This window comes from Mauremys mutica, chromosome 2, assembly GCF_020497125.1.
Source record: "Mauremys mutica isolate MM-2020 ecotype Southern chromosome 2, ASM2049712v1, whole genome shotgun sequence".
Taxonomy (NCBI): Eukaryota; Metazoa; Chordata; order Testudines; family Geoemydidae; genus Mauremys; species Mauremys mutica.
This window is the reverse complement of record NC_059073.1, coordinates 271,062,530-271,350,887: the sequence shown is the minus strand read 5'-3', so window position 1 is coordinate 271,350,887 and position 288,358 is coordinate 271,062,530. Positions and strand designations below refer to the sequence as shown.

Sequence of the window (288,358 nt, the reverse complement as noted above, 5' to 3'; positions counted from 1 at the left end):
CCCATTCTGGACAATGATCCCACACTTTCACAGGCCTTGGGTGGCAGGCCAGTCCTCGCCCACAGACACCCTGCCAATCTGAAGCATATTCTCACCAGTAACTGCACACCGCACCATAGTAACTCTAGCTCAGGAACAAATCCATGCAACAAACCTCGATGCCAACTCTGCCCACATATCTACACCAGCGACACCATCACAGGACCTAACCAGATCAACCACGCCATCACCGGTCCGTTCACCTGTACATCCACCAATGTAATATACGCCATCATATGCCAGCAATGCCCCTCTGCTATGTACATCGGCCAAACTGGACAGTCTCTAAGGAAAAGGATAAATGGACACAAATCAGATATCAGGAATGGCAATATACAAAAACCTGTAGGAGAACACTTCAACCTCCCTGGCCACACAATAGCAGATCTTAAGGTGGCCATTCTGCAGCAAAAAAACTTCAGGACCAGACTTCAAAGAGAAACTGCTGAGCTTCAGTTCATCTGCAAATTTGACACCATCAGCTCAGGATTAAACAAAGACTGTGAATGGCTTGCCAATTACAGAACCAGTTTCTCCTCCCTTGGTTTTCACACCTCAATTGCTAGAACAGGGCCTCATCCTCCCTCATTGAACTAACCTCGTTATCTCTAGCTTGCTTCTTGCTTGCATATATATACCTGCCCCTGGAAATTTCCACTACTATTCACCCACGAAAGCTCATGCTGCTAAATGTCTGTTAGTCTATAAAGTGCCACAGGATTCTTTGCTGCATTTGTAATATTGAATTTGAAAGATGCTCCCATACTATAGTGTGAAGCATGGTACAAATACCTTGATAGATCATATAAATTCAGGGGGATAGGATCACAGGAATGGGTAAGCTACTTTGTGAGTGGCAAGGAAAGGCACAAGTGCACTCGTATTTCCAGTTTTATTTCAAGTTTTGCCCATCCCTAGCTCACATGCATCTGATAGTTTTAATAGAAACTTTCCTTCTACAACACCACCAAAAGTAACTAGTTAATGCTAGCAGCCAACACAAAGTAAAATTTGCCTTTAAAAAAAAACAACTAACCCCAGCTTGGAGTGACTCAAAAAAATGGGAAATTTGAAATTTCTACATTGTCAGTAGTGTTCAAGTTAAGGGCCCATTTTTACCTCCCTTACTCATATGCACTGTCCCACTGATTTCAACAGGATCACTTGTGTAGTAAGATACTATTCAACATGAACATAAGTGGAACAACTGGGCCCTGGGCCCTGAGGCATCTGCAGAGCGGGAGACTGTGACAACTGTAGATGAAGCGGCTGCGGACATCCTTCATCACAAAAGTGTTTTGAAAACACCTGCTACCTGGTGCGATCTGGTTCATACCAAAGAAAAAAAGACATATTATTCTTCAGAATTTTTTTAGGAGGTAGGAATAAAAGCCATTGCCAGGGGTAGTTTTGCAGCATCCAGAGAGGGAAATGAACTGGTCTATGATGTCACCCAATCGCCCCCATCACTTTGAACTCTGAGTTTTGAGGAGACGAGACCTCCTTAAAAAAAGACAGCAGAACTGAATAGACTGAAAATGATGTAAAAATAAAGAAGTGAATGTGCTGCCAGGCTTGTATACCAAGCCTCATCTCAGAGTGATTATGAAGCCCCTGACAATAGGGTTTAATAATGAAAATGCATGCACAACCCTACCCATGGCAGTTTGAATGGCATCTCTGTAATACGGTATCTAACTGAGAGCATTCCAATCAGCCAGAACAGTGTGATCCACTGAGGAATCATGATCAAGTAGCTATTAGGCCAAACTGTATTGTCAGAATTCCTCAATTTATGCAGCTTCTTTCAGAGAACCAAGTCATGAAGCTTCCAAATATCAAAACGGTTCAATATCTAACGGAACATGTATTTAAGGAAAATTGGCCCCCAAATTACTGCTCTATAGTCATTTGTTCTTTTCCAGTTCATAGAAAGGCTAAAGTGGAAGTTATTTTTTAAAATTCAATATTGCGGGGGAGGGGGAGAGAGTCTGAAGTTTCCTTAGAAAAAAGTTCAAGTTTAACCAGCTGTACTGCTTTTTGTATACAGCTTGAATGTTAACTTGGATTATAAATTCTATGTTTTTTGTCTTCTTTTGTAGTTTTTTTCATTTGCATTTTGGACAATTTAGCAGCTGGCACAAGTTTAGGTATGAATTGTTCTTTCTTCCTTTGTGCCTAACTTTAAGCACGTGAGTAGTCCCATAAAGTTAGGGTCATGCATAAGTACCACACTGTGTCAGGCCTTAAATGAGAAGAGGGGAATGAGGAATGCCTGGGTGAACTAGAATAAGGAGAGCATTCAACATATTGGTCATGGTTTAAAAAGAAATGTGAAGGGCAGCTTCTCAGCTGGTGTACATTCTCATAACTCCATTGACCTCAATGGAACTCTGATAGTTACACCAGCTGAGGAGCTGCCCAGAGAGAATCTGTGCTCTCTCTGACTTCATCTATGCAGTGTTTCTTCACTTCTCCTTTCAGGCTGGAATAACCTCTGCAAAAATGGCACTAATAATGTTAGATAGAAGTTAATACAAGGCATAAACAATGGGTGGAAAACCACTGTAACTACATAGTCATTGTGAAGTGCCATGTGTCGCCCATTTGTTTCTGCCAACTACTAAATAGGCCCAATTTTCCTATCCTTATTCATGTAACTAGCCATACTGATTTCAGTGAAGGTATGCATGAAGTATGTATAACAATGGTAAAATATGGCTCATAGGCCCAGATCCTCAAATGTGCCATTTAGGTGCCTAACTTTCTTTGAGGATCTTGATCTTAGTGATCTGAACCAAATTTTTCTCAATCTCCAATTAGCCGGATCCAGTATTTTAGCATATTCTGAATCTGAATTAGATTGTATTTGGCAATGTATTCCTCTAACAGAGATTCTTGAAATGACACTCAAGGAGTTCCTGGAACAGAGCCAGAGAGAGATGATAAAAATCTTCCACAAAATTATTTATCTATACTGCACAGATTGAAGAAAGCTTTGTCCTTTTTTTTTTTTTAATGGGACAGTTTAATCAGACATCTTTGAATATTCTGGCTAGAATAAAGTAAGCTTAATAAACATTCACTGGCTGAAAACTTCTTTGTAATAGCTCAATATTTGTTTCCTTTTCTCTTCTTAATGCCTTTGAAAGAAACCATTTGAAGCTCTGTGGTGTCTGAACTTCTCCTGCATTGAAGTGCATATAGAGATGAGAAGAAAAGCCAAGCTGACTATTGTGATCGTGCTTTTCTTTTTGGTCCTAGAGATAAGACTCTGCAGAAATCTGCTATGTGGTACTGAATTTAAGGAGATGAGTGAGGCAATGGCAGCAGGCTCCAGGCTTTCAGTAATACTGCTATATTTGTGTGGAGACACAATAATGGGGTGGATAAAAAAACCTGCCTCAGTAGAAAATAAAGGGGCTAATCCTGCACCACTGAGCTCAATGGGAGTTTTGCCATTTACTTCAGTGGGAGCAGGATCTGTTCCAGAGAGATTTTGTACCATCACATAGTACACAATAGTATGAAAGTTAATAGATACTAAGGGCCTGAGCCGCTCCTGCCTGCACCATGTGAGTTAGTAGTATTTTACACACACTTTGTACAGGTATAAATGGAAACCCAAGGGACAATACAATGGAGACTCAGGCCTTAGATTCTGTTCTTGGTATAAAGGAGTAAATCAACACCACTGAAGTCAATGAAATCCTGCCACCCTGTAAGAAGTGTAACAGATATCAGAGCCAAGCCCACTGTCTCCTCTCTTTTATATTTTGCAGCTCAAAATATAGTCAAATATTTTATTTTTTAAGGAAAACAAAACCCCTTTAATAGACATGTTTGCATCGAAATCTTCATCGATATTTTAAGATTAACACTCGGGTCATTCATGAAATAAGTACACAGCCTATGAGTCAGCAGCATTTTCTTTCCGGTGCCATATACATGGTCTTTTGCAAGTTCACACAGGACAAACAGACACAAAAGGGGCTAAATTCATCAGATAATTTATTCACAGCCAGTAAATTGACCTCTGCCACAAGCAATTTTCAATCCGAATATCATATGTCTCCTGAACTAGGAAAAAGGAATATAAGACTATTAAACCACACAAGGGAAGCTTAACCTGCACACTGAAAAGTGCTGCACCAGCTTTCAGCGATCACTTCAGGACCAACTGGAGTTTTCAGGTTTCCTTACAAACATGAAATTCAGCCCAGCTTTGATGAACTGTTCAACAAGGTTTGCAAACTGGATTCTGTTTCAAAGTGATTCTGGGATAGTTCAGAGTTTTGAAAGACACCAAGCAGTTCTACATGTTTTGACTGGAAACCAAGTGACACCCAAAGTTTTTTAAAGAGTTTTGCTTTGAAATTGAAGGACTGTTCAAGCCTCAAACTCAAAGCAAAACTCAGAAGGTGTGAACCAATGTGAATTGAACCCAAAAGAAACAGTTGAATTCTACCCAGTTCTAAAATAATATAAGCAAATATAAAAATGGGTCAGAAAAAAAGAAACTTTTCATTTTGAATCAGACCCATGATCTTGACAATTATAGCAGAAACATAATTTCACTGCTTTTGTAAAATGCATTTATACATTAGTCTACTTTCTAACTCAAGCTGACCACACTGTTTGCCGTGAATACATTACCTAAGAAATGTATTTTTGTTTGTTTGTGAATTATTTACTAACCGACTTTCTATGGGCCAGATTCTGAGATGCTTACACTGAACAGCACCTTGTTCCATAACCAGTCCCATGTATTTCACTGGGACCATCTGTGGAGTACAGTGCTATTCAGTGTGATTACGTTGATCAGAGTCTAGCCCTATGAATGTATTTGATGTGTAATTGTTGGACAAAGGGCAGACACAAACACATTTTTGCCTATGAGCGTTCATGAATTGCTCATTTCTACTATGTCTTGTTGGCTACTTGTGACCACCTAAATCACATGATAGCATTTCTCCTCCATGACTGGATGACTAAAATTTATAAAACCAGAATAAGCCTTACTGGGTCAGATCAATGATCCATGTAGCCCAGTATGCTGCCTTCTGACAGTGGCCAGTGCCAGATGCTTCAGAGGGAATGAACAGAATGTGGCAATTATTGAGTGATCCAACCCCTTTTGTCCTGTCCCAGCATCTGGCAGTCAGAGGTTTAGAGACACCCAGAGCATGGGGTTGCATCCCTGGCCATGCTGGCTAATAGCCATTGATAGACCTATCTTCCATGAACTTATCTAATTCCCTTTTGAACCCAGTTATACTTTTGGCCATCACAACATCCCCTGGAACCAAGTTTCACAGGTTGACTGGATACTGTATGAAGACGTACTTCCTTTTGTTTGTTTTAAACCTGCTGCCTGTTAATATCATCAGGTGATCCCTGGCTTTTGTGTTATGTGAAGGGTAAATAACACTTCCTTATTCACTTTTTCCATGTCATTCATGATTTTATAGACCTCTATCATATCCACCCCTTAGTCATCTCTTTTCTAAGTGGAACGGGCCCATAATCTCTCCTCATATGGAAGTTGTTCCATATCTCTAATCATTTTCATTGTCCTTCTCTGTCCCTTTTCCAATTCTAATGTATCTTTTTTGAGATGGGGCAACCAGAATTGCATGCAGTATTCAAGATGTGGGGATATGATAGATTTTATAGTAACATTATATTTTCTGTTTATTATCTATCCCTTTTCCAATGGGTTCCAACACTGTTTGCTTTTTTTGACTGCCGCTGCACATTGAGCAGATGTTTTCAGAGAACTAGCCACAATGATGCCAACATCTATATCTTGAGTGGTAACAGCTAATTTAGACACCCATCATTTTGTATGTATGGTTCGGACTATATTTTCCAGTGTGCATTACTTTGCACTTATCGATGTTGATTTTCATCTGCCATTTTGTTGCCCAGTCACACAGTTTCGTGAGGTCCCTGTGTAACTCTTTACAGTCGGCTTTGGCCTTGAGTAATTTTGTATCATCTGCAAACTTGCCACTTCACTGTTCACTTTGCTTTCCAGATTATTTAAGAATATGTTGAACAGCACTGGTCCCAGTACAGATCCTAGGGAACCTTTCTATTTGCCTCTCTCCTTTGTGAAAACTGACCATTTATTCCTACCTGTTGTGTTCCATTTTTAATCAGTTACTGATCTATGGAAGCACTTTCCCTCTTAACCTATGACTGCTTTGTTTACTTAAGAGCTTTTGGTGAGGGACCTTGTCAAAGGCTTTTGGAAAGTCCACTACATCCAGTGTATCACCTTTGTCCACATGCTTATTTACACCATCAAAGAATTCTAAAAGACTGACAAGGCATGATTTCCTTTTGCAAAAGACTCTCTCAACATATGTGTTCATCTATGGGTCTGTCATTCTGTTCTTTACTGTAGTTTCAACCAGTTTGCCTGGTACTGAAATTAGGCTTCCTGGCAATTACAGGCCAGTATCGCCCCTGGAGCATCTTTTAAATGGTGTTTCATTCACTATCCTCCAGTCATCTGATCCAGAGGCTGATTTAAGTAACAGATTACATACCTTAGTTAGTAGTTCTGCAATTTTATTATCTGTGCTTCTTCAGAACTCTTGGGTGAATATCATCTGGTTCTAGTGACTTATTTAACAATTTGTTTCAAAACCACCTCTACTGATACCTTGGTCTGAGACAGTTCTGTAGATTTGTCACCTAAAACAAATCTTCCCCACATCTTCTGCAACTTCTCTTAAATGGCCTTTACTTCCTTGAATACTTCTTTAGTGCTTTGATCATCCAATGGCCCACTAATCATTTGGCAGGTTTCCTGTTTCTGATATACATAAAAAAATTGTTAAATTTTGTGTCTTTTTATTTGTTGTTCTTCAAATTATTTTTTGGCCTAATTATACTTTTACACATGCCAGAGTTTACAATCTTTTCTATTTTCCTTGGTAGTATTTGACTCCCAATTTTTAAAAGATGTCTTTTTTACTCTAATCGCCTCTTTTACTCTGTTTAGCCATGGTGGCTTTTTATATATATTTGGTGGTCCTTTTACTTTTCTGTTTTGGTTTTTTAATTGAGGTATACATCTATTTTGAGCCTCTATTGTGGTGTTTTAAAAAAGTTTCTTTGCGGCTTGCAGGCATTTCACTCTTGTGACTGTTCCTTTTAATTTCCATTTACCTAATCACCTCATTTTTGTGTAGTCCCCTCCCCTTTGAAGTTAAATGGCACTGTGGTGGGTTTCTTTGGTATTTTCCCCCCTACAAGGATGTTAGATTTTATTACTGTCACTATTACCAAGCAATTCAGCAATATTCACCTCTTGGACAAGATTTTGTGCTAACTGTGCAAGAGGATTAAGTCATGAACTGCCTCTCCCCATGTGCCTTTCTGGACTTGCTGCTCCAAGAAGCAGTCTTTAATGGTATCTAGAAATTTTATCTCTCCATGCTGTCCTGAGGTGATATGTATCCAGTCAATGTGGGGATAGTTGAAATCCCCATTATTATTGGCTTTTCTGTTTTTGTGACCTCTCTATTCTCCCTGAGTATTTCACAATCACTGTCATAGTCCTGGTCAGCTGATTAGTAGCATATTCCTACTGTTACACTCTTATTATTCAAGATTGGGAATTCTATCCACAGAGATTCTATGGCAAAGTTTGGTTCATAAGATTTTTACTATATTTGACTCTAGGCTTTCTTTCACATATAGTGCCACTCCCCAATTAGCATGACCTACTCTGTCATTCCTATATATTTTGTTCCCTGTAGTACTGTATCCCATGGATTATCATCATTCCACCAAGTTTCTGTGATGCCTATTAAATCAATATCCTTATCTAGTACCATGCACTCAAGTTCACCCATCTTAGTATTTAGACTTCTTGAATTTGTATATAAGCACTTATAAAATTTGTCAATATTTAGTTGTCTGCCTTCATGGGATGCAATTGAATGGGACTTTTTTTGTTTTACTGTTTCTCTTCAGTTCCTACCTGTATTTTACCAATTTCTATCCTCTCATCCTTACTAGACTATAGAGTATCCCCATTAATAAATCCTCCTCTAAGGGAAGTCTCTGTTGGAATCATGTGTTTCACTGCACCTGTCTGCTTTGCCACAGCTCTTAATTTAAAAACTCCTTTACAACCTTTTTAATTTTACATACCAGCAACCTGGTTCTGTTTTGGTTTAGGTGAAACCCATTCTTATGGTATAGGCTCCTCTTTTCTCAAGATTCCTTAGCTCCTAATAAATCTAAATCCCTCCTCTGAACACCATAGTTTCATCCATGAGTTGAGATCCTGCAGTCCTGCCTGACTCACTGGCCTTGCGCGGGAAACTGGAAGCATTTCAAAGAATGCTACTATTGAGTTTCTGGACTTTAATCTCTTACCCAGTAGTCTAAATTTGGCCTCCAGGACTTCCTCCTATCTTTCCATATGTCATGGTATCTATGTGTACCACAACTACTGGCTCCTGCCGAGCACTCAACATAAGTTTATCTAGATGTCTGCAAACTTCACACCTGCCAGGCAATTCACCATGAGGTTCTCCCAGTCATCACAAATCCAACCATATATATTTTCAATAATCAAATCCTCCATTACTATTTCCTGTCTCTTCCTAATAACTGGGGTCCCCTCCTCCAGAGAAGTATCCTCAGTGTGAGAGGATACCATCATCTGGAAAGAGGATCCCAGCTATGGGATTGTTTCCCACTGGTCCAGCTTGATGTTCTTCCCCAAGACTTTCATCCTCCTCAACAGCACAGAGGCTGTCAGACTGGGGGTGGAACTGTTCTGCTGTGTCCCTGAAAGTTTAGTCTATGTACCTCTCTGTCTCCCTTAGCTCCTGCAGTTCAGCCACTCTGATCTCAAGAGCCCGTACTCAGTATGAGGGCCATGAGTTGCTTGTACTGAATGCACACATATGTCACCTACTGACGAGTAGGTAATTGTACATGCTGCATTCAGTGCAATAAACTGGGCAGTCCCCACTCTGCTGCTAGGCTTCTGCCTGTTCTTTTCTTTGGGGGAGAGCGGTGGTTATTGGCCTACGTTTAGAGTATGTTTGTTAGGTGCATCTGGCTCTCACGTTCCCTTTCTAAACTCCCTTGCAAAACTCCCCTGTGTTCCGCTTCTGTTTGCTAGCTCCTCCGGTTGCTTAGGAACTTGCTTTTTAAAACCCTGTTCTTCCTGTTTAACCCCACCCCCTTCTCAAGGAATCCTACAGTGATTAGGGATCAAAGGATAGCAGGCTAGAGCCTCCTTAGCCTTGCCTAGTACAGTGGCTCGCAACCTTTCCAGACTACATAGGCGGCAGGTTATATACATTTGCGGTGCTCGAGCACCAGGAATATTCAGGGCCGGGTGCCCTGCTCCAGCAATATTTGGAGCTGGGTCTCTCCCCCGGCCCTGCCTGGATTGGGCCCCAGCCCCCGCGGGTCTCCCCCACACCGCCCGCCCCGCCGCGTCCCTGCCTGACAGAAAGCAGCACGGCGCCTCTCCCCTGCCTGCTTCTGCTGCCGGAGTAGAGCGGCTCCCGGCAGAACTGCTGTCTGCTGCCCAAGGGTCCTAGTGCCCACCATTCACTGATGGCAAGGCAGGCTGCCCTTACCCTGCCCTTCCGCCCTAGCCCTGAGCCTCTCCAACGCCCCAAGCCCCTCAGCCCCAGCCAGAGCCCTCATCCCCCCGCACGCTAATCCTCAGCCCCAACCCTCATCCCCCCGTACCCTGATCCTCTGCCCCAGCTCTGAGCACCCCCCGCAGCATGAATCCCTCATCCTCAGCCCCACAGCCCTCACCCCACACCCCAACCCTCTGCCCTAGCCTTGAGCCCCGTCCTGCATCATGAATCCCTCATCCTCAGCCCCACAGCCCTCACCCCTGCACTCCCTCCTATCCCCAAACTCCCTTCCAGATCGTGCACCCCCGCCCCCTTCCCACACACCCCTTCCCACCCCCAAACTCCATCCCAGAGCCTGCATCCCCAACCCCTTCCTACACCCCCATCCCCAGCCCAGAGCCTGCACCCAAACTCCGTCCCAAAGCCTGCACCCCTCACCCCGTCCTGCACACCCACCCCCTGCTCCAACCCAGAGCCTGTACCCAGCACCCAAACTCCATCCCAAAGCCTGCACCCTGCACCCCTCCTGCACCCTAATCCCCAGCCCAGGACCTGCACCCCAGACCTCCCCCCCCCAACCCCCTCCCAGAGCCTTAGGCAGGTGGGGGCGGAGTTTGGGGGGGCGGAGTTGGGGGGGGGTTCTGGGCACCACCAAAATTTCTACAAACTTGCCACCCATGTCAGGAGTCTGATTTGTCTTGTGTACCCCCAAGTTACACCTCACTTTAAAACTACTTGCTTAAAAAATCAGACCTAAAAATACAAAGTGTCACAGCACACCATTACTGAAAAATTGCTTAGTTTCTCATTTTTACCCTATAATTATAAAATAAACCAATTGGAATATAAATATTGTACTTACATTTCAGGGTCTAGTGTATATAGAGCAGTAAAGACAGGTCATTGTCTGTATGACATTTCAGTTAGTGCTGACTTCGCTAGTGCTTTTTATGGAGCCTGTTGTAAAACTAGGCAAATATCTAGATGAGTTGATGTACCCGCTGGAAGACCTTGGCATACCTCCAGGGGTACGCGTACCCCTGGTTGAGAGCCACTGGCCTAGCAGACTGCTAGACTCAGCACACAGCCCCAAGACAGACCACACTATGAACGTTAGGAGGCACACGGCAAGCAAGAAAGCATGCATACAACAAACAGACAATAAATAAATATCAAAAATCAAAACTAGTAATAGATACTCTTGTTAGCACATGAATAATAATATTGGCCTGCAAATACGGTTATGTGCATGAAGAATTGCCTGACCCCAAGCACTCATGAATAACAAAAATCTGTGAAAATGTCTGTGAATAGTAAAAAAAAGGCAATGCATGTGGTTGAATTCTAAATGACTGTTCAGTTCAAAACACTATTTATGAAACCTGTTCTTGCATTCTTCAACCGGGTCAACTTGTCATGCATTTTGCTAAAATACGCTGTACTAGCAAAGTGGCTGGAGTTTAAATGGCTTGCTAATATTACAGCACTTATCCCAAGACAAAACTGTTGCTAGCAGGTTATACTGGTATTCTTGAGGTAGACAGGTTGTATAAAAGACTTCCGTTCACCACTTCAGTATTTGCAGTTTTTCTTACGCCACTAACGATATCTAAAAGGAAGAAATTTTTAATTTTACTGACAATATCTTTAAGATGCACAATAGATAAGTACATTTTTTTAGCTCCAAATGTATTGCCATTTTGCACAAAGAAGTTTCTAAGCATGTGAGCTCTTCACTATGGAAAACCCAGTGGGAAATACCAAAAAAAGGAATAATTTGCTAAGGATGTTTTCAAATGTTGAAATGCAGCCACATAATATAGTGATGTTTTCAGCAAGATAGTTATCCCTGATTAGTATACAAAATTTACTATAATAGGAAATAACCAAGAAATTTCAAAGTGAAATTAGCATCTATTTCTTTGCTGCTAGCCTCACATAGTAGTTTTAAGCTTGTTGTGAGCACACTCTCGTGGAAATAGGAAGTATTACAGCTACAGTACTTTTAATATTTTAAAACCAGAAAGTCCTAGTCAAAATATCCTAGTGAAACACTATCAGTTCATGCAACCCTATCCACAGTTGAGATAAATGCTAGATTAGAATAGCAGAGAAGTTTTGTCTAACAGAAATAGTTCAACAGCATAGTATGGTGTTTCAGTAACATTCTGTTTTATTGTATACTCAGGACAAAGGGGTCCATGACTTGGACTCCTGGCACTATGGTAACACAAATAATAAATAACTGAGAAAATAAGCAAATAAAATATGATTTTATTTACTTACATGGAAGCCAGTGAGAGACTTTTCAGAAGATTTAAATTATTTTTCTTTTTGTATTATAACACACCTATTGATTTTATTCAAATGGGAAGAACAGTATTTTCAACATCCTTATAATATTATTTATCAGTATGTATCCCACTTGTTTATTCAGAGAGAAAGTATGAATCATTAATACCCATCAGCAGTACAGATCAAAATTACAGAATGTCAAGAGGTTTTATGAATATGAAATTTAGTCAGATGATTAGATTTAATGATCACTGCTCTTAGGATTTAAAGATATAAGAGCATATTGGCCTTCACTGCTTTTTTTCTTTTTCCTGACTTATATAGCACTTTGGAATTAACTTTCATTGCTAATTGGTAGATCATTTTGAAAGTATTTTACATACTGAGAATTAGCAGGGTGAGAACTCCGATTAAAACACAGACATTTTTGATACTTAGCAAGGTTTCCCTTTAAAGAAATTGGCAATACAGGTATTTTTATTTAACAGTTCACAAACCCTGATTCAATGAAGTATTTAAGCAAGTGCATAAATCCATCCCTATTCAGCAAAACTCTTAAATAAGCACTTAAGTGTCACTGAAACCAGTGGGATTTACACATGATCTTAAAGTTCAGCACATACTTAAATGCTTTGCTGAATCAGGGACACAGAACACAATTCTGTATTCATGTCAGAGCTACAAAATGCTTAGAAATACATCCTGAATTCTTAAAATGTAGCCTAAGACAGGTAGGAATAAAATAACTTTTTGCATCTTAAATGGACATTTGGGGTATGACCATGACCTGATTGCAGTATGTGTTGGCATACCCAAGCTAGCTGTGATTGTGCTAGCTCAGTAAAAATAGCAGTGGAGCCGTTGCCTCATGGGCAGTAGCCCATAGTAGCTACCTGAGTATGTGTCCATTGTCCCAGGCTGGCTTGTACTTGGGCAGTTAACCCAGGCCACCACCCATGTTATCAGAGCTTCACTCCAAAGCAAGGTTGAATATGTCTACATGTGGTGTTGTCACACCTGCTGATTGCAATGTAGACATACTTATCCTTAGTACTTGTGAAAGGTGCTACATTGACTGCATTGGAAAGTGAAATCTATTCACCCATGGGACAGGTTAAAACAAAAGCAGCAGTAATACAGTAATAAACGTTTACCTACAATATCTTGTCAATGTACTTCAGCCTCATGATGGGCCTCTTGAGGTGAAAGTGTAACTCTTATTCCATTAGCTGTGAGCCCTGAGGGTGATGCTTCAAATAAAGCATGAATATGAGTGACACTGATGATTTTGGTGCTGCAGATGCACCTATCTACTGTGGGCCAGGTCATCTCTTGCCCTCTACCTGAAAAAGTTTGAGATGTGATTTTCTTCCATGGAACACTCAGCCAGGATTCTCTCAGGGAGATTACCCCATCACATGCCAACAAGGGTTTGCTCCCATGTGGTAAAGGCAGTAAGGCCTGACAGAATCCTTGAGATTTGTGAGAGACAGTGAATCCGTGTGTAGGCCGTACACCCCCATTCTCCCCCGAAGACATGTGGAAATGTTTAATTATACTAAGGGGTATATTTTGAGTTATTATCATTCATTTGTATCACAGCAATATCTAGATGCTCCAATCAGGACGACAGCCTCATTGTGTTAGGCAGTGTACCAACATATAAGACAGGTCATCCCCTGAAGAGCTTACAGTCCAAAGAGACAAGACAGACAAAAGGTGGGAGAATGGAAATATTATTTTCTCCATTTTACAGATGTGGAACTAAGCACAGAGAGATTGAATGATTTGCCCAATGATTTGTCAACTTTCCAACTCTTCCGCAGACTATCATAAAACTTTCATTGGAATCTTTCAAATGAATTTTGTTTAAAACTTTATTTCAAGCATATAATACTGGTACAGTAAATTCCATTTATGACCCAATTCTCCTGTCATTAAAATCAATGGAAAAGCTCCTATTGACTTCAAGAGGATTTGGATAAGACCCTTAAATAGTACCCTGGTTAAAAAAAAATCCCTTCTTAATAACACTGATCGCCAGGGAACAGTTTTGTTGCCATGTATTTAAATTACTATCTACATAACAGATTAATGGCACACATAGTTCTAACATGGCTTTTTAAAAGAATGCTATTTATAGACATTTGCAGCTATGAATTGGGGTTTGCTAGAATCAGTTTCCTGCTTGATACTCAATAAGTGAAACTTACTTTAATGGTTTAATGTTTTAATGGCATGTACATTGCATGAAACAAAAACTAATCTATCCACACATAATATATTCCAATGGATCTCTGAACTGGTATGTTCTCTTAATAGGCATATTTCAGTTTCCACCATTGGTGCCAATTAAGAATATCCTACTGTATTAGGTTTCCCATAACATTTCAACTTTTACAACTCAAATGTCAGGAGCCAGTTACTTATTTTATTTATTTACAGAGCTTGTTAGTTGCTCAGAGGAATATTTTATCACCTGAGATTCCCGCTGGAAGAAAAGTCTTTTTTCAAGAAACTAGGAGGATGACCAAGTATCAACAGGAAGATTGACCTCCAGAAAGAATTCAGTGTAGAGATTTATTTCAGCAATGACACAAGCGAAAAAATAATTGGCATGTATGCACATACAATTCTTTAGAAAGCCCAAAATTTTTAAACTTGGCTGTGTCAAGTTAGGGATACAGGTGCTTAAACCAATGCTTATATGCGTAAAACAAGTATTGAGATGCCAGATACAAATATAGGTGCCAAAACTTGTTATCCAAGTCTGAAAATTGTGTCCAAAACGTGGGTTCAGATTGCTATGTCAGTAAACCAAAAGAAGACATGTAGTCAAACGCTGGAATATTATGATCCAATGAAACTGGCAAGGAAGAAGAGAAAGTAATTATTTTGAGTTAATAGAACGATACATGTATGAGTGTAGAAGAGTTGACTCACTGCGAGGATGCCTCTTCATAGCTGGGAGTGGCATAGCAGCTCTGTCTCTGTCTAGCATTCCCTCCCAGTCGTCACTCTAGTCCCATAGTGATCCACCACTTTTTGTGACTCAGCCCTCCAGCCAAGTTATGCTTTAATCCTACCCCTTCTGGAGGGAACAGGAAGCCCAACTAATAACAGTCCAATGTCCTCACAAAAGGGTTTTTTGACCCAGTTCTGGTCCCTGTGGTCCTCCAACCTTCTCTTGAGGTTTGGTCATCCTTATCCCCTTCTCTGTATTCAGACCCACCCCCTGCTACATCCATGGGCCTCTTCCTACCTGAGTCTGTCACAAGGCCTTTTCCCCACAACCTCTCTAGGTTCACCTTTCCCTCAGTTAGGACTGACAGTGCTGTCCCCAGGAATCCCCCATAGGTGTTGGAACAAGGGGTGCTGGGAGTGCTGCTACTCCCCATTATATACAGAGTTTACAGTTTAGTTCAATGGCTCTCAGCACCCACACTATACAAATTATTCCAGCACCCCTGGAATCCCCAAATAAATCTCAAACCAGAAATACAACTTAACCCAACTTCTACTCTCCTCAGTATTGACCTGTCATCCCTCTTAAGTTTTTCTTAAACAATTCCTCAGTTAAATGTCTCTGGGCCACGCCGCTCACCGGGCCCTGCCTGCTCCGCGCTGCCCCTGGACCCACCATGCTGCCCCGTGGACTGCAGGGCTGGAGCAGCCTCCGCGCTGCACTGCAGCGCTCCCGGCCCCAGCCAGCCATGGCCCGTGTGCCCAGGCTGCTGCACAGGGGCGTCTCCTCCCCAGGTTCGGCTTGGGATCCAATGGGGCAGTGAGGGGGCGGGGCTGGGGGCAGGGATTTGGTGAGGGATCCAATGGGGGAAGGAAGGGGCGGAGTCGGGCCGGGGGGCAAGAGCCCCTCCGGGCTCCGCCTGTGCACGGGAGCGGAGGGCAAAATTGTTTGTTTGTCCAGTGTCCCGACCGAACATTGGTCGGGACGCGGGACAAACAAGCAAATATCGGGACAGTCCCGATAAAATCGGGACGTCTGGTCACCCTAAATGTCTCTCAGGGCTCTCTCCCTGGAGATAAAGTTCCTGCCCTTTTGTCAGGGCTTCTCAGCAGAGCCTGCTCCACCCTAGTGGCTGCTCTGTGTCTCCACTGTCCTCCTGCCAGATGTCTCTATTCAGGACAGGATCCCAGGGCCAACTCTCCTCCTTGAACTTCCTCTTTGATCTTCCTGGTCTCTCCTCTCTATAGTCCCAAGGAGTAATAGCAGAGTTCCTCACACCAGTCCTCTTCTATTCTGGGCTTCCTCACTTTATAGCCACTACCCAACTCCTCCCCCTAAGATTCATCTTCAATTAAATCTGGGTCACCCTCCAGGTGAAGCCACATAGCACAACTAAACAGTCAGGCCCACATTAAGCCAGTGCTTGCCTGTGTGGGGTACACACCCCATCACAAGGAGTGACATGGCCATAACTGGATCATGGAAAGTTCTAGGCCTAATTTTCACTTACCTTAAGTGAAAGCAAGGGTTGTACGGGGGAGTTGAGAATCAGGGCCTTCATGTTTTACAATTCACTGCTAGATAAGATAGTATACTGAGGATAGGAACCAAAGAAACTCTAGAATAGGGGGAGAGAGAGAGTGTGTTCCCATAGTAAAAATAGGCTATCAAGCAAATAAAAATACTGAATGGGCACTGATTTAAAATTAGAATGATTGTATTCCCTTGTTTTACACCCTAAATGTGATGTATCTGAAAAACTGAGTGGGCACATAACTTATTAACACAATAGCTGGGACACAGCGAGGAAAGGATTGGAAAAATAAAAAATAAAGGGGGAAATGCATTCTGTCAAGCATGAAGAAAGGTATGGGAATTTAAACAGAGGAAATCATTCTAACACTCTAGTCTACATGTAAAATGTGGTGCAAATTTCTGGTTACCTTATTGTATAAAATGGTATTACAGAAATAAAGAAAATAAAATCTGGGTGATACAAGCACATGAGGAACTTCTGTTATTTAAAATAGTTAAGAACATAAGAATGGCCATACTGGGTCAGACCAATGGTCCATCTAGCCCTGTATTCTCTTTTCTGACAATGATCAGTGCAGGCTGCTTCAGCGAGAATGAACAGAACAGGGCAATTTTCAGTGATCCATCCTCTTTGGGCCAGTCCTAGATGTAGTAGGAAGAGAGCCTAAGACATAAGCCCTTGTATCAGAGGCCTGGTATGAGGCCTGAGGCCTGAGCTAAAGTAGTCAAAACTTTGCTGATATAAAGCAAAATTAAGTTGTGAGCAAGAGGCAGGCCCTACTCACAGAATTTGAAACAAAAACATATATTCCTAAGAGTTGCTAGGCACAAAGCACTCACTCAAGCACATTCCAGAAGGGTGGTACCAGAACATCCCAATACCAAATACATTCCCCAAAGATAACAGGAACATGCTGACCCATCTTAAGAATAAGGTCAGGATGACAGCATAATGAATAGAGATGTTTTGATCTAACCTACAGGTACAAGGCAATGGGTGGCACCCTAATACGTCAGAGGGTGGCACCCTGATACATCAAGGGTGATATGTAACTTGTTTGTATTATGTATAAAGGTGTATCTCAGAGGGGGTGTCTTTGTCCAGCCAAGGGGTCAGTGGAAAGTCCCGCCACTAACTGAGCTGCGTCCATTGTCATGGGCATACATGTGCTAGTGTAACTGTAGACATTGATCCGGGGAGCTAGGACCGTGCTTTCCTGAAAATAAAACTGACCAAGCGCCTTCGCATCTTAACGGATTTTCTGGTCATTGGGTGGTTCACTCGAGATCTGCTATGCCAGCTATCTGTGCAGAGCTGGACAACACACAGGGAGAACACACACACACATGCAGCCGAACATCTGACGACATCAGCTTCTAGCAGTTGGAGGTTTAGGGCTGCGAGGAGCAGGAGTTGTGTTCCTGACCATCTAGGCTAACAGTCACTGATGGACCTATCCTCTGAGAACTTAGAATCATAGGACTGGAAGGGACCTTGAGAGGTCATCTAGTCCAGTCCCCTCATAGCAGGACTAAGTATTATCTAGACCATCCATGACAGGTGTTTGTTTAACCTGCTCTTCCATATCTCCAATGATGGAGATTCCACATCCTCCCTAGGCAATTTATTCCAGTTGTTAACCACCTTGACAGTTAGGAAATTTTTCCTAATGTCCAACCTAAACCTCCTTGCTGCCCATTGCTTCTTGTCCTATCCTCAGAAGTTAAGAACAATTTTTCTGCCTCTTCCTTGTAACAACCTTTTATGTACTTGAAAACTGTTATCATATCCCCTCAGTCTTCTCTTTTCCAGACTAAACAAACACAATTTTTTCAATCTTCCCTCATATGTCATGTTTTCTTGACCTTTAATAATTTTTGGTGCTCATCTCTGGACTTTTTCCAATTTGTCCACATCTTTCCTGAACTGTGGCACCCAGAACTGGACATAATACTCCAGTTGAGGCCTAATCAGCACGGAGTAGAGAGGAAGAATTACTTCTCATCTCCTATTTACAACACTCCTGCTAATATATCCCAGACTGATGTTTACTTTTTTTGCAATAGCATTACACTATTGACTCATATTTAGCTTATGGTCCACTATGACCCCCAGATCCCTTTTTAAACTACTCCTTCCTAGGCAGTCATTTCCCATTTTGTATGTCTGCAACTGATTGTCCGTTCCTAAGTGGAGTACTTTGCATTTGACCTTATTGAATTTCATCCTATTTACTTCAGACCATTTCTTCAGTTTGTCTAGATCATTTTGAATTATAATCCTATCCTCCAAAGTACTTGCAATCCCTCCCAGATTCGTAGCATCCGCAAACTTTATAAGTGTACTCTCTATGCCATTATTTAAATCATTGATGAAGATATTGAACAGAACCAGCTCCAGAACTGGTTCCTGCAGAACCCCACTCGTTATGCCCTTCCAGCATGACTGTGAATCACTTATAACTACTCTCTGGGAATGGTTTTCCAACCAGTTCTGCACCCATCTTATAGCAGCTCCATCTAGGTTGTATTTCCCTAGTTTGTTTATGAGAATGTCATGTGAGACAGTATCAAAATCCTTACTAAACTCAAGATATATAACATCTACCACTTCCCCCCATCCACAAGGCTTTTTATCCTATCAAAGGTTGGTTTGACACAATTTGTTCTTGACAAATCCATGCTGACTGTTACTTATCATGTTATTATCTTCTAGATGTTTGCAAAGTTATTGCTTAATTATTTGCTCCATTATCCTTCTGGGTACAGAAGTTAAGCTGACTGGTCTGTAATTCCCCGGGTTGTACTTATTTCCTTTTGTATAGATAGGTACTATATTTGCCCTTTTCCAGTCCTCTGGAATCACTCCCATCTTCCGTGACTTTTCAAAGATAATCACTAATGGCTCAGATATCTCCTCAGGCAGCTCCTTGACTATTCTAGAATGCATTTAATCAGGCCTTGGTTATTTGAAGACATCTAACTTGTCTAAGTACTTCTTAACTTGTTCTTTCCCTATTTTAGCCTCTGATCCTACCTCATTTTCACTGGCATTCACTATGTTTGATGTCCAATCACCACCAACCTTCTTGGTGAAAACTGAAACAAAGAAGTCATTAAGCACTTCTACCATTTCCACTTCTGTGTTATTTTCCCAACAGATGTCTGAGTAGTTGAAGTCTTACTGAATTCTTTTTTGAACCCAGTTATATTTTTGGTGTTCACAGCATATCATGGAAATGAATTCCACAGATTGATTTAGCATTGTGAGAAAAAGTACTTCCTTTTGTGTGTTTTAAATAAACCTGATGCTTGTTAATTTGGTTGTGTGACCTCTGGTTCTTGTGTTATGTGAAGGGGTAAATAACACTTCCCTATTCACTTTCTCCATATCATTCATGATTTTATAAATCTCTGTCATATCCCCCCCTTAGTCATCGCTTTTCTAAGATGAGCAGTCTCAATCTTTTCAATCTCTCTTCATATGGAAGCTATTCCATACCCCTAATCATTTTTGTTGCCTTTCTCTGCACCTTTTCCAATTCCAATATAACTTTTTTTAAGATGAGGCAACAAGAACTGAATACAATAGTCAAGGTGTGGGCATACCATCCGTTTATATAGTGACATTATGATATGTCCTGTTTTATTATTTATCTCTTCCCTAATGGTTCCTACCACTTTTTTTAACTGCTATTGCACATTGAGTGTTTTCAGGGAAATGCCCATGATGATCCCAAGATCTTTATCTTGAGTGGTAACTGCTAAATAAGATCCCATCATTTTGTATGTTGTGCTGGGATTATTTTTTTCCAGTGTGCATTACTTTGCATTTATCAATGTTGAATTTCATCTGCCCTTTTTTTGCCCAGTCACCAGTTTTGTGAGATCCCTTTGTAACTCTTCACTGTCCGCTTTGGACTTAATTATCTTGAGTCATTTTGTATTGTCTGAAATTTTTTCCACCGCACTGTTCACCGCTTTTTCCAGATTATTTATAAATATGTTGAATAGGACTAGTCCCAGTACAGACCCCTGGCCACCCCCACCATTTACCACTCTCCATTGTGAATTCTGACCATTTATTCCTACCCTATGTTTCATATCTTTTAACTAGTTATTGATCCATGAGATGACCTTCCCTCTTATCCCATGATGCTTAGTTTCCTTAACAGCCTTGGTGTGGGACCTTGTTGTAGGCTTTCTGAAGGCCCAGGTACACTATATTGACTGGATCATCCTTATCCACATGCTGGTTGATTCCCTCAAAGTTAAACAAACTATGTGCTATACTGCCAGACTAAAGAAACTCAATCCATTTACTTTATCCAAGAGAAAGTTAAGAAGCGACTTGATCACAGCCAACATATACCTACATTGGGAAGAGTTTTCACATAGCAAGGCATAATGGGATTCAGTGGTTGGAAGCTGAAGCTAGACACATTTGGACTAGAAATAAGGCACAATTTTTTAAAGTGAGAGTAATTAACCATTGGAAAAATGTATCTAGGTGTAATGGGAGCAGGAGAGGGAATGCTCGGGCAATATTCTTTATAACTATACACTTCCCTTTTCTTGCACCTCAGCTTAACGTTATCCTGAAACCCAGGCCAAAGTTCTGTCTTTTCAGAACTTTTTAAAAAACATGACACAGAGTTAAACCTCAGCCTAATCTATGTAAAACCCTGATAAATGGATGTTAATAATTCCCAATCAATTTTGAAAGAGAGAACACCATTAACTTCAAATAGTAAATAGAATTTGGAATGCTCTGCGTAACTTTTAAACAAAGCCATTAGATAGTAAATCTATGGGTATTCCTTATTCAGACCTTCCCCCTTTTGTCTCTTTTTCAAACATTCAAATATACAGTTTCAGTGTAATATTTTATATACTCTATTTTATATACTCTATTACACACTTGAAAACACATTCCCCTCTGATCGTCTCCAGAGACAATTTCTCAATCTTTATATTATGACTGTAGTAAGTTGTGTGGACTCTTCAGAACTTCAGAAATGGCAGCATCTCACTTTTGAACACTTTACAACCTTGTCAGCAAACAGTCAAGGGATCTCCATAGCTAGCCATAGTCCAGCCCCTTGGGTTAATAACTGACTGCTCCTTTCTGTTCCTATGGCCCTGTATCCAAAGAGGCAAAGGGATTGGGATCACCAGTATCCATTTCTTGGATCTCAATAGAGCTCTCACTCTATAGGACATCATCTTCTGTCTATAAGCCCGGCTGCATCAGGCAAGAGCTCACAATCCCTCATCTCACCAACTGCTGTCCAATTCTCTCTCCATAACTGAGACAGAATCCCAGTTTAGAGGAGTTTGCTGATAGTTCCATAGGCTCTGTCACCTATAGGGGTAACAAATACTCCCCCAGCTCTCCCTCTAGGTCCATAACACACCACAGCAAACCACAAATTATTCTAATGGAGGGCTTCCCTAGTAAATACAAAGTAGTACAGAGAGTGGGACCCAGCCCTTCCAGCAGAGGCCTGCATTACTCAGATGCTGAGTCCACAGGACTGTCTTTCATTCCTGTATTTATAACTTTCCCCCCCTTGCACTCTGATTGGCTCAGCTCTCAGAGGGAGACTCTGGCATGTCCTGCCAGTTGGGTTGCCAACAATGAAGACTTCCTACACAGCCTCAGAACTGCTATAGAGCACGTCAAGTAACTGCCACACCCTGTTCTAGAAGTTTCTACTCTTTCTAACTGAGTTGCCCTGCTCTGATCTCTACAAAGACACAGCATATCCAACTAAGATCCATGTCCACTCCACACTGCTTCTCTCTCCCTCCCCAGGAGAAACAAAGTCAAACGCTGAACTATAAAGCATATGGATGACATATGGGGATGTGGTTGATTCTTCATCACTTTAAATCTTTAAATCAAGACAAGATTTTTTCCTACAAGACATGCTGTAGCTCAAACAGAAGTTAAGGGCTTGATGAAAAAAATATTAGATTAGATTCTTTGGCCTGCGTTATGTGTGCGGTCAGATGAGATGACCTCTTCTGGCCTTAAAATCTATGAATCATATGAATCTAAAACTAGCTCAGTGGTCTTTAAAATAAAGAGGAGATTGAAGTAATATTGCAAACGGAGATAGTAAGGTTTGGAGGAACAGATGCACTAGGGTATGAAAGGGAACCAAAGGAATTTAGGTAAGATTTCTATAGTAGGACTGCGTTTAATCAACAGAACACATCTTGAAGGAAAATAATAGGAGTGACTACTTCGAGCAGGACTTTTTCTTTTTCTAATGAATTCAGCAATTATTTAGGAAGAAAAAGGTATGGATTGGGAAGCACTATAGTTCTAATTACTTAGTTAATTAATTAGTTAGTTAGTATTAATTAATTCAGGATACTGAATTAGATGGACCTTTGGTTTGGTCCAGTATGACAATTACTCTCTCTCTCTCTCTCTCTCTCTCTCTCGCTCTGGGCTCTGGATATATGGCACCAAACTCCTTGGGACTGGAGTGCCCCCAAATAAAGATATGTTTCCTTGTCTAGTAATGATAGTGTAGAAGTTACAGTCAAATATCCCAGTTCAGTAAGGTACTTAATCATGTGCCCAACTGAAAGCACACGAGTAGCCCCTTTTTGTAGACTTCAGTGGGACTATTCAGATATCAAGTTAGGCACATTCCTAAGTATCTTGCTGAATCAGGGATGAGGATCCTGCAAACACTGGCTTCAATGGGGCTAAGCACAGGACTAAGTAGAGGCTTGCGGAGGGGAGTGTCATGACTTGATGAAAGAGATAAACACTAGGGTTAAGAGGAGAGGACAAGACTCACAATAATAAGGACACGTTATGGTTAGCAATGTACACATCATGAAGCTTCTTCAAGATTTTATATATATTGGCATTTCTTAACACTATCTAATCCCCCAAAGCAGGTATTTTTTGTGCATGTGTTTATTAAAGGGAAAGGGTACACAGCCAGGGCAAACAGTGCCAGCAGCTGCTTAAAGCCCTCTGCTTCCAGGATTACACAATGTATGAGGCTGTTCTTTGAAACGCTTGTATTAACCTAACCCACACTCCAGCAGCAGGCACAGAGGCAGAGGTAACTCACATCTGGATTTTGCCACCCCAGCAGCACCACAGACTGAAAGGTTCAGCTCACTGGTAGCTTCTGGTTTATTCCAGGAAGATCCTGTTGTTTCTCCTTTCTCTTGCCAATCTCACTCCCATTAAATTGAAAGCAGGATCAAGTGTTGCTTATAATCAGTTTTCTGTAATTACTGTTCATGAAATTTATATCCATCCACCTGGCTTCCTGGTATATGACACTGTTAGGTAAAAAGCAAGTCCTACTCACCTCTCCAGCACCCGAGTTTGTGCGGAGTTGGTATAGGGCTCAGAAATCTGTCAGAGACCAGACAACAATTCGTTGATCAACGGGCTCACACCATCCTTAGCTTAAAAGCAGAGCTTCGGAGTAAGTGTGGCAAGTTTATTAGGGGTGAGCATCAATGTTTATACACAGAAGTAAACAAAGTGATTAACAGATCATAATGGTCATGCATAATCAATCAAGATTCTACGGGATAAAACAGGTTAAAATGCAAATTGGAGAAGACAAAGGAGGAGGTGGCTACTTATGGCTACCTATTGGGAGGGGAAGGGTCATGAGTAGTTCGCAGGTCAAAACTTTTGATTAAAAGTTTCAGACAGAGACATGTAGTCTGAGTTAAGTTTCAGTGCATAAAGAGTTCAGACTCAACATTCCCCCATTTGTAGCTTTGGGATAACTATTTACCAAAGCTACACCCTATTTTAAGGAGCCAAAGGTTGCTTGGCAATTTCAGCCTGGGCCAACTTGAAGAGAGTAAGGCCTTTGGCTGAAGTAGAAAAAGAATAAACTGACCCACATGAGTTTATGAGGGAGGGGACACATTGAATACAGCAACACAGTATTATAAGGATTACTATGGCCGCAACAACACCCACCAAGAGTTTTTAAATAAGCAGAAAATAAAATAAAAAGGCATAATAAAAAACATACAGTTGTCAGAATAAAAGGTCCTTTTATTTTTTTGAGTCAATTTAAGTCTGATGTTTGAAAGAGGTAAGCTGGTCCACTGGTTAGAGGCAGTATTCTCAGTGGTGGCAAGAGCTGCTGGTTTGTTACTGTGGTTCACTACGGCTGGCTTGACGTGGGAGTGGTGGATCCAGGATTTGCGTCCTTTCAGGAACACTGCAGTCTGGGTTGTTAAAAGAACCTGGTGGGGTCCAGTAAACCTCGGCTGGAGGGCGTTTCCACGAACGAACTTTTTGGCCCAGACGAAGTCCCCTGGTTGGAACGGGTGGATCTGTTCTTCTAGTGGCACGGTCTGGGAAAACTGCGAGGCTTTTCAAAGGGTACGGAGGCGAGCCTGTAGGGAGAGAAACTGGCACACGGTTATATGATTCCCTCCCAATAGTGAAACATCAGCACGTGGTAGCGCCCCGCCTTTGAAAGGGGGGTGTCCATAGAGCAGTTCAAAGGGGGATAATCCCAATACACGGGTTGGGCGAGTACGAAGGTGAAACAGGACCAAGGGAAGTACCTGAGGCCAGTTTAACCCTGTTTCCTGACAGTATTTAGCCAATGTAAGCTTAAGCTCCCTATTGTCAGAGGGCAAACCAAAACAAGAAGGTGCTTTTTCCCAAAAGCCTTTGGCATATGTGCAAAGTCAATTTGAAGATGTTGAAATGGAGCAGCAGGCGGAGGTTTTTTACCCTTAATTTTGTTAAGAGGCGGAGCAGGTTCATTACGCTGACATGTGCTGCATGCTTTCACTATTGACAGGCAGTAGGGTTGAATGCCTGGAGCATACCAAAAGCGAGCGATGGTGTCCACAAGGGCGTGCGTGCCGTAGTGACCCCCCTTATCATGGTGCCAGCGAACTGCCACGGGGTATGTGGAGCGAGGGAGGCAGGCTCGGCCATCCGGCATAAGCCAGGTCCCTTTGACCAGAGTGGCTCCGAGGCTTTCCCACGACTGTAGTTCAGCAGCGGGTACCAGTACAGGGTAAAAGCATACTTGCTATCAGTAAAAATGGTAACGGTCTTACCAGCGGCCAACTGGCAAGCTCGGGCCAGGGCATAGAGTTCGGCGGCTTGGGCTCCCCAGTTGCCTGGCAGTGAGGCGGCCTCTTGAATGTCCCATTCAGAGGTGACTGCATAACCGGTGAAACGCTTGTCATCAACATAGAAGGAGCTTCCGTCCGAGAAGAGGATGCAATCAGGGTTGTCCAGTGGCACGTCAAACAGGTTTTTTATTTGTAAGATGCTATGAACTACTTTCACACAGTTGTGCTGATTCTGGAGGACTGGCAGGTCAGGAAGCAAGGTAGCTGGATTAAGGGGCCCACACCTTTTAAAAATTAGGTTAGTGTCTTCTAGGAGTTTGGCCTCTAGCTGCTGCTGACGATGGGCCGAAAAGACTTGGGTCGTGCCCCTACGCAGAAGGGCTGACAAGGCATGAGAGGTCCAGACCGTGGTAAAATGACCCAGGGTCAGGCTCTTTGCCTTTGTGATCAGCAGGGCAGCTGCTGTCAGAGTCCGGGTGCAGGATGGGGTTCCCTGAGCGACAGGGTCGATCTGCTGGGAGTAAAAAGCAAGCGGGAAATGGTGGGGCCCGCTCAGCTGGGTAAGGACGCCACTAGCAATTCCGCCCCTCTCGTGGACAAAAAGGTGAAAGGGTTTGCTGTAATTGGGGGGGCGGAGAGACATGGAGGAGGCCACACTGTCCTTGAGTAACTGAAAGGCTTGGATCGTGTCTGGGGACCACTGCAAAGGGTCAGGAGCAAGGTTAGCAGTGAGTCGGTGGAGCGGTTTGCTCAACTCCCCGCAGGACGGCAACCAAGGGCGACAGAAGCCAATTAATCCTAAGAAACCTCGAAGTTGTTTCTTGGTGTTTGGCAGAGGGCAGTTTTGGATAGTCTTTATGCGGGCTGGGTCCATTTGTCTCCCCTCTGGGGTTAACAGGAAACCCAGATATCGAACCTTTTGTGAGACCCACTGAATCTTGTTAGGGTCTACCTTGTGGCCTCTGGTGTGTAGGTATAATAAAAGTGCCTTACCATTGATGCGGAGGGCGGCTTCTTCACGGTTACCTAGTAGGATGTCATCTACGTATAGGACTAACGTGGATCCCTGCGGACTGATGAAGCCTTCCAAGTCGTGGCGTAGGCATTGGCTGAAAATCGTGGGGCTGTCTCTGTAGCCTTGAGGAAGTCGTTGCCAGACATAACTTTGTCCCTCCCAGGTGAAACCAAAGAGATATTGAGAGTCTGGGTGCACAGGAATGCTGAAAAAGGCTGATTTTAAGTCAACAACAGTGAACCACTCAGCATCCCAGGGGATTTGGCTGATGATAGTAGCTGGATCAGGAACTACTGCATGAAGAGGGACCACATAGTTATTAATAACCCGTAGATCCTGTACAAAGTGCCAACGAATAGGGTCTCCGTCCTTTTTAGGAGGCTTTTTGACATATAGGGGTATTACAGGGTGTGCGCTGAGGGCGGACTAGCTTTTGTGCAATGAATCCCTCGACAATGGGGCGGATGCCTTTCCGGGCTTCCAGCGACAGGGGGTATTGGGGGACTGACGGGGGGGCTAAGGAGGGCTTCACTTGAATCCTTACTGGCTCTGCCGAAAGGAGCAGGCCAACATCAGTGTCAGAAATTCCCCAGAGGGTTAAAGGCAAGTCAGTGAGGTCAGGGGAGAGAGGGGGGGGGTTTCCCAATTACCCTGAGTTGGGGCTGAATCTCCTAACACTGTCATCAATAATCCTACCCCTTCAGGAGTACAGGTTAAAGTAGCCTCAAGCTTACAGAGTAAATCCCGGCCCATCAAAGGGATCGGACAAGCTGGGGAAAAAAGAAAACGGTGAGAAAAAACATTTATCAGCATAAATAACATTTAGAGGCAAAGTGAGTCCCAGAGACTGTGGGTTGCCTTCCACCCCAGTTGCAGTTTTAACCTCAGAGGATAGCCAGGGAGAGGGGGCATGATTTAAAAGAGAGAAAGTAGCTCCAGTATCAATGAGGAAACAGACAGGCAGTCCCTGGACTGAAAGGGTTAGACGAGGCTCTTTGCTGGGAGGGGAGAAAGTGAGGAAAGATCCGGCTAAAGACATTAAGGAAATAAGACCATCACATTGTTTGCCTTCGCCCCCGGGGTACCGTCATTGAGAAGGCTGAGTTTGCTGCTGCTGCTGCTGTTGCCCGTAGTTGATCCAGGCCTGAGGAACGGGCTGGGCTGGTGGTGCAGCGGTGTATTCGTCCCTGGTGTAAGTATCTGCGGATGCGACCGGACCCTCTGGGCGTCCCCAGGGGCATTCACGTTTAAAGTGACCGGGCTGTCCGCACTGAAAACAATTTCCTGATGGCTGGGGTTGCCAGGACCCTCTTCCCCGAGCACCCTGAAATTCCCTGCCACGGCCACGGCTTCTGCCTCGAATACCACCGCGAAAAGCTAAAGCCATCAACTTATATTCTTCCTTTTTCTCTTTCTTTTTACTACTTTCCCTTTCTTTCTTCCATGCAAAACTCCTTCCGAGGTGTGCCCCTCCAATTCCTCCTTATCCCTCTGCAGAGATTCCAATCTGGAGTCCTGCAGATTCCCCTCTGCGCTCTGGAGAGAGTCCCCTTGCGGAGGAATAGGGGCAGGTGCAGTGGGGACCAACTGACGAGTTAAAACACGCCGTGGTTTACACCCTTCATCGAAATAACATGGAGGGGGTTCACTCCCGGAAGAATACCTGACTGCTGTGTCCCAACAAAACCAGTAACATAACTGTCCCGGATGGTCTTTTTCGATCTGGCTCCTTACTCCTCTTAAGGCAGCCTGTTCGAAAGAGCCATACGAAGGCCACCTCATCTCCGGGTCGGCCAATACCGCGGTATACCCAGTCCAATTCCTTACACACAGTGTGTACAACTTCCTCCTAGACATTCCTGTCTGTACTGGGAGTTTCCCTTCAATCCATAACTTATTTACAATCCCCAGCGGACTCTCAAGAGGCACGCTAGTCCCTTGACCCATGGTGTCTGACAGGAGCCCTCCAACTGGCGTTTATCCTGCTGTCCAGTACACGACCCCTCAATATTGAATTGGCTGGGAGAAATCTCCCGTGGCGCCTGCCAATTCGTATATGAGTGGTCTGACCACTGGACAGAGGCACCGCACCAGAAGGAATCCCGGACGAGCCCCCAAATTGTTAGGTAAAAAGCAAGTCCTACTCACCTCTCCAGCACCCGAGTTTGTGCGGAGTTGGTATAGGGCTCAGAAATCTGTCAGAGACCAGACAACAATTCGTTGATCAACGGGCTCACACCATCCTTAGCTTAAAAGCAGAGCTTCGGAGTAAGTGTGGCAAGTTTATTAGGGGTGAGCATCAATGTTTATACACAGAAGTAAACAAAGTGATTAACAGATCATAATGGTCATGCATAATCAATCAAGATTCTACGGGATAAAACAGGTTAAAATGCAAATTGGAGAAGACAAAGGAGGAGGTGGCTACTTATGGCTACCTATTGGGAGGGGAAGGGTCATGAGTAGTTCGCAGGTCAAAACTTTTGATTAAAAGTTTCAGACAGAGACATGTAGTCTGAGTTAAGTTTCAGTGCATAAAGAGTTCAGACTCAACAACACTCAGATGGCATGTTTCTAGGGAGCAGGCAGGGGATTAGGTTCAAGCTCTCAGATACCGTAGTGATGTGCATGATACCAGAACCTATGGTAAATAGGGCAGAACAGAGATCCATAAAGGGAGCTCCTAATGAGAATCAACAGGTGATCCCAGCACAAATCAGCTAAGAAATACTTTTTGTTTCACACATTTAGCACCTCTGATGTTCTGTAAAAAGTTGGGTCTGCATGTTAGATTAGCCCCTGGGGTAGGTCTGCCTTGTGTGACTGACACAAAAGAGACAGCTAATCCAAGTCAAATTGTTTTTCCCCCTCTAAAGAATGCTGATAACTCGCCATTAGAACTGCAAACCCCTCTGGGCTCTGTCAATCTCCCTGCTATTTAATCCTAAATGAGGTATACCTTATCAATTCATTCCATGCCATGACCCTGCTCAAGGTCAGACTAGGGTCTCCTTACAAAGCAGGGGGCCATTATTGACTATGACACACTGAGGAAGCAACAGCAGGTATTGTGAGCAGTACACCCATAGACTGGTAGCAGTTTTTCGTGGCAATACATACCCTTCAAAGAGGTTAATTTACTCAGTAAGAGGATATTCTCATTCTTAAATAATATTTTAAAAGCTGGGACTTCATAGTGAGCGTTTTCTTTTTTGTTATTTTTTTTTAAATGAGATTAAATCAAGGTGGGTTTTTTTTTCATTAAATCCTGTTTATAGGAAATCTTATTTAAATTAATGCCACTCTTTTTGCACATCTTTCAGAGTCAAAGAAGAAAGCAAATCACATGGTAAAGTTATTCTGTATGTTATCATCAGTGGAGATGAGCCAGCCCTCCTACTGTTTGTTGTTGCATCTGTCTACTGAACAGAAGAAAAAGAGAGAGGGGGGAAAAAAATGTCCCACTCTGGGGAGCTGTTCAGATCATGACAGTTTGCAAAAGTAATTTTCATACAACAGTTGCTGCTTGAGAGATGGCACAGCAGTGATTCAACCCTCTGTAGCCTTTCACCTCTGGCAACCCAAGTCAACGCAGGGCTTTCCTAGTGCTCTATGATGTGTTGGCTATATGGGACCAAAACCATCCAGTGTACTCGGGGTAACTGGTAGATCACCTGTGAAGCATTACAGTTCCGGTAGAATGGCAGCATCTCTGGAATGTTGGAACTTCAAAGAACAATGCAGCTTGTAGCAACAAGCCACAACCAAGCTTGCATTAGCAGACTGCTGCGGGGAATTCCTGGCCCCACTGAAGTCAGTGGAGTTTGGTCCTAGACTTCAATAGAGCCAGGATTAAAAATTCCTCCCTCGGTGTTCACCAGCATATCTCACCAGGGCCCAGAAACTGCAAGGGGAGCCAGCAGTGGGGCAGCTAAGTCACATACCAATTCTTTGGGTCCCCTGTTGGCTAAAGTTGTGTAACACAAATGGGCAGCTCCAGAGAGGCCCAAAGGTTGGACGAGCAGTGGGTGTTTGCAGGGCCAGGAAGGAGCTGCATCAGCAGAGCTGAGTGGTGAAGCTTGGCCTCATTGTGCCTGACTAGCATTACCAGTCCCCTACTTTCATGAGCATGAAAAAAAAAATCATTCAAATAAAGGCAGAAAATGTAAAAGAGCTCATGAAAAGCCACTATTCAATCAAAAAGTGGTTTTGATGTTGCACTGTGTCATATCATGATGAACATATCAAAGCTGGGGGGGGGGTTAAAACGAAAAATGTAAATTGTCCTATCTAAACTCGTCAAACAGACTAAAGCAATGAGAAACAAGTATAGCAGCTGTCCGCCCAGTGCATAAGATAGCAGTCATAGCAAATCTGCCACCATCAACATTGTTTTAATCATTTCATACATTTCTTATTAAAATGGGAAATCAAGACAAGGTAGGTGGGTTTTTTTTGGCCAGGGTTGGGGTGTATTGGCAGAGCAGGGAAGTGCAGTGGAGTTGGGAGGCACTAGCAGAACTGGGGGGTCCAGGGAGATTAGGGTCAAATTGGCAGAGCAGAAGGTGCAGAGGGTTGCAGTGCACTGGCAGAGCTTGGTGGGGCCATGCCTCTGTAGACCCCACCCTGAACTAGGGCAAGAAATAGAGCAACACTAGGCTAGGGAGGCCCCACCATGCAACACTGGTAGCCCAGAAAAGGTGGGGAAGGTGCTGCAGGCTGCACCAGGGAGCAAGGCTGATGCTGGGAGCGGTGATGGGAGTTAAAGCTGCTCTAGCAGCCAGGATCTGTATACCCACTCCTCCCTTTGGGAGCTGAAAGCCCAAAAGAGACTGCTATGAACAGGACATTAGCAAATCAAGTGTAGCTGTCTAAGCCAGCAGCCAAGCCCCAAGCAGAAGAGTTCCAGTCTGGCAGGAAGTGACCCAGGGGAAAGTGTAACTTGGGGGAGATCAACAACTGTGCTGGATACTTTGACAAACCACTAAGGCTCTGAGTCAGGATCCAGTGGGGTGCGTGGACCCAGGTCTCCCTACCTGGCCCCGCCTACTCCTTTGTATCAGCAGAACCCCAAAGGGACTGATGGGAGTGCTCAGGAGGGATTGATGATAGAACTTCTCCAGGACCCTCCAGAATGACTAAGCTGGCAGAAACTGTAAGGCCAGGCCCTGATCACTAGGCCAGCGGATCATTGGACTGTCCTGCTATAAAACTGGTGGAGAATGTGGGCACTTAGGCGCTTGAGCCTAAAAGATACTTGAGACAGAGGAAAAAAGCGGGGGGGTGAGGTTGTAGAGATGGATCTAGGTAAGTTGTTAAAATGGGTTGCACAGAATCAACAGCAGCAACAACAGACCCAGTTGTTGTAGCAGCTGGCAATGGGACAACAACGACAAGATCCGCAACAACAACAGCAGGCTCAGAGGTCCGGTCCCAGGAGGCAGTGGGACCAAAGGGCCTAACCCCAGAGAGTGAGTGCAACTCTCAGTGAGGGCTGTCACACCGAAGGGGGTTACTCCCACGGACCGCACAGAGTTGAGAGTGCACGGGTTTCCTTACACACAATCCCCCCTCCCTTCAATGCAGTCCCGAGCTCCACCCCTCCCCTACTACGCCGCTGCTACCAGCCCTCCCCTACCCTCCCTTCACATGTCTTAGTCTCCCCCAGAATTAAATTGCCACCCATGACTCACAAATTTTAGAAACCTCCAGTCATTCAGTCCAAGACACCTTTTGTCTTAGGTGGGGTCTTCTAATTAACTTATTCTTCGTTATTTTATTTGAAGGCTGAGTTTACAGCCATTAATCTCAGAGAGGTATGTGAGTCATCCAGGCATCAGTACCTCTCTTCTTAACAGTACAAGGCAGCAGAAGGCTACTTTCTTTTGGGGGATCTGTAACTCAGGAACTAATATGTCAAATGACCCCAAATTTGGATCACTAATGCTAACCCACACTCCATTGAGACACACCAAATTTCAAAGCTGCCCAGGTAACTGTAGCAATGAATGAAGCCAAGTCCGTCAGTCTGTTCCCGTGGAGCCGCCCCAACGGGGCTGTCCACGTCTATTTATTATAGTTGGTTACATAAATTATTTTATTATACGCATGTACAAACTCAAGCCAACGTCTCGCCCCCTCTCCTGATTGGTGCTTTATGCACTGCGTACTTCAGAGATATACTTCTAATCGGCACTTAATTTGTGTGTCTCCTGACCGGAAGTGTGGGGGAGTGGGAACCACTTCAGCCGCTCTAAATCCGGGGGCGGCTTTCCTACCCCCTTAGTGTTTAAGAAGTGTAACGTTCCTACAGGTAACCATTCAGATTTTACAGTATTTACAGGAGTCAAGCATTAAAGGATAGAAAATGGTGGGAATGAAAACCCTCTAGCCATTTTTCTGTATTTGTGTACGTGCACAGTAAAAAAAAATTACATTTTCTTAAATGTTATTCTCAATTTGGGTGTCTCAAAGATTTAGTCAGTGTCATGCACGATCTTGAGAAAAACAGACTGAAACAATTTTGACCTGCATCACATCAATAGTTTGATCCCTAGTTCTTGTGCAAAAAACCCCCAAAGAGCACCTAGAAACCTTTTGGAAAATGGTTATTTGCGGGAAGGGGGTTTATAACTCTACAACCTGTAGCTCAAATTACCTCAAATTTGAGTCACTAACTCTACCCTGCATCCTCCTGAGGCAAACCAAGTTTCAAAGGAATCCAACTAAGCAACCAGTTTTAAAGGACTTCGAGTGATCAACCTTTAAACTGAAGTCATGATGCAACAGTAACTATGGTGGTGCTGCCATGCCACTATAACCAATGCAGAGAGATATTTCTTGACATGTATGTAACTACAAATCACTATAGCAGGAAATATTATGCAAATATAAATAATGAAGAGTTGTTCACTAAATATATATATATATATATATATAGTGAACAACTCTTCATTACCCATATATGACCCCATATTTTTAACCTGGATTTCTAATTTATGCACAAATTTTGTGTATGCATGTGTATGCAACTGTCATATAAACAAAAGAGCCATTTGCACACTGAAATGGGCATCTACGTGTGTAAAATGGGAAAGTATGACCATAAACAGCTTTCTATACCAATGAAATACCCAGGATAAAAGATAAAGAAATGCCTTTCTGCACATGCAACTACTTGTTTTGCACATGCAGATGTATCTCTGAGCACTGACATGTAGGTTTAATGCAAGCAGCAAGTGCACGCTCATATTCTGTGTCCTTTTATATTTGTAAAAGGACAAATGCATATTTGATATTAAATTTACTCCTCAGTTAAGTGTTAAATCATGTCCCTAGTTTACACATTAACTTTTAATACACAAATTATACTGAGAATAGCACTGTTAGATAAAGAGCATCTATAGCTGTCTCTCAGGATTTGACCCAGAGTATTTATCTGAAGAATAAGATGTGTGACACCATTATTTCCAGCATCCAAAGGATCAAATGCATAAATCCCTCATGAAAGAGATGGTACATACCATCAAACAAAGGCTCGTATAGCAACCTCCAGAGGAATTTAGGTGGATCTTCTTTGCAAATTGAGACAAGGAAAAACAAAACATATCAGATTCAAAAGTAGAGCAAATGTAAATGAGATCTAGCTGGACAGGCAGAATTCTATTGTAACTGCCTTTTCTGTTTTGCACAGTTACCACGAATTTGAACAAGCGCTCTTCAGGAGCATTATTAGCTTCACATGCTAGAATGGCTGAGCTCTCATAATTCTGGAAGAAGATAGAGAAAAAAACATGCAAACACCACCAAATGCAAGGTTGTTTAGGTGCATAGAAGAACAAGGCCCTGATTTCGATGTTGGTGTGCACTAATGTGGAATACGGTGATATTCGTATCCTAGAAGCATGTTCATGTTAAAGAAAGGGAATGACTACACTGAAGCTGGGAGCTTGTTTCCCAATGTGGGTAGACAGATATGCTAGCTCTGCTTGAGCTAGTGTGCTAAAAATAGCAGTGTAGCTGGGGGTCGCATAGGCAGCAGCTCGGGATAGTTGCCTGAGTACAAACCCACCTGGACCCTCTGGGTATGTACTTGGGCTGCTAGCCCGAGCTGCCACCCATGCTACCCCCAGCTACACTGCTATGTGCAGCACTAGCTTGAGCAGAACTAGCATGAGTCTGGCTACCTGCGCTGGGAAGCACGCTTCCAGCCGCACTGTAGACATAGCCTAAGTGTTATGTTAAAACAGAGCTGGTTGGGAATCAATTTTCCACGATGGTTAAGAATGCCTCAGGGCAAGTTATGATAAGTGGCTGTTTCAGTCTCATTGCAATAAATTTCTGTTCATCCAGTGTTTCTGGGACTGTATATTCCGCCCAACCCACCGCTCCATTCAGGGAGCAACACTTACTCTGCTGCTGCCCAGGTTGCACTTGTTCAATGGACAGAAAAAGAGCCTCCGTCATAGTTTCACACCTTCCACCAGTGCTAAGTTCAAGAAAATACATATATTGTTAAGTACAGAAAGTGGTATTTACATTGTCATCAGCCAAAATGTATTGAACTCCCGCGGTGTTATTTGCAGGCAAATGCTGGTGACTCCCTTGGGGGAGGGAGAGGGCCGGGAGCGTTGCAGTCTAAGATGATGCTCTGTGAGGTATTGTCAAGTGGAGTAGAAAACAAAATGGGCAAACCCTTCCCCTTATGAAATAATCCTTTAAAGATACAGGCAGAGTCTGGAGAAAATATCTCATCAGCTATTGGCAGAATAGCCAAGAGTTTTCTTTTGCTCCTGATCCTTCAATGATGTAAAATATTGTCCTCTGAAGTTCTAAGTCCTTCTTGAAGTGCTCTGACTGCACCCAAAATGCTTATTTGCTGGCAATGAAATATATCCAGAGGTATCTCATTGCAGAAAAAGGACTGCTAAAATGATGGCACAACAGTGTGGTGTCAATAGAGCCATAGGAGAAGGGGCATGCCCATGGGTGGGTACAGATGGGTAAGTAATAATTAACAATATCCCTGCACACCTGAAACACACGTGTCTAATTTCATTTTCTACTGGTAGATTTGTTTTGATTAAGGAATAAATTGCAAGTGCATAAAAAGCCTGGTCAGTGTTAGGTATAATTGGATATATCTATTGCTGGGCGAGTAGAAGAGCAAACTCAACATCTGCACTCCTAGCTGGAAACAGCATGGGCATAGTCAGGGTACCAGTGTTCAGTGCTTAACAACACAGGAGCTTTGGCATGTGGCCTTCTGTGCTGTGACCACCAACATATGTTTCTACCCTAATGAATGTCAAGCTCATTTAGAAAAAAAAATTACATCTATCAAAGTCGAACAGCCAGCCTTGTAACCAGCCTTTGGGATATAGTTCAGCCGTGTAACCAGACAATGGAATAGCTCCATGTAGTTAAAAGATGCAAGGGTGTCTGTTAAAGTCAGTATAGGTCAGCAGTTATCACAGTTCCTCCCTGTACTTTGAATAATAGACTGCAGTATCTCAGATACTACTAAGGGCAAATGCTGATTCTGAATGGTGACTACTCTAGATATTCAGCTTCCACTCTTTGGAATTTTCTCTTTTTTAGTTGAATATTCTGACCAACCTTTGCAAACACTTCTTTGGGGCCCTGATCCAGGAAAACAAACGTCAGTGCTTGCTTAAATGTAAGCACATGAATCATCCCATAGACTTCAATGGCACTACTCAAGTGCTTTAAGTAAGCATGTGTTTAAATGCTGCACTGGATCAGGACCTAAGACGCTCCACATTGCAGCACATTGGGTGCATTCAGCCACCTTACAAACCCAGATCCTGCTGCCATTAATAGAACTCCCCATAAAATCAGTGAGTTCAGGATCAGGCCCAAAGTCTGTATTAATAGATCACCAGAATATGTACTTTTAAAATAGCTTCTGAGTGCTACATCTGATTTTTGTTTCAAGGATACAAAGGAAAATATTGATCATATTGTGTGAAATAGAGTTAATAGTGGAAAAAATAGGGCCTATTATACGATTTATAATAGCAATTTTGGTGCATTTGTTTGGGTTTTTAAAAATTCTTTCCTTTAGCTTTCTTACTTCTAAACTGCCCCTCCCCAGGCCTTGGGGACAATGTGGGTCTGGAATGCCCCAGGAAGCGTACTTTACATGCTATTCTTCAAGCTAATGCAGAGGGGAACCAGCACTAGGATCCCATCTCCTCTCCCAGCCTCCTTGGGGTGATCTTTGACCCTTTCACCCCTCAGGGTTTTAGACGGAAGCAGTTCCCACCAGCAGGATTATAATTGGGGCTGGGCAGGTAGCAAGTCTTCTTGCATTCTTCTGAACCCTCCCATGTCCCAGTACAAAAGTAAGACACATTCTGGCCATTTTTTGAGTAAGCGTCTCTCTCTCTCTCTCTCTCTCTCTCTCTCTTTTCTATCTAGGGTGACCAGACAACCTGATAAAATCGGGACCGTCCCGATATTTGGGTGGTTGTCCCACGTCCCGACCAATCTTTGGTCGGGACGCAATTTGTCCCGATATTTTGTTCCGCTGGCAGCACTGGTTTGGGGGTTTTTTTTGTATTTTTTGCTCCGCTGGTAGATCACCTCCTCCCCCCTTCATGTGTCCCAATATTTTCTTCATCTCATCTGGTCACCCTATTTCTGTCAGAAAAGTTTTGAGTTTGAGCCTCGTATGACAGAGGGACAGAAGGAATCGGAAGATGCAATTTGGCATTTAATGTTGAAGAACTCAGTTATTAGTCATTTATCAACAGTGTTTCAGAGATTTCTAAACGCCTTGTGGCTTTTTGCTTTCTGTGTTAACAAAAATCAAACCGTGGGTGAAAAGCATTATCCAATTAAACAGTTTTTCAGAGACCTGAACAAACTAAAATTCCATTTTTGGAGAGGCTAACATCTTGAAAACAATAGAACAAATAAATAAACTGTAGAAATGAGCTATTTATACAAAGCTGAAGTGAGTCGTTTATATACTGGCTCAGATCCTTAGCCGGTGTAAATCAGCATAGCTCTATTGAAGTCAGCGGCGCTACACCATTCACCATTTGTCATTTTTAGCAGAGATTTGTAGCTGGGGTGTTGTGATTTGTAGATGTTACTCATAAAAGCTTTATTGTCTTTCTCGGACTGGCTTTTCAACATCTGACAAAGACGATTAATTGTAGGAAACTTTATAGAAACCTACTCTGAGACTTTATATAAGTGCCCACACTTATTGTTTAGGTTTACCGCTCCAATTTTCAGTCTTGTTGAAAGTTTGCTTTGGTATTGCTCATTTTTTTAAGACTAAAGGAACTGTGCCCAAATTTACTGTATTGGAGATAAAGACTCTTACCACTGGAAGCCACTACAAGGTCTTGAAAAAAATCATGGGCCCTTGTAGCAAATATTCCCACATGTGATTAGTGACTGACCCTTATCACGCCTTTCCATCCTAGCCAATATTAGTTGAGATATTTCCTGTTTTCTGTGAATAGTAGGAAAGATATGGGTCTTTTTATAGAAAACACCAGTGGGTTTTCAATCCTTCTGGTAAAGAGGCTAAAGTTTGAAAGAATAAAATCACCGGGTAAATATTTCAGAATTTCAAGAAGGACAGTTTTTCAGGAAAAGTGATTGACTAGGGACTCAGAACACCTAGACCTCTTGCAAAGTTTCAGGCAAGTCACTTGATCTGTTTCTGATAATTAAAATGTGATAATACTACCACCCTATATCATAGGGATGCTGTGAGATAGGTCCATAAATACTCAAGAGGGATTCAACTATTGCAAAGATTGGTGCCTTGTAAGTACCTAGACAGATTCATCAACATGGGACTTCCTCCTACCAATGACAAGAACTATGGGACAAAATGTGAAAAAAGAGGGGACACATGTTAAAGGTAAAGGTCATGATTCAACAGATTTTTTTTCTTACCTTGGGTTGGGTGATTTGGCCCTGCCAATCACTCTTGTCAACTCCTGGTACATGAACTGACTTTCATGGATGTAGCATCTCTGGTTATGACATCAACAGAAGATGCCAAAGTGCATGGGAAGAGCTGTGACATGATTTACCAGTGCTACACAGATTGAAAATGAATCAAGAGGACATGAAATAGGTTGAATTCTACAGCAAGTGTGAGTCTTCGTCTGGAACAACATATCTAATCCATACTGATAAACCAGTGGCAGGAGAATTTTTTATCAAGATGTATCTAGCTATCATAGCTTTACACTGCTGCCCATCACTCTAGTATTATTTTGAGCAACTTTCATGTGCAACCAATAGCCATAATGAAGTCCTTAGTGGACTTCATGGAGTCTCTGGCACGTCTCCCTTTGTGGGGTCAGAACTGTGCTTGGGATAGGTGGGTTTTGTAGATGGATAAGAGGTACAGGATATGTATAGAACACAGAAAATCAGAGCTATGTGTCAATGTGAACTACAAACTGGCATCTTGAGATTTCTGGGCCTGAGCCAAAGCAGTCCATGGACTTCAGTGGATTTTTGCTCCAGGACCTCCTCTATACCAGAAATAATTACCTAAACTGAAAGATCTCAGAGCTCAAAGAGGTCCAGAGTATTCCTAGAAGAAGAAGACAGTGTGAGGCTCTTCCTTAATCATCTGCATTTCCTGCTCATGAGATAGAATTCAGGCTGTATCCCAAGAAAGCTAAAGACTAATTTATTTCAGCACTTGAGATGGCTGCTTTCAATTACTGACCAAAGATGTCATGATTTACATACCTCTGATTTTTATGTTGGCATCCATGTCTCAGAGGATTGTTTGATGTGGAGTAAGTTATTCACAGATGTGAAATGAATGAATCTCAATGCACCATTTTCACGTTTTTGAATCAGTTTAGTTTTACACATCTATATATTCCTTGTCATGTACAAGCATTAAAGACAAGCTGAGTTTAAGACTTCGTACTAGAATTCTTTGAATCTGTCCCTTTTTATAGTGAGCTACAACAGCCTCCTGGTTGCTGCACACTACTCCAGATACCACCACTCAGACTCACACACTTCCCCCACCCCCAGCTCCTCAGACACACACATAGCTCACCAGACAGGAAAATAGAGTGGGACTGGGAGGAGCGGGCCACCTAAAGAGTATTGTTTTTCTTGTTTCCAGACCAGGGTAAGGGATCACTGCCAGAATAGTGAGCAGTGGGAGATTCTTCTCTTCTAAGCCTCCAGCCCAGGAGAGGGATCTCAAATGTGGGGCTAGGAAATTCTGCTTTGGCTGCCAAAAGACTCTTCCCTCCCTTCCACAGAAGACCCTTCTTCCCTCCAGATTCCTAATGGTGAGTGACAAAGTCTGAGGATCTCTGTGAGCCAAGAGGAATCTGATCCAATCTGTGTCACCGCCGTCGTGTCCAAGCACAGGGGAAGGCAGGTGCTGGGGCTGGAGTCAGAACCATTATCAGGATTTGGAAAGAGATCTACACTCTGAATGTTAATTTTGGTAAGATACAAACATCACAACCTCCATCCATTTCTACCTGGAAGGTCACATGCATACAGAACACTGACCGTGCAATCAGGACACCGAGTTATTTACAGAGCCCAGCAAAAAAAAAAAAAAAGCTGCATTGTTAGACAGCATGTAATGACATCATGGAAAGGCATCAGCCTAAGAATGATTACAACTGAGCTTTGCTGAACCCCTGTAGGAACGGGATTCAGCACGCATGGAGATTAAAGCCTTGTGCAATCACTGCCTCGCGATCACATGAAATTTCACATCAGTTGGGGTGATGAATCGTTTACATAATGTGAATCACAGTCTAATTGTGAGTTTGATTGCATCTACTGTTGTTCTGATCACACCACCACCGCCCCCGGAGTGGAGCCTCGCACTAAGCCATTCGACAGTGGTAAAAGGAGAAGGGAAAGTTGTGCAGCATAAAAGGAAAGTGACATTTCGCAGGCTGTATGTTGCCGAGCAATTAAACTGCTACAGGTAGTGTATGTGTTGACATCATCAAGGAGGGCAATTAGAGCAACATCTCATCCATCACTGGAAATACATTATTTCTGAAATCGGCAGCCTGCCAGGAGACCCAGATGAGAGGCCTTGTTGCTCATAAAGAAGCAGCGATCCAGACAGCAGGAAGAAGCTATCCCACAATTCCAGAATGAATTGGCAGAAAGGCCCAATACTCTGAGTCCCCAAAACATCTAAGAGTAGGGCTCAGTCATGGCTTTGCCATAAGCCCTGTGCATAGAGTAACGTATTGTTGCATTGCCCCAGGAGTAAACTATGTGCTGCTCCATGCACAAGCTCCTTCTGCCAACACTTGTTGGTGTAACTCCATTGTCTTCAATGGAGCTACTCCTGATTTGCACCTATGTAACTGTGGAAAATCAGTCCCCTGGAATTTAAAAGTAAGTGCCTATGATGTTCTGGACACGCTTACTTGTGGATGCTGTACAATACATGGCAGGTGCAGCAATGCCTGCTTTGTGTGCTAACTGTACCGCTACTTTTAGTAATAGTGACCAATTTCAGAGGTTCTAGACACCAAGGAATAGAGTGAGGTGAAGAAAGTTCTGTTAAGGGAAAAGTCTGTCTAGTTGCAAACAAATTGTTGCCAATAAAAAAGCAAATGGTGCTCTATGCAAGATAGCTTGCACTGCTATCTTCTAGGGTTAGGGGGGCAGAGTGTTGAGCAGCTCCACTTCTGTTAGGCAGCTGAAACCTGTAGACTGTAATAGTCATGGTGTGGCCATTCCCTGCTCTACTACACCCCCAAACCAACCTCCGTGCTGCTGTCCTTCCTCTCAGGCTGCGGGGTGGGAAGCATTCTAGTTTTAAATCTATGCAGAACTTCTGTGGTTTCACATGAGTTTGTCCCTCTTTCCCCCACCTCTCCCTGCCTCACATATTTAAGAGTGAGTATGAGGTGAGGATGAACCCTGAAATTCAGTCTGGTTTTCACCTAGTTTTGTATCTGAAACGTAAGGCAGGCCAGGGTTCTTTTGAAAGGTTTATAAACCTTAGCAAATACTCTGACAAACCCAGCCTGAGGTTCAAGTTTACAACAAAACTAGGTTTAATGCAGTGGTCCCCAAACTTTTCAGGGTCACACCCCTCCTTACCCCTGTCCTCCTCCTTCCTCTCCCCCTCCCCCCCGATCTGGGAGTGGGATCACAGCTCCTGGGGTGGGGAACATGGATGGGGTAAGGAGGCCCAGGCTGGGGCTGCAGCTGGGGGCGGGTCTGAGGCCAGGAGCAGGGCCGGGAACAGAGCTGCGGCCAGGGGCCAAGGCTGGGGGCGGGGCTGGGACAGGGGCCGGGAGCCAGGGCTGTCATTGGGGGCGGGGCCGGAGCAGAGCTGGGAGTGGAGCGAGGCTAGGTGCCACTCCCTCCTCTCCCCATAGGGGCTGGCCCAGGCCCCATTGCACCCCCCCCCGAATGTTTCACTGCATCCCTGGGGGGCACGCCCTACAGTTTGGGGACCTCTGGTTTAATGTGACTCTATTGGTTTTTGCCAACATTTTGCACAGCTCTTAACCATGCCCCCCAAGTGAGTGAATCTCAGCTCCTTTGTTTGGAAAGACAATCTCTCATGAATCTTCTTGCAAACATGTAAGTGTTCAGCTGGATTTCTTTTGTTTTATTTTTTAAGTGACAAACTTCAGAAATCAGTTGGCAGGAACATTTACCTGGAGAATGCTTTAAGTTCTGTTAACCTGGAAAGAACATATGACTGCCTTCTTGCTCAGTTAAAATCTCTCCTCTGGAGAGTCTTGAGTTAGGAGTCAGCCTTCGTGATGTGGCCAGTGCTCCACTATAACAACGAAGATTGTTTTCTGTTTTTCTGGAGAGCTAGAAGGAAAGATAATAAGCCCAAACAGTCCAAAACAAATGCCCCATCCCGTAAATGCACATAAAACTATGCACATTTGACAAAACATGACAAAATTCAAGTCCTCTCTATGGCAATTATCTGGCTCCACTACTACAGTATCACAATCTTGAAAGCCTGTATCCTCCCATCACACATATGAGGTAGAGGCATACTGTTGTCCCCACATCATAGATAAAAACTGAAGCACAGAGAGATGAAGGACTTCCCCACGGTCACACAGGAAGTCTGTGGTAGAGCACAGAATTGAAACCAGATCTCTGGAGTCCCAGGCTAGAACCTGAATTACTGGACTCCAGCCCTTCACTTGCACAGCTGGCCAGGTATAAAGGGTGGAGGGAAAAATAGGTCACATTATTTCAAGAACAGCAGTAACTTATTTCCCCATCCTGGAACAAAAGAGGGACTATGTCTTGGTGGGAAGGGTGACTCTCAGTGATAATACCCTCCAGGACCAGGGGCGGCTCTAGCCATTCCGCCGCCCCAAGCACGGCGGCATGCCGCAGGGGGCGCTCTGCCGGTCGCCGGTCCCACGGCTCCGGTGGACCTCCCGCAGACGTGCCTGTGGAGGGTCAGCTGGTCCCGCGGTTCCGGTGGACCTCCCGCAGGCGTGCCGCCCCAAGCACGCACTTGGCGTGCTGGTGCCTGGAGCCGCCCCTGTCCAGGACTACTCCTGGGGCAGCTGAGTTTAGTGTGCCTAGCAACACAATCTATCCCTTTGTTAGCCATGAAAAATCAATCTGATCATAACCAAAGCAGCACCACTCATTCTCAGAGTACAGTGTTAGGGTCACTCTGGCTGATATCATGAGTAAAGGTGGCAGAATCTGACCCTTTATTTTGTAGACAGTTACAAGCAAATCTGTTCAGTAGTTTAGGAGTGCCAAGGGGTAGGGTTAAAATTACTTTTACAAGTGTTAGGGCTTGTGTCTAACCTTTCCAATTTACAAAGGCCTTTATTTTAGCACCTGAGATTTTAGGCAGACACAGTATAGTAAGCTCCATTGGTGTTATGATACTTAATTGGTTAGTGTTTGAGAAGTGCTTTGTGATCCTTGCATGAAAGGATGTACATAGTAGATGCAAAGTATCAGTAATTATGAATGTTATTAATGAGCTCTCATCTGCAGCCTTACACAAGTAAAACTCCCACAGAAGTCACTGAGAGTTTTACCCAGGAAAGGACTGTATGATCTGGTCCATTATTATTATTCCTTAAGGCCCATATCCTGTGCCTCAATATCAATGGATACATAGAGCCCAAAAAGCTGTGGAAGCCAGATTTGGAGAGCTTGCAAAGAAGACCTGCACTAGCTCATGGTGGACAAGGGATTTCTGTGTGTAAGATGAGCCAGGAAAATTGAAGGGTCATGGTACATGGATCCCTGACTACACAACCCTACTATTTATCACAGCACCCAGTGGAGAAGGAAGGACTGCATCTATAAAAGAACAGCTCCGCTTACACTGCATGAGAGATATTTGTTCCTCCCAAACCACACTGACTGCACAAGACCTGAGTTTCGCACAAGGAGAGAGAACTTGGCCTTAAGTAACAGAGGACTTTTTTGCTAAAGCTTTGCTCAGTAACTGATCATTACCTGCTCTAAACTTGCCTTACCTCCAGGGGCGTCTTCCATTTCTTGTAAGACATGGTTCAGCAGGACGGCAACAAATTCAACTGCTATAGAAAAGTTTTCCTGATTTTTTTTCTATTGTCGCTGGTGTCAAAAGAAGAATCCTAAGCCCCACAACTGCCTTCCTAGCACAGACAGATCTATTATAAACTTTCCATTTCTCTAACACCAATCTGGCTGGTGCTATGAAGAACTTTAACCACTTTAAACATTTAAGACAAGAGGATTTTTTTTCTCTATAGTGCAATTCATTTTTTCCCCTTCAAATTCATCAGGTGGAGATGCCACTTAGTACTCCAGACGATGTACAGGCAATTGGTTATGATAGGCAGGGCCGCCCAGAGGGGGGGGGCAAGAGGGGCAATTTGCCCCAGGCCCCGAGCCCCACAGGGGCCCCCATGAGAGTTTTTCGGGGCCCCTGGAGCAGGGTCCCTCACTCTGTCCGGGGGGCCCGGAAAACTCTTGCGGGGCCGGGCGCAGGAGCTTCTTCGCTCCCGGTCTTCGCCGGCGGGGGGGGGGTCCTTCCACTCCGGGGCGGAAGGACCCCCCGCTGGCAAATTACCGCCGAAGACGGAGCGGGACCCGCCGCTGAAGTTCAGCTCGGTCTTCGGCGGTAATTCGGCGGTGGGGGGCCCTTCCGTTCCGGGACCCGCCGCCGAAGTGCCCCGAAGACCGGGCTCCACTTCGGCGGCGGGTCCCGCTTCGGCGGTAATTCGGCGGCGGGGGGGCCCCGCCGTGGGTCTTCGGGGCACTTCGGCGGCGGGTCCCGGAACAGAAGGGCCCCCCGCCGCCGAAGACCCCGGGCCCCCGGAATCCTCTGGGCGGCCCTGATGATAGGCTTACTTTAGTTCAGTCTAGTTTCTAGTGAGACGTGCAAGCGCCTACATTTAGCGTGGTATTAAGTGGCAGCAAATACATGCCATGGGTCAGATGCTCAGCAGGTGTAAATTGCCATAGCTTCATTGATGGACCAATGACAATTTATGCCAGCTGAGAATCTGGTTCTAAGGAGCCTGAAAATAAGTCAGCAGATACTGTTTAAGAGGATTGTGTATGCTAGAGTGTCTTAGGCTACGTTTACACTAGAGAGATTACAGTGGCACAGCTATACTGACACAGCTGCACTGCTGTAAGATCCCTCGTGTAGCCGCTCTATACTGATGGGAGAGAACTCTCCCTTCAACATAATTATCCACCCCCAACAAGCGGCAGTAGCTATGTCAGTGGGAAAAGTTCTCCTGCCAACATAGTACTGTTTATATTAGCACTTATGTTGGTGTCACTTGAGGGGTGGACTATTCACACCCCTGAGTGACATAAATTTTGCTGACATGAGTGGTACTACAGACATAGCCTCACTCAACACTTTGCAAGCGTATAATGCTTATTAGGTATAAAAAGCCAATAAAAAAGTGTGTGCAGACTTAATTTTACAAAAATAAACACTTAAAGACTGGTTTACTGGTTTAATAAAGAACTGTGAGCTTAAGTGTCTAGGTCAGGGGTTCTCAAACTGGGGGTCATGAGATTATTAAATGTGGGGTCGCGAGCTGTCAACCTCCACCCCAAACCCCACTTGCCTCCAGCATTGATAATGGTGTTTATATATATAAACAAGTGTGTTTAATTTATTCAGGGGGTCGCACTCAGAGGCTTGCTGTGTGAAAGGGGTTGCCAGTAAAAAAGGTAGTGACCCATTGGTCTAGGTCCCTTTTTCTAGATGCTTTTCCTGCCTGGATCTGAATATGTGCTTTTGATGTGCTGGCAGTCAACCAGAATGCTTTGCACTCAGCATTTTCAGATCCACTACAGGGTATAATTTAGTACAAGTTGTATAAATCTGAGTGTGGAATTAGCTTTGCTCTTTTGGGACATGGGGTTTATTTGTTAACAGGAAATTAAAACCAGCAGATCCCTAGTAGCCACTGAAATATGCATTGATGCAACTGCTTTGAAGGAAAAAATGGTGCTGAACTATTTTTCACTGTTGAGAATCTAATTATTCAACAGATGAAACATACTAAATGTAGCAGATTTGCAACTTTCTGAACTCATCTTTCAGAGGTAGCTTAACAGAAGAAGTTAGAAATAGATATTGAACACACTGAGGTCTGCTTTCTTGACTGTGATTATTATTCTAGCAAGAAGTCTAGTGAGAATTTTTTTCTTTGTGCCTCGTATACACAATGGGTAATGACACTTCTCATGTGAGTAAGGAGAGCAGGGTTTGGCTTGATGAGCAGAGTGGATCTGGATGGTAAGAATGCCACATCAATCACCCTTCTGAGGCAGATACCCCACTTTGGGTGTTCTGTGGGTATTGTAGCCTATAGGGAAGGAGTCATCCTGGATATGGCCAGGATGACTCCCACTCTTCGCAGCATTGACCCCCAACAACCCAACCAGTTTTTTCCTAAGTAAGGTAATTCTGACTCAATCAGTGCTGCCAAGGATTCCTCTTCTTGATGCAACCTAGAAGAACACCCCCTAGATCAGGAATAGGAGGGAGCTGGTGCAAGTTGGGACAAAGCATGAGGGTATGGGATGTCTGAAGGGATTGGCCTGACTTTTAGTGGACTTCAGGCGATCCACAGGCTCCTGGAGCCCTCCCACATTCTGCAGGCGCAGAAGTGATTAGATAACTCCTCAAATGCAAACTCATGGAGTTCCTGCCTCCTTACATGGCCATAAACTTCATAGGGACTGTTTTGAACAACGATGTTTAATACTCACTCGCAGATGTTGTTTGATTTCTCATAAGACATTGGTACACAACTCATACCCCGAGCCATAAACAAAGCACAATTCACTTGCTTAGTATCCTGATGGAAAAAATCTAGTGAGATGCAAACTCAACTCGACACCTCATGCCAGTTGTGCTCATGACATAAATCACAGAGCCCTCATCCTAGACCATCTTGAGTTCATGAAAACCAAAGAGCTTCTGAGAGGTAGCCAGTCAACCCAGACTGACTCATTAGTGAAAGCTGCATTAAATTAAACAGCAATATAAAAAGTTACATGATATCTGAAACTCTAACACACGGTTACCAAAGTAACTGTCCATCATACAGGTGTGTGTGTGTGTGTGTGTGTGTGCGTGTGTGTGTGTGTGAAAAACCACAAACATGTCATTCTGATACTGCATTATAGTCAATCAGTTAAACATGAATCGTTGACCATGTTAAATGAATTGCAAATCATAATCATCTAACTAGCAACAAGGCATTCATTTCAGATGACCTAGATGGATTGCATAAAGAGTTATTAAATAAAACAAGGATACAAATTACAAGTTAAAATCACTGGAACTCTTTTCTGGTTGAGGGCATTCTTCATAGATATCATAAGAAGTCAGCAGCTGAAATCATGAAGAGTTCTACCAGGTGTGGGAGCCTCCCTCTCAGAAATTGGATAAACAGAGGATATTCCATGTGCAGACAATCCGTAACACATTATAGATATTGCAACATTCTGGCAACTGGCTGTGAAAATCCTAGTGATGGCCTTGGATTGATGGTGGAGCATGAGGAGTAATAGGATAAATTAAGTCTCATTGGAAGGACTAATTTTAAATATTGACACAGATTGTTTTTTGTAAATTAATGGAAACTACCCAGGAAATCATCAGTGTTTCACTGCAGAGAGCTCAGTGAAGATCTCTGTTCAACATGCATTCAAGAAGGTAAACAAAGTGTTAGGATGTAAAAGCATGGGATACAAAATATTATATCATCATTCTGTGAATAGGTGGCCCACCTTCACCTGGAATACGGAGTGAAATCCTGGCCCTATTGAAGTCAATGGGAGTTTTGCCATTAACTTAATAGGGCCAGGACTTCACCCATTGTGTTCATTCTGTGTCCCTGGTGTCAATGCCAATGTAATTGATGCTCTTTGAGCCAGCCACCTCCAGAGTCTGAAATCTCAGGAATAATCTGTGAGAGATGGCCATGGCTGTGTAAATATAAACTGTTTTGCACTGTTAGGGCCCAATCCAAATCTCATCTAAATCAATGGTAAAACTCATTGACTTCAGCATCTTTTGAAGGCATAATGTACAATCATCTGACCTCGAAAGTCAAGAAAGGCCTGAATTTGGCTCCATATGTTTAAGAAATCCAAATACTTTTGAGATAAAATCTCCCTACATGGTATTCCTTCATGGTTCCAGCTCCTCGGGGAATTACTCTTTTCACATCACTAAGAAAAAAAGTTGAATTGGCAATTTACATTTGGCATTTGATAAAGTAAATTACTACAGTAAACAGTCTGAAATTGATTAATTTAGGCAGAGAACAAAGAATGGTTAAGGTTGAAAATCAAATTCAATTTAAAAATAGAGTAATTGACTTAGAAGTTGATTATGTTAAATTTCATCCAAACCTAATCAAAGATTTAAATGTGACTTTATATTACTTTGAATTTAGATATGCTGCTTTTCTGCTAAGCAGATAAAAGACATTTGAAGACAGGGATCCACGTTCAAATTCTGGACTACAGGATCAGAGGTCACATAGTCATTGGTCCATGGGCTAAGAGAGGGATGTTTGTTGTGGTTTAACTCTATCCTGAGTTGAAATTTTCAATTATACAAAGTAGCAGAAACTTAGTTTTAACCTACATATGTTCAATTGTTCTTAAAGACAGCACGGAAGGGAGGAATGGTGTGAACTGAGTCTGGCCTAAAATAACTGATTATTGGAGGTTCTCAAGGGTCCTGGTGAGTTTACAGTATTGTTACAGTAACAAACCAAAACATTCTTAACACAAGAGGTAGTTTGTACATATGGGACACTTGATGTTTCTTTTGAGTAGTCGATTTTGGTGAGTCAAAGTTGACGCCTTTCTGGACCTGGATTTTCTAGGATAATATACTAGCACATGGCAGGGTGCCTTAGACAGCATCATGGCCATCACTGCCACCGGCACATGCTGAGATGCAGAGATTTATTGACACTCCATCTTTTTTCTGACCGTGCATGATGTTCTGACCACACCAGACAAAGAAAAGGGAGCTAGATGATGTCATCATCTCCTTGGCTGCACCTTGACCAAAACCTGAGACGTGGATTTAACTTTCCTACTATATTTCCTTCATTAGTGGGTTGGTTTCCAGTTTCCAGGCCCACCTTATTATCTCTCTTTTTCCCTTTTGACTAATAAGAATCCTGTTTAGCCAGCTAAGACAGATATAACCTTGCAATCCTTTGCTGTGACCAGTTTAAAAGCTATTCCAAAGCAGCCCAATCTGTGATGAAAGAGAGTCTATGGTAGCCTCAGAAAATAAGAATCTCTTATATTAGTTCTAAGAATCTTATAACTTTTCCTACTTGAAAAATGATGTCCTTTCATTTGTCAATGTACTAACACATGTATTGCCTAGCACTGTAAATTCCTCAAGACTAGATCTGTAGTAGCAGTTTTAGTACAGCATAAAGGGTTAATTAGTATACATACATTTATGCATATTCCAGACATACAAAGAAGTTGCTTAACATATTAACTACTTCTATTACGTTGATTATCCATAGTAGACAAACCATAATGTAACTGTAAATCACTGGATCTCGTATTTTTAATAATGGAACATGTCAGGTAAAACTTCTATTGAAAAACCAGTGGCATAGAACTGAACAGGAGCTGATCAGCAGATTCTACTCTCATTTATACCAATATAGGTCAGAAGTAACTCCTTTGATATCAGTGGCATTACACCACTATGAAAGCAGGACCAAAGAGAACATACACAAGCCCTGAGTAAGGACTTCAGGATCTGGCCCAATAATAAAATAGTTATTGTACAATAACATATAACTACAAGTAATATCCAAAGAGCATTTTATGTAACTGCAATTCCAGTACTCAGATTACATTGTCTGTTTAAAGGAAGCAGCTTTCTTTTAACAGGAGACCACATACCACTTACCATATACATGGAGGTCACCTCCTAGCAAGATAAAGAACCAAACTAACTATGTAAAGATATAGGGACACTGGAAATCAAGCGCCCAATTGACAAAAGACTTTCCCAAATGCAGACTGAAGGTCACATCATCAACTCTTAGCTTCAATCATAAAATTGAAATGCAAAAAGATAAGACATTTGGCAGGTCCACTGTGTCTGGATTTGTCCTGAATCATCAAAAACAACATGACTTCTGTCCAGAATGGGTCTGAGGCATTGTCACAGGTGAAAAAGAAGCACAACTCAACCAGTTTTGGAATAAAATGAAAACTATCATGCTTGAAGCTACTAAAGTACACAATCTGAAAAGTCAGCATTGACCCACACCATGGTTAATGGAGAAGGTGTATGAGCTGGCAAAAAAACTATGCAGAGTGAAAGAGAGTGACTCGGAGATTGACAAATGTAGCAGAGAATACGAGGAACTGAGCAGACAGATTTAAAGACAGACTAGATGAAAGAAGAGTGAGGAAATGTGCAAAATGTGAGGAATTTGAGAATAGTAATAATACAAAGGGAATGTTTCAAAGTGGTCAGGCTTCTTACTAAAAACTTTTCCTTTGTGATCAAGCATAATAAGAGATCATAATGGCAGAGTTCTTCCTGAAGGTGATGATGTTAAATGCAGATGGAGAGATTACTGTGCCAATCTGTATGCCTCATCAGAGCCATTTACAATACAGGACAACAGAAAAGAGTACAGAGCCGGAGCCATCAATCCTGCAAGAAGAAGTGGCACATGCTATTATGAAAATGAAGCCTCAGAAAGTACCAGCACTTGATAACTTACCAGCAGAACTGCTAAAAGCAATTGGTGACTGGGATATTGATCTAATGTGGAAAATTTGCAATGGAGTCTGGATGACTAAACCTTGGTTGGATGATCTGATGAAGGGAATCTTTCTGCCCTTACCAAAGAAAGTGGATATAACAGAGTGCAGTAACTATAGTACCATCTCCCTGATACCGTATGTGAGCAAAGTGGCGCTGTACATAATTCAGGATTGCATGAAGTGAATTATAGAAGCAGTACCACGTCAACAAGCTGGTTTTAGAGACAGTCAAAGCACACATGATCAAATCATGAATATCTCTCATATTATTGAAAAATGCACGCAGTATAATCACCCCTGAATTATGTGTTTTAGTGAGTACTCCAAAGCACTTGATGCCGTCTGAAGTGACCGTCTCTGGAGGATACTGGCAGACATGGGGATTCCAAAGCATCTCATTGAACTCATTGCAAGTCTCTACTGTCAACAACAGACCACAGTGTAAAGAGCAGCATTGATAGTGAGTGGTTTTCCAGTGAGACAAGGATGCATTCTGTCCCCAAGTATTTTCAACATGTACACAGAATTAATTATGAGACAATTCCTGGAAAGTTTGATAACATGGAAGGAGCTGGGATTTCCATTGGTGGACACCACTTAATCGACCTCAGATATGTTGATGATACAATGCTCTTTGCCGCAACGATCAATACAATGCAATGAATGTTGGAGTCTGTAAAAAGAGTTAGTAAGGAATATGGACTATCCTGGCATGCAGTTAAAAAGAAATTTACGTACACTGACACAGTCAATAATAGGATGGAAGCAGGCATCACAATTAACAGTTAAGCTATAAAGTCAGTAGATGAATTTAATTATCTGAGGTCATATATATCAAACTGAGGAGGCTGCTCCAAAGAACTCAGAAGAAGACTGGAGATGGCTCACTCAGCCAGGAGCCTCCCTTAAAAAGTGTGGAAAAACTGTGGAATATCAAAATATACGAAGGTTTGACTGGTGAAAAGCTTAATTATTTTCCATAGTGACTTATGGCTGGGATTCCTGGGAAACTAATTCTGCTGACAAGAGGAAAATTGAAGCCTTTGAGATGTGGTACTGGTGAAGACTGTTGCGTATCCCCTGCATGGAAAAGATGACAAATGCTTATTAGGTATAGAACTGGAGAGAAGTGGACTCTGCCCTCAGAAATCAACAGGTGCAAATTTATGTACTTTGGTCACATCAGCCATAGAGATAGAAATAACCTTGAGAAGGTTATCATGGAAGCAATGGTGGCAGATTGTCGCACTAGGGGTTGACCAGCACGGAGATGGATAGATGGTGTGTGCCAGATCACTGGGAAATCAGCTGCTGAATGTGTGATGTTAGTGGTGGATTGAGAAGGCTTCTGAAAATTCTGCTATGATGTCACTAATATTCAGACATGAGTAAATGGACTTTACTTACTTATTTACATACAGCTTATTTACACAGAGAGAGAAGAAAATGTTTTACCAGCTTATCTCTTAAATCAATAACAGCTATATGTATTTATTTCCAGTAAAAAAATGCCCAGATTTCCAAAGAGATGGATCTCACATAAGTAACAGTGAGACATCTGGGCTATAAATATGACCGTGTGTCTTTAATCAGAGCACCCATCAGATGATGACACGAACTACACACTTAACAGGAAAAGGGTGAAATCTTGCACATAGAATTCAGCACTCTCTCTCTCTTTGATTTACTGATGATTCGCATTACAGCTGCAATTTCCAAAAGGGAAGGAGCCTGGTTTTCTTGTCACATTTCTGTAAAGAAAAATTGTCCAGGGTATCCAATCCGTATGAACTCTGAATTGGAAGGTATGTCTTAGGTCCATTTAATAGGACACTTGTAGCATAACCATGGTGATAGTTTAGTGCTTGGTCCTCCTTACTGTGAAGCTAATGGCTCTGGGCTGCTATCATCTTCAAAGAGAGGCTTTTAGGGTCTGAGCCCATGCCCATTGAAGCCAATGGAAAGATTTCTGTTGACTTCATTGGACACTGGACCAGGTCCTTGGCTTGCTTGAATTTCTTTCCACATATGAATTGGAAGATAACTAAAGAAATGGCAACTTTTCTGGCAATTGCAAAATCAGAGCAGCTTGTCCACTTTTTCTCTGAGCCAGCTGGGTCACTTTTCTTCTGCCTTATCTGAAGCAATACATTCTGTGTATGATTGTTTTGCCAGTGATTTCAGTAGGAGCAGGATTAAGCCCTAAGTTTTCATAGGGTTGCAATGATCTCATGCAATAATTCACCCATGTGCCTCAGCAAAGCATTCACTAGAAACAGATCTCCCAGTAACAAGAGGAGATTATTTATCCAGCTATTTACAAAGCATTTGCACCATTTCTGAAGCCATGGATAGATAGCTATCCCTACTTCATTTCCAGTTTGCTCCTTGCTAGCCATCACTGCAGCATTTTAGCTCTATCAGGGAGAGCAGGTGAGCAGCTTGAGCCATGCTAGGCACCTGCATTAATGCTAAATCAGCCCTCATAAATTGTACATGAAGTCCAGTAGGTTACAGTCATTAATTCCGGCCTTAAGTAAAAAAGCTTCTTCAGACAAGACTTTTCTTTTACCATATAATACCCAGAAATAACATCTACAGCAGGTGGTGAATCAGAGCCTTAAGATTTTTTTCTTTACTTGTACTAAAGGAAGAAAAGGTTTAAATTAGGAAACATCAATTGCAGGGGAAGAAGAAGAAAAGGCAAAACCGTGACATATAAGCATTACCTGCGATTAGTTGAATATATAATTTGCTTGGCTGTCCGTGATCCATAACAGTAACCGAAGTTTTAGAGTACATTTATATCCATTACAGCAAGAACAAGCCTCATAACCTGCATTCATTTCCTTAGTCCACTAATTGTGTTTTCCCTCTGAAAAATTTTAATGTTGCCATTAAAGGCAAAGGAGTCCATCACTAGAGCTGCTCTAGCTTTCTCTTAAGCTCTGCAAGCAGCTGTAATTCAGTGAGGTGCTGCCCTCTAGTGTCTAAAGACAAAACTCCAATAGATCTCTGCATTTGGAAAATACTTGCTTCTGTAAGTACAATTATTCGTTATCATTAATGGAAGTCAGGGTCGTAGCTTGGGGCCCAATTCTATAAGCTTTACTTTCCTCGAGTAGCTCCTATTCATATGTGTAGTCCCATTGATGGGACAATGCACTTGAGTATATTCAATGTAAGAGTTGCAAAATCTGGCTCTTGGTGTAAACATTAGCAAATTTGTGTGCTTTTGCATTTTGTTTAGTGTGTTTCTGAACTGTCCATCTTCTTTAAGCCTTCACTTAAGTGAATCACTTAAGTATGTTTTTCTTTGTTAATTTATCGGCCAGCTATATTCTCCACTTTTCAACCATTTCTCCTGTCTTTTCTTTGCTCCATGTTCTGTGATGGCTACCAGTTCTGGAACTACTTCTCCCATTGCTCTCCTATATGGACTATAGTTCAACCATGGAGGGGAGGGATAGCTCAGTGATTTGAGCATTGGCCTGCTAAACCCAGCGTTGTGAGTTCAATCCTTGAGGAGGCCACTTAGGGATCTGGGGCAAAAATTGGTCCTGCTAGTGAAGGCAGGGGGCTGGACTCAATGACCTTTCAAGGTTCCTTCCAGTTCTAGGAGATTGGTATATCTCCAATTACTAAAAAAAATTAAAAAGATTGGTATGGATCTTTCCCTGGAAGATGGTACAACCTATCTTCTCATCAGAGATTGCTTTTAGTACCTCACTGATGCAGCCAGGTTGTCAAACAGTCACATCTACTATAGCTGTGGAGGTTTTCATCCATATTTGTTTCTAGGATGTCCCAGTGCAATCCACTCCGATAATGGTCATTCATCCTCAGTAAAGACATTTTTCAGCTCCAGCCTTCTTTTCCCAAAATAATGGCAGACCTTCTCAAAAAATCCAGATTTAGCAGGTATTCTTACTAACCACACTTGCAAATGGATTCACTCATTGATTGGAAGAAAGGTATGATCCACCATCTTGTGCTACTCCACTAAAAAGCAGAAATGACCTACCTTCTCCAGAAATGACCTTAATCTTCTCCCGTTGGTCACTCAGAGCATTCCATGTCAGTATAGCTTTATCTCTCCATTGATAGCACCATTTGCATGAGACAGCTTGTTCTCTTTTGTGTTCTGTACAAAGACACACTTTTGGTGCTTAACAAGTAATCATATTCCCAAACATTAAATCACAACTGGCCTGACCCATTTATTTTCCGCAAGAAGAAACATCAATACAAAAATCGACATAAGAGACTACGCTGGGAAAACAAGACTCAAGCCCTCTGAGCAAGTACCTTTCCCTGCCTTCCCTCTAGTGCCTAAAGACAAAACTCCAATTAGATCTCTGCATTTGGTAAATATTTGCTTCTGTAAGTACAATTATATGTTATCATTAATGGAAGTCAGGGTCGTTTGGCTTGAATTTGACACTAACAAAATTCAGCACTACCATTCTGCCTCGGGCTTTGCTTCTCTGAGGGTTCCCACCTCAGGGCTATTCAGCACACCCTCTGGATTTTCTCCCTGTAAAGAACCATTCCCACCATCCTTATATCTGAGCTAGGTAACAACACACCCGACTCAGTACAGCTCATGTCACCATTCCCCTGCATGATTAACACATGCTAAAAGGGTTAAAATCCCTTAGAAGGGTTACATCTGGAAAATAATATGAGTGAAAATCATTGAAGAGAGAGACACTACAGGCCTATATAGCATCTTGTCTTCTCAAGTCAATCAGGTGACTCACCAGGGCTATTTAGATTCGATCTGCAGACAGATGCTACAGAGAATACACTACTTGCAAACCTAGATCGACCAAGTTAATTCTTCTAATGTTTTTTCATATCTTCCTTTCTATTGTTCTCTTCCATTCTCTTGCCATGTTAAAACACCATAATAGTATATAACACAATAAATGCAAATAACTATCAAATATTAGGCATAATGTAGGTTCATACTTTATATTGCTGTCATATATACAAGAAATTAATCTAATTTTTTATTTGTCATTTGTATCGAGGGTGTGAATTCTTATATGAATTTAGTTCCAATGTTCTTTTCTTTGTGCCTGTTTAAGGAGGGATGGGGGAAGGAGAAATCTCTGGAGATCAGATCCTCAACTGGGGTAAGTTAGCGTAGTTCCAGTAGAGTCCATTTACACAAAATGAGGATCCGGTATGGAAAAGATTGTGGTAAGGTGCCTTACAGAGTTATTTATAACTAAATGGTGGGTGTTCCAAAGGGCTCTATCCTTAGTTCCCTTCTCTCCTCTCTCTACACCTTGTTTCTGGGTCACCTTGTCTGCAAACACAAATTCAGTTACCACCTCTATGCTGATAACTCACAGATCTACTTCTCTACTCCAGATTTGTCTCCTTCTGTATCACTTAAAATTTTGGTGTATCTCTCTGACATCCTCATGGATGTCTACCCATCAGCTCAAACTCAACAGGGCTAAAGCAGAACTCTTAATCTCTCTCCAAGCCCCAACCCTTCCCCTCACCTCCTTTCTCCATCACTGTGGACAACACCTTCATCCTGCCTGCTGCTCAGGTCCATAACCTGAGCGTCATCTTCAACTTAGACCTCTGCTGGGTCCTCACCTCTAGGCTATGTCCAAATCTTGTAGTTTCTTTCTGCATAACATCTGAAACATGGCCTTTCTTCTCTATCCAAACAGCTAAAACTCTCATCCAAGCACCGCTCATCTTTCATCTTCATTACTGCAACATCTTTCTTTCTGGCCTTGACAAATGAAATCTTGCCCCACATATACCCATTCAGAATGCTGTTGCAAAGATCATTCTCCTTGCCTGCTGTTATGACCACATCGCCCCTCTCTTTACATCCCTCCAGTGGCTTCCCCTTCTCTTTTGTATCAAACATAAGCTGCTTTTCTTTACGCTGAAGGCCCTTTATGGCCTATCCCCATTCTATCTACCACTTCTCATTCACTATCAAGATGTTGACTCTTGCCTCTAATCGTCTCATGATGCCAGCCTCCATTGCCTAATTGTTACATTTTCAAACAAGCAGAGTCGTGCTTTCTCCCATGCTGTTCTTCATGCTTGGCAGGAGCTCCTCATTACAACTTACAAGGCTCCTTACTGTGATGCATACAAAAAGCTTAACAATGACAGGGCACCGTGCCCTAAGACCACTGCCTAACTTACTAACCAATATTATCTTATTGTTTTCTAACTGTCTGTATCCATCTGTTGTCTCTTGTCTTATACTTTGAATGGAAACTCTTTGGGGCAGGGACCATCTTTTTGCCTATGTTTGTACAGCACCTAGCACGATGGGATCCTGTAATACAAACAATAAGCCCATTTATCTATTATGTATTTTAAGCTGAACAATGCTAATAAAAGATGCTGGATTGAAACTCTGTTGATTTATTTCTTGCTGTGGGGCATAATAGGGTGCTATGGGCTGATAGCTGCTGTGGATTTATGAATCAGTCCTTCAAGGTGCTGAATTTCTCCCCCTTGTGTTGCTGAGCACCCTTAACTCCCAAGTCAATGGGAAAAGACAACAGGAAAACTCAAGCTAGCTCAGTAAACATAAAAATAAAACGCATGTCAAAGGAATGAATTAGAAACACGTGACTGCAGAGGAAGACTCAAGAGACCTTTCCTCTTTAGATAAGATAAGGATGTAATGAGTCAGATTCCTAGAAAGTTTCTTATTACTCTGACTAGCCCTTGGGGCTTTCCATTAAAAAGTTAGCATTTGTGAACAATCTGATATACCACAGTATGCAGAATATTCTATATGCAGAATAGATTAATACAGTGTTTATTTCCTGTTGCAAGCCCAGAGAATACTGTGGCATTTGAGATGCTACTGTGTGGCAATTGTGAGTAAATACCAGCTTTTTAGTAGCAACTACAGCAAGTTCTGGTCAAAAAAGCAAGAAAACTCCCTACCAGACTAACTCATTGTATCTTTCTTCTCCCTGTTGACCAAAGAGCCATTGAAACATTCTGGTCAGTTATGTGTTTCACCTGGACTGCTCTGAGTATCATTTTCACCTAAGTGTGATAAAATTGTGTGGTAGTTGTTGGCCAATGCTGACTTTTTAAAATGGGATTTTAAATAGCATTTCACGTGAAAGAACATATACCCTTCCCCTTGTCAAGTGTATTTAGCCTTTTCATGTATTATTTCACGCCACCACTAGTTCCCACCTTCTGTAATTGAGATCTATAACATGAATTGGGAATACAGAAGAGAGGTTGCACCATAGGGTCTTCTTCCGACAGTGCTCAAAGGAGTGGGTCACTTTGTAATTTATTTGCCAGTGTGTTTTGGAGCAACATGAATCGGTGAAGACTTGTTTTCTTTTCTAGTCACTGTGTAGTTCTAACCTTGTGTGTAAACCACATACGGTGTTTTTTGCTTTGGGGATTCTGTGCAGAAGGAAGAGAACTATCTTATCCCACCCTATGCTCATGTGTCACTCATTCTTGAATAAACCCTCCAGACTAATCAGAAGGCTGCAGATTTTCAGAACAGACATAATAAAGGAAGGCTGTGGATGATGTTTTATCTTTTTCTAGTATCAGAGGGGTAGCCATGTTAGTCTGGATCTGTAAAAGCAGCAAAGAGTCCTGTGGCACCTTATAGACAAACAGACGTATTGGAGCATGAGCTTTCATGGGTGAATACCCACTTCGTCAGATGCATGTCATTTTCTAGTCACTGTTCACACCCAAAGAAAAAAATGGTAACAGTGAGAACCAATGCCCTATGCATTACAATATCTTAATCTCGGTGCAGTCGCTGCGGCCAACATTTACAGGAGTGGACAAATGAATTGGGTGTCTAAGGTGTCAAGTTGGGCTCCCAATGAAACCACTGATCACTTTTGAAAATCTTGATCTACCTGCCTTCACTGCATCTTGGCCAAGATTTTTAAAAGAGACACTTTCTGGACACTTTCAACTTTAAGATGTGTCAAGTTGAATACCAAAAGAGTGAGGCATGGTCACTTTTGAAAACCTTGACCCTCATTCCTGGCCTGTAACAATCTTGCTATTATTCCATCTTTGCTACTTTGAGCTGATCTGTCCAGAGATGCAAATCAAACAAATGAGGTGCTTGTGTGATGTACACAAAAGGGGCTTAGGATGAGGGCAGTAATTTTTTTTCAATCAAAACTTACATTAGGATTTTAACCACCCTGACAGTTCTGTTCATCTGGGACATTGCAAATCACAAAACCCAGGACAAAGCATGTGAGAGCTGAGGACAAAGCATTCTTGATTGATTGGATCCAGCCAGGGAACAATCTTCTGGAGGAGATCAGTCACAGTCTGACCTTTTTTTAGGAAATATTCCAAAATCTTCCTCTCTGAGAAAGCATTTTCACTGTCTGAGACTATTGGTTTATTCTGTGGCGTGGGATTCAAGAGAACATTCTTATCCACAAAGTTTCAACAATCCTGAAATAGAAATGTTTATTTTGGTTCATTGAACTGACCCCAAATGCTTTGTTTTGACTCAGTTCAATATTAATTAGCATTTTTCCCACAGTGGTGCATTTGCTAATGGGAATTGTAGTCCATTCTCCCATATGGGTCAGGCTCCCTGGCAGGACTACAGCTACCATGTAAAACACAGACTGAAACTTTAAAAAAAAAATAAGGTTAAATATAGGAGTGCTGATGTTAGAGAACCAGTTCAAGTACCTAGGATTTAGCTGCTCAGGGACATGATGCCTTCAAAAGGAGTGTGTGTGTGCATGCGGGCACATGTGTGTGTGTGTGAGAGAGAGAGAGAGAGAGAGAGAGAGAGAGCGCGTTTACATGCTCAGGAAAGAAGACAAAAAAGTCCCAGTTGCCATTTCTGTTCACAGCACGGGCGAAGGGAGATAAAAAAGGGCACTATATAAGAATAGCTGCTGCTTTTAAAACATTCGTTGTTGGGTGCTCTTTTGGTTGGCTATTTTGTCTTCTGGATCTGTCCTTAATTTTTCCTTTGTGCACTTAACCAATTCTCTAGCAGGGTCCGCTTTGGATGACGTATGGATTATAGTTCCTGTATGATATATATGGGTAGCCACATTGCTAGTGAAGTGAGGCTCTCATGCCCCCAAACTCCAAGGGACCCTCATCTCACAAGAAGTGGGGCTCAGCTCTCTCTGTGGCACACCTCCATCCCAGACCCTGTGAAGATTGCTATCCATGTTCTGACATTCCTCCTAGGGAAAGGATGAGGAAGGCACATCACCCCACCCCTCTCCAAGCAGAAATTAGACAAAAATTGATCGAACGGCCTTGGCAATATAATCTTTTGCACACCCTGGGCAGAAGCCCTTCTCCAAGAGTCTAGGAGCAGTCATGAGCAAGTGGAAGCCCCTCCGGTTGTACCGCTCCAGCTGGGGGCAAGGAAATCAGAGACAGGGAAGAGAAAGGCCAGAGTCTTTGGGTGGGGAGATGTTGAACAGTCCGGTGGTTAGGGTGCTACCTTGAGAGTCAGGTTCAATTCCTTGCTTCATTATAGACTTCCTGTGTGCCGCTGGGCCAGTCATTTAGCCTCTTTGTTCCTCACTTCCCCATCTGTAAAATGGGTCTAACAGCACTTCCCTACCTCACAGGTGTGTTGTGAGGATAAATACATTAGAGACTGTGAGGTGCTCAAATGCTACAGGAGTGGGGGCCCTATAAGTACCATAAACAGATTTGGGATGGGCCATGCAGCCTTTCTATGGAAGGTAAATCACAGTGGGATGATGTAAGGGGAGCCTTATGGTGGTTTCCCCCCTCAAAGCCCCTGATGGATTTTGTGAGGAGGGTGATGGTCTGAGCCATGGTTTCGCTGAATACCTGAAGTGTTCAGAGCTGTGTAGCTGCTGTATGTGAATTTGTGCCTTCACACATCTTCTATAGGGTATAGGTGTAACTGTATGCTATACTTCTTCTCTTCAATGCAATGCTCATGCTTGAAGAATAATTAGAGAGCCATCTGCATCAGCTGTGTTGGGAGAGTCAATTCTCTCCCATCTTGTGTTTTGCTCCTGACACCGGTCCCCCCTGCACCCCTGAAAATATGTTAGAAGAGCTTCCCCTCACCACATTTGTTAATATTGGCATTCTTCCACTAATAATCCATATGGCTGAGCTCTCTCCCAACACTCACACAATATCACAGAGTGGAACAGGTTATTGTTTCACATATACTACATATACTACATTAACACTTCCTGGCTACTTCTCTTGCCATTCCAGGCTTTGCCTTTGTCATTGCATTGCACAGTGGGCACACTGGCTGAGAGAATCGGTTTATTTATTTCGAGGCATGGGATGCAAGAGAGCATTCACAACCACAGCAGCAGACATGGAAGCTATCTTGCTGAGCAAAGAACGGCAACTATCCCATGCTGTGAGTGGCTAAATCAAACAACTGATCCCTGATGCATAATTTCTCCATTTCATTTAGAAGGACTCGATGGAGTGTGGCCTTCTTATGATTTCCTAGAGACTCAGAACATCCCCTGTCTGCACTGATGACAAAGAAAAGGATGAATTTGGTATGCTGCTGTTGCACTGCATTGCTTTCCTTACTGAAATGTGCTGTTTGCCATAGAAAGGGAAGGGTTCTCCCCTTAAACACTCCAAAGATGACTACATCCTTTCCTCTTGCTGCACATTCCCTTCCTGTCCTCAGAGCTGAGGAGGGGGTGGAAAGTTGACCTTTGTGCTCCCTCAATACTGGGGGCTGCCCCCCCTGTGGAGGTTGCAACAATCTGATGACTACCCTAAAATGTTCCAGCCGCCAACAGTCCAAAAGGGCGGTTAAAGCTGTTGGGGATTGTAAGAGGGAGGGGAGACCTGGCCACGTCACCTTTCCTCCAGCAAAGTAGCCAGGAGGTACTGTGGGAACTCTGCGACACACTAGGGTATAAATAAGCTCCACCAGGGGCTGGTTTAGGGCTGTTTTGCATTGGTGAAATAGCAGAACATAGTTGCAGTGCAGCCCAGCATCTCCACATCTGCATCCACCTGCCATAAGGTATGCTGAGATTTGCACTGTGAACAAAGACAACTTTGTGTGCATTTTACACAAAGGACTCTGCAGAGAGGCACCACAGGTTTAAAAAAAACACCCCACAAATCAATGGAAGGACTTTATATGCGACAGGTTGATGAGGGCAATATTGTCACGACCACAGTGGAATCTGGTGCAATCTAGTTAATAAGGAACTGAAACCACACAAAAATGAGATCAGAAATCCATTCAGCGAAGCTATGGACACTTTCCATTATTTAGCTAACATGACAGATTTCCAGGAAGAAGAGACACAAATGGGACTGATATAACTTAATCTTCAGTTCTTCCTTCCTTAGTGTTTAACATTTAGGTTCCTGGTTTCTACCCCAAAAATATGCTTCTGTAAGAGGTTGGGCACAGTTTGTTACTTCAAAGTGATGTGAAATTGTAGAAGACAGGAGAGTCAAATTCAGAAATACATAATTTAGGAGACGTGAACCCTTATTCAAACATTTCAGCACCAATGGAGCATGCTTTTAGCATGTGAAGTTTTGATCAAACCAATCCAGACAACAGGCTGGGTGCTGAACAAGCAAATCCACTGGTAAAAGGTGTCTAACAGCACATACAAAACAGTGGTAGGCCTAACTAGATAGCACAGAGGTGGGAAAATTACAGCCCATGGGCCATATCCGGCCCATGGGACCCTGCTGCCTGACCCCTGAGCTCCTGGCCCGGGAGGTTAGCCCCCGGCCCCTCCCCTGCTGTTACCCCTCCCTCGCAGTCTCAGCTCACTCCGCTGCCAGCACAATGCTCTGGGCGGCGGGGCTGCATGATCCTGAGGCAGCGCAGCTGCAGAGCCCGGCCTGACCCAGTGCTCTGTGCTGCATGGTGGCGACAGCGTGGCTGGCTCCAGCCAGGTGGCACGGCTGTAGTGCCGCCAGCCACCAGTGCTTCAGGCAGCGTGGTAAGGGGGCAGGGAGAAGTGGGGGTTGGATAGAGGGCAGGGGAGTTTGGGGTTGTGGTCGGGGATGGGTGTGTGTGAATAGGGGTCAGGGTGGTCAGAGTGCGGCAAACAGGGGGGTTGAATGGGGCAGAGGTCCCCAGGGGGCAGTCAGGAATGAGAGGAGGGGTTGGATGGAGCAGTGGCAGGCAGTCAGGGGCAGGGGTGCTGGGGGCAGTCAGGGACAGGGAGCGGGATGGGGGAATGGGGCAGGAGTCACGGGGAGGCCGTCAGGGAACGGGGAGGGGAGGGGGTTGGATTCAGCAGGAGTCCTGGGGGGGAGGTGGATAGAGGGTGGGGGCCAGGCCATGACCCCCTCCCCTAACCGACCCTCCATACAATTTCTGAAACCAGATGTGGCCCTCAGGCCAAAAAGTTTCCTCGCCCCTGAGATAGCAGGTATGAACTTGATTGTTGTGTTTTTGTGTTATACTTACAGAATCACGAGCTTTTTTATTTAGGGAAAATAACCCAAACCTGTTAATCACCTTTCATCAGTACAAACACAACAACATTTGTATTCCTGTATTTTCCATTTGTCGCAAGACAAACAATAAACCCCAGAATTTTAGCATCTCTTTCGCAAGCCATTCAGAGTGCTAACTCTCAGCATTTCACACTGTACACAGATTGAGAAGCAAGAGGTTTAAATGAGAACAAACTACTCTACTAAGGACAACTGGGACTAATACATTCAAGCACAGATGGTGCACAGTAAGGTATTATGACTCCCTCTGCTGGTGTTTTCATTTTATGCAAAGCTGTCTGAAATGAGGCATGAAATATTAAGACACAATTAAATATAATATTTAGCCCATGCTATTTATGAAATTCCCTACAAGAAAAAAATCATTAATTAGAGTCAAAGAAATCTGTTAGTTTGGTTATTATCCCCCAGGGATTGTTTAGAGATGCACTGATCTAGCAGGACCAAAATACACGCTATCACTTTTTATAGTTAGTCAAGTATATGGGTTCAGGTTCACTTGCATTCAAAATATAGGTCCCAGCAAGTGTACATTAGCTCCAATAAAAATGTACTAGTTATAGTACATTATGGACTATTTCAATGCGACCATTATTGTGCAGGAATGAAATTACTGGAGTTGAAGTAACCAGAAAAAAAAATCCTATGCACAAATTAGGCTCAGTTGCTAGGATATCTTTCAAAGGATTCTGGGATTTGCAATTCCCAGTGGCACTTGACCATGATGCTCTCAGCTGTGTTACAAGTGGGATGGGCTAGGCTACCTATCACCCCTCCAAAGACTAGAGAGGGGCAGCAGCCATTCCTGGTAGACTCAAAAAATACAGTGGGGAGGTTAGTGGCCAGCTGATGCCCCTATGAAGGAAGGCCATCTATTGTTTTCCCTCTTCGAAGCCAGTAATTAGCCATATGGGAACTAGGGGGGCTGGGAAACAAGGAACAGAGGGTATTTCTATGGAAGTGGAAATCTTATGAGTACTACTGTTAACATGATATTTCCACCATTTTGGTTTGGTCACAGGATCTGAATTTAGATCTGGATAAATATGCCAAATTCTAACTATGGTGACATCTGAAGCCACATGCTATGTCAACCAATCTCTGCTTTAAACCTGTTGTAAAAGAAGCCAAATCAATGATACTTCTTCATTTTCTGTGGCAATGACTTTCATAGATGTCATGGAGTCCCTGGGGGATGCTCTGGAACTGTTCCCCACAAAGCCAGTCAGTACTTTGGGGAGCCTCCTCTCCCTTGGAGCAGACTATCTTCAGGGCAAGAAGCTCACACGTCTTCACCTCCTGGGTCTCTCCTTGGAGCATTCAGCATCTTCTGCCCCTCCGTGCACTTCCCACAGCGAGTCTGCCCCAGTGGGGTCCTGGGGAAACCAGAGGGTCCTGCACCCTCCTTTGCAGTCAGACGTGACTCTTAGCAAGCCAGTAAAACAGAGGTTTATTCGATGACAGGAACATGGAGCTTGTAGGTACAGCAAATGGAACCCCCTCTGCCGGGTCCATTCTGGGGCCCAGCAAGGCAGACCCCCATGTCTGCTCTTCACTCCTCGTCCCCAGCCAGCCCCAAACTCAAAACCCCCTCCAGCCCCTCCTTCTCTGCTCAGTTCCTTTCCCAGGCCAGGAGGTCACCTGACCTCTTTGTTCTCCCACACCTTTAGCTTCCCCTTGCAGGGGGGAAGGGCCTGGCCATTAGTTGCTAGGCAACAGAGGGTCGGCCAGGAACTGAGGCACCCCCCACAGTATTCAGAGGAAACATTAAGAACATTCCCAGTTCGTCACAATAGATTTTACTGTTTGCCCATGAAAAATTATTTTCTTTGATCCAGTTTAATCAAATGCCACTGGCCGCGGATTGCTGCTCTGGGCCAATGGGAGCTGCTGGAAGTGGCATGGGCTCAGGGATGTGCTGGTCGCTGCTTCCAGGAGCTCCGGCCAGTGGGAGCTGCGATCAGCTGTACCTGTGGACAGGGCAGGTAAACAAACTGGCCCGGCCCACCGGGGGCTTTCCGTACACAAGCAGTGACCCCTGTTTGAGAAACCCTGCTTTTATCTGTCTTATAATATTTGCAGTTTGTCTTCCTGTTACTGGAGGGTCACTGGAGGCATGAGCCTGAAGATTAGAAAACAATGAGCCAGATCTCCAGCTGGTGAACATTGGTTTAGTTACATTGGAGTCCATGAAGCTACGTAGATTTACACCAGCAGACTATCTTTTTAGTGATATTCACTACATACTAGTGAATATCACTGGAACTACTGGAAAATACTGGAACTATTTTTGCCCTGCATCTGTCGGGACAAAGGGAGGGGGCTCAGATACGCTCAATGAAGCCACACAAGGTGTATAAGTATAAGCGGTTTTATTGCCAAAGTATAATAAGCTTCCCAGCCTTCACGCGTTACTAAATACGTGCTTTCCAGCAACCAAGCAAGAATCAATGCTTATGCCACTTCTGCTATGGACAGTCCCAGACCCTCCATCCTTGTCCCTGAGGGCCCGTAGCAGGCGCTGCTCCAGCGTGGGAAGTTCCTCGGTACCCACAAGGCCACGGTCTGCAGGTGAGACTGTTCAGCTAAAGCAATTCTCATAGCCGTTTTTATCATCATCATCATCATCTCTTTCTAAGGGGGGCATATTCATCCACAAGCAGGCTCTGGCAGGAAACATTATCGCTTTCTATTCCCACACTTAACACTCTGAGGCCATCTTTATGTCTTTACTTGTTTATCCAGTCAGAGTGGCTGAAAGTCAACCCGGCCAGTCAAAGCCAGTTCACCACTAGCTCCACCCTGACCATTCTGTAACAACAGGCCAAGGTAACTTGCGGTCAGCCCCAACAGTACTCCACAATTAGATCTGTATGGATTCAAGAGTCTACCTCCATAGACAATTGCAGGACCAAGGCCTATGTTTTTAAGGCTAGACTGTTTAGCTTTTTTAGTAGCTCATCTTCTCCCATGTTTTTTCTTTGCATAAATATCCTGATGACTTACTGCAGCTGACCCTCTCTTTATCTATCAGCTCTTCCATTCTCTCTCTGTATCACACATGCATTACCTATGAAGAGGTAACCTTTAGATATGGATAGGAATTCTACCATCATCCTGAGCTGCTAAGACTCAGGCAAAATAACTGGCTAATAGCTTCTTTGCAGCCTCTTCACCCTCTTTAACTGCCCCTTCACTCTTTGGTTCTAGACCAATATGCATTTTTTAAACCCACAATTTCAAACAGTCCATTAGTGCTGAGGAAGGTCACATTTTGCCCAGGTGGCACAGTTTCATTAAGCTCTGCCTTGCATATTGTTTTACACTAGTTTACACATTTTCATACAAGTTGGCACAAATTCCAGGGTGGGATGAATATACTGTAATAAAGACCAAACTGGCTCATTACTAGGCTCTGCGTTAAACCCCGGTACAGTATCCACCCAGCAGAGGCTCCATAATCCCTCCAGCACGGGAAAGGGAAGATGGGCCACAGGGGAACCAGGGCTCAGGAGTGAGCCAGAAGCTGCATGGGAGCAGCCTTGGAGTTGGCTGTGGAGAGCCAGCAGGGAAGGGCTGAGAGCCATTCTCGAAGGTGCTTGTTGCTAGGAGAGTGGTAACGACAGCTGGTGAAGGGGATTGTGTGGACAGAGCTGATTGAGACCACAGTTGCAGACAAAAGCATTGGACTCTGGCTAGTACATCTGCAGGCAATTGACTCCTGGAGGGACTAGCCTAAACAGAGTCTCCCTGGGAGTCAGGCCTGAGAACCCCCAACTTTATATCCCTGGACTGCCCCTAGTAGCTGGACTGGGACCTGTTCTGTTTGTGCTCATCATCCTTATAATCTAGCCGGCTGAGTTATTATAGAAACCTACCGAAGGGTGGAGTCTGAAGGGTGAAGACTTGGAGCATCTACAGCACTTGCCTCCAATGGTGGGGTACATCAAGCACACAACTAACCCTCTTGGGGACAGGTGCACCACAGAACATGCAGTGACTCCTTACAGAGGGTTTGGTTATAATACTATATGTGTTAGCTGCCTCCAAGACTCACAGAAGCTAGGCACAGTTTATCTGAGACTGCTGCCCACCCCAGGAATCAACATCGTTTTGACACTGGTTTGAGAGTACTGATCATGCACAGGATATTGTTGGGGGGGATTGTAATGCATAAACAACATTTATACATCTGCCTAGGAAAATTATCATGTACTAGCCCAGGCAGAAAATCTACATGGCCTCTTGGCATGCTGACAGATATTAGTTCATGGGCGGGTGGGGGGGTGGGGGAGGAAGGAAGGAAGGAATGAGTGGAATTCTGCCAGTTTTTTATACTTGTCTGTGAGTTTTTCCTTTAAGTGTCACTCAGCCAACACCATAAATTAACATAGGCCATTCATTCTTTGCTATTTGTCATCATAACGGGAATGCCAGGCTTCTGCATGTTGCAACCTGCAACGCTGCAATTTTCCCTTTGACTCAATATTTCAGCTCCATGCACACACTGGTTGAGTTTCCTTTTCCTGACTTTATTCTCTCATTTCTGGTATGATCTGGATTCCTTCAATTGCAATTAGTGATTTTCCTACAGTTGTAGCATGCACGGTGCAACGGCTTTCCCGTCTTTGTCTCTCTTCTGGCCAAAGGACATTTCACACCCACTTATTTACACATAGTCATTCCAAAAAAGGACAAAATCTTCCACTCTCCTCAGCACTTAGGCTTCAAATGGTGTACTGTGTCCAGTTCTAGGCACCACACTTTGGGAAAGATGTAGACAAACTGGAGAAAGTCCAGAAGAGAGCAACAAAAATGATTAAAGGGTCTAGAAAACATGACTTACAAGGAAAGATTGAAAAATATGTGTTCATTTAGTCTGGAAAAGACTAAGTGGGAACATGATAACTGTCTTCAAATACTTAAAAGATTGTTATAAAAGAGGAGGGTGTTAAATTGTTCTCATCCACTGAGAACGGGACAAGAAGCAATGTACTTAAATTACAGCCAGGGTGTTTTAGGTTAGACTATCTTCATAACTGTAAGGTCAGTTAAGCATTGGAACAAATTACCTAGGGAGGTTGTGGAATCTCCATCATTGGAGGTTTTTAAGAACAGATTAGACAAGCATCTGTCAGGGATGGTATAGATCAGGGTTCTCAACCTTTTTCTTTCCAAGGCCCCCCACAACATGCTATGAAAATGCCATGGCCCAGCGGGGGAGGGGCTCCGGGCTTCAGCCACAGGGGAGGGGGGCTTCTGACCTGGAGGCCTGGAGTGGGGGCAGGAGCCCTGCAAGATAGGGGGGTTGGGGCTTCTGTCCCATGGTGTAGCTTCTGTGAGGGCTCAGGGCTTCAGCCCCACAGGGCGCCTTCTGTTGGGTCTTGGAGCACCAGGGCTCTGGGCTTCAGGCCTGCAGAGCTGGGGGGCTCCGGGTTTCAGCCCCATGGGGTTCCTGGGCTCTGGGCTTCTGTCCCAGGGGTGTCGGGGCTTGGGACTCTGAGCTTCAGCTGCCTGGTGCCAGGACTTGAGGCGCTGAGCAGTGCTGCTTGTTGGATCCCCTGAAATGGTTCATGGGCCCCCAATTGAGAACTGCTGGTGTAGATAACACTTGATCCTGCCTCTTTAGAGGGGACTGGACTAGATGGCCTAACACGTTCCCTACCAGTCCTACTTTTCCATTGCTAGGATTCTATGACGGCAAAAGACAGCAAGCTTGAGGATAGGCTTGGGGTCTGTGTTTGTTAAGGCCACATCCCACCGGTGGCAAAGCATATTAGCAGGACACACCTTCTAGAGCAGTCTGGTGTATCAAGTAGGTGTTCTGCCTGGCTCCTTGTCTGAGAGGAGAGGCTCTGCACAACTTCTCTCCCTTCCTCCTTCTCAACCCAGTGCAGCAAATGGCAGGATTAAGCCCTAAATCCTTTATCTAAATACAAATTCTCACTGGCAAGATGGCTCTTAGAAGTCATCTGAACACCATAATACTGTACTCACAATCTATACTGCAGGCTCTACTTTAGACAACAAGTAAGCTGGGGAAATAATCTACCTTGAAAAATTCTACAAACCCAGTGGGCTTCCCACCAGGATTCTCTGCTGCACATTTGCAGCTGTTTTCCAGCCTTTTTACACGAGCCAAATGGTGAAAGGCGCCATGACGCAGTTACAAAAACTGTTCTATTATCTCTAAAACCACCCTTCAAGCGCCAACACTGGGCCTCTCCCGTATGTCAGCGTTCATCTGAGACCTGCTCGTTCCTTTGTTTAGTGGTCATTTCTCCAGCCAGACTTTCACAATGCCCTTAAGTACTCCCAGCATAATAACCAGCCATTGTTAGGCAAACTCTATAAAAGCTATTCAGCAACAGTAACCAATTTATTACAACCCAGTGTTAAAGCCTTGCGACAAACAAGAACAAGAATGAACTAGAAGAACTAGAGCTGGTTGGAACATGGAATTGCCATTCTATGGAAAATTCCAAATTTTCAACATTTGTTTTCATTACGAATCTAATCTGGAAACATCAGACCATTTCACTAAGGTAATGCTGAAATGTAAATTCTAAAGACACATGCAATACAGTACTATAAAATAAATTATTTTTATATGTCTAAACAAAATGAATCAAGATGATAAAATTGAAACTACATATTTTACCCTACCAAAATGTTTTGACATTATCAAAATGAAACATTGTCTTTCTCCTGTTGAACATTTAATAAAAACTGACACATTCCTACAAAACATTTTGATCTCAGTGAAACTGCATTTTCTCACAGAAAACTATTCTATCAAAAATATTTCAACTAGTTCTAATGAGGACTATAATAGACAATACCACAGCCTACACCTCATTGCTAATGCATTATTCACTTGGAGAACTGTGTTCCCATACTCTGTCCAGATACTAATACTGATCTTAAACAGCAACTACTATTATAGATGGGTGAAATATTTGTAACAGAAATGTTGTTGAGAATGACATATAGTCAAACCCATAAAATGTTCACAAAATGGAAATAATTTTAATACAATGTCTAGATTTTTCTGAAAAATTTACCCTTGCTGATGCTGGGACAACTTGAGAATAGGGCACTGTAATTAGCTTTCTGAGAACACTTGCTTTATTCCATATAGAGAGTATTTTGATACGGAAGAGAATATGGCGCTCAGAGGTCTGATGATGAACCGCAAGCAATAAAATATACAAGAGAAAAACTAATATTACTGAGAGTCACAAGAAGCAACCATTATAAACAATGTTACAAGTTTTGTTTAACTTTACATATAGGTAGGGCCACAGCAAATTCACAGTCCATTTTGGTCAATTTCATGGTCATAGGATTTTTTAAATCATGAATTTCATTATTTTAGCTATTTAAATCTGAAATTTCATGGTTTTGTAATTGTAGGGGTCCAAACCCAAAAAGGAGTTGTGGGGGTTGCAAGGTTATTGTAGGGGTGGTTGTGGTACTGCTACTCTTGCTTATGCACTGCTGCTGCTGCTCAGGTACACATTCTGCCAATCCAAATTCCTCCTATGCGTGCAACTGATTACAGTTTCCTCTCAATACAATATTAAATAATTGCACATTCTACCCATGCGGCTGAAGCACTTAATTGGCTAGACAGACTAAGATTCACAGTCTTAATATTTTGTAGCTAGGAAATAGCCTTTTGATTCTGGATACCCTGTTGATTAGTTAATTAATGGCCCAGATCAATTTGTGAACCAAGTAATTTAAAAATATTCTGGAAAGGAAAGCATTTAGACCATCTAAATCCAGCCACAGACCCAGCTGATTAAGGAAGTGTAGTAGTGACAACTTCATCAGTCTGCAGATTTGTTATAAACTAACCCCTGGATTTAATGTAGAAATCAGAGACTACATCTCACAGGCTGTGGGTCAGCCTCTGAGTACTGTCGCTTTCTTTGGAAAATTCAGCCTTTGTGAGTAGGTTCAAGGGAGACAGACTTGCCTGAACAGTGTCATGCCCTTGTCAGCCTGCACTGATCAAACAGGATGGTGTGTTGACCAAAACAATCCATACCATCAGCCTCAAGACCAGAGCTGAAGAGGCTTCATTTCACAGCAGGCTAAGAATGGACGGCATGCTATGCTCTTGCGTTTATCTAGTCTCCCCCTTGCCACAAAGACGCACAACCAATCCTATCATCTCCCTGATCTCCTCCTGACTGAGGAAAGTGGGCCTTTTTATATCCAACATGTTTTTGTTAGTAACCTATCGTTCCTATGGTTGCTGTACTACACGTCCCAGAATCCCTCTGTTTTGGCAGAAACTCCTTCACAGGAGCAAGCTAACCTGGACTCTCTTAAAGGTCCTAACCTACTCTGTGTCATGCACATTTACTGGATGCACAATGAAGCATTTTCAGCACCGAGGGATTTCCAAGTGTTGTGGTAACATCCTCTTGTTGTGTCTATGAAATGAAAATCATTTGTTGTAACAATACTTTGCTCTTCGACAGCGCCTAACATCTATTTGGGGATCTCAAAGAGATTTCCAAACATTAATCCTTGTGTGTCAGGTAAGTATAACTATCCTCATTTCAAAGACCGGGAACGGGACAGAACATAATACTGAAAATATTATAAGGCTATTATACAAACCTGTGGAACATGCTGGCTTGGAACATTGTGTTCGAATCTGATCACCTTATCTCAAACAAATAAAATAACAGTAATAGAATGTGCTCCAGAGACAGGCCACAAAAAATGATGATAGGGATAAAGAGATTGAAATTATTGGGATTGTTTAGTTTAGAAAGGAGATAACAAAAAGAGGGGAACATGAACAGGGTTACGCAATATAATGAACAGTATACAGAAGGTTTACTCCTCATATAATAGAAGAGCAAGGGGACATTCAATTAAACTGAAAAAAATTAACTTTAAAACTGATAAAAGGATTTTGAAGATATCCAGCACATAATTAATATGTAAAATGGTTTGCCATAAGATAGCATTGAGGTCAAAAGCTTAGTTGGATTCAAACAATATTAGACATTTCTATGGATAATGAGAACTTTCACAGTTACATTGGTTGGGATTTTTAAAAGTTGTAAGGAACACAAATCTGCATACTTTGGGGAACAAGCCAACCACTGATTGGGAAAGAGGTGTGACTTTGTGGCAAAGATCTTGTTTTCAAGCAGCCAGCACTCTGCTCAAAATGGCTTCCCTCCTGTGAGGAATCTCTGTAAGAAACAATGCAGAGTGAAGATTTTGCTGTGCAAGCAGGTACAGAGGGTTCTGCAGTGAGAAACAATACAGATGACAGCAGCAGAGCTGCAGGTCCTGCCTACCCAGCACCTTAATAAAGCTGAACTGCTACACTGGGCTAGGTGGTGGTGCCTTCAGGTGGGACCAACAAGCAGCTCCCTGGCCACTGGAGATAGCCCTGCAAAGAGACACTTGGACTACTGCTACTCACTGATCCAAACAATAAGTGGAATTTGATGGATGGGTGAGATGGTGCAGTCAAGGCACTATTACCTGTCGGACAGTCTCACCAGCAAGTGGAAAGGGAGTGAGACAGATGACTGTCAAAGTAACAGGAGGCAAAGGGTGACGGTTATTTTACCCTTTATTTGTGTATTATTCTGTTGCTGTGTTCCCCTTTTCCTAATAAAGACTTACCTGTTTGTACATCGTCTCGAAGTGCCTGCAAGTGGGGAAGTTCTGCTTGTTAAGGGAGTTTTCCCAGGTTCTGGATTGGGGCTCGAGCCATTTTAGTTATTTGTCAAGAGGGACTCCAGATATATTGAACCCAATCCTTATTGTTGCCATTAATCACCTGGCAGAAGGCTTACCTGGGATTCTTACATCTGATATTCACCGTGGTTAAAGACAGGATACCAAATTAGATGGACCAGGCGTAAAATTCTATGCTCCAATGAAAAACTGAAGCAAATTGAGGTTAAATGATTTGCCCAAAGTCACATGGGAAGTCTATTGCGGAGACAGCAATAGAACCCAGATTTCTGTTTCATGAAGCAATGGCTTGACAATGCTCTTGAAAGGGTGTGTATACTTGGGTATGAGGAGGAGATGATTGACATGGCATCACTGACAGTCAGACATTTGCGTCCATACACTTGACCCCACAGAATGGAGAGGTGAGAACTTAAAGGAAAACTATCCTTTTTCACATTTTTCTTAGATAACAGGAAAAAATTATGCAATAACAAATTATTATTATTTATTATTCGTATTGTGGTAGCACATATGAGCCCTCGTCATGGACTCACTGTGCTAGGCACTGTACAAAGACAGAACAAAAAGACCAGCCCTGCCCCCAAAAAGCTTGCAATCTGTGTAAATGATTGTAAATGTCCAAATGATGTCCGTTAATTTCATAGACACACGTGGGTGAGGTAATATCTTTTATTTTAATAATTTTAATGAAAGATATTACCTCACCCACCGTGTCTCTCTAATATCCTGGGATCAGCATGGCTACGAAATGGTTAATTTCATGACTGTTTTGCAAAATACAATAAAATTTGCTCCAACTAGAATACATGTCAATGCCCTTCAATGTATACAGTAGAAATCTGTAAAATGTTTTGATTGTGGCACCTGCTTTTGAGATGGTTATATCCAAATGGTCATCATATGCATGACCATGAAATAGTGAACTTTCCAAGACACGGGCATGGAATCCAAATGTCCACCTTGTAAGGAAAGAATGAGTTTTAGTAGGCACTGCAGCATCACATATGACATTCTCTACCTTTAACCAAGGCATGAAATGATTGCTTGCCATTGAAAGCAATACAGAATTTTGTTGTGCCTTGGGTTAAACCTTGCTGTCACGCATTGGGTATAATCGCTATACATTCGGGATGAATGTAAAGAAATGATTGAAGTAATAGCAATCTCCAAATCCAAAACACAGGCACATGTCTCTGCCCAAAACCAAAGCAAATGAAAGGTTGTACGGAAATTTTAACTACCTGGGTGGACGGTTTTGCTGGTGTGTGTGTGTGTGTGTGTGTGTGTGTGTGTTTAGGTCAAAAGGGGGTAACAATATCAAAGAAGTTGCCACCACTTTGATCCTTTCAACTGATACCCCTCAAAATCAGTTTAAACAAGTGGCAAACATATCAGCACACCTGGGAAATGGGTTTTGGAATATAAACTTTGATCCATAGAACTGAGTTATCATTACAAGCAGTAATCAGCAAAATCAAGTTCTTCTTACAATACTACAACTTGCCACTGCACCCAAATTTTTACAGAAGCTCCATTTCCTGTTGGTAAATCTAGCAGAATTTACAGGAATACATACAGATCTGGAATTGCTAGTGTACATACCCACTGACTGTATCACGGAGTGAAACCACAAAATATAAAAAAAAATGGCTGAGAATCATAAAAGCATTTGATAGTTATTGGAAAATGAGTTGGGTAATCTGTAGGAGTAACTTCCACCCACTTTCTAGTAAAAGTGGACTCTCCAGCCAGAGGGGGAAATCATTTTGTGCTACCCTAGCCAGGAAAACGAAAGTGAAGGAAATAAACATCACTGCACACGTTCCCAAGCCATGCAATGAGGCAAACTGTCCAAGTGCTGTTTTAACAACTTAAAGTAGTAAGAAGTTAACACATTCCAGTTACGTAACAGAACATAATTTAGCTGTATGTAAATTAGGAGATATTTATGTATAATTTATAGCAGACGGTGGCCAAAATTAACAACTCAACTTTAGAGTAGGTTGATCATTTTTGAAATTGTCAACATTTTTCACCAACATTTTTATTTTTTATTTTTAAAAGAGTCACAATTAATATGATTTTTAACTGTTTTTGGCCAGCTCTAGGCAACATTTCCCATCAAGTGACCACATAGCAGTATCTGAGACACAAGTTGTCCCCCGTGCTTAGAAAAAGATGTGTATGTGATGGTGCCTAGGGGCAAATGTTGATTTTTAAAGTGGTGGTTGCTGTAAATGTCATACTTAGTCTTCTCATGAAAAAACATTATTGTATGATACATCAATAATGCAACTGTAACCCACACACTTCCTGGGTGTGATGTTCTGTCCCCTCCAGTTGCACTGAGTCCACTTAGAGATTAATGAGTCTGCTACAGCTTTAGCTAACAGCTAAATGGCTTTTAGTTTATGCAGTAGAGGCTCATGAATTTAGCTCCTGAAGTTCCCAGGTTAAATCTCACCCACCGCCGATTGGGATTTGTCAGTATTACACAAGTACTGTGTGGTAAAAGTATAAGGTAATATTTATTTGCATAACTCCTATTAATATTAGCATCTATAAATATAAAGTGCCATGTACTATGAGCAATAGTTATTTCAGGCTTCAGAAGTATTACGGATTCCAGCATTGTTTCCTATACTTAAACTGGGGAATTCCACTAGAACTGCTAATATCTCTAGACCTGGAATAAATGCCTGCGTTGAGATGACAGTATAGATATCGAAGTATATATTTTAATTTATACTTTTGGAGAGTGTTTTATCAAAGACTGTTGATTGCATCTCATGTTTTGGAGTGACGATATCTAGTCAGAGTGAAAACAATCCAATGCACAGATACCAAATTCATCATCCTGGTGCACAGCCCAGATAAATGGAATATGTGCTGGAAAGAGAATCTTCTACTCCTACCGCCTCTTCAGATGACTGTCACCAGTGGCTCAGCATGGATCTTCTTTTCTTGCCCCTAGTTCCTGAAATCTATCTGCATGCTGCACCATACGTGTGCTGCTTGGAGTCCACAGCTCCCCGCCTGCTGCTGGCCACACAGCACTCTGTTCAGCGCTTTCTGAAGCCATGGAGAATGGGGAGAAGTATTTGCAAAGTATTTACCTTTAAGTGAGACATTGTGATTAGTATCTTCTAAAACGGTGCAGAGAAAGGTGTCATTTTGATTAGAAACAAAAAATTCAACATTCTCCACAAAAAAAGGAATGGAGTGCTGGCTCCAAGCCATTGCCCTGGTGGACTGCACTGGAAACCTTGCGGTCATTGGTCCCAGGGCAATCTGTGTAGCTGGCTTTTCTAGAGCCACAGATCATGTGGTTGCCGAGGAGCCAGGTGGACAAGGTGTCAGGAAACTGGGCAACCAAAGGAACCCTGCCTGACAGACAAGATTCTGTCAGAACTTTGGTGAAATCTGTCCATTGGCCCCAAAAAATGTTCCAATTTTGATGAATCTGCAAATTCAAATGAAAATGTTTTTGACCAGTTTTGTAATTTTCCCCCATTTTATCGCCATCAGTTTAGGTCATGCTGAACTTGCTCATAATCAAAACAGTGTACTACAGGGTAGCAGAGATCTCACCACCACTGTCTGCTTCTTGTACTTTTGCCAGTAAACAATATGTAATATTTTCTTTTCCCTGTGTGCTTTTTCAGTAGGGTTATTACATAATGGGGTTGTATGAAACAATTTAAATACTAGTAAGAATGAAACTATATTTTCATCCCAAACTCAAAATTAACTCAAAAATCAGGAATTACTGCATATATTGTGAGATTCACAAATTTTCTGGTCATCCAATATTTTAGTACATTCAGGAATTTCAAATAACAGTTAAAGAAACATTTTGGTTGATTATTGAACCTGAACAGAACCTCCAAACTTTTTCAGACTTTCTCATAACAAATGCAAGAGAAAGATTATTTGTGGCCTTACTCATTTAAGAGACAAGGACAGAGTTAGTAGCTTTAGCTATACATCCAGGAACAAAGAATGCAAGGCCATATTTACAAAATGGGGGACTCTAGCCTGGAAACCAGTGACTCTGGGGAGGGTCATGGTGGATAATCAGCTATAATCATGTGATCCTTGGACGTATCAAAGGGAATATTGAGTAGGAGTAGGGAAGTTATATACTACCTCTGTGTCTGGCACTGGTCAAACTGCCCCTGGAATAGGGTATCCAGTTCTAGTGTCCACAGTTCAAGAAGGATGTTGATAAATTGGAGGCTGGTCACAGAAGAACCACAAGAATGATTAAAGGATTGGAAAATGCACTTCATGGTGTAACAATAAAGAGCTTAATCTATTTATCTTAACAAGGAGAAAGTTAAGGGGTGACTTGATCGCAGTCTATAAATACCTACCTGGGGAACAAAAATTTAATAATGGGCTCTTCAACCTAGCAGACAAAGGTATAACAAGAGTCAATAGCTGGAAGCTGAAGCTAGACAAATTCAGACAGGAAATAAGGTGCATTTTTTAACTAATGGGAGTAGTTAACCCTTGGAACAATTTACCGAGGGTCATGGTGGATTCTCCATCAATGGCAATTTTCAGATCAACACTGGATGTTTTTCTAAAAGATCTGCTCTAGTTCTAATAGGAACTAAAAGAAGTTTATGGTCTCTGTAATACAAGGTGTCAGATTAGATTATCACATTTTAGCCTTGTAATCTGTGAATACCTTGTAATGAGTTCATTGATTTTATTTTAAAAAGTATTGAACTCTGAAAACAGAGTAGAAATAAAAAATGAATTAAGTCTTCCTTGAGGTAATGTTACATGTATGTTAATCTATTTTGTTTTATGACTTTTTCTGGAATGTTTTGAAGTTTATTTGAGAAAAAAAATTGTATTTTTAATAAAATATCAGAAAAACATCAAAGTATTATAATAATTATATTAGCAATTAGAGATGTTTCAGATCTTTTGCTTTCAACGTTCTTTATAAAAAAGTTATGAATTACCACCTACTTCAATTAGTGTTGCATTATTATTTTCTCATGCTATTCAGAATTTTAAGTTTCTAATTCTAAAGTTTCGTGTTCATGTAAATGTTTGGCATAGGTTTTCGAAATCAGCTTTTGCAAAATCCCTTTGTAACTCTGGAATATTGATTAGGTTTCATTTTAACTATGATTAGGTTTCATTTTAACTTAAATTAAAAAAAATCAACCTGCTGATTGCTATTGCATGTCTAGACAGATCTCATTAGCCCAGGGATTTTTCTGCAAGATTGGGTAAAGAATGTGTCTTTCATAAACAGCTATCAGGTTCTAGGAATCCAGAAATATGCTTGTCCTTTTCCCTCACATCTGCCATCCCCTGCTTTCCATTTCTTTTGGATCTAACAGCAATGCCTAAGATAAACCTCACTATGCAATACCAAATGCAAGAGTGTACCATGTATAAAAACTGGACAGTGTTGTTCAAATCAGTGGTCCAAACTGAATATAATCTTCTACAACTTCCAGGGTCTAGGGACCAAATTCTGCACTCAACGTACATTATTATTCACTCAACTTTCATTGAAATTAACCAGAGTTTTATTAAGTAATCAATAGCTGAATTTAGCCCTAAACCTTAATGTATATCTTCAATCTTCCTATTCTGTTGAAATGCTACACTATCCATCTTTGGGGTTTGTTCTTTTATTTTTCATAATTCCATGGAGCATTTGATCTTATGGCTGTATACAGAACCTAGCTTTAATGTCAAAATCTTGAGATATGACCCTTTCCAAGTTCTTATAGAGTGACCCTTTCCAGTTCTTGAAAACTGTCCAACCTCTGGTTAAAATTTTACTAATTATTTGTGTGTCCTAAAGTAAAGGGGGAACCTATCCAAAGCTGTCAGCGTCCCTGCCACTATGCACATAAGTAAATAAAATTTAAAAGACAGCAGAACAGAAAACTCCCCCACCCCACAGATCTGACTGCCATCAAAACCCATCCTCTGCAGCAGCCCATGCAAATAGATGCTCCTTTCAGAGTGTCCTGACAATCAAAAGACTATGGAGAGGGAAGCTTGCTCCAAAGCTGAGGCCCACTCACAGAGAATGTGGGACTATCAATCCCTTCCCTTTTAAATCAAGAAAGATATGTTGGTTACGCTGAATAATAAGACCATACCTTTTCTTACCACTTTCATCCAGTCGAGACCCAGAGGGCGGATTCTGTGTAGTGGTTATGACTGATGTCTTAAGGCTAGATTCACAAAAGAATTTAGGCACTTAAAGTGTCAGTTAGGCAACTAAAATCCAACATCAGGCCACAATGGGATCCATAAAACCCCTACTCAGCTGCTACCAAAACTGTAGGCACCTACATTTGCTCGGCACTTAATTTTTTGCAGTAAAATTTCCCTGTGCACCTATGGTTTTGCCTGTGCAACACATGTATTGCAGCCCTACTCCAAATGTCCTGATGCCTAAGCCCCAGAGCAGGGCACGAACCAGGATGATAGCTGTACCTCTGCCTAATTCACTTATGAGGTCCATCCCTAAGCATTCTCAGACCATCACCATACCTAAATTTCTTTGGGAATCCGGCTTTGGTGCTTAGAAACCAAATGTTGCATTTATAGGGATATTATTATGTCAGAAGCCAACAGTGTATCACGTATTTTCACCACATACAAAATGATGACTCTCCTAAGGCACAAAAGAGAGCTGGAACCAAAATATACTGTCCTTGAAACAGAACATTCACCAGATGCATCTGCTTTGCTAACCCTCCCAGTGAAGTATATTTTTTATAGAATCTGAAGACCTAGTTCTGTAGTATGGACTCCAGGATTTGGAGCATTAAATTTTAATATGGAAAAGACTTATTTTATGTTATCTTGTCTACCACCTGCCAACACAGGATTTTTCCTGAAAGTAGTTAATAGCTACTCATATAGAGTGACCAGACAGCAAATGTGAAAAATCGGGACAGTGGGTGCAGGATAATAGGAGTCTATATAAGAAAAAGACCCCAAAATCGGGACTGTCCCTATAAAAACAGGATAGCTGGTCACCCTACACTCATATGCTAAATTGTATTAGTCATTTGCCTTGAACTTGTATGTTACCAATCCATGTATAAACATATTACTAGTATAATGCATAGAGTGAGCCAAACTCTCCTCTTGGCTGCACTAGTGTAACTGAGATCAGAATTAGACTCAGTTTTGTTTTGGACTTGATATTTGCTAAGATCGTTGTATCAGGATAATGGCTAAGACTATTATCTCATGCTGAGATGCTGTGTGGTTAGAACATTTATAGACAGATACATGTTTGTTTCAAGTAAGGATAACCCAGCTAATTGCCAATTTCTGGTGTGACACCATGCTGAATTTTCTACATAAAGGAACAGAATGGATTAACTAAACTGAGATAATGACTCAGGCCCAGATCAAGGCCAAATTTTCTGCAGTAGCATATGGGGAGTAAGGCTGTCACCCCAACTCTTGCATGGACTCTCCAGAAAGCTGCTCTGGGTACTGGGGACATAGCAGGCTCCATGGTCCATTTCTTGGGGATGGATCAAGATTCTGCCCTGTGACCGCATGAGCAAGTTGACAAGGATGGGCAGAATCTTGACCACACGCGCACAGACCAAATGCACTGCACAGTGAAGCCGAGCCAGTGTGGAAGATGTAATCTAAAACTGATAAGGGGCAACGGGATATTTATTTCCTTCTGGAGAAAGTGGGGAACAGGAAGGATTTAGAACTACACCAGGCTTTGCCTAAACACACAATCTGATTCTCAGTGACCATAACAAGACACCACAGCAGGGAAAGAGTACCACAACCGGGTACACATCTGGCTCTGTTGATTTGTTTCCTTACTTCCTTGGGAGGGTATTGTAGTTTTGAGAATGCTTGGGAATGCTTGAGAATCTTCACCAAGCATTCTCAAAACTATGATACCCACACGAGGAAATAAGAAAACAAATCAACACCTACAGTCCTCAGCTAAAACCTCTCCAACGCATCATCAGTGATCTACAACCCACCCTGGACAACAATCCCTCATTTTCACAGGCCTTGGGAGGCAGGCCAGTGTTTGCCCACAGACAACCCAGCAACCGTAAGCATGTTCTCGCCAGCACCCACAAACTGCACCATAGTAATTCTAACTCAGGAACCAACCCATGCAACAAACCTCGATGCCAACTCTGCCCACATATTTACACCAGAGACACCATCACAGGACCTAACCAGATCAGCCACAACATCACGGGTTCATTCGCCTGCACATCCACCAATGTAATATAAGCCATCATGTGCCAGCAATGCCCCTCTGCTATGTACATCGGCCAAACCGGACAGTCCCTACGTAAAAGGATAAATGGACAAAAGTCAGATATCAGGAATGGCAATAAACAAAAACCTGTAGGAGAACACTTCAGTCTCCCTGGACACACAATAGCAGATTTAAAGTTAGCCATCCTGCAGCAAAAAAAACTTCAGGACCAGACTTCAAAGAGAAACTGCTGAGCTTCAGTTCGTTTGCAAATTTGACACCATCAGCTCAGGATTAAACAAAGACTGTGGATGGCTAGCCAACTACAAAAGCAGTTTCTCCTCCCTTGGTGTCCACACCTTAACTGCTAGAAGAGAGCCTCATCCTCCCTGATTGAACTAACCTCATCATCTCTAAACTGATTCTTGCCTGCATAGTTATACCCGCCTCTGGAAATTTCCACTACATGCGTCTGATGAAGTAGGTATTCACCCACGAAAGCTTATGCTCCAATACGTCTGTTAGTCTATAAGGTGCCACAGGATTCTTTGTTGCTTTTTACAGATCCAGACTAACATGGCTACCCCTCTGATACTTGAAAACAAGTGAATGCTAATAGGGTTTACATTCATAAGTGTTGAAGATAAGTGTTAAGAAAAATTGTGAATAAATTTAATATAGTGGCCAAAACATTCAAAAGTAACTAGTAAGTTTGGATGTCTCAATCTTTTGGTTGTATAAATTGAAACACTTCAAAAGGGCCTAATTTTTGGAGGCTGGATGCTCAGCATTTTCAAAAAATGTGTCTCTGCTTGGGCACCTAAAATCACTAGTCACTTTTGAAACTTTAGGCCAACGTAAATAATTTGGTTTATATTTTCTGAACAGAGTGTGAAATTTCCACTTGAATCTGTAGGTGAAAATGTATTGCACAGGCTTCTGCTCTTGGCCAATTTCAGGTGTCCTTTTTGAGATTTCATTATCATTAAATTTACACATCAAGATCCCTTTGCTGCAAAGATTTCTGCTTATCTTTAAGCAAGTGAGTAGTCTGAATGTCCTCGGTAGGACTGCTCCTGTTTCTAAAGTTAAGTCTGTGCATAGTCTTTGCAAGATTGAGGTCTAAACAAGAATATGACAATTCTTATAACCTGACACATTTTTGAATGTTTTTAGGTTTGTAGTTTATGAATTCTTTCACAGTTGTTTTTGTAAGTAGAAAAATTAGCAGCTTTAAAGATTTATGTGTGGGACTATTAAAATAATTAAAATAATTTAAAAATACCCTTAGAGCACTAGATTGTTAAAAAGGTGATGTAATCTAGAAAGTTTTTAAAACTAAATATGTGAAGTTGGATGTTTGCCTTACTGAGAGAGGTGTGCAGCTATGTAGGTGGGTAGAGGTATCCTGGGAAAGAGGCTCCAGTTTCAAGAACAGAAAGTAGTGAGTACAGAAAGACAATTTAAGGAAATGATACCAAAAGAAATAAGGGTTAAACATCTTCATACCTGCTTCAAATCCAGATTCAGGCATCTAGAGGCCCTGATTTTCAGAAGAATTGAGCACTCACAAATCTTATTTCAGTCAATGGGAGCTACATGTGCTCAACACCTTTGAAAAACAGACAACTTTTATTCAAGTGCCTACATGAGCACTTTATTCAAGTGTATTTATGAGCCTAACTTTAGGTTACCAGGTTTAAATATTTTGGCCTGGCCCAGTCTCATTTTCACTTAAGTCAAGAGAGAGATTTCCATTGATTTCACCAAGAGTTGGTGAAAATTTATGCTGTAGGAATTATTTTGGGGAAGTTCTGTCTGTGTTGTACAGAAGGTCAGACTAGATCAGGGGTCTCAAACTCAAATGACCCCGAGGGCCGCATGAGGACTAGTGCATTGGCCCGAGGGCCGCATCATTGACACACCCCCTTGCTGCCCCTGGCCCCGCCCCTGCCCTGTCTCTTCTCCACCTCCTCCCCTAAGCGCGCGCAGTTTTAATAAATATATACACTCAGTAATGCACCTCACTCAAAGGACAACACGCACTTAGATTTACTGCCTAAGGCTCTGGGAGGGAGTTTGGGTGGGGGAGGGGGTCTGGAGTGCAGGCTCTGTGCTCGGTGCAGGCTCCAGGCTGCGGCAGGGGGTGGGGGTGCAGGCTTTGGGACGGAGTTTGGGAATAGGAGGGGGTGCAGGGGTGAGGGCTGTGGGGCTGAGGGTGAGGGGTTTGAGGCATTGGAGAGGCTCGGGGCATTGGAGAGTCTCAGGACTAGGGCAGGGGAAGGGCAGCGTGCCCTGGCCCTAGTGCAGGGGGGCGCTAGGACCCTGCGGCAGCAGGTGATGCCGGAAGCCGGCATAGCGGAGGAGTGGAGTCAGCCTGAGCTCCCGGGCAGGCTCCCCGGCGGTGAGGGGGCAGCAAGTGGGGGCCGGGAGACACTGGGGGGAGGCGCGTGGGGGCAGCAGGTGGGGCCAGGGGAGAGACCCGGCCCCAACATTGGGGAGCAGCGCGCGGGGAGCTTAGGCACAGAAAATAACTCGGGGAGGGGGACGGGGGTGAGGGGAGTTTGGCGGCGACAGGAAGTAACTGGGGGAGCTCCGCGGGCCGCAGGGAAGAGCTCCGAGGGCCGCATGCGGCCCGCGGGCCGCATGTTTGAGACCCCTGGACTAGATGATTCCCTTTAGGCCTTGGAATCTGAGTGGATTAGACCCTAAAATGGAATTTTAGGCCTAATTTTCAAATTAGTTGTGCCCACAACAGCTTAAATTTGTGCATGCAAATGGAATTATGACAAGGCTCCTGTTGAAATCAATGGCAAAACTCTCACTGACCCCTGGTGGACTAGGAATAGGCCCTTTGTACTTAAATGCCCATTTCCATGTACAAATGCTCGATTGCACATGCAAATGTGGATTTTGTAGATGACTGGTTACAACCTCTTCTGAAAATGCCAGACAGCCCTTTGAGCATTTTAATCAACTTCTAGTCTGTTTTTTTTTTAAACGATTACTCACAAATATTATTAATCAAATATTTAATGCAAAGAAAAGCACCTACACTTTATACAGTGAATGGTCACATGAAATCTGATCTTGGTCTATGTAAAAATACACAGTGCTATTTTCTGCCAATTCATGTAATTTGGTATCCTATCTATTCCTTAAAAATTAAAAATCTGTTCACTATACATAAGACTGAATCTTCTACTAACTTTCTACCTATCTCCAGTGTTCCTGAAGGAAGATAGGAGAACTAAAGCCCAGTTGTATGCAATGGGAAATCATTTGCAACAGTAATAGCTACAGTATAACACTTGTAAATATCAGCCCTATTTTTTATTCACTCAAATTGTGATGAACTACTAACGACATTCTCCTAATGAATCACCAGTATCACTTCCTGGATCATCTAAATGGTCCTTGAAAATCTTCCATCCAAGTATTCGACCATCCTGCCATGACCCTGAATACCTTATGAGTAAGCCTATGAGTTGGTCACAGAGGTCACGGATTCTGTGATTTTACATGACCCCCGTGACTTCAGCTCCAGAAGGCAGGCCTCAAGCTGTCAGCCAGGTTCGGACTGTCGGCTCCAGCCCCACACTGCAGGGTTTGGGCTTCCCTGATTTATTGTTTATTGCCACAACCTGTCTGTGACTTTTATTAAAAATGGCCGTGACAAAATCTTAGCCTTAGCGATGAGATCTGATGAGGTAAGGCTGCAGACTATATTACCACTGCATGAGTCATTGGCAAGGAACTAGTTATGCTGATGCTGCCAATTGATGAGGCACCATATTCAAGACTTTGATGCATTCCCTAATGCTCTCTCTATTCCTTGAAACACAACCCAAAATTAATTGAGTCTGCTTGTTCATCTACAGTGAAATGTACCATATTTGATCAAGATAACCTCACTTACAACTGTGTCTGCAGGCAAAATAAGACATATGGAGCTAAAAATTCATCTTAATGACAGATCATTATTCATCATTAGCATCTTTTCCATTCACCTACTGTCTCCTTATATGCTTAACTTCCTGACTGAAGTAAAAATGTTAAACGAAGGATTATAACACAGTTTTGAATCAAATTTTGCCAATTTAATAGATATGTCTAAACAAACTATCTGAATTTCTCTCCCTAGCAGCATCAGTTGCTTACAGCTGTTCCAGACTAAAACAGAAATATTCTTCTCATTCCCTAATAAATGTCACCAGGAGCTATGACTTATTGACAGGCCAAGCTAACCAGTGGAGACAGCAGGTATCAAGACAGCAATTTTTTTTATCATGCTGAGACTGTCTCTCTAGGGATGATTCAATTGGCCCAGCTAGGATAGGAATTGCTCCATTCTGAACCATCTCCAAGCTCTTGACTCAAACTATCTTGGAGTTTCTAAATCATTTGGTGAAGAAACCACTTGCCATACATGAGGGATGTTACAACAAGCTGCCTGTGATTTCCCACCATTTCCCTTGCCACCTTTCTTTGTGGCAGGTTTTATTGCAGGACAAGCGGGGGAAGCAGTCGTCAGAAGATTACAGAAGAAGAATACCCCTCTGCTGTAGCCCTTTATGCCTGGTATTCGTATTGGCTGCACTATTCACACATTCAGCAGCTCTGTCATGCATTTCACAGCCCTGAAGGAATGGAGCCAGGGAAACTGTCTTTTTCCCCCAGGTCTCATGCCCCCTGCTGGTTCGGAGTCAGGTGGCGCTGTTGGCAGTAAGGAGGAGAAAGCAGCAGCAGTAAGTCACTGGTGGGAGATCTCAGGGACTCGGACTCTAAGGGAGAGAGAGGGATGGGGCAGATAAGTGCAGGCCACCCCATGTTCCCTCACTCCATAGTTATACCTCAATAACTTTCCAAGTCTTTAGGCCCCCAGTAACCTCTCAGAGTGCCCAAAGATCTTCCCCCAGGTTCTCCTGCCTCTCTCTATAACATACCCTTAGGCCTCACACTCCTTCTTTCCATAAAAAAAACCTCTGTCAAGCTCCTTCAGGCTGCCCCAACTCTTTCCAATGCTCTGGATCCCACTGGCTTCCCCTTCAGTCACCACTGGCTCACCCAGCCCACAGCCCTATTATAGCTTTTCTTGACTCCCCCTTGTTCTGAGGGGCAGAAGAAGGGTAGAAACCTTCCCCACACACATTGCAAAGGGGCAGCTTGTTTCACATGAAGAAATATCACACATACTGCTGCACAAAATTTGGCAGCGGCGGGTAATTCTTTCTTAAAGTGTCATTGGGTACACTGCTGCTCTGAGGACTTTAAATGGGTGTACAGTTATGGGAAACACACACTCTCCAGTCCAGCCCTGAAGTTTTACTGCTGAGCCTCATGGGAGAATACTACTAATATAAACCCAACCAGTCCCAGGACATCTCTAATATTATTATTCTTTATTTGCAATATTGTAGTGCCTAGAGGCCCAAAAGGAGATCAGAACCCCACTGTGTTAAGCACTGTACAGACACACAGAATAGATAGTCCTTTCCCCCAAAGATATTTAGATATTCCTATCTAAACAGACAAGTCAGACAAAGAGAGGAGAAAGGAAACATTATTAATTCCCCTTTTACAGATGGGGAACTGAGGCACAGAGATATTAAGTGATCTATCCAAGACCACACAAAAAGATTTGTGTTTGTTGATACTATTTTTTCCAAGATTCCCTTAAATATTTCTAGGACCTAATATATGATCTTGTGAGAATCCTTGGTACATCTAAAGTAGGAGTATCACATAAATATTTAGGATTTATAGCAATAGGGGCAGGTAATAGTTTTGTGACAATAAATCTTTTTTGGAGAAGTGAAAGTACTTTTTGGCAGCTGCAATGGCTAAGTCATTTACGTGAACAGGACTCCACCCATCACCCATGAGCTGTTCTCAGCAGTGGGGTTTACACCTATGAATTCCAAAATCACCTGTATGATGCTATATATTGGGTAGCAAGGAGATTAGTTTCAGGTGTGGTTTGGGTTGGGTGAGTCAAGTACTACTGCCACCTTTTGGAAATGCTCCTGGTAATAATATAATGCTTAGTATTTTGGGGAGGTATATTACAAAAAGAGAAAGGGAAACATTCTAGAATGAGAATAAAAATGACTTGAAGAAGTATGAAGTAATAAGCAAGAGAAACATAGCTACCTTGTGGGGTTGTTTTGAGGCATAAGTCATTAATATTCACATAGAATTTGAAAGCCTCAGTGTTACATAAGAACATAAGAACAGCCGTACCGGGTCAGACCAAAGGTCCATCTAGCCCAGTATCTGTCTACCGACAGTGGCCAATGCCAGGTGCCCCAGAGGGAGTGAACCTAACAGGCAATGATCAAGTGATCTCTCTCCTGCCATCCATCTCCACCCTCTGACGAACAGAGGCTAGGGACACCATTCTTACCCATCCTGGCTACAGGGCCGGCTCTAGACCCCAGCATGCCAAGCGTGCGCGTGGGGCGGCATTTTGCCGGAAGGGCGGCAGGCAGCTCTGGCGGACCCTCCGCAGTCATGCCTGCGGATGCTCCACTGGAGCCGCGGGACAGCGGACCTCCCGCAGGCATGACTGCGGAGGGTCTGGTGGTCCCGCAGCTCCGGTGGACCTCCCGCAGGCATGACTGCGGGGTGTCCGTTGGTCCCACGGCTCCGGTGGACCTCCCACAGGCATGCCTGCGGATGCTCCACTGGAGCCGCGGGACTAGCGGTTCCTCCGCAGGCACGTCTGCAAGAGAACACCAGGAGCCGTGGGACCGGCGCCTGGCAGCGCGCCCCCTGCTGCATGCCGCCCTGCTTGGGGCGGCCAAATTCTTAGAGCCGCCCCTGCCTGGCTAATAGCCATTTATGGACTTAGCCACCATGAATTTATCCAGTTCCCTTTTAAACATTGTTATAGTCCTAACCTTCACAACCTCCTCAGATAAGGAGTTCCACAAGTTGACTGTGCGCTGCGTGAAGTGTTGTGGAACTGTAGTTATTATTCAATAAGGCTGTGATTTCTTTCAGATTTGTTGGGAGTTGGACATATAACTCCTTTAAACTCCTTTGAAAATCCCAAAAGACAACCAAAAACCTGAAGTAATATTTTTTTGTAAATCTCTCTCTGTATATATCCACATGTGGATATTTATATATGTTTGTGGTTGTATATAAAACACATACATATATACCGGTACCTATGAGAGGGTGTGTGTGTATATATATCTATCTATATGCATGTGTGTGTATATTGTACATTATATGTGTCTATGTGTATTCATCTAACTGATAATTATATAGATATGTGTGTGTGTGTGTGTGTGTACGCAATGGCCATATATAAAAAAAATTCCCTTTTTATTGGTAGGGACGCTATTACCAGAGCAAATAGTGTTCCCCATTACAAATATAGAGAATACTGTGTCTGTTCAAACTGGTAAAAAACATATGTTTTAAGCTATGTCCTTTGTATATGGATATTTAAAAATCATTAATAGTTTTCTTATTCAATTCCTGATGTAAAACCCAGTAGAAATGCACACTAATATATTTCAGTCCTATTGACTTTAGTAGTATACTTCTTTATATCTGTATTTAAATTAAAACTTACAACTCTAGCCTCTATACCACCCACATATAAAATTTTTCTAGTACCTGGAAATAAGTGTACCTGAAAGGATGGGATATTGAAAGAAGGAACTGTTTCACTTTGCATCAGCAGATGAAAGAGGGCATGTCAGAGGTTTCCTAAGGTGAGCAAAGAACAGTTAAAAGGGACTCGGGATAGCTAGCAGAATGGTACTGCAGGAGCTGTCCAGAAGTGTCCTATCAGGAGCTGAATCTTATCCCCAAGGTAGGAAACTTTGATTATAACACTGGAGGATTTTTTAAGGAGAAGAATTTATGTATAGTTTTTCCTTTACTATAGTGATGTCTATTGATTACTATGGAAAATAATTCATATACAATATATTCTTACACTGAAAGGGTCACCATCAACTTAAAATTCAATATTTTCTGACTTTTTTAAACATACTGATGTTACAAGTAGCAACTAGGATTACTATAAAACGGATTAGGGAATAATATTCTCCATTTTCAGTTTGTTTACTTTGTTCAACTGTTGTTTCACTGTTTTCTCTGTCTAATCAGTTTCCTGTATTATTTGTATGGGTCTTACACAGAAGGGCAGGGAGAGAGGTATGAACATTACTTTTAACTTTTTTTTAACTGATAGTGTGTCTTTATACATATTTTTTCCAGTTTATATTTAGGGTAATGTAATTCAATATAACATTGGCTCTTATTACAAGTTTTCACTTGTTCATTGCTGTAAATGTTTGTAATGAAACCTTGCAAATGCACCAGAATGACTATGAACATATTATAGCCGCATAACATAAAAACATACACCAATATAACATCAACAATCAACACCTCACCATCCTGTTTTCATTTTACCTCGGGTAGCACAGATTATATCTGGTATAATATACTAGGCCAGATCTTTAGCTTGTTTAAGTGAGTGCAGACACACTGGCTTCATTGAAGCTGTGCTTATTTATACCCGAGGACATGGCCCACTGTCTTTACAGAGAGTAATACAGAGTATGTAAGAGCAGGTGAGTTGAACAATAACTGTACACATTTTACAGAATTTTAAAACCATCTGAATTAGTTTTGCTCAGGAACATCCCATAAAAGTTGCGCCGAGTCTGAGGATTGAATTTTTGCTTTCCCCCACCCCCTCAGAACATGTACTACTTCAGGAGCCTCCTATTCCTGATAACTGGCTGCCTGATTGCCAAGTCCCTTGGTGTTCATAGAAGTAGCAGTCAACGCTGCATGGAAAGCATCCGATGGAATGAGATTTTGAAGGAGATTGAGAAACTGGTATGTGGCTTCAATTTTACCATTCAGATGTGTCTTTATATTTTGTTTCACGAGTTTATGGAATAAAGAACCTCTCAAAAGTGTGTCATGGTTGGGTAGTCAGTAGTTTTAGTGACACCCAAAAAAAAATGGATCATATTGCCCTTCTCACAAGAAAATGCCTTGGGAGGAGGGGCTAAAAAGTGGGGAAACAGCAGAAGGTTCACTTCCAGAATCCTTCTGCTGGACAGCTGGAGTTTGTGTGTCTCCCCCACCCCACAACCCATATGAGCAGTAGTCCAGCTTCAAGCTCTCCTCATAGCGATTGCATGGGGATTGGACAAGATGACCTTCTGAGGTCTCTTTCAACCCTAATCTTCTATGATTCTATGCCTTGGGGACCAACCATGGTGCTCAGTGGCCAATGCCAGGTGCTTCAGAAGGAATGAACAGAACAGGGCAATTATCGAGTGGTCCATCCCCTGTTGTTCAGTCCCAGGTTCAAGCAGTCAGAGACTAGGGACACTGTGAGAAGACAGGATACTGGACTAGATGGGCGATTAGTCTGACCCATTATAGCCTGCCCACTGCCCATCCTCACACCCACAGGGATTTACAAGCCTGATGGAGCATTCAGGGAGACAAGCAGAGGAGGCTGGGAAAATGTTGCTGTAGAAGCAGTTCTCTCCCCAATTCTGTGTAGGCATGGGGAAGTTTGTGCAGAATGGGTCCTGTACACATGCAATCAGGGGACATGTTCAAGCTCTACATTAACACAGTTGTTAGTATGCTCCAATGCACTCACATGGTCAATGGCAGCACTAATAACTGATTTTCTAATGGATTGTTTTTGTGATAAACCTTTTTTAAAATGTGCATAATGTATTTACACTTCATTTTCATTAAAGAACATGAGAAGCTTTCCTCTGGACTGCAAGGATATGGATAACAACGATTTGTGTGACCCAGAAAAGATGTTAAAAGCAGTAAGTTGAAAAAATATTTGCTAAGTTGTTATCATTGTTGCATTGTAACTCAGCTGCTTTGCATATTCTGTACATTTTGCAATAAGCATTTTATATCATAAGCGATAATATACTAAGCTACATATTTAATCAGAAAAATCAATTAAATATTGAATAATTAACCTTGTTACTGGAACCTTTAAAATTTTGGGCCTGCTTCCACTGAAGTCAATGGCAAAAGTTCAATTGATTTCAAAGGGAGTAGGATTTGGGGCAAAATTCACCCCTGTGCATAGGAGCTGCACAAGGCCTAAAAATTTTACTCCTGCTTTACATCACATTCAGTGTGATCTGACTGTGTAGCCCTAAAATTGCCTTAGGATAATTTTTTGCATGTAATATGCTTCTTTAAAAAAAAAAAGAGAGAGAGAGAGAGAGAGAAAGAGAATGAAGTTGCTAGTCCTTAATATTAGACTCCAACTGGTCTGTGCAATTCCTACCTCGCAAGGCAAGAGGGGCTGTGGAGGTAGAAAGGTGGAGAGAAAGGAAAGAGTTGACATCTGGCCTTTGCTTTTGTCATTGTTTGACTACAAATAATTTTGCTTCTGCCATTGTTTGATGGGAGATAGTTTGACTGGAGACCCTTATCAGTTTAAGTAAGGTGTTATGCCTGCACTTTCAGAATCGAAAATTTAAGTGCTTCTTTTTTAAAATGGAAGTTTAAAATTTCTTAAAAGTTGGTGAATTAGGCAATGACTTTGGAAAGAGCCTCCCTGCCTCAAAAAAAATAAAAAAAATAATAAAAATCACAACAAAGGCTATGTTTTCTCACAGCTGTGACTGTCTTTTTTTTCCTGATGTTGGGAGGCTATTTTTTAAGAGTTTTTGTGACATTTTGGGTTAATTTTTTTTAAAAAATAGGGGTCTAGATTATGCAAGTAAAAACGTGTAATGGCAAATTGTGCATGTAATTCCTGAGGTGTGCACACAAATGCACATCCTGGTGCATAACTTCTGTATTTAATTTTAGTGGTTAGAAAAACAGAGGGCAATCATGAAGATGAGACAAAACTTTTATGTTGAATCTGGCAGCTTCAAAGTGCCCCGCTAATTCAGAAATCTAAAATCCAACATTTGAAAAAAATACCTACGATTTCTTTTTTTCTGCTCCTTATAGGTTAAGCATGATAAAGCAGCCATTGTCCAAATAGTCCGTGAAATTATTGAGCTTTTTAAAACAGCCAAAGTTCCTGTTCCCCGTACAAACATTTTTCTAAAGGAAATGTATGCAACTCAGGAGCAGCTCAAGACTTGTGTAAGTATGGAAATTCATGCGCCAAGGTGTTCTTCAAGCTAAAGGCATGGACATTAGAGGAAAATGAAACTCATAATGTATAATAATGAAAATACACTAGAAAGCTTTAAAGATATAGAACTAAAATTTTAAACAATGGCACATATGATGCATCCATAACATGTGAATATGTAGAATGGGTAATGGTACAAACATATTAACATTAAAATACCCATTTTTGCACATGTATTTCCAAGTTTTAAACATACATTTTTAAGGCTTGATTCAGATGCAATGCCTTAAAATTCAGCCCAAACAGTTTTTAATTTTTGTTTGTTTACTAAGATACTACTGAGTACACAATCAATTCTTTACTGCTCTGTCTCGCTCTCTGAACAGTGAAGTCTTTCTTTTTATTTTGATTCATTACACATTCTTCTTAAGCCTAAAAATTACTAACCACAGTAACTGCCAAATCCCAAACCCTGCACTAAGCAATATAGAATTTAAGCAAGTGATTAAATCCATCCCTAATCAGCAAAGCGCTTAAACACATGCTTAATTGTTTTGTTTAAATGGGATTGAAAGCTCAGGTCATCAGTAGCCTCTCTGGCAACTGCACCCTCCACCCCATAGGTGGGGTGGGCTGAAGTACCTTTGAAATTGCAGGCAGCCCAATGCACACATCTGTCCCAGCAATTCCCTCTTCATGCTGCGGTAGAGGGAAACCACAGAGCACAGCTCTTTACCGTCAAGAGATTGGGAATTCAATGGACCCTCATACCCTGTTCCAGCCCTATGCAGCAGAAACGCGGGGCATCTGATGGTTATCAGGTTTTCTGTACCGGCAAAGGCCGGGACAAGATTTACCTCTAAGTGAACAATAATATCCAGTGCTCATCCAAGCATACTAAGTATTTCCATGGTTTTACTACGGTAACAATGTACCGCCATGATAGGTAGAATAATATACCTACTGAACCAAATGGTCTAAAAATGAAATAAAAAACCAAGCATTGTAAAACCATGTCACCTTGCTTGGATTCAAATTCTAGTGCACTTAATTTCCAAATCTCCATAGTTAACTAGAGACTCTTTGTATGTCTTATAAAAGCTATCAGTATAGTTTTGATTATTTAATATAGAAATTGTGATTTCATAGTGAACACATTTTCCAAAACTAACTCCCTCAGTGCAGTACTGCAATGTCCAGACCTGCATATGAGAAAGATGTTGCTATTAGTAGCCAGTTATGCTCTATAGTAGACTATCATAGAGCTAGAGGAGGGTATCATTTTCGTAGCATATATTCCAAGCCAAATGTATTTTTATTTCCAGGTGCTCAAGCTCATAATGATCATTTGCTTTTCCTTTTATTTTTAATTCAACAGCTACAGTCCAGTCTTTCTAATGTTATCCATGAATCCATAGTAAAAGACTGCTTCAAAAAGATGAGTGATTATTTGATCAACGTAAGTACTGTCTTTTCTTCATGCTCATGTTAGCAAATATTTAAGTCAAGGGAGTGCTTCTTTCTTACTCAAGTAGTCCCGGCTGTAATAAAAAAAAATTAAATTATCTTTAAGAATCTGTGGATTGTGCTATATTACCAAATCCTATGTAAAAGCCCCCAAAAAGCATGTTTGTGTCCAAGGGCATTTTAAGCACAATGCACCATTTTATTCCAACTTCTGGAAATGGTATAACTTTTTTGCTTTAGAGTTGACAGTTGTTTATGGGATTAGTCACTCTCTGCTCAGGAGCACTCAACAGGAATCTGCCAATACCTATGTTTTAGTGAGAGCACTAATTACCACTATAGTTAAGGTTGAAATGCAGCTACTGCAGTTACTCAGGGCTTGTCTACACTTAAAATACTACAGCAGCACAGCTGCATCTGCACCACTGTAGTGCTTCAGTGTACAACTACCTACGCTGACTGGAGGGGTTCTCCCATCGGTGTGGGTAATCTGCCTCCCCCCCAAGAGCCTGTAGCTCGGTTGACAGAAGAATTCTTCCATTGACCTAGCACCGTCTACCCTGGGATTTAGGTCAGTTTAACAAGGCCACTCAGGGGCATGGATTTTTGACCCTCCTGGCTGATGTAGTTAAACTGACCTGATTTTCCAGTGTAGACCACGTCTCATACCTTTCTTAAACAAATTCCATTTTGATGGAAATTTTCCAAGCTTGCTGTCAGTTTGAGGACAGTTTCAGCAAAATCTCTTCAGCTATTTTTGAATTTCACATGCCTAAAAATTAAATGAAAAACATACAAGCCCAGGTCCTCAGCTGATGTAAACCGAAGTAGCTGATTTAATTTATTGAAATGGAGGTCTGGTAATTTACAGCAGCTGATGATATGGTCTGTACTACCTTCAGTCCTGACTTGTCATAATCTTGAATCTCGTTCTTTCAGTGCCAAGTACAATATCTAATAAACATTTCTTCGGTATTGCTTTCTTAAACAGTCAAACAGTCACTGCGCTTGGCAAGACGTCCACGCACAATCAAGAGAGATTCTTCAACGAATTGAAAATTACACATTCAGGAGAAAAGGAGCACATTAGAGAACTCACATTTTACCTTAACTACTTTAAATAATTAGTGCCATATTGAGCTAAAGTAAAGAATTTTATTTGTACATAAATTAATAGCATAGCCTTTGAATAGATTTTTTAAAATGTTTTTACTACTTAATTTATTCATGTCATGATCTTTGTTTCTAAAACTAGTTGTAATAACTTTATTCTTAATAAAAAATATAAAGAGGCAAGTAACAGTGTTCCTACATATTTATTTCTTGTGTAAAGAAACAGAAACAGTCTTTAGAAAATAATTTACTGTGGCCCTGGTCCTGCAAACCCTTAAGCTCATGCTAAACATTAAGCATGTCAGCTGTCCCATTGTCGTCATAGAAAATTGTTGCTTTACACCAGGGGTTGGCAACCTTTCAGCAGTGCTGTGCCGAGTCTTCATTTATTCATTCTAATTTAAGGTTTCGCATGCCAGTAATACATTTTAATGTTTTTAGAAGGTCTCTTTCTATAAGTCTATAATATATAACTAAACTATTGTTGTATGTAAAGTAAATAAGGGTTTTAAAATGTTTAAGAAGCTTAATTTAAAACTAAATTAAAATGCAGAGCCCCCCGGACCAGTAGGCAGTGTGAGTGCCACTGAAAATCAGCTCGCATGCTGCCTTCGGCACATGTGCCATAGGTTGCCTACCCCTGCTTTACACTGTGGTAATCTTCACCTGTACAAGTCAGGGTTTTCCTCCCATACACAGTGTCTATACTAGGGGGTTTGCACTGATGCATCTACATCAGTATAGTTACAGCAGTGGCTAAAAACCCTAGTGTAAAAAAGCCGTTTCCATAACACCTTCCAACCAGGTTTCTGGAAACACTTCCTACAACCTGCACAGATCATCTTCAGATTTCTTTGGGGTTTGATCATCCACATTCAATACTTACAGTCTGTACACCACTGTTCTATTTATTACCTATAGACCTGATTCTATGAAGGGCTGAGTACCCTCAATCTCCCCCATCTTCCCCCAGACAAACATTGTCTTCATTGGTGGCTGAGGGCATTCAGCATCTGGCAGGATCGGCCCTATATCTTTAAGCAGAATTTGAAGGCAAGTAAAATTGATAGGGTCTATGAAATGACAAAATAGCCCTGGGGGTGCTGTATATGAATGATATTCCATAACATCATCTGAGTAACAATTTTTCTAAAACAAAATGTTCTTGATCAATCCTTTAAGCTAGAGAGACAGTCAATGATGCTGATTTACATTCACTGACAGTCTGGCTCTGAAATCGGAGTTTGGCTCTGGATCCAAACCACTGCAATTCAACCTCAGGGTCCAGGGTGTTTGAAGTCATTTCCTAGGCTACATCTACACTGGCATCCACACTCAATACTTACATATGTGGACATAAACATGGGTATCCCAGGCCTGCACTGAGTGCCCATATATGCTGTGCTGGACCTGGGTTCAAGCTGTATACACATGTCCATTCTGCTGCTTTTTGGTATGCACTTTTGGCAATAGGATTTCAGGGGTAGTATCCCAGGATTCTGTGTGTCACAGCAGACACTCCAGGAACCGCCTTGCAGTGTTTGTTGGTACTGTCTGCTGCCTTTGCACATTTGTTGATGGCAGCTCCTGGTTACCCCCTTTTCCTGCTCAATGTGGTGAAAGACATGGAGCAAATGACCAATGATATGCTTCTGCTCCTGCTCCTACTTGCAAGACTAGTGTGTGTGTGTGTGTGTGTTACTGTATGTGACTGGTGAGAATATTGGGTGAATGGACTCACACCTTTCTCATAAGTGAGAAACAGATGTCTAGGGTGGTGACTGATGCACTGTCACTCCATAACACAGAGATGCAGGAGACTGCCAGAGTTCTGACTAAATGTCCATGAGTGTACTGCTGCTTCTGGACCAGGAGAACCAGCATGGTGTGGGGTGATCAGATCATCCTGAGATGATGACTAGTGGCTGCAGAAGTTCAGAATGAGGAAGTAGATATTCCTGGAACTCTGTGAAGAGTTGACCTCAACCCTACAAGATAGAACACTTCATTCCATAGACCCATACCAGTGCAGAAGTGGATGGCTATTGTCCTCTGGAAGTTGGCAATGCCGGATAGCTATCATCAATCAATTGCAAACTACTTTGGGGTGGAGAAGTCTATTGTTGGGTTTGTCGTGGTGCAAGTTTGCGAAGCTATCAATACTTTCATCTACCCATGGGTGTTTGCCCTCACCAAAGTTCTGGAAATGATAGCGGGGTTTCAGAGCATAGGGTTTCTGAAGTGCCTGTGGGACCTAAAGAACCAGCTGAATTTTCTGCTGGGCCAGAAACTTGTGGACATGCATTTATGAGACTAGAAGGCAGGTCGAAAGGCAATAGACCATATTCTGAAATAGCAAATGGTGCCTGCATGGAGGGGAAAAGTGAACCACTGCAAATGACCAGCTGTCCCCCAAGCCCACACCACCAGCATCAGGAAATCCAGCCCCTTCATCCATCAAAGAGCAGAAAAAGGAATGAGGAAAGAAAGAGTCAAACAGCAACTGTGCTTTCTTCCATGAACTTTCTGATCAAGACCACAAGCCACTCGCATTCCCCTCCCTCCCCCGCCCCCCCACAAAGGGATGCCACACTGTGTTTTTTGCAGCTGCTGGATTAGATATCTCACCCACCCACCCCCTTTTTCCTGACTTGTGCGGCATGGCTCTGAGAGGGGAAATCCTGGACACCAGTGACAGGAAATGTTTGAAAATCTTTATACTGTGACAGGTTTCAGAGTGGTAGCCGTGTTAGTCTGTATCAGCAAAAAGAATGAGGAGCCCACGAAAGCTTATGCTCAAATAAATTTGTTAGTCTCTAAGGTTCCACATGTACTCCTCATTCTTTATACTGTGACAGAAGACTGCTGCCACATTCCTTGGAGCAGCACAGGTTTCCCTTCTCCTTCCTGTACTAACTGGCCCTAAACCCACCCACCCCATCTGTGTATCTCCTGTTTGTCAGTGGGGCAAGAGAACTTACTGCAATGAAAGCTTGTGATCTTGAAAGGAACAGAAAACAACTGTTCAGAACCATTAATCTTCTACAAATGTCCTGTCCCCCAGCTAGACCTCCCCCCCCCACCCGCCCCGACCTCGCTGTCAGTCGGTTGGGCAACAAACTCACAGACCCAGAGGCAGTATGATAGTTCACTGATAATCTGTTCTATGGCCTCTGCCAAAAGCTTTACAGTGGTCTGAGGTAATTGCATGTACAGTTGTGTCTTGGTCAGAGAACATTTTTTGGGGGAGGGAAGCTTCCAGGCCTGAATGCAGCCCCAGAGAAAGAAGGAGGGGATGTTTGCAAGAAAGGTGGGGGGTTAATTTATCCAACTCAGGCTCCATTTCCAGCTGTGTCTCGGGGTCCTCCTCTGGCTCATCAGGAGGGGCTTGCAGAGCCAACTCCTCTGGGAAGAGGTGCAGAATAACTTGGTCCTCTTCCTTCAGGTCTTCTGGGGCTTCCTCCACCATGGTCCTGTCTCCTCATGCCCTCTTTCCACTGGCCCTCATCGGCACCCTGTTGGATGATGAGACCAGCGGGATTCAGGAGGGGGTCAAGAGCTACCTCAGGCCTGGTACTGGAGCCTGGGCAAGCACTGGGTCCCGCTGTTTGAATAAGGCATATGATGCAGTCTTGAAGTGACTGTTGGGGTCTCTACCCTTCCAGTACCAGAGCCTGAGGTGTTTTATCCATTGCCAGCATTGAGCCGGATGAAACTCTCTGAAACTTATTGGTAAAGGTCTTGGAGGGAATTCCAACATGCGCTTTGAGGTTCTGATCTACATCCCACTGCTGGCATTGGGAGACATTGACTGCAACGGCCTTTGACTCAGGCAAAGGGACAGCTTCTTGAGGTAGATAAAGGTCCCTTGGAAATCATCTATTATTTCAAGGTGCATTAGCTTGTATGAGGCCTGGGTGCAGCTCTTTTCATTGTTAAAGGGGAGGAATTGTGTGGGTAAATAAAAATGGCAAACTGATAGCACAATACTATTAAAGACAGACAATAAGGTAAACAGGTGCTGCACTTCCCCCCCACATCTCTGCAAATCCACCTCAGTCCTAACCAGCAACTTACATACAAGTGCCATCCTGAGTAGAACTGATCGAGAATTTTCTGACAAAATGTTTTTTTTTTCTATAGGAAAGAGGCAATTTATCTAAACCAAAACTGGGCACAGGAAAGGGTCAGTTCTGCCTCTCTCTCGGATATTTTCACAATGAAAAATTCTGTTTTTCTGGTTCAAAAGAATTTTTTCCAAAGTTTGAACTACTGAAGTACAAAAAAGTTAAAAAAAACTAAAAAAAACCCTGTTGAAATTAAAATAGAATCCTTCAATTGACCTCAATTGAATTTTTTTTCCTTCAGATTCTCAGTTCACAAAAATATTTGAGATTTTGACATTTCATCCCAATTTAGGATGGGAATTTTTTAGAATATATTTTGGATGTTATTGTGGGACTGGAGAAAAAAAAAAGTTTTCTGCCCAGCTGTAGTCCTGAGGCCACTTGAGCAAAAGCTATAAATAGTGTCTACATGGATAGTCACTGGGAAACAGATTGAGATTCCCTTCATTTCAACTGTGATCTAAATACTGAAAGGCTAGAATAGTCCAACAATAATACATTGCTGAGGGTAGCCCTCTAGGAATACAAAGTGATGTTTTCATTCGGTACCCCTGGAAACACAAATGTGAAGTCAGAAATCCCTTTTGTTTTCCCTGTTACAATCTCTTCCAGTGAAACTAGCCAGGCATCTTCTACACAGCTGCCACAACCACTTTGATGTGCTGGCCTTAGACTTTAATAGAGCTAAAAGATGCAATTGTGGGCCCTAAACGTGTTTCTGATAAGAAGCTACGAGAGGCTAGCATATCAACTGATTTCTTGCTATGTTCAATCCTAAAAACCCCTTTCTACAAAAGAAATGTGTATACAAGCAGGCTACATAATTGTTCAGCTTACACTGAACTTTACAGTTCTACAATTACTGTACAGTTCTACAGTGTACTTCCATAGCACCTTCCATCTGAGAATCCCAATACACTATACAGATAAGTTAACGAGTTCAGCTGCACAATTGAGGTGAAGGGTTAATATCCCCTTTCTACACATGGGGGAACGGATGCACACAGAACAAGTGATTTGTACAAAGTCATAAGGGAAAGATGTGTCAAAACTGGAAATAGAATGGTGGTATCCAGGCTCCCCATCCTGTGCTTTAACCACAACATCAGCTGCTTCCCCAGTGAATGGAGAGTATGAGCGTCAATCCCACTGACCAATGTATATGGTCCAGTTGAAAAATAATCCCAACAAAATACAAGCACACAATACGTAAATGCATTAGTAGGTATATTTGAATCTGCAAGTGGAAAGTGTGATTAGAATGTCCAGGTCTCTTCTTTTTTAGCAGGACATTGTGCATCTGCAGGTCTTATGAAGGAGGGCAGGAGAGGAAAGGAACTAATAGGAGGAGAGGGGAGTCAGTGTTATAGGGTGCGAGAAGCTTATTAAGAAATAGGCTGTGCAATAACAAAATTTATTATTAAAATAAAACACAACTTCATGTATCATTTAGAATATGTGACAAAGTTCTTCCTCTACCTTGGTGGGTCCTGCGCTTATTGGCAGATTTGCTCACCTCAGTGATCTTCCTCTCTGGTGGAACCCACAGTCTGGGTCAACTCCTCCTGTGTCTGATCAGGAGTTGGGAGGTTTGGGGGGAACCCGGGCCCACCCTCTACTCCGTGTTCCAGCCCAGGGCCCTGTGAATTGCAGCTGTCTATAGTGCCTCCTGCAACAGTTGTATGTCAGCTACAACTCCCTGGGCTACTTCCCCATGGCCTCCTCCAAACACCTTCTTTATCCTCACCAAGGACCTTCCTCCTGGTATCTGATAATGCTTGTAGTACTCAATCCTCGAGCAGCACTCCCGCTCCTTGCACCTCTTCCTCCCAGCTACACACACACACACACACACACCTCACTGACTAACTGAGAGGCTTTTAACTAGTTCCAGCCAGCCCTTGATTGGCTTCAGGTGTCCCAATCAATGTCGCTATCTCCATTGCCTTCTAGAAGGATCTTAATTGGCCCCAGGTGTCTTGATTAACCTGGAGCAACTGCCATTTGGCTACCATGGTACCAGGGATTTGTTTAGCCTGGGGCTAACATACCTGTTCCTCACTACTTTACTGTCGCCATCTGGCCTTGCCCCATCACAAATACTATCTTCCCTACAAACTGTATCTTGAAATGCTTTTGAGTATGAAATGAAATTATACAGAATGTCAGACAGTGTGTATTATAAAGCAGTATTTGTATTATATTAAATATTTATGGTATAAAACATGGCATTTTTAAACAAATACATATACTAGTGCAGGGATGGGCAAACTATGGCCCGCGGGCCGGATCCGGCCCTTCGGGGCTTTGGATCCGGCCCGCGGGATTACCCCTGGTGGTGCTGCGGGCCCGGCGCTGCTCTCAGAAGCAGCCCCCGGGCCGGGAGGCAAAGGGCTCCATGTGCGCACACAGAGCCCTCTGCCCCCCCCCAGGGGCCGCAGCACTTCCTGGAGTGGCGTGGGGACAGGGCAGGCATGCAGGTAGCCTGCCCTGGCCCTGGTGTACGCCACTGCCACCCCGGAGCCACTTTAGGTAAGCGGCACCGGGCTGGAGCTCAAACCCCTCCTGCCCCCCGCCCCCCAACTTCCTGCCCTAAGCCCTCTGCCTGTACCTCGCACCCCTCCTGCACCCAACTCCCTGCCCTGAGCCCCTTTCTGCACTCCTGTGCATTCCAACCACCTGCCCTGAGCTCCCTGCTGCACCCTGCACCCCGTGCACCCCAACTCCCTGCCCTGAGCCCCATCCTGCACTCCGCACCCCTCCTGTACCCCAACCCCCTTCCCTGAGCCCCCTCTTACACTCTGCACCTCTTCTCTGCCCCAATCCCTTGTCCTGAGCCCCTTCCTCCACATCCCGCACTCCACCCGCCCTGCCCCGGCCCTGCATACAATTTCCTCACCCAGATGTGGCCCTCGCCCCAAAAAGTTTGCCCACCCCTGTACTAGTGGCATTGAGTGAAGGAGAAAGTCTGGCATATTCCGCTGTAATAGCTAACAGGAACTGACATGACAATAGGATTGCTTTTAGATTAATTATTTAGGATTCATTTGGAAGGATTACATAATACATACGAAGTGGTTTCACCTAAAACATTTTGTACAAAACCTTGTTCCTGCTCGGTGGCCTTGCACAATGAGACTGGAGGACAGCATGGATGTCTCCAGATCCAGTAAATGCTATATTTTAAGTGATTGATATTTTTCAAGTTACAAATACTGAGCCAGACACTACAAGCTTCACTTACATTACATAGTATTTCCTTGTGGGAGAAGTCCTGCTAATGGGTCCTCCATTCCTACTGGAGTCTGGGGCACTAATAATAAGAGGCTCTGAAGGAGAAATAGAGAAAGGTGAGCTATGCTCTCTGTAGGTTGGATCTATGATCATGGGTACTTTATAGTCATATCACTCAGCTCTGTTTTTTTGTTCCATGCTGACATTTCATTTGAATGTGTGCAACATGATTTTAAGTTCTTATTCATTCTGCATCATATAGAGTGTGGCCCCATTCTTCCATCCTTCTCTCTGAGCTGAATAATATAGCACATCACATCAGAGGGTTTTGTCACCCAGTTTCACAGAGTACTGAAGATCCACTTTATATGCAAAGAGATCTTATGGTGTCCTTGAACTAGTTATTTCCTAGGAGGAAGAGTACCTGGAGGCATATGAGACATATAAAAATAGAAGGTTTCTGTGTAAAGGGAAAGGAGATTGAGGTCAACAGCACATGCAAAATAAAAAAAATCCACTTATGCTCTACTTTTGGGACTCTCAAACATTTCTATTGTGTGGGCCGTGTCTTAATAGAGATACTGTCTCATATCTCCCCTTCCAGTCATGTTTTCACAGGCCGCCTGTCCCCCTATTTACTATTGTGGCAAACTACAGTAATTGGTTAAATGGCTTCAGGAAAATATTAATGTATTGTCAACTTCTTTTAAGGGGATATTGCACCTGACAACAAGGAGGAGGAGCCAGTGACAGCCAGTTCTCTGTAGAACACTAGAGATCTAATGATGATAGTTTTGGCACCATACTGGTAATAGCAGGTGCCTGGACTCGATAGCCCAGCAGCTCCCTTCCAGTCCTATGTTCCTATGTCTAAGAAGTATGGTCTGCACACAGGACTGGGTGCCAGGAACTCCTGAGTGCTAGTCCTGACAGACCCTGACTTTTTAAGAGACCTCGGAAAATCACTTAGCCTACCTGTAAACTGGGGATAGAAATACCTGCCTAAGTTGCAGGGGTGTTGTGAGGCCAGGTTAATGTTTGCAAAGCCCTCTGGTGGGTTGAACAGGTAGGGGGAGGGCCTATCAAGCCTAACAGTGGTGTTGGTTATATTTTCTCTTAACAGGTTCACTCAGTCTTATATATTACATGACCTTGTTGGTGTTGCTTCAGTTCAAACCTGGAGAACAGTGATAGTCTTGGTTTTCATCCCTGTTCTATATGCAAGCATAAAGAGAGAGAACCATGACAGTGTTACATTCAGGCTTTATTCCTCCCTCATGTACTCTGTGCTCTCATCAAACACTTCCTGAAACAAAAGTTCTCTAAGTGACCATACACAATATACCATAGCTTCCCTGTAGACAGAACTATTTATCGTAGCCTCCCATATGTCACATTTGAAATAGCAAAATTAAACATGAATACTATATTCTTATATACTTACTCTATTATACTCTATATATGATAATATAGAGTTTATCATCAACTTTTTGTTTTAATTAACTAACTCAATTTGTTTCATGTCTAAGGCACTGGTTCTCAACCTTTTTTCATTTGCAGACCCCTAAAAATTTCATATGGAGGTGCGGACCCCTTTGAAAAACTGTTGTCTGTTGATATAGTTGAATTCTGTTCATCCTGTTTTGTCTAAGTCTTTCATGGACCTCTTAGACATAGTTTGCAGACCCCCGGGAGTCCATGAACCACAGGTTGAGAACCACTGGTCTATTATCCTTTGTGTTTGGAAGAGTTGTTCTTTCATACCCTAGAATTGTATAAAGTTTTGTATATGCCTTGAGGATGGTTTGATGTTGGAGTATGAGTCTCTCTTGTGATGACAGAAGACTGCCATGAACTTGGTGGTGTGGTATTTTGACAGTCTGTTCCAATATCTATCAATCAGTGATCCTGTGCACCTTCTGTGTCCTGCTGAGCAAGTCTCAGTGGAGTGCATATTTCACTGCCTTCCTCATCTGCGTTTTTGTCTTGTGTTTGTACTGTGTAAATGTATTTGTGGTTTAAGTGAAATATGTGCCCATCCACTGCCATATTAGCTGAAAGAAAGTTTATCTGTTTGACACATGTAACTTGCTTTCAAGAGTATGATTTGTCCTAAGGAAATAATTTGATCCTGACAGGATCTCCTGTTTGTAGTTCCTGGTGGTCTTTAGCGTATTGATTGTAGTAAGCTTTGGCCTTTGTGTATCTCTCTTCCTTTTTGTCTGTTACTCCTTCCACTACTCCAGGCTGTAGTAATGCTGGGGCTGTAAGCACCAAGATGTGTGGGTGATGGTTCTTGGTGTACCCAGGACTGTGAATCACCTTGTTAACCCCTGCCTCCCGCATGCAGGATACTTGTTTGTGCTTAACTGGATGTTAGCTCCCTGGCACCACCAGCCTGTTTGCCACACACAGGACTTTGCCAGCCCTTACTTTGCCTTGCAGGCTAACAGTAGGTGCACCCCAGTCTCCAAGCCCCTTTGAAGTGTTCTCCTGTTAGTGTCCAGCCCCCTATCTGCTGAACACTCACATAAATACCAGATCTGCTGTAACCCAGGGCCGCCCAGAGGGGGGAGCAAGAGGGGCAATTTGCCCCAGGCCCCACAGGGGCCCCCACGAGAGTTTTTCGGGGCCCCTGGAACGGGGTCCTTCACTCGCTCCGGGGGGCCCGGAAAACTCTTGCGGGGCCGGGCCCAGAAGCTTCTTCCGTTCCCGGTCTTCGCCGGCGGGGGGTCCTTCTGCTCCGGGGCGGAAGGACCCCCCACTGGCGAATTACCGCCGAAGCGGGACCCGCTGCCGAAGTTCAGCTCGATCTTCGGTGGTAATTCGGTGGCAGGGGGCCCTTCCGTTCTGGGAGCCGCCGCCGAAGTGCCCTGAAGACCCGTGGCGGGAGCCCCCCGCCGCCAAATTACCGCCGAAGACCGGGCTGAACTTCGGTGGCGGGTCCCGCTTCGGCAGTAATTCGGCGGCGGGGGGGCCCCCGCCGCGGGTCTTGGGGCACTTCGGCGGTGGGTCCCGGAACGGAAGGGCCCCCTGCTGCCGAAGACCCCAGGCCCCCAGAATCCTCTGGGTGGCCCTGCTGTACCCAAGGGAATAGTGCACATACCAGTTGGTATGATTCAACTCAGGATCATCATCTTGCTTAATATAACAGCACTGAGATGTATTTATAGTGAAAATAAGGATACGTATATTACTGAAGATTTAAGATTAAGAGATGGTGAGTAAGGGTAATGAAAACAAAAGGTTACATGTAAAACAAAATCATAACACACTTTGTAGTAATTAAACTTAACTATTAGGTTAAACTTCATTAGGAGGTTATCTCACCCAACGCTTTACAATGTTTTCAACCACAGCTGGTTGTGATCCCATTTTTCATGAATGTAAACACACTTCCCATTTACTTCCTTGGTGCAGGATAAGGGGATACCATCTTTGCCTTCTGCTTATTTCCTCAAAGTTCACTGTCTGTACTCAGACACTCTACAACCACATGTTACTTGTTTTTCCTGTGTGCTCACACCTGTTGACTTCATATGTCTCTGTTGACTTTGTACATAATTGTGCACCCATTGTCTTAGCTTATAATGTTTCATTTACCTGCTGACAGAGAGATGGGTGAATAAACATCTTGTGTCTGACAGGAAACTTGTTTCTGCCCGTGCTGTGATACAGAAGCTACAAACATATTTTCAGTCTACATACATAACTCTTCACATAGTATTTCTCAACAATAACAGCAACGTGTATGACCCTGGCTTTCATTTGAGACCTCACATGACATTCTTTGGTGAATCAGAATGTACATACCATAATCAGGATACTCTTGCAATGCCCTTGCCAGTTGGCATTGAAGAGTTCTTGGGTCAAAAAATGTTCATCTTGACATCAAATATTGTACTGGACTGCTATTATTGCCTTCTGTGGGAGTGTTTCTCCATTCAAGAATGTCTTGCCATATATTCCCTTTGCTTTTTGCCACTTTCTTTAACAGAATCTTAGCAACTTTAACTTTCTATTCAGCTTTGTCAGTGACTAGCTGTGGTATGGCAATGATGTGATAGGACTGAATTCCCATTTCTGGATAAACTGCACAAACTTACTGTCAGGAGCCCAACAAGCCAGGGCCTAGGGCCAGAGCAGGAGCAAACCTGAGCTAGGAGTAGCAGAGGAGTTCATAGTCAGGTCCAGACTAGAGTCCATACCAAGGGTCAGAGTCCAAGTCAGGTTTCAGAGTCCAAGTCAGGAGGTGAAGTCCAAATCAAACCAAAGTCAAGCCAGGAATTCAAGAGCAAGGAGCAGAAATAGCCATGGCAGCTACGCTCTTATCTGAACACTTCCTAGAATGCCCCTTGAGTTTATATAGGACAGGGAGCCAATCAGGAGCCATGGGATGCTGTCTGTCAAACTCTTGAGGCAGAACTTCCAGGGGTCTGTATCTAGAGTGTGTCATGGGAGTGATCTGCAAGCCAGTTACAGACGCTGCTGGGGGACAGCCTGGAGAGGCCAGCTGCCTGGTAGCTCTACTAGGCCTGGGTTCATCTAGACCCAGGGGGCATTACATTTGCTGCAAATCAGCTGGGGTCTATTGTCTGAAACTATACAGTATGGGATGCCATGCCTGCTGAAATGCTTCATTACTTTGTCTATAAGGATAAGGGTCACTTCAATAGTGCTCGACGGTTCAGCTAGTTCCTAAGAGTCTAGCTAGTAATCTACAGTAATAAGGTAAAAAGAACAGGAGTACTTGTGGCACCTTAAAGACTAACAAATTTATTTTAGCATGAGCTTTCGTGAGCTTCAGCTGCAGCTCACGAAAGCTCATGCTAAAATAAATTTGTTAGTCTTTAAGGTGCAACAAGTACTCCTGTTCTTTTTGCGGATACAGACTAACACGGCTGCTACTCTGAAACCAGTAATAAGGTAGTTTGTGATCAAAGAGTCCATTATCACTTTGCTCTGTTGGGAATGCTGTGTATTTCCATTGTCCTCTTTTTTTTTTTTTTTGCTGCTTGGCCTGCTTTTCCCCCACTTGCTTCATAATTGCTCACAGGTCTCAGTTGTCCTTGATCATGTTTGGCCAGTATATGGCATCTCTGTCTTTCTGGGTACAGGCTTCTATTCCAGAATGGCAATGATGTATTCTTGAGAGAGTTTCAGTTCTCAATGATCTGAGTATTAGGATTCATCTGCTTTTCTATATCATGCTATTTTGTACATTCAGCTTGTCTTGATAGCTCCTGTATTTATGAGCGGTATTGTCTTCCTTCCTGTCTTTTAAATGCTTCTTGGATGAAGCTGTTAAAAATAAAAGCATTTCATAATCACTAAACGAGACTAAAAATACATGGCTTTGCGCATATCTCCCAGTATTTTAACCACTTGCCAGCAGACTTTCTTTTGGGGTCTAGGCTCCATTTTGAGTAACTCTATGGATTTTCCAGTTGAGAGTGTTCAATGACTGTGAATGCTATGGCTACATTTTTCAGCTCCATAGATGAAAATGAGAACTTGGTCCAGATTTCTAGTAGATTTAAATTAAAATGGCTCAATTCTCACTGCTCCATTTACATTATTGGCAAAGTGCATAAGAACTTGTTTTAACCATCACTTCTTATTCTCAAGATTCCTTTTAAAATTTTAAAGACAGGCATTAATGGGGCTTAATGTGTTTCTTCCTGTTGAATCAGTATTCTGATCTCCAATGCATTGACATTGGGATTAATAATGAGGATACAGTTAGCACCACTTGGGCAGTATATAAGAATTATATGGCTTCTGGCTCATATTTTTGGAGTTCTTGATTTCTGAAAGAGATCCCCCCAAATTCCAAGATTCCTCAGATAATTTTGTCTCAAGCAATCCAAAGCCAATCTATATTTTTTGTTGTTTCCTGTTATTATTTATAGAAATCCACCTATTAAGTCTATTAAGTCCATTTACAGATGACTCCTCCAGTCTGTTCAAATTTAAAATATTCTTGCATAATTCATTTTATAGTACACAAACACATTGTAGAATAATAAATTATTACAGTAAACTTTGAGAGACATCACAAACCAAAAGCTTCCAAATAAAATAAGGGCAACTCTGGCAATACAGCATATTTAACATACTTCCTTTTCCCATTTCCATAGTTGCATACATGCTTCTAACAGAATAAGTATGCATTCATATTTTGGTAGCCTAATATTTCAATGCATTAAGTCCTTTAGTTGATGAGGAACTGGAGAAAGATAGGTTTCAGGAGGGCACTAGTTTGATGAGAGAGCAAAGGCTCAAGAATACAAGCTGGAGCCAGGCTGCCAATACATAGGCATCAGCATGTAACACTGGCCTCTCATCATGCTCAATAAAGATCTCTTTCCTAAAACTCTGCTGGCCAGCTGCATCACGTGTTGCTAATGAAGCAAATCACACACGGGCTATTTGGAATAATCTTTAAACATGCATGTAAACAACTTATTTTCCAAGAATATTAAGATTGAACAGATAGCTGAATCATTTAAATAATGTTTCTACGTTACACTTTATTTTTACTGAATTTTGGATGCAAAAGCAAACTTAAAATAAGTATGTTTTATTTTTAAAAAAAACCCACCTACTCATCAGTTATAAAAAAATAATCCATACGCTAGTTACTGACCACTTTTTTTAAAAAAGCATTTTATCCAGAACTCCATGATAGCAACAGTTCTGTAAAGCCAAGCAGTCTTAGTTTTTTTCTGCCTGCAGAGGGAGCACTGGCCCCTGAAAACAGACTAGGATTTTGTAAAAAGGAAAACATATTTCTATTCAAGAGACAAGGTGAGTGAAGTACTATCTTTTATTGCAGTGGTTTTCAACCAGGGATCTGGAGCCCCCTGGGGGGCCGTTAACAGGTTTCAGGGGGTCCACCAAGCAGGGCCAGAACTATACTCACTGAGGCCCAAGGCAGAAAGCTGAAGCCTCACCACATGGGACTGAAGTCCAGGGCCCTGAGCCCTGTCACCCGGGGGTAAATCCGAAGCCTGAGCAATGTAGCTTTGCGGGGGCCCCTGTGGCATGGAGCCCAAAGCAACTGCCCTGCTTCACGCTGCTGCTGGTTTTTATATGCAGAAAACCCGTTATTGTGGCACAGGTGGGCTGTGGAGTTTTTATAGCATGTTGCGGGGAGGCCTCAGAAAGAAAAAGGTTGAGAACCCCTGTTTTATTGGACCAGATTCTGTTGGTGAAAGAGACAAGCTTTCAAGCTTACACAGAGCTCTTCCTCAGGTCTGGGAAAGGTACTCTGTGTGTCACAGCTAAATAAAAGGTGGAACAGATCTTTCAGCATAAGGAGTTAAGAGAGTATTCAAGGTGAAGTGGGCAGTTCACACCTCTGCAGTCATAGGACAGAGGAGGATGAGTGGGTTATACATTGTTATATTTCTAATACAATATGTAGTAAATGTTCCTTAATATGTATTCCAAATGAATTATGTTGACTAGGTTTTGTTTTTGTTTTTTTGCATGGCTAATATACCATCTTTTACTGCAAAGGGCATTTTACGTTTGCAAACATAGATACATTTGTGTGTGTGTCAGGCAGCGAACCACTATAAGTTGTACTCCTTTTTAGCACCCACTAACACATAATTTGAAAGCTGCACTGTCTGTAGGATACAAGACAGTGGTTGCAACTGTGGTTTGCAGAATGAGACTATGTGGGGAAGTTGACCAAAGAAAGATGATTGTGGTGACCAGTGAAATGTGGGACAACAGTGGGAGGACTACTTGTGCTAGCTTTGTTAAATCAGGAGAATGGAGACCTATCTAACAAGAACCTACTAGACAAGGTTCGCTCGTTTAGCCTAGCAAAACAAAGGCTGAGAGGGGATATGATTGTTACCATGGAAGAAGAACAGCTTGAGAACTCAAATCATTAATAGAATATCTGCACCACTTATAGTGTGGGTAATAACATATACGAAAAAGCATACATACCATCAAATGTGATAATCGAGAAAAATCCATCACTGTAACTTCATTACAACTCAGTACATTAGCACACTGTGGCGCTGCCTGCTTCTCTCAAGTGCGGAACACAACATCAGGGTAAGTTTCCAGTCACACACAGTAGCAAGTTCTTGTTCCTATGACAGAAAACAGTTAGAGAGCTATTATTGTGAGCATTGAAAATTCTGCATCATTTCAGTTCATATATATAGAACCCTGTTTGTGATACATAACTGGGGTAAAACCCTCTGTGACAGCAGAAGAACTGGTTTCCTTAGTGGGCTACTTGAGTGTAAATGACGGATGAATTTAGCCCTGCAATTGAAATTTAACTTATAATTCTGTTGATGGTATATCAGTCAGAGTGAAAACATATTTTTGCCACTAAAATAAGCAGATACTACTTTAAATAGCTACAGCAAGCAGATCTGTTCAGGTAGAAGTTGCCATTTTTGGATGCACACTTTCCAAACTAGAATTACCCTTTTATTCTGTTATTATGAAATATTAATGAATTTATAAAACTTCCTTTCTCCCCCAGACTTTCAGCTATGCAGCTATGTTCTGAACAACAGAGAGAAGAGGGAATTGTTAAATGCAGCTTGGTTTGCAGTGAACTTTTCATCCATGGAATGCTGCAAATTACAGGAGTGTACATGCTTTCTCTGACTCACTATGTTTTTATTAGACATCTGGCTAGAGATTGTATCCCTCCTCAAACTAATTCAACATGGATTCTTGTTTCTACTGTTATTAATGTTAATTCTGTTTATGACTCAGTGAGGAAAATCACAGCAAAGGCTGGGTCTCCAGAGCTCCCACAGATGGCACTTCAAACTTAGTAAAGCAAAACAACAATACATGCATATGATTCTGCAGACCTCAATGCTGCTTTTGTCTGAGCAAAGACTGCAGAAACACACTTCAGATTTCAATGTATGAGAGAGCAGGTAACACAAAGTTAAGATAAACACAATATAAATTGTTAAAATAAGCATACATTAATATGTATATATATTTAAGGGTTAAAATTTGACAGCAAAGTGTTAGAAAATACACTGTAGAAAGTGATCCTGTACTGTCAAGGAATAGACTGGATGGCCTAACAGATTTCATCTCTAACTTTTATGGCTTTAAGAATTTGACCTTTTTTTTTTCAATACACCTTATCCTACATTAGCAACAAAAGTGTCTGCTTTCTTCAGCATTCAAATGAGGACTGAGTACTTAGCTTAGGTTGGTATAATATATGTTACTCAGGAGTGTCAATAAGCCACCCCCCCAAGTGACATAAGTTATAACAACCTAGCACCAGTGTGGACAAAACTGTGTTGGTGGGAGAGCTTCTGCTGATATAGCTACTGCCGCTTGCGGAGGCTGGAGTAATTAAGTCAACAGCAGAGCTCTCTCCTACCAGCTTACAGCCTCTGCACTGGCAGCACTACAGTGGTGCAGCTGCATCGGTGTGGCTCAGTCTGCATCAACCTGGAGTTTGTGCTTTGAATTATTAATACCCTGGCAGCTCTGACTGAACGCTAATGTCCTCCATTCACATGACAGACTGCGCCATTCTATGATAAAATCCACAGGAGGCAGCCCAGAGAGAGAAACTCTTCAAGGTTCCTTCTTATAAAGTTTGCCCTGAATCCTTCTGTGAAGGGGATGGTTTTGCTGCCTTCAGACACTGCAGATCCTACAATTAGGGTTGCCAAGTATCTGGTTTTCGACTGGACTGCCCAATCAAAAAGGCACTTGGTGCTGACTGGTCTGTTAAAAGTCTGGTCAGCAGCACAGCTGGTCTAAGGCAGGCTCCCTGCCTGCCCTGCCTGCACGCAGCTCCTGGAACAGCTGGCATGTCCAGCTCCTAGACGCAGGGGTGGCCAAGGAGGCTCCGCATGCTGCCCCCGCCCCAAGCACCAGCTGCGCAGCTCCCATTGGCCAAGAACTGCAGCCAATGAATGGGAGCTGGGGGGGTAGCACCTGTGGGCGAGGGCAGCGTGCGGAGCCCCCTGGCCGCCCCTTCTCCTAGTGGCTGCGGGGACATACCAGACACCTCTGGGAGGTGACTGAGGTAAGTGCCGCCTGCAGTCTGCACCCCGAATGCCCTCCCGCACCCCAACTCCCTGCCCCAGCCCTGAGCCCCGTCCTGCACCAAAACTCCCTCTCAGAGGCTGGAGCCTGCACCCCTCATCCCCTCCCATACCCCAAACCCCCTCCCCCATCCCTGAGCCCCCTCCCATACCCCAACTCCCTCCTGAGCCTGCACCCCATACCCCTTCCTGCACCCCTACTCCTCCCAGAGCCTGCACCCCACACCCTCAGCCACAGCCCTGACCCCACCCCAAACTCCCTTACAGAGCCCACACCCCCTCCCACACTCTGAACCCCTCAGCCCCAGCTTGGAGCCCCCTCCTGCACCCCAAACCCTCATCCCCACCCCAGAGCCTGCACTCCCAGCTGAAGCCTTCACTCCCCCCACACCACAATCCCCTGCTCCAGTCCTGAGCTCCTTCCCACACCCAAAACCTCTCATCCCCGGCCCCACCCCACAGCCCCCACCTGAAGTCAGACCCTCACCGCCTCCCACACTACAAAACCCTGCCCCAGCCCGGTGAAAATGAGCGAGTGAGTGATGGTGGAGGAGAGTGATGGAGAGAGGGGGAATGTAGTGAGCAGGGGGTAAGGCTTCATTGAAGGGGCAGGGGTGGGGTCTCAGGGAAGGGGCCGGGCAGGGGTTTTCTGCAGTCAGAAAGTTGGCAGCCCTACCTACAATATCCAGGTCTCTGTACAGAGACTCCATGACTGCACAAGCTGTCACCCCATGCATGGTTTTCCCTGACTCCCCAGCAGTGCCATTGGGGCAGCACTGCACGATTCTTCCACCACATGGTACCTTCTCTCTGGATCGCCCCAAAATGGAACCCACTGTGCAGAGAGTGGGCTAGTACTTCTCCTGAGTTCTGGTTGGGGGGAGGGTTGAAACCTCTTTGCATGTGGAGCTAAGGGGGATAATGCAGCCATAGTGATGGAGAGAGCGGAAGAATGGCAGGTATTTCTATACACTGATTCTAAAGTTAATTTCCAATTACATTTTATATACATGGGCTCTGTTTCATGTACTGCACACCGAGTAATAACATAAAAGGGTTCTTTGCTTGTAAAACTAAACTGGTTCTTTATTAAGAGAACTATTTACAGAGCCATTGCAACTGCAGCTACTATTCTAGGCGTGTGCACACAGACTGATTTCCTGATGCCTCCTCGAAACACTTCCCCTCCTGCAAGCTGTGCTCTTTCCTCCAAGTTTAATTCAGATTGTTATAGGTTTGATCACGTCCCAAAGATCACTGCATGTGGGTCTCCCTGTTTACATGGAAAGAAGTAGGCCAATTGCCTTCCCAGCAGCATCCTGTCCTTCCCCTGGAACTCTGCGGGGACACACACACGCACACTCACACACACACTTCCTCCACTGGTCTACAGGAGATTTCCAAGGAAAGATAATACAACCGTAGGGCCATAACCCCCTCCATGGTGGAGGGCATCCCCTTTAAGGGGGGCCTTGGAGCAAGGCTTCCAGGAAAAGAAGGTTGGCACAGAGGAACAGGCCATTCCACTGGATGGTTTCGGGTTATGGCCAGTGGGGAAAATCTTCCTCTCTATGGCAAAGAAAAAAAAATGGAGCCAATTTCCAAAGGTGCTGAGTATCCACAGTACTCACTGAAGTTAATGGGAGCCCAGGGCGCTGAGTAGCTCTGAAAATCAGGCCCTGGGTAAATAATTAAGATATGATAAATAATCATGGCAATTTTTATTTAGACTTGTAAATTACTTTCTGGGACATCATTCTATGAAGCTGCTTTCTGTGCTAGCACTCAGCTACATCAGGGTTTTGTTCTTGTTCCAAAAAAGCAATTTCTGGGTGCTTTTAGTTACCAAAACAATCAATGGAAAAAAATGATAATGCAAAAGGAAAGTTGCTCAGAAGCTTTAATCAGCTGTATTTTTTTCAAAGACTATTAATAAAAGATTTGAGAAAACCTTCAACTTATAATGTGTGCTGGAGAAGCAATTATAGGACATTGCTACATCTTAAATGTTTAACAGAAACTTTGAGTGTAGCTCTTTAATTTCTGGAATCGTGATGGAATGCAAACTACAGCCAGGATGAATTCTGTTTTCTTTTGGGAACATGTACAAGTTAACATATCACAGTCAATATATATTACCTAGCAAGTATGTCTCTGTTCAGACATCCATACCTCTGTTTATCTTCTTTCCTACTCAGTCTTCCTCTTTCTGCTTTTTTTACCCTTTCTTCCTACTGCTCTCTTACTTAACTCTCTGTAACACCCAAAGCAAGTCAGAATAGAGTCAATAATGTATCTATTGTGTATCTATTGTGTTAATGTCAGTTATTTTTTGAAAATATGTATAATATTCTTTATCCTACTTGTTACGAGAGGGATTTTTTTATGCTTACAATCAGCTATTGTTAGTGCACCTGTTGTGTTAACTGGTTAGAATTAGGTTTTAAAAATCATGAAGAGCAAATTGCCACGGATCCACAGGATCAGTGCTACACCCCCCACTTTGGCACAGTCTCTAGGAAAAACTCCTTTAGTGTGCCAGACCCCCAAGGGGTCTCACTCTTCCTGTTCAGGGTAGGCCACACAGCCTCACCGCTTCCTTAGGCCTTGGCTACACTGGCGCTATACAGCGCTGCAAGTTTCTCGCTCAGGGGTGTGAAAAAACACCCCCCTGAGCACAGCAAGTTACAGCTCTGTAAAGCGCCAGTGTAAACAGTGTCCCAGTGCTGGGAGCGCGGCTCCCAGCGCTGTAAGCTAATCCCCATGGGGAAGTGGAGTACCTGCAGCGCTGGGAGAACTCTCTCCCAGCACTGGCGCTCCAACCACACTCGCACTTCAAAGCGCTGACGCGGGAGCGCTCCCACAGCAGTGCTGTACAGCTGCAAGTGTAGCCGTACCCTTAGATTAAACCTCTCAGGCTCCAGCAGTTCTGCTTCACATTATGAGCTCTGTTCAGTCTGTCCAACTGAGACAGACCCCTAGGAGAGACTTGTACACGCTTCAGGGATTGCAGTGACACTCAATCAGCATTGTGAAAACAGTAGTGTTTATTAGTCAACTGGAACACAGGACAGTAAGTCCATAGGTTAACATAGAGAATGAAAGGTTAAAGCATGGCTCAAGTCCATTCTGGTTAGCCAGAGCCCAGCTAAGTTGTAGTGAATGCCGTTTTTCAAGCTCTGTCTCCTTCATCAGATTCCAGGTCACAGCCCTAACTGCTTCCCAGCAGCCAATTCTTATTCCCCTGCACCACACACCACCCCCAGTCTGTTGTTCTCGAGCTGGAAAATGTTGCTCAGTTTCCCTGCTGAGAATTGGGGAAATGCATCTCCCTCTGGATCACTGGTTGCTAGGTGTCAATGTCCCGGTGATTGGCTTTGTCATTGTCTTCACAGATCCTCCGTTGATATGGGGTCAGCCTTAGCCGGTCTGTGACACTCCTACTGGCCGTCTTGGGGTTTAGCTCTGTCAGTGGGTGCACCCTCTTCTGACGGTGCCTCTCCTGCTGTTGTGTCCACTTGCAGACCCGTATCACTCCAAGAACTGTAGCATCCTCTTCATGACTCAGTCCTCTGGCTGGGTCACCATTTGTGTTTCCCCCTTCTGGAGGGTGGTCATCACTGTTCAATAATTAGGCCATTTCCCCGGTGCCGAATTGGGGGGAACCTGGGCCTGCCTGCTATGCCAGGCCCCAACCCAGGGACCCTGTAGATAGCAGACTCCTGCTGTGCCTCTTTAACTTCTGGCAATGCTGCTACAATTCCCTGCGCCACTTCTTCATCACCCCAGCACCTTTTTCACCCTCATCTCACTCCCAGCAACCATCCATGAGCACCCCTTGCTCCCCCAGTCCCTGCCAGCAGCTAGCCTGTCCAAGGTACTCCAGCTCTCTCAGTCTGCCAGGGACATGATCCTCACTCCCTGAGCTCCCAGCCACCCAGTGACTGACTGGCCCTGCAGCTCCTTTTATGTGAGCCCGCTGGGCCCTGATTGGCTGCTCCTTGCAGCCTCTCTCCCATTGACTGTTTCCCTTGTAGCCTCCCTAGGCCTCTTGGAGGACTCACCTCCACTGCTCCACTCTAGGACAGGGCATGGCCAATCCCCTCTACCACCTCTACTCAGTCCTTTTTTCAATAACCAATCCCAGCTCAGACAGTGAGGCAACATTCATATCAATGTCTCTTAGCCTGCCCTGAAAGCAAATGCGCCCCCACCCCCTCACAGCCAGACTGAGTAACCATGCAAAACATAGGGGAAACTGAGGAACACCTAAGGGTCATAAAAATATTACAGAAAATTCCCACTTCATCACAGAAGTGTCTAGTATTTGCTTTCCTTTTCCAAAGACAGGAAAGAGTTTTGCATTTTTGTGTGATATGAGGCTGCAGTAGATCTTGGCATTAAATTAAAGAACTCATGCTGACCTTCAAAGGAGGAATTGTTGATTTCCTTGCTCAATGAGGCCCGCCCATGGTCCAGGCCTCTAGCTGCTACAACAATGTAAATGTTTATTGCAAATGTCTCATTAGGCATTGTCATATCTATAAAGGGAAGGGTAACAACCCTCCTTTATACAATACTATAAAATCCCTCCTGGCCAGAGGCACCAAAATCCTTTTACCTGTAAAGGGTCAAGAAGCTCAGGTAACCTGGCTGACACCTGACCCAAAGGACCAATAAGGAGACAAGATACTTTCAAATCTGGGGGTGGGGTGGGGAGGGAGAAAGGCTTTTGTTTGTGCTCTTTGTTTTGGGGGTTGTTCGCTCTTGGGACTAAGAGGGACCAGACATCGATCCATGTTCTCCAAATCTTTCTGAACAAGTCTCTCCTATTTCAAACTTGTAAGTAACAGCCAGGCAAAGCGGATTAGTTTATCTTTGTTTTCTCAACTTGTGAATTTTACCTTTGCTAAAGGGAGATTATCCCTGTTTTGTTGTAACTTTGAACTAAGGCAAGAGGGGGTTCCTCTGGGCTCTTTGAATCTGATTACCCTCTAAAGTTAGCTTCCATCCTGATTTTACAGAGATGATTTTTACATTTTCTTTTTAATAAAATCCTTCTTTTAAGAACCTGATTGATTTTTCCATAGTCCAAAGACCCAGGGGTTTGGGTCTTTGATCACTTTGTAACCAATTGGTTAGGAGATTATTTTCAAGCCTCCCCAGGAAAGGGGGTGTAAGGGCTTGGGGGGATATTCTGGGGGAAGAGGAACTCCAAGTGGTCCTTTCCCTGTTTCTTGTTAAATCACTTGGTGGTGGCAGCATACCAGGTTTTAACCTAAGTTGGTAGAAATAAGCTTAGGGGGCTTTCATGCAGGTCCCCACATCTGTACCCTAGAGTTCAGAGTGGGGAAGGAACCCTGACAGGGTTTGATGTTCCACATATATTGGTCATTTGGATAGAATGATCAAAACGGGATTCCTCAAAGCTATCCTTTTAATAGGATTCCACTTGTCAGTATAAACACAGACTCTAGATTAAGTAAACATATTTGCACTGTAATTTTTGCACTTATGTCTAAAATGAGAAAACATCAATTAAAATTAGGGCTGTCGATTAATCACAGTTAACTCACGTGATTAACTCAAAATTAATTCCAATTAAAAAAATCACAATTAATCACAGATTTAATTGCACTGCTAAACAATAGAATACCAATTGAAATTTATAAAATATTTTTTGATGTTTTTCTACATTTTCAAATATATTGATTTCAATTACAACACAGAATACAAAGTGTACAATGCTCACTTTATATTATTATTTTTTATTCCAAATATTTGCACTTTAAAAGTAATAAACTAAGGAAATGGTATTTTTCAATTTACCTCATACAAGTACTGTAGTGCAATCTCTTTATCGTGAAAGTGCAATTTACAAATATAGAATTTTTTTTTATTACATAACTGCACTCAAAAACAAAACCATGCAAAACTTTAAAGCCTACAATTACACTCAGTCCTACTTCTTGTTCAGCCAATCACTCAAACAAACAAATTTGTTTACATTTACGGGAAATAATGCTGCCCTCCTCTTGTTTAGTAGCAAGCATTGCAAGGTATTTATGTGCCATATGTGCTAAACATTCATATGCCCCTTCATGCTTCAAACACCATTCCAGAGGACATGCTTCCATGCTGATGATGCTTGTTAACAAAATCATGCATTAATTAAATTTGTGATTGAACTCCTTGGGGGAGAACTGTATGTCTCCTGCTCTGTGTTACCCGCATTTTGCCATATATTACATGTTATAGCAGTCTCAGATGATGACTCAGCACATGTTGTTCATTTCAAGAACACTGTCACTGGTATCTTCTTTGCGTTTTGTCAAATCTGCAATGTGAGATTTCTAAAGATAGCTACAGCACTTGACCCAAGGTTTAAGAATCTGAAATGCCTTCCAAAATCTGAGGGACAAAATGTGGAGCATGCTTTCAGAAGCCTTAAAAGAGCAAAACTCTGATGCGGAAGCTACAAACCACCCCAAAAAAAAAAAAAAAGTCAACCTTCTGCTGGTGGCATCTGACTCAGATGATGAAAATGAACATGTGCTGGTCCATCCTACCTTGGATCGCTGTTGAGCAGAACCCGTCACCAGCGTGGATGCATGTCCTCTGGAATGCAGTTGAAGCATGAAGGGGCATACGAATGTTTAGCGTATCTGGCACATAAATACTCTGCAATGCCTGCTAGAAAAATGCCATGTGAACACCTGTTCTCACTTTCAGGTGACATTGTAAACAAGACGAGGGCAGCATTATCTCTATCTATTTGTTTGTCTGAGTGACTGGCTGAACAAGAAGTAGGAGTGAGTGGACTTGTAGGCTCTAAAGTTTTGCATTGTTTTATTTTTGAGTGCAGTTATTTTTGTACATAATTCTACATTTGTAAGTTCAACTTTTGTGACAAAGAGATTGCACTACAGTACTTGTATTGGGTGAATTGAAAAATAATATTTCTTTTGTTTTTTACAGAGCAAATATTTGTAATAAAAATAAATATAAAGTAAGCATTGTACACGTTGTATTCTGTGTTGTAATCAAAAATCAATATATTTGAAAATGTAGAAAACATCCAAAAATATTTAAATAAATGGTATTCTATTATTATTTAACAGCACGATTAATTGCACGATTCATCACAATTAAATCACGTGATTAATCGCAATTAATTTTTTTAATCGCTTGACAGCCCTAATTAAATTTAATCATTCAAAACAAAAGTGTGAGGAAACCAATCCTTAATGAATCTACTCTCACATACTGCATCCCATTAAGATGTATTTGCCAAATATCTTGAAAAATCTGCCATTACCCTCACACACATGTAACCCTTCTGCCCCGCTAAGTTGGCAGCAACAAGGGCCGGGTTCAGTATCCAGGGGTTCCGTTTCAATAACGCAATGCAAAACCGGCTAGAGCCCCCACCCAGTGACCTGGGACAATTACCTACCACCCCCCCGGGCGCCTCTAGGAGGCAATACTTCCCCACTCGCAAGCACGAAGTCTGAGTGTAGCAAAATCCTTTTAATAAAGGAGGGAAACAATGCGGCATCACGTTGGAGAGACACCACAAACAGGACTATACACAAACCATAAGCAAAACCCACCTCCAAGTACATTTGGCACTGTCCTTAGGGTCTTAAGTCCAATCACCCCAAAGTCCAACAACCCAAAAGTCTCAGTCTCTGGTCAGTGCCACCCCAGAGTTCAAAAGTTTATCTGCAGAGTTCTACCCCCCCCAGCCTGGGTGGAAATGGGGGGGGGGGTCACACACACAGGGTGCTAAGGGACACCTTACGTGGGCCAGGGCCGACTGCCCCGCTTCTCCGTGGAGTTCTGCTGCAGCCTTCACCACGACTGGCTCCACTCCACCAGCTGTGCCGCTCCTTCAGCCGTCCCCGCAAACCGCTCCACACTGCTCACTGTTCCATGGGCTGCTCCAACGTGCTGCAGACAGCTGCTTGGTGATAGATCTTCAGGCTCTCCCACTACTTAACACAGCACTCAGTGATCTCAGCTCATTAAGCTTAGCTCTTTTAGTGATTTCAGCTCTTAATGATTTCAACTTGTAGTAGGAGAGCCCCAGTGCCACATGGCCCAACGTGAATTCAGGTCAGCAACCTCTAGATGGACTCCTAAAGGATTCAAAATTAGCTCTGATCTTTAACAGTGGAGAGAGGAGGAAGTGCAATTGGTGTTCCAGGCCCTCAAAAGGGGCCCATACCATCAGGTACACACACCAGTCCCCAACCTCTCTCTCTTCACTGGGTTTTGGAACCCATGTCCCTTGTCTAGCAAGTACTATTTAATGTAGGTTGAGTCATTTCTGTCATAAAGCAGTCTCATAGTTCCTCATTCACATAATTAAGGTAACAGCCCTTTTTTTTCCTTCCTGCCCCAATAACAAAGAAATTGGGGATTCCACAACTGTGAAAATAACCATCCCATGCTGCTGTGGGTTATGCTAAGTGGAGTGGGTTTACCAATGCAAATGTGCATTCCTGAAATTCCTTTGCCCACTCCTCATAATGTACCACCAGATGTCAGGGTAGGGCTCATCCTGACTCTGCTTACACACATAAGTACAATTTTTATTTACAGACAGTTGATAATTCTTTTTTGACATGATTCCTCTGTCAGGAAGTTACTTTTACTTCACTTTTCAATTGTGTCTGCCAAAATATTTTCTTAATGAAGGCCTTTTGGCATTTGGCCATCTTATTTTATTTATACTTCTCAGAGTTAGCTTAACTTGGGAGTCTGGACTATTTTTATGGAAAGACCTTGGATAAGACAGATGCAAAACATGATCAACTGTATGTGAGTACAAGCGTCACCATCAGAAACCACTTTTTAAAAAAAATGATTTAGCTTAGGTTTGAATTTCTTTACTTGCACATAGACCCACTGTGGAGTTTTCTTTGTTTCTTTGTTTTTCACAATCATGTGTCAAAATACATTTTGTACTGCGTCCCTCAACAAGAGTGAAGCAGACAATGTCATCCATGTCGGTATCCAACCTGGTTTCCTGCAAATGATGAACTGTATTGGCCATTAAACTCCAGTGCTCATTGCCAGAACTGAAAGCCCTCCTTGACTTTCTGTCACCCGTTACACTCTGATGCTTATGGTTCTATAGCACTGACCCTTACAGCAGCCAAATAAGCAAGGGAAGCAGGCTGATGCCCATTTACAAAACATCTCTGGCTTCCACTTTCAACTTTCCTGCTCACAGTGATTTCAGTAAAGTGAAAGATGGTGAACTTCTCCCTGACATTCAGGAAGGAGAGGCTAAGGAATGTTACCTCAGTGCTAGGCAGCTGAGGAAGAGGAAGAAGTGGAGAAGAGAGACAGAAGTTGGACGGAAGTGGCAGATGTGAAGGAGCTAGGGAAGAAAGGAGGGGGAAAGAAAAATAGCTGGGATAGCCCAGGGAGAAGAACAAGATTTGTTAAAAAGGACATAAAACAAATACTAACTTGCTCTGGGATAACAATAAAAGATTTGTGCTTTTCTCGGGGGAAGAGTCCTTGTTTCTGTCGATTACCCATGACATACTACAATCTTAGGACCTATTTTTTGAGGAATCTCTTACTATTATTGCCCGTTATCACTGTTTTGAATAATACATAACATGAATATTATATTATATATAATAAATTGATTTTTTTAAAATAGTCTTGTAGTCTCTCTCTCTCCCTCTCTCTCTGTTCTTACCCTAGTTGCTAAAACACAAACACCAACCCTGTTTAACACCCACTCAGTTATTTTACTGCCAAACAGTCCTTTCCTAGATTCATGCATCATGTAAAAGGACAACTCTCTTTTGCTCTTAGTGCTCCTCCATAAATTATTTGCAGACTACAAAGACTTCCCATTTGTTAATTCTGAACATCATGCTCGGTAATTATTTTTTCCCAACATTGGTCATTTGTTTCCCTTCTGTTCAGAGCCGTGGGAAACTGAATCCTGCTACAATCCAGCAAATTGAGGTGTTTTCTATTTAACATATAGCATTAACATAGCCATCAAACATGTTCTGTATACTTTTTAAAACATTTAAATCATTTCTCTAATGACGTGAATATAGAAAGAGTATCAGAAACTCATGCCATATATTGCAGGTCTTCCATTTTACAAGCAGAGAGACAGATCCTGCAATTATTTATATATTTACTTAACTGCATTCAATATTTTCATGAATAAAATGGGGTGATCCATATGAGTAAAAATAAATATATGCTTAAATGTCTGCAGTGTGCTACCACAATATAAATGTTAAATAATATTTAAGGGTAGATAATGGTACACTCTGATGCCCCCACATGTATAAGGATAGTGATAAAATCCTTCAATGGATTAGGGCCATGGGGATTACAAGTAAAGGAATAATGTATTTTATACCATTGTATCTAGCCAAGGATTCCATGTTTTTAAGGTCTTACTGTTTCCTCAGTCTACAAACAGTTCTTCACTGATGGCACACTTTGAAACTTCTAAAATCCCTTAGTTGACCATTGAAACATCTTTGAATTTCTATTGCCATATGATACTTAAAATTGCCAAAGAAAAAAAGAATGCGCAGAATTGTTTGTGAAAAGATGTAAGATCCATATTCAGGGGGATCCAGTGGTGAAGTTTTATAATGTGTCAACCGTTCATTCACAGATTTTCCCACAACTTCATAATGTGTATTAAGTCAGCATTTTCTTCATTACACTTTAAGATTTGTTTTACTCTGTTTCATCTTTTTAAAATCCATTACATCTATAATTGTATTCTAAGTCTAAGTAATAACTTCACCTGCATCAGGTACTTTTAGCTTAAGGAATATGATCCCATTAGTTAAGGGTGCATTGTTCAGATCTCTATGAGAAATGACGAATGCCAGATTTGTAGGTGATGATAAAAGCTTGTATGAGCAAGAGAAAATTGAGTCTACAGTTACTAAAAGGATTTTAATCAGGGCCGGATTTAGGGGGCAGGCGACCCAGGAGACTGCCTGGGGTGCTGGGCTTGGGGAATGCCGAGATAAGGGTGCTGTTTTTCTTGTTAGCAACAAAAGGGAAAATAAAATGTTTGAAGTAAAATGTTTCAGGAATTCCATATATGGATTCATTTTTCACTAACCTCCCAGAATGTTCTGGACCTCTGTAGAATCTCTTAGACTCTTCCAGACTTTCTGAGAACTACATTTTCCTGGAACCTTCTAGAATATTTTCAGCCAGGCCCTCATGAGAATATAAGGGGCAGGGTGTTGCCCATCAGCCAGTGAGATATAAGAACAAAGTGAAGTGAGAGCCCAGTTACGATATTGTGAACCTTGTTTTATTGTGTAATTGAAAGTTGACTTGTGTTTTAAGACTTGAAGAGTGTAAGTAGTGACTAATAAAGGACATATTTAATGATGTCATACGTGAGGACCTATGTCAAGTAGTTTGTAAAGAAGCTATGGACAATTACTGCAGCAAAACAATTCAAAACAAATTGATTGACCTTATGGCAAGGAAAGTGCTTGATAACTTATTGAGGTAGCTCGGCAAACCGAAGTACTACACCATAATAATGAACTGTACTCCTGCTGTTAGTCACAATGAAAAGATGTCATTTACAGTAAGATTTGTTAACAATGAGGATGGCTGTATGTAAGTAAAGGAACACTTTATCCGTTTCTGGTCTATGGACAACTCTACTGGAAAAGGCCTAACAGAACTGTTTATGAATGTTTTGAATGAGAATAAAATAAAGCTTCAGGACTGCTATGACTAAGGCTATGACAACAGTGTGAACATGAAGGAAAGAAACAGTGGCATCCAGGCAAGATTTCTTGGTGCCTTGTGGTTGCCATTTCTTCAGCCTGGTTGTGCCAGATGCAGCAGAATCTTCTTTAGATTCATTATCTCGCTCTGAAGTACTGCAGCCTCAACTATCAGGTGGATGATTCTCATAGACAACGTTACAAATCTGACTGTGAAGTTGTTAAGTGACACTTTCTGGGAAAGCCATGTTGACAGTGTAAGGCCAGTGAGGTACCAAGTGACTGAAATTTATGACGCCCTGATGGAACTGGCGCAGTCGAGTAAAGCCAAGACCAGAATCCGATACGAGACAAAGCCTGGCAAACCAGATCACTGACTTCAAATTTCTGGTCTCATTTGTGGTTTGGCATGATATCTTTTTCCAAGGAAATGTTGTAAGGAAGGCATTACAAACTCAGTCAATGGACATTGCGACTGCTACTACTTTGATGAGAAGCTGCCTTGATTTCATTGTGGCCTACAGAGACAACTGATTTGAAGATGGCATCACTGCTACCAAAGAAATGGCAGAAAACTTAGGAGTTGAGCCTGTCTTCAAGGAAACTCATATTCATCAGAAGAAGAGACAGTTTGGTTATGAGGGCAGAGATGAGGTGTTAGGAAGCTTGGAAGAAAAATTCAAGAGGGAGCTTTTTTGCTCACTCGTTGACACTGTTTGAGTGTCCCCAAAGAAAGGTTTGGACAAATGAAGCACCACAAAAAGTCCTGGAGGGGAGATTGTATGACCTTAGTAAGCTGCTGTTGGACTGGAAAACACTCTTGAACAATTGTATGGACCTTCACTGGATGCTGACACATGAAGAATGTTCGGACGTCAATGATAAATTGGACAACATAAGTCACATTTTGCAACACGGAATGCACTCTCCATGCCAAGTTCTCCAATTCATTCACGATGCAGAACTGAAGGACACTTTTCCTAATGTGTGGATAGCTTTGAGGATTCTGCTCATGCTGCCGGTCACAGTCATGAGTGGTAAGTGCAGCTTTTCAAACCTCAGGCTCATTAAAACATATTTTTGATCAACAATGGCTGACGAGAGACTGACATCACTTGCTATTTTATCACTAGAGAATGCCATTGGCCAGTCTTTGGATCTCTCTGACGCTGTCCTTCAGTTTGTGATGGTAAAGGCCAGAAAAGCAACCTTTTGAACTAAAGAACTAGGGTTAACAATCTAAGGCTGTCATCTACTGTAACACTATTTAATACTGGTCCACCCAATGTTGGTGCACAGTTCAATTTCTTGGTGTTAGTACATTTCAGTTATTCTTAAAATTAAAGTTTCTATAAGCTTGGAGGAGGAAACAATTTTTTTATTTGTTTATATAGTCATTTTGTATGTCAGGGATAAATCATGCATGCAAATCATGCATCAAAGTTGTGAAATGGGCTACAAATGCAATAAAAATAAGATATTCAAGTTTAACAAATGGAGAGGGGGGCACCGAAGACACTTCTTGCCTGGGGCACCATTTGGTCTAGGGTCAGCCCTGGATTTAATTATATTTGACCAGATTATTTTATCTCCAATACCTTCCATTTATTCAAATCTGAATTACAGGGCACATATTTTTAAGGTGAAGAATTTTTCTATAACTACAAGGCTCATAAATGTGGAAAGGGAGCTGCTTTCCTTTTAAGATGAGACTCAGAATACCAAAAATTAGCTCAAAGGAAGACTAAGATTTTGTAACTCTAAGAAAACAAAACAACTTTTTCTTTTAAATTAAATATCTCTCAAGAAACAAAAATTAAAGGGCCCTTTCTTTTAAAAAGCTCACCCCTCCACTCCTAGCTAATGCTGCTATACTGCCTTTTTATAGGAAATTTTTTCCAGCATGCCCTCTGAGTGGATGAGCTGAGCTCTTAAATTTGGCAAAGATCGTCAACTACAGGCTAAGAACATCTATTTTATGACTACTGAATCTTCCTCTTTTCTAGTAGGTAAGTTTTTCTAACTTCTGTTATATTTTTCTTTAGGCTGCTTTGTTCTCTCTTCTTGCTTGCCTCTAAGGAAATGGGGCATAACTCCTAACTTGGTAGAAGAATGAGCTTGATATATGGGCATGATATGGAGAGGGGGAACAATGTATTTTCTTTCCATCCCTCATCCCATGCTTTTGACTGGCTAAGGTGGTAAGGAGCAGGCTAAGGCTGCTGCTTTGAGCAGCTGAGCTCAGCCAACTATCCTTCTCCCAAAGCTGGCCTCACAAGTTGTCTCACTTCAACCTCCTACTAATAGGGCATAGGAGGTGCATGAGTCCTCTGCCTGGGGAGGATCACACGCAAGCGTCGGAAGGAACCTAGAAGTGTGTGTAGGGGGTACAGGTATGTGCATCTAGGGCATTTTCCCCCTGCATGGCCAGACTTTTCTGGGGAGGCTTAGCCTCCGCTCTGCTTATATGTGCTGCCATGCAATAGGGGCTACTCTATGCCTATGCTAGACAGGCAGGATGCTACTGTTTGACTCCCCTCACCACCACTTTGGATGGGAGAACTGAGCCACCTGGGTAGAAGTTCCAGCTACCTGCCTCCCACCCAACCCCACTCCCTTCAGAGAAAGGTAGGGGGAATAAGAACCTTAGGGGAGGCATTTTTTGGTGTGAATGGACAGTAATGGGAGACTTGAGTAAAACTGCGGCGGAGATGTGTGTGTGAGAGAGAGAAAGGGGCTAGGTAGGGAAGAAGAACAGGAGGAAGGACCCTTGGGGGGCATTGAGGGCTAGAGGGAAGGAATCTGATAGGAGAGAGGGAAATCTTGGAGAGGCAGGCACAGTGGCCAGCTTGGGTTTTTAGGATAATAGGGATGGGAAATTTGCAGGGGGAGATGAGAGAGGGCTCATAAATGCAGGCAGAGACACAGGTAAAGAGGGGCCTTTGGGGAAGGAAGATAACACACAGGAAGAAATATTGTATTGAGAGGCATCTCTGAGAGCTGGAGTAAATGCAAAAGGAGACCTTAGGGATGGGGACCCAGGATACGGATACAGAATCCAGAGGAGGGGGAATTAGGTACTCTGGGGAGATGATGTAGAGGGAGATGCTGAGACTTAGGCAATTTGGAGAGGAGGAGGCAGAGATGATGGAGATCTATAAGAAAGAGGCAGACAAGAGGGTTGAAGAAACAGGGGGATGGAGAATGGGAGCTGGATCTAAAAGAAGCAGAGAGAAGAGGGGTGAAGATGGGGGAATATTGGGGCTTGTGGCGAAGGAACATATATTGCTGGGAACGGCATGGAGATGAGGACCTATGATATTGCAGGGGAGGAGATTTGTCTTCTCTCCCTAATTCTGTAGGCAAAATTACTCCACCGGTTCACAACATGTTTATTTCAATGAGCACAAGATACATTCATTATCTTTTCCATGAGCATGAATCAGATATACTTGCAGTCTATACTGCTCTCACAGGCATTGGTCACCCAAACTCTATGGTGTCCCAAGGTAAAAGCCTCCTAATATGGCCACATATTAGCAGGTCACATGAGGGGTCAAAGTTCTCTTGGAGATCTAAGACTCACTTATGTCTCTTGAGAGACCAAGTTCTGCGGGGAAGTGGAAGGAAATGCAGCACTCCAGCAGGACACTGAAAGGCATAATGTATATGAGGAAGTATACCTTGCACACCCTGTGTAATAGGTGTGGCCTGCCCGGCACTCCCTTTAGGGCAGGCTGTGGATGTAAAGCCCTGCTCATGTCCCACCCAGACATACACGTCTTGGGGCTGCTACTGATTCCAGCAGTGGAAGTTGACCTGTTAACACCCACTAATGGCTCACTGTGGAAGTTCACTGGAAGAGGAAATAAAGGCTCCTTGTGTACTCCACCCCTAGTGCACTCAAACTAATTAGTGTCATTCATTAACTATATGATAAATGCAACATTTCCTCTTGTAAACTAGCTTGGGCAGCCTTATCTCTTCTAAAGCCTCTATGTAACTTGGTGCAATTGATGATAAATGTATGACTGTGATGGCTCTAATTCTAAGCCCTGTGTATTCAGCGTCTTATCTCTTTCTGCAAAAAAATACTCCTTGGTCTGGGATTTCTCTTGGCGGTTCTCAGCACAGTTATGAATTTGGGGGGAGGGGGGGACATTTAGCCACTACTGGGCTATATAAGCTCGACAAGACTGTACTTTTATATTTAAAAAAAGTTTGCTCCCTCCTGTGTTTTGTTTGTTTTGTGAGTGGTTGTCCCCAAAACAATCAAATGACTCAGGTATATTTTCCTTAATGTGATGTGTGCCCTGTGCTTAGAAATGTGATTTGTTAAGTTTACAAAAGCTGACATATAAAGAAATGAATTTAACATATTGTGTGCGTGCTGCATATTTTTCTCACTGATTTGACACACATGAAAGTGTGCATATGAGTATGTCCAAATTAAAAGAAGTATAAGCCATAGATTCTCAAACGCTTTCATAATGTAAACAATTCTCTCAATGCAGAGATTGTCTCAGGGATCCCTGGTCTTCCCATTTAAGTTAGCATGGACCATCTATCCTCACATTCATGCTTATATAACATCCCTGTAACAATTATAGTAGTTGTTCACATGAAAAACAATGCTAGGAAAACATGTCTTGTATTTGTAAATGTCTCAATGCAATTTAGCCCCTCAAAACAACGGAAAGGAGACAGCACCATATAATAAGCCAGATGACCACAGTTAAGAAAACACTGGTAAGTCTTTTAAGATAAGACAGATACTCCTCTGCAATAGTAAGTTGACATACCTCTCAATCATACAAGCAGCATTAGGAGTTTTTTGCATTTAACTATTTATAGATTTCTTTATGCTAGATAAGCACTGTGTCAGGGTGTGATCCGGGTAAGAGTTGAAACAATCTTCCTGCTTCTAAAATTACACAGTTTTCCTGATAAGCCTACAGTGGCTGGGAATTCATTTACCAATTCCTTATTTTGGCTCAAGTTCAGAATTTTTAGGGGAAAAAAAAAACCTTTAGGGTGGGGGGAGGGACGAATAATGCATAGAATAAATATTGACCCATCCAGTGTTTTCTTCTTTTTATGTAAAATAATAGAAGTCAAGTAAACTTAAAGATTAAGTTCATTAAACAAATTATTTTTGGTTTTGGTGTCATATAAAACCTGATTCAACTCACATTAAAGTCTTTCCATTGACCTTAATTGTTGCATCACATCGGGATCACTATTTGTTGCATCACAGGAGCAGGAACGAAGTCTAACAGTCAAGTGTGGTCACAAGCAGAGAGCTCTTTATTCCACGCCAGCAGGCTCTTATATACAATTATATTAGGCAATCAGGCAACGACTAACAGGTTAATTAGATCTACACAGGCACAGCTGTGACCTCATAGGATAATTATCATCCTACACACCTGTCTAACTTTCCCAGCACAATCAACGCATCCCAGAAGCCCAAACATCTCACATTCCTTTTCCCACATCTCCCCCCTGTATTCAAAATCAAAAGGAAAGGGGAAAAGAAAGAAAAAAGGAAAAGAGAAGAATAAAGGTATTAACAAAACATTTCCAACTCATGACAGCATAATACTATAATCTATCACAAACCAAAATTAAAACTTTATAGAACCAACCTATGACCATGCAATCCTTGACATATCACAGAAAGTAGCTACAAATTATAACATTTATCACAGAAGACACAACTTCCAAAACCTTTAACATACTTTGCTTTAAAACGATCTCCTCACCTCATTCCTTTAAAAAAGGATTTAATTTTCATATTAACAAAGGTAGCTTAAACCCCAAAAACACCAAACAAACAAAAACAAAACACAACAAACAAATGATGTAAATTCTGCAGGATTCCCCCCTCTCTGTCTGTTACCAAAGTATCCCTCAGATGTCAGGCGATCAAACTGACACTGAGGGTGGGGGGATTCTAAAGAAAACACATCAAACCACATAACAACACAACAATAATTCTGGCCAGAAAACAGACAACACAAAACATAACAAAAACACAAGACATAAATCTTAACTCTAAATAATAAACACAAAATTTCTTTCAGGCACAGCAAAAATCATTTCAAACAAGTAACTCATTCACGGAGGATCAAACAGGAAAAGTCCTGACAGAGCTAACAAACAGTTCTCCTCCGGGGGCTCTGGTTCCGCGGCGCCTGGACGCGTCTCGTAAGGCTCTCCGGAAGATGCAGCCAAGGCCAAATCCACTTCGCCGGTATCCACCTGGGACCTGCATCAGTGGCAACACACGCATAACCCCTGCCCCACGTTAGCAAGTCAACTGGTCCTTTCCATATTTGCTGCTGATAATCAAACCATTTGACCGAGGGTCGGGGGGCCGCACCCTGCTCTTCCCCAGTCATCCCGCTGACATGTTTAATCGCGGGGGGCACCTGGCTGTTTTTACCAAGATGTAACCAGTTAAGCACGTAAAGTGCTTTCAGCAACCGAGCGGCAGGCGTCTTATCCAAGGCGTCTGCCCGCTCACTACAAATCCCCCCTTTCTGTCTTAAGAGGTCAATAATAGCTTGTAGTTTATCTGCTTCAGCCTGAAGGGTTTGGACAAGCAGTTCTTTGGCTTGTAGCTCCTTCTTAATTTCACTCAGCTCAAGAACAGCAGCTCTATAATGACGACGGTCATGCGCTGCACCTACTTTGGCTGCCGCAACCTGCTTTTTAAGATTATTAACTTTTGACTTTTCTCTTTCTAAGGCAGTCTGTGAGGCTTGAATAAGTTGCCTCATTTGCTGATCCTCCTCCTCTTTACGCTTTAGGACTGCTTGAACCCGGAAATTCAGCTGCACCAGGTCTGCCTCTCTCTTTGCTAGTACTGTTTCGGGGATGTTGCTGTGCTCTCGCAAAGCAGTGTTAGACTGACCAAGACCAGTGAGCTTCCCCCGTTTTAATTCTTTCGCTTCCAAATCCAGCCGCTTCTTTGTAGATTTCAATTCACTAATCAGCTGGTCCTGTGAACTTGCATCTCTTCGATAAGCTTCCACCATTACCTTTTGCTGTAGGAACTGCTCCTTTACTTTTTGGGTCTGTTTCTTCAGGCTGGCACTTTCCTGTTGCAGATTTTCCACCTGGCTCAATTGTGCCAAGATTTCTGATGCTGCCTCAGTACTTTCACCTAAGAAGTTTACTCCTTCATCAGGTTCTTCTTTGCTTGCTTTTGCTGCCTGCAGAGCTACCTCTAAGACAATCTTCTCATTCTGCAAATATTGGATCGTATCATTCTTGGAAATAACATCACCCTGGAATTCCTCTAACCTGGCCACCAGCTCATCATATTGAGTCTGTAGGTCATTTAGGGACTGCTCTTTGGTGTGCAATGATTCTTGGGTTAAGGTGAGCTGCTTCACGAGCACTAGATGCTCTTGCTGTAAAGATTCAAACTGCAGATCTCGCTGATGCAGAATCAATTTAACCTGTTCCAGTTCTTGTTCCAGTGTTGCTGCAAAATCAGCCATTTTCTGCAGTTGTTCTCTCTCATCCTCAAACTCCTCCAGTCTTCTCTGCGCGGTGAGCCATACTGGACTCAGGGAGAAAGCCTCCTCATCGCCCTGAGCCACCGATTTCCAAAGCTCACAGCCCAGCCGCTCCCAAACAGTTTTAACGGAAAGTCCCCTTCTTCGTCCCCACCGCAACAGGCGGGATAACGCATCAGAGGGGAACTTTTCTCCCCGCCGCTCCGTGATGCGTGTCTCCGTCTTCTCCTCTGTTGACGCAGCGGTTCCCATATTAGCTGCTCACCTCCGAGTTCGGGTGTGCCTCCCTCTTTTTTTTTTTTTTTTTATACCAACGGGTTATTTCTTAGACCTCAAAATCATTTTACAAACACAAGGTAAAATCTGCTCCATGCAACATGCTTCACTTTTGTTTCCAAGTGTAGATTCGCACGTCAGAAAATATTGCTCCCTTATAAGCTCTCACACATACACAGGCTTTTGACTGGCTGACTTCTGCCTCTTCTCCTCCACACACACGGATTTTTTTTTTCTTTCTCCAATTTAAATACAGATTCAAATTGCCTGTAAGTAACAAACGCACGTAGCTCCCGTTCCTATGACTCCTGATCTCTCCTCTCTCTGCCACACTCCAAACTTGCCAAGAGGGAGCCGCGCAGACACTAGTTGAAGATCCACTGAGCGCACCCAGGCTGAGCGCGGCATTTCTCACTGGAGCTTTTGGAAAAGCCCTTGCAAAGGCATTTCGTTTTTTGTTGCAGGTGACACCAGAGCCCTGTTAGACTCCGCTGCCCCGGGAACGCCGCTCCAGCGCCTGTGACAAGCGCCTGGCAGGGACGATACCGCAAGGCATCAGCGCTGGCTCAGGAACAGGGGCCAGGTGGGACCCGAGCCCCCCCTCCCCGCTCAGCCCCCTGCGTCTTCACAGCGCCGGGAAGTTTTCCGGAGCGCGGCTCCTCCGCCTCTCTCCCCCTCCTGCGGCGGGGGATCTTGGACGCCTTTTTTTTTTTTTTTTTTCAGGCCAGCGATACTATGGCCCGCAGCTTCTCCGCCATTTGTTGCATCACATCGGGATCACTATTTGTTGCATCACAGGAGCAGGAACGAAGTCTAACAGTCAAGTGTGGTCACAAGCAGAGAGCTCTTTATTCCACGCCAGCAGGCTCTTATATACAATTATATTAGGCAATCAGGCAACGACTAACAGGTTAATTAGATCTACACAGGCACAGCTGTGACCTCATAGGATAATTATCATCCTACACACCTGTCTAACTTTCCCAGCACAATTAACTCATCCCAGAAGCCCAAACATCTCACATTCCTTTTCCCACACTTAATGGGAATTGGGTTAAGTCCATAGAGAAGAGTTGGATAAATCCCCAAATAATGAATATGAAGAAACAAATAGTAACTTCATGGGAATAAATTCATTATTGCTACAATCAGGATTCAAGAAGGAGTAATGACTGATGTTCAGTATCTGATTTTCCTTTTGTGGGGAATGAGCCTTCAGGGTGACCTTTTTACATCATCTTCTCTAGCTGAAAATAATATACTTTCTCATCTCTTTATAGTAGGCATTTATCCACCCTGACCACCATGCTGCTGACTGGGCAAGTATTTTAACCTTCTTATGCTATTAAGTACTATTGTCATCCATCTTTAAAATGAGGATATACTGGGCCAATGACATACTGGATACACTGAGTGATGATGCAAGTTCTGCTTCTATTTGTTAAAGACAGAAATGTCGTTGCCATTGGAAAATAATTAAATCTTAATAGGGAAAAATGACTTCTCTATGTCTGATATGAATATGGGGGAAGAATGTATACTAATAGTTTGATTATTTAAAATAAAACTCTCTCTTCTTTTGCCTGTTTGGTTATGTATGCCTCTGTTGGGGGTGGCAGGAAAATTTCTGTTCAAGGCTGTATTCATTGCTGGTCTCCTCTTAATAATGAGAACAAATACATTAGGAAATATTGTTTGGGTAATTAGTAAAAAGCTCTTCACTTTCTGAGCACAGGTCTGCCTTACTTCAGTCTCAGTATCAACTTCCTATCTTTTTCCACATAAAAATCAAGACTCTACTCCTCATTTTCACAGCATGCCATTCTTCTAGCTTTGTCTGCATCTCATCTCCTACAGCAAATTCCTCACCCTTATCTTATACACCCAGCAACACTCCTAGGCCCTGCACAAGCTTCTATCCATATTACATACTTGTATTAAGGTAATGCCTAGGAAGCCCGAGAAAATAGAGGTGCCATTGTGTTAGGTGACCTGCATGCCTGAGCAATATATTTATACTCCTCCCTGGTCATTTGTCCAAGCTTCCACTTCTTGTAAGCTTCTTTTTTGTGTTTAAGATCAGCAAGGATTTCACTGTTAAGCCAAGGTGGTCACCTACCATATTTACTATTCTTTCTACACATTGGGATGGTTTGTTTCTGCAACCTCAATAAGGATTCTTTAAAATACAGCCAGCTCTCCTGGACTCCTTTCCCTTCCTATTCTCCCAGGGATCCTGCCCATCAGTTCCCTGAGGGAGTCAAAGTCTGCTTTTCTGACGTCCAGGATCCATATTCTGCTGCTCTACTTTCTTCCTTGTGTCAGGATCCTGAACTCAACCATCTCATGGTCACGGCCTCCCAGGTTCCCATTCACTTTTGCTTCCCCTACTAATTCTTCCCTGTTTGTGAGCGGCAGGTTAAGAAGAGCTCTGCCCCTAGTTGGTTCCTCCAGCACTTGCACCAAGAAATTGTCCCCTACACTTTCCAAAAACTTCCTGAATTTTCTTTGAACTGCAATATTGCTCTCCCAGCAGATATCGGGGTGATTGTCGTCCCCCATGAGAACCAGGGCCTGTGATCTAGTAACTTCTGTTAGTTGCCCGAAGAAAGCCTCGTCCACCTCATCCCCCTGGTCTGGTGGTCTATAGCAGACTCCCACCATGACATCACCCTTGTTGTCACACTTCTAAACTTAATCCACAGACTCTCAGGTTTTTCTGCAGTTTCATACTGGAGCTCTGAGCAGTCATACTGCTCTCTTACATACAATGCAACTCCCCCACCTTTTCTTCCCTGCCTGTCCTTCCTGAACAGTTTATACCCATCCATGACAGTACTCCAGTCATATGAGTTATCCCACCAAGTCTCTGTTATTCCAATCACATCATAATGCCTTGACTGTGCCAGGACTTCCAGTTCTCCCTGCTTGTTTCCCAGGCTTCTTGCATTTGTGTATAGGCACTTAAGATAACTCGCTGCAACTCATTAGTTTAACTGCGGTTTGACAAACAGATTTATTTCAGTAACAGCACTGAACGGGTTTATAGAAAAAGTAGAACAAGTTTATTAAACAAAAAGTCATAGGTTTAAATGATACCAAGTATAAGGAATAAGGATAGAAAGGGTTACAAGTAAACAAAAGTGAAAATATGCTTCTAAGACTAAAACTTAATTTCAACAAATTACATTCTTTGCCTAAGAAAGTTTCTTGCCTAAATTATTCTCAGAGACTTCAGTCCCTTGGTTGGAGGACCCAACATTCTGTAATTTCAAGAGTTACAGTCCCTTGAATCTCCCAAGTGATGGACCACTGTGGGGTCCTCTCCTCTTTCTTTTTTATAGTCCAATAAACCTTTAAAATATGTTCTTTGAAAGGTAAGCCCAGACACAGAGCTTCTCTCTCCTGCTGGGATATAGATGCCATGCTGTATTTCCCAAGTTCATCAACCCTGCTTCAAGATGCAGGTAGTCTTCCTGGGGGTGCAGTCTTCATCCTCATGCTGATTTGTATGTAAATGGCGTTTCCATTGTTTTGATTCCACACTGGTTAATTTACATTGGAGACTGGTAGATAGCTGCCTTCCCTCCTATCTGGGAGAAAACCTGTTTCTCCCTTTGCTTGGTCACAGACATTAAAGCATAGTATCTGTGAGTATCCACAATTCATCATGGTGTTAACGCATACATTTCTCAATGATATTAGTCACCAGGGTGTCCCAGACTTTCCTAAAAAGACCTTACTCAATACACTTTTATAATACAGTAATATTGCATACACTCCATTGATTCAATTGCATATCATTTGAGGTTCAGGCCCTCTGTCTTTTTAGTTAAGAGGCTATCTCCCCCACTTCCTAGTTTGATGTTGTTATTTACCTTTTATGTAAATGTCCCTTCATTGTTGCTGCTTGCTGACTAGCCTGGTCAGACAAGCAAACACACATTCCTCTGTGCAAGGCAGACTGTACTGATGCAGCACTTGCCAAACACATTTTAATAACATAATTCTAGCACATTTATAACTCTTGATACACACCCTGTACATACATCACACAAGCATATTAATGGTCAGTGAGTTACTAGTTTTCCATTTATATATTACATGCCATCTTTTGGGTATATATCCTTACAACAGTATTTTAGGTGTAGTGAGTATGTCAGGCCTGACAAGAGTTGCTGACACAGCGGAGTGAATCACCAATAGTCTCCAAACCATAGTGTTTTTTGTTTGTTAATGGAAATAGATAAGGAGATCTCCAAGGGTAGTCTTGTTTCACCAGCTGCCTTGCAATTATATCCAGATTGCTCCTTTTCTTGCCTGTGCTCATGCCCTCTTTCGTGCTGATCCATACACCTGAACAGCCTCATAACTACCCTCTCGTCATTTTTTTAAACCCCTCTCTTCTGTGATTCAGTCCATCTCATACACCATTCTCATACACCATTGTCCTGGTTTCTTATTGCACTGTACTTCAGTGGCTTTTTCTTTCCATAGCAGAAACTTTGTTTTGGTAGAGAACTTCATATTGTAAAGTACTGTGGATATCTATGGCACAATACACATAATAATGAACTGTAGTTGGAGGATAGCATGTTTAAGTGTGAGTTGTACAGTAAACTGAGGATTGGCTAGGATACAAAACATTTTCTATTACAGTAAGGATCAGTTTAGAATCCTTAAGTACTGCAAGTACTTTGATGAGGAACAATTGTAAGACCTAGTGAATTAGTTGGTTTAAGAGCCATGTGAGAGTTCCTTTTTTGCTTCACAGAATCCCTTTACAGTTATGAGCTTACAGATCACAAAAAAGGATCTCTTTTCTCAGTGTGAATGTATGAATATTACTATGTATTATGCATGTGTATCCAGATCCACTCAGATAATATCCCTTAAAGTTAAACAAGATAGCCATCTGAAGCCATCTTCAATATTATGTCAGGAATAAAGAGAGATTACTGGTGACTGAGTTTCTTGAAAGTCTGAAAGCGTGTCAAGGCAGCCTCGGGCACAAACAGTGCCACATCCTTAATTTACTTATTATCACTACTGTCAACTTTGTTTTAATATCCTGATACTAACAACCAAGTAAAATGCTTCCCTAATGAGAAGTTAAAGACAAAGAATAACAATAACAAATAATGAAACCAATGAGATGAGCAGCTGTTTCTGAATTTAAGAGAAGACAAAAAAATCCTACCACCTGTTAGGAGATAAATTCTATTATGTACCTTACAGGACAATCTGAAAACTGCTTTCTGGGAAACAACAACCTCTGATTACCAAGTGTAGACAGGATTTATGATGAAGGTAGACAGAAATCCATTTTCAGCCTCATAGTTTGCAAGACTTGCCTAAAAATGCCCTAAATAAAACAAGAAACACACACAAAACAAACATTAGGCGCCTAATCCAAAGGTACTGGAGTCAGTGGAAAGATTCATAGGGGGAAGCTCCCCAGCTGGTGTAAACTGTCATAATGCCGCTGATTTCAATGGAACTATGACGGTTTATACCAGCTGAGGATATTGGGTGTTGGATCAGGTCCATTAGGACAATATACACAAAATATTTGGATTGCAAGCCTTTGAATTACTTAACTCCAAGGCCCTCAATCCAATTATTTGTAAACAGAATTAATTATTGTGTAACTACTTACATAGGTAAGGGTTTGTGGAACTGGGCCTGTTAGCTCTTTGGTGCAGAGAAGTGTATTCACTTTCACACATGATTACTTTTGCACAAGTTTCCTAGTTAAAGTGCATCAGTATTTCTAGGATTAGAATACTTACAAACACTAGTAATTCTACTCATGTGAATAGTTTCATTGAATTTATTGGGACTACCTACTTGAGTATAGCTACTCATATATGTAAAAGTCTGTAGGATCAGGGCCTGTGTTTATAAAGCACCAAATTTAGGATGTGTATAAATGTCAAATAAAAACAATAATTCTAATAGTGATTAAAGCATAGGATTGAGAGTTAGCATTTGAATTCTGTTTCTGACATGCTGCATAATTTTGTTGAGTCACTCAGGCCCTCATCCTGCAAACGCTCTCACAGAGGCTGAACTTCACACACATAAATTGTCCTGTTGAATACGGGACAATTCATGTACATAAAAGCATATAAATAAAAGTTTGCAGGGTCTGGGCCTTAATCTGTCTCTGTGATCAGGATAATTATACTACTCTGCTCCATAGGGATATTGTGATAATTATTTTTTTTAAAGAATTATGGGTCAATTATTCAATATGTATGCATCCAGAAAGTATCTATTCACAACAAAATGAAAACAAGTGACAAAATCATCCCCCAAATATTCAATGTGGATATTACCAAAAGAGGTTTTTTAACTCTCATTCTCCTGACCTAACAGCAAAAAAGAGAGGGTGCTCTAAATAGATATTTTTCAGTTCCCCGTCTCCATAACTGTGAGAAAACTTCCTTTGACTCACCCTTTGTCTGTTTAAATAGTACACTCTTCAGGGCAAGAACTGCCTCTTGCTCTGTGTGTGCAGCACCTAGCACAATGGGGCCCTCATCTCAGTTGGGGCCTCTAGGGGCTAATATAATACCAATAAATTATACTCCAATAGATCTTTACAATACTTTTTGGCAGTGGAATAACATCTTCTAGACAATGACAGTGCCTTAATAACTAGCACGAAACATGTTCAGAGAGAGCTTGAACAAAAAAAACCAACCAACCTACCAAACAAACAAACAAAAAAGAGAGACAAAACTGGAGCCTCTAAAGAGGGAGATTGCCCCTCATTACCCATCTCTAAGGGAATGGCAGGCAATGATTGCTTGCTTATAGAGACCAGCAGCTCCCACTTTTAGGATTGCAGGGAATGGCTTGGGTGTAACCAGAGCAGGACAGAGCTAGGTCAAAGAGGGACGATGGTATTATGTGCCACCTAGCTGCTAGCCTGCTTTCAGGGGTACTGCCCCTGGGTGCTGGAACTAGGGGTGCTGCCGCACCCCCTGGCTTGAAGTGGTTTCCATCATACACAGGGTTTGGTTCAATGGCTCTCAGCACCCCCACTATACAAATTGTTCCTGTACTGCCCACCCTTTTATTGCCAGACCATGCAGGGAGACAACAGGGAGCAGCTACCCCAGTCTACTTTCCTCCAGCACCTGCAGGCCTGAGTGCCCCTCAGGGCTGGTCTCCAGCAGGGAGCTGGGGGGAGGAACCTCACTGCGCAGGGGGGAGGAACCTCCTCCTGCGGCTCTGCCAGGAAAAACAACCGCTTCCTCTGCCCCCTCCCTCTTGCTCTAGGAAAGGAGGGGGCCGCCGTTGCACCCCTCCCCCCTTTTCCCACCCATTCGAGCCTCTCCCACCTGCCGCCGTCCTCGCCCCTTACCCAGGCTGCAGCATCCCAGCGCGCTCCCCCGCCCGCGGCCGGCAGCCGAGCGCCTTGGGCGGCGCACTTGCTCTCATTGGCTTCTCGCCCTGCCCCTCAGAGGGTGGAGCCGCCGCAGCCGCAGCCGCGCCGCGGAGAGAGGGGCCGGCCGGGTTGCTGTGGGCAGAGCCGCACGGGGCGGAGGAGGCTGGAGCCGGAGCCAGAGCAATAGCGGCAGCAGCGGGTGGGGTCTGAGGGCTGCGCTTCTCGTGCTTCTTCCCCCCGCGGGTTTTATGCCGTAGCGTTTCTGTTCCGGGTTCCGTCCCCAGCGCTGCCAGGGACTCCCTCCGGCGCCGCCCAGGGACCTCGCTCGCTCGCTGCCTCCACCCCGCAGCCGGGCAGGGGAGCCGCGCAGCCGGCCGGCAGCTCGCTCCCTCCCCTCCCAGCACCATGGCGGAGCAGCCGGCGGATAAGAAGTTCTTCGAGAATCTCTCGGGCGCCGGGAAAGCCATCGGGGTGCTGACCAGCGGCGGGGATGCGCAAGGTGATGCCGCTGTGGGGGAGGGGGCTGTGGGATGTATTGGGCAGCGTGGATCTGTGGGAGGGCGTGCATGGCATACGGGCACATTGGGGGGGGTGCAAGGGGGAATACGGATGAGGGGTGCAGCGGGCAGGGGTAGTTTGGAGACGGGCAGGAGGCTCATGTGGCGGTGCAGTGGGCGTGGGCGGGAGGTGCACGGACACTGGGGGCAGTGGGTGGCTGGGCAGGCAGCATGCACACTAGGGCAGGGGCAGGGACACGCTGGGTCGGGGCACAGCGGGCATTGAGGTAGGGGCAGATGGGGCACTGGACGTGGGCTAAAGGGGGCTGGCTTGCGATCAGGGTGGGCCGGCGGAGAGTGCCTGTTTCCCTGCAGTTCCACGGATCTCGGACTGCTTTGACAGCGTAAAAAAAAATCTTCCTTTTGCCTCACCTCCGTGCCTGGGCTGCAAACGTGCCTAGACAGGCAGGGCGGCAACAAGCAGCCTCCATTCATCCTCCCTCCCTTCTTCATCACATTTTCAAACGTGTGACGACTTCTGAGCCTGCCTTCTGGAGGGCAGGAAACCGAAAGCTCCAGTAACATTATCCCCAAGACGTCTTTCCCTTTCAGGGGATGGCAGGGGAGACGGGGGGATGGAGAAAGGGCTAGTTAGTGCCCAGAATGTGAGGGGTGGTGGTGGGCTTGCTGCATTGCACATGGGAGCAGGGGAACTGTCTGCCGCTGGGGCAGTGGCAGCCCTCACCCCATCCGCCTTTCACTTCGTTCTTTGGCACGACTCACGAGGAGTAGTTTCGCATTCGTGACAACGGTTTAGGTAGCTCACACCGGCGCAAGATTAATAAATTGCAGACATCCTTAGCCCCCTTCGATCGCTAAACCTACACGGAGTCCTTCCAAAGGAAGAGTAGCAGGGGTTTAATGTTGGGGCTTAGTGGCCAAGGACCTACAGAAATGGAATCAAAGGGCGACCAGGGAACAGGAGAATTGATTGAAATTTACTAACCTGGTCATGAGATCCCTTCTCAGGCCCCTTCCCCCTTGTCTCCCCGAAATAATTTGAGCCTGTTATGAACAGTTCTATCTTGGGTTGCTCAAGGCGCAGATTCTAGATGGGTAATGCGGGGCAGTATTTAACAACAAAGGCTCTCGATCCCCTTAGCCAGAGGGAGAAGTATCTTGTTAATATGCAGCGCTGCCATCATTCCCCGTAGCCTTCTCCTCGGCGGTGACATTAGTTTTCCCGCAGCTCCGGGAGTGCGTTGGGAAGAAGGGTAATGCAGTAGCTGCCAGTTTCGCTGCAGATTGGGAGTATTTCAGCAGCGTGGGGGCGCGGGGCAGGGACGATCTGTGTTGTTTTTTGCATTGGGGATGGGGACCGGGCCTCCCCGCCAGTCTTTCACGTGCGTGGGGGTGAAGAGAGAAGTATGGCTCCTGCAAATGTGCTTGTGGGTGGGGGGAATTGTGAGAAGAGAGACCCCTCTGAGTGTGTCAGGATTTGGATGAGCGAGGACTAGTCCCCCCCCCCACTTCCCTCAATGAATGTTGTAAGGAGAAAGCCTCACTCCCCTTCCCCTTGATAGGTGTGTGTTTGGGATGCGGGGGGACCTGTCCTGTCTCCCCCTCCACCCGTCTCTGCCCCCTCCTTTCCCTAGTGCGCATGAGAATGCTACTTTGCATGGACCACTTTCTACGCGCTCGGTGCCCGCCTCCAGTGTGTACGTGATCCGCGGCCAGTCATTGCGGATTCCTCTGTGCGTCATATCTCTGCTGAAGAAGCATCCTTCCTCTCCCCCCCCCCCAGGAGTAGTGGGGTGCCCTGGGGTTTTACCTGGGATTAGCTAAACCCCTCCCCATGGGGGCAGAAGGGATCTGCCACTGCAGAGAACGAGGCAAGCAAGCTGCTTCCCTTGACAATCAGCGGCTGGCTTGGCTCCTCTTGCAGTCGTCCGCCCCGTGACGGTGTTACCAGTTGTGCTGAAATCATTCCAGGAGAGCTCGGGATCCGGGCACCTGAGCCCTTACATCGCCATTTTCCTTTGAAACAGTGACAGTGTATTGCCCGGAGCAGCAGAGCAGCAAACCCAGGCTGAGCCCCGCCGCTCGCTTCCGCATGGCTGCGGATTACATAACGCCGGAGCAGCGGTTCTAGCTCCTTTTTGTTTTTAAAGTATTACATCGACGTCGCCCCCGGGCGCTATAGTGCAACATTTAAACATCGTCCCAAAGTAAATCGATCGGCCCTAGATTTGATTATCTGCAAAGTGTAGCAAAAAAAAAAGAAGGGAGGAGCGTTTGGGGAGCGCTGCCCAAGCGCCGTGACTGTTTTGCAGACTATATATGAGCGGAGGACACGATGTTGTCCAGGATGTTTTGTAGGCAACATCGTTTCATTTCTTTCATGAGAAAACAGACTAAACCCAACCTTAGGGCTCGAGTGTCTCCAAGGAGTCATTTACATAACTGGGTTGGGATTTGGGAACAGTAAGAAGACTGAAGTATGCAACCTCCATTCTGCCTCACATCCTGGGAGGGGAACAGAATACGGAGGACTCTGAGTCATGACCTTTCAAGGTCATTTGTACTGCATGGGGCGAGAGTAATTTAGAGAGAATATTGAGGTCTGTAGTTGAGAGAGTTTATATAGAAACAAGCCGATTAGCAGTTTTGGAAGAACTATGTTGTACAAAGTAATCCTGTTCTAAATTGGGAGGGTTTTCTATTCTTTAACTGATTTTCCATCCCCCATTTGCTTTAACTTCTTGAATATTTACAACAGAAATCTGTTTCTACAGGAATAGATATCATTACAGTGGCACCTATATGATGGCTTCTAAGCTTTTCCCCACTCTTAACCTGTATTTTCACTGATGCAGCAGGCACATGCCTGCACTGTTCCAGGCAGATGCTTGACATATAAAATCTCAGCCCAAGAGTTTACTATGTGGGGTGTTTTTCTTACTTTTTAATCATTTACAAGTGGCCTTTTTTAAAATAAAAATTACATGTCTTTTCTACTTAAAGTGGCTGTTACTGTTCAAAATGTGGCATCTTCAGATTTACAGTTGTTAATCTCCTTAAAGGTTTTTTAGTGTGTATATAGTATTATGGATCCAAGATGTTTAAATCTGTATTAATATGCATTCACAGCACATACTATAGCAGCTCCCTTGAAACAATCAGGAGTTAATCACTGTATTTACAGTGTAGACGTACTTTCCACCATTTTGTGTGGTGGATTTAAGCAGTGTATTGGGGATTTAGTGAAGTGAAAATGTTACAAATAATATGTGCTTGTAAAGTGTAGTCTATACTTGCTGTGTCAGCACTACAATCAGGGCCGGCTCCAGAGCCCAGCGGGGCAAGCACCCGCCTGGGGCGGCCCTTTCCCGGGGGGGTGGCAGGCTGGGCCGGCGGACCTGCCGCAGTCATGCCTGCGGGAGGTCCACCGGAGCCCCGGGAGCAGCGGACCTGCCGCAGGCATGACTGCGGAGGGGAGGTCCCGCGGCTCGGCTGGACCTCCCGCAGGCATGCCTGCGGCAGCTCAACCGGAGCCGCCGGACCAGCGAACCGCCCGCAGCTGCGGGAGGTCCAGCCGAGCCGCGCGACCAGCGGACCCTCCGCAGTCATGCCCGCGGGAGGTCCGCTACTCCCGCGGCTCGGGGGCGCCTCCCGTACATGACTGCTTGGGGCGGCCAAATTTGTAGAGCCGCCCCTGACTACAATTTTGGCCACCCAGCTGTTAAATTGGGAAACAAATCCAGTATCTGGTATTCAGTTTCTTGATGTATATTGTGATTGAACATTGACAGCTGATTCTCAAGAATCAATCAGCATGATGTGCCAGAGTCTGGACTGCATCCAAGTGCGGTTGGAGCAGTTTTGGAGGGAGCGGCATGAGAAGGGGGGTCTTTAAGCAGCTCTTATGCCCTCAGATCCTGGGGTTTGTCCTGTCATGGGTTGGTCCTTGGCACAATGTAGAACAGCCTCAGGGCTACTTTATGTCGGCTGTCAATGACCTCCAAGGCCATTCTGGCAGGAACAGATCACTGAGGGATGAAGAGTGTCCCCTAGGAAAATTGCCGATGTTGGAACCATGATGAGGGTGGTAGAGGAGCAGCAATTACAGTGGCCCAGGATCCCTTATATAGAGGGAATTCTGTACCATCTAGGGCTGACAGATTGGTGGGCCAATGTAAAGTGGCCAGGGAATGGCTGAGACTCTGGACTGGTGTTCTTTAAAACTCCAGTGTAACCTTAACCACAAAACAGAATGTTCAGGTAACTTCAAGGCTTGAATGCTGTGAAAGATAATCTGAGTGAGGGGCCTGAGATTGTGAATTGCATGTGCAGGTGCATTGGGCTGTTGGTCCTGCTGTGTTGGGCCTGGACGTGTTAATGTTGACACTGGTGGGTGAATTTATACACCAGCCACTGGCTCCTGAGATGTGGATCCTCTTTCAATAGAATGTCATCCTCCCCTTATTCTCTGTCACACACAGGAAGCGAGTTGTTCTATGTATTTTAGAACATAAATTTATGGAACCCTCACAATGAGCAAAAATCTAAATGACAGTCATGTAAACTTATTTACTTGCCTCAGCTCTTCCTCACCCCATCCCTTCATTTGCTTGTTACTCTTACTCTTTAGTTTTGAGCTCTTCAAATTAAGAGCTATGTCATGTTTTTTTATTTGCATGGCAAAACACTTTTGGGCACTAATGAAATAGTCATAGCCTTCTGGGTTACACAGCCCAGGGCGCAGATCATGGCTCTGTAGTAGGCAGACATGTGCAACAGTTTCATCACCTACTGGTTAAGAGTCTTATATTGTCCCAGTCCATTACATGTCCCCCCGCCCCGCCCCCAAAAAACAAACCCCTTTCTGTCTCCAAAAGTGTAGAATTTATATGTATATTGCATAATGGTTGCTGTGTGTGTTATGTATATACATAATTTGAAGACAGCTCCCTGGATTTGTTTTAAATTTTGTAAATAAAATTTGAAGAATAATTTATTTGCTAAAAAAGTTAACATGTCATGTTTCAACATACATTTTACAGATGGGAAATGAACATTCTATAGTTAATGGTAATTTGTATAGACTTTTTCAGTATTCACTGTATCTGGTGTTTTGGAGACGTTACTTCTAAAATTAAAAAAGTGACTTGTGTCACAAATTAATTCCTCAGTGATTGGTGCTAATTTTCTTTTTTTTTCTTTTTTTTTTTTGGAAGAGGCAAAGAAGACATTTTGAATGGAAACAAGCCTAAAATGCCCAAGATGCTACTGTGTGTGTGTGTGTGAATTGTTCTTGTTTTGCAAATATAATTGAACAGACAGTATCCAGATATAGGATACTAGCTTCTCCTTGATGCATCTGATTCAGCCATCATCTCAGAGCTTCCCAGAGGATTCAGGGGGCCTGGGGCAAAGCAATTTCAGGGGCCCCTTCCATAAAAAAAGTTACAATAGTATAGAATACTATATTCTCCCCACTTGCCGCCCCCTCCCACCCACCCACCCCCAACCTACCCCCAGCAGCCCTGGGAAAAATAAACATTTTAAAACCTTCCTCATCTCGGCACAAACCCAGTTTTGAGAAAACTTCTTTTCAAGTCACCTTTACAAGGTATCACTGGTTCTCAGCATCAGCTAGTGCTAAAAGGCACTAAAGCTCATTAAAAGGGATGGACAAATATTTTCTGTCAAAACTTTTTTTGGATTGAAAACTAGGGGTTTTTAAAAAGCAGAAAAGATCACGGACAATGTCTGCTTTCCTTCAAAATTTGTTGTTTTTTTTTTTAATTGAAAAGCTGAAATTAGTCTGCCAAAACCTGAACATGGTTTGGGGTTTCAGAAGTGTGTGGCCAAATATTTGCTGCTTGCTGTGTTTGATTGTTTAAAGAAACAATAAAAAAATTCTGCTTAAAAAAAAATTCAAAACTTTGAACCACCTCAGCTTGTGACCAAACGCCTGAGCCCATCCAGTCAGAGATTTTTCCAGGTTTCTGATACTCTGCTGGCTTCCTTGACTCATATCTGTCTCCATAACTTTAGGTTCATTTAGGTTAGAACATAAGAACATAAGAATGGCCATACTGGGTCAGACCAAAGGTCCATCCAGCCCAGTATCCTGTCTACTGACAGTGGCCAATGCCAAGTGCCCCAGAGGGAGTGAACCTAACAGGTAAGTGTCAAGTGATCTCTGTCCTGCCATCCATCTCCACCCTCTGACAAGCAGAGGCTAGGGACACCATTCCTTACCTATCCTGGCTAATAGCCATTAATGGACTTCACCTCCATGGATTTATCTAGTATCAGAGGGGTAGCCGTGCTAGTCTATAAAAAGCAACAAAGAGTCCTGCAGCACCTTATAGACTAATATTGAATACCCACTTCGTCACCCACGAAAGCTTATGCTCCAATACGTCTGTTAGTCTATAAGGTGCCACAGGACTCTCTGTTGCTTTTTACATGAATTTATCTGTTTCCTAGAGACTGACTGGGGTCCCTCACAAACTGGAGACGGTTACTGTGGGTTTGTCTTTAGTATAGCTTATGTACATACTCCACGAACTGAGCATTTGAGCTTGTTCCAGAATCTGGAATGAACCTATGTTGTGAAAACTGAAATGCTCAAAATAGCACATGCCTGTGAATGGACACAGGGTGCTAAAATTAAATTAACCCAGGGGATCTCAGACTGGGGTCAGGGCCCCTCAGGGAGTCACGAGGTTATTACTGGGGGTCGCGAGCTGTCAGCCTCCACCTCAAACCCTGCTTTGCCTCCAGCATTTATAATAGTGTTAAATATATAAACAAGTGTTTTTAATTTGTGGGGCGGGGGTCACACTCAGAGGTTTGCTATGTGAAAGGGGTCACCAGTACAAAAGTTTGTGAACCACTGAATTAACCCCTCTGAAGCCTCGGGGAATGCAGGGGAGAGCGGTCTCCCTTGGTAGGGTTGGGAAGGATGTAGGTGATGTAGGATATTGCTCTTCTCATGTGATCCCTCCCCCATGGCTCTCTTGGCTCTATCACTGTTAATATCTCTATCACTGTTGGCTCTATCACTGTTAATATCTAAAGTGGCTAATTTTAAATGAAGCTACCCTCCCCTGACATGAATTTCCCTATGGCACTGAAATTAAATATAGACTATAATTTGGCATTTGAGAAGTGAAAGGGATGGTAGTCCTAAGGGAAAAGATAACAGCTTGGCTCTTTGTGTTAAATAACTGTCTGCAAGCCTTAAACTGTGGAATGAGCTTTAGGGTAGGGAAGGCTGTGCCTCCCCAAACAGCCTGGCCCTGCCCCCTATCTGACCCTCACCCAATTCCTGCCCCCCGACTGCTCCCTCAGAATCCCCGCCCCATCCTGCTCCTTGTCCCTTGACTGCCCCCCTAAGACCTTTCCAACCACCACCCCGGGACCCCACCCCCCACGAACTCCCCCTGTTCCCTGTCCCCTGACTGCCCCGACCCCTATACACCCCCCCCCCCGAGTCCTGACAGACTCCCAGAATGCCCACAATCCAACTCCCTTTCCCTGACTGCCCCCCCTCCGAACCTCTGCCCCCTCCCTGTCCCCTGACTGTCCCTGGGACTCTCTGCCCCTTATCCAACGCCCCTGCCCCCCTTACCATACCGCTTACCCCTGCCTCCCCACTCTCCCAGAGCCTCAGCACACCGCGTCCAGGAGCGGCCCTGGAGAGCGCTGCAGTGGCATGGCTCTGTCAGGGCCTGAGCTCCCGCCGGTCGGCCCGGAGCTTGCAGCCCCGTCCCCTTACCACGCAGCTCTGAACAGGAGGAGCTCAGGCCCCGCCCGAGCCACGCCGCTGCAGCTCTGTCCAGGGCCGCTCCTGGACGTGGTGCGCTGAGGCGCTGGGGGATGGAGGAGGCGGAGGGGGAGCCTCCAACACTCTCGTGGGGGCCCCTGTAGGGCCCGGGGCCTGGGACAAATTGCCCCACTTGCTCCCTCCTCTGGGCGGCCCTGCATCGTCTAATGCCATCCAGCTAGGTTATTCAATCTTCAGTTGGGCCAAAAAGTGCCAGATAAATCTTAGCACCTATCAGAGGTCTGATGAAAAAGAAAATGGTAATTCAGAAGAATTTTAGATTATGTTGCCATATTTTAAATGACTATTTTAGCCACAGTTTAGTCTCTAAGCCACTATTCAAATCCTCTGTGTGTATCAATGCTGTGCTGAGTATTGAGGACCAAGTCTCTTACTACTGAGTACATCCATTTTCCAGTAGTAATTATATAATTACATTTCATAGATACTCTAATGGAAATGATGGTTGTAAGAAGCCAAAGATAATTAAATAAGACATTGTTTGCCAGTGTTCTATTAGTCAAGTTCATGCTCTCCTCTGTAGATATCTTTATATATTTGAATATACTCTGATCAAAATATTGAGATGTAAGTACCAAAAGCCAAATTTAGGTTTATTGGGACATTGCTAGATTATTCAGTACTGAACAGCAACAGATTCTTCAGTGTGAGCTCTTAAGTATTCAGCACTTCTGAAAATTGGCTAGGTACTTGGCTTTAAGCGCCCAAGTCTGAAAATATTGCTGTCTCTGCACAGAGGCAAACAGATTCCAAGGCGTGAAGGGACAATTGTGATCATCTTGTCTAACCTGCATAACACGGGCCTCAGAAGTTGTCCAAAAAAATTCCTACAGCAGATCTGTTAGAAAAAAATTAACATTCAGTCTTGATTTAAAAATTGTGAGTGATGGAGTACAAAATAGTCACACAGTGTCAAGCAGTGATAACACGTGTATATTAAATAGCCAAGTTATAAACTTTCAGTGAGGGTATACAGAATGGCCTGAGGCAAGGGTTCTCTTCTTTTCCATACTGACAACCCATGTTGCAATAGACACAAGTTTGGGGATCCATCCACCTCCTATTTAGGCTACATATACAGTATGAGCTAAGGATGTGACTCACGTGAGCTGTCATTGAGCTATTGGGAGTATAAATAGCAGCGTAACTGCTGTAGCACGAGTAGCAGTAGCAGAGGCATGGTTTAGCTTTGCCACATACAGCTTGCCTGAAGCTCGTGGGTATGTACTCGGCTTGGCTCAACCATGCCTCCACTGCTGCTACCCATGCTACTGTGGCTACACTACTATTTATTTATACTCACTCTACTCAATGCGAGCTAGCCTGAGAATGTGTACAAGAATAGGAGAATCACAGCCCTACCTCATAGTGTAGGCGTAGCTTTAGACAGAAGGGAGTGAGTAATTGTAGCCTCTTGAAATCTGGTTACAACCTCCATGTGGGGAATCTCTAGCCTAAGTGTTACTCACATATCAGCCGTTTGAGCCATTTCCTCCGACATGGCTTTAATACTTTGAGACTTACATAATTGTATCAATAGGAAAACACACACGAGTTTGGGGTCCTCTTCCTAAAATGTTGTGTAGAAGTAATTTAAGTGATTAGATGGATACACAGGTTGTTTATTCAAGAAAACTGTATGCATAGAGTACTCTGTGTGACAATTGCACTGTAAATCTTCTGAGGCACTGAACTGGAACTGTTGCTTTACAAATAATAATGATCAATCTAAGTGCTTGGTAAAAGTTGTGAAATTCTCACTGGTGACTGGAAAACCTGGTTGTGTGAATGCCTTATTGTTTATATTAACCCAAGCTGATATTCCTGGACTAGAAACCTTCCCATCTTTATCAAATAGACATGGAAAATGTAAATGTGTGGAAACAACCCTGGATTTTCATGTACATTTTTAGCTTTGCATAGGCATCCTGTTTCAAAAGTAAAATTCTCAATAAACTAAAAGCACCAGTAAGTTCTTAAAATAGAAACAGAAAAGAGAAGTTGGTTTAAAATTAATAAGTATGGAACCAGCGGAATAATGCTGCTTAAACTGAGAAGGAAATGAATAATTTAACATTAGGAAAAGTTTAGTACTAAAGCAAATGATATTTTCTGAGCCTTTTAGTCATGTAACTTTTTTAGTGAATTTGTTACCCATCTTCTGAAATGGTACATCTATTGTAACTCTGGTTTTTTTGGTGGAGTTGAGTTCCTCAACATTAGTGAAACCACTCAAAATGAATACATGCAAAATCATATAAAGAGACAAGGAAAAAATATGTTTGAACTGAAAAAAAAAAAGTCTTACATACTAATAGGGTTAAAACACACATGTAAGAAACCAAACAGTAATTAAAGTTTACTGCATCAGTAAAGACCCTCTACCTTATTAAAAAGATGAGCAAAATATTGTGTTCAAAAACATTTTCCTTTCCCTCACACTTTTAGTGAAGAAACAGTTATAAAGGTTAATAGTCCAAGGGAAAAAAATCCTATGTAATATGAGGCTACCTGAATCAATGGGATTTAGGAGCCTCTTAGCAAATCATTGGGTATGAGATGGCTATAGCTGTCAACTCTAAAGGGTCAGAGAAATCAATATTTTATGCTTAATTTATTTTTTATTGATTTATAAGTTGTCTTTCACCAAAGCAATTAGGTGCTTACTTGCAACGAGCAGCCAGCAATGGGTACTAATAATGAATCACCGCTGCCATCTCCTGAAATGTTAACATATACACTGGCACCAAGTCAGAAAGTTGGGAAAAAAACAACAATTCAGACAAAGGTTAAACAAGTTTCTAATAATATGCTCTAATAGTGACCACACTTGGATTCTGTTCAATCACCAACAATGAGGGAAAAAAGGTGAGAAGTCACCTTACCATTATTATTTGTATTCCCATAATGAGTAGGGGCCCTAGTCATGGATCATGCCACTATTGAGCTAGGTATTGTACAAAGACAGAACAAAAAGATGGCCCCTCCTCCAAAGAGTTGACAATCGAAGTCACTGGCAGGTTCAGCCCCACATAGCTGACAAGAAGTTCTTCCCTCCCTGGCCTTAAATGATGTGATGCAGTTAATGTGTCCTTGACATTTCAGGGTTTTAAAAGTTATCACCAGCACCTTGAATTGATCCCAGGAATTGGACAGAGAAACAATACAAAGACCTGAACCATGAGTGTTGTGTTCACAGGTCTGCTCTGGTTGGGCAGAAGACAGTTATATTTTACTCTAGCTGAAGCTTCAAGGTGGGCTTAGAGGTTAGGCCTAAGTACAGGTTATTACCATAGTGTGGTCTAGAGGTGCAAAGGTGTTACTGGCGGGGAAGAATTCTGCATTAGAAGGGGGTGATCAGACTCCTCACAAGCCACAGATGATTAAAATAAATATGTGCTGCAGCTGTAGCCTGAAAAACCAGGATCAGTGACCGATCCATTAGGATCTTAATTTAGAAAACATTGACAAAAAGCAGGCATGCATAATTGACAAAAGGCAGACATGCATCATCAGCAGATGATGCCTTTGCCCAGTCCATTAAATGCTTCTTCATGCCCACAAGAATCTCTTCTGTTTTAGCTGGTCCAAGTCACATCCATTCTGAATCTTAGCCTGTCCATTTTCCTTCCAGTCAATCGCACATTTGGGCTAATGAGACCGTTAGTCGGTGGAAGACAGACACAGAACTTTGTGTTGGTCGGTATTTATTATATCCGCAAAACATCTTGCAGTCACCTCATACATGTTGAACAGGAAAGGTGATAAGGTGGAACCCTGAAGGATGCAGCAGGTGAGAGCTTTCCGGAAGGATGAAAGTGGGGAAGGAGAAAACCCAATGAATGGCCATTCTGAACATTGTCTGTAAGACCTTATAGACAAAACAATGGTACCAAAAGCAGCCGATCTATAGGGATGTAATTAACCATCAGTATCTATAGAGACTTGGTTTAGAGAAACAGTATTCTGCATAAAAATATTAGTATGCTAAGCAACACTTGCATCTCTTCTTGCTTTTGGGTTGGCAGAGACTGCAAATGCCATAGAGAACACGGACAGATTTTGGAGGTGAAGAGTGCCTTGTGCCACACTCTACAGCAATTACTGCACCCTCCCTGGCCTTAGTCGATACTTGAAAGGCCAGATCTTCAGCTAGTGAAAATTGATGTAGCTGCATTGACTTAAAAAACCTGACTCAAAGTGTGTGTGGTTTCTGGAAGGAGAATTGAATGGATATTTGCTACTACCTTGCTCTCCCTAGCTGACAGAATTGTTTTCCTGACTGGGTATGTCTACACTTGGAGCTGGGGGTATGATTCCCAGCCCATGTAGTCAGACTTGCACTGGCTTTCATCAAACTGGCATGCTAAAGATAGTAGTATAGCTTCTCCCGCCGACATAGCTACTGCCGTTCGCTGGGGGTGGTTTAATATCAACAGGGGAGCGCTCTCTCATCAGCATAGAGTGGCTACACGAGAGATCTTACAGCAGCACAGCTGCATTGGTACAGGTCTCTGGTGTAGAATAGCCTTGATGTTCAGTTCTTGCACAATGAAAGACTTCTGTTTAATAACAGTGACTTGTCTTGTGTTCCTAAGTAATAGGCACTTGAGGTAACCTCAGGGTCACTGAGACCTTCACACTAATCAATTTCAACATTCACAGAGAGGTTAGTTCAGTGGGTCTTTAAATACTTCCCTGGAAGTGATAGTATCTAGGCTCCCTGCGTACAGGCCATATGCATGACTTTGTTTGTGGATATGGAGATTCAGGTCGACTCCATTGTGTGGTTTAATCACCTTATGTGTTTCAAATCAGGGATTATTTTGCACCTATATCATCAGCAGAGCTGATCTATTTCTTCGCTATTTCCAGTAACTAATGAATCCTATTGATCTGGGTGACTGTAGATACTATACTATATTTTGTGCTGTGGCATATCTATAAGTCCAACGAGAGTGCTGATCCACTATTAGAGAAGTCTCTCAGCTTTCTTGCCCCTCTCTTGTAGCTCTGTTTTTGCTTCTTGTGCCTGGAGTCTGTTGGTAATTCTCCATGTCTTTTGTCATTAGTAATATTTCCCATGGTAGATGGAGAGAGCCATTACAAGAGACACCACTTTCTTTTTGACTCTTTGGATGGACACCCATTGCGTTTGCTATAAAATGGTTCTGTGAAACATATTTGCTGCTTAATAAATTGAAGTATTAATACTGATATACACAAATGTGACATCCTTCAGCTAAGTGTTTCAATTTGTCAAGCTTCTATGAAAAGAGTACTAAGGGCTCCATTGTGAGCTGCAGGACATGCCTGCACAGGGTAGTAAGATACCATAAGGTACTCACTTACCCATGCTATCCACATCACAAGTGTGTACTCAAGGGGAGAGCAGCTGGCACTGGCTTGCTCCCCCCCCCCCCCTCCCCCGCCCTTCAAGTGGCTCTGCTCTTCCACAGCACACCATCTGTGCAGCTGAGCTGGTTTGGAAGAAAGTAAGCTGGACCAGGAAAAAATGCTGGCACAGCTTACTTTCCCCTCTAGCGTAAGGGGAGGCAGGCACTGAATTGTGCCTGCAAGTCTTGCAAATTGCAAGGTGCCAAATTACTAGCCTTATGTCAGTTAGCAGTCATCACTTTCTAATTACTGTTTATTCTAATAATATTTTGACAATTTCATCAAGTTCCCCTGTTTAATGTCCATATAATTATGGTGCTAAAACAAATAACTCTGCCCCCTTCAACTTTTAGAGCTGGCTGCGTTGTCAGTATGTACATTTCTGTGATAGTAAAAGCTTTTTTTCCTGTTTAGAAACAAATTATAGCTTCCAATTAATTCCTTCGTTGTTGTTGTTGTTGGATTTTGTTTTTGACAAAGGTATTTCAAGTTAATATTAGAAAATTGAGATAACCTTGCATAATTTTGTAATAAATGAATTCACTTTCTCTTCTCAGGTATGAATGCTGCAGTACGTGCAGTAGTGCGTATGGGAATCTACGTAGAAGCTAAAGTGTATTTTATCTATGAGGTTAGTTTTCCTGTTGTATTCATTCTGTATTTGATTTTTGAATGCGTTTGGACCTTATTCATGTGGAAATTTCACATAGACTTTAATGGTGTAAGACTCAAAATACTACACATGGTGTTCCTTGTGATCACACCAAAAGCCTTTTTTACCCATGAAAGGTAATTTACCTGGTAATGACCAAGAGATATTCTAATTAAAACAGAAGTTTGATTTCTGGTTCCAGACCTTTTCTCCATACAACAGCAAGGGGTTGGGAATATTGAGAAGACTTAGCTGTGGTAGTTGATGGAATCAGGCCTTGCATTACGCAGCAATGACCTGTCTGTCTATACCTGAATACCTTCTGCAAGGTATTCATCTAGCGCTCCCCTACCCTCCCTTACTATAGTATGAGCACTTACAACTTTTGAGGTATTTATTCTGACAGCACCCCTGTGAGGCAGGAAAGTAGTATTATTCCCAGTTTACAGATGGGGAACTGAGGCACAGAAAGATTACATGACAAGAGTAGTCTGCAGCTGGTTCTATAGCCACTGGACAATCTTTCCCTTTCTACAAACTAAGGGGAGCAGTTGACAGGCTGGCTATAAGATGAAGTCCTATCCACTTCTTTCCAAACATCAGAAATATTGTATCTGGGATTGATGTATATGTATGTGAAGTTATATTCAAACTGCATGGGATATGGAAATTTGAAAGACATATACATGTACATCAGAAGGAGAAAACTATTTATGTAAATGTTACAGGGAAAATGTCAATATTGTACTTCAATTTAATAAAGAGATATATTTTACCTTTAAAGTATGTGAATATTGGAATACAGTAAACATTTTAAACAAACAAATGACCCATTTGTATTGTATGTTGGAATTATATCAGTTCTCCTTTAGAAGCCTTTAGTTTTTAAAAGTAAAGCAATCATGGGATAACATGGAAGGTCCTTTCATGGATCAGTAACTGGTTAAAAGACAGAAAACAAAGGGTAGGAAGAAATGGTCAGTTTTCAGAATGGAGGCAGGTAAACAGTTGTGTGTCTCAGGGATCTATACTGGGATCAGTGTTTAACTTATTCATAAGTGATCTGGAAAAAAGAGTAAACAGTGAGGTAGCAAAATTTGCAGATGTACAAAATTATTTAAGATAGTTAAGTCCAAAGCAGACTACGAAGAGTTACAGACTCACAGAACTGGGTAACTGGGCAACAAAATAGCAGATGAAATTCAGTGTTGATAAATGCAAAGTAATGAACATTGGAAAGCATAATCCTAACTATATATACGACATGATGGGGTTTAAATTAGTTGTTACCACTCAGGAAAGGGATCTAGGAGTCATTGTGGATAGTTCTCTGAAAACATCCACTGAATGTGCTGCAAGAGTTAAAAAAGCGAACAGAATGTTAGAAACTGTTAGGAAAAGGATAGATCAGTGGTTTTCAACCTTTTTCATTTGTGGACCCCTAAAAAATTTCAAATGTAGGTGTGGACCCCTCTGGAAAGCTAGTGTCTGTATATATAGTTGAATTCTGTTCAGTCTAAGTCTTCCACGGACCCCTTAGACATAGTCCATGAACCTCCTAGGGAGGTCCGTGAACCACAGGTTGAAAACCACTGGGGTAGATAAAAAGACAGACAATATCATAACACTTCCATATAAATCCATGGTTTGGCCATACCTTGAATACTGCGTGCAGTTCTGGTCACTCTGTCTCAAAAACACATATATTAGAATTGGAAAAGGTACAGAGAAGGACAACAAAATGAATAAGGGTATGGAACAGCTGCCATATGATGAGAGATTAAAAAAGACTGGGACTTTTCAGCTGGGAAAAGAGATGACTAAGAGGGGATATGATAGAGGTCTATAAAATGGTGACTGGTGTGGAGAAAGTAAATAAGCATCTGTTATTTACTCCTTCACATAAAACAAGAACCAGGGGTCACCCAATGAAATGAATAGATAGCAGATTTAAAACAAACAAAAGAAAATACTTACTCACACAACAAACAACCCGTGGAACTCATTGGTAAGGGGTGTTGTGAAGGCCCAAACTATAACAGGGTTAAAAAACAAACTACATAAGTTCATGGAGATTAGGTCCATCAATGGCTATTAGCTAAGATGGTCAGGTATGCAGGCCTATGCATTGGCTGTTCCAAGCCTCTGAGTGCCAGAAACTGGGAGTGGATGATAGGGAATAGATCACTCAATGATTGCCTGTTATGGTCATTCTCTCCAGAGCACCTGGCACTGGCCACTGTCAGAAGACAAGATACTGGGCTAGATGGATCATTGGTCTGACCTAGAATGGCCGTTCTTATGTTTTAGAAGTTTATATGCCAAAATAAACATTTTATCTAGGCTAAAATGTGGGATGCAATTTTGCTAATTAAAGGTGATTTTAATATGTCATATAAACCAAATTTAATTATAGAAGTGCTAGAAAATACAGCATTTGCTAGTTTGTATTTACTTAACACACTGTTTATATTTTTAAACTTGATTATTTATTCATTTTTGTCCATATCTGTTTATACTCAGAGTGCAGCCACTAGAGCTATAAAACACATTTGTAAAGGAGGCTTTTTGTTTGTTTTTTAATTAAGCTATTCCTAATGCTGGGCACGTTAAGCTGTAAAAGTTACTTGGCATAACAAGGCATTCACTGAAGTTTGTATGGTAAAATAAGCAACATATACATTTATATGTGCTTCAGAATAATGTGTACATATGGTTAATCCAATAGTCTGTGGCAGTTTGAAAATGGACATGAGTTTGGGCTCGAAAGAAAAATAGTAACAGCTATTTGAAAAATAACCATCAAGCAAATTTTGTTATATTGGACACTTTAAAGTTTTGTTTCCAAATGCTGAAATTAATTCAACTAAGTTATGAAATATGATGAAGGTTATTCTGAGGCTAAATATGGTAAAAGCTTTCCACAATTTTAGCTTGCAAGAAAGACAGCCAAAGAACTTCTTACCCTGCGCCCTTCTCCTCCCCCTGCCCCTCCATCTCATCCCTTGTAAGAAGGGATACAAATTGGCTGAGAGTTGAAAGGAAATTCTAGGAATTGGCAAGCTAATGAGCACACCAAATATTCAGGAGCTGGTTGTTGTGGCAGCACAGCACAAAAGATTTCTGGAGCACAGTGCTCTGCTTATTTGCATACCAATTCTCTTTTTGTAGTAGGAAAATATTAATTCTACCCTTCATTCCCTGTCCCTCTCATGGTTCGAAATTAATATGTCTGCAATCTGCATGGTTTGCTACCCCTATTGTATGACTTAATGGACGATTGGCAGTGAAGTACTGGACTGGGTCCTGCATCATGATGATGGGGGAGCCGAGAGTGGACAGATCCCTGGGTGCAGCCAAAATACACAGAGTGCAAGTCAAGAAGCAGTATGCAAAGATAGCTTAATGCTCCCGTGTTACTGTCCTGCCCTGGTGCGTCTGTGTACATGGACTATATGGCTGTTCTCTTTACCCTGTGGTAGAGCAGTGTGAAGGGTTCTCTTATTCAAGCCAGGCTACAGTGGTCATAAGAGGTCCAAAATACATCTGAGGATCAGTGTGAAGTATGGATATTGAGCTGCACACTCTTTTCCTTGCTGCAGGGAGTATAACAGTAAGGGCCTGTCACGTAAAACCCCCCATAACGTGTCTGTGCTGCTGGAGGATCATTCTCACACTGGGAAGTAAAAAATTCACCCTCTTCCTGACTTTATGTACCTCAAAATTAATAAGATAAGTGCTCAGTTCAAGCCTTCTTAGTCTTGGCTCTTCTGGGGTTCCTACCTCAGGACTGCTCACATTCATTCACTTTCCATGCCTTTCCAAGGCTAACCTGTTCTCAGGGCCGGTGCAAGGAAGTTTCGCACCCTAGGTGAAACTTCCACCTTGTGCCCCCCCTGCTAACCCCGACCCCCGTGGCAGCTAACCAAGCCCCCCACCGGGGAGCCCGCCACTCCCCTGCCTAGGGAGCCCCCCCTGCATCAGCTACCCCTCCTCTGCAGCTAACCCCGCCCGGGGAGACCCCCCCACCACGGCAGCTAACCCTGCCTGGAGAGCCCCCCCCTGCGGCAGCTAACCCTGCCTGGGGAGACTCCTCCCCTAACCCCCCACGGAAGCTAACCCTGCCCTAGGAGCCCCCCCGCAGCAGCTAACCCCGCCTGGGGAGACTCCCCCCTTGCACCGTGGCAGCTAACCCTGCCTGGGGAGACTCCCCCCCTAACCCCCCACGGAAGCTAACCCTGCCCGAGGAGCCCCCCCGCGGCAGCTAACCCCGCCTGGGGAGACTCCCCCCCCCACACCGCGGCAGCTAACCCTGCCTGGGAGCCCGCCGCAGCTCTCCTCCGCTGAGCACGCCGGCGCCGCTCTAATTCTCCTCCCGCTGCCTAGTTTGCCTAAATGGTTGCACTGGCCATGCCTGTTCTTAAATTTACCAAAAATGTAGAAATATTTCTTTATATGACATTCTGGGATGCAATCCAGACCAGTGAGGGGTTATGTCACCCTTGCCCTGCAGCTTGGGGTGCCTCACAGTGCTTTGCTGCTGTAGCTCCCAACCTGGACATCTCACAAACAGTATGCAGGTTACACAGCCCTGGTCCAGCAACCCTGGCCCCAGCAGCTTGTCAGCAAACACCAGCTACTCTCGGTCTTCCAGCAGCCTGGGGTTCCCCTTGCAGGTGACCCCAACACATGCCCAGTCCCAAATTTCCCCCAAAAAACATGTATTCTGAACTGTCCAGCCCTCTTCTGGACAGTCCAGGTATATTAGGTCCATTGCCCATCTAAAGGGAACAATAAACAACAGTTTGCTACCCTAAATGGCGTTACCCACACAATTCAGTTTAAACCCAGCACTAGATTAGTTTGGATTAATGAATAAAACAAGCTTATTTAACTTCAAGGAGATATGTTTTAAGCGAGTACAAGTATAATGCCTTAAAGTTAGAAATGGTTACAGGAGAAATTAAGATCAAATGCTTCCTAAACTTAACAAGACTTGGTTCAAGGTGAAGTTCTTACCATATGCTTCCAGCAACAGGACTGACCAAACTTCAGGCCAGAATCTCACCCCAAAGTCAAATGGGCGGGTTTCTTTTGCCTTCTTCCATGAAAGAGTGAGAGATAGATAGGAAGAGATAACTTGGAGGGGTTTTGCCCCTTACTTTTATAGTTTAGTCACCCTTTGAAATGCATTTTCCTGATGGCAACCCCTAATTAAAATTCATTCAAACAGTAAAGGAGGGCGGTGAAAGATTTCCCTCTGTTTGCTGAAATGCAGATTTTTCTTGTCTCCTGTCTTCCCCTCTTGCTGTCTGAGGACACTGTTTACAACGTATATGTAAATTGAGGTAACCGCTCATTTCTTTGTTTAAGACCTGTTTGACCAGTTCTGCCTAATCACATGGGTTTGAACATGTGCTACTAACATTAGTTAGGGGGAATTCATAACTTTACGTATAATGTTGCTACCCACATTTCATTATGGTATTATTGACGAGCGAGTTAATAGTTTTCCAATGATACCTCACAAGGCGTATTTTATACAAAAATTATTACAGTAGCATGTAGGGTGTGAATGCCGGAATGCATTTTGTCATACTTTAGTAGACCACTTAATACACTCAAATGTGTAACTGCTGATATTCTGCAATTTTTAGCTTTCTTAATGCCTTCCAGGATAAGGCAAATTGGGGATAATCGCAGATTAATTACTGTAGTTTGAAGACATGAATCTGTAGAAGTTGTGTGACGTGAATATTGATGTCCAATGTAGTTACTGTAGCAGAGCAGGGATTCCAACAGAGAGTAACATTCCATCTTGTTTACACTTGTGTAGGTCTGGAATACAGGAGCATATGATTTGTTGTGAGTAGGGGACATGCCTATGAGAGAGGAATCTGCTTGTAGTTCAACTCTTTCAACATTACACTGTAGGGGTGGGCAAACTTTTTGGCCCGAGGGCCACATTGGGGTTGCAAAACTGTATGAGGCTGTGCCTCTCCACACAGCCTGGCCCTCACCCCGTATCCGCCCCCTCCCACTTCCCGCCCTCCTCAGAACCCCCAACCCATTCAACCCCCCTTCTCCTTGTCCCCTGACCACTGCCTCCTGGGAACCCCGCCCCTAACTGCCCCCCTGGGATTCCACCCCCTATCCAACTCCCCCTGCTTCCTGTCCCCTGACTGCCTTGACCCCTATCCACACATCCGCCCCCTGACGGGCCCCCCAGGACTCCCACGCTTATCCAAGCCCCCCTGTTCCCTGGCTCCTGACTGCCCCCCCCCGATCCTCCACCCCATCCAACTGCCCCCTGCTCCCTGGCCCCTGACTGATCCCCCGGGACCTCCCGCCCCTTATCCAAGTCCCCACTCCTGGCCCCTTTACCATGCCATTCAAAGCAGCATGTCTGGCAGCCGTGCCTCCTGGCCAGAGCCAGACACTCTGCCGCTCTGCTCGGCAGGAGCGCACCTCCTAGAGTGCTGCCTGCATGATGTCGTGGCTGCGGGGGCGGGGGGACAGCAGGAGAGGGGCTGGGGGCTAGCCTCCCTGGCCGGGAGTTCAAGGGCTGGACTGGATGGTCCCGTGGGCCGTAGTTTGCCCACCTCTGCTGTAGGCAGTCACCAGGATGCTGATTCTTATTCTTCTTTGATTGTGTGTTGATTAATCATGCAGTCATTTTTCTTTCAGGGGTGTATACAAATGCCTTAGAAGTATGCTGTTTGCAGTGTTGTAACCATATTGATCCCAAAGAAAGACAAAGGGTGGGGACAGCTAATATTTTTTATTGGACCAACTTCTGTGGGTGGAAGAGACAAGCTTCCAAGCTTCACAGAGCTCTTCTGGTCTGGAAGAGGTAACCGGAGTGTCAAAACTAAATACAAGGTGGGACAGATTATTAAACATACGGGGTTAATGAGTGTTGCAAGAAACCTCTTAAAATGAAGCTGTCAATTAACACTGCTGCAATCATAGAACAAAGAAGGGCTAGTAGATTACAAATTGTTGTAATGAGCCATAAAACCAATGTCTCTGTTGAGACTGTGATTATTAGTGTCTAGCAGAGTTATGAATTTAAGTTATCTGGCTTGTAGTTTGAAGGTGTTGTGCAGGTTTCCTTTGAGGATCAGGACTGGTAGGTCAGCTTGTATTGTGAAAAATGTTTGTCTATGAGTGATAGGGTGTTTTTCTCTTATATCATTTTTCTGGATGAGTTGATTCGAGAGCATAGTGATTGTCTAGTTTCACACCATATAGCTGTTCTTGGGACATTTGATGGACTGAATGAGGTACACCACATGTCATGATAGACACGTGTAGGGGTAGTGATCATTATAGCAAAGATATGTCGGCAAGTTTTCCATCTGTTTTTCTGGCAGTGTGTGGTACTGCTCTGAGTTGGTGTGTTCTGGCCTCTGGGGAGCTTGCTTCTGATGATGAGCTTGGAGATGTTGGGGGGTCTTTGGAAGACTAGGAGAGGGGTTTTGGGAAAGATTTCTTTCAGGGTATGATCCACATCATGTAAGGGTTATAATTGCTTGATGATACCCTGTGTGGATTCCAGTTTGGGGAGTGTGATCAGTGGTTTTTTGTTTGTTTGTTTTTGTATTGAACAGGGTGGATAAAAATGATTTTTTAATTTAAATCTGTTTTTGTATAAAATGCTTTTTGAGGAAAAAATTATCTAAAGATAGTTTTAATTAAGATACATTATAGCTCAAAGATATCTCATCATGTGCATGCCATTCATCTTAGTGGAGGGCTAACTCAGCAATCCAGTGATGAACATTTAATTGTCAGTATTATTAACTTTTTCATCCTTTATGTAAAAAAATGAGAGGGAGGATCACAGATCTGCACAGTTTATTGAGAGCAATGACTCATGTCAGTGCCACAAGTAGTGGCTTGTGGGAGATGCCATCGTTTACCTTCAGATCAAGAAGAAGCCAAGCGTCATGAGCCAACAGGGTCCATAGGTGCATTCAAGTACCTTAAGAAGCCCATTAGAGCCAAGTGGCACATATCATCATATTGGGAACATCAACACAATTTACTGTGAATAATAGTGTATAATTTTTGTTGTTCATGTAAATGGGGCTAAAGTTGTGGGTGGAGCTTGGAAGAGTACTACTGTCTAAAATATATGCATATATAGACAGATATAGATATAAATGTACAACATGACCATCACCCCAGTAGTAATATTATGTAGAATGACATGTCAGGTTTCTAAAATATGTTTCTCTTGTCTCAGGGTTACCAAGGTATGGTTGATGGAGGTGACAACATTGTTGAAGTGTCATGGGAAAGTGTTTCAAGCATCTTGCAAGTGGTAAGTACTGTAAACAACAGAAAACAAAGCAAAGCCCAGAATTTTTAACCTTGAAGATCAAGGCCAAGAATTTCAAAAGTAGTCATTGATGTTGACTGGCTCAATTTTTGGGCATCCAAGTTCAAACACCTGTTGATAGGGCCTGATTTCCAGATAACTGATGCACAGCACCTTCCAAAAATCAGACCTCTATGTGGTACTGTATATCATGCCGGGCACCTAGAAATAGTAACCCCTTTTGAAAATGTAGGTCTTAGATTTTCAAAATTGGGTGCCCAAAGTTAGGCTCCTAAATGCATGTTTAGGCATACACATTAATCAGGAGTGGCAGAATTGTGCCCCAGAAGTTTAAAACAATGTCATATTAGTACTGTATTAGGGAAATGCTGTGTTTTATGTGATGCCAGGAAGCTGTTCATCAATAAAAGTAAACATTTACATTTTTTAAATTTATATGCAAAACAATTGCTAAAAAATGAAACCATTATATGTGGAGGCTAGTGCACATACCTGGTGGGCTCCTTTAACCAGATCATTGTGCAAAACAAGATTGTGCTGTAGTTACCTCTCTGCAGTATTTCTTCTTCATAAAATAGCTCTCATTTTCACTAACACATAAAAGAAAGAAAGATGTTGCTTGCTGGCCTTTCTGTTCTTTTCTATCCTATTCTAATTTTATTTTGCAAAAATAAGTATTTTGAGGGAGTGGGTAATTTTTTTTCTACTTGGTTTATAATTTTGTTTCTGAATAGAGGCACCCACTGTTAGCAGCAAATGGGTCACATACTTCTTTCACTTAACACAGACTCTTGTCTATTATCATTTCTGATGTTTCTAATGTGAGTCATTTTACTCATTGTTTCCATCATGACTGGTTACTTTTAGAACCACTTCAAGTGTGTCTTTGTGCTGCACTCTCATTCATGGAGACAGGTTTCCCAGCTATCTTCTTCCTCACTTTCATCTTCCCATTATCAGCTTGTTATGACTTTCAACACGTATGGGCAATGCCAAGAAATGGTTTGGAACAGGAAGTACTCGGTGGTGAGGCAGTCTGTTTCAGATGGCAATACAAACTGTACAAATTCCAAGCTCAAATTTGGGTTGGGCCTGGCTCAGATTTCTTGTTTTTACTCTACGTAGGAAATGATTATGAAACACTCAGATAATAATATCCACATCTTCTGCTAGGAAAAAATAAAATCTTCTGCATTATGTTAATGTTACTTTCTAGAACGCATTAGAAATACAGCAAAACTATAATCAAGGACAATAAGCTTGTATAAATGACAAAAAAGATATACTGATGATTATATATTTTCTGTAAAGCTTGCTGACAGATTCTAAACAGATTTTAGACAGCTAACAAAATCATCCAAAAGACGGGACTTGATGTTCAACTACCCAGACATCTGTTGGGAAAATAATACAGCAGGGCACAGATTATCCAATAAGTTCTTGGAATGCATTGGAGACACATTTTATTACAGAAGGTGGAGAAAATGACTAGGGGAGAGTCTATTCTAGATTTGATTCAGACGAACAGGGAGGAACTGGTTTAGAAATTGAAGGTGGAAGACAGCTTGAGTAAAAGTGTACATGAAATGATAGCATTCATGATTCTAAAAAATAGTAAGAGGGAAAATAGCACAATAAAGATAATGGAATTTCAAGAAGGCAGATGTTAGCAAACTCAGGGAGTTGGTAGGTAATATCCCATGGGAATGACGTCTAAGGGAAAAAAGAATTCTGGAGAGTTGGCAGTTTTTTAAAGAGACATTATTAAGGCTACAAGAGCAAATTATCCCAATGCATACAAAAGAGGAAGTATGGTAAGAGACCACCCTGGCTTAACCAGTAGATCTTTAATGACCTGATCCTCCAAAAAGAGTCATATAAAAAGTAGAAGTGTGGAGGATGAGAGAGATTCCAGAGGACTAGGAAAGGGCAAGTATAGTACCTATTTATTAAAACGGGAATAAGGACAACCCAGGGAATTATAGATCAGTCATCTTAACTTCGGTACCCAGAAAGATAATGGAGCAAATTATCAAACAATCAATTTGTAAGCACCCAGAATAAAATAAAGTGATAACAGACAACACAGATTTGTCAAGAATAAATCATGTCAGACCAACCTAATAGTCTTTTTTGACAGGGTAACAAGCCTTGTGGATTGAGGGGAAGCAATAGATATGATATAACTCGACTTTAGTAAGGCTTTTGATACAGATGCACATACCTTCTCATAAACACAGTAGAGAAATATAGCCTAGATTAACCTACTGTAAGGTGGGCACACAGTAGGTTGGAAAAGTGTACTCAGAGAGTAGTTATTAATGCTTCACAATCAGACTGGAAGGGCATATCAAGTGGGTCCCTCAGGGATCTGTCCTGGGTCCAGTTCTATTCAAAATGATATGGCTAATACACTTATAAAGTTTGTGGATGATACCATGCTGAGAGGGATTGCAAGCACTGTAAAGGACAAATCTTGACAAACTGGCTAAATTGTCTGAAATACATAGGATGTTATTCAATAAGGACACATTCACTTTGGAAGTCACAATCACTTGCACCAATACAAAATGGGAAAGGACTGCATAGTAGGGAGTATTGCAGAAAAGGATCTGGGGGTCATAATGGCTTACAAACTAAATATGAGTCAACAATGTAACACTGTTGTAAAACAAAGCAAACATTCTGGAATGTATTAGCAGGAGTGTTGTAAGCAAGACATGAGAAGTAATTCTTTCACTGCTCTCAGCACTGATAAGACGGACTATTGTGTCTAGTTCTGGGCACCACATTTCAGGAAAGATGTGGACGAATTGGAGAAAGTCCAGAGGAGAGCAACAAAAATGATTAAGGGTCTAGAAAACATGACCTGCAAGGAAAGATTGAAAAAAAATGGGTTTGTTTAGTCTGGAGAAGAGAAGACTGAAGGGAGACAGGATAACAGTCTTCAAGTATATAAAAGGTTTTCTTATCTACCACGCTTGTTTCCTGCCTCATTGCCTGATATGCATGTACCATAGTTTTTAGAATGTAATTTTCCTAGAGATTTGGATAACTCTGTTATTTTCTAGTGTACTCCCATACTCTTTTTTGTTAATATTTTCTTAATTAACAAATCAACATAAAAATTATTAGCAATTTACATAACATATGACAAAGATAAATTAGAACTGATTTATTTCCTTTTTCCAGGGAGGGACAGTTATTGGTAGTGCACGCTGCAAAGAATTTCGTACCCGGGAAGGCCGTTTGAAGGCAGCTTTCAACTTGATTCAGCGTGGAATCACTAACCTTTGTGTGATTGGTGGTGATGGTAGTTTAACAGGTGCTAATCTCTTTCGTGAAGAATGGAGTGGACTTCTAGAGGAACTGGCACAAAGTGGTAAGTTTGCATCTCTGTGAACATGTAAAGCTCTTAATCCTTCTTCAACTGTTGAAAGAAAATTATATGTTATTATTATACACAGAAAAGTTACATTTAAAGAATATTATTTAGATTGCAAAGTCAACCACATGAAAATTAGGAAAGGCTAGATTTATGATTGTGTGCACATAACTTTCCAGTCCCCTTGTGCATCCATCCTGTGCTCTGAATAAGCCAGAGTTCCTGTGGAGGAAAAATAGCACAGGATCATGTAATTAAAGATTATCATAATGCATACACAAAGGGGACCAAATTAAAGTTGCATAGTGTCACAGTGTGGCTTGCCCCGTGGGCTGGAGAACCTGGGTCTAAGCCATCCCTGATTGCAGATTGAGCCACACCTTACTCCTGAGGGCATTCTATGCCAAAAAATTAAAAACTCTGCACCAAAAAATAAAAAATTCTGTGCAGGGTATTTTAAACTTCTGCAAAATTCTTGCAAATTTTATTTTTCAAATAAATATGGAGGCTCCAGCATGGCATTGGGGAGCACAGGCCACTGGCTGCATGGAGGTGGGAGATCACTGTGCAGCTCCCTTCCCGGACACGGGCTCAGCAGTGAGGCTGCACCTAACCCCTGACACAGCGCAAGTCCCAGAAACACCCCAGGGCCCTGCCCCTTCGTGCCAGGTGCACCGGGTCTGGGCAGGCAGGCTTAGCAAGGCAGGATCTAAGTGTGGAGAGGCTTAGTGTGGGGGGATCCATGTCTGGGTTGAGAGGGTTCTGTGTGGAGTAATCTGGGTGCGGGTGGCTCAGTGGGGAATCTGGATGCACAGGAGCTTGTTGGGGGGTTCTGGGTGCAATAGTAATGGGACTCTTCAGGGGGAGTCCAGGTGAAGGTTGGGGCTCAGTGAGTGGGTTTGGGTGTGGAGGGGATAGGGCTTTGCAGGGGTGTCTGGCTATGTGGAACTCAGTGGGGGGCTCCAGATGCTGGGGGAGTGGGGCTCAGTGGGGTGGGGAACTAAGTTAAGCTGGTTGGCGCTCGTTAGGGTGGGGATCTGGGTGCGGGTAGCTCATTGGGGTGGTCCAGGTGCAGGGAGAGTGGCGCTTATCAGGAGAGGTTCTGGGTGCGGAGGGAATGAGGCTCGGCAGGAGGGTCTGTGTATGAGGGGGTCTGGATGCACAGGCGTTGTGTGTATGGAGGAGCAGCTCCCTGTCCAGTGATTCCTCCCCCTGCAGCTGAGGAGCAATGGGTGCAGAAAGCACAAAGGGGGCAGTTTGCAGAGCTTCCTACAGCTGGGGGAGAAATCTGGGGGTGGATCTGACAGAGCCCCAGATGCTGTGCAGCTGAGCCTGGTGCAGGGTAGGAGCCACCAGCCGGGTCTTCCCCAGTCCTGCCCCCTGCCCCACAGTGATTTACATCTCTGCCGGCTTCCCTGGGCGACCGAAATATACTGCTGGGGAGGGTCGTATGACCACTCTTGTGGCTTCCTTTTGCTTCCCTGTCAGAAAGTCATTTTTCTGCACAGAAGCAAAGAAATCTGTGAGGGACATACATTCTGCCCATGTGTAGTGGCGCAGTATTCCCCCAGGAGAAACACCTGAGGGAATCAGACAATTCACTATAAAGAGCAGAAGATGGCTTCAATATGTTGGGAAGCCCAGGGAGTTGCAGCTATCTATGCTCATGGACATTGCAGGGAGAAAAAGGGCTTCTGCTGGACCATGACAGCCGGGAGCTTGGAGTGTAGAGTCCAGTGAGAAGGAGGTTCCTTAGGGTCAAGAGACTCTAACTGCGTTTGGGACTGGACGTCAGAGCCCCAGCAAAGGAGAGCTGGGAGGACTGCCTGGGAGAGGTCAGATTGGTATGGAAGAAAAGTTCTTGGAATGAGAGAAAACATCAGAATGAATGAATGGATGCTTTCTTTGTGTTGTTGTAATGGATTTTAGTTTGGGGCTCTGAGTTGCTGTTAACTGATCCTTGTATTAAACTAGCCCCAGCCAGGGATACTGTTAACCAGAGAATGCCTCTGTGAGTTCTTAAAGGGCCCCAGTAGAGAGCAAAAAAAGAGGTGGGGAGCTGCAGAGATGTCGCTGGCCACAAGGGGTGCTCAATAACACAGCAATCCTGTTACACACAAATAAATGGACACAAATCATAACATTCAAAAACCAGTAGGAGAACACTTTAACCTGTCTGGTCACTCAATAACAGACCTGAGGGTGGCAATTTTGCAACAGAAAAGATTCAAAACCAGACTCCAATGAGATACTGCTGAACTTGAATTGATATGCAAACTAGATACAATCAGCTTAGGCTTGATTAGAGACTGGGAATGGCTGAGCCATTACAAACATTCAATCTATCTCCCCATGTAAGTATTCTCACACTTCTTATCAAACTGTCTGTACTGGGCTATCTTGATTATCACTTCAAAAGTTTTTTCTCTTACTTAATTGGCCTCTCAGAATTGGTAAGACAACTCCCACCATTTCATGCTCTCTGTATGTGTATATATATCTCCTCAATATATGTTCCATTCTATGAATCCGAAGAAGTGGGCTGTAGCCCACGGAAGCTTATGCTCAAATACATTTGTTAGTCTCTAAGGTTCCACAAGTCCTCCTGTTCTGTTACACACAGGAAACCATAAATCTGGCATTTCCTAAGTTTTAAGTGCTTGACTTTGCAGCCTAACTTTCTTTAATGTAGTCTTTATGTGTGTAATATTCTAGAGTTTTAATTAAATGAAAAAAAGGTAAAACCAAGTTTTATTATGTACAGCTCTCCATCATGAATCAACAGTAGGGTCTGAACCCTGAACCTCCAGCACTGCTACTTCTTGAAATACCAGATTAACAACAGTGGCTGGCACCCAGAGAAGGCTGTTTTCTCTGAGAAGGTGGTGGGTTTTTGGATCGATGGGCTGGTTGGGGGGAAGCCCAGTCTGGCCTGGAGTTCTCTCCCACTCCCCCGCAGAAGTCAGGGGTGCTCCTGTCCCATGTGTTACCCCAGAGGGATGATTGGCTTCTGGTACCATGTGGTGGATCTGTAGGTGGTTGGCCTCTCTCTCTCTCTTCCCCTTGCCCCCGGCCTGGGAGTTGGAAGAGCTCCTGCCTCATGTGATTCCCCAGTTGAGGTGGGGAGTGATAAATAGGCAAATGGTTTATAAACAGAGAAGCCTGGTTCAGCTCAGCTCTTTCCTCCCCACCTCCGCTTACACATCTGTCAGCTTATTGGTGCAATGTGTGATGGTGCTGCTGGTTTGGTGCTAGCATGACCTTGGGCCGGGGAATGGTCAGTGAGTTTTTTGGCATGCTGCCAAAATTTCCTGCAGTTATATCTTTACTGCATGAGTTTGGGTGAGAGGTTTTCATGTGTGGATAGGGTAGGGGGTAGGTGCAACAACCAATAAGAGCCAGAGTTATCTCTGCAGTGAAGACATATCCTGAGGAACATGTAAGAGAGGGCAATGGTAATTTTTAACACTTAATATCTCAGCCAAATCTGAATGGAATTTCATGGGACAAAAAAGGCATGCTGTATCCCAAGGAGAACCCCCTACCCAATATCCAGGCTTGCTACAAACGGTAGAGGTGTGAGAACTTTTCAAAGAAAAGTTTTATAAGAAACCTTTTTAATGGATAGTGCTAGGCAACCTTTATATAGACATTGCTACCACCTTCCTCTGTAATAATAGAAAATGTCCCAACTATTGTATGTTGCTCAGTTGCACCAAAATGGTGCAGTGGACATGGTTGCAGTGAGGTTGTCTCCTTGATGCTATAAATTGCAACTTATGCTTGTGTTGGCTCCAGTTCCCATTGCTTTAATTCACTTCCTCTACTTTATCCTTCTATTTTTCTAAAAATAATTAATCTGAGATTGGAATTTAGTCTTAAACACATATACTAATAATATACTGATGTAAGTCTTCCAACTGAAGTCACCAGGAATACTCATGTGAGTGAAGCTACGTATTTGTTTTCAGACTCAGCCCCCAGTGTATTGGGCTGTCACATCTTTTAATCGCTGAGCAACGTCTCAAAAAGATTCCCAGGAACTGAATGAAATATGCATTGTATAATATATTAGCAATGTCACATTTGTGCCCCCTTTGGGAGCTGTATTTTGGCCCTAAAATATTAGACTCTAAAAAAACCAAGTTTGGCTCTGGTAAAATTCTGTAGCTTTTCTGCAAATAGAAATCTAAATGACTGACCCAGTATTTTTTCACTGTAGTTTGAGAGAGACATGCTTAGATTTAGAATGCAGCTTCTCCATTCCCATTCATTCATCAGTCATGAAACATTGTACTGGAGTCTTTCAGTCACACAGAAAGGGTTTCACCCAGCATTTCATGCTGATGACCATATATTTTCCCCTTGTTTTAGAATTTTCTGTCCACTGGAACATGCTCCGTCACATCCATAATTCAGTTTGCACCCCTCTACTTCTTCACTCCGTCCCATACATTGAGCGTGTAATCTGAATGATGTTTTTTGGGTTTAGAGAGTGACAACCTCAAGACTAGTTCTAAACTCCCTGAACAAATGGCCTAGCAAATCACTCGGTGGGATGAAGTGCTTTTGGTTTGTTCCAAAAGACCCTTGATCTTAAAGAAAAGCTGTCCTCTTGCTGCAAGAAGTTTTATTCAGCTTTTTAGCTTTGGCTATTCTTTTCCCCATGGAAATATGTTTTTTTATTTTAGAAATTTTAACTCTTACCAAAAAAACCAAACAAACCCTAAATTGATACATTGCAGCTACAATCTGATTTTGCTGGCTATTGTTAATAGACAATTTTACGGCTATTTCTCTGCAGGCAAGATTGAAGAAGACGCTGTGAAGAAATATGTTTACCTCAACATTGTGGGGATGGTTGGATCCATAGATAATGACTTCTGTGGCACGGATATGACCATTGGTACTGACTCAGCCTTGCACAGAATCATTGAAGTTGTGGATGCCATCATGACCACTGCTCAAAGGTAACAGGATGCATGTGGGAATACACGAGAGTTTAAAATATTAAGTTTTTCCCAGTGGTAAAATCAGGCATGTTTATCATTTAGTTGTCATAGAATACTTCATATATATGAACTAATGTGATGTAAGGTTCTTAGACTGCATAGACCCAGAATTACATTGCGAGCAAAAGTTAACCTCTTACCTCTTGAATTGGTTTGTGTGTTGTGGGAGGGAATTGGGGTGAGGATGGTCGGAGAAATGGATCAAACGTGGACAGGGAGCATTTTTATGTGTGTTTTGTGTTTGTAAATTTAATCCATTTATTTTGCTAACCAGATTGAATTGTGCAAATATACTTTCTGTTTTCATTTGTAACTTTCTAATTAAAATATGAATGATGATGAAAGAAAGAGGCTTATAACTTTGGGGAGAATACAATGTAATCTGGGCAATGATTGTGCAGTGGGAACCTCCATCCTAAAATGCAGCAATACCTTATTTCAGTCCTGGGTCTTTCATGATCACAGGATGCAGTCAGGCTGCACTCTGTTCCGAAATCTGGGGTGCCTTTGAGATATGAATTAACGTCCATAAGGGTAAACAATGAGAGTGCACATCGGAGCAAGAGTTAAACTCAGATCTCCAGAGGCAAAAAGTTGATCTGTTAATCCAATTTCCATTTGTCCATCACCTTACTATATTCAGCATCACAAAACTTTTAAAGAGTGAAATTCACTCCGGTACAGAGCAGCACAAGGCCCTGTGCGCTAATTAAATCCCTCTTCGGCACAGAGTCCTGGTGGTGGTTCTCTGCACAGGGATCTCCCTAAGGAAACTGGAGCTCTGGAAAAGACTTTTCTGAACTGGTGAGAAAAGATACATAGTTACAGCTCAGCTATGTTGTCACTTTGACTGATATTTCTCACTTTGTCAGACAAGTAGGCAAGAATATACAGAAGGCAAAAGTATACTAACTTTAGCCAAAGGGGCAGGTGCACTAAAGTTTGGCTTTCTTTTTTAGTATCTCCTACTTATGCATTGGTATTCCGTGCTACAGAAATACATTTGAAAAAACATAGATACTTGATTCAGTTTCACGCTTGACAAATAAAGCAATGACCATGCTGGTTTTACAGTTAGCCTGGTAATCAATGGAATTATTAAAAGCCAAATGGTTACAATCCCGGAAGTGACACTGCTGTGATTGATGGATTAAATATTCTTTCACCCTTTATTTATTTTTATTTTTTATGCAAAGTTTTGGTCTCTTACAAAAATAAATCAATATATTTTAGAGCAACACTACAATAAAAAAACTGGTTTGCATGTACAGTGGATGAAAAATAATTAAAGAAATATTTATTGCATTGCACTGAAACCTTAGCCCCCTCCCCCTCTCCTGTTGGTCCTTGTAGTCACTAGTCATTCTGTATATTCCTTACTGAGCACAGCTTGCATCTGGGTAACATCTGGGTGTGAAAAGTTTTTAAAAGGGTACAATATTGAGCACTCGAGGACTAATTCCTCCCTCCCCCCATCAGGCAAGTGATTATACTTTTATACGTTTAACTGTGTTATTCTTGGTGTAAGGGACTGATCCCAGCTCCCATTGACTTCAGTGGGATTTGGATTGGGTCTTTCAATTGCAATGATGTTGTTGATCTCTCTTGTCATTTTATAGCCATCAGAGGACCTTTGTCCTAGAAGTTATGGGAAGACACTGTGGGTATGTACTGTTCTCACAAGTTTGTGTCTAGTAAAATTTAGTTATAAATAAAACCTAAGTTTTGAAGGTTAATTGTCTTCTTATTTGTGTTTTTTTTAATGTGTGCTTACTAGGTATCTAGCTCTTGTTAGTGCATTAGCTTGTGGTGCGGATTGGGTATTTATTCCGGAATACCCCCCAGAAGAAGGATGGGAGGATCAGATGTGTGTTAAGCTTTCTGAGGTAATCTGTAACTGCATCATGAACATTCTGTATGCCATGTGACGCTCACATCTGAAAAGCGGTGCCTAGCAACCTAAATGATATGAGCCAAATCCTGTCCAGTAGGATTCAATCAAATTTTTGCTATTGATTTCAGTGGTAGAACTATTTAGTCCTAAATGCCTCTATTCCTGCATTCTCCAGCTGTTTGAAGTACAGTTAGATTCCCTCTAGGGCTGCCATAGGTCCCGCAAACATAGCCATAGTGGATCTGTTTTCTGGTTTGTCATTTTGCCCCGGAAACTTTTCTACATGTGTATTATTTCAAAAAGCATTGACATAATCTTGTATAAAAGCGGAATTATGTGAGCGCTTTCAAACATATAGTAGAGCAGGGGTCCCCAACCTTTTCAGTACCAGGGACCGGTCATGCCTGCGGAGGGAGCGCTCGTCCCGCGGCTCGGGTAGACCTCCCGCAGGCGTGCCTGCGGGAGGTCCACCGGCTCCGGTTGAGCTGCCGCAGGCATGACTGCGGACGGTTCGCTGGTCGCGCGGCTCAGCTGGACCGCCTGCAGGCATGCCTGCGGCAGCTCAACCGGAGCTGGTGGACCTCCCGCAGGCGTGCCTGCGGGCGGTCCAGCTGAGCCGCGTGACCAGCGAACCGTCCGCAGTCATGCCTGCGGGAGGTCCACCGGAGCCCCGGGAGCAGCGGACCGCCCGCAGGCATGACTGCAGAGGAAGCACTCGTCCTGCGGCTCGGGTAGACCTCCCGCAGGCGTGCCTGCGGGAGGTCCACTGGGTCGGTTCGCGGCCCGGTTTGTAAGAGGCCGCAGACCGGTACCGGGCCGCGGACCGGGGGTTGGGGACCCCTGTAGTAGAGCATTAGCATATGGACAGCATACACTACAAAACTTAACAAAACTAGGATAGTATTCCTATCTCTTTGAAATCACCAGTTTAGCCAGCAGAACATTTTTAAAGGGAAGACATTTCAAGCAATTAACTGTTTTCTTTGCTGATATTAGAAGCATATAAGGCAGATTAACTCTGAAATCTTGAAAGGAAAATAAAACCGCTTCTTCTACAAGGCTTGTAAAAGTAAGAATGAAAAATACCAGATTAAGTATATTTGTAGTAGTAAGACTCTAAACTGATGCATTCCTCTTGGTCTCCCAGAGTGTTTTCTTTTTATGTGAGACTCCGGGAGTGAAAGATCTCCAGGATATGGAGCAGTGTTGAAATTTATGTCCTGTACAACACAGCACATTTTGACAACACTAAGTTAATAACCAGGCAAATAAAGTAGAACCTCAGAGTTACAAACTGACCACTCAACCACACACCTCATTTGGAACTGAAGTACACACTCAGGCAGCAGCAGAACAAAAAAACAAAAAGCAAATACAGTACAGTACTGTGTAAAATGTAAACTACTAAAAAATAAAGGGAAAGTTTAACAAAGTTTGACAAGGTAAAGAAACTGTTTCTGTGCTTGTTTCATTTAGATGGTTTAAAAGCAGCATTTTTCTTCTGCACAGTAAAGTTTCAAAGCTGTATTAAGTCAATGTTCAGTTGTAAACTTTTGAAAGAACAATCAATGTTTTGTTCAGAGTTATGAACAACTTCCATTCCTGAGGTGTTTGTAACTCTGAGGTTCTACTGTATACAGATATCTCTCTCCTTTTCGATTGGTTTAGTTGAGCTACAAATATCTTTGGTAAATTATCCAAAGGAAAAGATTCTAGTCACTGGAGTTTAATATACCGTAGTTTGCTTTCAAAACTCTTTTTTAATGGCATATCTTGTTTCAGGCCTTTTTTCAATATCAACGTTTTTCTTCTCATAGAACCGTGCACGAAAGAAAAGGCTGAATATCATAATTGTGGCAGAAGGTGCCATTGATTCTCACAACAAACCTATAACTTCGGAAAAGGTTAAGGATGTAAGTATCGAACATCTTTGTAATGCAGTTTCTGCTGTGGCTATAATTTAGTGTAGTTCCCTTTCCACTGCTAAAACTAGAATTTCCACAGGCATTCTGGTAAAACAGCCTTTTACAGTACTTGCCAGTTGCATTTTTATGCTTCTGCTTTGTGGACTTAATCCAGAGCTCATTGAGGTAAAGGGGAATCTTTCAATTAATTTCAATGAATTTTGGATTGGGACCTATTTTTTTGTTAAATTAGAGGGCAGTCAGTGAAGTGATATTTTTAGAGACTTGATCTCTAGGAGATCTGCTTAAATTTGTCTCAGATCGTTAATTATTATATGATGGTATCTGGTGGTCCTTGGGGAAATTAAATGATGGTCTGTCAAGTTCCTGCTGGACTAATGATGCCCTTATCGTCACAATTTACCAGTAAAGGAAACATTTGGGGAAAATCTCACCAAGGCCAAGGATTAAATAGGCACTGAGAGTGGAATTACCCTCTCATGCTTGGAAATGGTCCTTTTTGGAAACAAGTTTTGAAACACATTCGTTGACAGAATGGTGCCGGGGAAACTTGAGCTGACACTGCTCGTGCTTCCCGTGTTCTGTGATTACAGCACTTTGTTCTCCATAGCTATCAGTCTGTCACTTTTCAGGAGCACTAAAATAATGAAGTAGTCATTGACTTATCAATATAGAATTGTACTCCATTTAAAAAACTACAAATTAGTTGCACCGATTAAAGTTTTTAAGTAAAAGTGTGCAAAATAGTTGTTACTCATCTTGTCATTTACAGAGGGAAAACACTACTTGCTTGTTACACAGACTCCAGTCTGTTAAAATGTCTAGGAAGCTGTAAATAACAGGAATGTAACTCTTTGGGAGAGAGAGTAAGGTGTTTAGATATCTCCTTGCTGGCCTTGTAGGAGAGGGGAAAGTATGCAGTACTTATTTCTGTTTGCTTACATCCTAATCTTGTTCTGTAACAGAGGAGATTTTGATGAATGTTCCTATTTTAGTGATCCTGGACTTGTACTTTACTTATGAATAAATAGACTGAAAAGAAAATGTAGCTGGAGACAGTAAATAACTGCATATGTTTTTCTTTTGTGCCTCTTTGTGCACTTTTTTCAGTATAAAATTATTTCATTCTCTATGATTTTTCCTAATAAAAACATCAGGCTATTAAACTGGACAAATTTTACTGTTACTGAAAGGGATAAAACCAACATTTTTAATTTGGGGGAGCCCAAAATTTCTGGAACAAATCATTACACCTCCTTTTGTTCATGGACATCAGCCAAAGGCAGTGAATCAGAAAATCTGTATAAGGCTAAATGCCTTCACTTGGGGCTTTAATTGCACAATTACTCCAAGATATTTAGTATTGTATAGTTATAAGATGGCTATAAAGAAACCCTATTGCAGTAGATTATTTTTTCCAGACTCCTAATTGTGATGTTTAAACCTTTTTTATAAGGTTAAGGACTGTTTTCCTAAGTGCTCATTTATTATTAAATAAATGACATCAATATGTCTCTCTCTACTTAAAGCATTGTAGCCAAAACAACTTCTTTACCATTATTAAACTGAACATTCCTTCCTTCACAGTAGGAGTCTGGAGATTAGTTTTCCTAACCTAGACACAAAGAGACTTACGTAAATTCCTTAGTTGTGTCACCATTGTTGATGTGTGAACATTTATATTATATACAGTATAATATTACAGTATTCCCAATATGTGCACACTATATAACTGCCCTAGTAACGCTGGTATTTTATATTTCTCATTTACGCTTTGAAATTCTTTGTAGCTTGTGGTTCAGCAGCTGGGATTTGACACTCGTGTGACTATCCTGGGTCATGTTCAAAGAGGTGGTACTCCTTCAGCTTTTGATAGAATTTTGGTGAGTGAACCTATGGTGATAACGTATGTCTGTCTGCAAACCTGGAAGAGTGCACGTTGCAACAGTATTAGCAATGTGCTTCCACTTATGCATATATTTTCATTCTAGAATTTTGAATCATTTATAAAAAATCAGTTAATACCCTCAATACTTTCGTGAAGTAGCCAAATATAATTATTGTCCCCAACTCAAGCAACAGAATAGTAATGCAGTTTGCCCCAGGCAACATACAGAGACTGTGGCAGAGCCAGGTTTAGCACTCAATAACTACTGGCTCCTAACTCCTTGCTGATTCCATTGCTGTCTCTCTATAGGAGGGCAATTTAATCCACAATTGGAGAATCACATCAAATCCAAATCAGTCCACTGAAATCAATACTTACATGCGTAATTTTTTTCTGGTTAGGGGCCATCTTCTATTCTGCTATTTTAGGCATCGCCCTAAATGGACAAAAGAACTGGGAGTTACACAAAAATATGGATTATGTGCAGCAAAACCCTATACACATGCATATTAATCGCCTAGAATTGGGGTGACAAAGTGTAAGACCTTGTCTCCACTAGGGACTGTTTGCTGGTATAGCTATAGCAGTATAGCCATATGGACAAACTCTCCTAGCATAGACACAGCTTATATGGTTAAAAAAAAGTGCTCTTGCTAGTATAGTTTATACCAGCTCCCCAAATGAAATAAGCATTGCTGGTTAAAGAGTATAGGGGTAGTGCTGGTATATAAATGTTATAAAAATAATCACACTACACAGAAGCATTACTATACTGGCAAAAGTTTCTAGTTTGTACGCCTTGCACATCCTTGCAGTGCTGCATATCAAATCACCAACTTAAAGTAATGAAAGATATAGTTTGTGGATTTGCAGAGAGCATGTTATACATGCTCAGTTACTACTGATAGGTGCTGTATGTGCTGTATATGGGGGCCATATAAGTAAGTGGGGAGATTTAAAAAAGAATGACTTTGACTATAATGTATTTATTAATAATCATATTTACTAGTAATCCTATTTCCTTTAGAAGAGCTCTGATCAAAACCTGACTGTGCAGTGGGCTTGACAAGCCAGCCGTGAGAGCAGTCTTACTTGTCTTGTGGGTCACAGTACACTAAACATAACCAGCTGTGATCACAGTTATCAAAGAGTGATTGTTTTAACGATGTAAAGAGAAATCTCGGGTACTTCCCTGTTTCTGTGGTGGGAGCCAACTAATTTACTCCTTTTAATACTGAGTGCATCCCCAAATACAGAGACATCTCTCTATATATTTTATTTTCAGGCAAGCCGTATGGGCGTGGAAGCTGTCCTGGCCCTTCTAGAGGCTACACCAGATACCCCTGCTTGTGTTGTGTCCCTGTCTGGGAACCAAGCTGTCCGTCTGCCTTTAATGGAGTGTGTGCAGATGGTGAGTTCCGGGAGAAGAGCCAGTTTAAACTTATTCATTAACTATAACAAAGTGCTCTAACAATCAATGGTCTGTTATTAGTTATAACACATGAATGGAACACTTAACTTGGTAATAATGATCTATTCTTATGTCTTTGCAGTGTGTAATTACTATGCAGTTGTTTTAGGATAATCGCTGATAAATGCTGTCCAACAAAGAAACATTGCTGCTTTTTTTCAGATTTGGAAACCGGTATTGTTTTTCAGTTTCATCTGAATCTTTCATTTTGCACCTTGTCTCTTTGATTACAAAATCTCCATCCATTATAGCTCATTTGCATTAATCTGGTTTCCTCCTCCAAAATTATTCAGTGTTCATCCCAATTTAAATTAAAAAATTCTCCTTCTGTGGCTCTTTTAGGTGCCAATCTTCCCTCTCCCACCCTCAAACCTTGTTGTCCTCTATAGAAATGGTAAGAAAAATATAAAAATGCCAGTGTGATGCAGGTCACAACAGACAACAAATCAAACAACAGATTGTCCTTTCAGGATTCCAAATAGCAGTGCTGTTTCAGAACAGATCCATTTACAGTACAGTCCTTAGTTTACTAACCTTTTATTCTATTCTTTTCATTAATTTTTAAGACTCAAGAAGTACAGAAAGCAATGGATGAAAGAAAGTTTTGTGAGGCTGTGAGACTTCGTGGAAGGTACAACACATCAAATCACACCCATCTATCTGCTTTAGTAGATACTGAACTGTTTTGCCTTCCCGTTAATGTTCCGGGGCCTGGGGATGCTCATGCATTATTCTGCATAACTATCCACTCCCCTTCCTCCTGCACCTCAGCTTAATGCTTTGCTGAAGCATAGGCAAGAGTTCAGTCTTTACAGGATTTTTCAGAAAGCATTACACAGAGTTAAACCTCAGAACTATTGTATGTAAGACTCTGCTAACTAGATGGTAATATTCCCCAATCAATTTCAAAGAGAGCACCACACTTTCTTAGTTAAGCAAACATTTAATGCGCACAAAAGTTTTTAAGGTCAGCAACTGTAACTTGAGTTGCTTTCTTTGGTATTATTTACTCTTTAGTTTAATAATGTTGCCCTTTTGATCTGAGCAGCTAGTCAGTTTGGGGCCTGTGGATGTTCCAGCTGGGAATAGAATTGATGGTAGAAAGGTATTACTTTGATGTAGTTTTGGTTATTTACAAAGAACCTACAAGATCCTGTGTCTTTGGATGCAAAAGGAATCAGATAGCCAAAAACAGCTTCTTTTGCTCACAGCACGAAGCGCATGTTAGTCAGCCTGCATCCCTGACCCCAAACCTTCTCCTCAGATTTCTTCCAGGGTTGGGGACAGTGCTTTCAGCTGCTCCGTTAGGCTGTATCTCTCTGAAAGCAATACTCAGAAAAAGCTCTTGGGCAGGTTCAGACACTCCTTTTGTCTTAGTTGGGGCTTATGTTTACAGTTATGTTTACTGAAGGGTGAGTTCATACCTATCAGTCTCAATCCCATAACAAAATTTCACCCAGCTCAGAAGAATAACTTCTGCTGAAGAATGTGCATCTCCTAAACTAAAATCCTTAGTTTCCTTTTCTCTTCCGCAGACTAGAAATGGTCATTGCCTAGTCAATGGCACTTCCTGAACCAGCTTAATTGCTGTAAGTTTGAATCTTGCCATTCAGTTTTTGTGAGGCAACCTTGCACCCTCATTCATGTCAGTTAGGGATAAAAGTGAAGCTTCCTGTTGCCGCTTTCTTGTAGAAAATGTAATAGTGTTTGGGGTTAAATTTTCTCCTCTCTGGTATGACAGTTAAGTCTGGCTATCCTGCTGCTTTCCATACATGCATATTCAGAGCTAAAAGTGCATAGCAATAGGAGAATGATCCTCCTTCCATCACTAAAAGGATCACTTCTGATTGTAAAAAAATTATGACCCTGTGTGTGCTTTTAGCAGGGACCTTGTCTGATACTAGCAGGTAATGAGAACAATACTAACAGCCCCTTTCATCTTTCTAAATCATTTCTGTAAAATCAGAACTCTGGTTTTTGGGGTCTATAATGTGTGTGGCTTCTATTTGGGATGCAAAGTGCCAAATTTAGCAACTTGTCAAAACCGCATAGGTAAAGAGATCCTTATTAGTTAGAAAAACACATATTTTCTTTCAAAGCATTTAAAAACTACATAATGAAAACATTATTTTTCCTTCTTTAGGAGCTTTGAAAACAACCTTAACACCTACAAATTATTGTCTCACAGAAAACCAGATACAGAACTTCCAAAGGTAAGTTATACAGTATGAATAATTAAATGAGCCATTGTTTTTCTGTCTAGTGCACAGAATAATTTTTGTCTGGAATATTTTAACAAAGAAATCTTAAAACAATATTTTCAGTTTGGAATTTAACAACTGTTTCTCTAAAAATAATCTTGTACTGTATTTGATATAATTAAAATCAAAACTTTAATGAAAGATAGAGGCTTGGTAGGAGACACTTTGATTCTCATCATAAAATTGGTATAGAGTAATAGTCTTTTAGAGCCAAGTAATATTCTTCCTAGGAAATTCCTTTCTAAGGGTATGTATACACTATGGGATTATTCCGATTTTACAGAAACTGGTCTTTTAAAACAGATTGTATAATGTCGAGTGCACGTGGCCACACTAAGCACATTAATTCGGCGGTGTGCGTCCATGTACCGAGGCTAGCGTCGATTTCCGGAGTGTTGCACTGTGGGTAGCTATCCCATAGTTCCCGCAGTCTCCCCCACCCATTGGAATTCTGGGTTGAGATCCCAATGCATGATGGGGCAAAAACAGTGTCGCGGGTGATTCTGGGTAAATGTCGTCACTCAATCCTTCCTCCGTGAAAGCAACGGCAGACAATCATTTCGTGCCCTTTTTCACCTGGATTGCCCTGGCAGACGCCATAGCATGGCAACCATGGAGCTTGTTTTGCCTTTTGTCACTGTCACCATATGTGTACTGGATGCTGCTGATAGAGGTGGTACAGCAGCGCTACACAGCAGCATTCATTTGCCTTTGCAAGATAGCAGAGACGATTACCATCCCTATTGCACCGTCTGCCATTGTAAATTGGCGATGAGATGATGGTTATCAGTCATTTTGCACCGTTTGCATTTGGAAATTGGCAATGACGGTTATCAATCCTTTTGTACCGTCTGCTGCTGTCATGGGTGCTCCTGGCTGGCCTCGCTGAAGTCGGCCGGGGGCGCATGGACAAAAATGGGAATGACTCCCTGGGTCATTTCCTTCTTTATGTTTTGTCTAAAAATAGAGTCAGTCCTGCCTAGAATATGGGGCAAGTGTACTAGAGAACCAGAGAGCACAGCTGCTCCGTGTCAGAGCCCCAGAGATCCCGGAGAAATGATGAGCTGCATGCTATTCTAGGGGGTGCCCCTACAACAACCCCACCCGTTGCTTCCTCCTCCCACAACCCTCCTGGGCTACCGTGGCAGTGTCCCCCCATTTGTGTGATGAAGTAATAAAGAATGCAGGAATAAGAAACACTGACTTTTAGTGAGATAAAATGAGGGGGAGGCAGCCTCCAGCTGCTATGATAGTCCAGACAGGACATTAAAGGGTGTGGGGGAGAGGAGCGCAGCCTCCCGCTGCTATGATAGTCCAGGCAGTACAGAATCTTTTCTTTAGACATGAAAGGGGGGGGCTGATGGAGCTCAGCCTCCAGCTGCTATGATGAGGACGGTTACCAAGCCTTTTGTACCATCTGCTGGGAATGACCGGGAGTCATTCCCATTTTTACCCAGGCGCCCCCGGCCAACCTCTCCGAGGCCAGCCAGGAGCACTCACGGGCTGATGATGACGATGGATACCAGTCATTTTGCACCGTCCCCCACCGGGAAGGGGATGCTGGTGTTCAGTGCTGCAGCACCCCATCTACCAGCGGCATGCAGTAGATATAGGGTAACATTGAAAAAAGGTGAGAAACGATTTTTTCCCTTTTCTTTCGGGGGGGAAGGGTGTAAATTGACGACATACACCCTGAAACACCTGGGAAAATGTTTTTGACCCTTCAGGCATTTGGAGCTCAGCCAAATGCTTTTCGGAGACTGCGGGGACTATGGGATAGCTGGAGTCCTCAGTACCCCTCCCTCCCTCCATGAGCGTCCATTTGATTCTTTGGCTTTCCGTTACGCTTCTTACGCAGCACTGTGCTGAGTCCCTGCTGTGGCCTCTGTCTATCATAGCCTGGAGATTTTTCCAAATGCTTTGTCATTTCATCTTCTGTAACGGAGCTCTGATACAACAGATTTGTCTCCCCATACAGCGATCAGATCCAGTATCTCCCATACGGTCCATGCTGGAGCTCTTTATGGCTTTGGGACTGCATTGCCACCCATGCTGATCAGAGCTCCATGCTGGGCAAACAGGAAATGAAATTCAAAAGTTCGCGGGGCTTTTCCTGTCTACCTGGCCAGTGCATCCAAGTTCAGATTGCTTTCCAGAGCGGTCACAATGATGCACTGTGGGATACCGCCCGAAGGCCAATACCGTCGATTTGCGGCCACACTAACCCTAATCCGACATGGCAATACCAATTTCAGCGCTACTCCTCTCGTCGGGGAGGAGTACAGAAATTGGTTTAAAGAGCCTTTTATATCGATATAAAGGGCCTCGTTGTGTGGACGGGTGCGGGGTTAAATCGGTTTAACGCTGCTAAATTCGGTTTAAAACGCGTAGTGTAGACCAGGCCTAAGGAACTTATCTGTCATGGGTTTATCTATGGTGCCTATTGCTGTATATCTATGTGATAGTGCTCAGACTTGAAAGAGCCTGAAAGTCTTGGTGGAAGGGGAGAGGACACTGGGTAGGAGGATTCCTCAGCTCAGCATCCAACGGGCAAAACGCTTCGTGAGACCTCAGTGTGTGTGGCTAGAAGGTTAGAAGGTAGAGTTTGGTCAGCAGCTGTGTATGCCACGTGGGACTGATCTAACCATTCATTGTGCATAGATTAGTGGCAAAATAACCCTGATTCTCCTCTAGTTTGTGAATTGTTCATAAACCAGTGTTGATTCCTACCAGAATATTCATTATTAGGAAGCTTTCACCAAACAGTTTATGTAAACAAATTTCAGCCTGTGGGCTAGTCACAGTTTGTTCATTTTGACTATTCCATTTTCATTATTTGTGATCTGTGGTGTAGGATAAATCACCTAAATTGCCTGTTGTTTTTTCTTCTTCCTGATTGGATGAGTTATATTTTTTATGGAAGAACAATGTGAATATGACATTTTGAAAAAAAAAATCAGGTTAAAATTAGGGAACATTCACATGCATACCAGGTGGCCACCCAGAAATATTGTGAACAGCTAATATCATGACATCCACATGTAGTGCAAACCAAACATGCCATTTTAGTTTGCAAAAATATTCCCATACCACATTATTGAGTGTGGTGCTCTGTTCCCCTGTAGTGGTAGCGGGGCCAAAGAGGTTGTGTCTTATACAGCCGAAGGTAACAGAAGTGAGACTTTTTGCTCAGGCAGTAGAGGCTCTATGCATTTAGAGCCAGAGGTCCCAGGTTCAAACCCCATTGCTGAGGACCCACCCCTGAGGTGTGCTGTTACAAATGCAGTTGCAGACTGCCAAACAGTGGCATCGCGTCCACAGACCAAGGAAAGTATTCTGCGTAGATGCCTTGAGATCCCCAGAATGTGAGCCAGGATTCTCCATGAATTCTTGAGCTCTGTATCATTAACTGGCCATGCCTTCTCTGTAATGTTTACTAACCCTTCCTCCACTTAGGTTTTCTGTCATATATGTTCTGCAGTCTCAGAGCTTTGGAAACGTTACATCTAGTTTTCTCTCTGCATGAAATGTGTGATTAGGCTCTTGAACCCTTAATGCTGCTAGATTTGTAGTTGTGCTTCCTTTCTTTCCCTCTTCCACTGAATTGGGTTTAGTTGGCCTGTTAGGTTTTTCTTCTGAGAAAGCTATGGATTTTTAAGTTTGATCACAGGTCTCTTTATTTTACAAAAGGAAAATTCCAAACTTTCCATAGTCTTTGGAAAAATGGAATTGCTAGAGTATAAACTTTCTGGCTTAGATTTATTGCCATGTTCAGCTACTGGCTAAGAGTTTAAACATGAATACAGAAAATATTGATTTTATATACATATATAGCAACTGAGAAAGTATGGCCACATGCAGATCGATAAAACCAGGAAGAAGTTATGCTTTAAAGGAAATCAGGCAATGAAGGAAACAAGAAATATCAAGTAGAGACCATTTTAAAACTAGAAATAAAATTGCAGGGGGAAAAAACAGGGCAGAGGAATCTTTAGGCATAAAGGCCAAGATTATCAAAAATAGGAGCCTAAATCAGGTTCCAAAATGCATATTTAGATGCCTAAATCAGTGGTCTGATTTTCAGGAGTGCCAAGCACTTAGTAGAATCTGTTGATTATAATGGAAGCTGATGGATGATCAGAACAGCAGCTTTGAAAAAATAGGCCATTTATTTAGATACCTAAACATAGGAGTTTAGCTTTAGGCTAATATATATATATTAAATTTGGCTATAGTCTTGCTCTGTATGGCATTAGTGGGTATTGTAGGTTGGTCTGTAATTGTTAGTAAGTGTTAGGATTTGATCAAACAAATGTTTTTGGTTTTGTTTTGTAAGTGTTAAGAGGTTTTGGATTTAAATTGTTCAGATGCTTGGCAGTTTAAAAATATCCAGAAAACTGCTTTTCACTAAAGAGAAAACATGTAAATGAACTGTTGATATACTGTGTCACAGGAGTTTATATAATTATCGTTGTCTAAAAGCAAACACACATAGAAAACTAGTCAAACTTACTGAGGGAAAAAGACAAGAACAGGGTGGAATGGAAGAAGCAAGAATAGAAAAGTCAAGAATATAATAATGCAGTGACCTATTACAGAAAGAAAACTAACTTTAAAAAATCTATGGTAAGATAATAATCCTCAGCTGGTATAAATCAGCATTGCTCTGTATACTAGGTAAGGGACTCACCCATAGTATTCTAGTGCAAAATAAATAAATAAACATTTTTCAGTGTCTAAGTTTCTTGATGAAGATTTTGTTTCTTGAGTAATTTATCAAGTTTTGAGTGTTAATCCATTTGTACGGCAAACTCTTGCACTGTAGGATTGTCGTTACTATCTCGTTACAATCGGTAGGTTGTTAATTAGCAGAAAATGTCTGTAGGAGTAGCCTGTTACTTTAAAATCTTTCTGTTCTCTTTTACAGGATGATCTCTCATGTAGTGTACGTAATTACTTGCACAGTGATTAACCTTAGACAGCTCAGTAACCTTTGTAGGTTTTGAGAGTATGTTTTAGTTTTGCATGGTAATGAGATTTTATTTGCCCTTTTTTTTTTTTAATTATTATTATTTTACACTTGTGCTCAACAGCTGGATGGTAGAATTTTCAGGACCTGTGCTTCAGTTTTGCCACAGATTTATTTATATCAAGCCTTTTTCACCCAGAATCCCCTGAATTTTAGAGTTTGTGTAATAACTCTAAAATGAAACTTAAATTGATTTCTGTAAAATGAAGATTTCATAATGTACTGATAACCATTTTCTCAGTAGAAATTTTTAATGCTTATCCTATCGTGGCATGTTTATCCCAAGCCATACCATGTGTATTGACAGAGGGTTATAAAAGACAGGGGGCCCGATCCTGCAAACTCAAGTAGACTACTTGCATGAGTTAAGGGCCCAATGCTGAAAATTGTAATATTGGTATAAAATACTAATGAAGAACAAAGAGGTCAATGGAGAATAAAAGCAAAGAGCATGAGATCTGTAGATGTCTGAATTACCATAGTGTTATCATAGTTTAATAACTATGATAGTTCTTAGTCCTGGGAGCAAATAAGTGTCCACCATCTAGTTCCATAGTCTAGGGTTAAGTAATGGTAAGATGATTTCTCCAGTCTATTCATTATTAGATGAATATTGAGGTGATGTCCAAGAAAAATGATCTTTTCTTTGATATCCAAGAAGGTCAGATAATAAATTCCTCTACTAACTATTCCAGTCTTTATATATTAGGATGCAAAATTCTGGCAGTGGGGCAACAGAAGTATCCAAATGTTACTCACCATCAGCCATATGTAAGCAAAAAGGTTTAACGACCACAGCCATTCCATTTTTAGTAGCCACAATATTATGTAAGATTTACCAATACCATGTGTGAAGGCTTAGTCATCAGGCAAATTAAACGTCTCCTTGAAGGCAGCAGAAGAAAATTAATATCAATTTGCAGTACAAAACTTTTCATAAATTACTCAGCATAAAATCCTTTAGGACAGACAGTTGATACTATGTTCTTTTAAATTTGACTTGCATATAAATTAACAGCCCAAACTTAATATTTTGTTATAGATTCTTAATAAATAAAAGCATACACATGCATTCTACATACTGTATATAATAAGGCCCTGATCCAGCAAAGTCATGCCTATTTCTTGCAGAGTAAAAGTCATAGAAAGTCAGCTGTAGTACTTCAGTGCTTTGCTGGCTATGATCCCAAGTGTGCAGCAGCATAGCGTTCCTTCAGATACTGGAAAATTAGACTCTTCACTACAGGCCAACACAGGCTGACATTCACTGTCACACTCTATGGCACAATGGCCAGGAAATAACATTGCCCAGGCAGTATTTGCATGAATACCATGATTTTTGTTAGCAACTGTTTGATTTTTAAACTCTGTAATCTTTAGGGGAAAAAACAAAAATGTTTGTTCTCTTTTGGGATTGAAAATGGAAGAATTTCCTCCTAAGTTAGGCCATTGCTATGCCAAAATCCGTGCAGAGCGTTTTAATGCATGTCATTTTAATGTGGAGATGCTGCTGAATGTGATTAACAAATCGCTTAAAGCTCAATGAGTGCTGCCACACAAGCTCAGACTATTTTGCATTTTGCTTCTGCTGTTCACTAGCACTTGAATGCTTCCCTCTTTCTAAATGTAAAATAACATAGTTTAACTTCTCCAGAAGGTAAGCCATGCAAAGTTTTAGTTCTATCCTTATTAAGATTTTTTTGGCAGTATTAATTTCAACTGTGGAAATATGAAACCAAATTCTGTGTATTATGAATATAGAATTATTTCTTTCATTTAAAAGTAATGGGTCATATTCTTAACTGGTGTAAATCAGCATGGCTTCATGGAAGTCAATGGAGCTGCACTGATTTACACTGTCTGAGGATCTGGCCCAATGTCTAATACACCTCTACCTCGATATAACGCCACCCGATATAACACGAATTTGGATATAACGCAGTAAAGCAGTTCTCCGGGGGGGCAGGGCTGTGGACTCCGGTGGATCAAAGCAAGTTCAATATAACATGGTTTCACCTATAACGCGGTAAGATTTTTTGGTCCCAAGGACAGCGTTATATTGAGGTAGAGGTGTAGTTATAGTTTAAAGATTTATTTTTTTTTAGTACAACTTTCAAGGAAAATAACCAGTGATTAATTTGTAAAGAACACTTCTCCATTTCAGGTGTTGCTTGTTGTAGAGAAGGCGTGAGTTTAGTAGAGTTCAATGAACCATGGTTAAAATTAGTCTGAAAGATGTTTTGCTAATTTTTTACTCAATAACTTGACCTTTTTTTACCCTGACAAAGCTCATTTTGACTTGTCATTACCTTTAGCACTTACAATAGAAATCAAAGCATAGAGCTGTTTCTTTAGGAAAGAATCCGTGGTCTCAGTTACACCAGGGTGAAGTAGGAGTAACTCCTTTGCAGAAAAGAATATTTGCTGTTCCAAAACTGATGTGAGGTCAGAATCGGACCCTGTCTATCTGACCAATAAATAAAAGGAACATCTTATGACAAGATTGTGTGTATTTGGTTACCTGAGGAGTACTGAATGTGCTCTCCTGTAAATCCACCTACAAACAATTGTTTTGACATATCCAAGGTAAATTCATAATTAAGCAAAGAGGGACTTTGACACTGATAAAAGCATGTGTACAAAACACAAATTACCTGATAATATTCTGTTTCCCTTTATTTTGCAGATCTTGTTTTATTAAGCACTTTTCTCTTTACAGCCCAGCTTGTTCTCTGCTCTGATCTTTAGTAAAGTCATAAACCTCTATCTGATGTTGTAGCCTTATCTGCAAAATCACTGCAATACACATGTTCATTATCCTGACTTCACTGTAGAATTAAATAGAGAGACATTCTGAACTCTGAAAGAACTAAAAACCTTTACCTAAATACTTTTAATTCCAGTCAATAGCAAACATTACTTACCCCAAAGTAGTTTGTGTTGTCTAAATCTGATCTCTGAACCATAATCCCACAGTGAAAGTCTCTTTAAGTGACTGTTGTGATGGTATCTTGCCCGCATAAGGATTTGGCAGGCATTTTAATTTGAAGCTGATGTCTTTTCTGCTCCATGAGTCAGCTGATGACACATGTTTAGTGGATATGCCACTGGACCAAAACATGTCCCTTCCCACTCTTTGCCTTGCCTACTTTGGGTGTTTTTTGTTGCAAATTTCTGCACTGATATTCTGACACCAAGTGGATAACTGAGGTTTTTTCTGTCTTTTTTTTTTTTACCCTGTTAGAACGAAAATACAAGATCCTGAGTGATTTGATCTTCAAGTCAAATGCAGCTCTTGGTCAAAACTGTTTTAAAAAAAATTAGAAAAGCTAGATTTTTTTGTTCCTTTACTGATTTGTTTCTGTATGGCTTTTTAAAATTTGAAGATAATGTGCTGAAACCTTTTCACCCACTTAAATCTAGAACAGTTTTTTTAAAACTTTTGAAAACTGCTGTAGATCTTTTTACTATACGGTTGCTATGTAAAATTAGAATATCTATCAGTCACTTCACTGTTGTACATTCTGTCTAACAATTGTTTTCTCTTTCTTTTGCAGACTAATTTTAATGTGGCAGTTTTAAATGTAGGTGCCCCTGCAGCTGGTATGAATGCTGCTGTCCGATCTGCAATAAGAGTTGGCATAACTGAAGGTCACAACATGTTCGCTGTCATCGATGGATTTGAAGGATTTGCTAATGGCCAGGTTAGTACAAAATGACTTCATTTAAAGTACTGTCAATTGTTTTTTTATTTTTTTTACCTTTTTGTCATATTTCTAATGGAAATACAGAAATGACTGTGATATCATTCAGTGAACTGACTCCACAAGAGGTTTTAAATTTACCTGCTTAGCTATAGAAACACCTAGTTAATTCAGATTGGAGCTGTATACTTTATTACCAACAAAAATTTATAAATACATAGATCATGTCACCTTTCCTATTGCTAAGCACTTGCTATAGAGACTAAGGATGTCTTGATGCAATATAGAGGTGCTAAATACCAGCAGCGGGATTCCCTTACAGCCCAGAACCAGTTAAGCTATGCATTAATACTCAGTTTGAGATTATTTGTTAAATTGTTAAACCCCAATAATGTGTGTAGTGCTATACTGAACAGAAAAATAGTCTCTTTCCTGAGCTGGTACTATTTCAGAAGAGTGGCTCTCTTGTTTGAGGGGGCAAGATTTATGCCAGCCATTGAAATGTGGCACAAATCTGAATAGTTGTACCTCTGTCTCACTGCAGGCACAGTCCAAGTAGGCAGAGGCTCAGCCTACTTAATTTTGTGCCTGCAGTTATTTTTTCACTCAGACACTTTTGCAGATGTAGTACGTGTCTGCAAACAAGCAGCCCTGTATAAAATGTACCTCTAAGAGCATCCTGTCTTAGGTTAACCCGGTCTGAATTCTTTCTCCTCCTGGATATCTTGGATGAGAAATTCTCTGTATAAGAGGTTCATTGCTTCTGCACAGCGGACAGCTTTAATGTGACCTTGGCAGGATGTTGAGTGTTTGGCAGACTGCCTACATTGTAGTGGCCATTGGAGTGTGAAGCATCTGGAGATAAGTACATAGGCTAGATAACAGTGAGATAACAGACAAATCACTGAATCTGTTGTCATGTTTGTGCCTTTTTGTCAGATATACCCCTTCAGTGGAATATGCTACACTATGCAGCAACTAAGTCCTGAGATTTGTGACATGCTGTATTTTTGAAACCCTGAAGGATTTCTCTTTAGGGCAGACACAGGTTGGTTGCTTTTTCAGAAAGTGGGGCTAGGTCTATCATGATACTTCCCTTCCTCCATGTCAAAGGCAACCCATCAGCTAACCTGGTCTCCCAAAAAGAAGATGGATACATAGTTTGTCATATTCCACTTCTTAGATCAGCCAGAGGATTGCGGGTGGGGGTTAGGTCACCGCAGAGTTATTGTTCCTTCTCTTGAATGAGTGAAGGACCAAGCTTGGGACCTGGTTTTGGATTCTTGCTTTATACTGTCACTAAAGGTAAGGGGAGGAGATGAGATGGAGAAGGGACAAAAGAGAAGAGTAGAGGAAAAAGTTGGAGGCAGGATTCATAGAGGAAGAAAAAACAAATAGAGGGGAGCTAAGGATGGGGATAGAGAGAAGGGTAAAATTTAAAGGGAGATTAAATTAACCTCTTGAAACTGAGCTGTGGGATTTTTGGCCGGGTCTCATTTGTGGCAGCTCCCATAGTGCTAAACATCTGTGCCAAAAGCTTTACATTAAACTGCATCTGTTGCATGACCAAAGAAGTAGCATTTGGAAAATTACTTAAAGGAACTTCCTCTTTTTAACTTTCTTTGTAGATAAAGGAAATCAGCTGGGGAGATGTTGGAGGTTGGACTGGCCAAGGAGGGTCGCTTCTTGGCACAAAACGGTAATATCATAATTTTGGCTGCGGTCGCTTTACCCAAGTAGAAGGAACAGTGGCCAAAACATACCTTTTAGTGAGCTCAGAGGTGGATTAGGGGTTTGTGAGGCCCTGGCCCAGAGCAAGTGGAGAGCCCCTCTCCACCTCTTCCGCCTCCAGTCCCCCCACCCTCGGTGCTCCTGCTGAGGAAATGAAATTGGGGCACAGGTTAGGGTTAGGGGTTGCCCTGGCCCCTGCCTGGCACTCCTGCCAGGGAGTGGGGTTGGGGACACAGGGGTTCCCTTGTTCCCCGACAGCAGCGCCGGGCAGATAGATGGAGCAAGCCCTTATGCCCCAACCCCACTCCCCGGCAGAAGCACCAGGTAGGTGGGAGGAGCGGGGCAAGCCCTGAGCCTGCTCCCTGGCAGATGCGCCAGGTAGGCGGAATGGGGAAGGCCCCCATGCCCCGACCCTGCTGCCCGGAAGGAGTGCCCCCATTTTTCTGGGTGCCCCCCAATTGGCTGGGGCCGCTGAGCACATGCCCCATTGTCCCAGTGGCTAATCCACCACTGAGTGAGCTGCATGTGCTGTCTTTACTGTACATTTATGTACTGAAGTATTGATATTTGAGAATTTACCTGACATCTGTTCTCTTTTACGTTCAGGATGTAAATATTCAGCATTTTGTGGTATTAATGTGTTTCCTTCAATAGAGACAGAATTAAAATAGTCCCTTGTTGTGTATCATTCCTTTAAGACAGCTAAGGCTATTGCTGAAGGGTATTATTGTAGGTAGTTACAAGAAGCATGGTTACTTGGTACACTACAGTCTTGCGATATACAACTTGTGAATGGAATGCTGTGTCCATGCAGAACCATGTTATGTCTATCTGCATGGAGGAACCTGCAGAATCATGGCTTTCTCTTGTGACTAACACATTCTTTCAACCCATTTACCAAAGAACTTAAAGTTAGATTTCACAGATCTGATTACCCTATTTAAATTAATCCTAATTAATTTAATTAAATTACCCTATTTAAATTAATCACCTCAGTAAAGTTTAGGACTGTTGGCAATAGGGAAACCTTAAGTAAAAACTATTTGTTCCTCATGGTTTAAAAGAACAGAGGGAGAAGACCTACTAAAGATATAATAGACTGAGTTTATCTAATTTTTGGAGTGGATTTCCACAAAAATCCTTTCCTGGCTTCCTTTGTCACTGGCTGCAATTGTATATGTATACAAATGTATGATGTGTAATCATCTCAATATAAGTGATAGCCAGAAAGTAAAATCTTTCTATGGATAAGGCTATGTCTATACTACAAGTGAGGGGTGTGATTCCCCTGGTCAAATACACATACTGGACTAGCTCTCATCGAGCTAGAGTATAAATAGCAGTAGTACTGGGGAGGGAGTAGGGCAGGAGAGGCATGGCTTAGGTGTGCCAAATACAAACCTATCTGAAACTGGTGGGTACATACTTGGCATGGCGAACCTGTGCCTCTACTGCCACTGCTCATGCTACCAAGGCTACACTGCTATTTATACTCACACTAGGTTGATGAAAGCAAGTGTGAGTGTGGGTACACGAGCAGGGGAATCACCCTGCCCTGCCAGCTCAGAGTGCAGACATAGCCTAAGTGTGTAAAATATAGAACTTTTCACTGTACTGATAATTTAACAACCCATCCTACCAAAACAAACGGGTATTGTCAGCAATATCCTTAGATATTTGACCTCTGTTCTCCTTTTGATTTAACTATTTTTAGTACCCTCCCTGCAAAGTATTTGGAGAAGATTGCTGACCAGATGCGCATTAATAACATCAACGCCCTTATGGTTATTGGTGGATTTGAGGTACATTACCTAGTTGTTCTGTTAACTTGTTAGCTGGAGAGGAATTGAAACATGCTACACTCATTTTTAAGCACCAGAATATTTTCTTTTGCCCATAACTAAAATTTTGCTTATGATGAATTTTGACATATGGAACAAGCAAGAGCTTTAGAGATAAGAAATTTTGGAGATGATCCATGTCTCTTGAGCTTTGGAATGCAGAATAGTTAATAGTAAGTGCAAAACAAAATACATTTTTTTCCTCATTCAAAGGTAAGACAGCAGGGTAGAACAGATTTTCAAAAGAGCCAAAGTGACTTAGGAACACAAGTTCCAAGGGGACTTGTGTTCCTGAGAAAAGAGAGCATCTTTGAAAATCCCCATAGTAGTCTTTAAATTATAATAAAAACTGCACCCTGGCTTCTTGTCTAAGCCACTCCAGTTCACATGTTCATTTCATTCTGATATATTTTAATTTCCGGGTCAATAATCTAGAAATATATTTTTATTTTTGGAGACAAGTTTTTAAGTCTTTTAACCAAAATAACGTTTACTTCATATAGGCCCTGATTCAGGAAAGCATTCCTTTTCAGGAAAGTGCGTAAGAATATGTTTAAAATTAAGCACTTCCCTAAGTGCCTTCCTGAATGTGGATGGATTTCTGTGCCTGCATAAGTATTTTGCTGAATCAGGTCCATAGCAATGAGATTAAGGGAATTTAAATGAAAATAACTATGATATTGAAATGTATGGGAATCAGTAACATTTTTCTATTATATAGAGCAGGGATCAGCAACCTTTGGCATTTGGCCCGTCAGGGAAATCTGCTGGTGAGCTGGGACGGTTTGTTTACCTGCAGAGTCCACAGGTTCGGCCAATCGCAGCTCTCACGGGCAACGGTTCACCGCTCCAGGCCAATGGGGGCTGCGGGAAGTGGTGCGGGTCGAGGGATGTGCTGGCCGCTGCTTCCCACAGCCCCCATTGGCCCTGAACGGTGAACCACAGCCAGTGGGAGCCGCGATCGGCCGAACCTGCGGATGCTGCAGGTAAACAAACCGTCCCGGCCTGCCAGCGGATTTCCCTGACGGGCCGCGTGCCAAAGGTTGCCAATTTCTGATATAGAGCATTGGGTATGTATAAAGTATATAGCTCATTGAGAGTGAAAGGTGTACTTATTGTTTGTCTCAGATTTTAAATGTGTATATATATATATTTAATTTTTATGTATTTTTATTAGATTTTAGTGGTTCCTTATTAACCCAATGTGTGATGTGTGCTGTGGTAAAAATGGCTCTCCCTGTGGCCTCATCCATGTTATATTTCCACCCTTGTCCTCTTTTTATCCCTTCTAATTGTGCACATCATGCCTGTGCCCAACAGGCCTACCTGGGACTTTTGGAATTATCAGCTGCCCGTGAGAAATATGACGAGTTCTGTGTTCCAATGGTTATGGTTCCTGCAACTGTATCCAACAATGTACCGGGTTCAGATTTCAGCATTGGTGCAGATACTGCTCTGAACACTATAACTGATGTAAGTCTGTTCAAGTGTGCGTGCTTACTAACAGAGCTTTCAAGTTAATGCTGATTGAATTGGCTAGAAGTGGATATTTTATAGACCAGAACATTGGAAACATAATCTGAAAAATGGTTTGCTGACTGCATGCAAGTGATACTTACTGAACTGAAAAATCCTGGTACACTTAGCTTTCTCCTTCTTCCAGAAGTTCCAACCATTTTTCGCATGCACTGTATCGAAAGACTCCATTTTTATTTTATATATTTTTTTAACTTTTGGATTTTGGAAAGTAATAGAATGAGGCTGCCACACACACACAAGTGAGAGAGACAAAGCAGGTGAGGTAATATATTTTATTGAACTAGGACTTGAAGAAGAGCTTGTCGCTCACACCAACAGAAGTTGGTGCAATACAAGGTATCGCCTCACCTACCCTTGTCTCTCTAATATCCTGGGCACGACATGGCTACAACAACACTGTATACACACAAATGGTCTTTCCTGCATACATATACAGGGGAGGGGGGAGAAAAAAAGGAAAAAGCACCACCACCAAGCCCAAAGTCAAAAACTAGTGACAATTTATAGCAGTGTAGGAGAGGAAATCCCTTCTCTACATCAAACACTAGAGTACCCAGTTAAAATAAACAGTTACAGGGTGTCCTTATATATTACAAAGATTAGGTTTTATTTCTCAGATGTTTCTCCAATAAGTAGGTATTCTACTAATGCTCTACTTTGCATCGGTTTTCACTGCAAAAGATGAGAGGGAGATTCCCACACCTGAGCAGCTCTTTTTAGGTGACAAATCTGAGGAACTCTAATAAAGAATAGAATTATCAGACACATAGATGAATACAATATTTCAGAAAAGAACCACCAGTCTTTTGGAATTATTTGTGGGGGTCAACAACCATATGGCGAAGAGTGATGCAGGATATAGTGTACTTGGGCTTTCAGAAAGCTTTTGACAAGGTCCATCACCAAAGGCCCTTAGGCAAAGTAAGCAATCATAGGATAAGAGGGAAGGTCCTCTTAATGGATCAGTAACTTGTTGAAAGATAGGAAACACAGGGTAGGAATAAATAGTAAGTTTTCACAGTGGGGAGCGGTAAATAGCAGAAAAAGATCTTGGCGTCATTGTGGATAGTTCTCTGGAAACATCTGCTCAGTGTGCAGCGGCAGTCAAAAAAGCTAACAGGATGTTAGGAACCATTAGGGAAGGGATAGATAATAAGACAGAAAGTATCATAATGCCATTCTATAAATCTATGCTACTCCCATACCTTGAATACTGTGTGCAGTTCTGGTTGCCCCATCTCAAAAAAGATATACACCTCTACCCCGATATAACGCGAATTCGGATATAACGCGGTAAAGCAGTGCACCGGGTGGGTGTGGCCGCACACTCTGGCGGATCAAAGCAAGTTTGATATAAGTTAGATTTTTTGGCTCCCCAGGACAGCGTTATAGCGAGGTAGAGGTGTATTAGAATATAGAAAAAGTACAGAGAAGGGCAACACAAATTATTAGAGGTATGGAACAGCTTCTAGAGGAGGAGAGATTAAAAAGAGTAGGACTGTTCAGCTTAGAAAAGAGACAACTAAAGTGGGATATGATAGAGGTCTATAAAATGGTGACTGGTGTAGAGAAAATGAATAAGGAAGTGTTATTTACCCCTTCACATAACACAAGAACAAGGGGTCACCCAATGAAATTAATAGGGAGCAGGTTTAAAACAAAGAAGTACTTCTTTACACAGCGCCAAGTCAACCTGTGGAACTCATGGGTCAGGGGATGTTGTGAAGGCCAAAAGTATAATTGTGTTGAAAAAAAGAACTAGATAAGTTTGTGGAGGATAGGTCTATGAATGGCTGTTAGCCAAGATGGTCAGGGATGCAACCCCATGCTCTGGGTGTCCCTAAACCTCTGACTGCCAGAAGCTGGGACTGGATGACAGGGATGGATCACTCAATAAATTGCCCTGTTCTGTTCATTCCCCCTGAAGCATCTCGTACCGGCCACTTTCAGAAGACAGGATATTGGGCTGGATGGATCATTGGTCTGGCCCAGTATGGCCGTTCTTATGTTCTTAATAAAGAAAAAGCAACATTTTCACTAAATAATCATTCAGAAATGCATTGCAATAGCTCTTCTTGATCCTGTTGATCCTCAGAATTTAGGAACTTTATTGTATTATCATAAACTAAAAAGATGTACCTGTTACTATCCAAAATAACTAATCTTGACAGGACAGAAAATAGAGACACTTATTAAAACAAAGACTTATTTTGTTATCAAAAACATAAATTTACATCTCATCGGAGCCATTTTGGAAATGTCAGGAAACACAAATCTATCGTTTTTACTCCAAATATAGCTATTTTCTTTTTATACATTCTGAACCAGGATTCTGTTTCTCATTGGATAAAAACTAAGAGCGAATTGAAAACTGTTTTGAAAAGAGAAAATCATATTTGGAAAAAAGCATGTTTAATCTGTACAGACAGTCCATGTTTAAAATCTAAGATTTGCATAAACTGCAGACTACTAAGGAGGATCTTCTTTAAGGCCAAAGTGCCACACCTTTTTTATTCTGGATTTATTTTGAAGGAATTCTAGCTCTCCTTCATAGCATACTTACTTAATTAGTGTACCTTGAAGTGTCACTTTCCAGCTTTTGTTCCCTGTTTTATAAGATTGTGGCCTTAACCTCATCCAGGGCTATAGCTATAGGGAGAAATGTTCAACAGCTCTTTAGTCTCACACTAAGTCTTAGCACTTTACAAAAGTGTAAGTGTAAAGGCACATAAGTCCCACTGACTTTCAGTGACAGATGGTGACTTTCAAATCACTTTTGAAAATGGGACTTCAGCTCCTAAGTCACTTAGGATAGGTCTGTATTATAAAACACCTGCGTCTGGCCCACATCACTGACTTGGACTCAGGGGGCTCTGCCTGAGAGGCTGTAAAATACACATTCAGGCTGGAGCCTGAGCCCGAACATCAACATGGCAATTTTAGAGCCCCACAACCTGAGCCCCACAAGCCCAAGTCAGCTGATATGGGCCAGCTGTGGGTGTGTCATTGCAGTATACACATACCCTTAGGTACTGTTGAATATTTTAGTCCTTATCTGACATTTTTGAGAGATTTGAAGGATTTCTCAAGTTTCTTAATTCCAAGAGCATTAACATCATTTTTTTTACATCTATATATTTATTAACTTACCTGTATATAAAAGTCAACTTTTCATTTTATTTACTTTTAGCAAAATTAGACCCTCGTGCATTATTAGATGTTTATTTTCCCTTATAATATTGCCCTTGTCCAGACTGTAAACAACTGATCAAAATTTAGTTCTCAATTATTCTTTACACATGGTTCATGTTATATCTAAGTTGGCCTTGTTTCCAGTTCTGGTAAATAAAATTCTCCATTCCAAAAAGATTGACAGCAAATCAAGGTAAGTAAAATAATGCTATAATGCATGATGCCTGCTTTTCTTTTCTTCATAGGCTTTCTGTATTTACCTAACTATCATCTTTGTAGAGCTTGTAGACAGTTTCACACAGAGCAGGACACACCGCAATATTTTGCAATACACTGGGAAAGATTTTAGATTTCAGGTAACATCACTAGATATCAGACAGAGAGTATTCCCATGATGTTAATATAATCGTTTTATCTATCTGGAAGCTGATACATTTTACTAATAAAAGGCTAGAATTTTGTCCAGTTCTTGTGTTTTATTTCTTCCTGATTGTGTTTTGAGATGTATATAAAATGTAATGGTTCAGGAAGCCATAGATTCAATTCAGCTGTGAAGAGAACTAACCTTTTATTTTAAAAAAAGTCTTTTTGTTAAAAAAAAAAAAAAAGGACTTTTTTTCTTTTACAAAAGTTCATAAGCTGTGTAAGCCTTTTGCCCTCTGAGCATCTGAACTGAAGCTATGGTGGGCCACTCAGAGAACTGGTAATGGAACATAGATTGGCCCATCAGGGTAATCTGCTGGCGGGCCGCGAGACAGGGTTTACATTGACCGTCCACAGGTCTGGCTGCCCGCAGCACCCAGTGGCCAGGAACGGTGAATGGTGGCCATTGGGAACTGTGGGTAGCCATGCCTGTGGACGGTCAGTGTAAACACAGCCTTGTGACCTGCCAGCGGATTACCCTGACAGGCTGCATGCAGCCCGCAGGCCACGGGTTGCCCACCACTGACATAGAACCTTTCACTTTAAGGTCATCCAAATCATACTGAGTAGTGACATTACCCTCTGTAATGGCCAGTTGGCTTGTTAAATATGGATAGGCAGTCTCCTTCCAGTTCGTGCGAGTGAGAATAGTGAGCAGAGATATTGCACGGGCATGAAGAATGAACTCCTCCTATAGATGATTGCTCTAGCACAGTATTAAAGCACATTAGTAATGAAGTTAATGGTCCTTCTACTCCTGATGTCCCTGTTCTGTGGATAAGTGTATTTCCAATGCTATCAGTCTGGCATCTTTCACGAGCACTAAAGTAACCTGAAACTTAGTTGTAGGGATTCAAAACAACTGTTTTATTGCTCCTCTTCTCACTTAAATGTCAATCTTTGTCAATTTTCTCAGTTTGCAATGAGGTAAGTATGTGGTGTGCTAGTGGATAATGAGGCCTCTAGTATGTGTATAGGCAGGTTTCTGAGATCCTGAAAAAGTTTAGTGTGGCTGGTTACTTTAGCTGTCTGTGTTAGAATGTCTGAAAAGTACTCAGGCATGTAAGCAATATCTTAAATGCCATTATAGGATACTGACTTCCTACTTTTCATAATCAGATAAATTGTCCTCTGTACATACAAGAAGTGTAATTTTTGGTTAGTTGTTGGATTGTATGCCTTGTGTTGCCCAAGATGTGTTTGTATATAAAATCTGTTCAAGGATGATACTTATTGTTATGAAGCCTGTAAGGAAAAAGTAAAATATCTCTCCTAACCACAACTAAATCCCAAAGTAATCAAACTCCAAAATTAAATCATGGGTACTTCAGGGTATTTCTCGCCATACAACTGATAATCATCCAGTGGTGCTTTGGCATCTTTTAAAGTACATAGTTATTTCCCATTCATTGGAACCAGGAAAAGTATTATAGAGTTAATAGATAGCAACTAATGTACATACAGAAATTCTGAATTAGAGAGGGTTCATGAGAGCACTGAATAGAACAGAGATCGACAACCTTTGGCACGCGTCCCGTCAGGGAAATCCGCTGGCGTGCTGGGATGGTTTGTTTATTGGCAGCATCCGCAGGTTCGACCGATCGCAGCCCCCACTGGCCGCGGTTCACCACTTCAGGCCAATGGGGGCTGCAGGAAGTGGCACGGGCTGAGGGATGTGCTGGCCTCCGCTACCCACAGCTCCCATTGGCCTGGAATGGTGAACTACGGCCAGTGTGAGCTGCGATCGGCCAAACCTGCGGATGCTGCAGGTAAACACACTGTCCCGGCCTGCCAGCGGATTTCCCTGATGGGCTGCTTGCCAAAGGTTGCCGATCTCTGGAATAGAAGATGAACTATGAAAAAATAGGACTCCTCGCTCTGAAGAATTTACAACCTAAAGAAAAGAGTGGTTAGGTTCCAGTAAAGGCCTGTGCACTCCTTAGCAATGGGACCTAAATTGTGTAGCAAGATTCTTGGATTCTGAGGCTCTTTAGCACAGCACCCTGGAAATTTTCTGACAGTTTCACTTGCATTTTAGAATGCAGGGGTTTTATCAATCACATATTTAAAAAGTGAATCTTATGCTCAGTACAATGTGACCTGTGTTGTTCATTTTGATACTACATTGAATTAATTTTCTGCTGTCCCTATATTTCATTTTTGATATGCCAAAGATTTTTGTAGTGACATTGTGTAACTGCATTGCCAAGATAATCTGGGACAAACTTGTGGAGGTTTGTTTGCTGACTAGGTCGCATTTGGCACTTTTGCACCTAGCTGGGCATAGGAGACATTTGAGGATTGTGAGATAAGCATGTTAGCTGGTAGTTTCTCCTAAAAAAAATCATCAGTTAGATCGTTAACATAATGATGATATTTAAATTTAAATGTTTAGTGTTAACAATCTATGAAAGTGAATGAGACAGCCCTTTCAAGGCTATTGTTTCAGGCTGTCTGCAAACTTAGGAGGACAGAACTCAGGAAGTGTACACTGGTCAATGTTTTCGAATTGTTTTCTTTATAACACCAAAGGCTAGATTTTTAAATGGAAAGCTTGGATTCTGCAGCACAAATCTCTCTAGCCAGAGGAGGATTTCAGAGAAAATTCTGCACCATGATTTTACAGAAGGCAGGGAGCTCTGCATTTGAAACTAATTTACAGCCCCCTTCACAGCTAACAGAGCTTGCTTGGTAAGAGGATGGGGAAAAATAATTGGAAACGACATAAACCATGATGGGCTTTGGAGGGGTTAAGAGAAAGAAATAAAGAGCTGAGCAGGAGACAGGAAGAAATCTTGAGTTCACAATACGTCTGCACAGCAAAAGCTGTGCACAGGTTAGCCTACCTGAGCTAGTGTGAGTCCAGCTAGTGCAGGTAACAGTAGCAGTGAAGATAGCACAGTGCAGGCTTCAGAGCGGGCTGGTGAGCCAAGTTCGTACCCAAAAGCTGTACTGTTCTTGAACTGCCCGTGCTGCACTCCCTTTGCTGCTGTGGTTATCCACACTAGCCTGTGCACAGCTTTTGCTGCATAGGCATAGCCCTATGGGAGTCAAAGGGGAGGGGGAAGGAAAGATGCCAGCCACATGGAGAATGGAAAAGCTGGAGAGGAGCAGCCTAGCACCAGCCATGTGTGAGGGAGGAGAAACAGCCTGTCAGGAAAGCAGCACAGGTAAGGGGTGAACCATCTAACCGAGTTGGGGAAGGAACCAGAAACAACAGCAAACGGGGGCTGGGTAGAGGAGGAATGATGCTGAGTTATTGTATGTTCTTATACAGTATCTTTGGTCACATTTTATATTAAGGGTATATTTATAAAGGGTTGGAACTGACTCATAGATGTTATAAGCATGTTACAGACATGAGCAATCAGTGTTCTAGGCTAGATGGTTATACAATCTATAACAATTGATTAACCATTTATTAAACCATCTGTTAATTATTTAACCCTTTATAGAGTGTGTGAAATATACCCTTCGTATAAAGTGACTGTTTGCGGGTTTTTTGCAACAGTGATGCTGGGTTGTTGCATGTCTTCAGACAGTAGCGGTCCTGGGTTACTGCACAGTGTTCACGCATGTGTTTGCTAAAAACGCATCAAATGAAACGACGCAGTATTTAATGCAAGTAAAATGTATCTTTCATTGCAAACTAACTAAATGGTTGTACCAGTAATTGTTCCAGTTCTCCCTCTAACAGAACCACTTTCGCAAAGCCTCTGGCTAAAACTGCAGCTGTGCTCGTAAGTGCTTTGCAGATGTTCAACCTGCTTTGAGGCTTCACTAAACAAAACCAGTTCCCAAATCAGTATATCTTTTTCTGGTGTAAGGAAAAACTCGAAGCCTGGCTGGGCTGGGGTAGTGACTGTTCTGTGAAGTTCCCCCACCAAGGCTTCCCAATGACTGATCTTGTAAGACAAATGCCATTCCCCTCTTTCCTTCCTGTGGCACTTCTCAGCACTGCAAAGATAACTGGGCAGCATTTTAGTCCAGAAGTGACACTGGGATCAGTCAAATCCCAGTTTTAGCTGTAAGTGAAAGTAAAATTTCCAAAATACAGAGGGATGGAGTGTTGGAGGTGAACTTTTCACTTCTGTCTCCTGCCACCACGTCATACCTCCAAGCCATGTGGACCCTCCACATGGACTCCAATCCCCCGTCTTCCCTCCTGGGAATGTCCCAGGTAGATCACCTCTTCCCTTCCCATTTCCTACCTACAATCCACCACTACACAGACATCTGATGGATTTTAGTGGGGGCAGGCTGATTGGCCTGCAGAGCTCTCCTCTCATGTAGCAATAGGGTGTTTTATACCCATTCCCACCCCACGGTGCACCCCTCTCCCCACTGGGAAAGTGAGACTGGTGAAAAGAAAAAGTACTACAGGATGTGGATTTCCTTTGGAGATTCATTAAATAGCTGGGGATTTTTCACATTCTCTCTACACAATGGGTGTTCAGGATTACTGCACATTGAGGAAGAATGGGACTAGTGCATTCACTAAGTCAGAACAGCTGCACATTCCATAGTCCTTCGCTACAGAGAAGAGTACTAGGAACTTCGGAGCCCGTGAGAACACACAGACTACCTGACACACTATACATTTACCTCCTGACCATATAGGATATGAAATCCCCAAAAGATCGCTCAAAAAGCCTCTAAAATGTTCCTGCAAAATATATGGTCTTGTGCAATATCCCTGTATTTTTATGCACAATTATCCAAGTGGCATGCATAAAAACAGGTATCTCCTGATGTACATGCTTCTTGCAGACACTTGGAAAACACAGGCCATATTTTCATGATTTTTTCTTTCAGTGACAGAGGTGTGTCTTCACCTTCTAGGACAAAGCAGTAGTTAAAAAAAGCAGCGTCTATAATAGCAGTGTATCCATGAGCATTTTCTTCTGAAGCCTGGTCTACACTAGGCGTTTAAATCGGTTTTAGGAGCGTAAAACCGATTTAACGCCCAACCCGTCCACACCAAGAGGCCCTTAATATCGATATAAAGGGCTCTTTAAACCGGTTTCTGTACTCCTCCCTAACGAGAGGAGTAGCGCCAATATCGGTATTAACATATCGGATTAGGGTTAGTGTGGCCGCTGATCGACGGTATTGGCCTCCGGGAGCTATCCCACAGTGCACCACTGACCGCTCTGGACTGCAATCTGAACTCGGATGCAGTGGTCAGGTAGACAGGAAAAGCCCGGCGAACTTTTGAATATTTCCTGTTTGCCTAGCGTGGAGCTCCGATCAGCACGGGTGGCGATGCAGTCCGAAATCAAAATAAAAAAAGAGCTCCAGCATGGACCATGCGGACGTGATCGCTGTAAGGGCAGGCAAATCCGTTCTATCAGCGCTCCGTTATAGAAGATGAAATTCAGAATCATTTTTAAAAATTCTCCAGACAGAACCCGGAAGTTCCAAGGGGCGGGGGAGGCTGCGGGAACTATGGGATAGCTAGGGAATAGCTACCCACAGTGCAACGCTCCAGAAACCGACGCTAGCCTCGGACCGCGGACGCACACCACCGAATTAATGTGCTTAGTGTGGCCGCACGCACTCGATTTTATAAAATCTGTTTTACAAAACCGGTTTATGCAAATTCGGAATAGTCCCGTAGTGTAGACGTACCCTGAGTGTAGGTGTTTTCTAGTTACCTTTCCTTAAACTATTTAGTATATAGAATAGTGTTTGTTCATTTCACTTATTTTGAGGTGACATTTCTAGTACACTCATGCTGCCTACGTTTCTGCTTAGCTGCTTCAGATCTCTGCACTATCCACATTTCATTTTCACTCTGTACTAACTCACATTAACCTCCTTCTGCGCTTTCTTCAGAAGAGCATTGTGCCAATGCGACCCCAGTGCACTGTTGTGGTATTCAGAGGAAACTTTTTTTGTCCCTCCTTAATATCACCAATTTTATTTTGTTGTGCCAATGGAAAGCCAAACCTCCCATCACACGCAAGGAGCCACTAGCTGAATGCATAATAATTTGCTATCCATTTGCAAGGGTGTATTGCTAATAATACTTGTACCGCTGCTTCAGGCCTATGAAAGTTGTCTGCAATTAGCTGAGGCACGTGCTCGCTTTGAGGAGTTTTGCATTCCTATCTGTGTGTTGCCAGCTACTATTAGCAACAATGTGCCAGGCACCGACCTTAGCATTGGTGCTGACACTGCCCTGAATGCTATTGTGGAGGTAAGACTGCATATCCTTTGAAAATTAAACTGTACAATGTCTGTCTTTGTTGTGATACAAGCAAGACCTTGAAACATTTAGTTTTCTAAAATATTCTAGTTTAAAATATTAAGCTCCTGTGATCAGAAGGTAATCAATATTTTCCAGATTGATTGAAGATTAATCTAATTAAAATTAAATCAATTATGTTGGCTATTATTTAGATTGTGTTTTGGTGTTTTAGGTAGTGGCATTAGGGTAACTATTTCAATGCATTTTTAGAACCTTTGTATGTTTGCAATAAGAATAAATTATATTATTTTGTTGTTTAAAATAACTTGCTTAGGACTACTTTGCTGTACTTAAATGAAAGAATAAAAACCCATGCATCTTAAAAAAAAAAAGTAAATGACCCAAGGAATGGACCAATGATGGAATAAGATCCCAGTTCAGCAAACCACATAAGCCCAGGCTTAAAGCATGAAGCACTTCACTGGGACTGGTCATATGCTAAATGTTAAGCACATGCTTAAGTGCTGTGCTGAATTGAGGCCTAATGACTGCAACACTTAAAGTACTGTATAACGAGAAAGTAAATTTTACAAGTTGGATACATCAAAGCTTAGCTTACTGTGATGTCACTTCCTTTTATAGTCAAACAGCATTGAGATACCACTGCTGATTGCTATTGTGCATGTTTCCATTTAAATTGCCAACAATTTGATTTCAAATGGGCTGTATGACCAAAATAATGCACTTTGCACATTATGGGCCTGCTCCAGCTCCCCTTGAAGTCAGTAGTTCACAGGGATGACTTTGGGTCCTTAGTTGCCTGTAATCCTTGTTCTTATTAGATAAAACATGTGTGCTCTGCCATTAGACAATGTGCAGAATCCTTTTATTCTCCAATTCTGGCTCCTCAGCATCACTTTAAAAATAGAACATTTTTAGTGTGTCATTTGGTGTCTGAAGATTTTGTCACAAATTTCAATTAGACCAGGATTTGTCCCTTAGTTCTTGCTTATCATGGCATTTCCCCTAGTCTCCCATTGTTGTATTGGCACCAGTGGTGTTAGCACTAGCGGAATCTAAATGCATACAGCAGGTAACATGGCTGATATCAGTGGGGTCAAAGTCTTCACTAGTGATTCACCTGGCAAAGACTGAAAATGTGAGAAGTACCAACAATAAAAGTTATAGATGATAGATGGCTACAGACAAGGTAGAAAATACCGACAGTTGTTGCTTCTATCCCACTGCCTTTTATTGTAGGCTGCACAGCTTTCAGTAATGCTTCATCCGTGTTATTGCTCTCAGTAAAAACTAAATGAGGAATTTTGCGCAGGCTTGCAAAAGTTATTTACTTCTTCCCATAATATAAGAACTAGGGGCCACCAAATAAAATTAATGGGCAGCAGGTTTAAAGCAAATAAAAGGAAGTTCTTCTTCACACAGCACATAGTCAACTTAGGCAACTCCTTGCCTGAGGAGGTTGTGAAGGCTAGGACTATAACAGCGTTTAAAAGAGAACTGGATACATTCATGGAGGTTAAGTCCATTAATGGCTATTAACCAGAATGGGTAAGGAATGGTGTTCCTAGCCTCTTTTTGTCAGAGGGTGGTGATGGATGGCAGGAGAGAGATCACTTGATCATTAGCTGTTAGGTTCACTCCCTCTGGGGCACCTGGCATTGGCCACTGTCGGAAGACAGGATACTAGGCTGGATGGACCTTTGGTCTGACCCAGTACGTCCATTCTTATGTTCTTATGCTCACATGTAATCCTCTTGAGTTCCGTGGGTTTGCACCATTGTCTTGGAGCCAGTGTCTTTGGTTGAGATTGACAGTAGCGTACTGTTGCTCTTTGCGTCTTTGAATACCAGAATTCTTAGGAGAGGCAGTGTGCTTCACGCTGTGGTAAAAGATTATCAGAATTTGGTCCCTGAGTTCTAACTCTGTTCTAACTCTGCTTCGGACACTGACATTGTATTTGCCTTTGGGCATGTCACTTACCCTGTCTGAGTATGTTCCCCTCAGCAATAAACGAGGAATAGTAATATCCTCGTAAAACACTTTGCCGGAGTCTCAGCTGACAATTTATGCCAGCTGAGGATCTGCCTCTCTGAAAATATCATATAAGCATTATTAACTAGTATACTACGATAGAAGTGCTTCTTCCCTAAATAATGTCCTATATACCAAGGGAGAACTCAGTCCTGAAAATACTTATGCTTATCAGTAACTACTTTTACTCACGAGTACAGTTATTAATGTGTGTAAGTGCTTGCAGACTCAGGACCTTTATATGTTGGAAGAAGTCCTGTAATAGGAAAGTAGGAGGAATAAAACCTTTCCCCAGCTTCCCAGATGCATGTGCAATCATGCAGTTAAAAGAGCAGCTTAAGCAAACAGACATTGTTATTCTTTACTTCACATTCTTCAAAAGATTCATGCCGGAATTTTAACTCTTTAGTGCTGATGGTTCATCACAGCCAGCAGAAATTGTTCTGTGAAACACTGACTCTGGTGTGAAAGGATTAAAAATAGGGTTGTTGAATAGTCGCAGTTAACTCATGCAATTAACTCAAAAAAAAAACGGGATTTAAAGCATTTATCACGATTAATCACAGTTTTAATCGTACTGTTAAACAATAGAATACCAATTTAAATTTATTAAATATTTTGGATGTTTTTCTACATTTTCATATATATTATATTCTGTGTTGTAATTAAAATCAAAGTATATATTATTTTTACTACAAATATTTGCATTGTAAAAATGATAAAAGAAATAGTATTTTTCAGTTCACCTCATACAAGTACTGTAGTACAATCTTTGTCATAAAAGTGCAACTTACAAATGTAGATTTTTTTTTGTTACATGACTGCACTCAAAACAATGTAAAACTTCAGAGCCTACAAGTCCACTCAGTCCTACTTCTTGTTCAGCCAATCGCTCAGACAAACCAGTTTGTTTGCATTTGCAGGAGATAATGCTGCCCACGTCTTGTTTACAATGTCACCTGAAAGTGAGAACAGGCATTTTCATGGCACTCATGTAGCTGGCATTGCAAGGTTTTTACGTGCCAGATATGCTAAACATTTGAATGCCTCTTCGTGCTTTGGCCACCATTCCAGAGGACATGCTTCCATGCTGATGACGCTCATTAAAAAAATAATGCATTATTAAAATTTGTTACTGAACTCCTTGGGGGACAATTGTATGTCTCTGTCTCTATTTTACCCACATTCTGCCATACATTTCATGTTATAGTAGACTTGGATGATGACCCAGCACGTGTTGTATGTTTTAAGAATACTTTCACTACAGATGTGACAAAACGCAAAGAAGGTACCGATGTGAGATATATAAAGATAGCTACAGTACTCAACCCAAGATTTAAGAATCTGAAGTGCCTTCCAAAATCTGAAAGGGATGAGGTGTGGAGCATGCTTTCAGAAGTCTTAATAGAGCAACACTCCAATGCGGAAACTACAGAACCCGAACCACCAAAAAAGAAAATCAACCTTCTGCTGGTGGCATCTGACTCAGATAATGAAAATGAACATGTGTCAGTACGCTCTGCTTTGGATTGTTATCGAGCAGAACCCGTCATCAGCATGGACAAATATCCCCTGGGGATGGTGGTTGAAGCATGAAGGGACATATGAATCTTTAGCGCATCTAGCATGTAAATATCTTGCAAGGCCAGCTACAACAGTGCCATGAGAACGCCTATTCTCACTTTCAGGTGACATTGTAAATAGGATGTGGGTAGCATTATCTCCTACAAACGTAAACAAACTTGTTTGTCTGAGCAATTGGCTGAACAAGACATGGGGCTGAGTGGACTTGCAATTTTACATTATTTTATTTTTAATGCAGTTTTTTTGTACATAATTCTACATTTGTAAGTTCATCTTTCATGATAAAGAGATTGCAGTACACTACTTGTATTAGGTGAATTGAAAAATACTATTTCTTTTGTTTTTACAGTGCAAACATTTGTAATAAAAAATAAATATAAAGTGAGCACAGTACACTTTATGTCCTGTATTGTAATTGAAATCAATCTATTTGAAAATGTAGAAAACATCCAAACATATTTAAATAAATGGTATTCTATTACTATTTAACTGTGCAATTAACTGTGATTAATTTTTTTAATCGCTTGACAGCCCTAATTAAAAACTGACCGATCCAGCCAGTTAATGGGACAAGATAAACAACATACAAGAGACTTAGCGGATGGAAATCCAGACATCAGCACTGTAAAAATATTCAAAATGCTTTGCTACAAGATTTGACCTATTTTTCCATGTTTAGTGCCTCATACTGCAGTTTGCTGTAAAGTTCAGATTCATTATTTTTAGTATTTAGACAGATAGATACTAGATAACATATCGCCTAAATACTTCTCAGGATGGTATTCTACAACACTCAATAGATCCAAAGTCTATCCCTGCTAGAACCTTGGGAAACTGAATAATTATTTGTGGGGAAAAAAACTATTTGTGGATTGTAAGGCCAGAAAGGACCATCATGACCATCTAATAAGACCTCCTGCATAACACAAGCCACAGAACCTCACCCTGTCATTTCTTTGTCAAGCTTCTCATTGAATAGTAAGAGTCCTTGTGTCGCAACCACCATCCGTCTGGACAAGCCTCCCTTTAGAGTCTGGTAATGGTATTTTGCAGGTGGGCAGTCACCGTTCAGTGACAGATCCAGGATGAAGCAGTTTGTCATGTCCCAGTTATCTCGAGAGTGAGAGAATGGGAAATGAGCCCAGAGCATGATCACCAGATCATAGAATATCAGGGTTGGAAGGGACCTCAGGAGGTCATCTAGTCCAACCCCCTTCTCAAAGCAGGACCAATCCCCAACTAAATCATCCCAGCCAGGGCTTTGTCAAGCCTGACCTTAAAAAGCACTAAGGAAGGAGATTCCACCACCTCCCTAGGTAACCCATTCCAGTGCTTCACCACCCTCCTAGTGAAAAAGTTTTTCCTAATATCCAACCTAAACCTCCCCCACTGCAACTTGAGACCATTACTCCTTGTTCTGTCATCTGGTACCCTATGATAAAAATAAAATAACCAACGTTTATAAAAATAAGGCCATGATTATCAAACCCAATTAGTGATTTGTGGTTCCTGGAGTATTAGATGTTCAATTTGAGATGCCGAGAGGAGGGGGGGGCAGGGCAGATTTTCAGAATATGTTCAGCTCCCACCTTCTGAATACCCCTTTTGAGGTATCTCAAGTTTGGCAGCCAAGTCATTTTTGGACAACCTGGCCTATTGTTTACTTCCCCAGCACCTAAAAGCCAGGATTTCCTTAGTGATGTCATAATGTATACACTTACTCCCCATGAAATCCCAAGCATTGTTTCCAGGGAGTTAGAACTGGTGTGATCATAAGCCTGCCATTGGTGAAGGCAGCAAGGGTTGCTACAAGTATGCTGTTGTTTATTGTACATTGAGAGCTTACACTGAGCTGTACTCAGTGAGGAAAGACTGGAGACCACAGTATGGGCACAGTATAGGAACCAAAATAGATAGAAAGGGGTTGCCAGTGTAACAACCAGTTAACAACTGGTTAAGTGCACGATCTGAACTAATATGTGCTGTATTTTGTTCTGGAGCTGCTGCTTGTTTTTTTAAAAGAATATGGGATAGCATGTTTAGATCAATCTGTTAGATCATTTGTAGATATATATATGTTATAGCTCTGGTAGTTGAACTAAAGTTACATAAATATATAATATCGTTATTCGTGTGCTAAATGCTGTAATTTATGATCATGTTAAATGCTTATGACTTTTTAATTTTTTAGGCTTTCCCATTTACCAGTTTAAACTTTATTTGTTTTGTGCTTTGGTAAGTAGGTATTTAATGCAAATATCAGGCTCAGAACCTATCTTTATATATCAAAAATAAATGATACTAAGGCTGTATTTGGAAAAATTAATCCACAAGCAGAATGGAAGAACATCAGATGTAGAACTGCATCCATAGTTACTCACCAGAGGTCTGAGGGCTGTTTTTATGTTTCCTTCTAAATAAGCTGTTAATAAAGGGCAAGAACTTCATGTTCTTGAATTTGCCAGATCCTTGTACTCATCTGCTTCCTCTTAATTCAGCTGGGCCCACAAACCACATTTGCAAAATTCTGTTTGCAGTCAAAGAAAGGTTTTTTGAGTTTAAGGCAATTATTTTTCAAATACTCTTCGCCTTGATCTGCTGCTATTTTGGGGTTTTCTCTTTAGTCCTCTGATCAGAGCTGTCAGCTTTTTGAAATTTATTTTTGTGGAGGCTTGTTTAAGCTACTCACAGGCAGCTCTGATAGAATTTGCTGTAAATCATCATCCCCTATGCTTCATGTAAGCCAACAGATTTCCTCATAGTGAGCAGCTTTTCTTATCTACGAATGGGTAAGACGCGGTTTGAGGTCAGTCTCCCATAATCAGTATGTGTTTATGGACATGAAGTAGGAGAAATTGGCTCTGTTGCTGCCAAGTCATGGAAATTTGCATGAATAGCCCTCTGCATAAGCAAATTGTGGATCAGTAGAAACCTAGGACTTCAGCCTCGTAAATTCAAATTGTAAAGAAGGATGTGTACTTAAAACCCCCTCAGTATCAAAGGTGATTTCTTCAGTCATGTGCATAGTAAAAGTAGAGACTGGCTAAATTTGGATATACGCCCAGATCAGAAAGCAAACTCCATTTTTATATCTCTATAAAACTCCAATATAATTACTCCAAAGCTTTAAGAATAAGAATGTGCCATGAGATTAATTTCTAACATTTTCAGAAAGCAGCCAGATGGAAGGATAACACAAGCAAACATGACATTACCAAAACACCTGATTTTGAATATAGGGTCCAAGATGTGACCTGGAAGAAATATTTTCTTCCAGAATTAACAATTGACATGAGAGTGTGTATGTGCATATAATATGTATTACTATTTATATATATATAGTAATACAGTTCAGTAATCTTAAAATTGTGATAAAGAATCACATAACATATGGTAAATATCACAGTTGAGAGCCTGTTCATGTTTGCGTACGTCACTAATGTTCTGTGCTTTGGTTAGACATGCGATCGCATCAAACAGTCAGCCAGTGGGACCAAGCGTCGTGTGTTCATCATTGAGACAATGGGTGGCTACTGTGGTTACCTGGCCAATATGGGGGGCCTTGCTGCAGGGGCGGATGCTGCTTATATCTTTGAAGAGAAGTTTGATATTCGAGAACTCCAGGTATACAGCTCAATCTTACTGAAATAACGTCTATCTCGTTTTTATATAGACTTTCAAAGTGTTGTATGTGTATATAGCATTTAATATGTACATTGTGTTGATGTAGTTGGTTGGATACTGTTCCAAAAGGGTATCTTAGCCTGCACCAATAAGTGGCTACTTTTAAATGCGTACGTGACACCTTCACCCCAGAGAATTGGAATATTATGCCAGTGTTAATATATTTTGTAGTAGAACTTGTAGCCAGACACTCCTCATTCATGGCATCAAGCACTGACTGCTGATGGCCAAAAATTGAAACATCAAGTCACCACAGCACCATTAGGTGGAACAATTACATGTTTATTCTTTTACAATCTGATTATTAGTACATAGTAATTGGATGGAATTGGAGCAAAATGAAAAGGCAAATAAAAAAAGGATAAAAGGAAATACTTTTTCACACAATGTGTACTTAAACTGTGGAACTCCTGGCCACAGGGAGTTGTTGACGCCAAGAATTTAATAAGATTAAAAAAAAATAATTGGGTATCAAGAATATCCAGCATCATTAGTATTAATGACGACAGATTTTGGAAGGGATATAAGCCTTCATGCTCCAGATCCAATCTCTTAACTATCAGAGACCAGGATGAGCCCCAATGGGAGGGGCAGAGTATCCCACATCTGCCTATTGCTGAGTTCTTACGCATTCTTCTGATGCATCTGGTGCTGGCCTTTGTTACACGTGGGACACTAGATGGGATGGATCTGGGGCCTGATCCAGTCTGGCAATTCCTGTGTTGCTGTGTAAATAAAGTTCAGTAGGTGCTGTATCAGTGACATGCAAGTGAACTAAACAGCCTGTTGAAATAACACTGTTGTCTAGAGACATGAAGAAGCTAAAAGTTGTTGGCGGGTGTGGGGAAAAGAGGTTAATTTTAAACCAGGACCAGTAACTTTTAACTCACCCATTAGAATTTGTCCTGGAAGCCAAAGAAATTATTGGTCAGTTGGATTTTCACATTACAGAAGGGATTTCTTAACTATTGCTGTGAACTTGGAATCCTTTATAGAAATTCTCTTGGTGGAGGAGGCAATGATCATCACATTTGTTTTAGGATGCTTTGTGTGACTCTGTTTCTAGGCTAATGTGGAGCATTTGACCGAAAAGATGAAAACCAGCATCCAGCGTGGTCTAGTGCTGAGGTGAGCAAAGGTCATTTAATTAAACTGCACCATCAAAATGAGTAACGTTTTGCAACTCTCACTGCTATTTAAAACCCATGAACAGGCTCTATTTAGTTAGTTATAGAAGAAGGGATTCTCAGTGGAAGAAAAAGCAGCTCTTAGAAGCAGATATAAAATCTGTTAAAATCAAAGGTCCCACATCCATTCCCATTTTAACTCTTCACATCCTGTTAATGATTTGGGTTCTTCCAAGTGCTGCACAAAGTGCTATAAGGAGGCTGCACAAAGGTCTCATCATTTATTTTACTAAGGGTGAAATTCCCCTCTGTGCACAGGGCCAGCACAAGACCTATGCAGCTCTGAAGTGCTATTTAGCCCTCAGAATACATATAAAGTGGAACACAGGTCCCATGATGGGTGAATTCCATCCTCATTCCTTAGACTACATGTTGTATTGGAGACCATAGCAAGCTAAGCCACGCAACTGAATAAAAGTTTCTTGTGTCAATTACAAGTTGACTAGCATTCGCCCTGCTTTAATCTTAGTGCCCTGTGACGATGTTTTTGAACTGTTTTTTTGCCCCTTAGGGAGGATTCTGGTCTGTCTTTTGCAAAAGTGGCCAACGGGATGTTAGCAGCAGCTCTGTCTGCCTAGTGCTGCAGACAAGCTGGATACTTTAATTTTTTTATGATGCTGCGTCTTGATTTATAGAAAGGTTTCAACATATCTTTACTGGTCCAGACATCATCTCCCTCTGTACCCTCCTATGTGACACCATTCATTTTATCAATCCAGTTTTCAAAACCCTCAACCTCCTCAATCTCAGGCAGAGGCCATGCTCTGTAAGTAGAAGTTCAAGAAGGTTCAGTTACTGTCTTGCAGGTTAACCCTTTGGAACTCTTCCACAAGTGAACACAACCGATTATAGTTCTGAAGTTGCAAGGAAAGCCTGTCTCATGAGACATGTAGTTATCAAGTACTGGACATTTTCCAACAAAAGGGTTCTAGAGTTTCTCAGGCAATTGCTGATCAGCATGGCAGATGATGGGAACAAGTGAGAATTTATAAAATCTACTAATCTGAAATCCAGAGTGTCCATCATTTCTTCTGTAACTATTATTGGTTAAGGTCTGATACTGGAGCAAATGCCCTCTTTAGCCCAGCAGTTTGGCCTTATCTTGCCTAGGAAAAACAGGGTGTTTTAAAACATGTTCACTAATATCACATGTCAAAATCCTAGTGTAGATAAGACTAACAAGCGTTAACATTCAAAATTGCCTTGTCTACACAAGGGATTTCATGTTACTTAACATGTTTAAAAATCACATCTTTCTTCCTAGTGTGCCCAGCCTTTGTCAGTCTGTGACCTCCACCTCTTTCATGGGCATCGCTTCTCAGCCTCTGTGGCAATAATCAGTTATAAGAGGAAATCACCAAATGCATTCACCTACCCCCTTCACTTAGTTCAGATATGCTCAGACGTTAAAGAGAACTGGTGAAGGGGTGGGGACCTCAAGTTTGCATAGCCTAGGGCATCGGCTGTGTTGGAGAACAGGTTACAGTTCAGAAGCTGCTCAGATCCCTGTAGTAATGCAGGAAGCTCAGACATTCAAAGTATTGGTTTGTGGCAGAGCAAAGACACAACCGTGTGTAAAACAAACCTGTGGGAGAGTTGGAGAGGGAGGAGGAACGTGAAAATACACACGACTTGCCACTCATTGAGGGCAAGAGGATAACAGAGTGTCAGGGGTGCGACATGTCCCCTCCATCAGTGACTGTGCCTCTGTAAAAAGGTCTGGTAGTTAATAATGTGGTTTTTAACTGGCCTGACAGTGTTGTTGTGGGGTTATTTTTGTCTTGTTATAGAAATGAGAACAGCAATGAGAATTACACAACTGACTTTATCTACCAGCTATATTCTGAGGAAGGAAAAGGCGTCTTCGATTGCAGGAAGAACGTATTAGGCCACATGCAGCAGGTAAATAAAGTTACGAACTTCCCTCTGTCTACAGCAGCAGGATTAATCTAGTGTGTGTGAACTGCCGTCACCATTCCAGGATTACACACAAGTCGTCCTTCTTGCATCCACTCTTTCCCCTTCAGACCAGTGGGGAGCAGCCTGCGGCCCATGCGCTGCACGTGGCCCATCAGGGTAAGCTGCTGGCAGATCGCGAGACGGGTTGTTTCCGTTTGCATGGCCACCTGCAGCTCCCAGTGGCCGTGGTTCACCGTTCCTGGCCAATTGGAGCCGCATGTTGCCCACCACTGCTTTAGACAAAATGAATGGTACTGTGGGTTTCCTCCATTGTCACTACCAACTCCCAACTCATTTTGGGGGGGTTGGAAGGGGGGTAATTTAGTTTTGCAGAAGGAAATTGCAGCAGATTCCCTCTTTTACTGTCACCTTTTTGTTCCCCCCCTCCATCCCTATTTTAAAAAAAGGTGCTGTTGTTTTCTAGTAGCCCACTCACGGCCTCTTACAAGACCTCCCTGCAGCTGCCAGTTCAGGAGCATCTCACCCCAGAAGAGAAATGTGGTTCCTAGAGAACATTTGTGCTCACTGTTCACTTTTTCCTTTTGGAGGAAAGGGGAAATAGTGAAGATTAATAGGGTGGCTATGATTGGCTCTGCCCTATACAGCACTCCTAGCTAGTGCACCCCACGCACCCAGATAGGGCACCAGTCAGCCAACAGCAGTATGAGAGTGCATAAGGGCACAAGGATAAGGGACTAGGGAACTTACAGTGGGAAGCAGGGCAGGTCTAGGGGAAAGGGTGTTTAATGAGAGACCCTGGCTCCCTCTCTAGCAGTGACTGAATATCTACTGGTTCACATGAACCATCAAGGTTTAATTCCAGCTTTAAAGCTTCGTATTTTGTTTGAAGTCCTAACCCAGTGCCAAAATTATACAACAGCTTCCCTGCCTTGTATCTAAGTACGTTATATATTTGATATACTAACACTGTTCCCACTTGCCTTTAGTGGATTTAGAACTAAATGCTAAGAATTTCAGTAAATGCACCCAAAACAGGTTATACATAGAAATAACAGTAGAATCTGCTTTCACATGAGGAGCATACAGTTAGATCCAGTTAAGAGCCCTGTTTTGACAGCTGGAATAAAGGCAAATTTTTGTACCTTTTGTATTTTGTCAAGTTCTACGTTCCCATAGACCAGGGATCAGCAACCTTTGGCATGTGGCCCGTCAGGGAAATCTGCTGGCCGGCCGGGATGGTTTGTTTACCTGCAGCGTCCACAGGTTCAGCCAATCACAGCTCCCACTGGCTGCAATCCCCCATTCCAGGCCAATGGGGGCTGCAGAAAGCGGCACAGGCCAAGGGATGTGCTGGCCGACGCTTCTTGCAGCCCCCATTGGCCTGGAACGGCAAACCGTGGCCAGTGGGAGCCGCGATCGGCCGAACCTGCGGATGCAGCAGGTAAACAAGCCGCCCCAGCCCACCAGTGGATTTCCCTGACAGGCCGTGGGCCAAAGGCTGCCGATCCCTGCCATAGATGATCTAAAGCCCCTAGTGTCTGCTTGGTAACAGCGTTATAAATGCACCCACGTGGTAGCGGCTGGATGATACAGGCTAGAGGTCCCTTGATTACAGCCTCCGCCCTGTGATGCAACAGTGCCAGCGCCCCTGAAGCAGTGGCCTGACCTGGCCTGTTTGCTCGCTCCCTCGCCCGTTCTTTATTCTGCCCTTTATTTGCTTCTCTCCTTGTGTGTATATTGCTTTTCCAGCTCTCTCTCTCTACTGCTGGAAGTTGTATTGTGCCATGTTACTCCAGTAGTGAACATCCTTCAGGCAGTGCTCTACAGCAGTGAGGTAGAAAGTACATGCAAATAAGCACACTGCTGAAGGGGAGAAGTGGGGGGTTAACTAAGTCCCATTGACTTTAATGGGAATTAAGCATGTCTTTATGCACGGATTGTGGAATTGGGGCCAGTATCTCAAACTGTCCAGGCAAAGTCCCCTCAAGACTCCCACGTTGGGAATTCTGGGGCTAAGGTAAAGCACTGGTGTGTGTTTAAAAAAGAGGCGAAGGGAGGAAGGAAAGAGGCACAGCAGCCATAGAACACAGATGATTGGTGGAATGGAAAAACAAGAATAATGCTTCTGGTTGGTGCAAAATTGCAACTAATCTCTAATTACATTTTAAACTTTGACAGGGTGGAGCACCTTCCCCATTTGACAGGAACTTTGGGACAAAAATCTCTGCAAAAGCTGTACAGTGGATCTCAAAGAAACTAAGAGAAACATACCGAAGAGGTGCAGAAATATTTATGGCTATTTACCATCTTTCTCTTCCTTTTGTGTTAACTCCAGAAAAGCCAGCCTCTCTAGCCCGTCAACACGTTTGTGGAGTCTTTAAATACAGTAATGGAATAATGTAGTTCTTCCTGTCTTACCAACTTAGTCAGGCTTTGTCATCAAATATTGTTAATATGTTTCCAGGTAGCAGTGACAAAGAAAATGGCTCCTGAAGAGAGTTTGATACCTTAAGCAAGGGTTGTCCTGTATTTGTCTTTCTATAATTTGCTACCCTAACTAGTTTTTTTAATGCATATAGAAATTGATAGTTTTATAGTTACACATTCTTCCTTTGTTTTATTTCTTGGTGGCTGCATGGGACACAGATGAAGGTAATATGACTTCTTTGGGATTTATTTCATCAGCTTCATGAAGTAATATTGACTATAATAAATCTAATTTGAAATTGGAAATTAAGGCTGCATCACTTATTTGATTATTAGTTAAGTACATTGCATCTTTACTGCTTAATCATTAAAACTAATAAACCACAACACAGTGGTTTCCCTAACACTGTTAAACTAATGCAGATGCTGCTATCATTTACTTTAAGACTTCAGTAACTCAACAAAATTAAGACTCTTACCAGAACCTCACTCTTACACCCATTTGTTTATTACAAGAAAAGGGATAATTCTCCCCCAAAGAAAATAACAGTGCGTTATTATTGTTTATAGGAAAAGTGTTTGCCAACACCGAGGACTCCGTTTGCTTGCTAGGTATGCGCAGGCGCAATCTTCTTTTCCAACCTGTGGTTGAGCTTAAGGATCAAGCAGATTTTGTGTAAGTGAAGGTGGCTCTGTGGGACCAGATGAGTACAACTTCCAATCCTCCTTTTTCATCCCTCCTGCCCTGCTCCACATCAGGCACTAACTTCACCAGATAGCCCCAACCTACCTTTCAACATTGCCTCCTGCTGTGCTAGGCCTATGATCACCCCCTCATCTACTTTTCCCACAAGCGACTGCATGCTTTCTCCAGGCTGCCCCTTTTGCGTGAGAAGAGCTCCCTGTGAGAATTCAAAGCTACTTAAATCCCTCCTCACAACCTGTTTTTGCTGCAATGTCTGCAAATCACTGTCTGGTATTGTTTAGGGCGGCAACCCCTTGTGACTAGTGAGACCAGTGTTACAACTAATTATGCATACTCAGCCACCTCTATTAGCATCTTGTGCTCCCCAACCTTCTCCCAGCTGGCTTTTTATGAACCTGTTGGATTTTGTTTAATTGTTAGCCTGAGTTCTCTGGGACAGGGATTATCTTCGCACAGGGCCTAGTGTAATGAGGTCCTTATGTCTTGCTGCAATAGAAATAATAAGTTGCTTAGAGCTTGCTGAGATAGGAGGGTTAGGTAGCAAAATAGCAAGATGGGGAGGAGATGGAATTCATGCATGTTCTAAGGCTAGCTGGAGATGTACATGGAGGTCAAGATAATCACTTACTATCTGCCACAACCTCTCTCCAAAAAATTGTTAAACTAAAAAGCAAATGCATCCAACTAGTACATTTTCTACGTTCCCGTCAATGAGCATAGATGGCAGCATTACACACACAAAAATGAACCTAAGAATCATTGAATGCAGCAGCGTTGGTCATTAATATATGCTGATAAGAACTGCCCTTATAAAACTGCTTAGAATTTGAATGAAGCCAATTTTAATAGTGAATTTGGTTCTTAAGGATAACATCAATGGGATCATTTACACAGACTAGCGTTGACTTTTTTTTTCCCCTCCCTCCCCATCTTCTGCACAGGCACAGAATTCCTAAGGAACAGTGGTGGCTGAAACTTCGACCTCTGATGAAAATTCTGGCCAAATACAAGACTAGCTATGATGTTTCCGATTCAGGTCAACTAGAGCATGTAGCTAGGCACAGCCCAAAAGAAGCAGAAACTGTAGCCATCTAAGAAGAGACGATTGTTTTAGATAAAGTTGTAATAGACCTACGTTGTGCGTAACAATGCTTTAGAATACTGATTACAGCTTTGTTTGTAACATTTAAATTATTGTACCAGCACTTTATGTGAATTCAGAAATACAAACATCACACAGGTTCCTTGCCCAGTATTATCCTAGGTTTAAAGCAAACCCTAGCATCTAACTTACAAAATACCAATTACCAGCCTGATCCTTAAGTTTAACACAATTCTATGCACTCAGTGTGATAAGTCATTCATCTAGCGCACTTTATCTCAGAGATAGAGTCTATACTCAGAATATATGTAGAAGGCTAGTTTTGTGTCAAGTTACAGAGTGAATTTATGTATCCAAAGTGGAATAAAAGTATTGTTGCAAACCACCTGTGTGACTTCAAGTTGTCTAAAAACTAACAAATTACAACTGACAGGAGAACACCACTGTAGAAAGTAGGAGCAACTTTTATTTGCATTCTAAAAGGAGGCAAATAACTGCTCTTTCTCCACTTGTAAAACGGGGAGGGATTAAGAGCAGGGCATCTGCAGATTTTTCTGTACCGCATCTGCACAATGAAGCTGCATTAATTTGAACTACCCCACACACCTCCCCCAAGAGAGGAAGTAACACTAAAACACTATTAAAGGCAATACTAAAGCTGTTAACCCTGTGAAGATGGCTGTTAACCTAAAGGACACACAGAGGAGGTTATGTCTACATGGCAGCTGGGAGATGCAATTCCCAGCTCCTGCTAGCTTGGCTCCAGCTAGTGTGCTAAAAATAGCAGTGTGGCCATTGTGAAATGGCTGGTGGCTCTACCTACCCACCCAAGTAGGATTCTGCCTGACTCTGGGTATGTACTCAGGCAGCTAGCCTGAACCACCATGGCCACACTGCCTTTATTAGGTGCTAGAGCCAACCTAGTGCATGTAAGTTTAACTGAGCTGGGAATTACACCTTTCAAGCTGCTGCATAGATACACCCTTAGGGTAAGACGATACTGCAGCAGGAAGCATGTCTCCCAGCATGGAGAGAGACAGACTCACATTAACTTCACAAGATCTAGCACACTAAAAATAGTGTGGATGTAGCTGTTCTGGCAGAGGCTCAGACTAGCCACCTGAGTCCAAAACTGGCTGGCTAGGCTGAGCTGCAATGTCCGTGCTCTTATGTTTAGCATGCTAGCTCAAGTGAAACATGCTGAGAGGCTCACTCCAAGCTGCAGTGTAGACATACCCATAGAGGTCATGCTAACTAACCTCAGCTTCTCTCAGACAACAGGAAAACCCTCAATCACACCCAGGACCAAGGACTGTTTTCTGTGATCAGCTGAAACATTTGAGACCAGGTTATAACCATGATGGTTGACACAGCAGTTTTTTCTCCACAACACAATCGTGGTTGTCTCACAACACTGAGCTGTGGAACCTTAGCCAAAAGGTAAACAAACGACAAAAACAGCACCCTGAGAATTCCATTCACTACTGGGAGGAAGAACAACTGGCCCAAGGTCACACAGGTAGGAGCTCCATTAAAATAGCCCTGTTATGAATAAAACCACCTTTTTAAAAACCCCTTCCTGTAGCTATCAATTATTAGCCATGAGTTCTAGAGAGGACATATTTTGATCCAGCTTGTAGACAGAATACAATGTAACAAGAATAGTTATGGAGAAGCTGAGTTTTGCACAACTTAATTATGGAAAACTCAACACACTCGGAAAGACTTAAGTACCACCCATGTAGGTGTAAAATCTGTTTATGCCCAACAGTGGAGGTTTAAAAATACAGATATTTTAAGAAAACATGATTTAAGCTAAACACATTTTAAAATTCAAGTCTTAGCTTGGTTTTTTAAAAATTATTTGTATATGTAGAAGTTACTAAAATCCATATTTTTGTGCCACCGCAGTTAATACTTATGGAGGAACTGAAGAGTTGCTTTAGCCATAGATGAACAAATAGTTTTCATTCTTAAATACAATGCAGTTGTAGAGATGAACCTTCTTTGGCAGAGTTAATTTCTTTGAGGAAAGACATCCGAGTGGCTTGCTGCATGTAGAATGCAGAAATTGTAATGACCTTTCACTAGGACCTTAGCAGGAAAATTAAAAATTCTAATGTGCCTTAGTCACTTATGAATTGGCTTGTTTTATTTCTTTTAAGCCATTTTCAGTAACAAACGTTATCAATGATGATAAATATTATCGTTTGACCCAGGATGGATCTTTGGCAATGTGCGGATTCTCTGGGCCTAGTACAGCCAGTCCTCGGGTGCTCTTCCCACCTGCCAGGTATCTGCAAGAGAGAGACAAATTATGAAAAGCCACCACATAACTGTTGACGTGTAAGTCACGTTATACTCAGTCTGAAAGCAGCCTGACACGTTCAGATGAAACCTTTCACCTATACAGACAGTACCTTCACACAACCAATGTCAAATACTCTTATTAGGGCTAGCCTGTACCAATATGCTAATTTTAAAACTGATCGGTTTGAGCCAGTCAACTTTTGTTTTGAAGTATCTGGGAAAAAAAAGGTAGGTGTTTGTTTCTCCATTCCCCCATAGTTAGCACAGGTCCTCATACTTTTCAGCTCTGTGCTGAACCTAAGCAACAGAAAAAGGGGCACAAATATGGGCAAAGTCGGTTTTACTTAACATACTCCACCACCTCTTTTGCCCATGTGAGTGGATCTCGCCATTTCTCCCACACTGAACTCTAGCTCACTTTTGCCAAGACAAAGAATAATCGGTTACTTACTGTAACTGTGGTTCTTCGAGACCCTATGCCCTTTCATCTGTATGTTTCTCCCCAACCTCACTTGGGCAACTAACTTAATATGATGGGACTGGTGAGAACAATACCAAAAAAAAAAAAAAGAGGTGCACACTTGGTAGCAGAGCAAAGGGCTACTCCAAAGAGCACACAAGGGCAGGATGTTACTTTCTTAAAAGGAAATAACATTCTAGCCCATTAACAGCATGAACACTAGTGAAACTGGTGAAGATGATTTACGCTTCCCTGCGTAAGAGGCACTGGGCACAGCAGTCCCTTGAAATTCAACATCCCTCAGTTGTAAACAAAGAACATTTAACCTTTTAAAGGGACTATATGTTTCTATGAATAAGAATGAGACTGGCAGTTAAACTGCATGGGATAAAAGTTGCAGAGAGGGAGTGAGTAAGACACTAATTACACAATAGTAGGAAGAAAATTCTCTGTGATACACACTTCCCCAGCAGGTATTCAGAGAAAGGTGCAAACATCTGATACCTATTGGAGACAAGATCCCAGTCCAGGTGGCCCATTCACCTGATGTAATATATGGTTTAGTATATAATTTTATACCAGTGATTCTCAACCAGAGGTACATGTAGCCCTTGGGGTACGCAGAGCCCTTCCAGGGGGTACATCAACTCATCTAGATATTTGCCTAGTTTTACAACAGGCTACATAAAAAGCGCTAACAAAGTCAGTACAAACTAAAATTTCATACAACTTGTCTAGCTGCTCTATAGGCTATACACTGATATCTAAGTAAAATATTTATATTCCAAATAATTTTATAATTTATATAGTAAAAATTAGAAAGCAATTTTTCAGTAATAGCGTGCTGTGACACTCTTGTATTTTTATGTCTGATTTTATAAGCAAGTAGTTGTTAAGTGAGGCATAACTTGGGGGTATGCACAACAAATCAGACTCCTGAAAGGGGTGTAGGAGTCTGGAAAGGTTTTGAACCACTGATTTAGACACTTATAAGCAGGCAAAAAATGGTAGAACTGAGTCTAGAAAAGCAAATTCATCTTCATAGAAAAAGGACTACATCTGGAACTATCTTGTTTGAGCTCAAAAAATAAACGAACCGTTTCTGATCCAGTCAGAAGCAGAACAGCAATCTCAGCAAATTAAGAACTTCAACAGAGTTCACAAACAATTCAAATGTTAACTAAAACGCTAAATGGAAAATGGCAATATTCCTTTCATAGGCACAGTGATGATATGAATGCAGGTACAGAAAAAAAATTACATTGGTCAGAGGCCACGAGAAATGTAATAATTCACACCTTTACCAGCTATTTTACATCACACAGATTTTAATCTGACAAACTCTTACAAGGGATCTGGGTTTACTTGCATTTCTAAAATGAGCACAGACTCACTTGTTTGCCACATCAATAAGGTGATCACTGCTGACAGCAAAAAGCTGCTCCCTGTGTCTCTGCTTCATCTCATCGGAGATGCCATTCAAGAAATGATTCATCCCTTAAAGTAAAAATGTGACTTGGTAAGTCTCAGGCATCGAATGATAAAAATCAGATACATGCACAGAGTACCCCAAAGCAGGATCGGCTGGGAGAGGAATGAATACAGTCTGCAGCCAGTTAATAGCACCACAATTCTAGACTCATCATAAAAAGTACAGTACAAACTTCCAATTGTTAACCAGTGTCAAGGCTAGAGCTGGGCAGAGAATGGACGTTCCATTTTGTGGAGAATTTAAAAAAAAAAGTTTTGACAAATTCAAAACGTTTTGTTTTGAACTTATACAACATGCAAAAAAATTAACCAAAAAGCCATTTGGAAGGAGAAAAAAAATCTAAATTTATTCCAAAAGTGTCAAAATGGGACATTTTGACATTGTCAGAACTTTTTCCCTTTTTTCTCCGAATAGACTTTTGGTGAACTCAGAATGGATTTCATGAAGGTTTTGATTTTAGCAACCGCGTTATCCAATGGAAAGCTATTCTGTCTAAATTTTGCAGCCATCTTTAGTCAATGCTGCTAAGACAAAGATCTGACCACCTTATTTTCTATATACGGTCTACATAATTCTGCAAACAAATGCTTCTATATACTTACAAGAAATATTGTAACAAGAATCACTTCAGTGATCAAAGAGGTTAAAAATAATCACAGATGGACTTCTTGACACTGCAACTTATGACCCAATAAGGGGAACATTAAGCAATCACCATACATTTACGGCTCTACAGCTCAATTCAACTGTCTCTTCTCTCCCCTTCTAGCTACTGGGGGGGGATTTTAAGGGTGTTCTCTTTCCTCTCCTCTAAACTCCATCTCCCTGGAAGAGCTAGGAGGCAGCCTCGTTCATTTCCTCACTCCTTCTGAACACTGCTATTTTCAGTACTTCACTAACTCTGGCTGATACCAGTTAAGAGTGTGAGCAGCTCCAGACTAACCTGTGCATTGCATAGAAGTGCTGGGCAGATCAAGCACCAAAGGATGAGAATCATTACCCTTTGACAAGCCACCAGCATGTGACATTAAAGCATTTTGCTCACATATGAGCACCTGAAAATTGACGGTGCCTAGCCTGTTTCATTGTTCAAGCTAACAGGAAGCAAAAGCCCACAAATGGTGGAAAAGTAAAAAATGTTTTAAGTTTTTTTTTTTTATTCAATAACCTAAATACACTTGTTTGTGTTAACACTTTATGAACATATATTGATTTTGAATCTTAGTGTTCCTTTATTTATAGTTAAGGGGTGGAGTAGGTGCCTTAACTAAGTTTTGGGTTGGATTTAGCAGCAGGGGAGGAGCTGTTCTCTCAAACTACAAACTATTTTGAGCTGTGTTTAAAAAAAGTTCTAAAAAGAAAAGAAGCTATCATCCAAACATGCAGCTAATTTTACTATTTACACATAGTACTTTTCATTAAATATCTCCAAAGCATCAAACAACTTTATGCTTTCCCCATCTCTAAAAATAGATAAAGTGAAGCAGAGAGGTTAAGCAAATTCAGGATCAGTGTACACATCTGGCTAAAAAGGTATATAATCCATACACTTTTCCAAATATTCCATTTAACCAATAGACCTATATGGTTTTCCTATGTGCTAGAACAGGTGCAATTTGTTTAGGCTGAGAAAGACAGGTTAAAGAGTGAGTTAAGTTCCCCCTATTCTCCCATGACAATATTATGATCACAAGCTGCAATAAGAACATTTCAGCGGAAAGATATCACACGTGTGATCTTTAAGGTGAGCAGTAGCATCTTGCTGTTTTATAGAAACAAATCTTTATGTTAAATCCACTGAGGCCAAACATGAGTTTATGAAAGGGATCAGATGAGCAGAATAGGAATCATTCACTTCCTTCTAAGCCTAGCTAGAACACTGGATTCCCATGCCAGGGAACGAAGAACATAGAACATACCTTTGTCTGAAGGAGCTATAGGAGCATCTACAGCTGCAAACACCGCAAGCTTGGCTTCGTCAATGTCTTGCTGTGCAAATTCCCCAGACTGAGCCCATTCAGCTGCTTTTTCAAAAGTTGAAAAGGTGGATATAGAATTTGGATCCCTAACAAATTGGAAGGAATTACTTTTGTATTACAGACCACAGCCTAAGTCTGTACAACTTGTAATACAACGTTTGTTTTTAAACCCACTGCCTTTCATTCAAAGATTGCTAATCATTCACCAGAAGTTCTAAAAACTAGACCACACACATACGCACATGCACACAAATCATACCAAATGAAGGCAGCTGCGGTCATACAGCATGTAGAAACACTATACAATAGTTCGAGATAAGGAGTATTTTATTCAACAGAAGTTATAGCAGAATGTAGGTAGAGACAGTGGGCCAAATTCAGTAGTGATGTAAATAGTTTCTATGCTGATCATGAAAAAGGTACAATTAAATGCAAGTGCTAAATCAGCGTAACTTGCACAGATTTGGCATTCAGCAGGTGTGCAAAACAAATAAAATCTACAGCGATATATTATTTGGGGACCAAATTTAGTGCCTGGCATAAGCAGGTGCAACTCTCATTAGTATCAACATCAGTTATGCTTGCTTATTCCAAGGATGAATTTGGTCCATGAGTTCTGGAGATGGTGTAGCATAAGGTGGGGTGGGCAGAGGTTACACCTGCCTGTAAAATTGCTTTTCCTGCTATTCCCACTTTCTGTCCCTCAGCCTGTTACACCCATTTTGCAAACCTACTGAGGTACAAATTGGTGAAAATTACTCTATGTCGTAACTCACACCTGCTGTGTGGCTGACACAAATGCTTACAACACCACTCAATTTAGCCCAGGGCCTTCTGTAGGAGCTGTACTTGGCTACATGCAACCCCTTATAATTATTTAAGTAGGCTAGGACAGTAGGCATGTACCCCATCTCTGGTGAAGAGTCATGGAGTTAGTTACCACCTGGTTAGGATCTCAGTTTCAAGTCTAAGATGAACAGCAGAAGCTTCAGTAATAATGTGTCTCTGAAGACCAGACAGGAACAATTGTTCAGGGCTGATTAAATAGATTACACGTTTTCCTTATGTCACCAGCACCTCTTTCTGCTATAATCAAGTCTTCCTTGGAGGTGTACAGCCCAATCACCCCACATGGTATCATGTCTGGTTCTGCTAGGTAGGGGAGAGGCCAGGGCTTTTGGGAGAAGCCAGTTTAGATCTACATGCCAGGAACCTCACTACCTCCCCCAGCTACTGTTCTTAAAATGCCTAAGTTCCCTCTCTTCTGCCAGGACCCACCCCCACTCCCAGGACAGGAAGAAACACGCTGAAGCTGGCATACAGTTGAGGCTGGTGGTAAAATTGGCACACTAGTCACCATACACTGAGTAAGGAGGCAACAGGGTATAACAGCTACCACCAAGCTTGGATGAAGTGAAGCCTAGGATGTGAGAGGGGTTTTACTGAATCCTGGGAGGAGCAGGGAGAAGGGGAGGAAGCCAGAAGCCTAGTGACATATCTCAGTGGTAAGCCATTCTTTCCTCATCTCTAGCTCAGGCCTCATTTTATTGTCCTATTCAATTCACTTACGGTCCTGGCAGGTAAAGTTAAATTGAGCCTGAAATGATGGCTGCATATACAGAGACAATGGCTACATTTTATAGACAGACTCTACAGAGGACACACAGTGTTACCTGTAAGAATAGAAAGTGAATATGCCACTATGACTGAGTGTAGCACCTCCTCCATAAGCACCTCCTTTCTCTCTGATTTCCCTATGCAAGAATTTAGCTGTCATCAACCGTGCAAGGATCCGAAGGCTGAAACAAAAGATTAAAGCATAGGTGTTAAATCTGCCCTCTGGCGTTTGATATCAAATCTATCACCTCTCCTCTTGACCAGAGTTTTTCAAAGATCTAAGTTATACAAATGAAGTATTCCTAATTGCACCCTACAATAACAATGATGATGGCACCATTTAAAATTCTTCAATTTTGTTCTTACATCTTCAATACAAAGTCTCTTGACTTCTGCATACTAGAATAGCACTACCATGATACTCCCTAACTTTCCTAAATTCTTTAAATTTCATCCCCTTCCATGAAATGTAAAGTTCTCTAAGCCTCTTATTTTGTCACATACCATGTCATCATATACACAAAGAAACAGGATCAGAGTGTGTAGGATCCTCCTTCAATTTGGGAGTTATAATTAAGTTGTCTTTGGTACCCAAATTCTAACAACGGGGCAAATTCTGTCCTTGGAAAAAGACTTCAGCAGGAGTCATGAGCAGAACCAGGGTAGATTTTGACCCAATGACTCCACCCTCCCTTACAGAACTTGTTAGAACACAAGCAGGTGATATTTTTAGGCAATTATTTAAACACAATTAGATCAACAGCTGTGCAAAGACTGCCCTCTAGAGGATTTCTCATGAGTGTGCTTCAAAAATATATAAAGAGTACTGACCTATAACTGCAAGTTCTTTGAGATAGGTGATCCCTATGTGTATTCCACAAGTTGGTGTGCATGCAAGCCATGCACCCAACTCTGGAAATTCTAACAAGCAGCGTCCACTGGCCCGCACATGCACAGTAGCTCATCTCATGCTCCAGACCGAGGACATAATAGGCGGTGCAGGCCAATGGCTCTCCAGTTCTTCTTCTTACGAATCCAAAAAGATCCGAAGGGACATTGAGGGTGGCTACTGGAATATAGATTGGGTCCACATACCTCAAAGAACTTCCAGTTGCAGGTAAGTATCTCCATTTCATCTTCAAGTGCTGGTCCCTGTATGGTTGACTGACAAGCAGTATTCAGACTGGAGGGGGGGTGCAAGGATGCTGGCAAGAAAGATACTTGAACTACTGCAGTCCCCACTGCTGTGCCTGTGCAGGCTTGAACTAATGTGCAATGTTTAACTCTGGACATATGCAGTGTAGCTTGCTAGAGATGGTACTCTGTGCAGTGATGCTGCAGAGGCAGCTTGTGCTCTGGTGGAAAGTGCCCTTACCCTGTCAGGTGGAGGGATGTGCGCCAATTGGTAGCACACAATGATGCACACACAAACCCATTTAGAGATCCTTTTAGAAGATATAGTTTGTCCTTGTGAACTCTTTGTAAGAAAGAGCCTGGGAGACTTCCTGATAGATCTGATCTTCTGCAGATAGAATGCTAATGTCTGATGTCAAGGGACTGAAGCTTCTTTAACAGAGGTATGGTGTTTTGGGATAGCTTGGTTGCCATGAAATTCCAAAATAACCTTGGGGAGAAATTAAGGATTCAATCAAAGAAAGACCTTTCCCTTGTGAAAAAAACAGTAGTCAGTTGGTCTGCCATGAGGGCTCCCATCTTGCCCACCATCTGAGGTAATAGCCACTAATAAATAATATGACAGGAGGAACATGGTTCCAAAGGTTCAAATGGCAGCCCAGTGAGTGCTGACAGTACAAGATTGAGGGCCCACTGAGGTGTAGGTTTGATGATTAGCAGAAAGGTTCTAATTAGACCTTTCATAAGCCTCACTGTTGTAGGATGAATAAAGATAGAATGTCCATCTACTGCAGAAAGACAGACACTGGGTTGTTCAGGTTAACACCCCAACCCATAAGGGAGGAGTCTGTTACAATGGTGACTCTGGTGGAGGTGGGAGTGACAAAGGGGAAGCCCACTCTCACTCAGAGACGACCCGTACCTGCTGATAGTGCAGGGGTTACAATTTAAATGTATGGCCACCCCAGAACCCCCTCCCAGGCAAGTCTCCCGCCTTAACCTGTCTCCCTACCTGGAAAGCAGCAGGCCCCTCCCTGCAGCTCCCAGCTCTTGCTCCTACCTCTCCCGATGGGGCGCGGCTCACAGCTTGCTGGCTCTGGCAGATGCCACACAGAGACCGGGCCTGGCCACATCATGTGACCAAGTGGGACTGAAAGCTTGGGAGAAATCTTGGGGGGCACGTGATCTGCATACCGTCCCATACGTCGCCTCTGCTCTCACTTGATCTGGGTTCGACCACCAAGTAAGAGAAACGATGGCTCCGGTGGGAATAGTTACCCTGGTGTTAATGTGATCCTTTTCTGATGAGTACACTGAACAGAGCCAAGCCTGACAGCAGCATTATGAAACCTGGGGAATGAGTCACATAATTGCATGAGGCCATGTGGCCTAGGAGAAAAAGGCACATCCTGAGTGTAATTCTTGGTCTGTGAGTAATCTGTGCTATCAAATGACTCATTAGCTGAAATATTTCCATGGGGAGAAAAGCTCTTGCTGTAGTGGAGTCCAGTGTCGCTCTGATAAAGCTTATCGTCTGTGTGGGTGTTAAAATGGACTTTTCTTTGTTTACACAGACTCCTACTGCTGCTAACAGCTGCAGCAGGAACAAAGTTTTCAAACAGACCTCTGGGCCAGATCGACCTACCAGGACCCAGGCACTGAGATACGGGAAAACCCGTATGTAACCCTGTCTCAACTGGGCTGCCACCATCGAGAAGACCTCTATGAATACTTTGGGCACTGTCATCAGTCCAAAGGGAGAGGACTCTGAACTGGAAATGCTCTTGAGCCACTAGAAATGAAGGAACTTTTTGTGGGACAGTTGAATATCTACATGGAAATAAGGATTCTTCATGTCAAGAGCCACGAACCACATTCTCTCCTGTCCTGAACTTTGACTTTTGAATAAAACTGTTCAGCTGTTGAAGGTCCAGAATGGGTCTCCACTTTTTGCCTTTTCTGGGGACTTAGAAGTACCCACTTTCCTTGGCAATGAGGTGGTACTGCTCTATATTGTCCCTCATAGGAGGGAGGGATGCCTGGCAAAGAATCACCTTGTAAAAGTGAACCTTGAAGGGAGACTGGGAAGGAGGGTTGCGTGGAGGGAGGAAGGGAGAAACTCTATGGAGTATCCTTGATGTATAATTTCTAGGCCACAACTGTCTGTCATGATGGAATCCTAATTGTGGGAGAAAAGTGTGAAGTGGCCCACAAAGATCATGGGGGTTGAAGTGACTGGCATCAATAATGGTAGATGGATCTCAGCTGTGCATCAAAAGTAGCCCATGGCAAGTGGCTGAGAATGGGCAGGGGTCATGGTAGTAGAGGTGGCCGAAAATCAAGGTCTCTGAATCCTGTCATTTACAGGAAGGCTAAGCGTTGACTGTGGAGGGGGCGGCCTTGGTCTTTATCCCTCCCTTTGTTGCATTCTCCACGGGGCTGAGGTGTAAAGCTCCAGGGAGTGTAGAGTCATCCCTGAGTCTTTCAACAAGTGCAGGGACTTGTCCATTTTCTCAACGAACAAACTCAGCTCATCAAAAGGCAGGTCCTGTTTGGTGTTCTGGACCCCCCTGGGAAGCTGTGAGTAGTGAAGCTAAGACTCATGCCTCATGACTATGCCAGTGGATAAGTCTCTGGATGCAGTGTCAGCTGCATCTACCGCAGCTTGAAAGGAAGCCTTAGCTACTAATTTGCCCTCCTCTACAGAGACTGAAACTGGGCTCTGCCATCAGAGGGAAAGTTGTCCTTAAAATCCTATTTCACTAATGAGGCCTGATAGTTAGCGATACAGAATTCTAAGCTCATAGAAGAGAAGCCCGTTTTCCCTCTAAGGTCCAATGTCTTTGAGCCCTTGTCAGCCAGGGTGGTCTTGAGATGCTGTGACCTTGCTCTCTCCATGGCTGCATTGGAGTTGTGCGCTGGGTGGGAGAAGAAAAATTTAGCCCCTCTGGGAGGGACATAATAGCATCTCTCAGCCCTCTTAGATGCGGTGGTGTATGAGTCTGGAGTGTGCCAGACTATTCTGGCTGGCTCCATGATTGCCTTGTTAATCAGGAGCGCCACCTTGCTTTGACCAGATGCGGAATCCTGGACCTCCTCCAGTGGTGTCTGGAGGTCACCAGCAATTGTATGAAATAGCTCCTGGTATTGCCTATAGTCATTCGGTGAAGATAGTGAGCATCGAGTGACGGCTTCATCTGAAGACAAAAATGAGTTTCCTGTCAATACCAGCAGATCCAGGACAGGGATGCCAGGGCCCTCAATAAGGCCAAAAGGCAAGATCGACTGAATGTGATGTGCAGCCCATGACACTGTGCACCAGGGATCCCTAGGGAAGTCAGATCTGGGAGGATGATGCTCAAATCTCCTTGACAGCCTATCATGGCTCAGCTCTCTACAAGGAGATGACGGAACAGCAAGAGCATCCTATCCAAGTCTGACAATTGCTCTCACACTTCACTGGTGGGACCAACAATACCGGAGGGTTGGAGAAGGGATGGCTCCAGTGACAACAAAACACAGCTTTGTCCTCTACTGTGGCAACGTCCCTCAGAAGCACCAGGCCAGAGAAGAAAAAAGACTGAGCATAAGGGAGGAATATATCCTCCAGTGTAGTATAAAAGCATCCATAAGACTCAGTGCTTGAGGCATTCCAACAGTCAGGACTGATGATTCTGACTCATCCCAGGGAGCTGTAACCAGGTGGTCCTTAGGCGGATGGGACAGTACTGAGGAAGAATCAGGCCCAGCACTTCTGGATTGAGCCAGTGGGCGTCAGTCCTTGTGTTTTGGAGCCGGAGCTACCATGGCTCCTTTTTGCATACGTTACCCTCCAACTTGGGGGTCTTTGGTGTTCCTGGACCCATCAGATTTGCACACAAATGCTCACCCAGCTTGGATGGGCTCGGCGAAGGTTCCTTTCCTTCACAGACAGATCCGGAAGGCCATCTTGCCTTACGAGAATCAGAGAGTGTTCCTTAGTCTCATGGGAAACTCAGGAAGAGGAGTTTTTGTACATTCCGCTCCTAAGCTCGTGGTCAGAGGGGTGCTACTCATCTGATGGGGCAAATGTACAGGGGGCGGAGGAAGAGGGTCTCCCTAGCCTTCTCCATAAGATGTTTTCTTAATCAAAGTTCACAAGCTTTGCAAGTTCGCAGCAGAAAAAAGTGTGACAGATGCTGCACTTTACAACAATGTGTCTCACCCAAACAATAGAGACAGGGTTGGTGATTGTCCTTCATGGAAAAGGAGCAAGGGCAGGGGAGATGGTTCTTGAACCCTAGGATTTTAAAACACAGTCCCAGACCACAGGAAGGGAGTCCCCGGTATGGGAGGAGATACCTTACCTATGCTAATAGCTAACTATGCTAATATAAACTATACCCTATTTAGAAATGTATTTTAAAAGTATAAGGATAAAAGCTGGAGAAATATATGGACACAGGGATTCCAACTCAGGCCATGTGGCAGTAAGAAGGAACTGGAGAGGTGTTGACCCACACTACTCTTATGTCCTGGATCTGGTGCACAAGGTGAACTATTGCGCATGTGTGGGCCAACGGACTCAGCCTGTTAGAATTTCTGGACTCGGGAGCTTGGCACACATGCACACATACACGGAGACCAGCACCTAAAGAAGAATTTCTGCATACATCCTGGTTAATGGTTTTCAGTATAAAACTAGGTCCATTTTATTTTTATGTGCTGTGTTACACTGCTGATCCTTTCTATTTCCTACCTTGCATAGTCAGGAGCTGTGTAGGGAACAGTTCGAATGCATTCTCCAACATAATTCACTGGGAAGGGAAGTAGAAAATGGGTCTTCATCTGACATGGTTTGAAGGTAGGTTCCTGAGAGAAAATTGCATCTGGGTTGATTAACAGGGCAGTTAGACATTTTAAGTAGCCACAACAGTCCATTCATTTGAGAATATTAGTACCATTGCATACTTCTTAATAAGAGCCTGACACACTCAAACACCAGCACCCAAGCATTCAACCTAGCACTGGTTATTTTGTTAAAAAATGATGAAACTGTGCACATGCCCCCTTGTAATACTATCATCAGACATGCTGAAATTGTCTTGATCTACTACAGCACAGGGATGTTGTACAAATACTGCCTCATCATCACACTACACATTCTCAGTTATGCAATCCCTGTACCTTACTGGACTAGGAGTTCTGATTTGCATAACCCTCTCCTCTCTGCAATGCCTTCAGAACTAACCATTCATCCCACCTAATGTCAGATATTCAAATACCACAAAAATAAAATGAATTATTCTCAGTAAACGGGGGTGGAGTGGGATGTCTGTGTGAAATGAAGCCATCGGGGCCAAGTAGAGCAAAAAGGAGAACTAGTAAGAAGTCTAAGCTGAGGCAGCATGTCAGGGTGAAGCGAGGGTCAGATTTCATGGCCATAGGCCTTGGAAGTTCCAAGGACAGTATCCAATGACAGTGCAGGATGAGAAGGCACACCATATTTCAGGTAAGCATGAATAACTGGAGAGTACTGTTCACTGCAATAACCATAAAAAGGGCCAATTAGATCAGTAATATGATTAACTAAAGTAAAAAACTGTACTTACAGTAATTAGTTTCCTTGTGATTTGTGAACAATTAAGCCCTTCCCTTCCAACAGACACAGGCTCTGGAGACTTCTATAAATATAGGACTTTGTATTAGAGTTTTCAAAAGTCAGGATAAGGAATATTACAAAAACTCCCCTGTTTTTCCCTCTAGGGTCATGCATCACCTTTTGCCCTCCTTCCCCTACAAACATCAAGGTACTCCGATTACTTGTTTTTCCTTGCATTTATGAGGAAACATCAAAAAGGACTTCATCTCATGGGTAACCTGGCAAAAAGCTGTGCCATATGATAACCTGAAATTCTTAAGGGCTGTATTGCCAGGCTTTAGACAATGACTGTGGGCTTCTCAATCCCTTCTATCTTGCAGCAGACCAAGAGATTTACACAAGTTACTCCTGTCTTGGACGCAGTCCTTAAAGCTTATTTCAGTTGTCTTATATGGTCCATGATCATAGATCAGAATTTGCTCCACCTGAGTGTGAACACCACTGAGCACGTATAATACTTTGCTAGATGTCCTAGCCCAGGAAGGAGTTATTCTACAGCTGAATGACTGTTTGGAGGAGCTGCATGGCACAAGATATTTCTCTCTGGAATACATCTTAAATAGAGCTCAGCTAGAGAGATGTGACAGGACCCACGTGATGGGAGGGGAAAAAATCCCTCCTCCCCAACACCTGAAACAGCAATCAGGGTGTGGAGTACAAGTCCCAATAGTTGAAATCAGACGTTTGACCCCCCACCTAATCAAGAGGAGTCCTTTCACTGAAGCCACAAAGAGGTTTATACATTCTCCTAGAGATGTGCCCAAAAAAGAAAGCTGTGATGTTCAGGGGCAGAAGGAAGCACATTTTTCATTAGCTGTGTGAGAACCTACTGTTTTAGATTTTTCCTAAAATCTCCATCCACCCCTTAAATAGATAAATAGTTTGTGGCTCAGCAGATTGATATTCTACCCAGAAAATATTTACACTAGATGGCATTATAAACTGTTTTCATCATCACTGAGTTGAATAACTAAACAGTAAAAAGTGCACATTAGCTAGGCAGTTTGAAGGTCACATTGCATCCCAAAGGAACTGATTTCTCTTTGAGAAGTCACAAGCCTCTTTGTATGGACAGGATGTGTATAAGTTCACCACACCTTTTGCCTTCCATTCGTATGCTACAGAGCATTAGTCTGTCTACTATTAATCTTATTCAGTATATTAACTCAAAAATAGTGGCTAACGACAAATTTTACTCACAAATCAGATCTTTTTGCATACCTCAATCACATGGGGGCGGACAGGTTTTCTCTCTTTTTTGCTTTTAGTGATGCCTTTTAAAAAGTTTTCTACTTCTTTAGATGCTTGTGACATCTGTTGAGGTGTAGCATTCACTGAACATCTGTTTAAAAAACAAAACCCTTACACATAGTAACATGTTTCTTGTAGTTTTACAACCTTTTAGATTTCAACTATTTCCTGTCCTTGTACACCTTTTTTTTTTTAAAGCATCATCCAAATCTCAGAAAATCTCTGTGCCAGTGACTCTGATAAAGACAAATTACAGCTGTAAATAAGGAAAGCATTGACAATTCTGACTGCAATATACCACCAGTGCACTGTCATGAGAAACTCCCATTGGATTCTCATTGCTTTTCCCAAGACAGTGAATCAAAACTTGTCCAGCAGCATCAGATTTAGCACTCTGTTGACAACCTGGCATTCCTGCCCCGAAGAGACAGCTAAACTATGTTTAAGCTTTAAAAGGCAATCTCTCCACACCACTATTACCAATTCTTTCTTTACAACTAAATCTTTACCACAGATTCTTGCATTTAATAAAGAAAAACTACACCTAGGTCATTTCCCTGCCCCCAAATTAAGGTACAATATCCTGCAAATTAACAAATTCAGAACAAGTTTAGTACTTCAATAGTAACTTTTGAAATTACAGTGCCTGAGTGTAAGCATTTTGACTTTAGCATTTCACTCATCTTTCTCAATATTTAAATATGAAGTGGATTCCAAGACCTCAGTATTTCTCCTTAGAAGCAGACATGCCAAAGTCACTAAAAAAAACCCCAAAACACAGAACTTGGGCTTGGTTTTGGCTTAATTGGCTTGTGAGTTGCTTGTTGGCTAGTTTTTGGCTTGTAGCTAGTTTGGCTCATAGCAGCTTGTTGCTTCTTTTTTTTGATCACCTCCCAGCAAGCAGGGGCTAGAATCAGGGGTGCACAGCAGGTCCACCACAGTCCCAGACTCTCCGCCAGGGGATCTAGTCACAGAGTGTTGGGGTTCTTATGGATTGGTTATTTTAGCCTTGTTTTGAAATGGGTTTAGCTTGACTTTCGGCTTATTGTGAAAGTCAGGGTGCTTATTTACGGCATGAAAGTTGGCAATTGTGCTTAGAAGCAGGAACTTCTCCAGCCTAATTACATGAGTTTAGGAACATTAAGATTTTTCGTTGACTATTAACAGAAAAGGAACATTAACAGGTTCTCACCTCATGTTATCACTGTTTAATAAATATTTCTTAATGCGTGGTAGTTTGCGTAGTACTGGTTTAATATCAGACATTTCTGCAATTCGCTTAATCAGTTTCACCTGAAAAGGAGGGAAGAAATAATCAGCAAATGTGTAGGTAGTGTATACATCAGCATTAATAAGCACAGCATTATATAAGAGTTTGACATCAGTTAAATGAACCACCTCCCCTTTACCTGATCCATGCCATTAAACATTTCTTGTAACTCTCCAGCAGGTGTAAGGGTTTTGCTAGCTCGAACAGATGCATATAAATGCCCAGAATCAGGAATTCCATTTGACAGTTCTTGCGCAGTCATCTTAACCAGTACTCTAAAATGCTCCTCTTCTTCAAAGTGTGGGCTGTATCGGAAAGGGAGAAAACAACAGTCACTTGCTACAATAGTACAATTTCATTAAAAGAAAAAAAGAAAAACCCAGACAAAGGAACAATGGAGAAAAACCACAAGACTTCTCCAGATCTCATGCAGAAATGTTCTAGTCTGCTTTAAAATATTAAATGGTTCCTTGTGATAAGTTCTAAAACTAGCATTTACCCATTCAGCTGATTAATGCATAATATGGTCTGTATAGAGAGCAGAATATTTTGATTTAGAGCATGTTAAAATTAAGTTATGCAAAAATCAGAATTGCCCCAGAAAAAGAAAGTAGGAATTTTTTTTTTGAGAGAGAGGGGAAGGTAGAAGAGGGCCCAAAAACACACAAAAAGCCAATACACTACTTGTTAAAGATTTCACTCCATAAGTGCATCATGTCTGGCAGATTTCTATCCAGGCACAGAGAAGAAAAGAGCACACCCTATAGGAAAAATGAAGATACTTCACACACAGGATAAACCAACAGAAGACAACTGAAATAAAGGCTGGAGAAACATGTGGTAGCATTTTATGAAAGTGATTCCACAGTGTCTACAGTCCTAATGGCCTACATCACAGAACAACAACCAGATTTACACTTAATTCAAGAGAGTCCCGCTGCTAAAACTACAGAGCAGACAAGAGGTGTAGTTACATAGCTCTACATGAACGGTACCTTCCCTACTATGGGGTAAACCCTCCCCCATGTGACAGTAAGAGCCAGCTTCTGTGCCTCTATGTCAGCCCATCACATCCAGATGGTAGTTAAATGTGGTGTAGAAGAAAGGCAGTGGGACTCTGGATCAAAAAAAAGCTATTCAGGGGATAGAAAGCTCCTACAAATGAGTCCCTAATCTAATCCCCTAAAGAACCTTTCAGGTATACTGGTTCCCCTCTCTCCATACACTGTGGGCAGTAACTACTGCACAGCAGTTACGGCAGGAGAAGAGGATCACAACAGGTCAACATTAAGAAAAAAATAAGAGTCTTAATTGAGTTAAGTGGGGAAGTCCTAAGAAGTCAGACCCCTTATGAGTTTGAATATGAATACTCAATGTTGAATATTTGTTAACTATACATTCCTAGTGCACTACGTATGTAGGTTTGGCAGCATTCTATTTTTTTTATTATTTTATAATATCTGTCAATATCAATGTCTATCTTTAAAGCATTTTCAAAACTATATTCATTTAAACTGGGGGAGATCAGACTATTGAGGAGGTCAGACAATTTTTTAATGACAGTAAATGTTGAGAATCAAATTGTTAAAACTTTAACCATCATAACACAAATTATCAACATCACATGTCAAAATATAAAGTAAATAGCCTTACATCAAACTCTAAAATTTTCAAGCAACTTTTTTCTTACTTGGCCTATCTGTAAATTTCCATTATCATCGATGGAAATATATTTTGGTCTGTGTGTGTACAGTGAAATCAATGCTTTCTGACAAAACTCTAAACCTTCCAAGTTTTTATATATATTAAAAAGTCCTACACTTATTATGCCAGGCCCCTTTGTCACGGAAGAAGTGAAACAGGAAAACATCTTTTGTTGCTTAGCTTCTTTTATGCTACTTGGATACTGTGGTAAGAAAGGTTATAAAAAAAACCAATGTGAAGATAAATAGTCATGTTAAACGTTACCTTTGGGATAAAGGTAAGTTATTGTGATGGTGAAATGTATATGTTCCCTAAGTCAACAAAAGCCCACTTCTACACCAATTTTCAGCCCAACATGTTTTGAAATCACTGAAGTGTTCAACATTAAGTGCCTACTTTATGGAGAAATTTTGCTCCACCCTTAACTACAGTGCAGTCCGTGTAACACAACCGCATATATTTTGTTATGATTTACCTGTTCATACGCATCCAGATGTGAATCATCTGGAATGATGTGTGGGCTGACAGACATGCCACCTGTTTTTAGCTCCATTTGCTGGGCTTGCTCTCTGTAACCAAGGGCTCCACAGCCCATTCTGTAAAAAAAAGTAGTGTTTTATTTCCACCAAGTTCAATCATATAGTAAAACCAGCAACAATCCAAGTTGTCCAATACAAATACGCAATGTAACTTAGAAGGGTAAGTTTAAGTAATCTGAGGCATTATCAAATACATGGGGGGTTTTAATTAATAAAGACACTAGTTTTTGTTTTCTTTTTAAATGTCAGCAGATACTCAATATATGCTATTAAACAAAGAAAATAATTAAAAAACAAAAGAGTGTATTAAAAATGTATTTGATAAATCAAGTGGTTTACAAACTTACTGGCTAACTGTCTCAGACCCTCCCCCATAATCAAAATTATTTGCACTATTGAAGCATCACTGAAATTACAGAAAACAGAGGTAAGAACAATTCCTAGAATGATTGCTTTCTATCAATATTATTTCCATGTATTGTAACACATCATATCATCCTCACAGCTTCAAATATGCTAAATCATCTTACTTAGTAATGACACTGCAGAAGAGTGGCACATATGGTTTGAGTTCCTCTGGAAGTGTGTTCAAGCTGGAAACAGCTCTGAAATATACCATCCCATTGGTCGGCTGAGCACAGTACTGGACAGGGATTTCATCAGCTATAAACAAGAGAAAAACATTGCAGTCTGCATCCCTCACTTTGAGCACATCATAACTATGACATTTGCCAAAAGGACTTTATACTAGAGTTATTTTTGACTCTGCCAAGGTAATAGGAAGCCACTTCCTGTTTTAATTGAAGGTATTGTTATGAGTCCTGGACTGAATCACGAGTTTTCTAGGCCAGTATATAGTTATACTCAGTAGGAATTACCTTCCAAATTATCAGATTGAGAAAGATCATTAAATATTTAAACTTTAGAGTCAGAGAAGGACAAAGTAGGTGTGGTAATATATATTTTTTGGACCAATAAACTACTGTTGGTGAGAGACAGCCTTTTGAGTTACACAGAGCTCTTCTTCAGGTCTGTGTAACTTGAAAGCTTGTCTCTCTCACCAAACAGAAGTTGGTCCAATAAAATATATTACCTCACCCACCTTGTCTCTCTAATATCCTGGGACTGACACAGCTAGAACACCACTGCATACAAGAATAAGAGAAAGCAGTCAAACAACTGAAAGACGAACTGTTTTTGAAAACTGCACTAAGGAAACCTTTGCCCCTTTTCCCCTGGACCCCATCCTCTCCAAAGAATAGCTGTGATTTTTTCATTGTAAACAAGTGGAAAACCCAAATATATTGTAGTTATTGATGTGGAGACAACAGTCTTGCTGACCTGTGGGAAAGAAAGGAGGGTATTGTTTGGAGTAGTACAGGAGAAGAGGGGGAGGAGAAAAAGAAGGAAACAATCATTTTAAAAAAACCTAGATAAAGCAATTTTCAGCCCCATTTTCTTTGCTTTATTCTCCTCCTCCCCCATTTTAAGTAAATTGGAGGGAGGGGTTGCTTGTGCTGAAATGAGCGAGAAACTGAGGTGGCACAGAGTTGACAATAGAGAGATTCATAGATTCTAGGACTGGAAGTGACCTCGAGAGGTCACTGAGTCCAGTCCCCTGCCCTCATGGCAGGACCAAATACTGTCTAGATCATCCCTGATAAACATTTATCTAACCTACTCTTAAATATCTCCAGAGATGGAGATTCCACAACCTCCCTAGGCAATTTATTCCAGTGTTTAACCACCCTGACAGTAGGGAACTTTTTCCTAATGTCCAACCTAAACCTCCCTTGCTGCAGTTTAAGCCCATTGCTTCTTGTTCTATCTTTAGAGGCTAAAGTGAAGAAGTTTTCTCCCTCCTCCTTCTGACACCCTTTTAGATACCTGAAAACCGCTATCATGTCCCCTCTCACTCTTCTCTTTTCCAAACTAAACAAACCCAGTTCTTTCAGCCTTCCTTCATAGGTCATGTTCTCAAGACCTTTAATCATTCTTGTTGCTCTTCTCTGGACCCTCTCCAATTTCTCCACATCTTTCTTGAAATTTAGTGCCCAGAACTGGACACACTACTCCAGTTGAGGCCTAACCAGGGCAGAGTAGAGCGGAAGAATGACTTCTCGTGTCTTGCTCACAACACACCTGTTAATGCATCCCAGAATCACGTTTGCTTTTTTTGCAACATGAGTCAACAGTGTGATGCTATTTAGCTTGTGGTCCACTATAACCCCTAGATCCCTTTCTGCCGTACTCCTTCCTAGACAGTCTCTTCCCATTTTGTAGGTGTGAAACTGATTTTTCCTTCCTAAATGGAGCACTTTGCATTTGTCTTTGTTAAACTTCATCCAGTTTACCTCAGACCATATCTCCAATTTGTCCAGATCATTTTGAATTATGACTCTGTCCTCCAAAGCAGTTGCAATCCCTCCCAGTTTGGTATCATCTGAAAACGTAATAAGCGTACTTTCTATGCCAATATCTAAGTCGTTGATGAAGATATTGAACAGAGCCGGTCCCAAAACAGACCCCTGCGGAACCCCATGTGTTATACCTTTCCAGCAGGATTGGGAACCATTAATAACTACTCTGTGAGTACGGTTATCCAGCCAGTTATGCACCCACCTTATAGTGAATTATATTTGCCTAGTTTATCGATAAGAATATCATGCGAGACCATATCAAATGCCTTACTAAAGTCTAGGTATACCGCTTCTCCCTTATCTACAAGACTCGTGTGCTTACTAAGTATGCTTACTAAGGAACACTGTATAGCATGATTGCATAAGTCAATATCTATCAAAACTCAGGGAACAACATGACTGAGACAAACCCAAACATTTCTGAACTCTGATTGCCTGAAGTAACTCAATTTTTGTATCAAACGACCCTACTGCCTTTAATAGTCAGCAGCTCTCACATGATCCTCTGGGACCAGAATTTGATCCTTCAACATTTCCTTAGAGGCAGAGGTGTTTTAGTTCATTACAATTAATTATGCTGCTCCTGCTATAAAAGTGTTTTCTAATTAGTATAATGTGTTACCACAACAATGTAGGTTGACTAAATTATGCATTGGTCTCAATTATGACATTTACATTTTGAAAGAAATACCTTTCTATTTCTCACCAGAGAAACAGGTACATTTTGGAATTCTGCCCAGTGGTGATATTTAGTGGATGGCCAATGTAATTTTTCATTCTGTACAGGTTCCTGTAATAACTGGGAGATTATATTCACTTGCTAGCAATTGGCAACAAACGAACAACTATTCAGTATGCACCTGTTTAAATTGAATAGAGGAAAAAACAATGATTTCAGTCTGATGGATAATGTTTCTTACCACTTTTAGTTGCCAAAGCAGCAGATTCTGTTCTATAGCCTACGCTAACAGATGACACAACCAGACAATTTGGGAATCTGAGACACGTACTTCTAGTCCATTTCGACTGCTGCTGTCAAAAGCTGCTGTTTTGCAGAAAGGCTCCCACTGAAAATTTTGTGCAACCCAATATCACTTTCAGGATTTTGCTACAATTAATCTATTTATAATTAATACAAGTAATCTACAATTACTCATTCTCATCAATTAACAGAACAGCTCCTGGACCACATAGGAAGAGTTACGCTATTTATTGTATTTCAAGTGTTGCAACCACCTTAGAGCAACCTGGATTTGGGGATATGGAATAAAAGCCTAAGTCTGAACCAATATATTGCCAAATATATGAAGCCTTTTGATTTCCCATTCATTCTACTTCTCAAAGTAAAATGCAAATTAAACTGTTCCTTCATTTTATAAAAAGATTTAAGTATACTAACCTGCAAATGCCATCTCCAGCTCAGTGAATGGCATTGTAGGCGCAATGTCAGATACTTTTAGAGCCGGGAGACAGGAGGTATCCTGAGGTTTGCTTTGAAGAGCAATTAATTCCAAACCTAATAAAGCAGAATATTTAGATTAATGCTTAAAGGTTTCCAATAAAAGCTATCAAAACCCAGTGAAATTAGGTAGCTAAGGGGGGGAAAAAACATTTCTGTGGCAGATAAGAGTGATATTTCCCATTCCCAACAGCTCTTACAAACTATTATAGTCACTGTATTTTACTGAAATGCAAATCAGAGGGCATCATACAAAATCCATCACCATCCTAACAGAATAAAGTGTTTCTAGCTCCACCCTTTTTTATGATAGCTCATGATCCAGAGCTCAAAATATTTACCAGACACCTACCAGCCAGATGTCAAAGACCTCAAGCTAATAGCAACACAGCTTTCAGGTGAAAAGCTTAGTATCCACCTGGAATTCTCACCAGAATTCTCTCTCTGCACCTTGCTACATGTTGTGTGGCTAAATCTGTTAGTCTGTTTGAAAAACCTCAACCTCTATCTTTTATATCCACCTCTGGCTAGTGGTTGCTTAAAAAACCCTCATGTTCACCTTATAATGTAGGCAACCTCACCTAGTTGCTAGCAAGCTACTCTCCTTTTCCCAAAGCCAGAACCTCCAGACTACTCTGAAGCAGTATCTCAGCTTTTCTACTCCACTAGACTTTGTTTCCCTTTTCCTTGGTGAATACTTTAGAGCCTGCCCTACTTCTGATGTTTATAGCTTTCCCAAGTACCAAGAGTGTAACTAACATGATGTTTGTATGTTTCACAGTTGCACACAGATTCCAAGTCCTGCTAATTTCACTTGGGAGCTGCTTGAGTAAACTACAATGTTAGAGAGACTACAATCTGCAGCCTGAAAAAGACATCATTGTATCAGTTCACATTCTGAAAGTTATCTTTGTAAGCAAAAGAAGCTGGAAATAATAAAGAAAGCTCAAACTCTTCAGAAGTGTTATACAGGTCTTCTCACTTGCTCATACAAACAACAGTGATGGAACTGATGATATATCTGCTGTCCTGAGAGCAAGTTCATTATATGTTTCTAGTATTAGCAGATTAATATTAAAAAGAACATTGCCTTCCCCCTCTCCAAGGCTCTGATCAATTTCTTCCTTTAAGTGAAGAGTACTCTAGATAGTGGAATATATTGGTGATGTCTTTAACCATACATTTGTCTTTTGCATGCACATTCGAGCACACAGAGATTATTAAAAAAAAAAACCAACAGTAAAGTCTTCCACTTTCAAAACAAATACTGATTGACTTCTGGTATATATCAAAGAATTGTAAATACTCTACAAGTGACAAAATAACTGGTTGTCGTTTTTTTAAACCGTTATCAGAACTAAAAAAGCGTTACAAGATGCTAACCTTTTTCATACGTTTGTTTCTTCTCTTCTTCAGAAAGAGCATTAACCTTTTGTTTCAGTTTTTCTGCTTCCAATTTTGCTTGTTTTTCATAGTAGCTTTCATCTGGACTCATCGACAGAGTCAATCTATGTGGATTATCCTGTACAAATACATTCCCATAACAAAATATTAAGTTTAAGGACTGTTTCTTCCTCCCTTTCATCTTCAGATCCCTAGATTATTGCCATCACCAAGCAGATATACGCTGCATGCATATTATTTTGCTTGCATATCATCTGCAGCCAGGTAAGGTCTCATCATTTCTTTCAGGCAAAATCCTGCCCTTTGATGCATTAATAAATAAGGGGTAGAAAAGGATGCACACAGCCACAAAAATGAGTGCAAGCAACCTTCTGTAACATTTGAGCAGCCATCATCCCTCAATGACATATTGGTCACTGGTCTAATTAAATCAATATAAAATACACCAGTGTAACTTTCTCATAGACAAGGCCACAGACACGAATGTCCTAGAAAATACACCTAACTAATGTGCTAGGATAGGTAGAACAGACTAATTAGACCCTTTCCCAAGGCACGTCCCACTGTTTACCTAAGAGCAAGAGCTCAGATTCCACATGAAATGGAGCTCCAAGCCACAAAGAGGGTAGACATATCCTATACAGCCACCTGAAATCCAGCTTCAGAGGTGCAATGAATAACGACAGTTCTCCTGCTAGGGAGCCCACCTGTATTGTGCAAATTTCCTTTGATAATTACAAAAAAATTGCTAGCAACAGGAATTGAAATTGCTGATGTGACAGACTGGACCCTATGTTCACCACTTTTATAAAAGACTAGGATAAATTTTGTACAAAGTATGCCTCATGAGGTATCATTTCAAAATTCATAATTCACTAATCAGTATTGTCCTGGTAAAATATTATTCATATTCAACTTATTCATAAATGATCTGGAGAAAGGGGTAAACAGTGAGGTGGCAAAGTTTGCAAACAATACTAAAATGCTCAAGATAGTTAAGACCAAAGCAGACCAAAGAACTTCAAAAAGATCTCACAAAACTAAGGGTATGTCTACACTACCCGCCGGATCGGCGGGCAGTGATCGATCCAGCGGGGATCAATTTATCGCATCTAGTTTACACGCGATAAATCAACCCCGGAGTCCTCACCTGTTGATTCCTGTACTCCAGCGCAAGAGGGGCAGGCAGAGTCGACAGGGGAGAGGCAGTAGTCGACTCACTGCAGTGAAGACACCATGGTAAGTCGATCTAAGTACGTTGACTTCAGCTATGTTATTCATGTAGCTGAAGTTACGTAACTTAGATCGATACCCCCCCTCCAGTGTAGACCAGGGCTAAGTGATTGGGCAACAAAATGGCAAATGAAATTTCATGTGGATAAATGTAAAGTAATGCACATGGGAAAAAATAACCCCAACTATACATATAATTTATCTACAACTAATCAGGAAAGAGATCTTGGAGTCATCATGGATAGTTCTCTGAAGACGTCCATGCAGTGTGCAGTGCCAGTCAAAAAAGCAAACAGGATGTTAGGAATCATTAAAAAAGGGATAGAGAACAAGACAGAGAATATCTTATTGCCCTTATATAAATCCATGGTACACCCACATCTTGAACACTATGTACAGATGTGGTCTCCTCATCTCAAAAAAGATGTACTGGCATTAGAAAAGGTTCAGAGAAGGGCAACTAAAACAATTAGGGGTTTGGAATGGGTCCCATATGAGGAGAGATTAAAAAGGCTAGGACTTTTTCAGCTTGGAAAAGAGGAGACTAAGGGGGGATATGATAGAGGCATATAAAATCATGAGTGGTGGGGAGAAAGTGAATAAGGAAAGGTTATTTACTTGTTCCTATAATATAAGAACTAGGAACCACCAAATGAAATTAATGGGCAGCAGGTTTAAAACAAATAAAAGGAAGTTCTTCTTCACACAGCGCACAGTCTACCTGTGGAACTCCTTGCCTGGGGAGGTTGTGAAGGCTAGGACTAGAATAGGGTTTAAAAAGAGAACTAGATAAATTCATGGAGGTTAAGTCCATTAATGGCTATTAGCCAGGATAGGTAAGGAATGGTGTCCCTAGCCTCTGTTTGTCAGAGGATGGTGATGGATGGCAGGAGATCACTTGATCATTACCTGTTAGGTTCACTCCCTCTGGGACACATAGCATTGTCCACTGTCAGCAGACAGGATACTGGGCTGGATGGACCTTTGGTCTGATCAGTATGGCCATTCTTATGTTCTTAATATGTGTGGCACCATTATATATAACGTTAGATGATTCTACTGTAGGATGTTACTAAGGCATATTCCAAATCTAGGGAAGCAGCCCAAACCATTTCCTCAGAGATAAAAGTCAAACTGACATCTCAGCTAGACATCAACAAAATCAAATGGACTATCACCTTAAGCCTCATCTCTACTCATGGCATCATCAATGTTTGAAAGACAAAAGAACCATCACTGAACTGGGGGAAAATCCAGCCAGACTGCTGTAAACATATGGTGAGAGCCTGATTTTTACCTTTTATTTCTTTGTAACTAATTCTGACTTTTATGCATCATTACTTGTAATCATTTAAAGTCTATCTTTCTGTAGTTAATAAACTTGTTTCTTTTATCTAAACCACTGTGTGTTTGGACTGAAGTGTTTGAGAAACTTCATTTGAGACAACAAGATTTGTGCATATCATTTTCTACTAATGAAATGACAGATTTTCTGTGAGCTTGCACTACTCAGAAGGAAAGAGCTGGGCAGTACAAGATGCACATTTCTGGGGAGAAGTATGGGTCTGGGAATTTGCTACTGTCATTCTGCAATACCATTAAGGAGAGGCTGGCTAGGAGCACTCATATAACTCAGCTGGGAATAATTCACATGCTAGAGGCTTTGTGTGAGCAAGGCCAGGAGTGACTGCTCTCACAGTGAAGCAGTGTAAAAGGCACCCCAGGACACAGCTGTTCAACAGGCTGGATTGTACCCTGGGTAATTTCATATTTGCATTTTGCCCAGAATTCATGTACACACTTTAGTTGGACATTTCAAAACGAAGCTAACGCCTATTTTTGCCAAAAGGTTTACAGTGTATATGATGAATAGACTCCATCTGTAAATGCTGACATTTAAGCTACTTATAATAATGGGTTCTATAGTTATGAAAAAAATCAAGAGGCCTGAAGCTAGTACTACTGTCACAGGCTCAAACAGTGTGATACAGAAATTAGTATTAAAAGAGCTTTTTCTTTCTTACCTTAAAATACTGTTTTACTTTTTCTTGAAGAAATGTTGGGTTTTCCTTCAGGTGCTGCCTGAACTGAGTCACTTTGTCTGCAACCTTCAAAAGTTCCACAGGGTCTCCTTCATGAACCCAGCAGGAGGCTATGTACTTGATTGACAAGAAATTAGATAAAACATGACATTTAACTGCACACAGAGGCATTTCATGGATTGGCCTGCTTATTCCAGAACACACACATTACCAGTCTTGTTTATATATTTATAGCAGACAAGCAACATGCAACACTTCAGTTATACTGCCATTTGATATGTACATCAAGACACTATTGTTTATTAAAGGGACATCGGGGTTATTTCCCTCCCTCACACTCCTCAAAAAAAAAGTTACCTTGGCAGGCTCCCAATTTCCCAAGTTTTCACCTTAAGGAGTCTTTTGTCACAGTCTTCCCCCATAGCCCAGATCTCACCCATCCCCTTACTTTTTAGAATAAGCAAATATTCAATCCAACTGAGAGGAAGGGCATGGAAAAAGTAAAATTGAACCAAAACTGCCAAGAGAGATCAGATTCTACAGTCAACTACACATTTGTAGGAGTTTTTCAGCCTAAAGAGAAGACTGTGTTTTTTACATAACTCAGTTATGCATTTAAATGGGACCACTGTTAAAGTAGATAAGATATTATAAGCAGAAATCTGCTAAGTCTTTTTGTTTTGGAGGTTTTGTTTTCGTTGTTAGGACTTATGTGGGAGGAGTTATTAATTTTAAAATTTGTGAAACTACTATTGAGAGTTGACCACACTATTGAAGAACCAGAACTGAAGAGATTGATAGTTTCTGTTCAGCAGAAGAAACACATGGGGGAGGAGGGGACTTGAAATAAAATACACTACAAAGAAAATGTTAAATAAATGAAGAAAAATTGTTCTTGAACTTCATTTATCAAAATTACGTTTCCTACAGTTCTCCATTCTCATTTTCTTAAAAAAGAAAAATACTAGTAGGTGTCCTAAGCGTATAAATGACTGCTTCTTGGAGCAGCTGGTACAGGAACCCACAAGGGGACAAGCAATTCTCGATTTAGTCCTGAGTGGAGCGCAGGATCTGGACCAAGAGATAACTATAATAGGACTGCTTGGAAATAGTGACCATAGTATAACAACATTTAACATTCCTCTGGTGGGAAGAACATCTCAACAGCCCAACACTGTGGCATTTAATTTCAGAAAGGGGAACTATGCAAAAATGAGGAGGTTAGTTAAACAGAAATTAAAAAAAGTACAGTGACTAGAGTGAAATCCCTGCAAGCTGCATGGACACTTTTCAAAGCCACCATAAGAGAGGTCCAACTTAAATGTATACCCCAAATTAAAAGAACTCAGTAAAAGAACTAAAAAAGAGCCACCATGGCTTAATGACCATGTAAAAGAAGCAGTGAGAGACAAAAAGGCATCTTTTAAATAGTGGAAGTCAAATCCTAGTGAGGTAAATAGAAAGGAGCATAAACACTGCCAAATTTAGTATAAAAATGTAATAAGAAAAACCTAAAAGGAGTTTGAAGAACAGCTACCCAAAAACTCAAAAAGGTAATGAAATGTTTTTTAAATACATCAGAAGCAGGAAGCCTGCTAAATAACCAGTGGGGCCCCTGGACGACCGAGATACAAAAGCAGCACTTAAAGACGATAAAGTCATTGTGGAGAAACTAAATTAATTCTTTGCTTCAGACTTCAGAGATGAGGATGTTAGGGAGATTCCCAAACCTGAGCCGTCCTTTGTAGGTGACAAATCTGAGGAATTATCACAGATTGAAGTGTCATTAGAGGAGGTTTTGGAATTGGTTACTGTTAAATTTATCAACAAGTCACCAGGGACTAGATGGCATTCACCCAAGAGTTCTCAAAGAACTCAAATGTGAAATTGCAAAACTATTAACTATGGTTTGTAACCTTTAAATCGGCTTCTGTACCCAATGACTGGAAGATAGCTAATGTAACAACAATATTTTAAAAAGGCTTACAGACCGGTAAGTCTAGCGTCAGTACCGGGCAAATTAGTTGAAACAACAGTAAAGAATAAAATTGTCAGACACATAGAAGAACATAAATTGTTGAGCAAAAGTCAACATGGTTTCTGTAAAGGGAAATCATGTCATACTAATCTATTAGAGTTCTTTGAAGGGGTCAACAATCACGTGGACAAGGGGAACCCAGTGGACATAGTGTACTTAGATTCCCAGAAAGCCTTTGACAAGGTTCCTCACCAAAGGCTCTTACGTAAATTAAGCTGTCATGGGATAAGAGGGAAGATCCTTTCATGGATTGAGAACTGGTTAAAAGACAGGGAACAAAAGGGTAGGAATAAATAGTAAATTCTCAGAATGGAGAGGGGTAACTAGTGGTGTTCCCCAATGGTCAGTCCTAGGACCAATCCTATTCAACTTATTCATAAATGATCTGGAGAAAGCGGTAAACAGTGAAGTGACAGTCTGCAGACGATACTAAACTGCTCAAGATAGCTAAGACTAAAGCAGACTGTGAAGAACTTCAAAAAGATCTCGCAAAACTAAGTGGCAAACGAAATTTAATGTGGATAAATGTAAAGTAATGCACATTGGAAAAATAACCCCAACTATACATACAATATGGTGGGGGCTAATTTAGCTACAACTAATCAGGAAAGAGATCTTGGAGTCATCATGGATAGTTCTCTGAAGACGTCCATGCAATGTGCAGCGCCAGTCAAAAAAGCAAACAGGATGTTAGGAATCATTAAAAAAGGGATAGAGAATAAGACAGAGAATATCTTATTGCCCTTATATAAATCCATGGTATGCTCACATCTTGAATGCTGTATACCGATGTGGTCTCCCCATCTCAAAAAAGATATAATGGCCTTAGAAAAGGTTCAGAGAAGGGGTTTTGAATGGGTCCCATATGAGGAGAGATTGAAGAAGCTAAGACTTTTCAGCTTGGAAAAGAGGAGACTAAGGGGGGATATGATAGAGGTATATAAAATCATGAGTGGGGTAGAGAAAGTGAATAAGGAAAAGTTATTTATTTGTTCCCATAATATGAGAACTAGGGGGCACCAAATGAAATTAATAGCAGCAGGTTTAAAACAAATAAAAGAAAGTTCTTCTTCACATAGCGCACAGTCAACCTGTGGAGGTTGTGAAGGTTAGGACTATAACGGTTTAAAAGAGAACTAGATAAATTCATGGAGGTTAAGTCCATTAATGGCTATTAGCCAGAATGGGTAAGGAATGGTGTCCCTAGCCTCTGTTTGTCAGAGGATGGAGATGGATAGCAGGAGAGAGATCACTTGATCGTTGCCTATAAGTTTCACTCCCTCTGGGGCACCTGGCATTGGCCACTGTCGGCAGACAGGATACTGGGCTGGATGGACCCTTAGTCTGACCCACTATGGCCATTCTTATCTGTCAAAATTCTAAAAAATATTTAAGAATACCATGGGAACTTTCTGTTTCAAAGAACATTATTCTTTCCCATATACTCACAGTAATTATTGTGGAGTGATGATAAGCACTCCATAGTTAAGGTTGCAACTGGGCTTCCATTATAAGACCAATGCGAGTTCCTCACCAAAATCTTCAAGCAAAAGAAATATCTTTTGAAAAATGGGTAGGTTAGGTCTTCGGCAGAGGTAAATTTTTCTACAAAATTTTACTACAAACTGTTATTGTTCCAAAGAATACTTCAAGATTTGGAAGAATTTAACATTACTCACTCATTAACTTTGATCATTCTAGCAATAATTCATTTGACAGTTTCAATGTGTCTCTACAAATGCTGTAAAAAAAAATAGACAAATTCCTGTATGATTTCACTCTAAAAATAAGGTTTTCCAAGTTCAACAAATCTAACTTTTGTTTTTTTGTCACTGTTGAAATTAACAAAAGAAAAGAAAGAACTCAGTTACTGTACTGAACTTCCACAAAGATCTAGTGTTTTTAAACAATCATCCCTAGAAAACTTGAAGTTATTTCCATTTTTATTATTAACAGAAATATGAAGAGATTAATATGGAATGTTACTGCTGGAGATTTAAGCAGATTCTTTTTCTTTTAAATAAAGTACGTTTCTAGAGTATTTTCTTGCAGAGATAGTCCTCAAACTTCAAATTAATTGCTTGCAAGTCTTACCAATTAAAAAGAGGGGGTTTTGCAGCAGAATTTAATCAGACAAGCTGAAGACATTTTAAAAAATGGTGATCACCGTAGTGAGAAATTTATAAAGCTCTTTTTGCCAGATCCTAACTTGAAAAGAACAGGGAGATATTTTAAATTAAGTTTGATTTGATTATTCTATATAATGCATTCTCTTGCTGCTGTCCCCTCCCCAACTCTCCTGATAACCCCACTATGCCACTCTAGAAGGCCTCCTAAAATGTTCACTTCCTTTGGATCTTAGTTAGGGAGGTCCACAGGTGGAATTTGCAGGCTGGAGAAAGCATGGAACTTGGATTACATAGTGGACAACAGGATATAGAGAGTCCTAGCAAAGTGGGGGAGGGCACAGTGGTGAAGACAAGAAGGGTGGCAGCAGAGTGAGGGATAGTGGACAAGTGGAACACAGGGTATAGCAGAATAGGAGACAGCAGAGGAGTTGATCACTGGGAAAGGCAGAATGTGAAATATTCCACCTTTCCTGCAGATCCTCACAGAGCCCCCCACTTTACAAATCTTAGAAGGCTTCTCAGGGTTCTTCAGAGCCACCCACATTTTCTAGGGGGCTCATCTCTACAATTGCTTCTATGGGGAAATTTTAAGTAAACGTTCAAGCCAAGGCATATTTTCATGTTTAAACTATGAATTTTAATTACAGCAGCAAAACTAAGTACAGGGGACCAAGTATTCAGTTATTATTTATATAGCACTATGGGGTGCAGGAGGCCTTAGAAATGTATACGTCCATGCCCTGATTTTACAAACCCAGGAGAAATCGCTATCTAAGCAAGCAATTCCAGTGGACCTAATCGTGTAAACATTAGGGGATTGAGCCCTAAATTAGACAATTAATACAGTAATATCTCGTTAAAGTTGTAGTTATGTTCCTGAAAAATGTGACTTAAACAATTTAATACTGTACACAGCGATGATGATTGTGAAGCTTGGTTGAGGTGGTGAAGTCAGAGGGTGAGATATTTCCCAGGGTATGCCTTACTGCTAAATAATGAACTAGCTTTTGGCTGAGCCCTCAAGGATTAACTCATTTTTGTTAATGTAGCCTCACACTCTACAAGGAGGCACGAATGGAGGGAGGGGAGACTATGGCAGACAGAGACACATACCCTGTGTGAGAGAGAGATGCGCATTGCCCCTTTAAGTAGGCTGACCCCACTCTAAGTACACCACCTTGTTAAGTAGATCAGCAAGTTGAGAAGCAGCTGCTCGCAGGAAGCTGCCTCCATCCTGGGGGGAGGGAGAGCTGAACTACTGGCAACTGATAGCCTGTTGAGTGGCTGCCACACAGGGAACTTGGGGGAGCGGGGAGCTGGTAGAGGGGCTGCCGGTCCACCCTGGTTCCAAGCCCACCCAGCCCCGCTAGCTCCAATGGGCTGCTTTTCCTGCAAGCAATGGACAAAGCAGGCGGCTGCCAAACAACATTATAAGGGAGCACTGCACAACTTTAAACAAATATGTTCCCTAATTGATCAGCAACGTAACAACAAAACAACGTTAACCAAAATGACTCTAAGTGAGGAGTTCCTGTACAAAGTTTAATGACGACAGACCTTTGTTAATATTGAGGGGAAGGAAGGAAGGGAGACAAAAGATATTTCAGTAGAAGGTCTGCACGAGAAAGAATTCTGTGTCAGATTTTGCAAGGCCTAAGACACGCTGAAAACTGACATTTTTCCTACTCAGAAAAAGGAGCACTTACTGATGTCAGGGCAAGTCCAAAACTTGTAGACTGATGTTTCATCTGGATTTCAATTTTGTGAAGTAGAGCTTCAATCCTCTCTTCCTCAAATCCTTTTCTTTGGGGAAAGATTTTTTTTTTTTATATATATAGATGTTTTGTGTGTGCACGCACATGCGCGCACCCCCCCCCCCAAGAGAAGCACACATGCACCTATTAATATGCTACTAATCATAAATAAAGACATGAAAATGAATTACAGTATTGACGCATTGGTACTTAATATGTACCATATAGAATAAAACTGATATGAAGTAAGATCATAGTGTGTCATTTAATGAAACAGCACTATTAACTCCTAAATATTATGGTGAGCGGCACACTATAGGACAAGTATTTAAGGAAGCAGGGGGGAGAGGCAAGAAATAAGATTAGTTCTTAAAAGTACTGAACCATTGAAAATTGCTACTTTAGTGTAGTTTTCATACATTTTTAAATAGATATTTTAAAAATATACTTCTAGAAATAGATTTTGCTAAAAGAATACTTCAAGAATTTTAACATTACTCACTCAATAACTTCATCTATTGTTCTAGCAATAATTTGTTTGACAGTTTCAATGTCTTTCTCAGCAATTCCTTGTAGGCCTACACTGAAGTAAGCCTCTCTCGTGCAGCCATTAAACCTACAATAAAAAACATTTATTCCAGCGGTAGGTACTGAAACTTTTACACAGAACCACAGAAAGGTAATAACTAGTTAATGAATGCAAAAAATAATAATAAAGTTAGAATTTACAAGATCTAGACTAAGGTGGAAAAGAAAAAAAATCTAACAAAAAGGCAAGGACCCAAAATCTTCAGCTATTTATTTTTCAATTTCAGTAGGAATGTTACACAGTTTTAAAAATTTTCAGCCATGGTTCAAACTAAAGAATGAAATACAGCTAGAGAACCAAAACTAAATTAGGAAGGACAGAAAAATCTTGGAATTAATTTGTATTAGTGTTTTCAAATATAGAAGATTTTTCTGTATTTATATAATTTTATTTAGATGGCAGACATCAAGAGGAAAAGTCTTTTTAAACCAACATGTACATTTTACTTATGACAGTAAGTAGAACGCATCTACAATTTAGTCTTCATATAGCAGTCTTTGAAAATTGAGTACAGAGATGATATTTTGGGGGTTCCATGTTTATGTCTCAGTGACTCAATAAATTTAGGGAAACTGAGATAAAGAAATTGTAGTCCAAGTTTTCACAAGTGACTAACTTTAGGGCTCAACTCTAGAAACCTAAGGTCCCATTTTCAGAAGTCCTGAACTTCCTACAATTCCAACAGAAGCCAATATAATAGGAGCTGTAGGAGATCGGCACTGCTGAAAATCAACTCCCCTGCACTTAAAATTCAGCATGCCCTTCCCAGCAGTATGTTTCAGGGGCCCAGGGCAGCCGGCAGAGAGGTAAATCACTGTGGTGCAGGAAGCTGGACAGGGAAGACCCAGCTGGTGGCTCCTACCCTACACCAGGCTCAGCTGCTAGTCCCAGCTGGGCTGGGGAGCAGAGCCAGCTCCAGGGGTTTTGCCGCCCCAAGCAGGAAAAAAAAAAAAAAAAGCCACGATCGCGATTTCCGGCAATTCAGCGGGAGGTCCTTCGCTCCGAGCGGGAGTGAGGGACCCTCCACCGAATTGCCACCAAATACTTTAAAGTGCCGCCCCGCTCCGGAGTTGCTGCCCCAAGCACCTGCTTGATAAGCTGGTGCCTGGAGCCGGCCCTGCTGGGGAGGACGGGACTTCCTCTTCCTCTTCCCCTGCACGGCATGCAGGGGCGGGTCAGACACACCCCCAGATTTCTCGCCCGGCTGTGGAAAGCTCTGCAAAATCCATCTTCCCACTCCCATCCCACTTCCTGTGCCCATCACTCCTCAGCTGCAGGGGGAGGGATTCCTGTACAGGGAGCTGCTTCCCCCATCTGCCCAACCCCCAAGCATCCAGACCCCCTTATACCCAGACCCTTCCGCTCCGCCTCACTCCCCACACTCAGAATCCCCCCCTGCAGAGCCTCACTCCCCCTGCACCTGGACCAAGCTGACGAGCCATCCGCACCCAGATCCCCACCCCACCGAGCCCCAACCAGCTGCACTTGGATCCTGACCCCACTGAGCCCCACTCCCCTAGCATCTGGACGGACACACACACACACACACCCATGAGCTCGCACACACCCAGAACCCCTCCTGCTGAGCCCCCACCTCCTTCATCAGACCCCCCCCTACAAACCACTGTGCATCCAGATCCCTCACTGAGCTGCCTGCATCCAGATTGTCGCACACAGAACCCTCTCAACCCACACCTGGTAAGCCCCTCCACATTTGGATCCTGCCTTGCTGAGCCTGCCTGTCCACACCTGGCACAGATGGGCAAGGCCCTGTAGTGTTTCTGGGGCAGGCCTGGTCGTTGCGCTGTGTCAGGGTTGGGTGCAGCCTCACTGCTGAGTCCGTGTCCCAGGGGGAACTGCACAGTGGCCTGCCGTCTCTGTACAGCCAGTGGCCTCTCTACCCAATGCCATGCTGGAGCCTCCTCATTTATTTGCAGAAGTTTAAAATACTGTGCGCAGAATTTTTTATTTTTTGGCGCAGAATGCTGTCAGGAGTAGACTATGCTGCTTCTTAATGTTGCACTGATAAATACATACAAGAAACTGAAAGTTACCAATAAATTTCTTGCCAAGAGGTTGCACATTAACCTAGTAGGTACTAAATACTGTCATTTTAATTGGAATGAAGTGTAATTATTTAAAACATTAAGTACTTAGGAAATGATCCTACCAACAGTTATACACATGGGTATCTTTACTCAGAGAGAGTCCCATTCTTCTGTTCAACATATACCTCTACCCTGATTGAACGAGACCCCATGTAACACAAATTCGGATATAACGTGGTAAAGCAGCAGGGAGCCCCGGCCCTTTAAAGTGCCACCCAAGCTCCGCTCCTTTACCGCGTTATATCCAAATTCGTGTGGAGCCCCAGACCCTTTAAATCACCTCCCGAGCCCGGCTGCCAGAGCCCTGGCAGTGATTTAAAGGGCCTGGGGCTACCCACAGCAGCTGGAGCACTGGTAAAGAAATTTATTGGTAACTTTCAATTTATCTTGTATGTATTTATTTTAAACAACCATTTAAACATTGTATGCAAGTAATCGGTAACAGCAAAATAGCAACATGGATTGTGAATTATGGGCCTTATTCTGATCTCCATTACATCAATGTAAGTCAGGAATAGAACTATTTATCTATCTTGCAAGGTCATAATTTACACTTGAAGATACTTCACTGTTCCACTATGGAAAAGAGTAAAATACACCAGAAGATTCTTGTATAAAAATGGCATGAAAATTATAATAAGAGTTAGCTTTCTCCCCACCTATCCTTCGATGTATTTTTCAAAAAAAGAAGTAATTTTATAACAAGAGCAGTATTAATGTTACAGAAGTTATAGTCATTAAAAGGTGATGTAAAGTAAATTGTGACACTTACCCAACATCAGGAGAAAAGTCTGTACCAAGATTGGCCTCAAGTAAGGCTTTGTAGAAGGGGGAATTAGGTCCACCAACCAACAGGGAAGACAGCAAGTTAAGCGTGAAAGTTTCAAAAGTATCTGTAATGCTAAGGAAAAAAAGTAAGTTACAGCACGGTGCTCTTTAAAATGGCATTGTGGGGTACTATGTATTATATTTAAGTTATTGTTGGTATCAAACTACAAGGGGTGGGCTGGGAAGTGGGGGGGAAGGAAAAGGTTTTTGTTTTGTTTTTTAAAGTCACTGACAGTTGTGCATGGGCAGCTTGGGCTCCTAGAGCCAAACTGGGTTCTTTCCACTTGCTGCATTATTGCCAGTCAAAGGTTTTACTGGTTTAATTAGGCCCTGAGGTACATCTTGGCAACCCCATTACATTTAATACGTTTGCATAGATGTAACCAATTAGAATACAGTGAACCACTGGTCGACAGAATACATGGTATTGGCTCTTTATTTCCACACAGGGCCACGCAGTCATGATGGGATGCGACGTGACCCATACTATGAAACAAATTTGAGAATCCTTGTAGTAAACAATTCTGCTGATTATGCTCATGGTGAAATAAACTCTTAGTAAGATCCTGATTTAAAGGAATAAGCATGATTCTTCTGTTGTAATTTCATTTTCAATACACTTACTCTGTCAACAGGAAACTGACACTAATAGTTGTCTGCTTTGTAGGGTCTGCAGCAAATGAATCTGAGCCACATTTCACATGATGCTCTCTCTGTCAAGTATAATAAATAAGTAACTAGAGGCAGTAAAATAATTTAAAACATTAAAGTCGAAAAGTTAATAAAGGATAATTTGTGTTTCTATAGCATCTTCCTTCCATGGATTTTAATGCACTTTACACATGTTAATGAGTTAACTTGTAAATTCATGAATACATCATCCTTGCTTGTTATCATCCACCAGAGGTAGGTAGTATCTCCATTACAAGTGGGAAATTGACAAATCCTACCCTAACTTCCATCCCATTTAACTCTGGGTGCAAATTAAAGCAGGAACTGATCCAGAGAACATAGCAAGCCTCTGACAGAGCTAGGAATGAAGCCCACATCTCCTATCTCATAGAACTGGAAGGGACCCTGAAAGGTCATTGAGTCCAGCCCCCTGCCTTCACTAGCAGGACCAAGTATTGACTTCTTTTTTTTTTGCCCCAGATCCCTAAGTGGTCCCCTCAAGGACTGAACTCACAACCCTGGGTTCACCAGGCCAATGTTCAAACCACTGAGCTATCCCTCCCTGGTATCCCTGCATTTTCTCCTAACTCCCAACACTCTGTGTCAGTTGCTAGATGGATAATTCTCTAATAAGTGAATACAATGTGGCAATCTTCAAACACTGAGGGATCGTTTAGACCCTAACATAACAGTATACAGAACCTAGAAGTCAATCATTTAAATTTATCATAAGGCCCAAAGACAGTTAACGCTTTTATAACCAAACAAAATGTCTGAGTGTTCTATAAAAACAAACAACAATAAGTTGAATAGCATTGCAGACCAGAATCAATATTTAACGTACTGCAATACAAAGGCTGTTTGTATATTTATCTTTACTTACAGGCTTATCCCAGAATTGCTGTACTGGGATGGCAGTATTTGGTTCAATTCTATGAAACTTAGTCAGCGCTTCTTCATGAATTTGTTTCAAATGCTGCTCCAATGGGAAGTTACCATAAGTGAAGAACCTGCATTTTAAAATGTAAGATTAGGATTTAATTTTTTTTAGTCTGCATGCATTATACAGTAGCAATGAAGTCTGAATTTCATGCATCTTTTAGTGAGTTAGTTATACGCAGAAATGAATGCGTCTTCATGGCCCACAATCCTGTCAAAAATGCCACCAAAAATTCTGCTGCAGAAATAAAACTAACACACACTAATCAGAAAGTTATTCAGAGCTGAAGAGCCCATGCCATTTTCCAGTCAGTTTCATGCACTGAAGTCAAGAGCACTAAAAGCCAGCAGCTAGTTTGTAGGACAATCATATAGTACTCTTGGGGGGAAAAAAAGTTGTGTGTCCAAAACAAGCTAATCCCAACAGCCAAATTCCCAAAACCCTATTTTTCTAGAAGAGAAGCAAAGTTATTTAGCTGCTCGCAATATGGATAAGATCTCACAATCCTTGCCTCAATAAGGTTACAAATTTTGACCTGATCCTGCAATTGGCTCCACTGAAGCGGATCCTTGCTATTGATTTACAGGGGCTCTACACAAGCTCTAGGAGCTGCCCAGGAAGAGCATATTGGATTATCAAGATCAATATTCAGACATGTTAGAAATAGCAGATTGAAGAGAAAAACAAAACAGTGGGCTGGGAGGTCAGCATCGCAATAGCTGAATTAATTTCTCAGGAAAGATGCTGGATTGACAGCCCTCTAAGCTGAATTTCTATTTATGCACAGAAATGGTTCAGAAAAGGCAGAAGCAATACAAGCTTCCCCACTAATACCCCTCAATTCTATCTGAAGGAATCACCTTTAAGTCTCCATGTCAAGTCAATTATTAGCTTCTATGCAGGCCTTGTCAAATATACCAACAGTTAATGGCTGAGCAATGTCAACATCTACCAGTAGGAATCTGATACCATTACCTCATGTCACACAAGCCACTGAAGAGCCATCAGATTATAACATCTTTCTGTGACTTCCAATATGGGCTTGATTTGAATGAGTGACAAAAATTTAACAAAAACCATACCCATTTATCCATTCTTGGGGCCATAAAATTTTGCCCCACGCCTTACATACTAATATAAAGTAAATACCTGCATTATTGTGAGAGAGACAAATAAACACACACATGGCTAAACCAGTATATCACCTAAGAAGTCAGCAACAACAATTTAAAGTACCTAGCATTGCTTGGATGATAATGAGTGGCATGGAAATGTTTAAGCTGTTCCCATGTAAGGTCAGGAATACTTAATGGGTCTCCACCAGATATTACAGCATAAGTGTGATCAGGAAGGAGTTTATTCTGTAGGTGTTGTGAGAATAACCTCTCATTGTCTGTCTTAAAGGGGAAAAAATACATTTTAGCAAGCCATCAGAGGAAATTTTAAGATTAAAAATATTTAAACAGTAAGACCTGATCTTATATGCCTTACTCATAAAAGTAATTCTTACACAAGTATGTAGTCCACCAGTTCCATTGACTTTAATACAACAATTAAAAAGTTGTTGTCACTGTTTAATCAGATGACTAATGACCTATTGCTGCAACATTGTAATTCCAACCTTTGCTCAAAAGATAGGAGAACAGCAAAATTCACTACTTAAATACTACATTTATATAAATAATAAGCTTTTCAACAGACTATCCTTCAAAACAAATCCTATTCAATCTATCTTCAGTATTACTATTGAGTGCAGGAGGTTAATACTGGGGAGAATGGAGCTATTCAAACTTAATGAAACTATGGAATTGTTAATCTGCAATTTAAACTATTTTAAATATTCACAATGTACCTTTATAAATAGTGTTTATAATAAAAGCCAGAACTTACAAATGCCCCTTTCATTTCATTAAAAACAATTCCTTTAAAGACTAGTGGTGTCTGAGGATCAGTCGGATTCTCGTGTTCTAACCTCCAACCTTCTTGCCTGTAAAAGTTTTAAAATTATAAGCAAGTCTTTGATTTTTAATGTTTATACACCCAATTGTACAAGTCTTACCAGAAATCTAGTTGTCGCAAACATGGGAAAAAAGCAGCATCCAAATACACGGACAGGAGATTCTGAAAATCCTTTGGATTTTGTGTTGAAAATGGGTAGAGTGTGTAATCACTGGCTGTTTACAAACAAAGTCAAGTATTAATGACCAAAGTATTTTAGGAAGTTTGCAGTGCATTTCACTCCCTATTTTTATTTTAAGTTCTATTGTCCAAGTAATTAACTGGAACAGAGTAGAACCTCACTAATTTGCGCACCCAATAACGTCTATAGATGTGATGGTTTCTCTCCACTCCTCAGCAAAGATCTAATATTGTAGTAAGTATCTCATCGCTAAGATGGCTGTTTTGTAAAAGTGATGCTAACAGAACATTTACTTATATTACTATGATGTATCACCTAACCTATACTTGTCAAATGAACAAAATACATTTTGTAAATCAGCACTGTCTTGCTTGTTTGCTTGCTAGTTTATAAAATTCAATATTTTGCAATGGATCTCCCAGTCAATGTAATTAGAAAGGCTCAACAATACTTATAAATAATTATAGCAAAACAAATACAAATAAACACTGAATTTAGGAAGTAAGTCATAATCATAAAGTAAAGGATAATTAACAATATTATATATGCCAGGAGTTCTCAAACTTCATTGCACCGCGACCCCCTTCTGACAACAAAAATTACTACACAACTCCAGGCGGAGGGAGCGAAGCCTGAGCCTGCCAGAGGGAAGAAAGTCAAACCCTGAGCCCCATCGCCCTGGGCAGAGGGGGTGAGGTGCGGGTAAAGCCGAAGCCCTTGGGCTTTGGCTTTGGCCCCAGGTGGTGGGACTCAGGCTTCAGCCCCAGCAAGTCTAAACTAGTCCTGGCGACCCCATTAAAATAGAGTCGCGACCCATTTTTGGGGTCCCAACCCACAGATTGAGAATCGCTGAATTATATGCTATTAGTTATCTTGAACTCACCTGTAAATGCATTCATGAAAGTGGACAGTGATCTGTTTAACATTTTAAAAAAAGGATCTCTGCAAGGGTACTTCTGAGAACCACAAAGCACAGTGTGTTCAAGGATATGTGGAACACCAGTACTGTCCAACGGGGTGGTACGAAATTGTACACTATAAAAGAATGCAACACAATGGTTTGTGAACAAAAGACAGCACATCCATTACTTGTTTTGTAGTTTAGCCTTATGTGAAAGGCAGCATGGTTTAGTAACTAAACTAGTCTTCCAATATTGGTGCAGCTGGGATGCAGGAATATCATTTCTTTCAACCACCAAGCTCACAATTAGAGGACTTTTGGCAGGAGAATGTATACCTTTTGGATGAGATACGGTGTTTTTCCAGTGCATGATATGCAGTTCAGCAGACAAACTAAGTACAGTAACTAAGGTTGTCGATAAAATAGCTACAGTAGCTAACACCAATATTGTAAATGTACGTCCTCTTTTGACAGTGACTATAGCAATATTTGTTACTAACCTTACAGGTAAATTGTGTGAATTAAGCCTTGACTACATATGAAAGTTGCACCACTTTAAGTTAAAAAACAGCACAACCCCCTTGTGTAGAAGCTCTTAAATCTATTTAAGAGGGTATTACACCAACTTAGTTTACAAAGATAAGCAATCAACATAAGAGAAATTTATAACGCATTCCGAAATGGATTTGATAGTATGAATTTTTCCTTACCAAAAAATAAACTCATTTCACTAACTGAAAGGCAGAAGAGAAATTAAGTTTTACAACAGTTTTGGTAAAGTAGGATTTTTTTAAGTCTTGCAACTATGAGCTCCTTAAATGGAAAGTATTAGCAATGTTCGAGTATTATGAAGCTGTATTAGTGTTTGCAGGTCTCAGGTTGAATACCTAAATAGATTATTGGAGTCCTCACGTGCCACATGTAAATATTTGGCTCCTGTGTTCTCATGACTAAGCTTCACTGCAGTTAGGAATAGCTCAGGAACAGCTGTTACCTAAATTGGAAGAAAACCTCCATGTTAGTATTTAGATAAATTCTAGGTAAAATAATTTGTGAACACTATGAAAAGAACCAACTAGCCTCTGCTGCACATCAAACACAATTAAAACTGAACTAGAAGAAATTAAGGTTATGATGGAAAGCAAAAACAAAGAATTTCATAGGGAAGATTATACCAACATATAATTCATTATATTATATTAAAGTCAGGCACATTCAAAGGATTAACAGTCATCCCACTATGTTTTACATGCAAGTATGCTTTACCTTCCTTGTCTTTGTTGTTTTATGTTGCAACTCTTTGATATATTACAAAAAAAGTCACCATTATTTTTAAGAAACAAAGTATTAAGGAATAATTTTTAAATATTTTTGGTCTATGTAGAAAAGCCTAGGATTTTATTGTGTTCCCATTTGCTCAAAGGTGCACTGTTACATACACTGTCACTGACAGATACTTCCACGTGATATAAATGATTTTGCAAGACCATTTGGTACTTATGTACCATGTTTCGGAGAGCCAGATCAAACACTTATACCCGCATCCTGTGGCTAGACTTATGCATTGGTCCTGACCCTCACACCCAAATGGAGTCTGATTAATTTCAGTGGAACTCAAGAAGCCACTAAATTGCACCAATTTCAGGATCAGAGCCTTAGGTTGTAAATAAAACTTAGCTGGTGAATAAAACATAAGTGGTGCAAGTCTATTTTTAGCAGATACTGTAGTTTTCATAGCTTGTAGAATTAGAGGTCAATAAATACAAGAAAAATAAATTAAATAACACAATTACCTGAAGGGCAGAAATTATAGTTGTATCTGCACTAGAAACCAACAATACTTATCTGGTATAGGAAACAATCTTTGAACAATTTGGCCACTTGTATAATTGTAAGGAGCATGAGATTCAGAAGACAGGGCACTGCACTGAAGATCTGGTTTCTGGTTTAGCAGAGCTCACTGATTTTGGCCAACTTACTTCCAAGTCTGTGTGCTAAACTTTTCCCCTCTGTAATATGGAGATAATGATACTGACTTCCTTTAAAAGAATATCAGATGAAAAGAGCTCTATAAATATTGCTAGTTCCACTACAATAAATAGTAGACCTAGGAAGAGCTCATATTTTTGTAATAACTTGCAGAAACAAATAAAGAGCACGCAGTGAAATACAAGTACTCACATATGATTGAATGTTTAATATAGTTTTCAATGGCTTGAGTTTCTTCTCCAAAGTTTGCACACAAGTCACTGTGTTTTGCTTGTCAGAAATTCTAGCAGAATTAGTGTCTTCTTTTAAAGCAGGCATTTTGTGTTAGCATTGCCTAAAGATTTTTGTCCACAAGAATATTTTATCTGCTTCTAAGCATGTATGTAAAAATTTACCCTGCAACCCTAACTCTTGGTCTCAACTTCTGCAGGGAAACATCTTACACTAAGTTCTTTGTCCAGTTATAAAGTGCTCTCACAGTGAGAGATGGAGAAAAAAACAATACTGTACCTGGTTTACAGTGAACCCATGGATTCGTTCTCCTATCTTGTACTGTAGTGCTCTTTCATTTACAGACCCACTCTTCCACCTCCATGACTTTTGATTCAAAGTCCTGAAATAAAATTTTCTTTTTGAAAAAAAGATGCAACCGGGCGAGCAGGTTTCTCTTTACCCAATCCCCTTTCTGTGCTTAATTTTGGGGGTGGAGAAAAGGGTGTATTATTATGAATATTGCATCCTATAGACCTGTGATTCTCAACCTATTTGCCGTTGTGGGCCGCATGTGTGTTATGTGGGCTGCATCCAATGCTACCTGCATGGCACTGAGAATGTCACCTGGGCCACAGCTGGGTGCTGACTGCTTTGCAAGCAGCCCATGGGCCACAGGTTAAGAACCACTGATATAGACAAATGCCAAGTTCCTACCTAAAAGAGTTTACATGATAAAGTTGAGCTTATTGCAAGATTGGAGCCTCATATGAACAACACCACCTTCCCCCGCTCACACAAAATTTCACTGACTTCAATGGGCATCTGCCTATATTGAGCTCATTTCAGGATTGGGGCCTAAAACAAAAGAGGCAAACATTGGTTAGGGTAGGTGTCAACTTTGGGGTCTTGTCTGTATTGGGAAAATTACAAAACAAAAACAACATTCCCACTAGTTCAGCAAAGCCCTAGTGCAATCAATACTCCAGAGGCCAGACCTATTTTACCTCTGTGTTAGTTATGTCTGTTTTTCTTGCTGAACTGGTAGGAATTTTTGTGGATATTTTTCCGGTGTAGACATGGCCCAGAATTATGCAATATTTTAAGGGAGCAAGGTGAGGATTGGGGAGAGCAATCAGCATCATGATCAGAGTTCTAGGAGGTAGAAGACTTCAAATGAAGTAACAGTTTTGCTGGGGTAATATCAGGGAACTGAACAAGTTCTGGATAATAGGATGGGGGAGGTTGTGTGTCAGGGCAATATTAGAAATGTAGCTGGGAAGGACAGTTAGAAGAAGGGACCCTAGAGGGATTAAGATCTATGGAGTGTGAAGGAGGGATTTCTATGAGGCAGCGTCAGATGGATTATGACCTGACATGGGGAGGTGTTTCTGTAGCAGATTAACAGCAGGGGTGAAATTGTGCATGTTGGTATAAGGACCGTGTGTAATGGCAGGCAGGAGGGAGTGTTATCAGAAGTAGGGACTGTGAAGGGGTCATATTACAGAAGGTCAGGATGATATGTTAGGGTGTGTATGGACAAGGGGGATGTAGAATTTATAGGGGATAACAGGAACTTTGGTACTGTAAGCACATAAACTGAGGGGAGGGGCAATTTCCAGAAGGGTTACAGGGAGACAAATGCTGTGGGGTGGGGGGGAGGATACTGGGGTGGGAGTGTCTGGAAGGAGGGAAGTCTAGGGAGATGAATGTTGTGGGGTGTGGGGAAGGATACTGGGGTGGGCGTGTCTGGGAGAAGGGGGGAAGTCTAGGGAGACGAATGTTGTGGGGTAGGATACAAGGGTGGGAGGGGCTGGGGAAGTCTAGGGAGATGAATGGTGTGGGGGAGGATACAAGGGTGGGAGGGGCTGGGGAAGTCTAGGGAGATGAATGGTGTGGGGGAGGATACAGGGGTGGTAAGGTCTGGGGCAGGGAAGTCTAGGGAGACGAATGCTGTGAGGTGTGGGGGAGGATACAGGGGGATGTCTAGGGACATGAATGCTGTGGGGTGTGGGGGAGGATACAGGAGGATGTCTAGGGAGACGAACAATGGGGTGTGGAGGAGAATACGGGAGGAAGCCTGGGGGAAGGGGGATGTCTAGGGATACAAATGATGGGGTGCGGGGGAGGATACAAGGGGGTGGGGGCTGGGGGATGTCTAGGGACACGAATGCTGTGAGGACTGGGGGAGGACACAGGGGGTGGGGGCTGGGGGAAGGGAGATGTCTAGGGAGATGAATGATGGGGTGCGGGGGAGGATACGGGGGATGTGTAGGGACATGAATGCTGTGGGGTGCGGGGGAGGATATGGGGGTGGGGGCTGGGGGAAGGGGGATGTCTAGGCAGACGAATGAAGGGGGTGTGGGGGAGGATGAAGGGGATGTCTAGGGACACGAATGCTGTAGGGTAGGACACAGGGTATGGGGGGCTGGGGGTGTCTAGGCAGACGAATGCTGTGGGGTGCAGAGGAGGATACAGGGGGTGGGGGCAGGGGGATGTCTAGGCAGACGAATGAAGGGGGTGCGGGGGAGGATGAAGGGGATGTCTAGGGACACAAATGCTGTGGGGTAGGACACAGGGGGCTGGGGGTGTCTAGGCAGACGAATGCTGTGGGGTGCGGAGGAGGATACAGGGGGTGGGGGAAGGGGGATGTCTAGGCAGACGAATACTGTGGGGTGCGGAGGAGGATACAGGGGGTGGGGGCTGGGGGAAGGGGGATGTCTAGGCAGACGAATGAAGGGGGTGCGGGGGAGGATGAAGGGGATGTCTAGGGACACGAATGCTGTGGGGTAGGACACAGGGTATGGGGGGCTGGGGGTGTCTAGGCAGACGAATGAAGGGGGTGCGGGGGAGGATGAAGGGGATGTCTAGGGACACGAATGCTGTGGGGTAGGACACAGGGGGTGGGGGGGCTGTGGAGTGTCTAGGCAGACGAATGAAGGGGGTGCGGGGGAGGATGAAGGGGATGTCTAGGGACACGAATGCTGTGGGGTAGGACACAGGGGGTTGGGGGGTGTCTAGGCAGACGAATGATGGGGTGCGGGGGAGGATACGGGGGATGTGTAGGGACATGAATGCTGTGGGTTTGGGGGAGGATATGGGGGTGGGGGCTAGGGGAAGGGGGATGTCTAGGGACATGAATGAAGGGGGTGCGGGGGAGGATGAAGGGGATGTCTAGGGACACGAATGCTGTGGGGTAGGACACAGGGGGTTGGGGGGTGTCTAGGCAGACGAATGATGGGGTGCGGGGGAGGCTACGGGGGGGAGCCCGGGGGGTTCTGCGAGGAAGATGCTGGGGGCGGGTGAGCCGGTGGATGGGGTGATCGGGCCCAGGACCGCCGCCGCACAGCGCCCCCCGCTCGGCCCCTCCTCACCGGCTGAGGCTCAGCAGCCGCCGCGCCGCCAGGTAGCGGCCCCACATGGCTCGGCTCGGCCCGTCCCCCGGCGCAGGATCCCGACCGAAGCGCCAGGCCGGGCCGCGTCGGAGCCTGTCGCTGCCTGCGGCGGGGGCGGGCCCGAGACGGCCTGCGCCGGGCCCTCATTGGCGCGGCTGCGCCGGGCCGCCCATGGCCCCGCCTCCCGCCGGCGGAGAGCGACGCCCCCGGCCTGGCCTGGCCTGGCCTGGGCGGGCGGGTCCTAGCCCAGCGCTCCCCGGCTGATCGCGGCCCGCCCAGCAGCGCCAGCCGCCCGGGGGCGCGGGCTCGGCCTGCTCGGCCTCACCCTTGTGTCAGGCTCGGATCGGGGGACTCCTAACATGGTCGCGTCGCACCCCCCTTTGGGGGCCTCCCGGGCATTTCCCCCGCGAGCCTGGGCTCGGGGGAGCCGGGCTGGGCTCCTTGTATCATCCAGTTTGAACCGGCCACCCTTTGGGGGCGGTTTGTTCAGCACCTGATACTGGCAGATCTGAACATGGCTTTGCCCAGTATCTGATGGGGCCGTAGGAACGCACATTTTAAGAGTAGGGTGAGCTGACAGCAAGTGTGAAACATTGGGACAGAGGGTGAGAGGTAATAGGAGCCTGCCTAATAAAAAGACCCAAGAATTGGGACTGTCCCTATAAAATCAGGATATCTGGTCACCCCTGTTTTAAGAGTGCACTAGTCAGGCACAGCATAACATGCATTGTGCACATGAGGGTCATGGCAGTCAGTGCAGGTGTGCTCTTAAAAATGGTGTCCTTCCCATGGGTGGCAAGTTTGTAAAAATTTTGGTGGGGCCCAGAACCCGCCCCCAACTCCGCCCCCCAACTCCGCCCCCACCTGCCTAAGGCTCTGGGAGGGGGCTCGGCGGGGGAGGTCTGGGGTGCAGATCCTGGGCTGGGGATTAGGGTGCAGGAAGGGTGCTGGGTGCAGGCTCTGGGCTGGGGCAGGGGGTGGGTGTGCAGGAGGAGGTGAAGGGTGCAGGCTTTGGGATGGAGTTTGGGGTTGGGAAGGGGTGTGTGGGAAGGGGGAGGGAGTTTGGGGATAGGAGGGAGTGCAGGGTGAGGACTGTGGGGCTGAGGATGAGGGGTACATGATGCAGGAGGGGGCTCAGGGCTAGGGAAGAGGGTTGGGCTGTGGGGTGAGGGCTGTGGATGAGGGGTTCATGATGCGAGGGGGCTCAGGGCTAGGGAAGAGGGTTGGGCTGTGGGTGAGGGCTGTGGATGAGGGGTTCATGATGCAGGAGGGGGCTCAGGGCTAGGGCAGAGGTTTGGAGTGTGGGGTGAGGGCTGTGGATGAGGGGTTCATGATGTGGGGGCGCTCAGGGCTGGGGCAGAGGATTAGGGTGCGGGCGGATGAGGGGTTCATGATGTGGGGGCGCTCAGGGCTGGGGCAGAGGATTAGGGTGCGGGGGGATGAGGGCTCTGGCTGGGGCTGAGGATTAGGGTGCAGGGGGATGAGGGCTCTGGTTGGGGCTGAGGATTAGGCTGCAGGGGGATGAGGGGTTCATGATGTGGGGGTGCTCAGGGCTGGGGCTGAGGATTAGGGTGCGGGGGGAATGAGGGCTCTGGCTGGGGCTGAGGGTTTGGGGTTGGAGAGGCTCAGGGTAAGGGCAGCCTGCCTTGCCAGTACTGGCGGAGGGCAGGCACTAGGACCCTGCGGCAGCAGACAGCAAATCTGCTGGGAGCCCTCCGGGCAGCAGGCAGGGGAGAGGCGCGCTGTGTTCTGTCAGGCAGGGACGCAACACAACGCGGCGGAGGGGGGGGAACACGCGGAGGGGGGGTGGCAGGCGGGGGCTGGGACCTGCTCCAGGCAGGGTCGCGGCGGCGGGGGGAGACCTGCGGTGGCCGGGGCCAATCCAGGCAGGACCGGGGGGGGGGGGGGGGGGGCGGGAAGAGACCCAGCTCCAACTATTGCTGGAGCAGGGCGCCCAGCCCTGAATATTGCTGGGGCCCGGGCCCCACACAAATATATAACCTGCCGCCCATGGTCCTTCCTGCTCCCCTTCTGCAGCATGACTTCACACGTGTTTTCTACAAAGCTGAAAAATGTAATACCTTGTCATGGGATCTTACCCCCACTTTGAGCTTGTGGGTTCAAAGATGGGGACCCGCATGTATTCTGCCACCATGTCCTATGGGATCTCACCCCCACTTTGAGCTTGTGGGTTTAAAGATGGGGACCCGCAGGTATTCTGCCACCACCCTAACCCTTAGGGTAGGGTTCCTTCTCGCTGCCACCACTCAATTAAGAAATGTGAATTGAGACACAGTCCTTCCCCAGAATCCTAGGGGATTCCAAGAGCCCCAAATCCATGGAGTTCTCACACCCAGGAGAAACAAACCATTCCCCCTGCTTCCTCCCCCCCCTCCCTTTTCCTAGGAGAGATACCGGGATCCAACTACAGAGGGATACCTCCCCCTCCCCTTTCCCTGAGAATCCACCCAAGGAAAGACCAACAAGTCCTTAATAGAAAAGAATTTATTAAAGAATAAAAAGAAACTACAGAATTTCTGTGAGCCCAAGCTGGACACTCATAGGGTATAACCTTATCAATCTCTGGAGAGAATCCCCTCTCCCCCTTTTCTCAGTAAAAGCAATATCAGCAAACAGGAATAAAGCATTTCCTTTAGCAAACACACAATTGCAAATATAGAAATCAAATTATAAGACTAATTCGCCTTTCTAATTAATACTCACTATTAATTAGTAGAAACTACTCCAGGAGAACTTGGAGACATGACTGTCCTCTGTTAGATCCAAAAAACAGTTCTCACACAGACAAAGGCTTCCCTCCACAGAGATTTGAAAAAATCTTATCTCTGATTGGTCCTCTGGTCAGGTGGTCACCAGGTACTACATGTTAACCCTTTACAGGTAAAACAGACCTTAACCCTTAACTATCTGTTTATGACATACCTAACTTGAAAGTATTGGGACCATGGGAGAGTAGGCCAGTTAGTTTAGTCTATAAGGTGCCACAGGATTCTTTGCTGCTTTTCCAGTTAGTTTTGAGCTCTAAATGCAAGTTGGCAAATTTCTGGTTCCAAGGTGGAAAAGTTCAGAAATTTACAAGCAACTCAGAATAGTGGTCCAGAACAAAAAGGGTTGTTCAGCTTTAAAGGGAGGAGGGATAGCTCAGTGGTATGAGCATTGGCCTGCTAAACCCAGTGTTGTGAGCTCAATCTTTGAGGAGGCAATTTGGGGATTGGTCCTGCTTTGAGCAGGGGGTTGGACTAGATGATCTCCTGAGGTCCCTTCTAACCCTAATATTCTATGACAAGCAGTCCCAAAAACCTACTCAGTTCTTTTAAAAAAATAAGTTAAAGTTATTTTCACATCCCACACCTGTTACTGATGGCTCTCAGATCCTCCTAACTTGTGGTTTTACAATCACATCTCCTTAGTTTTTAAATGTTTTTATTTATTTATTTATTTTCTGTTGCATGAAGGACAGACACAAACAACGGGGGAAACTAATCAAGGCCTGCAATTGGATTCATGTGTGCAAATACTTGTAGCAAAGCACAGCCCTATAGATACAGGAGTAACATATTTTGAATAGAGACCTGATAGAAGTGTATTTAGACTGGGCAAGTGCATCTCTGATGTCATTTGGTTGACCTCAGTGGAGATTCACTAGAGATCAGTTTCACTCTGTGTGCCCACTGAAGAATCTATTGCACTTCAATCTTAGATTCTTGTTCCGGTCTTTACTGGCAGATGGCTTGATATTTGATTTAGTTTATAAATTGAAATAATACATTTTTTGGTACTAATACAGGCATTGATGTCTCATCTTCATTGTATGGGCTCTAATACATATACCAAAAGAGACCAAGAATCTGGGGAATTAGGTATGTCCCCAAAATGTTCAAACCCGTGTTTCTAAATGTAGGTTCCTAAATTCATATTTAGACACCTAGATATAAGCAGCTAGATTTTCGGAAGTGCTGAGAAACTTGTGAAACCATTTTAAGTCAACAGGAGAAGCAGGTGCTCAGGTCCTTTGAAAATCTGACCATTTTTATCTATGTACCAACATTTTAGACACCAAAATTTCAAAATTTCGGCTATGGCATTTTCTGAAAGCTTTGAAATCTTATGTGGTCTAGCAATTTCCATTAAAATATTTTACTAAATCAACATATTCTACATCTTTCTGACTCCAAACACGACAACAAAGACAGGTTTAAAAAAAAGACACACTGTCTACCAACAGTTCAGCCACTTTAATTCCCCCCTCTACACAGCACAGCATCCTCTGATCTTTACTTCCCTTTTCATCACTGTATGGCACAACTCTCCTCTCTCTCCCACTACATTGTGTACCCCCTTTATTCCTTTCATCTTCGTTACATGATTCAGCTCCCTCATCTCTCTCCTCTCTCTTTTCCTCTACTACAGGGTGCAGCTCCACCAAAACACACTGGAGATATTACTCCCTTATCTCTGTTCACCAGCTACAATATTGCAGCTTATCCTTAGCTTCTTTCGGCCTCTCCCACTTTCCCTCTCAGTTTATGTGTTTTTCACTTGAGTTTTCTGTTATCTTTTGTTTTACTTTTAAATTTAACATCAGGAGCCAAATTCATTCCTGGTGTAACTCTGATGTAGTTAAAGAAGGTTTTGGAAGATGTGCACTAACTAGGGTGACCAGGTGTCCCGATTTTATAGGAGGACATTTCTGATATTCGGGGCTTTATCTTATATAGGGTATTACCTCCCACCCCCGTCCCAATTTTCACACTTGCTATCTGGTCACCCTAGCATTAACTCACCTACCTGCCATTCCTCCCCTCTCCTTCCTTCCCCACATTTCACTTCTTTTGTTTCTTATTTCATTTGTTAAATCTTGGTTCAATTTAGATCGTAAGTTCTTGGGGACAAGGGCTATTTTTACAGTGTGTGTACAGGACCTAGCTTCGGGATACTACCACAGTAATAGTAGTAGTAGTAGTAATAACAATAAGTAATATAATACCATAATTACACCAGGAATTAATTAGGTTGCCTCATAATTTTAAAAATATAATACATTATGTTCTTGACACAATAGATGTATAAAAAGGAGTAGTTTCTGGAACTCCAAAGAAATGAGTTTACTCTTCATAGTGTTATTAAAATTACATTTTGAAATATTTGCTACTTATTTTCTCACACTAACACCACAATGTTAGCGTTTGACCCCAGGGAGCAATTTTTACTTTAAGAACATTACGTTGACCTTCTTCTTTCCTATTTAGTTATGTTACTTATTTTCTAAGGTTTAGTATGAAGCATTTCCCTAATCTGACCATGAACTACCATATCTTATTACATATTTCTTTGTCATTGTTCCTTTGTTTGCCTGCTGTAAGTTGTGACTGTAATTATGGCAGAGTTTTCTATTGCCATCTTTTATTTTTCATTTGGGGTGCTTTTATTGGTATGAAGGCCCATTGGCTGTCTGTATTCATACCAGTGCATTTGGCAAGCAGCATGTATTTTCAAACTCAGACAGTCTGCAGCAGTTTTTTATTCCTAAATGTAGGGATTAATTAAAAAAATAGTTTTTTCCTTATAACACCCTTTTAGATAGCTTTAAATCATTTTTCTCTATTGATCTTACCCTTGACTATATCTCATACATTAATATTTTTTCTCTTTCTGAAAGGGAACTGAAATTCATGTGATTATTTTGCTTCATTTCCTAATTGTGCTAGTTTACTCCTGCAAAAGTAACATAAGAGTGAAAATATAGTTTGTGGATACATATTGTTTAAAATTTCTTTGAAATGGAGTGATGAATTTAAGACAATAAGGAGAATTCAAAGAAATCTCTCCACCAAATTAAAAGAATGTATAATAGATCTAAAATGAGCATAATCTTAGTTCTGCACAACATCATATAAAGAATTTTGAGTTGTCATGGCCAAAGTCTACTCTCAGTTATTTTAATGTAAATTCAGATTAACTGCACTGACTTCAGTGGACTTTTTCATTGATGAAGAGTAAGAGTGGAATTTGGTCCTTCGTGTTTTACTGAGCCTTTATTTAATAGAAATTATAGATTCATAGATTCCAGGGCCAGAAGGGACTATTGTGGTAATGTAGTTTGACCTCCTGTATAACACTAAAATAATTCCTAAAGCATACTGGTGACACTAAGCACCCCTGTATTCATACCCTACATGCTATTGTAATAATCTTTGTACAAAATATGCTTTGTGAGGTACCATTTGAAAACTAATAACTCATTGATCATTTATATTGTTGCATGATGTATGTATGTTATGTGTATTAAGAGTTATGAATATATTCTGAAATTATGACTGAAGTATATGTAAACCAGGTATGTTGGATAATTGCTAAACAGATTTATCTGAGAAAAAGGAATATTTATTTGATTATCTGTGTAGTAAGAGGAGGCCCTGGGATATAAACCTTGGTATCAGAGGCCCGGTATGAGGCCTAAAGTAATGGTCAAGACTTTGCTAACATAAAGCAAAGTTAAGCTGTGAGCCAGAGGCAGGCCCTGCTCACAGAAGCTGGCAAGGAAAGGGCTGATGCTGCAAAAAGATACGTACCTAAAAGGTACTGAACACTAGATATCAGAACATTCACATACTTGCACATTCCACACAGATAACAAAGAACAGGCTGGCCCATCCCAATGACAGAGGCAAAAGGGTAATATGATGGATAGAGTTGTTTTGTTCGAACTAACATGTACTACGTAGAGGGGTGGTACCTTGCTACATAGAGGGGTTGCACCTCAATACGTCAGGTGTGATGTGTAACTTGTTTGTACCTGTGTATAAGAATGCATCCCTGGGGCGGTGTCTTTGTCCGGCCTAGGGGGCAGTGGAAAGTCCCGCCACTGACTGAGCCGAGTCCATTGCCAAGAGGCACTTTCTCGTAATATGCCCTGAATTAGGCTAAGAAACCTACAGGGAACTGCAATTGTGTCCGAGGTCGCAATAAACCTAGCCGACGTGGCTTTGCATCTTACTGGACTTTGTGGTTATTGGGGGTTCTCGTCGGGTCTGCTGTGTCAGCTATCTGCGCAGAGCTGGGGCAACACACAGAGGGAACACATGCACGCAGCCGAGTGATATCAACATTGGAGACAGCAGAGCACCACATCGGTACCACTCTGACAACAATCTGACCAGCCCTGTCATAAAGATACAGCTAAGGGTAGCATAAAATCCCTCCTTTACCTGTAAAGGGTTAAGAAGCTCAGATAACCTGATTGGCACCTGACCAAAAGGACCAATAAGGGGATAAGATACTTTCAGATCTGTGGGGGAAGGTTTTTATTTTGTGTTCCTTTGTTCTCTCCGGTCAGCGAGGAATCAGGGCAGGGAAAATACATCTCCTAAAGCCATACCCGAACTAAGCATCTAAGATTACAAATTGTAAGTAATAAGAAGGAAATGTGTTAGATTATCTTTTGTTTTAGCTTGTGAATTTTCCCTGTGCTAAGAGGGAGGGTTATCCCTGTTTTTGTAACTTTAAAGTTTTGCCTAGAGGGGAGAAAGCCTCTGTGTTTTGAATCTGATTACCCTGTAAATTACCTTCCATCCTGATTTTACAGAGGTGTTTCTTTTACTTTTTCTTTATAATAAAGTTCTGTTTTTAAGAATCTGATTGGGGTTTTTACTGTTCTAGTGGTCTGTGCTCACCTTGGTTATTCTCAAGCCTCCCCAGGAAAGGGGGTGATGGGGCTTGGGGGGGATATTTTGGGGAAACAGGAACTCCAAGTGGTCCTTTTCCTAAATCTTTGTCTAACTCACTTGGTGGTGGCAGCATACCTTCCAAGGGCAAGGAAGAATTTGTGCCTTGGGGAAGTTTTTAACCTAAGATGGTAGAAATAAGATTAGGGGGTCTTTCATGTGGGTCCCCACATCTGTACCCCAGAGTTCATAGTTCATTGAACTTTGGAAGATATAAACAAGACAGAAGCTATCTTTGGCATTCATCTGTACCCCAGAGTTCAGAGTGGGGAGGGAACTCTGACAAGCCCCATATTTGGGCAAAGACAATGAAGGTCCATATTTACATATCAGCAGAAACAGGACCATCAAGACATCAGGGTGAGGAGATGGCAGGAAACAGAACAATTTAATTTCAGAAGAAAAAGCATGGGACTTCCTTCACAACCAGACTCCATGTTGTCTTCCTTACAGCTTGAATAAACTCTGAGGGTTAACCCTCAGAAGAATCCATTTCAAAAGTTTGCTTATCTATAAAGAATCTCAGGTGATAAGCATTGAATCAATTCATTGCATGCAATACTACTGTATTATACAAATGTATAGAGTAAGGCCTTTTCTGAAAGACACTGGTGATTAACATCACTGTAAAATGTATGTATTAAAATTATGTAAGGAATTATGGATTCTCATTGATATTAGGCTGTACAATCTTCCCATACAGCTATCTACCAGTCTCCTATGTAAATTAAACATCGTGGAATTAGAACCAATGGAGGCCCCATTTTCATAGAAATAATACAGGGGGGTAGGAAGCCCACAGGAGGGGAAGGACAGCATGAGGTTATCCTGTCATTCACTGAACTTTGGAAGATATAAACAAGGACAGAAGCTATCTTTGGCATTCATCACTAGAGAGACACAAGAGGCCAGAGTTCTTGCAAGCTGAGAACAATGGGTCCTTCAACCAAGGGGACAGAGAGACTTGAAAGATCTGGAATTGAATATAAGTGAGAAGCCTGTGTAAGCAAAGATCTTTCACTTAGGAAGACAAGGGAAACCAGCCGCTTGTGCTTTCTTTGAAGGTCCTGACTGAAAGTCAACCATGGCTGGGAAGAAGAATGATTGTGAGAGAAACCATCTTGAACAAAGCTGGTATCTTGTTAGATTGAGTTTTAGATTTTTAGATGTGTGTTTTTACTTGTATTTGCTTGTAACCCTTTCTAACTTTATTCCTTTTTATTTAGCATCACATAACCTATGTTCTGTTGTTAATACATTTGTTTTATTTTACTATAAACCAACTTAGTGCGGTGTTTAAAGAAAAGGGTATATTCAGCCCAGTAAACTTAATAAGCTGTGTTGTGTCTTTGTGTCTTTAGAGGAACAAACAACCCATGTTATTTCTCTGAACTGTTCAGGAGAGGGCTAGACTTACAGAGCACATGGTTTTGTGGAAATTCAGGAGTGGGAGCATGTTTGTTCACCCTGCAAGTAGTAATCAAGGCAGTTGGAAGCTGCTGTGGGGCTGTAGACAGGCTGCTGGGGTCAGAGCTGCTGAACCAGGGCTGTTTAGCACACAGATGCTCAGGGAGTGACCTGCATGCTGGTAGGCTGGTTGGGAGCAGCCCAGGTTGGGAGCTACAGCAGCAAAGCTTTGTGAGGTGCCCAAGGTTACATGGCAGGTAGCATTACCAGAGGTTTTCACTTGTTTGAATCCTGTATAGACTGCAGCACCCTGGATAGGGATACTGACAGCCGAGGATGGGGAGGGGAGTGAGAAACATCATGAACAATTCACCTCTCCCAATTAACATTACAAAGGTAGTGATAGCATTAGAAGGCTTTAATTTGTAGGGGACACTAGTTTTAGACCTTGTCTACACTGCTACTTACAGCACTGAAAAAACACACCGCTGCATGATGCAAGTTTCAGTGCTGTAAAGGTCAACCAATCAGAGGAGACCAGAAACTGAATCTAAGAAGTCAGATGGCAAGCTAGTGTGTGGTGGATGAGAGAAGGAGAGAGAATGGAGAAGATCGGGAGGAGAGCAAAAGATCAAGAGAAGGCAACCAGACAGCAGCCCGGAGTTGAGAGCGGAGATTGAAGGGAGAGAACAGAGCAGAGATTGACAGAGCAGAAAGAACCCTGGTGATCAGAGGGATTGGCAAAGGAGTGTAAACCTGATTTTTTATTTATTTTAAAGAGATTGCTTGTGTGTGTCTGTCAATAAAGCTGGATGTCTGGTTCTGAATGTGATCTGCCCCATCCCATCCTCTGAGTGGCCGGCCACTGCTCACAGAATGATAAATGTTAATTGTTCAGTGTTTCTTTAATGCTATGTTGTAGCACTGTTTTATGCATCGGGTACTTGTTGTTACATAGTAATAAGTTCAAAGCTATTATATTTGGGGCCTTATGCATAGGTATGAAAAGTTCAGGGTGTATCAACTCGCAACATTGTATTGGGCTCCTAGTCTGTTTAGTCTTCTGAGTCAATTGAATGTATAATCTTTAAAAGTAATCCAAGTGTGCCTTTTTAGCTGAGACACATTGTGATTTTTTTTCCTTTTCTTGCTTATTTTACCAAATAGTATACATTGCAACCTTTTTCATTTCCATTCTTTCTTTACTAAATATATTGTCATCACCTAATTTTCTCTAAATAAATAAGACTTTGTTTTTGAAGTATTACTGATTGTGTGCCTATTCTTGATCAGAAGGCTGTATCCGTGTCCTTTCAAGGGTTAGCTGGATTAGCCTGCCCTGGGGAGTCCTCTGCAGATCAGAGACAAACCCCCTGACAAAACCTGGCAATTCCTTAGGGAGGATCATCACCTTTCTCCCCAGTTGGATAGGCAGGCCAGTATTGGGATACCTTAAGTCCAAATAGTGAGGTAACAGTAGTGACATCACCCCTTACTTTCTGGATTTGCACGTCCGAGGGCATGTCTACATTACCTGCTGGCTCGATGGGCAGCGATCGATCCAGTGGGGGTCGATTTATCGTGTTTAGTCTAGATGTGATAATTCGACCACCGAGGGCTCTTCTGTCAACTCCAGTACTCCACCAGAGCAAGAGGCGCAGGCGGAGTCGATGGGGGAGCATCTGCTGTCAACTCACCACAGTGAAGACACCACGGTAAGTAGATCTAAGTACGTCGACTTCAGCTATGTTATTTACGTAGCTGAAGTTGCATAACTTAGATCGATACTCCCCGGCCCTCAGTGTAGACCAGGACTGAGTGTCACAATGCCTTTCCATTAATTCTTTCGTTCCCTAACTAATAAGTACTTGACTTTGGAACCTGAACATTCTTTCAATATAGGATTTTGTGTGAGAGATGGTTTTGTTTTATATATATATCCCTCTGAGTACTCTGGATTCTTTACAGTGGTGGTTTATGCTCAAAACTTTATCTATGGTATCACATTTGCAGGAGAGGAAAGTTGCTTAGTATTTCAGCTTCTCAGAGGTTCACCAGAACTCCATATAGAACTTACTCTGTGCTGCATCCAGGTTGCAGTTTAAACATGTATTCAAATATTGCACAAAGTAGTATTAATAGCAAAAGCTGAAGGACTGCAAATCTCCCAGATAATACAGAGCAGAAATGATTTAGAAAACTGACAGCATTTTTTTTGCAAAGGCTATAGTTATCCTGCTCATGAAATGAACTACTGGGAGACAGGATATGCATTTGATTTACCCAGTGTTGGTTTCTTGTAACACTACTTGGCATTTTGCCTGGAGGAATTACCTTCCTTTGTTGTTCGCTTAAATCACTCAGAAATATTTCTGACATACCTCTTCATTCATCCTGTTTTATTTTGGTTATCTTCCACCTTAGCTCTGCATTAGTATTTATTTGCTGTGGGAAGATAGTATTACTATTATCCAGTTCTTGCCAATAGAACAGAAAACTGCTTTAGCCTCAATACTAATAAACTACTTTGTTACCACTCTAACCTTTTTTGCCAGCTGATGTCTGCAGCAACAAGGACCAGGTTCTATATCTAGGGTTCCACTTAACAATATAGAACAGAACCAGCTCGAGCCCCCACCCAGAAATCTAGAAAAACTAAATACCACCCCTAGGCACATCTAAGAGGCAATACTTCCTCATTGGCAAGCACCAAGTCTGGGTCTAACAAAATAAAAAAAAATTATTAAAAGAGAAAGGGAGCTCAGCATTAATTTGGGAAAACCCCTCAACAATGATTCAAAAGGATGCAAACCATAAGTAAACACCCACCCCACAGTATCTTGGGCTGTGTCCTTTGCTTCAGTTTCCCACCTTCTGGTGTGAAAGTCCAACAAATGAATGTTCCTTTATCACACCACTCTCCTTTCCCTCTGCTGTACTCCACTCACTGTTGGTTGCCCAAAGTCAATGAAGTTCCATAATTTAGGGGTGCATTCACGTGGGTTCATGTCCTACCCCTGAAGGGTGTGTGTGTTGAAGAATGCTTCTGCTTCTTGCTAGGATGCTGTGTTCTGAGGTTCCACCACTTAGCCCAGTTATTAGTGATTTCAGCTCTTAGTGAGTTCAGTGGGTAGCGGGGAACCTCACTGCTGCTGCATCCTCTGTGTTGTCTATCACTGCAACACTGTCACCACATCAGGTATAAAGTTCAACTCTAGACCTGCTCATCAGTAAGATTTTGTCACAGATATTTTTAGTAAAAGTCAGGGACATGTCACAGGTAATAAAGAAAAATTCATGGAAGCCGTGATTTGTCCGTCACTTTTACTAAAAATATCTGTGACAATATAAAAGGTAATAATTGGAGATATACCAATCTCCTAGAACTGGAAGGGACCTTGAAAAGTCATCTAGTCCAGCCCCCTGCCTTCACTAGCAGGACCAAGTACTGATTTTTGCCCCAGATCCATAAGTGGCCCCCTCAAGGATTGAACTCACAACCCTGGGTTTAGCAGGCCAATGCTCAAACCACTGAGCTAGCCCTCCCCCCTTATGGGGCTATATGGGGATCTGCAGGTCCCCACACTGCCTTCAGTGGGGCAACTGCATGGAGGCTGAGAGCTCCAGGCAGGGCCGACGAGAGGGGGGGAAACCAGTACAAATTACTGGGGCCTGGTGGTCCGGAAGGGGGCCTGGCTTTCTTGGCCCTGTTTAGCCGGTCCGCCCTTGCTGGGGGGCCTGAAAAATTTTTTTCACCGGGGCCTGAACCTGCTCTCGGTGGCCCTGGGCCTCCAACCACAGGTTGGGTGTCAGAGCTCCAGGGTTCCCCGCTGCCCATGGCTGGGACCTGTAGGGATCTCACTGCCGCTTACAGCTCTGGGGGCCCATGGTGGCTGGGAGAATGGGGGTGCCCCCACTGCCCATGGTAGCCAAGAGCTGCAGGGTGCCCCCACCGCCCGCATTGGCCAGAAGCTGCGAGGTGCCAGTGATCAATGGCACCATGGCAGCTGGGAGCTGCAGGGTTCCCTGCAGCCCATGGTGGCAGGGAGCTGGGGGGTTCTGGCAGTGGGGGTACCCCGCATCTCCCGGCCACCACAGGTTGAAGTCATGGAGGTCTCTGGAAGTCACAGATTTTGTTACTTCTGCAACTTCCAGACTAAATTGTAGCCTTACTCATCAGCAATGGCAGCTCTAGTAATTACTTAGAACCATAGACTCTAAACTGAGTCTGATCAGGAGAAGGAGGGTGAACTGGTATCTAGAAATCTTTAAACAAAGCCCACACCAGGTCAGAATACCTGTCCCTACTCCCTCTGACTTCAGCTTAGATTTGGCATCATTAGCGCCCCCTGCTTAGTGAGTGAGGTTAAGTTAGGGTGACACTCTCTGTTAAGTCACGTTAAGTACAGTTCTACTGTCCTTTAGTCATGCAATAAAAATAACATTTTATTGCCCTGAGTTAAAGATTATTAAAGTTCATTTCAACCCAAAACAGACAAAATTGATCACTGGAAAAGTAGGTCTGCTGATCACGTTGGCAAAGTAGTTATGGCTATGCAAATACCATCTGCCCTTGAGGTCTTTTCCGCAGTTCATTAATAGATAGCCGGGGAAAGCTAATTCAGACCCTGGTTTATACCACCATTTCAAAAACTGTACAATCTTCAGGACTGGAAAAGGGATTAAAAAGTGGAGAATGCTATCATGTGCTGTGTTCTTGATATTGCTCAGTGATTCCCATCTTATTAAACATATTTTTGCCTTTTTTATATTTCATTTTGTTTTCTTTCCAAACTTTCTAAGTCCGTTTAATGGGACTAATTGTGCTGGGATGAGACAAGCATCATGTAGATAAATTCTGTGCAAACAGTTCTTGCGCTACTCTGACAAAGTACCTCGATCCTTGTATTCCAGAGCTGTTAAAAAGAATGTCTACTCAGCCTTCAGGAGTGTACGTCATCTACACAGCTGCACATTGGGCAGGTCTGCTCTGAGAAATGGACAAAATGCTGCACAAAGTGGAGGTGGGAAAAATGTCTTCATCCAGGGGTTGTGGAGCTTATATGGAGTTGAAGAGTTCATGTAAATGAGCTCACTGCCTCTCCAGAACAGAGGGCTGGATCCTGTAGGGCTACAGACCAATCTAAGGGAAGAGGATGGAACATATAGGTGAATGTGGGGTTTTTTAGTACAAGAGAGAAACAACATACAGTAAAAGCTTTGGTATCCAGCACATTGGGGAAACAGGGGATGCCGGTAAGTAAAAAAATTCTGGTTAACTAAGAGGGAGAGAGTTTGAGTGTGGGAGGGGACTCAGGGCTAGGTGTTGGGGCATGGGAGTGGGTGCAGGGTGCCAGATCCGGGTAGTGCTCACCTTGGGTGGCTCCCTGCAAGCGGCAACATGTCCCTGCTGCTCCTAGGCAGAGGCGCGGTTAGGCTGCTTCTGGGGAGCCACACAGAGCCAGGTAGGGAGCCTGCCGGCCCTGCACCAACCAGACTATAAACCGGACTTTCAATGAAGATCAGAAATGCTGGTTTAAAGAGCTTTCTGGTTGGTAAAGTGCCGGATAATATAGCTTTTACTCTATTTTGAATAGAGGCAAGATCTTGCAAGCCCCTGCAGTTGTCCTGATTAGACTTGAGGCCCTCATCCACACATACTGATGTTGGAGGGAGCTTCTGGTCCCCAGATGCCAGATGTAGAAGGGCTTTCACATATACTCAAAGTTCTGGTTCTCCCCGCCTTTGGGGGAAGAAATCTTCAGTTCAGTGGATTTCTTGCATCTCTCTGTCTGAGCTCCCTTATGCTGTCAGCAAAGGAAATTTCTTTTTGAGTCCTTTGATCCCTTTTAAAATGGCTTGTCCTGGTTGACTGATGCAAATTAGCCAGGGAAAAACTCCTTTCCTTCTGGGCAGTAGAGACATAGTGATCATGCCTGGCTTCTCTCCTGATAATTTGGCTGGCACAGGTAAGCATTAAAGGTCAAAGTTGGCTTATTTGTCTATACCCCAGGGGATATGTCCTGTAGTAGCTAGAAAGTCAAATTTCCACTAGTCCTGGACCTTCTTTGTGTGGACACAACACATGCTTTCTGATATGCACAAATGGAGGTATTTTGATAAACTCAAGTAGCAATTAGAGTGAACATACCTTGTTTTCATTTATAACCTAATTTGGGATTCAAACTCCAGTTTTCAGATATGAAGAGCTAAATGTCTAGAAAAAATGTACAATTTAGACAAAGTTATATCATCCAGAAAATTCACCTATTTACACATTGCTTAAAAAAAGCAAAACAATTATATATATTTTAGTAACTCATAGAAATTGTTTAAAAAGCAGCACTAAACACACTTAGATTTACGCTTCATTACTACAAAACGATTGTGAAGCAGAAACTCTGTTCATTCCACTGTTAACATCTGTATGCTACTGCACAATTGTCCAGCTCATAATCATATTCTAGACAGAATATGATTGCAAGACTTGTTAAATATTTGCATTTTGTGCCATCATCTCGTTTCATCAAAGTAAAAAGAAATGCCGGTCATGTGTCTTGATGATACAAATAAAAAAATCAGTGATGCTGAAGACAGTGCATGGATTTTCATTGCTGGATAACCTGTTCTCAGTTAATCATTAAATACTATAGGCCAAAAACTTTTGCACTATTTTACATCTTGCGCAGTCCCATCAAAGTAAATGGGATTGCATGAAGTGCATTTCAGAGCAGATTTGCCTCATAGCCTTGCTATTTCCAGATCTTACCAATCATTAGCCTGAATGATCACTGGCTTGAAGGGAAGGGTCACAAGCACTTTTAATATCACTGTGCACTGACAGAAATGAAAGGATCAAATATGCAATATTTCATGCAAAGATCAGACCTTGTTAAAGACAATGACGTCTTATGCGATCCTTGCACTTTTGCAAGGACATGCCACAGCTGTACCAATGACTTTTAGCTATTTGTTAATGGCACATTTATCTGAGAGAAGATTTCAGAACTGAGCCAAAATTTTTAGCCTACAAATGTTTAGCCCAATTTTCAAGATGTGTAGGTCTTAAGCCCTTGAATAATCCATTTGAGTCTTCAAATAGGTAATGTGACCTGATCTTCATAATGATCATAGGCTGTGTCAGATGTAAAATATTATCCAAAGTGAATGAAATGAGATGGATTGAAGCTTTGAAAGAATGTCTCCAGAATGTCTGGACATATTTGTTTCATCTTCAACATGTAATGCAAATGAAGAGCACATTATGATATACTCTACAGAGAATATAGTTCATTATGATCAGCAACATGTCTTTTCCATCTTATATTAAAGCAAAATATTCTTTTTCATCTTTGTTCCTAATGAAGACCTGCCACCTCTCTGCTTAATAATTTAAGCCAAACTACCACAGAAATTTCCCGTCGGACGGTTGCCTGCACACGAAAAAGAATCGAGTTATTCTTTCTGAGGTTCTTGTAGTTATTAAAACAGGATTGGACATGATGATTCCAGGAATCTGTTTGTAGGTTTGCTACCAACTTCTAGAGTGAAATCATGGCCCTATTGAAGTCAATGGCAAAACTTCATTTCCATGGAGCCAGGATTTTATCCATAATTTCTGTAATTCCAAAAGGTTTTAAAACCATTAAGCCTCACAACTCTCATAGAATAAGATTGATAGTATTACTTCCATTTTAGGAAAACTGAAGCACAGTGACTTGGCCAATGTCACACGGTGAGTCAATGACAGAGCTAGAAATAGAACCTAGAAGTCTGGACTTAGTGGCTCCTGGTCTAACTACTAAACAAGATTATTTTTCTTAGTGGAATCTCTTAGCCACTCTGGGCCAGATCCTGCCCTGATATGTGGCTGCAACTCCCACTGAAGTCACTGTAGAGTTTAGTATCAGAGGGGTAGCCGTGTTAGTCTGGTTCTGTAGAAGCAGCAAAGAGTCCTGTGGCACCTTATAGACTAACAGATGTTTTGCAGCATGAGCTTTCGTGGGTGAATACCCACTTCTTCAGATGCAAGTGGTCAAGAAGTGGGTATTCACCCACGAAAGCTCATGTTGCAAAACATCTGTTAATCTATAAGGTGCCACAGGACTCTTTGCTGCTACTGTAGAGTTTGGCCATGTGAGCCTCCATCTGTAAAGAAATACTTAATATTTTTAACAAAACACAAAACTACTCAAAATTCAGAGATGTTCTTTTCTGAAGCCTCCATTATGAACTTGGAAACTTGAAATCCTTGCATAAATGGATTTTTTTTAGAGTGAATTGCATCTGATTTTGAGCAAAGATTGCTTCTTGGCAAAAATGTGCTCAGCTCTGTGGTTCGGCAAGCTTTATCTTTTTACTGAAAATTTGTGTAAAACAAGGTTTGGTGGTTTTGCAAGCTCACCCAGTAGTGAAAACTGCTACCAAGGTCAAAGCCTTTGGAGTCCTCATGTGACCCAGGGTTCTTTCAGCCCAAAGCTCTTGGTAACTTTACTCTGTGCGAGGCAGTGTCAGGAAATAAATCAATGGAGACATGGCCGTCCAACTGATAGATGGCTGGCACAAACAGGACAACACGAGTGCTTTCACTTAAACCTATACTTAGTCTCAAGCACGTACACATGTCCCCAACAGGTTAGTAAAACACCCCAACCCTCAGTTACCAAAGTTGGGTGTGGCTCTCGAATGGCGCAGCAGCAGTCAATGGCCAATCTTCGGTCTGCCAATGGGGACCGCACCATGTGTCCTGAAGGAGAGTCCCTGAAGAGTCCAACTACTCCACAGTTTTCTTCCCTTATTTATTCATTAGTATTACAATAACACGTCAGCCAAAGAAAACTTGTTAAGCAGGCAATTTCAAAGGTTAAGCAAGAGGTTTCTTCCCTCTGATCATCAATTAGCCAGATGTGGCTTTTTCAGAGTTCACATGCCTTGAGGCCCTGACAAACACATCCCTGAGGGCACATATAGATAAGCTTCCAGTTTTTTTTTAAATGCATACCTCAGCAATTTCAACAGAGATCTCACCAAGATCAAGCTGCCCTCTGTGGTCGCCCAAACCTCCTCCCCTCCTGACACGGTCATGCTAAGGCTGCTGCATAGGCCCACTTATGACCTGCTGGCAAGGCTCTTTTTAGCAATAAGCAGCAGTGGTTTGGGCACTTTACTGGTCTGCCAAGATCTCCCCGTACACTCACACTGCCTATCATTACCATTTCTAAAGAGACAAGACCCTACATTAAATAGTAGGAAGAAAGGTTCCTTTATAATTGTCACCAAAACTGTAGAGAAAAAATGTAAAGAGAATTCTTCTGACAGACTTTATATCTTCAGTTTCTGGCAATATGTAAAAAACACCCCCCTCACCCTCTGTTTTTTTGCAGTTACATTTATATCTAAGTTTATGGGAAATCTGTATCTGTCTGACACTTACTTTTTATGGCTGTTCAAGGGACGTCTTTCAAATTTTAAGGAGTCCAAAACCCTAAAATATGGATATGAAATTGACTGATTTAGCATAATGTAAAAAAGTATGGGCCCAGTTGTGCAAGATTCTGAGTGTCTTTATCTCCCTTTGATTTAGATGGGAGTAGGTGGCATTCAGCATCACATTGTATCAAGGACTAAGCTGCATAAATATACAAACATAAAATCAGAAAAGCTTCTAAAATCACGAGTCCCATTGTATGTACATTCAGTGGTTGTATGACAGGGGTGGCCACATGCACCTATCTTTAGGAATTTAAGAGCTGGGGCGTGTCTGCCAGGGCTTGGGGCATCCGCCCCGCAGGAGGCACTTGCTGGGACATGGGGTTTCCACCCCACGGGAGATGTCTGCCGGGGCTTGGGGCTTCCGCCTCACTCCTGCTGAAGCCCCAAGCCCCAGCAGGTCTGCCCCGCAGGGCAGAAGCTCCAAGACCCCACAATCTGCTGGCAGAAGCCCCCACCCCACTGTAAGAGGTCCTGAGCTCTCCCCAGCCCAGTCTGGTAGGTGGAGAATGTGGAATGGTGTGGGGTGCTCCGCGAGACACACTTTAACAATAAAAAAGCTGCATGTGGCTTGTGAGCCACAGTTTGGCCACCCCTGTTCTATGAAGAATGAGGATGAAAGAGAAATTGAATGACTCTTTCATAGGAAGCTTGTCTCTATAGATGTTGGAAACTTGAAGGTTCAGGCTGGATCCATGGCTTAGGGTCAAGAATATATACATGTTGCTCACCTATTCCCCTTTCAGTGCATTTTATTCTCCTTGTGCAGCTAACAAGGTCCCAAAGATGCACACTAATTCCTGTGTGGCAGATGTTAGTATGTAGGTCTGCTTGTTAGCCTGGGATAGTATTTTGGGTTTAACTTTTTGATACTCTTATACTAAAAGGTGTAAACAAGGGAAAAAGACACTGTGATGTTGCTTCTGCCTAGTCAGCTGGATTTGCTAGTAGAATGGGAACAGATAAGAGCAGTTAAAGTGTTACTGAGAGCACACCTTAAGATCGCCTCAACCCTTATCTCAAGGCAAAGTCAAGCAACCAGTTGGGAGGGGCAAAGGGGCTTTGTGGGGGGAGGTATAAAACACTAAAAGACCAAGCAGCGCAACTTCACTCCTTGCCCCTCCCATGGGGTACAAAAGGGGCGGGATGAAGACCCCAGACCCAAAATGGAACATGACCTTAAAAATTGCAAGGGGTGGGACTGTGGGCCTGCATGGCAGGAGTATTTGGGCCTGCTAAGAAGGAGGAGGTGGGACTAGGGTAAATGGGGAATGGGAAATGAGAATGGGGAATAGAGACACAGGCAAGGCTCTGTGGCATCAGAGCTGGGAAGGGAGGAAATGGGGTAAATGCTCTGTGGTGTCAGAGCTGGGAACGGACCACTGGGAAACAGGCTCTGCTGGTGTGTAGAGCTATGGATATGCTCAGGGCCGTCCCTACCCATACGCAAAGTACGCAGCTGCGTAGGGCACCAGGAAATCTGGGGCAACAAATTTCCTGGTGCCCTGCGCAGCTGCATGCTGCTCCAGCCCCTGCCCTGCCTCTTCCCCATGGCCACCACCCCTCCTTTGCCCCAGCCCCACCTCTTCCGACCCCTGCTCTGCCCCAGCCCTGCCCCGCCCCCACTCTACCCTTTCCCCAAAGCCCCCGCCCTGCTCTGTGGCTCCCATCCCTTCCCCGCCCCAGCCCTGCCTCTTCCCACCTCTGCTCTGCCCCAGCCCCGCCCCCACTCCCCTGAGGACTGCAGCAGGGCCAGGCCTGCACTCACCGGCAGCGGGAAGTGCAGTGACCCAGACCCAGCCATGCCGCTGTCGAGTGTGTGTGTGTGGGGGGCTGTGTAGGGCCCCAGAATAGCTAGGGATGGCCCTGGATATGCTTGTTTGGAACTAACCCCAATAAACATCGAATTGCCTGCACTTCAGACTTCTGCTCTTTTGCTGCTTGCAGTCTGCATGACAAGAACCAGGGAAGCGAGAGGGTGAAGGGAAAGCCTTCTAACAGCAGAATACCGTTTTCCATCTCTCCCATAACATGGATACATTACACAAAAATCAGAGCTATGTAACATGCAAATGGGAAGAATGTCCCTGCAGCATCAGCTGAGCATAAAAATGAACATGATAATAACTTTGGCTTATTCAGCTGTTAAACATAGGATTAGCTGGAGGGTGCAACTGCGCTGAGACTAAACAATCACTAACCTTGGCAAAAGGTCCCAAAGTGCAGCTATTGGCTAAAACCATTGTCTTCTTTCAGTCCTGCTTCTATTATTGCTATAAGTCAGGGGTCGGCAACCTTTCAGAAGTGGTGTGCCGAATCTTCATTTATTCACTCTGATTTAAGGTTTCGCATGCCAGTAATACATTTTAACATTTTTAGAAGGTCGCTTTCTATAAGTCTATAATATATAACTAAACTATTGTTGTATGTAAAGTAAATAAGGTTTTTAAAATGCTTAAAAAGCTTCATTTAAAATTAAATTAAAATGCAGAGCCCTCCAAGACCAGTGGCCAGGACCTGGGCAGTGTGAGTGCCACTGAAAATCAGCTCACATGCCGCCTTCGGCACCCGTGCCATAGGTTGCCTACCCCTGCTATAAGTTGTGGTAATTCAAGCATATGTGGTGGTAATTCAAGCAAAATTCTAAATGAATTAGAAAAGCTTTACAACAAACTGAGTAATGTATATTGTAAATGATAAAATAACTTACAAATACTAGAAATCTGTGCAATATTCACTATATTAATGTTAAGAACCTATTCAGATATCACTTGTGGATTCCCATGTGTATCCGTGCAATGTGGTGGACACACACCGTCCATCCCTTGCACTGAGGCAGGACAAAATATATTTAGAACATCCCTAAGTGATGTTTGTCTAAGTTCTTAAAAACTTCCAATGATACAACCTCTCTTGGTCACCTGTTCCTTTGATGAATGTGGGTTTTCCAAAAGTACCTAAAGCATCATTCAAAATTGAAGAGATTAACTCCGGCTGGGAATTCAAATGAATACATAATTTAATTTTGTTTTAAGTTTTATCTAAACTACCAATTTTGCACAAAAAAGCTGTGAATAATCTCTCATGGGAGAGCTGGTTTAGAGAAGATTAATAGGAGAATTGGATAATGAGTTTAGTAAGAGATTAAAATTCAATTGATCTTAAAAATTTGGGCTTTAGGGAGCCTCAGCCAAATTTAGGCATATTTTAAACATAAAAAATGGGGAGGGAATTACCAAACCCCCATTTGCAGCGATGCACTATTAAAAATATTTTCTTTCTATTGTTTCTGATAGCCAGACGCTTTTTCTTTTATTGTTCCCATTGTAATGTCCTGGGGATACTTCCCTAGATTCCTGACTGAAACTTTGGAACTATCAAAGAAGAGTCTGCTCCTAGACAGCCAATCCTAGGTTTTACTGAGCCCAGTGCATGCTGGGACAGGACTGTGGGAGACAAGTTGCTTCCGTGTGAGTACTCATACAGGTCAAATTCTACCCTCTCCTCCACAGGGGTGGACTGTCCTCTTGTACAGAAACCAATACTAGTAGGGCAGAATTTCAAAAGGCTGCACAAATGGTAGAGTCTGGATTGATAGAGGTGGCACAGGGTGTATAAATTCTACATGTCCCAGAGCCCAGCTCCCTAGTGGCTTCCCG

At 42.4% G+C, this 288,358-nt stretch overlaps 2 protein-coding genes across 6 annotated transcripts; one reads left to right on the top strand and one right to left on the bottom strand.

The window, feature by feature from the left end:
- Window positions 1-139,711: 139,711 nt before the first annotated feature.
- Window positions 139,712-218,788, top strand: LOC123362532 (phosphofructokinase, platelet). Of its 5 annotated transcripts, none has more exons than XM_045002894.1 (23): window positions 139,712-140,005; window positions 153,819-153,892; window positions 162,165-162,242; window positions 165,453-165,642; window positions 170,450-170,615; window positions 172,277-172,321; window positions 172,435-172,543; window positions 174,369-174,464; window positions 176,267-176,359; window positions 177,650-177,775; window positions 178,402-178,466; window positions 179,979-180,048; window positions 188,683-188,829; window positions 190,458-190,528; window positions 192,275-192,362; window positions 203,605-203,757; window positions 210,844-211,008; window positions 212,135-212,196; window positions 214,046-214,157; window positions 216,354-216,453; window positions 216,822-216,827; window positions 217,173-217,278; window positions 218,250-218,788. In XM_045002894.1, exons 1-23 carry the CDS (start codon window positions 139,912-139,914, stop codon window positions 218,401-218,403), a joined length of 2,370 nt encoding a protein of 789 aa, XP_044858829.1. In that variant the 5' UTR covers window positions 139,712-139,911; the 3' UTR covers window positions 218,404-218,788. The 5 variants fall into 5 exon arrangements, with proteins under 5 accessions (XP_044858829.1, XP_044858828.1, XP_044858832.1 ...); XM_045002893.1 differs by lacking the exon at window positions 203,605-203,757 and adding an exon at window positions 193,722-193,874; XM_045002897.1 differs by lacking the exon at window positions 216,822-216,827 and adding an exon at window positions 193,722-193,874.
- On the bottom strand, window positions 218,250-266,156 carry PITRM1 (pitrilysin metallopeptidase 1). The gene is made up of 27 exons (XM_045002892.1): window positions 266,038-266,156; window positions 262,964-263,066; window positions 261,352-261,458; window positions 260,447-260,598; window positions 259,483-259,597; window positions 259,314-259,410; window positions 258,660-258,820; window positions 257,367-257,493; window positions 256,436-256,524; window positions 255,756-255,884; window positions 252,789-252,902; window positions 252,239-252,335; window positions 246,348-246,482; window positions 243,070-243,208; window positions 241,627-241,743; window positions 238,338-238,470; window positions 237,744-237,864; window positions 236,249-236,325; window positions 235,704-235,869; window positions 235,487-235,587; window positions 234,265-234,385; window positions 232,994-233,065; window positions 232,141-232,253; window positions 226,325-226,450; window positions 224,592-224,737; window positions 222,575-222,677; window positions 218,250-220,707 (listed from the first exon to the last, which is right to left on the bottom strand). The coding sequence occupies exons 1-27, from the start codon at window positions 266,082-266,084 to the stop codon at window positions 220,614-220,616; spliced, it is 3,102 nt and encodes a 1,033-aa protein (XP_044858827.1). The 5' UTR covers window positions 266,085-266,156; the 3' UTR covers window positions 218,250-220,613.
- Between the last annotated feature and the right edge of the window lie 22,202 nt (window positions 266,157-288,358).

Coding starts and splice junctions, on each gene's coding strand:
- PITRM1 (XM_045002892.1), bottom strand. CDS start 266,084: ATGTGGGGCCGCTACCTGGCGGCGCGGCGGCTGCTGAGCCTCAGCCG. Junction 260,599..261,351: donor GACTCCAATAATCTATTTAG/GTATTCAACCTG, acceptor ATTCTTTTATAG/TGTACAATTTCGTACCACCC. Junction 224,738..226,324: donor TTCACTTTCTATTCTTACAG/GTAACACTGTGT, acceptor CCAATTTGTTAG/GGATCCAAATTCTATATCCA.
- LOC123362532 (XM_045002897.1), top strand. CDS start 139,912: ATGGCGGAGCAGCCGGCGGATAAGAAGTTCTTCGAGAATCTCTCGGGC. Junction 153,893..162,164: donor AAGTGTATTTTATCTATGAG/GTTAGTTTTCCT, acceptor CTCTTGTCTCAG/GGTTACCAAGGTATGGTTGA. Junction 165,643..170,449: donor AGAGGAACTGGCACAAAGTG/GTAAGTTTGCAT, acceptor ATTTCTCTGCAG/GCAAGATTGAAGAAGACGCT.